At 38.5% G+C, this 210000-nt stretch overlaps 1 protein-coding gene across 2 annotated transcripts; it reads right to left on the bottom strand.

Moving 5' to 3' along the window:
* Positions 1-47579: 47579 nt before the first annotated feature.
* Positions 47580-170064, bottom strand: ttc12 (tetratricopeptide repeat domain 12). Of its 2 annotated transcripts, XM_051931877.1 has the most exons (22): positions 169912-170064; positions 169250-169431; positions 140291-140321; positions 139556-139633; positions 129697-129818; positions 120633-120692; positions 110262-110333; positions 108135-108195; positions 101755-101943; positions 98777-98846; positions 96877-96965; positions 92682-92850; positions 88104-88196; positions 76038-76101; positions 75009-75143; positions 72941-73039; positions 71669-71737; positions 59646-59747; positions 57598-57697; positions 53237-53462; positions 52036-52113; positions 47580-48681 (listed from the first exon to the last, which is right to left on the bottom strand). In XM_051931877.1, exons 1-21 carry the CDS (start codon positions 169964-169966, stop codon positions 52044-52046), a joined length of 2136 nt encoding a protein of 711 aa, XP_051787837.1. In that variant the 5' UTR covers positions 169967-170064; the 3' UTR covers positions 47580-48681; positions 52036-52043. The 2 variants fall into 2 exon arrangements, with proteins under 2 accessions (XP_051787837.1, XP_051787838.1); XM_051931878.1 differs by lacking the exon at positions 120633-120692.
* Between the last annotated feature and the right edge of the window lie 39936 nt (positions 170065-210000).

Here is a 210000-nt window from a genome sequence, read left to right as displayed (position 1 = left end):
TCACAGTGATTCTGTATTGATTTCCATTGACTCCATTAAGTCTCTAGTTTCAAAGCCTACCTAATGTCCAGGGTTGATAATTTTATCAAAAGGCTTGAAAAAGCCAGTTTCCTAAGCACTTTAGATATGACTAAAGGCTACTGGCCTGTTAAGGTTCTCTCAAGCCATGAGCCAAAGGAAAAAGCGTTGTTTACCTCCCATAGTGGACTTCCCTTTGAGCTACACAGGGCTCCAGTCACCCTTCTGTTTAAGGTGGACAGACTGCTCAAGCTCCATAATATCTATAGTGCCACCAACCTAGATAACATTGTCATATACTCCAGCCCCTGGGAAAAACATCTATGTCACCTGCTACCATTACTATGAGCCTTAAGAGAAAAGCGCTCTATAAATGTAATGAATTATTATTATTATTATTAAGAGAGGTAGTCCTGCACAATAATAAAAAAAAAAAAAACACATTTTTTGGTAACCGAGGACTAATACATGAATTTTGGGATGTCCATAGTAGCTGCTATATAAAGTTGGCCACAATCCAAAACTAAACATGGAGTGAATGTATTTTTAGGACTAGCAGTGTAGTATCACAGATTTGTACCTACCTTTATGGAAAGGGCTAACAGACCTCACAAGAAAGAGGGAACCTATTTTAATGGTATGAACTCTGAACATGCTGTTCATGACCTCAAGAAAGCCCTGACTAGGGTGCATATATTATTGTTTCCTAATATCTCGATGCATGCTCAATAATCCAGGTAAGGAAATTCTAGAAAGCTGATTCAGTTCATCTGGACATAGTTCTTTTCCAGGGAGATACGTTACATCACTCATCCAAGTGACTTCTTCAGTCTCAGTTGACTGCAGGTTTCTCCAACCTTATAAACAGTACCTTTGCATAATGACCGAAACTAGCACCATTGACTAACAATGGGCTGTGTGATCAATGATATGAAAATTGTCCATTGACCAATGGCCATGAGTACCATTCACAGAGAGTTGGGGAATGGCTGCAATCACAGCATTGTAAGATGGTGAAAGATGTACCCTTAGGCCCCCTCATCAGTTCAGAGATGGTTATTTCTTTTTCACGTAAATGGCCTCCTTGACTCCTCACTCAAACCAGCATTCCTCCCTGTCCAGGATGTGCACATCTTCATCACTGAAAGAGTGACCACTGTCCTGTAGGTGTAAATAGACTGCAGAGTCCTGGCTTGACGAGGTAGCTCTTCTGTGTTGTGCCATCTGCTTCGCCAGTGGTTGTTTGGTTTCCCCGATGTATAATTCATGAAAATCCTCATGGCACTTAACTACATAAACTGTATTACTCTGTCTGTGCCGGGGCACCCGGTCCTTGGGGTGGACCAATTTTTGAATATTGTTTCCTAACTTTCCTTTATCTTTTGCTCTCCAGATCAATGCACCTGAAAATGCTCATGGTGTTACTTTGACTCAGATCATCAGTGGCGCTGAACATTCTTGATTTGGAAATCAGTTGGAAATTGCTAGATTGGGAAAAGAGGTATGCTGCGGTGGAGGGAGAAGGACTAGGTATGCTGTTACTCAGTTTAAGTACAGTTTGCTGGGGCAGAATCTTCTCTTGCCACAGACCATGTGCCCTTTCAGGGCTTGGCTGCAAACAGAGGATCCAATTCTTGGGTGACAAGATGGTTTTTGGACCTATGTTATTGTAATCCACCATAAAGGGGCTCTCCATTTCTTGTATTCTTAACCTTGCAGATGAAGACACTTATTCCCCTTAGGCTTAACTGGGGCAGAGTCATGTCATATATGCGGGTTTCACGGGTGACTTATGGGAATTGATTTAAAGCAGGGATAAGCAAAGTCAGTCCTGGAGGGCTGCAGTGGCTGCAGGTTTTTGTTCCAACCCTGTTTCTTAATGAGAGGTCAATTATTGCTGATGAGACACTTATTGCTTAAGTGACATTTTTATGTTTCATTTTAGTGGTATCATTTTTAAGGATCCTCACCCTTACTTGCTTATTTCAGTCTTAAACAGCTGCATTCACTGTTATTAATGGCTTTTTATTAGCAATAAGATGCAAATCACAAAGGAGCCAACAGTTCTCCATCTAACTTGTTTCAATTTACACATGAGTGGATTCATCATGTATCTATTTGGTTTATTAAAACACTTAAGAGAAAAATGTAACAGATTGAACATTATCAAATTTTAGGCTTCAAATCGTTTAAATGATATCCTTGGAAAGGAAAATATATATGATATAAGAGCCTAATATTGCAGATTAACAAGACCTGAAATTAAACAAGGTCTGAGATTGGCAAGGATTGGTTTCTAATTAAGGAATTGAGTTGGAATGAAAACCTGTAGCCACTGAGGCCCTCCAGGACCGACGTTGCCTACCCCTGATTTAAAGGAACACAAAGGGGACTGAAGAGTGGGTTTCACCTTATATAACTCTGGTTTCCATTCCTATACCCACCAAAGAGGAAGTCCCACCCAAGGAATGACAGTCACGAACAGGTTCACATTTCCCCTCCTCATCTGGTGAAGACAGGATAAAAAAGAAGCCAGAAACTAGAAGTCGCTGTCAGATGACCACCAACACTCCTAAAGGTTGTTCTTCTCATTGGTGTATTAGATGTGTAGAGTGGTTTTGTTTACTTAAAACCCTACTTATTTATTTGGGTTTTTCCTTGTTGGGACCCCAAATCTGTTTCTTTTGTCTTTATTACAATATATGTAATATATTGTAAAGTGACTAGCATAGCCTGTTTTTTTTCTAATAATATGGAGTCAAGATATTTAGGTGGGGCTGGGAGTTGTGCTGATTTGTGTGCTCGAAAGACAAGTAGCACTACCTTGTGTGTAGCATGCAAAGGAATTAGTGCCACTGCACGTGTAATTGTTTGGTTGAAGTTTGATTGAGGAATTAAACGCTGCTCAGATGGGTTATAAAAAAGGGTTCCTGAGTACAGAGAGGAGGAACTGGGATAGAGCAGAGGGACAATTGATTTAGGAATCGAAAAATAAGGAAGATGAGTGAGCAAGGTGAAAGTGAGCCAACTGAAAAATGTACATTGTAAATGTCAATGAATTGCCTTTGGTTAGAGCAGGGTCTTAGCTGATCTGCGACAGTTAGCAACACGGATGAACATTGGGATGGTGCACATTTTATGGATACTAACCTTTGAGGTGGTGAAGTGCAACAGCTAAGGAGTTGGAGTACAATAACGATACCTAGTCTGCCAATGAGGTGCAGAAAAAACCAGAGGACACCAGAGGGAGACTACGGACAAGGTTGCTGTGATGAAGGAGTGGATGAGGTGAGCCTTGTGTTGCTAGTAGAATTGTCAGGTGAGTGGCAACGATGCAATGAGACCTCATTCATGGGCTGAGTGCTGTAGGGAGTTGCTAGATGGGTTACTGGATTGTTGCAACATTTCTCCTGTGGATTAAAATATGATTTTATTTATTTCTTTTATGGCTGGACACCCTGCTGACATTTTCTTTTTATGAATGTATTTATTAGGAATTTACTAATTGCACCTTTACACAATGACATGATTGTTAATAAACATACCACTTTTTTGCACACTTCAATCCTGTTGTCTGCATCCTCACTTGTTCTAGTCCATCCTCAGGAACAAAGTACAACCTGCCCATTCAGGAGCAGGAGTGGCTGCCAAGGCTCCAGTTGCCATAATGTGTTTATACCTATACACAATTATTCCATTTCAGGGATTGGTCTTCTTTCTTTCTTTTATGAGGAGGAATGGTATGATTTTCAATCACAAACATTAAAGTACCAACTACTTTGACTTTTATATTCAAAATGACCACTGTTTACTTTAAACATGATTATTTTCAATTTTGGTTAACATTACACTTAATTGAAAACAGGGTTCATTTAAAACTGGATATGTACAATATGTGCAGTATTTGTGGGTTGTGCAGAATTTTGCTTATCTAGTGAATAACTAAGGAGATATGATTTTTAAAACTATAAAGCAGCATTACTCGTCACTGTGCAACCATTACTTCAGTATCAGTATACTGCTTAGGATGTTCTTGTTTTATTCTGCAGTGCAAGCTGGTAAATCCTGGTTACAAAATGGTACCTCATCCTTAAGACAAGCAGCACTACCTTATGTGTATCGTGCAAAGCAATTAGTGCCACCGCACGAGTAACAGTTTGATTAAAGAATGAAACACTGCTCAGCTGGGTTATAATAAGGTGTTCCTGAGTAGAGAGAGGAAAAACTGGGATGGAGCTGAAGAACTGAGTCAATCGATCAAGGATACGAATAAAAACGAAGATGAGTGAGCAAGGTGAAAGTGAGCTGATTCAAAAATGTTCATTATAATGTACATTGATAGTATACAACTACTTTAAGTAGAATGTCAAAAATTGCCTGATTTTTATTACTAGAAGCACTTTCACAATTACTCACACAAAAAGTGATTTAACTAATTTAATTGCCAATGGAAACAAACATTTTGTTGCCATCATTATCTTTACATATTTAATAGACAGTTTTATAAAAGAACTCTTTTATTGGAAATGTTACTAGAACCCAAAACATGTGAGTCCTGCAATAATGGTAGATATTTATTTATGATACAGTTCTGCTTGAGCGGTCCACTGCCAGAAGCGAAAAAAAGCGTCTTTTAAAACATCCATCCATCCATCCATCCATCCATCCATCCATTCTCTTCCACTTATCCGAGGTCGGGTCGCGGAGGCAGCAGCTTGAGCAGAGATACCCAGACTTCCCTCTCCCCGGCCACTTCTTCTAGCTCTTCCAGGGGAATTCCAAGGCGTTCCCAGGCCACACAACATTTAATCATTAACTGTAGTACTGTAACAAATTGTTCATTTTATCTGTTTTTTTCATCAATCTTTCTGTTAATTTACTAGGCCAGTTTTTCTAACACTGTAGGGTAGAGTGCAGACTGAGAATGACAAAAGTTTAGTTTACAATTATAAATATGTGGGGAGAAGACATGCTGCTATGTTATATATGCCTTGGTGTTTTTTGTTCTATTCATTCTAATAAAAACTGATCTCAAAAACTTTCTAAAACTTCAGACTGTCTCAAAGAGAATTAATCACAAAATAGTACTTTCAAAAAAAGAACTGAAATAGTGACAAAGGAAGCATGCTTGATAATTTCAATTCACACCAGTTTCCTTTTAGCAGTATTTCTTACAGAATATATCATTGCAATGTTACTGTTTTACTGTGTTGGACTGTGTTAATTTCCCAATGTTTTCATCTGAAGAAGCATCGTTCTCATAACTTTTTTGCCATGTGCATTACATCAAACATTTTCTTCCAAAGTTGTTATTTGTGGTTTGAATTAAAATGATTAGCATAATTTTGATACTTCAGTCATTGTTCAACCTGCTATATCCTAACACAGGGTCATTGGGGTCTGCTGGAGCCAATCCCAGCCAACACAGGGTGCAAGCCAGGTACAAATCCCAGGCAGGGCGCCAGCCCACTACAGTGCATGCACACACACACACACACACACCCACACACCAGGGACAATTTAGGATCGCCAATGCACCTAACCTGCATGTGTTTAGACTGTGGGAGGAAACCAGAGCACCCGGAGGAAACCCACGCAGACACAGGGAGAACGTGCAAAGTCCATGTAGGGTGGACCCAGGAAGCAAACCCAGGTCTCCTAATAGCGAGGCAGCAGCGCTACCACTGCACCACCATGCCACCCTTTTAGATACTTATGAAATGTTTATATATCTGTATAAGCAGTAATGTGTTTTAACCCAGGTTTGTCAAACTTTTCATGTTTCTTTTTTTTATTACAATAAGTAGAAGGAAATATTGAAGGCAGTGGAAGGTCGTAGAGATAAATGGTTTACAGACCTGTGCAACATGATTGTGTGGGAACGAGAATTCCTGTAAAAGAAAAATGGGAAAGAAGTGTGCTCAATTCAGTTTACAAGGGAAAGAGTGACCCGCTGGAGTGTGGGTCAAATCAAGCAAACCAGATTTTGGAGCAGGTAATGGAGGTGGTTAAGCAGGTGCCAGAGAAAAGATTCAGTGATCAAGTGAAAAGTTGATTTCATTGTCTTGTGCAGAACCAGAAAATAGGAAGCAGAGAGGAAGTTGGAAGAATGGAGAAGGGATATGAAGACAGAGGATTGAAGGTGAATAAGAAGAAGACAAAATATCTCAGGTTTAATGATGGTCAGGTTTCAGAAGTATGTCTGCATGGTGAGCTGCTGGAAAGAGTGGATACATTTAAATATCTAGGATCACCAGTAGCCCAAGATGGAAAATCAGATGCAGAGATAAACCATAGAGTGCAGTGGGGATGGAATAATTGTAAGAAGGTATCAGAAGTATTGTGTAATTAAAGGCAAATGTTAAAGGCGAAGTTTTTAAGACAGTTGTAAGACCAGCAATGAGGTATGGAGCTGAGTCGTGGGCAGTAAAGGGAGCGCAGGAGAAGAAGTTAGATGTGGCAGAAACAAGAACGTTGAGATAGATGTGTGGAGTTTCAAAAAAGGACAGAATAAGAAATGAAACAATCAGAGGCACTACAAAAGTGGGAGAGATAATTTAAAAAGTGCAGGAAAGTAGATTGAAGTGGCATGGACATGTAATTAGGAGAGACAATGAATATGTGGGCAAAAGAGTGATGGGAATGGGAGTAGAGGGGAAGAGAAAGTGAGGGAGGCCAAAGCAGAGGTGAATGGATAAAGTAGAAGAAGATCTGAAGGAAAAGGGATTGACTGGCGAGGAGATGCAGGGCTGAGCTGTATAGAGAAGATTTATTAGGCTCATCAACTCCATAGAGATGTGGGAAAAGATGAAGTAGAATGAAGAAGTTTCATTTAACGTCTGGGAAAAGAAAAATAGATGAAGTCTCTGTTATCAGGCAAATGCAGCAAAAGCATCTGGCAAAGAGAAGGAATTGCTGCATTATGTATTTGTAGATCTGGAGAAGGCATTTAACAGGGTGCCATGAGAGAAGGTCAGGTTGGCTTAGAGAAAGTTTGTTGTGGATGAATGGTTAGGGTCTACAATGACACCAATGAATGAGCAAGAATAATTGGTGGTCAGAAAACCAGATGAATAGTGAAAGATTTGTAGTAAAGCACGAGTTGCGCCAGCGATTCATTGATTTTCATAATAGTGATGGAGGTGGTGACTACAAAATTGCAAGAAGACTTGACTAGGGAGCAATTGTACATCATTGATCATGGTTTCATGGCAAAAAATGAAGAAAAAATGAAGGAAAAGATAATTAAATGGAAGACTAGCTTTGTAGCGAAAGGCCGCAAGGCAAAAGCAGGAAAGACCAAGGTGATGGTTGGAGGCAATAGTACAAAAGGTGTAGAAGAGGTGGGTATATGGCTGTACTTTGTGAATGATTAACAGTGTTGGGAAAAACTTTATTCAATGCACAGTCTGTTGGAAGTGAATGCATAAAAGATATGGTGATGTAAAGAAAAATCTACAGGTTGCAGGTGCACTGTTTATTTGTAGAAAGTGTGTGAGAGGGGGAGCAGAATGCTCATGTAAATTTAGATGTTGGCAATGAAGTTGGAGAATGTAGGAGTATTCTGCTGCCTGTTGAGAGGTATGGTCAGAGCAGCCATATCCAGATGTATCAGATGCATGAAAAAACTTACTGGAGCTGCCCATTATTCTAATACAGTATATAAGGATAAACTTTATGAAAGCTTTGTGAGGAGTAGTGTACTGTATGAGAGTCAGAGATGGCCAATGAAGATGGAACAGCAAAGCTGGAAAGAACAGAGGTAAGAATGGTCAGATGGGTGTGTGGTGTGTCATGAAGAATGGGGAAGACAAATGCTGAGCAAAGTTCATTTGGCCATGTAGAGTGAAAGGCAAAAAGTGATTGGGTGAAGAGGGGCATCAAAATGGAGGTGGTCAAGAGTGATGCTAAAGAAAATATGGCTTTAGAGGACATGAAAAGTATGGGCCTCACCCCAGATATAGTCAGGATTATGGATAGTTGAAGAAAAAAGATTTTGGCAGCAACTGCCTGGATGAGCCTGGAAAGTAACTACTGAAGAAGTACTTCACCAAAATATGTTTTTATATGTTACTTACTCCAAGCAGTTAGTAGTAATTGCTGAGAACAATATTTAATGTGATGTATTCATGCATAAGATGTTTCTGAAAGCATAAGTGTGTATGGTGACCAATGCTGAACAACACTAACATTATCACAAATGTGCTTGAAATAACTTCATGTCATACTGTATAATCTACATATGAAGTTATTCAGTCATATGCTTACAATGCCCTAAACACATTTATCTACTAAAATATTTTTAAATAAACTACTTCTGGAAAACACTCATGCTCAGATGCAAACGAACATTTAAATAATAGACCAGACACCCATTGTTACATTTAAATTCATATCTACAACTGAATACTGCAGAATCATTTTGCTGCAGGTTTATGAGGCTATACAGGTCAATTCACCATCTGGTTGTTAAAGCATGTTAAAATATGAACAACTAGGGGGCTCCACCCCCTGCTCGCTTCGCTCGCCAACCCCTGGTCTTGGGTAACCCAAAATAGATTTGAAAGAGATTATTTATCTCCATCAGTTGTGGTCTTTCGTTTTGAACCCGTGCCAGCTTTGCTTCCGCAGTTTCAGACGCGCATTGTAGGCGCCTGCGGTCATTGATCTTATCCAGGTGGGCTCGTGTTTGTATCGTTGAGCAGTATTGTGTTTGAATTTGGTGTAAAGCGTTCAGCGGTTTGTACAATCCCAAGCAGCACATTATTCCTAACTTCACTCCACAGTAGTGCCACTCACAATATGGCGGTGACGCCTGCGCCTTCACTCCGCAGTAGTGCCACTCACAATATGGCGGTGATGCCTGCGCCTTTCGTACTATCTTTGTGGACCTGTGGGGCCTCCGTAGCCTCTCATGTTTGACTCTGGGGTGCAGTGCAGAATCCTCTTTTTTGTGTGGTTGTGTCATTAGTGGTAGCTATGGGCGCGTTGTTGCTTCATTTCTCATTCACGTTAGTTGAGCTCTTTCGTTCTTGGGCCGTGACTCCTTCGTTCGCGGTGGATACGACTTCGCTTGCCGTTTATGAGACACGCGCCTGCGCAGTACGTCTCATGGTCCCATCGCAGTGTCCCTGCGTCCATATCCGGTTTATTCTCGGTTAGTAATATGGATTATGGGGCTTATTCTCTTCCAGGTAATGTTTTCACTAGTTTTTTTAATCTTCAGTTGTATGTTTCTCATTGAGCTTTGCACTGTTGATATCATGTAAAGTGCAGATTTAGCTAATTAATAAGCTATTACAGGGCTGAACATCTGACCCATGAATGACAGCAGAGGACTTGTCTTCAGTTCAAATGCTCAGTTGTGTTTGAGCACATTCTATTTTAGTTTATGGAAGTGTTTTCCAGAAGTGGTTTATATAATAATATTTTAGAAAATAAAATCCTTCAAAAAGTATTCAGACCCCTTAGCTTTTTTTGGGGGGATTTGGTTATGTTGCAGCCATATGCAAAGAAAATGTTTTTCCCCTCATCAAACAACACTCAATAGCCCAGAATGACAATGTGAAAACAGGATTTTAGGAATATTAAAAAAAAAATGTAAATAAAAAACTGGTTTAGGTACATCCCATTCTATTGATTATCATTGAGATGTTTCTACACCTTGTTTGGAGTCCACCTGTAGTCAATTGAATTGTTTGGACATGATTAGGAAAGGCACACATTTGTCTATAGAAGATCTCATAACTGACAACATGTATCCGAGCAAAAACCAAGCCATGAAGTCAAAGAAATTGCCTGCAAAACTTAGTGGCACTGATCTGGGGAAGGCAACAAAAAATCGATGAAGGTTCCCAAGGACACAGTTTCCTTCATAATTCTTAAATGGAAGAAGTTTGAAATTGGAACAACCAAGACTCTTCTTAGAGCTGACCATCCAACCAAACTGAGTAATTGTAAGGGAAGGCTGTGGTAAAAGTGGTGACCAAGTACCCAATGGTCACTCTGGCTGAGCTCCAGAAGAACCTGTGTGGAGAAATGTCCAGACGGACAACCACCACTGCAACACTCCACTAATCTGGGCTTTATGGCAGAGTGGCCAGACAATACATTAAAGCCTGCTCTGAGTTTGCAAAAGGGACCTAAAGGACTCTCAGGCTATGAGAAACAAGATCCTGTGATCTGGTAAAACAAAGATTGAACTGTTTGGCCTCAATTCTAAGCATCATATCTGGAAGAAACAAGGCACTGCTCATCACCTGCGCAGGACCACTCCAACTCTAAAGCATGGTGGTGGCAACAGCATTATGGTTTGGGGTTGTTATTTGGTGGGAGGGACTGGGAGACTCATCAGGGTTGAGGGAAAGCTGAACAGGACAAAATACAGAAATATTCCTAAACAAAACCTGCTCTAGAGCACTCTGGACTTCAGACTTGGGCCAAAGGTTTACTTTTCAATAGGACAATGACCCTGACAGAGCTTGAAAGGATATGAAGAGAAGAATGGCAAAAAATTCACAAATCCATATGTTCTAATCTTGTCACAGCATACCCAAGTTGACTTCAGGCTGTAATAACTAATAAGGTGCTTCAACAAAATACTGAATAAAAGGTCTTCATACTTGGGTCGATGGAATATTTCAGTTTTTTTTTATTTTTAATAAATTACCAAAAATTTCTAAAATCCTGTTTTCGCTTTGACACTCTGAGGCATTAAGTGATGTTTTTTGTTGGATAAGGGAAATAAATTAATTTCAAAGATTTTAGCATATGGCTGCAACAAAAAGTGAAGAGTCTGAATACTTTCTGAAGGCATTGTAAATGTGTTTGGGATATTGAGTGCATATGACTGGATGACTTGTCTTATGGACAATACAACACGAATAATGTGAGATTTTTTCATGGACATTTATGATATTGTGTGCTTTTGAGGGTCACTATAGATGGCTGTTCTATCTGAAACGTCATCCTCACTGTTCAGCATGAAAACATGACATTAAAAATTGTTCCCAGCTTCACTACAAACTACATACGGTAAGTAATGGAATATTCTTGTACACTGGTGGTCAGTGCTGGGAGTAACCCCTTAAAATTAACCTGCATTATGTAGTCAGATTACCTTTTAATGTAACAAGTAATGTAATGCAATACCTATTTAATTAAGGTAAACATACCTGTGTTACTTAAAAATAAAGATTTGTGTCACTACAATACTTAAAAAAAAAAAAAAACATTGAAAAGATCTCTCTGCCCTCTGTTGCATTTGCTTGAAATAAGGTGTGTGCAAAAGGTGCTATGCAAACAGGCACTGAAGATGGCAATTGAAAAAGGCACAATCATTTTTTAAATGTCATATATTTTAAATAATACTGTAATCATCCAGGGGTGTGAGAGACTGAGTAATGGACTTAGCCTCTTCATGAGGATTGCTGGTGAATGGCCCTAAAAAGGGCCGTTGGCATCTTCTTGGTTTCTGCCCGCCACTCAGATATTCAGTGACGATACATGTTCCGAGCTGCTTTGTCCCTTCTGATGCTCATGCATGCAACCCGGCCCGTCTCACCTGGCCAGGGTCCAATTTGAGACTTGTCAGTGGTTGAGCATTTGCATCGATAGACTTCAGCAGCTGGGAAATGCATCTGGTCGAAGCACACTTTAACTGCTGTGTCCGTGTACCATATTGCTGCTCACAGGCCGCTTTAAAGCCAGCTTCTCCAGAATTTCCTCCCCCTCAGATAGTCTGCCGCCACCTGACGAGCATGTCCCACCTGAGGTCCTCTGAGCTTGCTACATACTACATTTTCAACATGTATGCTTTTGGCTGAGTATTAAATCAAAGTGGCAATTTGGCAATTGTAAAACATCATGTACAGACACAGGCAGAGTTTAAAGGGGAGTTGTGGCACTTGAGTCTCTCCAATGTATGCTTTAGCAAGGGATAGTGGCATTGTTGGGGGTTATGGGGGCTTTAGTCCTTAATCTATAGTGTTTAACCCCTGATCAACAAAAACCCATTCCCCCTACCCATCTACTCAACATATACAGGGTGAGGCATAAAGATCTCCAACATTTCAAGGGAGAACTATGGAAAATAAAAATGTATGTATTAGCATAAATAGACAGAAAAGTAATTGACAGCTTCTGATGCATTAGATTTAGCATAAATTAGATATGCCAAGCAAATAAGATGTGTCAAGCAAATAGTTAAATAAAAAACATTAGTCATATTACATTTCTAGTTAGGCTTGAAGCAAAATTACCAATATTGGGAAAGGAAGGACAGAATAGAAAGAGAATGATGCACAGAAACTATCAAGGACAAAAGAAGGGGGAATATGAACACCTGTTGTTGGAAGGCCAGAAGGCAAGGAATGATGAAATACAGAAAAATGGTCATGGTAGGCACGTGAGAAACCAGCTGGAATAGTCAGTCAGCAGAAACAGCAAAGGCATTGTTACAATGAGGTCAAGATGATGTAATGAATTGAAAATAAAATTAGTGTATTCATGCATTATCATAAATAAATATAGAAAAATATATAAGCATTAACCTTAGTGCAGATATTAATGCAAGTCAGGCCTGCCAAGCAAAGGGTTAAATAAAGGCACATGCCATATTTCTTTTTAATTAAAGCTTAGCTTTAGCCACCAAATATAAAATAACTTCAAGGCCAAGGAAGGGGAAATGATAAGAGAAAGCACAAAAATGGAAGAAGGAACATCTGCCCGGCCAAGGCCAATCAAAATAAGCAAAAAACAGAAAATAAAAATGAACAATAGACAGTAAAAATACCGGTGGCCAGCTGCAGAAGGAAATCAGGAGATAATAATGGTTCCCATGAGAACTCGGAGTGCCAGCTGGACAGGTGCAGAGGGGAGTCAGAGGGAACAGCAAATTAGCTAATTTGAGCGAGGTCAGGAAGATAAGAAATTATTATATAAACTGTTATTTTTGGCCTGTTCAGTGCTCAGTCCAATTTGGCCATATTGGGTTGAGTCCGTGTTATTATTTTTGTTTTATTGCAATAAAACCATAGACTCTGTTTGCCTAGCCTATGTCTCCTAATAGCCTTCATTTCAGGTGAAACCCTCTTGGTGCATCTTTTGCTCCGAAATTTTTGCCACGACAGAACTGTGCGGGTTGTAGTCGGGATAGAGAGGTGGGGTATCATTCGGTAGGTTAGGCTCTACCATTTTCAGTACCCATCATGAGTTGGACCAGTGAACATCGGGGCTTTGTCGTTCAAGTGTATTATGAGAATAACCATTCTGTGATAGCAACGCAGAAAGCGTTCCGTACACACTTCACGCTCAGTTGAAATGGATTTCTAACTTTCAGGCAACTGGGTCCACATTGAAAAGAAAATCACCTGTCAGGCCTAGGACAGAACATGTGTGGTTTAAACAGGATGGGGCCACAGCTCACACAGCATGACATTCGCTCTGAGTGTTGAGGGAAATGTTCCCTGAGCTTTTGATCTCTTTAAAGGGAGACGTGGGGTGGGGTGGTCAGCAGATTTAAGCCCATGTGACGTATTCCTTTGGGGATACCTAAAGGAAAATGTTTTCAAACATCGTCCTCGACCTCTTGAGGATTTGAAGGAAAAGATCAGACAGGAAATCGATGCCATTCCGCCTGAGATCACCCAGAGAGTGATGGAGAACTTCTGGGAAAGTCTTCAGCAATGTATTGCCAACGACAGTCGCCATTTGTCTGATATGATTTTTAAAACCCATTAAAACAAAATATTTTTATGTACTTTTAAGAAATATATACAATTTTCTTTAGATAGCTTTATTCATTTTTCATACCTCTTCAAAATGTGGGAGATCTTTATGCCCCACTCTGTACTTCCAACCCCTGATCTTCAAGAGTCCATCCCTTGCTCTTTCCACTTATTGTTCTGTCCACAGCAAACAACAGCACAAAAATTCCATGGGGGGACCCTCACACTTTTCTTTTGACTGTTATGGTGAGGTAATGGCTTTATCAGTTTATTACAAAGGTGGGGCAAAGCCCCTAAAAAGCTAGGACTTATTAGGGGGTTTGCATACACCAATTAATGACTGGTGAAACTACCGGTCAACAAAATATGGAAGGACCTACTATTTTATTATGTTTGTTATGTTGTCAAACTACAAATTTAAATTATATGCTGCTTGCATATTGTAAAACAGTGTGCTGCTTTAAAGCATCATAACAAAGGTACAGTAGCTTTGCTTACACACAGCAAAGTATTGGCATGAGCCGGCTCTAAGCTTAGGATTAATAACAAACATTCGCTAGTGAAATGTACAGTTTTTCATACATAAAAGTAATGTACTGTTTAGAACATGTTACATTTTATAAGTAACTATATAACATGTTTAGTTAATTTTTTTTGAGGGTAACAAGTAATGTAACTAAGTTACTTTTAAAAATAATATTCCCCAACATTGCTGCTGGTGGTGATAATAGTGATTTTGCATTAATCAGTGACTTGAACTGGGTATCAAATCCAAGCTTCTGGTGATGTAAAACGGTAGACCAAATCACTTTACCAGTATGCCACTAATTTTTACAAATCCCTCAGAAATATTTCTGCCATTTAGTTGTTAGCCATACTTCTATTAGAAAAATTACACTGATGAGAGAAAGGATGAGCAATAATTACCACACACCTCACAGTTGAGATACAGCTGAAACCATCTGAATAACAACAAGTCAGACTTGTTCAGCAGCTTTGTCACCCTTGGTTTGTAATCTTTGCTTGGTGTACGTGACTTAAAGGATTTGTGAAGAACATGAAAATTCAGGTCTTCTGTTGTAGTACATAAAATAATTTAAGATAAACTCATGTTTAATTTAAACGTGACCACTGAGGGGCAAAAAAACAAACTTATTGGAGAAAGGAGGACATTTCTTTATCTGTTATACATGTATTATGCTAATAATCAACACATTCACAACCAAAGCTCTGCAGCTAGCATTGAATGTATATATAATACGCTTCTTAAGATTCGGATACTTAGAAAGTGTAACACAGTTACAGTCAGCGCTGTGCTCCATTTTATTGCACACTCATTGAAAGAATCCTTAGTTTATCCCTATCTGTCTGATATGGCAGTGCATCTGCTTAATCAAAACATAATATGTACAGGGCTGTTTGGGCAGCAGAAGTGGTTGTAATCCTGAAACTGCAGTCTGTTGGGGGACTGCAAACATCCATCCATCCATCCATCCTCTTCCTCTTATCCGAGGTCGGGTCGCGGGGGCAGCAGCTTGAGCAGAGATGCCCAGACTTCCCTCTCCCCGGCCACTTCTTCTAGCTCTTCCGGGAGAATCCCAAGGCGTTCCTAGGCCAGCTGAGAGACATAGTCCCTCCAGCGTGTCCTGGGTCTTCCCCGGGGCCTCCTCCCGGTTAGACGTGCCCGGAACACCTCACCAGGGAGGCGTCCAGGAGGCATCCTGATCAGATGCCCGAGCCACCTCATCTGACTCCTCTCGATGCTGAGGAGCAGCGGCTCTACTCTGAGCCCCTCCCGGATGACTGAGCTTCTCACCCTATCTTTAAGGGAAAGCCCATACACCCTGCGGAGGAAACTCATTTCAGCCGCTTGTATTCGCGATCTCGTTCTTTCGGTAACTACCCATAACCCATGACCATAGGTGAGGGTAGGAACATAGATCTACTGGTAAACTGAGAGCTTCGCCTTGCGGCTCAGCTCCTTTTTCACCATGACAGACCGATGCAGAGCCCGCATCACTGCGGATGCCGCACCGATCCGCCTGTCGATCTCACGCTCTATTCTTCCCTCACTCGTGAACAAGACCCCGAGATACTTGAACTCCTCCACTTGGGGGAGGATCTCGCTACCAACCCTGAGAGGGTACTCCACCCTTTTCCGGCTGAGGACCATGGTCTCGGATTAGGAGGTGCTGATTCCCATCCCAGACGCTTCACACTCGGCTGCGAACCGATCCAGAGAGAGCTGAAGATCACGGCCTGATGAAGTAAACAGGACAACATCATCTGCAAAAAGCAGTCACCCAATCCTCAGTCCACCAAACCGGACCCCCTCAATGCCCTGGCTGTGCCTAGAAATTCTGTCCATAAAAGTTATGAACAGAATCTGTGACAAAGGGCAGCCCTGGCGGAGTCCAACTCTCACTGGAAACGGGTTCGACTGCAGTCTGTTGGGGGACTCCAAACATGACAAGTCAGAAAGTTCTTCTAACAATAACTTTTTACTAGCCAATAATTATTCTTCATTTTATGTATCATCTTTCTCAGAAACATCAACCATGACAAAATCCATGACAGAACAACCTGAGTTATATTGTTATTTTGCTCCCAGCGACACCCAATAATGGTGTCACTCAACACTCACATTCACCACTTGATAACTTTAATAAATGTGTTTTGGGATATGATAAATGACAGTGATTGACAGATGATTTTTGCATAGAGAGCTCCCCCAAAATATTTTGTGTGAATGGCTCATACACTTTTATTTACAATACGGACACAATGTGCATAGCATAACAGACATGATCAAAATGTCTCTGTGCCCATTCATTGTCACTATAGAATCCTGCTATCTAGCCCTGCACGTAATCACTGTCTGTGTAGTTGGTACATTCCTAAAGGCATGCGTGCTAAGTTAGTTAATGACTCTAAATGTGCAAGTGAAATACAAGGGACGTTCAAAAAGTTTCCACACTTTTATATTTTCGTTGGAAACGTTGAAGGCGAGAGGAGTAGTAACTGGGCATTAAAAAGTTGGTACGATGCTGGGAAAATTGCATCTCTAACAAAGGTGACTGTGTAGAAAACTGATGTAATTTGTTTTTGAAATTCCTAATAAATAAAGTTTAAAAAAGTGCGAAAACGTTTTGAATGTCCCCCATATAACCAGAGACCACACACACCCGGATCATTTCTTTCTGTTATTAGTGTCAGGGAAATATTACTGGTCGCTGAAAGCAAGGATTGCTCATCACATGAATAGCTTGACAAAGACCACTCTCACCCAGGCCATTTCTTTCAGTTATCACCATCACTAAGATATTACTGGTCGCTAATAGGAAGGATCGTTCATCTCACGAATAGCTTGTCAAAGACCACTCTCACCTCTCACCCAGGCTGTTTCTTTCAGTTATAACCATCACTAAGATATTACTGGTCGCTAAAAGCAAGGATCGCTCAGCACATTTAGAACTTATTTCCTGCTGCAGTGACACTGATTAAAGACAGTCTCAGAATTGTCTCTGTCTCCTCTTGATCTCCAAACACGTCCACCCAACCTAAATAATGTTTACTTTATTAAGACCTACTATATATTCTTTTGGCATGATTGTATTTATGCATTCTCAAATGTTTTCATACATTTGTGTTTTTGTTCAATATATTATCATTCACTACTTCTGTACATAATGGTGTCAAAAACTGTATGTTGAGCTGTTTTGATATATCTATTGATATAATACCAAAACATTCTCAGCCAGTATATTCCTGACAATAAATTAAAGTCGAACTGAAGTTTGTGTACAGAAAGGTAAGATTATTTTCAAGTAAAACATGTGTAGATATTTTGAATCATTTTAGGTTAACTTTAACATGTAAAAATTCAAAGATTTATAGTACTTTGTGAAAGTACTAGTCAAATAATGAGATCTTATGGTCAATAGATAGATCAATTGAATGCTAAATGCCTGTTACAAAGCAAAGAAAGATCAAGACATTAAAGTTTAACCCAAGTCAGAGTCATTAACAAGTCCTGACTCAGACATCAGGATATAAAAAAACAGAGATTCCACTTGAGTAGGAATTGTGACGGTTCTGGACTCTTCTTCTGTGGATGATCCAAATTAAGAGGAGTAGGAACATCAAGAGAGAAGTTCCAGCAGCTGATCCCAGGAACAAAAGAATTCTTTTCATGAGATCAAAATCTAGAACAGAAAAATATAGCAGTTAAAAATTGCAAAAGAAGGAATTTCAGTTACTACATTCAAGAGTAAAAATTCATATATAAAATTTAAAATGATTAAACTGTTTTATTCAATAGATATCAGACATTAACATACCTTTGTTTCTTTTGTAGGCCTCTTCTTTTTTCTTCAGCACTGGGCCAAAGGAAATCACATTTCCTGCACTATTGAAGATTCTCTGATCTGTATCTTCAGTATCCTTATTTCTGTGGTCAAAGCACTTCTGAAATATAATTTTAAAAGGTTGACACTTTAATATGTATTACATTCATTTTCATCTTTCCAAGCAATAATGATGTAGCCAAGCAGTGGTGAATTCAATGTTGTGACTGAAATTGAAAATGTTTTGTTACATATCCAATGCTTTAGATCTCTACATGGAAAAAGCCTAGCAGCACATCAATGAACAACATTGGCTTTTTAGGGAATCTTCTTGATACAGAACAGAAATCATGCATAAGAAGGATATACGGAGAAGGGAGCAATCAATCTATTTATAGAGGCATTCAGTTCACATATTTATTCCTTATAATGGGTGACCTGGTGACAAAGGTGATGGCAGACATTAATAAGTGGTACAGGAGAGGGATAAGTATCACAAAGACCCTAGAACATATTGGAAACCAGGTGATGGCACGGAAGCCAATTGTTTTCAGGCAAGTGCAGGAAGATGGACACCCATATGATGCAGTATGCCTTGTGTCTATATGCTAGCTGTCCCAAAAGAGGAAATAGGCAGGGGTAAATATACAAAAGTAAGAAAGTGTCAGTCTGGGTAGAGGCTAGTAATAATTCTTCTGGATGTGTTCTCTCAGCTGAAAAGCATATCTAGCCCTTATCTAATAAATAGAGACTATGGGTTGGTGGTTAGTAGAGACAAACTGGCAGGAGAAAGAGTAGCCCGAGTTTGTAGAGAGGGTAAAGTGGCCAAAAGTACAAAAGGGGGTGATCTATTGTGGTTCTTTGTGTTGAGAAAATGGGCAAGTTTTCCAATCTTTCACAAAGTGGTACAATCCTGGGAAAAATTACCAAAATTAGCCATATTACTAGAAGTTCTACGGTGAAGAGCAATCAAATGCAATTTTGGTCTAGGGGGCCTTTTCCACTCTGATAGGCTAACAGAAGTAAAATTTTTAAATATTGGACAAAGATCATCATAGAGAGACTAAAATTAAACCAAGTCTTTTTGCTAAATAGTGACACCTATACCGGAACCCAGTTGTGTGACCAGGAAATATTTCAAAGACTTTGCAAAGGTATGTAATATGAGGAAGGAATGGGGTCTGACACGCTCATTATCTGCCTTTCCGTGTTTGAGATTAGAATGGAGGAGGAAACCTTACAGGACCTCTGATTGTCACTTCCTCTCTTTCCATGGAAGTTTCACCTTTTCAGAATTCTCTGCTATAAAAGAAAATTGCCAAAAAGGAAGTGAGAGTTAAGTCCACAGCCATTCTTTTTTCATTTCATTACACAGTACAAATTAAGGGTAGTGCATTCAAGGCAATGGCCGTGAAACATCTACAGTGCATCCGGAAAGTATTCACAGCGCATCACTTTTTCCACATTTTGTTATGTTACAACCTTATTCCAAAATGTATTAAATTCATTTTTTCCTCAGAATTCTACACACAACACCCCATAATGACAATGTGAAAAAAGTTTACTTGAGGTTTTTGCAAATTTATTAAAAATAAAAAAACTGAGAACATGTACATAAGTATTCATAGCCTTTGCTCAATACTTTGTTGATGCACCTTTGGCAGAAATGACAGCCTCAAGTCTTTTTGAATATGATGCCACAAGCTTGGCACACCTATCCTTGGCCAGTTTCGCCCATTCCTCTTTGCAGCACCTCTCAAGCTCCATCAGGTTGGATGGGAAGCGTCAGTGCACAGCTATTTTAAGATCTCTCCAGAGATGTTCAATCGGATTCAAGTCTGGGCTCTCGCTGGGCCACTCAAGGACATTCACAGAGTTGTCCTGAAGCCACTCCTTTGATATCTTGGCTGTGTGCTTAGGGTCATCATCCTGCTGAAAGATGATCCGTCGCCCCAGTCTAAGGTCAAGAGTGCTCTGGAGCAGGTTTTCATCCAGGATGTCTCTGTACATTGCTGCAGTCATCTTTCCCTTTATCCTGACTAGTCTCCCAATCCCTGCCCCTGAAAAACATCCCCACAGCATGATACTGCCACCACCATGCTTCACTGTAGGGATGGTATTGGCCTGGTGATGAGCGGTGCCTGGTTTCCTCCAAATGTGATGCCTGGCATTCACACCAAAGAGTTCAATCTTTGTCTCATCAGACCAGAGAATTTTCTTTCTCATGGTCTGAGAGTCCTTCAGGTACCTTTTGGCAAACTCCAGGCAGGCTGCCATGTGCCTTTTACTAAGGAGTGGCTTCCGTTTGACTACTCTACCATACAGGCCTGATTGGTGGATTGCTGCAGAGATGGTTGTCCTTCTGGAAGGTTCTCCTCTCTCCACAGAGGACCTCTGGAGCTCTGACAGAGTGACCATCGGGTTCTTGGTCACCTCCTTGACTAAGGCCCTTTTCCCCCGATCGCTCAGTTTAGATGGCCGGCCAGCTCTAGGAAGAGTCCTGGTGGTTTCAAACTTCTTCCACTTACAGATAATGGAGGCCACTGTGCTCATTGGGACCTTCAAAGCAGCAGAATTTTTTCTGTAACCTTCCCCCAGATTTGTGCCTCGAGACAATCCTGTCTCGGAGGTCTACAGACAATTCCTTTGACTTCATGCTTGGTTTGTGCTCTGACATGAACTGTCAACTGTGGGACCTTATATAGTCAGGTGTGTGCCTTTCCAAATCATGTCCAATCAACTGAATTTACCACAGGTGGACTCCAATTAAGCTGCAGAAACATCTCAAGGATGATCAGGGGAAACAGGATGCACCTGAGCTCACTTTTGAGCTTCATGGTAAAGGCTGTGAATACTTATGTACATGTGCTTTCTCAATTTTTTTATTTTTAATAAATTTGCAAAAATCTCAAGTAAACTTTTTTCACATTGTCATTATGGGGTGTTGTGTGTAGAATTCTGAGGAAAAAAATGAATTTAATCCATTTTGGAATAAGGCTGTAACATAACAAAATGTGGAAAAAGTGATGCACTGTGAATACTTTCCGGATGCACTCTATCTATCTATCTATCTATCTATCTATCTATCTATCTATCTATCTATCTATCTATCTATCTATCTATCTATCTATCTATCTATCTATCTATCTCCTAATTACTTTCAATCAAACTGCTACTTGAGCTATTTACACAATCTGTGATTAGCTAACAAAATAAAGATAGATAAAGTGATCATCCATTATTTGTAAAATATCTTAGTCTTATGTTCAAATGACTAATGAAATGTCTCTTTTAATTAAATGTTATGTAAGAGTACACCAGTATACACTCACATAATAATAAGGCATTTATAATGCCCAGAAGCATAATAATGTTAATAATGAAAATTATAATTAGAACAAATAAAAGTGTTTTGTAATGATGCTTGTGATGAGTAGACTCAATAACTTATTTGAAATTACTGTATATTTGCAGAAATACTCATCCAAAGTAGAAACCAACTGGTTATGTTCATATATACGTGTGCATAATTTATATACATTAGATGTTTAGTTTGGCATTATTTACTCCTAAATTCTTGTGAAAGACCAAATAAATGCCTGTATGCTGTGGTATTTTTGCAGTAATATCTCATAACTTTTTTATTTAGGACCATGTTAGCGGTTTTGGTTTTGTTTTCATTGTTACAGTTTCAGCATATAAACTCTGAATATAGACAATTAGATGATATACAGTCTTGCTTTATCTCTAAAATCACAGATTTCCTTCATGTTACTGGATTCACAGAATATTTCAGGGGATAAAAAAATGCTTTTAATAACATGAGAAAGACAAGTTCTACAAGGAAATGCTATAGAGACCATGCTGCCTTAGAATCTGTATGTCAATTAGCTAAAACTCACCATTTCACATTCCGAGCGATTGCTCAGGCAGAGGCTGATCTCACAGTGCAGATACACAGTAGAATAATTTATCATCTGGAAGACCTGGATTGTGAAGCTTGCACTTTTAGATTTTCCACTGTGGAGTAATCTGATACCTTTGGAGATGAACGGTTGCCTTAAATCAAAAGAAATCAGAGCAAGTGTACCTTTTTAGTCAGCTTTTTTTTTGCTATTGATCTTTATATGCATACTCCCTTCTTTCAAACATTACTTTGTGACAATTATAATGATTTTTAACATTTCAGGATCTGACTGAAGAGAGATGTATCAAAACTCTTTTCATAAAATAAAAATGGGCTAGCTCCATGTAAGTGAGTGTGGTGCATGTGTGATTGCACTTTGGGATAGACTGGTTTCCCTCCCAAGGTTAGTTTCTGTTTATGCCTGCCTGTCTGCTTGTTGGTATAGGTGTTTGCTGCCATGGCTGTGAATTCAACAAAGAAGATTCAGAAATCTCAAGGATAAATAATTTTTAAAGTTGCCCCAGCTTTCATTCTTGTTTCCTAAAACCTTATTTTTATTTCAGGTTATTATATGGTAGTCTTTGCTGTATCCCTAATTGTTATATTATAGCTTCAAATATATATATACATACATACATTCATACATATACTGTATATTATATATATACCAGAATTGTGGAAATGCAACTGTTTATGCCACTGGCCACACATTTCTAATTGTAGAAGATGGGAATTTCACCTATCGAACTACTCACAGATCTGTTATTTTTGTTTCTGGGACTTATATATATATATATATATATATATGGTATATATATATATATATGGAAGAGAATATATATATATAGTGGAGTTTCAGCCCTTGACCACAGGCAGACACAACATCAGATGTCCACAAACACACACGTTTAATCCTCCTTTTACTTTACAGCACTACACAATGTATAAATCAGCCAAATACCCAGTCCCTTCTTTCTCTCTCTCTTCTTCTCTTTCTGCCACCCTCACTCCTCCACACACAAGCTCCGTCCTCTCCCACCCGACTCCGGCTCCTCTAATGGAGTAAGGCGACCCCTTTTATAATGCCCTGGATGTGCTCCAGGTGCTCCGTGATGATCTTCTGGAAGCACTTCCTGGTGTGGTGGAAGTGCCGCATGAGCAATCCAAGGCTCTATAATCCTCTGGGTGCCACCTGGTGGTGGCCACAGGCCCCAACAGGGTTGAGATTCTAAGCTCTGATCCCATGGCGCCGATGCAGACGAAGGAGGCTGTCCTCTTGTGGTGCTTCCTGGCGTCCACAGACTCCGCCACAATATATATATATATATAAAGTCCCAGAAACAAAAATAACAGATCTGTGAGTAGTTCGATAGGTGAAATTCCCATCTTCTACAATTAGAAATGTGTGGCCAGTGGCATAAACAGTTGCATTTCCACAATTCTGGTTGAGGCTCATTCACATAAAGATGTCCCCTTGCTTCAGCTATAACAACTTGGCTCTTATTTATGTTCATGCAGGCCTCTCTTACTGTTCTATTTTGACATTGCCAGTATTCTTTCTAAAACACAGTAGTGCTTCTAACAATAACTTTTTACTAGCCAATAATTAATCTTCATTTTGTGTAGCATCTTTCTCAGAAACATCTAGAATGACAAAATCTATGACAGAACCACCAGAGATATTTTGTTATTTTGTTCTCATGACACCCCGGAGTGGGGTCACCTGACACTCACATACACCACCTGATAACTTTAATAAATGTGTTTTGGATATTATAAATGGCAGTGATTAACACTTCATTTTTGCACAGAAAGAAAGAGAGAGGTTGTTGGAAAGAGAGCTCCCCAAAAGTATTTGAGTGTGAATGGCTCATACACTTTAATTCACAATAGTGACACAATATCCACATAGCATAACAGTCATGATCAAAATGTCTTGGTGCCCATTCATTGTCGCCTGTTGAATCCTTCTATCAAGCCCCGCACACAGTCACTGTGCAGTTGGTACATTCCTAAAAGCATGCATACTAAGTTAGTTAATGACTCTAAATGGCATTGGTTTTAGTACACTCTTGTTTATTATGGCGCCAAAGAGTAGCAATATGTTGCATGTAGTTTGCACATGCAAGGATGAGTTTACCTGTACACAACACACATGACACTGCCACTACTACTAGTACTACGACTAATAAATTGACTACACGTAGTTGTGAATGTTTTTGTGAATTGACCATGCATTGGAATGAAATCCTGTTGAGGTTTCATTGTTGTCTTGCATTTGATGCTGCTGGGTTGCTTTGCTGCTGCAGTGGGTGCAGACAGAAAAGATCTCTACATTAGGTGCCAGACTAACACAGGGCACATTTATGCTTACACCCACACTGAGTCCATTTGTAGCCACCAGTCAGCCTAACTCGCATGTCTATACTGATATAGAAAGAAAGCTAGATTTGCCAGATGCAGAACCATGCAAACTTCATGCACAAAACAACCATGTTCTACATTCGACACCAGGATTCTGGATCTGTAGGGCAACATAACTATCCACTGCTGCCTCCTTTCTCTTTCTCTTCTTCTCCTTATTAATTACAAGGCTATTTTGCAAAGCTGTATATACATGCATTACTTCGCTAACAAATGTGATTATACCAAACAATTATTTCTGACATTTTACCGGTGCTCACAGTTTCATTATGGCCATTTCATACCCCAGTTAATATAAACCTTATCTATTTTAGCAATAGGAACTAAAAGCACCATCTACTGCACAGTATATAGTTTCTGGCTCAAAACCAGTGATGTTCAAGGACAGTGAGATTTAGTCTCTGCTTTATGCTTGTGCTTGTTATGATTAATTTGAAAAAAACAGCACATGGTTGCAGGCCTCTTCCATCAGCCATATTCTCACATACTTTTGCTGTCTCCCCATGCATCTGTAAGTATTCATCCTTGGCAATGGGTGTGAACAAAAAACAAACTTTTTGTCAGTCTGCAGTGAAGAAATGATATGCATCCAGCAACGGTCAAAAATCAAACACACAGATTAGACTTTCTGAATCTTGGCATGCAGAAGGTTTTTTACTGTTCCATCCATCCCTGTCATTCTGTTTAAGTGCGATAAGGATATGAGCTAGAAGGTGAAAACAGAAAGATGAGCTAGGTTATCACCATTTTGGTTGTTTTGTCACAATGGATGTTTTCTCTGTTTTGTGGAATTTTTTTTTTTAAGTTTTGTGTCTTTAAAAGTGCTTGTTTATTGGTCTTTACAATTTTTATTCCTTTTTGTAGAGAAGCATTATGTTTTGCTGGTACATAATAAAAATCTACTATATTAATAATACACAAACACACTGGCTGTAGTGAAAGCAATGCCTGTTTCTCATTTTCTCAGAAACTATTAACCCAAAAGTGAGTACCTAATCGAGAACTCTTGAGTGCAAGAATGACATAATTTCTGTATTTTTAGGTGTTGCAGAATCATGGATAAGAAGCAGAAACAAAGAACAGTCATCGAATTCTTTACCAAAGAAGAAAGTCCTGCTGCTAACATCCACAAAATGTTCAGATACGTGTACATTGAGGTGACAATTGATGAGAGTAACGTGCAAAGGCAGGTGAAAAAGCTTAGAGAAGGCAAAACCAGTGCTGAAGACAAACCACATAAAGGAATCAATCAATAGCAGTCACCGAGGAAAACCAAAATAGAATGACAACATGAGTCACGCAGGCTGGTGTATCACTGTCCGTGAGTCTGTTAAGGAACTTGGCTGTGGTCACAGTGCTGTTGAGAAGATTATCCACAAACTTAAATGCAGGAAAGTTTGTGCCAAGTGGGTTCCTCATCAATTAACTGTTGATTTGAAAGAAGAGAGACTGCACACGTGATTGTAACTGGCAGCATTTGAAGTCCACTAGTACAGGCATGTCAAACATGGCCCGCAACAGAAATCTGTGCGGCCTGCATGACAGATCCTAGTTAGCACTAAACTTGTACAAAATGATTACTATCATTTGTGATTGAATCATTCTGCATTTTCGGCATTACTTACAGTAATCCCTCGCTATATCGCGCTTCGCCTTTCGAGGCTTCACTCCATCGCGGATTTTATATGTAAGCATATTTAAATATATATCGCAGATTTTTTGCTGGTTCGCGGATTTCTGCGGACAATGGGTCTTTTAATTTCTGGTACATGCTTCCTCAGTTGGTTTGCCCAATTGATTTCATACAAGGGACGCTATTGGCAGATGGCTGAGAAGCTACCCAACTTACTTTTCTCTCTCTCTTGCGCTGACTTTCTCTGATCCTGACGTAGGGGGATTGAGCAGGGGGGCTGTTTATACACCTAGACGATACGGACGCTCGTCTAAAAATGCTGAAAGATTATCTTCACGCTGCTACCTTCTGTGCCGCTGCTTCCTGAAGCAACATGCTGCACGGTCCTTCGCATACTTAAAAGCTCGAAGGGTACGTATTGATTTTTGATTGAAAAACAAACTCTGTCTCTCTCTATCTCTCTCTCTCTTTCTCTGCTCCTGACGGAGGGGGTGTGAGCTGCCGCCTTCAACAGCTTTGTGCCGCGGTGCTTCGCATACTTAAAAGCCAAACAGCCCTATTGATTTGTTTGCTTTTCTCTATCTCTCTGACAGTCACTGCTCCTGACGCGCACTCCTTTGAAGAGGAAGATATGTTTGCATTCTTTTAATTGTGAGACGGAACAGTCATCTCTGTCTTGTCATGGAGCACAGTTTAAACTTTTGAAAAAGAGACAAATGTTTGTTTGCAGTGTTTGAATAACGTTCCTGTCTCTCTACAACCTCCTGTGTTTCTGCGCAAATCTGTGACCCAAGCATGACAATATAAAAATAACCATATAAACATATGGTTTCTACTTCGCGGATTTTCTTATTTCGCGGGTGGCTCTGGAACGCAAACCCCGCAATGGAGGAGGGATTACTGTATTGACTTTTCTTACTTCTGCCTTCTGACAAAAGCGCGTTTTCCCATGGCATTACGGTACCGGAAACGTCATCTGCTATTATAGCCACAAGCCTTTTCCAAAGTTAATGACCCACGACGTCGCAACTGAAGTGCTAGGCTGCAGCAGCCTGGCAGCAGGGGCGGCCTTAGGCATGTGCAAACTGTGCACCTGCACAGAGCTGCCACGCCAATATACATTGAATATAAAACAGAAAGAGAAAATAACAACACAGCTGATGGCAATGTGGCCGAAAAACATTGTGTTTCTTGTTAATTAGTACGCTGTATTTACTAATGTCGCTCGAATCGGAGCAATAAGCTATATGTAGTATTATAATGTTCTGCCGTAATGAGAATATCATGGGCCACCACTTAGTTTTCAATTTAGTTGGGCAAAGTCAAACATTGGGATGTGGCAAAATTTCTTTTTAAACCTCCATGCTGCCAGCCACTGTAATTAAAGTACAAAATAATTTTAACCCCATACTATGTAAATATTATCTGTTATCTTACTTACCTTGTAAATTTGCAGCAAGTGGAGTTGAAGTCATCTGGTTGCAATGTTGGTGATAAACAACATGACCTTATCTCTAATTTAATCTCGCTATTATTAGTTTCCAGCTTAATATGAACATCAAGCTTCCCTTGGGCAGGAATGAGGTCACCTGGTGCCAGCTCTTTTCCCAAGTTCAGGGTCATCTGTGCTGTATAATTTCCAGTTTTACACATTTCATCAGAAACTACAGCAACTCTATTAATTTTAAGCAAGTAGAAAAAAAAAACAAAATTACTTGACATTTTTTAACATCCACGTTTAAAATTTTAAAGTAACTCAAACATATAGTCCATTTACAGATGCTGCCAGGGACGGGTCTAGACTCTCCCTCTGAAATCTGAATTAGGCCTAAGTGGTTTTGAGAATTTTATGTTATGTTACACTTTAGATATCACTAATAGTTGTGAACAAAAGGGACATACTTGCAGAGACCCTCCTACACAGAATTTCCTCAAGGAAGTGTAGGAGACATTTTCTATTCTTTATCTATTCTAACGTAACAAAGTCTTTCTAAGCCCACTGCACTAAAGATGGTGATGGAGAGATCACGCGATTAATTGTTTTTCTAGTAGTACATAACTCTTTCATTAATTACATTGTCTATACAAAGTAGTTAGTTTAACAGTCTTGTCACTAGAAATTATCATATTTGTTTCCAGTAATTTTCTTAACCAAAAGAGGTACATGGTGTGAGGTAATGTAATCCATGCTATACAAATGTATTATGCAAATGACCTCTTTTAAGCTCAGCTCTCCCAATTAATAGTCGGTCTTTGTCATTTTGAATTACAGTGTTCCTTTCTCAGTGCTCCCTCAGATCTGTTGAATAAAGGATGTCCATTGGAACCACTGCAGGAGTGATATCATCTGTTACTTAAAAAGAAAATCCCATAACAACAGCTAAAATATACAAAACTGTGCAGCTATAATAATATATATATACAGTACTGTGCAAAAGTTTTAGGCAGGTGTGAAAAAATGCTGTAAACAAAGAATGCTTTCAAAAATGGAAGTGTTAATCATTTATTTTCATCAATCGACAAAATGCAGTAAATGAACAAAAGAGAAATCAAATCAATATTTGGTGTGACCACCCTTTGCCTTCAAAACAGCATCAGTTCTTCTAGGTACACTTGCACACAGTTTTTGAAGGAACTCGGCTGGTAGGTTGTTCCAAACATCTTGGAGAACTAACCACAGATCTTCTGTGGATGTAGGCTTCCTCACATCCTTCTGTCTCTTCATGTAATCCCAGACACACTCGATGATGTTGAGATCAGGGCTCTGTGGGGGCCATACCATCACTTCCAGGACTTCTTGTTCTTCTTTACGCTGAAGATAGTTCTTAATGACTTTGGCTGTATGTTTGGGGTCGTCGTCTTGCTGCAGAATAAATTTGGGGCCAATCATATGCCTCCCTGATGGTACTGCATGATGGATAAATCTGCCTGTATTTCTCAGCATTGAGAACACCATTAATCCTGACCAAATCTCCAACTCCATTTGCAGAAATGCAGCCCCAAACGTTCAAGGAACCTCCACCATGCTTCACTGTTGCCTGCAGACACTCATTATTGTACCGCTCTCCAGCCCTTTGACAGACAAACTTCCTTCTGCTACAGCCAAATATTTCAAATTTTGACTCATCAGTCCAGAGCACCTGCTGCCATTTTTCTGCACCCAAGTTCCTATGTTTTCTTGACTTGAGTCGCTTGGCCTTGTTTCCACGTCGGAGGTATGGCTTTTTGGCTGCAACTCTTCCATGAACACCACTTCTGGCCAGATTTCTCCGGACAGTAGATGGGTGTACCTGGGTCCCACTGGTTTCTGCCAGTTCTGAGCTGATGGCACTGCTGGACATCTTCCGATTTTGAAGGGTAATAAGCTTGATGTGTCTTTCATTTGCTGCACTAAGTTTCCTTGGCCGACCACTGCGTCTACGATCCTCAACGTTGCCCGTTTGTTTGTGCTTCTTCAAAAGAGCTTGAACAGCACATCTTGAAAACCCAGTCTGCTTTGAAATCTTTGTCTGGGAGAGACCTTGCTGATGCAGTATAACTACCTTGTGTCTTGCTGCTGTGCTCAATCTTGCCATGACATGAAACTGTCTTCCACAACCTCACCTTGGTAGCAGTTTGGCTGTTCCTCACCCAGTTTTAAGCCTCCTACACAGCTGTTTCTGTTTCAGTTAATGACTGTGTTTCAACCTACGTGTGACATTGATGATCATTAGCACCCGTTTGGTATAATTGGTTGATCATACACCTGACTATAATCCTATAAAATCCCTGACTTTGTGCAAGTGTACCTATAAGAATTGATGCTGGTTTGAGGGCAAAAGGTAAAATATTGATTTGATTTAGATTTTTCTTTTATTTGCTCACTTTGCATTTTGTAAATTGATAACAATAAACAATCATTATTTATATTTCTGAAAGCATTCTTTGTTTACAGCATTTTTTCACACCTGCCTAAAACTTTTGCACAGTACTATATACATGTATATATATATATATATATATATATATATATATATATATATATATATATATATATATATATATATATATATATATATATGGCATTTGTAGTCTGAATCACAATCACAGTATGTGTGGTTACCTACTAGGTAACGCTTGTGGTTGGTCAGTAAGTCGGCTAACATCCGCCACGGTGCCCTCTTTCAATTGCGAGAAGCAGATCATCGAATGGTTGAAATAGTTTACTGTCAAATTATGCAAAGAGTACGGGACACTGTTTCGCCCTAATTCTGGGCTCATCAGGCGTACACACTCACTGCACCCCTCTCTTGGGGAATCGAACCTCGGATGTCAGCGCTAGAGGCAAAGCCTCTAACATTGCGCCATGGCGTGTGGTTCATTCATTTGACAGTATGTAGATCTGGGTAATTACATTCATGGCATTCGTAGTCTGAATCACAATCTGATTGTATGGGTGGTTAAATATATATATACTATATATATATATATATATATATATATATATATATATATATATATATATATATATATAGTGTGGCAGAGTAACCAACATGCAAATTCATGAAAAAAATAAACAAAACAAGCAACTAATGTATTATTCTCCGGGGAAACGTACCCCATTGGTTCTGATCCTTCTCACATCTGTGGAGAGACTTGTCTACCACTCTCTTGCTATTTCTTGACCCTGACTCTGACTGAGCATCTTCCTCAAGCGTGCACCACCTTTGGGCTTGAGGCAGCTTTAGCTGCTTTGCACATCCCTTGTTGTTCTTACTGTAGGCTACTTTGGAATTTTTTTCTTTGCATTAGGAGACATTATCATATTATTAGGAATAACTACAAAATTGATGTAAACTCCTTGATTCTAACCTGTATCAGTAGTGTTTCATTTTTCATAAAACAATAACCACATTAATAATAATTTTCCAACTGGACCCTAACATGGAAAAATAAAACTAAACGATCGACAGAACAGCATGAATGTAACACTAGGCTTTGAATGTATTGCTAAAGACTGATTTAGTTTAAAGTCAAAATATAAAAGCTGCCAAATGGGCTTACAGTAAAGCTTTCATTAAAAGGTGGCAAACGTCATCCTTTGTTGTTCACTGCCATCTTTTGACTGATTGATAACAAACCTCATGCGAGAAATTTGATGTTTCTGCACTATTGGAGTTTATTAACAAGAGGGGGTGAGACAGAGTATATTAGTCAGGTGGAGAAATTAGTTTCACGGTGCAAAGAGAATTGACTGCAATTTAACATTAGTAAAACTAATGAACTGGGGACTTTTGATACACCAAAGTGGAGTGGAGGAGAGAATGAACATAAAACAGCAATATTATGAACAATCTTCTGTCTGACACACTAGCATCGAGTACGTCCAGACAAAAAATGATTCAGCAGAAGTGTGTCAATAAACATCAATGGGGCCTCTTCATACTTAAGGCAATACGCCTGCATAATGCCTCACTGTGACTGCTTACACTAATCCTTAGCCAAGTCAGAATTTTTTTTCTTCTTTGTGTATTTGAGGGCTGTTTTGTTGCTGCTTGTCATAATATTTCTACATTCCATAAACATCAGTAAATGTTCAATTTCTCTTTGGGATAAATAAATATATCCATCTCTTTATTATTGCAGAAAATACTTTATAAATAAAAGAGTTTTGAGCCATTGCTATATATATGAACTCCAAACAAGGACATCCTATATTTACACCAACAGGTGGAGTCCCACATGCTCTTGTTCATGCAGCACAGCAGAGTGAAGAAATCTAACAGAAAACTTCCTTTTAGCAGCTAGGTTCATTTACATAACACACTTGAATATATTTTAATTTTCACCAATCAGCTTTAGATAAATGGTATATTCCAGAAACCCTCCTCTGAATTAAGTATTATGTAAAGTTCCAAACAATTTAACCATATTAAAAGTCCTAAGTATAAGAAAGAAGACTTCTCATATTCAAGCTGTTATCAGAGAATACAAATTTAAATGTCATATATGATCTCATTTTCTAATCTAAGATGTTCCAGTACAGGGGTCCCCAACTCCGGTCCTGGAGGGCCACAGTGGTTAATTTATTCCTTTCTTCATTAAAAGACAGCCAAACAGAAATGAGATGTGAAAGGAGCCAACAGATGACCAGCTAAACTGGGATTTCAAACTCCAACCAATTTCACTCCAACCAATCTCTTAATGAGAAGCTGATTCTTGCTGTTAAATAAACCCAGTTTTTAATTCCATGGCTTGTTGCTGGTGCTCTCATTCTGCCACAGTAGACATTTCGAAAACTGATGATTTTTCTGTTTTTTCTAAGAACACCATCAAAATGCTTTGGTGACCTGAGCAGATCAACCTTACTGAGACCTTCACATTTCTTTATTTTCAGATATTATGTGATGGGCACAGGTGAGCTGCTCATGTGGCGACTTGCTTTGTGTCTCATTATTGTTTGGCTGCTAATTAAGCAAAAAGACACAACTAAGGGGCCTGAGTCAGTCAGTCAGTCATTTTCCAGCCCGCTATATCCTAACACAGGGTCATGGGGGTCTGCTGGAGCCAATCCCAGCCAACACAGGGCGCAAGGCAGGAGCAAACCCCAGGCAGGGCACCAGCCCACCACAGGGCGCACACACACCCCAAGTACAATTTAGAATTGCCAATGGACCTAACCTGCATGTCTTTGGATTGTGGGAGGAAACCAGAGCACCCGGAGGAAACCCACGCAGTCACGGGGAGAACATGCAAACTCCACACAGGGAGGACCCAGGAAGCAAACCCAGGTCTCTTTACTGCGAGGCAGCAGCGCTACCACTGTGCCACCGTGCCGCCCTATGGGCCTGAGTCAAGTTAATTAAAACTAAGGCTAAAGAAGTTAATTAGCAGCAATAACTGGTCACTAATGAAGAAGATGGTTAGAATGAAAACCTGAAGCCACTGCGGCCCTTCAGAACCGGAGTTTGACACCCATGCTCTAGATACTTCTATTTTCCTATAACATCTACCTGTATGACATGTATCTTTGGTTAATTAGTTACTCTAACTTGGCCTAATATGAGTGACTGTGTTTACCCTGCAAAACACTGGATTAGTTTCTAGATAAAGTAAATTGCCTAACTTGGCTTTAACTCAGTATTTTTAAGCACCCTATCTATCTTCTCTCCTATACATGCCCTGTTAGAAATGTTCAACACCAAAGTTAGACTGAAGATAGAAGTGATTTGTAAAGAAAAGTTGTAGCTTAACTTTCAGAACTTACAGACACAGAAAACTAATTGAATACATTTTAAAGTAAGACAAATATTTACCCACTGAGAAACTCCTCAGGTAGTGAGAATACAGTTTTCTGAAATTCATACTTTTGTAAGATGTGAGGCCTTAATTTGGTCTCCGCTCCTTCGGTTTTGGAATGAAATAGCTTTGATCTTTCAAAAGAAGTACTTGACGCAGGTAGATAGTGAACTTGGCTTGGCATGTGAAGAGTAAGGGGCCTTTTTATTTCACTAGAATTCCTTCTCTGGTGTAGTGTCACATCTTCAGCATCCTTTGAGTTGCTTGTATGAGTAGAATTTTCTTGAGGAATCCCAGTTTCGTTCACGTTGGGTGAGCTTGCAAAGTTGGATTGCTTAAAAACTGAGCCATTTGTGTTGTTATTGGATGGATTCCATGGGTTGGAAATTCTTTTACCATTCTCTGACATTGCTGATTGAAACATTTTGCCCAATGAGAACACTGAATGGTCTGTGATCCTTTTACCACGAGTGACAAGATCCTGTCCGGCTGATGATATTTCAATTGTCAAAACTGAAGAGCGCATTTCCTTTTGAGTTGCCAGCCCTTGTGAAATACTTAATGTAGTGGCAAAAGGAGGTGGCAGAACTAAACAAGCTCTTAAGTGGGGAATGACAGGAGGGACTGAAGTTATTAATGTTTGGGCCAGCACAGCACTATATTTGGAAAGTTTGTTACTTGGTTTTTCAGAAAGAGTGTAATCAACTAGGTCTTCTTTGTTTGGCAAAGCAGAATGAAATCTGGCAATGAAAGCCGACGTTGTGAAAGTGGCATTCGTTTCATATGTTGCAGTTCTTAAAAAAGAGACTTGACTTGCAAGTTGATCTTTGTTCAACCTTGTGCCCTGCAGGCTTACAGCAGAAGCAGACTGAAACACTTTGAAAGAATTGTTATAATGTTCAAACCGGGAAGAAGAGTTTGGAAACCGGTTGAACTTGTTGAATAGCTCCTGAAGCGCAGTGCTGAAATTGAGATTTACAGATGTGCCAGGCTGGCTGACATCTTTAAATCGTGTTGCATTATGAAAGCTCAAATTTAAAGGTGTCATAGCTTCTGTACTGTTTGATTTTTTCGTCATTGAAGTAACAGTGAAATAATTCTGGGTCATGTTTATATATCGGTTACTCTCACGATCAAAATATTTTTTGGGATATTTTACTATGCTGAATGTTAAAGGTCCCCAGCTGTTTGAAATATTTAGCATTCTAGTGCTGTTCAAATGCCTCTTTGGAAAGCTAGTTGTAGAAGTGATGTTTGAATTTATATTTTTATTTATTTGATATTCAACAGGTGGAGACTTTTGGGATGGGGTATAGACTGAGGAGCTGATGGAGGTTTGAAATTTGGAAGACATTGTAGACGTTCTTGAAGTTATCTGTATGTTTACACTACTATTATCTTTTAAAAGAAGATGATTGGGAAATTTAGTAACTAAAGAGGAGCCTTCTGCCATGCTCATGCTACTGTCCTTTATTTTTTTGTTGTCTACAGAAGGATGTTGAGCGAGATTCATGGAAAACCAGGACCTCCTTTGCGTAATCTCCTCCACCTGCATATAATGATCTGCATGTTGCGTAGGAATTTTGCTCTTCTCCAACAGCTTTAAAAGAAGTGTGGAGCTCCCTGTTGTACTAGAGGATACATCTGTAGGTTGTGCTATAGATAATGTAGTTTGAGGCCTAATATGTGTATCATTTTTCATAATAAATATTGAAGAGTTTGCTTCAGAGAGCAATGAAGTTATTTGTTTTGCTGTTGTGTTGATAGTGACAGAATCACTCTTTACTTTTTGATGCATATCTATAACAGGGACTAATTGGATGTGTTGACTCTGCGACCTGTTAGATAGACTAACAGCAGCAAAAAAATGACCAACACTGGGCTCAAATGAAACCTTTCCAGAATTATTAGGGACAGAAATTTTTGTAATTGTTGACCTTGCAGTGATGTTTAAAGGCTTTAAAGTAACTTCTTCCTTTACCGTTGCTGTCTCAGAATCTAACAAGTCTATTTCCATATATTCAGCCATAGATTTATTATTTATATTTTCTAGAGATAAGTTTAATTTTGGACTAACTGCTAAAATAAAGGAGGTGCTACTTGGAGAAAATGGGGCTGAACTAGCAAACGTTTCTGAGCTCTCCAGTGAAATTTCAGGAAATGTCTGTGGTGTTTTATGTGTTGGTAGCTTTGATTCTTTAAAGTTCAAGATGAGCTGCGATGTTTTATGCTTTGGAGAAAAAGTATATGACTTTGTAACAGTGAAACAAGTGATACATCCTGAAGTAGACAGACTCTCTTTTCTTTTAAAAATTCCTGTTGGCAGGCTATTCTGGTGGATGTCTTTGTTTGTAACACTTGTATTCTTAAGTTCAGCAATGAATAGTCTATCAGAATTTGAAGTAGAAATGTCATTTGAGGTAACATTGATGCTACCTGTTCCCTCTTTGCTTAAAAAGGTGACCATACTATAGGTAAGTTGTGGCATTATATTTGTAATATGAACAGCCTTAGATGTTGGCTTAATTGCGATGCTACTTGTAAATATCCCATTGTGTACAACTGGTGTTAATTTATTGACAACTTGCCCAATAATAATAGATTTCTGTGGATTTAGTGTCATACTGCCATATGGTTTTGGAAAACTAGTTAACCATGCAGAGCTGACAAATGGGCTTAATGTAATAGATGTACTTTCTCCTGGTAAAAACCCAGAGTTAATGGGAACAGGAATATCTACATTTTTTATTAAAATCTCTTCTACAGGAGGAAATGTAGTGAAGGTTTGGGTAGAATTTTCCTTTACTAAAGAAATATGCTTCTTTGAAGCATCTGCTGTAGCATTCTCTGCAGAAAATGTAGACGATAAGAGTAATGTGCTGGAAAAAATTTGCGGATCCTGCACATTCTTAGCAAATTCAAAATTTACTAAATTTGGGTATGCTGTTGAAATGAAAGCAGCTAAAGACAGGTTGGTATTTGTAGACTGATTTATTTCTTTATCTTTAATGAAACTAACTGAGGGTTTGCTTACTTTAAGCAAAGAAGAGGATGTGACCATAAGCACAGGTAAGGTATAATTGCGTTTGTTGACAGTTCCTGTGGTTTTTGTAAGGGAAACAATTGAGGGCAGTAAAGGTGATGTTGTGAGATTTTGTTTAGTTATTCCTAAGCTCAAAACTTGGGGTTTGCTTATTTTAAACAATGGCAAGGATGTGACAGTAAGCACAGGTAAACTATAAATATGTTCTTTCAGAATTTCTGTGGTACGTGTATTAAGAATCAAATGCAGCAAAGTCGATGTTTTAAATTTTTGTTTAGTTATGCCCATCTCATCTGAGTTTGGGTAAGCTGTTGTTTCAGCTCTGTTCGTGAAACTGTTGTCATTATCCATTTCTTCTGTTTTATTCACATGTTCTTTACCAGTGAAGGAAGAGAACACATCGACACGTTGGTCTTCTAAAGGTCTGACATTCAAAGTACTTGCTGTCTCATATGATTCTGGTTGGCATGCTCGAGTCATTGCTACAGGTTGTGTTGTTGTAACTGGAACAGAGGCAACTGTACTTAGAATGATGTGGTTATTTTCTACAGGCATATTTGAGGACGTTGCAGGTGACAGATTTCTAATTATTGTCTGAGATGAACTTTTGTGTCCATTTTCTTCCTCAATGACATGAAAGTGGGTCTGTGTGGTAGTTTCATTTGTCCCATTAGATTCATGTGGGAGATCAGCATCTTCCTTATCAGGTGACATTAAAGTTACATTCAGAAGCAAATTAAGATTTGAGGAAGTTATTTGAAGGTTTTTTGTCTCATTAAGAAATCTATCATTTATCAAGGTGTTGACGTCTGGTGACAGTGAAGACTGGGAGTCCACCATTTTGTGAAATAGTCCATGATCCTCAGGTAGGAGCAAAGGTGACTGCGACTGTGTAGCTTCCTGGGTGTAAAACACATAATCAGATGTAGATGCCTCTGCTTTCTGAGTTGAAAAGAACAATGTCCCAGTTGGTGTTATTATTTCAGATGGCCAAAAACTTGAATATTCATTGTTTATTTCCCACTCAATGGTCGGAGAATCTGGCAAAAATACATATGATTTCTGAATCAGTTTGTGATGCAAATATCATTACCCAATTGTACACACAAAGATAGTTAGTTCTGCTGTCTCACAACTCTAAAGTGGAGGTGTCAGTGCAGAGTTTGAATGCATTTACTGTTTGTGGGAAGGTTGTTTTCATGTATTCTGGCTTCCTCCCACACTCCAAAGACATAGCTGCTAGGTTGATTGCCGACTCCAAACTGTCTCAGTGTGGGAGTGTGCATGGCTGTGTCCTGAGATTAACTGTTCCTGCCAAACAACCAGGATGGCTGTGATAGAATCCAGCCCCCCAAATAGGTTGCTTTGGAAGAAGCAGGTTCAGAAAATCAATAAACAGCTGGAGCTCACATGGAAATTCTGCCACAAATTTGGAGTTGTTATTTAACCTAAGTCCTAGAAATTTGATTCTGTTCATCTGGACAAAGTTTTTAAGTGGGAGAAATATTTCGAGACTTATCCAAGTCTCTTCCTCAGTCTCAATTGACTGCAGGTTTCCCCAACCTTATAAACAGTACCTTTGCTTAATCACAGAGACTAGCACCATTGACAAAGGGCCAGTTGATCAGTGATATGCAAATTGTCCACTGATTAGTAGACGTGTGAACCATTCATAGAGGGTTGAGGAATGGCTGCAATCACAGCATTGTAAGATGGCGACAGATGTACCCTTAGGCCCCCTCCTCTGTTCAGAGATGGTTGTATCTTTTTCACGTAAATGGCCTCCTTGATTCCTCTCTCAAACCAGCGCTCCTCCCTGTCCAGGATGTGCACCTCTTCATCTTTAAAGGAGTGATCACTATCCTGTAGATGTAAATAGACTGCGGAGTCCTGGCCTGACGAGGAAGCTCTTCTGTGTTGTGACATGTGCTTAGCCAGTGGCTGCTTGGTTTCCCCGATGTACAATTCACGGCACTCCTCCTGGCACTTAACTGCGTAAACTATGTTACTCTGTTTGTGCCGTGGGACCCGATCCTTGGGATGGACCAATCTTTGGCGTAGCGTGTTTTGGGGTTTGAAAGCCACTGAGACCCGGTGTTTCGAGAAAATGCGCCTCAGCTGTTCCGATACTCCTGACACATACGGGATCACTAAGGGTTTTCGCTTAGGCAGTGGATGTCCTTCCTCTCTCATGAATTGCTTGGAGCCGTTCTTTAGGTGTCCTCCCTGCTTTGACAAAGGACCAGCTGGGATATACACATTTACTCAGGGCCTTTTTGATGTGGTGTTCTTCTGCTTCCCTGGCCTCTGAGTCTGTGGGAATGGTGTTAGCTCTGTGTTGTAGAGTCCTAATGACACCTAGTTTGTGCTCTAGTGGATGGTGAGAGTCAAACCTTAGATACTGGTCCGTATGTGTGGGTTTACGGTACACATCCACTTTCAAATGTCCCCCGTTGACGATGGAAATTTCACAGTCTAAGAAGGCTAGCTTGTTATTTTCCATATCTTCTCTGGTGAACTTGATGTGTTTGTCCGCCCCGTTGATGTGGTCTGTGAGCTGTGGTACCTCCTGAGATCTGATTTTCACCCAGGTATCATCCACATATCTGAACCAATGGCTCGGTGGTGTTCCAGGATAGGATGATAGAGCCCTCTTTTCCACTACTTCCATATATAGATTGGCTACTATAGGTGAAACAGGGGAACCCATGGCACACCCGTGCTTCTGCCTGTAGTACTGGCTTTTGTATATGAAATATGTTGATTGAAGACTTTCTCCCACTTAAAAACTTTGTCCAGATGAACAGAATCAAATTTCTAGGATTTCCTTACCTGGATTATTGAGCATGCATCGAGATATTTAACCTAAGAAAATATGTTTGATTTGTTAAAAGTAATATTAAAACATTAGAACAATTGTGACAAGAACAGGCCATTCAGCCCAAAAAGCTTATTTATTCTTCAAGATTTGAAAGTACCTAAAGTCCTGCCCTGCAACACACTAAATAGTAACTTATTTCATGTGTCTATGGTTCATGAAGAAAAACTTTCTAACATTTGTGTGACATTTTTCCATAGATTTGCAACTGTGTCCCCGAGTTCTTACTGCAGAATTGACTGTAAAGTAACAGCTGAGAACCACTGTACTAATTCCTTTCAGAATTTTAAACATTTAAATCATGTCACCTCTTAATTTCCATTTGCTTAAACTGAAAAAGTTAAACTGTTTCAATTTCTCCACATAACTCTCACTCCAGGAATTGGCCTAGTTGCTTTTCTCTGGACTGTCTCTAGCGCCGCTACATCTTCTTTGTAAAATGTCCAACACTGTACGTAGTACTTCAGATGATATATAACTCACTGGTGAGACAAATAACTTAAACAGAACCTCCCTTGACTTGTACTCCACACATTGTAATACACAACCTAACACCCTATTATTAATGATAAGCCAGGTGTAGTTTCAATTTCACACCTCCCGTTGTATATTCAAATCTAACATTTCTACTATCCATCCATCCTCTTCCACTTATCCGAGATCGGGGCACGGGGGCAGCAGCTTGAGCAGAGATACCCAGACTTCCCACTCCTCGACCACTTCTTCTAGCTCTTCCGGGAGAATCCCAAGGCGTTCCCAGGCCAGCCAAGAGACATAGTCCTTCCAGCGTGTCCTGGGTCTTCCCTGGGGCCTCCTCCCGGTTAGACGTGCCCGGAACACCTCACCAGGGAGGCATCCTGATCAGATGCCCGAGCCACCTCATCTGACTCCTCTCGATGCGGAGGAGCAGCGGCTCTACTCTGAGTCCCTCCTGGATGACTGAGCTTCTCACCCTATCTTTAAGGGAAAGCCCAGAGACCCTGTTGAAGAAACTCATTTCAGCCGCTTGTATTCGCAATCTCGTTCTTTCGGTCACTACCCATAGCTCATGACCATAGGTGAGGGTAGGATCATAGATCGACCAGTAAATTGAGAGCTTTGCCTTGCGGCTCAGCTCCTTTTTCACCACGACAGACCAATGCAGAGCCCGCATCACTGCGGATGCAGCACCAATCTGCCTGTCGATCTCATGCTCCATTCTTCCCTCACTCGTGAACAAGATCCCGATATACTGTATTTGAACTCCACTTGAGGCAGGATCTTGCTCCCAACCCTGAGAGGGCATTCCACCCTTTTTCGGCTGAGGACCATGGTCTCGGATTTTTTTTTTTGTTCTTTATTTCGCCTTATACAATTTCTTGTATTAGGAATTTGTTAGTTTTCGCATACCCCTTGGGGTCTGAGCGCAGGGTCAGCCATTGTACAGCACCCCTGGAGCAATTACAGGTTAAGGGTCTTGCTCAAGGGCTCAGCAGAGTAGGATCTCTATTGGCAGTGACGGGGATTCGAGCCGGCCTCAGAGCCACCACTCCGCCCCATTTGGAAGATTTGGAGGTGCTGATTCCCATCCCAGCTGTTTCACACTCAGCTGCGAACCGATCCAGAGAGAGCTGAAGATCACGGCCTGATGAAGCAAACAGGACAACATCATCTGCAAATAGCAGTGACCCAATCCTGAGTCCACCAAACCGAACCCCCTCAACGCCCTGGCTGCGCCTAGAAATTCTGTCCATAAAAGTTATGAACAGAATCGGTGACAAAGGGCAGCCCTGGTGGAGTCCAACTCTCACTGGAAATGGGTTCATTCCACTTACTGCCGGCAATGCGGACCAAGCTCTGACACCAATCGTACAGGGACCGAACAGCCATTATCAGGGGGTCCGGTACCCCATACTCTCAGAGTACCCCCCACAGGATTCCCAGAGGGAGACTGACAGTCGTCTTTAGCCTCTTCCATTTTCTGACAATTGCTCCAACAGTTGATCTATTTTCACCAAGCTGCTTGGCAATTGCCCCGTAGCCCTTTCCAGCCTTGTGGAGGTCCACAATTTTGTCTCTGGTGTCTTTTGACAGCTCTGTGGTCTTGCCCATGGTAGTAGTTGTGGTCTGACTGACTGTGGGGTGGACAGGTGTCTTTAAAGAGCTCAGACAGGTGCTACTAATTAAGATTACTAAGTGGAGTAGAGGTGGACTTCTTAAAGGCAGAGTAACAGGTCTTTGAGAGCCAGAATTCTTGCTGATTGCCAGGTGTTCAAATACGTATGTGCAGCAGTGCAATACAAATAAATTCTGTACAAATCAAACAATGTGATTTCCTGAATTTTTTTTTTTTACATTCTGTCTCTCACAGTGGGAATGCACCTACAATGTGAATTTCAGACCCCTCCATGATTTCTAAGTGGGAGAACTTGCAGAATCGCAGGGTGTTCAAATACTTATGTTCCTCACTATGTATATATATATATATATATATATATATATATATATATATATATATATATACACACATACATACATATATATTGTTACAAGCTAAAGGGCCTGAATAATAGTAATTCCATGCCAGATCAGGGATGCACAGACTTTCTTTCTCAATCCCTTGCTGACTATCCTCGGGAAATTCTGCATGGTTCTGGCCCCTCTGATGACGTCACTTCTGGTTCCGGCACCTCTGACGACATCACCTCTGGTTCCAGCCCTGATGATGTCACTTCCTGACTCGGCAAATAAAGCGCCATCTTTGACAACCTGCCTCAGGTCTGTTTGAACTCAGACCTGTAAACAACTCCTAAGAATTACCCATTTACAGCCAGGGAATATTATATGGGTAGCTGTCCCACACCTTTCTTGATGTCTTTGGCTCGTTCTTGTGACAATATATATACATTTTTTTTTGTTATATTAATGTATACTGTGCATTAATGTTCCCTCTAAGCTGAGTGCATGAGCAACTAGCGACGTCTCATATATTTTAGGAGTGCCGCTCACAGATTTTACATGGTCACTCATAAAAAGACCCCTCTTTCAAACAAAAAAGCATGCAGCCGACTGGTAAGTGGATCAATTTTAACCAGAAATCTTATATCAATTCACAAAACTTAAAAGTCAATTAGCATATGAGCAGAATCTAGGCAAGAATGTGAAGACAGGAAAGAACTGATAAGATTTTTAATAAATAAATATCATTTTGCTGGCTCCAGCAGACCCCCGTGACCCTGTGTTCGGATTCAGCGGGTTGGAAAATGGATGGCTGGATGGATGGCTGTGAAAACAAATTCTTCTATGTTGGCGGTCCAACATCATGACCATGTATCCAAATATGTGAAAATACCAGATAGCGGGTTATGTAAGAATTATGCCTTTGCGTTCATCAAGTGCATAAATTAAACAATCAAAACCGACGTTAAATGAAATTAGAAAATCAGTCTACCACACATTGATAATTGATGAATCAAGTGACATATCAGTTTCAAAAATATTATGTATTAAATTTAGGAACGAAAGAAAATCCATTCATAAAACTGTGTTCAGTGACATAATAACATTAACAGCATGAGACAATGTATCTATTCTTGTGGCCATTCAACAGTTTTATTGTAGAAAACAAGTTCAGTTTAAACCAGATGGTAATGTTTATCTCAGATGGCACATCAGTTATGCAGGGCAAATGAAAAGGTGTAGCTGCTCTTTTGTGGCAGTTCATTCTACACTCATCAGGGCAACATTGATTGGCACATCGTAAAGACCTGGGTATAGATGATGTTTAGAGACATTAACCTATTGATTGAGTGACATTAAGACTTTGCTAAGAAGTATTTACACAATTTTCTGCACGTCAACTCTTACAATTGAACAATTTGAAGGACTTGAAAAAGCTGCAGAGGCAGGTGTGTTTAAACCACTACATTCAAGATATTGATTAAGGAAAAATTAGAAACCGGAACTGTAAAAACATTTTCAGATATGGTTAAATTTACTAAACAGCAAGATCACTTCAAGTAATTAGTTTACTTTTGGGCATTTGTGGCAAGTTTCAGGCCTCAAGTGCTGCCTACGAAAGAGGATTTAGTCTAATGAACAATGTAAAAACAAAATCTAGAAATCATTTAGATGACAAGCATTTGGAAAACTTGATGAGAATTAAACTCTTTAAATTCTGGACAAGCTGTTAAAATTCATAGAGCTTATAACATAAAGACAGGAAAGGTCAGAAGAGAAATGTTTTGAATATTCTGTGAAATTCTGAGTATGAATAAACTTTTAATAAAAAACTTATCGGTTCAGCTAATTTTTTTAATATTTATACATATACACATATAAATATACACATACATACATATGTACAAACTATATGAGACTACATAGATGTCATGTTCAATCTGGGGGAGTTTTTAATATTTGTCAATACCATTGCTTTTTGAGCTCCCCGTGATAAACTGAACACTGCTTATCCAGAAATGTAAACCCTTTCAAATTCACTTTCAGCAATTAAAAATTAGTTATCTGCACAGAGGTTGCTGTATGAAAAATATTACTATTTAGATTCTATGCATTTAATAGTATGTCAAAAATGGATAGGTACTGAGGCTATAAAATGTGTTTTACTCTTGCAAGTTTACATTTTTTTTTATTAAACATTGAACCACTGTGTCTGTCATTTTGCATTCTTGACACTGATCAACAGAAAATGGCTCTTTAATGTCAAAAGTGAAAACAGATCTCTGCAAAGTGATCTAAAGTAATTAGACTGTACATATAAAACATAATTTATCATGCAAGTATTCACCCCCTTCAAGTAAGTATTTGGTAGATGTCAACTGTGCACAGGTTTCTGTCACCATTGCACATTTGGACACCGCAATTTTTCCTCATTGTTCTTTGCTCAAACTCTAACAGGTTGCATGGGGATTGAGATTGAACAGCCTGTTTCAATTTCAGGCACAAATTTAAAAAAATTGACTCTGACTTGGCCATTCCAGGACATTAACATTGCTGTTTTTAATCCACTTGTTTGTAGCATTGTTGTCTTATAAAAACAAACCTTCTCCCATGGCGCAGGTTTCTTGCAGACTGAATCAGGCATGCATTTATTTTGCCCCCTAACCTCTCAAGCCTTCCAGTCTCTGCTGTTGAGAAGCATTTTCACAGTATGCTGCTGCCGCTATTCTTCCAGGTGGGGATGGTATATTTCTGTTAAAGTGCAGTTTTTGGCTTATGGCAAACTTTGCAATTTGTCTGATGAACAAAAAGCTCAATTTTGTTCTCATCAGACCATACAACCTTCTTTCAGCCAAACTCAGTGTCTCCTGTGAGCTTTCTAGAAGACTCAAGCCAAGATTTCACATGCATTTTCTTTTTCAACACTGGCTTTCTCTTTGCCACTGTCCCATAAAGCTATGACTGGTGAAGTACCTGGGCAGTAGCAGTCTCTTTAATCTGATCCACTGTCGCTTGCAACTCCTTTATAGGTCCCTTGGTGGCCTTCCTCATTTCTTCTTTCATATTCACCACTTTTTGTGGGCAGCCTGCTTTAGGCAGATTTAAAGCTGTCACATTTCTAAATGCTTACATTTGTAAATGATTGTTTAACTGGACTCCAAGGGATATTCAGTGACTTGGATCTTTTCTTGTTTCCATCCATTGACTTTTGCTTTTCACCAAGTCCTTCGAGTACTCTTTTGTTTTCATTGTGTAGGTTAGACCACCATGCTGGTGCACTACAAGCTGGACCTTCTAGATAAGATGCATTTATACTACAATCAACTGAAACCCCTTTGACCCCCACTGAACTAATTATGACATTTCTAAGACCAATTGGCTGCCCCAGTGACGATTTAGGTGTGTCATATTAAATTGGGTGAAAACTTACTGTATGTGATTAATAATTTTGTGTTGTAATTCATTTAGAGTAATTTGCAGATATCTGTACTCACTTTAAAATTAATTTTATTTCTGTAGATCAATGTAGAAAAAAATTTAGATCACTTTGATTCAATGTTGTATAACAAAAAATACTTTTCCGAGGCACTGTAAATAAGCGTTTCATTTTAGACATTCAAAACATTAACAACACAGCAAATGCTTTGCCACTGGGCTGCATTATACTGATTTATATGTAAACACAATATATACAGCAAATTAAATGGTACAAAAATGTGAAGCATTATTCCATATACAAATTTATAAAACATTAATATAATATGCACAACTAAACTTAAGTAAAGAGAAACACTCTGATTATTGTAGCAATATATGTAAAATGAACTATTACTGACATATAAACTTATTTCTAAAACAATTGATAGATTGCATCAATAATATATATATCTATATATGTATATATGCACACACAAATCTTTTGTTACATTAAATAAAAGAAAGTAGAAAATGTAACAGTTATTTAAAATTAAATGAAGCTGACTTACCAGTTTGTGGAAGTGACGGTCCAAAAAGTAATAATATAATGTATATGGCCAATTCAATTTTCATTTTCAAAATAAAAAAGGTACACAATTGAACAATTTTCAAATAACAACATTGCCCAAAACTCACTTTCACTGAGAATATTTGGTCTACATTGAAAGTTTCCTTCTGGAGGCTGTGATTTTATACTAGGATACGATTACCTTAACAATAAAGCTTGTTATATTCTGAAACACTGGGCTCCTGAAGGTGAAGAGATCTGAGTGTGGAAAAGTGTAGATAACAATAAGTTACACTTTTTAACTTTTATCATAAAAAAATCAAGTATAAAAAAAATTGCATATATTTCTTAAAGATATAATTAAGATTTTTAACCACATCTACAGCATAATGATCCAGATTTAGAAAATATGTAAGAAGGGGTTGCACTTAAGCAAAAAAAAAAAATGCAGGAAGCAGAAAAAGTTTTTAAAACATGCTAATTATTGAATACATAAGGATTATAAATCCTAAATCTCTAGTTGCGGTAGCACTTGTCAGCAAACATTGCTATTGCCATCTTTAATGTGGTCCATACGATTTAGGCAGCATCACGTATGCTTTTGTTTGAATTAAATCTATTTATAATAATAATAATGTTTTATTTATGTAGCGCCTTTCATACACGCAAGGATGCTTTACAATTCAATACACACATTAACAAGACAGTAGAAATTACATACAAGAAAAAGAATAATACTAATTGAAAAGATGTGTTTTTAACAGAAGTTTGACATTAATAATAGATTTTTCCTTGTGAAGGCTGAGAAGAAGAAAATTCCAAATTTTAGGGGCTATCACACTGAAAGCTCTGCCTCTCATAGTTACTAACATGTGTTTATGTACAGTGAGTAAGTTAGCGTCCGATGATCTTAATGCACGGGCAGGAGTGTAAGGAAGCAGCAGCTCAGACAGATAATGAGGGGCTAACCCATGAAGGGCTTTAAAGTTGAGAAGAATAATTTTATATATGATTCTTGAAGAAACTTGTAACCAATGTAAATCAGAGGGGACAGAAGTGATATGAGCAGATTTTTTAGTGTGTGTAAGTAAATGAGCAGCAGAATTCTGAACATACTGTAATCTAGATTCAAATGCAATAATTCATTGTCACAGCAACTGGCATTGCCGGCTTACAGAGTCTGGACTCCAGTTTCAGTACTGGTTGGGATGTTTTCTGTGTGCAGTTTGCTTGCTGTTCCTGTTTAGTGGTTTCTTATGGGGATTCTAGTTTCCTTCCTTTCTAAAGATGTAGCTAGGGTGATTGGCAAAGTATGATTGAGTGTTAATGTGTTCCATAAAGAATTGGAATATCATCCAGAGCTAATGATAAGGAAAACCTGACTACCAGGTGGAACATTCACACAGACATGGGGAGAATGTGCACACATCATATGGATGACCACTAGGGGCGAGATTCAAACCCAATGTTATGGTTAACATCAATCAGTTTGTAGACAAGCATAGAATATATTATCCATATTGTTAAATGTGTTTTTTTTATTGTTTTGATCTTGTGTAAAGGGAGTTTGAATGTGTTTTAGGTATCAAGCATTTAAATAGTCTGAAAATCAGATTGGATTTTGATCCACAAAGGGCTAATTTGGATTTTCCACTTAACCTAAACAGTTTATGGAAGTGTTTGAGGAAAAACTAGATGATCCATAGTAAAACCTGAGGAGGCATAAGGAGAACATGAAAAAAACTCCACAGAGGCAACAATATGGCGTAGGATTTGAGCAGTAAACACTGAACTTCAGTTATGAAAATTACATCTAAACACTACACAAGAACAGTTACTAAATCAAAATGAAGAATACAAACATATTATAACAAATATTTATAAAATTTTCAATTGTGAGCAACAATACAAAGAACATCACAAATCATAAGCATATTACAAGGGAAAGAAAAAAGGACGGCATGTCTAGTACAAAAATCAACTCACAATATAAGTAAAAACAAAAAGTGATTGTGTGTACCACACATGTTTAAACAACATGACATTTCTGACACAATATTGCACTTCAAAAATAACAAAATTCAATAAAACATGCAAATCAAGATCAACGTTACATGCTAATTACTTTCACTAAATTCCCTGCAAATGGAGTTGAGGTGTATTTAAAAAACGTAAATTCCAGTGACTTTCGAAGAGCTGGATTTTGGCTTGGTGCTTCCCCTTTAGTGAAACGAGCGCAATAGAAATTAAATCAAAGCTGAAGTTTTGTGGTTTTCTAGAGTGAACTAGAGATGTGACCCAAAGATAGAGACTTGTGACCAAAAATGGCTAATCAAACCCAGTGCTTGAGAAACACTGCATTATTGGACAAACTCTATTTACAATAAAAATATACCTATTAAATTATCATGTTTGGTGTGTATGGAAAAACTCAGAGTGTCCTAAAAAAATCATATAGATACTAGGAATATGACCCAGTTCCTCATGGCTATAAAAACTGATAGCTCAGCAAACATGACAATAAAGTTGAACTTGGTAAACATGAATGGTTTTTTGTCCTTTAATACTTTTGATTTAAATTATTAAAACATTTTTTAAATTTATTTCAATACAGGGTCCAGAGAAACTAAAACAAGGCATGAATCAGCACTGATTAGGGGAGTCAGTATTCATGTACAAGTCCATATTTGCTTATGCATGATAAACAAGAGCTGCAATATCCCTCTTAAATAAGTCTCCTATAATATGCCTATTTCTAGATCTTCAGGACCTTTAAGTCTCTGGTCTCCTATCTCTCTGAAACCTAATTATATTTGTCATAGAATATATCCTGCATTCTACATATGTGAAACAGAAAGGCAGCTAACAGATGGTTTCAAGGAACATGTCAGAGCTGTCAAGATCAAACACCCTCTCCAAGCTCAGCGTGGCATATTGTACTTCTCTTAATCTCCACAACACTGGTTTTTCTGTTTGTGTCCTTTCAACGTTTTTTAAAGATACCTGTGAAAACAAAAAGAGAAGCAGCTAAATTTATTGTCGATCTCTGATCAAACATTTCTCCATCAGTGAACAACAATCTAACCAAATAATCTTTCAATTGACTTTCTCCAATGTCTGTCTTTCACACCCACACTTGCCTATCATTCTCAGTGGTCAAAAATATTATGTTTCTTTTATTTATTTCACACTGTGTTGGGGTGAAAATGATGTTTTTAAGGTGATGTGTGTTTTTAATCCTAAACATAGGATTATTTAGATAATATAAAGCTTTTACAACTCAGCTTGTATTAATTGTGCTTTTGACAGAAGTATGACATGACTGAATGGGGTAATGGCTTTCAGGCAGGATATTAGTCCGAATGCATATTGCATATTAAGAAACAGTCTAAGGGGCTGAAGGGAGTTATGCAAATGCAAAATGCTTTATATGCTCAGATACAATAACCAGGGCAAGCTTGTAAAGTGACAAGATAATAAATGATTGGAACCTTTTAGTTTAACATGTCCATCTTAACTACATGGTAGTGATAAAGAGTGGCCTCACTGACAAGTAACATGACTAATGAAATGTTATCCCACACAAACACACACGGAAGGGCACATTTTCACTATTTAAGGTATGGACTGTGAGCATCTTTATAATTCTAAACTAGAGAGACTGACTGCTGTAATGAGGTTTTGGAACCTCCAGTTTTCAATTTTCAGATTGGAATAAACATGTATTTATTTTTTAGACAACATGTTATTCTAATGTTATCCTTTTATGTTCTATTTTTGGAGGCTCGCTAGCATCTCTGTATGGCTGCAGCCATGTTGTGTATTATCTCGATGCACTTTACAGTTCGTGTGCCATGGTGGTCATATGAGATACTGAGTTATCATTCTCCACCCATAAAAGGTGGAAACATAACACCTTTGTATTAGATTCTCTCCATTAACAGAACAAACTTATTTGTTATTTCAGTTAGGAGCAATTTAAAACATTCTTACCTTTACTTTTACATAGAGTTCGTTTTTTTTGTTCATTTTCTTTCTCACTTCTGGTATTTCTGACCTCCTTTATCAGACCTATATGCTGGTCTGCACTGCCTCTAGACATTTTCATTTTTCTTAGAATATTGGAAGATGAAAGTCATCTTCCTGTCTCTCTCTCTCTAATAAGTATATGGATTTTGTCTATTTTTTGTCCATTTTATCTTAATGCCACCCCAATTATGTGTTCACCTGGACAATCTCATCTTAATATTCTGTATTAGAGATTAATATTGTTTTGAAGAAATTACAGCATTTATTATAGCATTCAAAAAATGCAAACCATCCTTCAATTTTTAAATTGTAATGGTCTTTTCTAGTCTGGTCCTCATCTCAAGGCACTCAACAAATATTAAGCTGTAGGATATTTGTTTACCCATACAGTGCATCTGGAAAGTATTCACAGCGTATCACTTTTTCCATATTTTGTTACGTTACAGCCTTATTATTTCAAAACGGACTAAATTCATTTTTTCCCTCAGAATTCTACACACAACACCCCATAATGACAAAGTGAAAAAAGTTTACTTGAGGTTTTTGCAAATTTATTAAAAATAAAAAAATTGAGAAAGCACATGTACATAAGTATTCACAGCCTTTGCCATGAAGCTCAAAATTGAGCTCAGGTGCATCCTGTTTCCCCTGATCATCCTTGAGATGTTTCTGCAGCTTAATTGGAGTCCACCTGTAGTAAATTCAGTTGACTGGACATGATTTGGAAAGGCACACACCTGTCTATATAAGGTCCCACAGTTGACAGTTCATGTCAGAGCACAAACCAAGCATGAAGTCAAAAGAATTGTCTGTAGACCTCTGAGACAGGATTGTCTCGAGGCACAAATCTTGGGAAGGTTACAGAAAAATTTCTGCTGCTTTGAAGGTCCCAATGAGCATAGTGGCCTCCATCATCCGTAAGTGGAAGAAGTTCGAAACCACCAGGACTCTTCCTAGAGCTGGCCGGCCATCTAAACTGAGCGATCGGGGGAGAAGGGTCTTAGTCAGGGAGGTGACCAAGAACCTGATGGTCCTCTGTGGAGAGAGGAGAACCTTCCAGAAGGACAACCATCTCTGCAGCAATCCACCAATCAGGCCTGTATGGTAGAGTGGCCAGATGGAAGCCACTCCTTAGTAAAAGGCACATGGCAGTCCGCCTGGAGTTTGCCAAAAGGCACCTGAAGGACTCTCAGACCATGAGAAAGAAAATTCTCTGGTCTGATGAGACAAAGATTGAACTCTTTGGTGTGAATGCCAGGCGTCACGTTTGGAGGAAACCAGGCACCGCTCATCACCAGGCCAATACCATCCCTACAGTGAAGCATGGTGGTGGCAGTGTCATGCTGTGGGGATGTTTTTCAGCGGCAGGAACTGGACGACTAGTCAGGATAAAGGGAAAGATGACTGCAGCAATGTACAGAGACGTCCTGGATGAAAACCTGCTCCAGAGCGCTCTTGACCTCAGACTGGGGCGACGGTTCATCTTTCAGAAGGACAACGACCCTAAGCACACAGCCAACATATCAAAGGAGTGACCTCAGGACAACTCTGTGAATGTTCTTGAGTGGCCCAGCCAGAGCCCAGACTTGAATCCGATTGAACATCTCTGGAGAGATCTTAAAATGGCTGTGCACCGACGCTTCCCATCCAACCTGATGGAGCTTGAGAGGTGCTGCAAAGAGGAATGAGCGAAACTGGCCAAGGATAGGTGTGCCAAGCTTGTGGCATCATATTCAAAAAGACTTGAGGCTGTAATTGCTGCCAAAGGTGCATCGACAAATTATTGAGCAAAGGCTGTGAATACTTATGTACATGTGATTTCTCAGTTTTTTTATTTTTAATAAATTTGCAAAAACCTCAAGTAAACTTTTTTAATGTTGTCATTATGGAGTGTTGTGTGTAGAATTCTGAGGAAAAAAATGAATTTAATCCATTTTGGAATAAGGCTGTAACATAACAAAACGTGGAAAAAATGATGCGCTGTGAATACTTTCCGGATGCACTGTACAGTACATATTTTATTCTTGGAGCACTGAAAGGCTAAGGGAGCTTCTCAGGGTCAAACAGTGAGTCAGCCTTGGAGGCTGAATTATCAGACTTTTGTTTTAAATTGCAACATCTTAGCCACTGGACAACATTTTACTGCTAAGACAGGCAATATGTGGAAACAAATGGAAAACAACAGTATAGCACTCTGAACATGGGAACTGTGTGTAATAAGGAGCTATATAAATAAAATGCACTATTCTTATTATGTTGATGTATAGGCATGCTCATAATCAGAGGATATACCCTGTATGTTAACATACAGCATGTGCAAATACTTACCTACATTCTTATATAATATGTTTCATGCAAGAATTTAATATTTCTAATCCATTGAGTTTCCGAAGTTGGATCCTGTGTCTGTAGGAAAAAAAACCCCAATAAGAATGAAATTGTGAAACACATAGAACTGCTCTATTTTTGTTAAATAATATGTCCTCTATACTGAACATATAATATGGAGGGGCAATAATACAACTATTACATTCATTACATATAATAAAGCTGAACTTACTAAAGCTTTAATGTTTTCACTGATACCATTAGAAGGTTAAGGATTTAATAGTCGCTCATCATAACACAGAAAAGTAGTAACTTCAGTTCTCTTCATTTCATTATGTCTTTATGGTAAAGCTACTCAAACACAGAAGCTGCAATCATTTATTTTTGTCATACAGTACATACTTCCTAAGCAATCAAACACTCCAAGTTCCTATGCTTGAGGAGTTTTGGGAAAAAAAAAAAAAATCATATATATTGTCATAGATGACTGGGGTTCTAACCCGGCAGGGACGCCTAAAAGGACCGGAAGGTGGCAAGAATAGCTTCCGGGCCACGAGGGGGCAACCGCTCTGGAGCAGGAGAGGACCACGGGAAAAGAGAGAAAAGATTATAACTCATTGGGACCCGTGGCCACCGCCAGAGGGCGCTTTAAACCTTGTGGGACCTGGAAATAGTTACTTAAGCCACACTCGGCAAGATGGCGTAGGAACCTGCCAGGGACGCCCGGAGTGCTTCCGGGGCAAAGGGCAGCACTTCCGCCACACCAGGAAGTGCTGCTGGAAGGATGTCATTAGACACCTGGAGCACATCCAGAGATAAAAGGCGCCGCCTTCCAGCAATCTGGGAGCCAGAGTCGGGAGTGGTAGTAGGACGAAGCTCCCAGGAGGAGAGCAGAGGTGGCTAAGGACTGAGAAAGGACTGAATTGGGGTGATTATTGTGGTGTACATTGTGTGTAGTGCTTGGGACTGTGTTTATTTATGAAAAATAAACCTGTGCTTTTTATAAAGATGTGGTGGTATCCGGGCAAGTCTGACAATATATATATATATATATATATATATATATATATATATATATATATATATATATATATATATATATATATATATATACACACACACACACACACACACACACACAGTATATATATATATTTATACACACACACACATACACACACACGCACACGCACACACATACCTGGGCTCTGATGTACAAAGCTTTCCTAATGCTATGGCAGCATTTTGCTGGACTGCAGTTTTTTTAGAATCACCACCGGCATGTTTCAGTAAAACCTTTACAATGTCTGAAGATAGCAGAGATGTGGCAGCACCTGGTATCTCAACACAGTGACCTAAGCAAAGGGCTGCCAGGCTTACAATCATTTCATCTTCCAAGTCAAGGAGTTTCAAGAATATTTTAAATTCTGTTGGGAGATTAAAACATTTAAATACTAATATAAATAATAATAATAATAATGCATTTTATTTATACGGCACTTTACATTAGCAGTAAATCTCAAAGTGCTACATAAAAAGTTTAAATAAAGGCAAAGCAAGATAAAAACAGAGATAAAACAACAATAATTATAGCATTCTTGTTAATAAGCTTTCCTAAATAGAAAAGTCTTTAGCTGTTTTTTAAAACAGCCCACAATCTGCTGTATTCTTAGGCTCTCTGGTAGGGCATTCCAGAGCCGTGGAGCAGCGGCTGCAAAGGCCCTGTCACCCATTGTATGAAGTTTAGTCACGGGGGCGCGAAGGCGGTAGGTATTTGCAAAACGGAGGTTTCTTGCAGTGGACTGTAGTATAAGGAGTTCCTTGAAATATTGTGGAGCATTTCCATGGATACAACACTGGTGAGTAAACAAACAAGAGTTTGTATTCGATATGGAGATGGATAGGGAGCCAATGAAGTGACCGAAGGATTGGTGAAATGTGTTCATATTTCCACACCCTCATCAGGATTCTTGCAGCACTATTTTGAATTTCTCGTAGCTTTCGAAGGCTCTTCTTGGGTATGCCGATGAGGAATGCATTACAATAGTCCAGTCTGGATGAGCCAAAGGCATGAACCAGCTTTTCAGTATCACAGAGGGAGAGGTAGGGATGGAGTTTGGGTATGTTATGGAGATGAAGGAATGCAATTTTACAAAGGTGATGGACATGTGTATCAAATGACAGATGGGAGTCTAATATGACACTCAGATTTGTAACAGAAGGGGAGAGGGTAATGGTACGGTCAGAAAAGGAAATACAATTTACAGAGGAACGAAGTTGATGGGGGGTGCCAATTAAAAGAGCTTCAGTTTTGGTGCTGTTCAGCTTGAGGAAGTTCTTGGACATCCAGGCCTCATTCTCATCCAAGCAAGAGGAAAGAGTTGATGGATGTGTAAGAGAAGTCGAATCCAGTCTCACACAGAGCTGCGTATCATCGGCATAGCAATGGAATATAACTCCATGCTTGCGGATGATGTGACCCAGGGGTAGCATATAGATATTAAAGAGGGTCGGCCCAAGGACTGATCCTTGTGGGACCCCACAGGTGACAGTATGGGCATAAGATTGAGCATCCCCCAAGGCCACATACTCAGCCCTATCTGTAAGATAGGACTCGAACCACTCCAAAGCAATGCCAGAAAGTTCAATTATATAGTGAAGATGATGAAGGAGAATATTATGATCTACCGTATCAAATGTAGCTATGAGGTCCAGGAGGATAAGGAGTGATGGAGAGCCCTGGTCAGCAGCCATCAGGAGGTCATTGGTGACTGAGCAGGGCTGTCTCTGTACTGTGAGAAGTTTGGAAACCAGATTGAAATTTTTCAAACAGATTGAATTTTTTGAGGTAATTCTGAAGCTGAACCAAAACAACCTTTTCCAAAACCTTAGACAAAAATGGAAGGTTGGAGATCGGACGACAGTTTGCTATCCTTCGGGATCCAAAGAGGATTTTTTTAAATGAGGTCTAATTTTTGCTGTTTTCAAGGCCAGTGGGATTAAGCCGCTCTGGAGAGAGTGGTTAATGATATCAGCAATAAGAGGGCTTATATCTGATACGTTAGCTTGTACCAGAGGAGTAGGAAAAGGGTCCAATGAACACATTGAAGGCCTCATCCTCTGTATGATGCCCTCAACTTCTTTAACTGTGGTACAGAGGAACTGGGAAAGGCAGCCCATTGGCTTTGATGTAGAAAAATCCAGCAATGGAGTGCTGGAGGCAGACAATGAGGAGCGGATAATATCCATCTTAGAGGTGAAATATTCAATAAAATTATTGCACTGCTCCTGTGTGAAATTATTACAGATGTAGGTGTGAGGATTGAGTAAATGATTTATCACGGAAAAAAGTTCTTTGGAATTTCCAGGACTGTTGTTGATTAAATTTGAATAGTATTGAAATCTGGCAGTGGTCAGTGCCCTGGAGTAGTTTTTTTGGTGTTCCCGATAAGCTAATTTGTGGGCCGTTAAACTGGTTGCAACAAAACGCCGCTCAAGGGCTCACCCAGCTGCTTTCATCTGTCGAAGCTCACTTGTAAACCATGAGGCAGATTTTACAAAAGAGACCACACGTGATTTAACTGGGGCATGGGTCTCAAGGATGTTGTGGAGCCCATTGTTGTAATAATTGACTAATTCACTGACAGAAGAAAGGTGAGGAGCAATGGAGAAGTTCTTAATGTCAGCATTTAAAATCAGTCAAATTTATATTTTTCAGGTTCCTAAAGCGGATACAGAACTGTGGTTTAGAGTATAGTGAATTTATAGGTAAATCCATTGAGACAATTTTGTGATCGGAAACACCCAGATCAAGTACTTGGAGGTCAGAGATGACGACTGAGTCAGTAATGACTAAATCGAGGGTATGGCCCTTGTTGTGAGTGGGGACCTCGACAAGTTGCCTCAGATTTAGGCATAATATTAGTAACACTTAAAAAAAATGATAAAAATAACCATATTCTGTGAGTTATTAACAGTGACATATACATGCATGAAAAATGTCAACAGAAAGCACATAAAAAGTGTATGACTATTTTGTGCCCTGTACAGGTATTCCTTGAGATTCAGGGGGGTTAGGGGCACAAAACCCCCATCAATACGGAAATCTGTGAATTTGGGCTCTGTTGTCAGACAAAAGGTGTGTAAATTAGCTTTAATTATTTAACTCTTTTTAGTGGTGGCACATCTCGTGTTCTGCAACACATGCTGGCAGGACACATAATTAGCTATTGCTGACCAAAGGCAGTGCAGCAATTAGACTATAGCTGAGCATGATGGGGAGAATAAAAGGGAATAGAGTCAGTGTTGGGAAGAAGATAGATAACAGAATGAAGAAAGGAAACAGAGAAGAGGCGATCACCAAATAATAGGAGGATGAGTTAATCAGCACCGGATTGCTGAACAGTTTGCAAAGAAAGTGGGGAGAGAGTTTGCGAGAAGTTGCGTAGTTCCACAGCTAAGTGAACTGTAACCTTTTACAAAATTATAATAAATATGTGTATATATTTATGGTAGTAAATAATCAAAGTAATTAATATAACATATTTTATGCATTTACGGCTTACTAGATCTTTTTACTTTTCTTTACATTTTCTAGCCTACATGCGTCATCTGAGGTCTTCCACAGTAGGTCACAAAACTTGCAAAATAATTTCCATTTAATTATTGATGACAAACTCATTGCTAGATAAAATCTTAGGCGCAGACCAGCTTAAATTGAATATTTTGGCTGTAGGATGGCTGGTAATTGACAAATCTGCAAAACAAAAGTGGTTATCAGTAGGCAATCGGTGAGGTAATAAGGACATATGAGTTTCCTCGCATATGTCAGGAAAAATAGGATGTTCAGGGAGAACAGCATTTTTTGCAGACTTTTAGGGAAACTAGTTTATCTCCGTTTTCTTTTCAGGTTTTAAATGCCATAAACAATTGATCAAAGTACTGTGCAGCTGGCTTGTGATTCTATAAGAAATGTGGATAATCCAAATGATAATGATAATTCAACACAGATGGAAACCTGTTCAGGGTAGATTTCACACAAACATTTGGAAGGTTATTTCTGTGCACAGAAAGCCACAGATACAAATAAAGTATCAAGTAGTGCAGCTGGGATTGGTATTAAAGGGTCTATAAAAACTCAGTTTGATGTTATTTTGGACTTTAGCAAGCTTATTGGGCAGAATGGCCTGCTCTTGTCAAAACAGTTTTAACGCTCTAAAATATTTAATCTAAAAGTTATCCTGAGTTAGTCTAAAATATTTATATTGTAAACAACAAAAGGCAGGAAAAAGAAGTGAATTGCCAAAAGGTCACAACACAGAATATAGCATTTTTATGGACATCCCAAACTATATTCTTACAGATGAATGTTGGCCTATTGAAATATCCATTTTTATAAATTCTTCATTTCTATTTAGTTATAAGGATAGGATGATATCCTAACTAGCATGGCTAAAAAATAGTAAGGGAGAATACTTTAGCAGCCAAGTGTTGAAGAATATGTTTAAGAACAACATATGTTAAAGCAGCAAATTAATGATTATATTTCACTATTCTACTTACTTTTATCTAATTGTACCACTTGCTCCTGAGCCCGCTGACTGTTCTTTGCACAGGTTGCAAGTGCTTTGAGGGCATATCTCAGTGTCTTCTGCCCTCCAACCTAAAATAAAAGTTAACTTAAAAATTTACTCTAAGTACTGTATTTAAGTATTCTGATTACATATTCTGTAAATTAAACATTTTAACAAAAAACAAACTTACTTGAAAAACTTAATTATTACATTACAAAGCATGCCTTCCTGACAACCATAACAAAGCCAAGGAAACAGATCTATCAAAGCATGACACACTATCACTTTTGAGATGTTTTTGAGACATATAAATATATGTGGTTCCAGATTCCCTAGCCTGTGAACATTTGCTTCCATGGTGAGGAAAGGAAGTATTTCCTCACTCTCTTGGTCAGTTAATATGGAAACCACAATATGAGTTTGAATGGCTTGCATTTTTGCACCATTTGAGACTTTAAGCTTTGCAGGGAACTCTAACACTGGCACCCCATTTGCTTCCAGATCTGGGTACCACCTCCTCTGTCTTAACACACTATACATATTACTATTTGGCAGTCAGCTTTATTCAAGGTAATTTATGTAAAGGGTATACACTACAATTGTTTACACATATATTTTTATAATTGAAGAACAGACAGGTTAACAGACTTGCTTAAGGTCACAGGGTAAGTTGGTGATGACTCAACCCACAGCCAAAGTATTTTCTAAGACGTTAAGTCTAAGCTTTTAGCTAATACATCACACAGTTTGTCTGGCTTGCAGAGAAGCTTTCCTCCATGCTCATGTTTTTGTCATTAAGCTCTTTCCCACAATAGGAATTTTTTTTTTCAGATACCAGGAACTTTTTAGAAACTCAGAAAATTCTGTAGCCTTCCCACTGCAGGAACACAGGCCATTTGTAGTTACTGGTAAGTAGATTCTGGTAATGACAGTATTTTTATCTCCAACTAAGGGATAAATACTTTTCATTCAACCAGGAACTATCATGGGTGGGGCTCAGGCAATAAATTGTGCCGATTGATTGGCCACAAGCACTCATGACCTCTTATAAATGTATGTTTAGAGCATTATCACTGAAGATTGAGCTGAAGACAGCAAAATGGATGGACTGCTGTCACTGTCCTGCTCCACTGCCAGACTGAGGAGATCATTCCTCCCCCAAACTATGCGACTCTTCAATTCCACCAGAGGGGGTAAACGTTGAACATTATTCAAGTTATTGTCTGTTTTTTTATCTGCATTTTTTATTACTCTTTAATTTAATATTTTTGCTGCTGGAATATGTGAATTTCCCCTTGGGATTAATAAAGTATCTATCTATCTATCTATCTATCTATCTATCTATCTATCTATCTATCTATCTATCTATCTATCTATCTATCTATCTATCTATCTATCTATCTATCTATCTATCTATCTATCTATCTATCTATCTATCTATCTATCTAACGAGGTTCAGGCTTTATTAAGTGTGTTTGGTGATGATGGCATATGGAGTTATTCATCCCAAATGATAAAGTTTATTTAAAAATTTTGACACGTTTGGCCGAACTGGAAATTGACCACAGTGCAAAGCAGTGTTGTGAAAAAATAAAAAAACTAAAACAAGACTATAAAAAAATTAAAGACCATATAAAAATCTATCACTGTGGTAATGATACAGCACTGCATCAATGCACGTCGAAAAGAAAAACAGGAGAGGCATGTTTAGAAATGCTTTGTCTTCAAGTCAGGAGAATGTCAGAGCGTGACTGTGGGAATCATGCTTATTATTCATTATTTTTTAGAAAAGCCAACAAACACACACACAGGCTTTTGTTTGTTTCTAAAAACAAAGCTTTTTTGGTGGGAAAGTGCCTATTTTAGAAGGAAATTTCCCTTTGGGGTACTTTATGCAATGTACTTCCAAGTGCTATCTATAGGCAGGTAAGTAACCACAATATTATTATGACAATGATGTTTAAGTACACATAGTATATATTTATTTTTTCATATGCAGTATTGTAAAAGCTCTAGTATATAAATACCCAGAATTACCTTTAGCATCTTCAGGAGTATTTTTACTATCCCTCCATTAACTGCTATATTGACTGCATCAGTGCTCTGAGGAAGAATATGACTTAAAAGACCTGCTGATCTCTGTTAAATAGAAAACATATAAAATGTATATTCATTAGTTATGTACAAATAAGTGAACAATGACAATTTTGTTTCATCAATTATAAACCAACCTGCGGCAACTACTCAGGACTCAGAAGCACATTGTCATTTTAATCCTTTTTTATGTTCTTTAATGCCTAGCTCCAGCCACTATAAAAATAAATTTTCCAATACTTTATCTGTTAAAATTGCCCAAAAAAGAGCAATGTCAAATACTTTAAGTTTCCAAATATTGCATTTATTCTGTGTTTTAAATGTGGAATACAAATAATTCATTCTCAAAAACAGCATACTTTAAGGTATACTGTGCTAATCCAACTATCTTCATAAAAGGTTGAAAACAAGTCAGTTATAAAAATATTCAGTGAATATTAAACAGGGAGAAAACAGAGAGTGAATTTTATATAGAAAATTACAATTACTTAATTAGATCTCACAGAAGGAAACAAAAAAAATCATTATTGAATTGTCCATACAGTATATGGGAGTGTATTTTCTACAAAAGTGAAAATGAAAATTATAAAATGACAATTCATATCTCTCTTTTGCAATTTCATTTTCAAAGTCTGCACGCAAAAATGAAAATGAAAAAGAAATAACCCCATTCGTGATTTAATTTTCAAAGTCTGCACACAAGAATGCTGCAAACAATAAATTAAAATGAAACAAACCTATTTGCAATTTCATTTAAAGCCTGAATCGCAATGAAGCTACAAAAATGAAAAGTGAAACGCAAATAAACACTGGTGCCACCTGCTGCTCATTGGATTATAATTTTCCACTTTGGATTTTCATTTTCCACTTCTCACTTCGACTGTGTTTAATTGATGTGATTTTCATCTTTTCATAACCAAACTGCGAGCTTCACAGCAAAATTGTCTCACAAAATCCGAAGACTACGCATAATTGTAGTTCTGAAGAAATTAATGTGCAATGAAATTACAATATTTAACATGATAGAAATTAGCCATTATTAAGTCATAGTTTATATTTATTTACACTGAAGTGGAAATGGAACGCTTTGTATTTTTGTAGCATTATATTGTACTGTGGGCACCGAGCACCATAATGGCTTTTCGGTGGTGGTGTTGGAGAGCCTCGAGTCTCAGATCTATAAACTGGAGTGCTGTTTGCAGCAGCAGCACAGGTTTGGAGACAGCTGAGAGACTGACACCTGGGCAGATCTACAACCACTTCTCCATTGACTAAGGTCCATTTTTCCCAGTGCATGAACACTGGCAGAGTTTCAGGCTAATGAAGCTGGAGAAAAGTGTGGCAGATAAAGTTGCCACTGACCCCAAGTGAGCCATGGGAAATAGGGTCAGTGGTAAAAATGCGGAAGCAAAGGACAAGTTAGATCATAGAGGCGTTGTGAAGCAGTGGTGAGATCCAGACGTGAAACGCGGTTTGCAGCGCCAGTTCAGTAAACAAAAACAGCAAAGAAACCAGTACATCTGCATCTCCACACCAGGAGATTCACCTGCTTGCCTACAGCTGACCAGTGTTGCAAAGAGTTGGAAATGGCCATTGAAGACAGTGACTTTGAAGGGAGGGCTATGCAACGGAACAGGACAAGTTACCTCCACGAGAGACCAGTCACCAAAAGATTGATCTGGCATTGTATCATCAATAGCAACAGCGCCAATAAAACAGCAACTGCACAGTTGCACGGGCTTTTCATACTAATGCAGCAAAAGAAAAAGTCCTTTTAAGGACAACAAGCCCCCTCAAAGATGTAAACGCCATTGTGGTACTCTGTCCTGATGCTACACTATAATACTACAAAATATAAAGTGTCCCTTTTCTACTTCAGTGTAAATGAATGTAAATTATGACATAATAAAGGCTAATTTCAGTCATGTTAAATATTGTAAATAAATTGCACATTGATTACTTCAGAACTACAATTACGCATGCTCTTAGGATTTTGTGAGACGGTTTCGCTGTGAAGCTCGAAGTACGAGGGTGAAAAGATCAAAATCACATGAATTAAACACAGCTGAAGTGAGAAGCATTATATTGTTAGAAGTGGCTCTACAGCTACGAAGGACAAAGAATTGTGGGGAAAATGAGGTATAAAGCCCCGCCCATTAACCCACACTATTTGCATATTGAGAAGCTGAAAATGCAAAGTGGAAATGTGTTTTACTTTTCATTTTTGCATCTTTATTTTTGGTTCAGGCAGAAAATGAAACTGCAAATGGGATTTAATTTTAGCAGCATTCTTGCAGGCAGACTTTGAAAATGAAATCGCATTTTAATTTTTGCAGCATTTTTGCATGCAGACTTTGAAAATGAAATTGCAAAAGAGATTGCATTTTCATTTTATAATTTTAATTTTAATTTTTGCAGAGAATACCTCCCATATACAGTACTTCTGAAACTAGATGCTGCAAGCATGAGAGGTGACATACAAAACTGGGTCTGAAATTGATAATTGGCAAAAAAAAAAAAAAAAAGAGTACAGATAAGAGGAGACTGCTTCACATAAAGACAGGTTATCTCAGGTGTTTTTTCATAACCTAAGCAATGTGCAGGAGCATTTAATAGGGCAAATGAAATGTTATTATATGGTAAAAACTGTTAAATACAAATTGAGGGATGTTATGTTTAAACTATATAATGCACTAGTGAGACCTATCTGGAGTATTGTGTGTAGGTCTGTTCAACACCCTAAAAGAAGGTGTACAGAGGAGAGCAACCAGAACTTAAAGACATGTTGTACTCTGAAAGACTAGGATAATTAGATCCGTTTACTCTCAAGCAGATGAGAATGCATGGGGACCTAATTTACGTCTTCAAAATTCTCAAAGGCACTGATAAATTAGATCCAACAGAAGTATTTCAACTTAAGCGTGAACCACATTCTCAAGGACACCAGTAGAGATTAAAGGAAAGTGCTTTTAGGACATAAGCCAGGAAGCACATCTTTACACAAAGAGTTGTGAAAATCTGGAAAAAAACTATTGAGACATGTCGTTGAAGCAGAAATCTTGACAATATTTAAGAGGTATTGTGATGAGATATAGACAGTTAAGCTATTAGCTAAAGAAATAAGATTGATGGACTAAATGGTCCCTCCTCGTTTATAAAATTTCTTACATTTGTTGATTGTATAGTATTGTACAGTAGAAAGTACAGTAACATTTATGTACACAAATAAATGCAGTCGATATCCAAGTCTACCATAAAGAGAAGACTGCATGAAAGTAAATACTGCAAGGTGCAAGCCACTCATAAGCCTCAAGAATAGAAAGGCTAGATTGGACTTTGCTAAAGAACATCTAAAAAAGCCAGCACAGTTCTGGAAAAACATTCTTTGGACAGATGAAACCAAGATCAACCTCTACCAGAATGATGGCAAGAAAAAAGTATGGAGAAGACGTGGAACAGCTCATTATCCAAAGCATACCACATTATCTGTAAAACACGGTGGAGGCAGTGTGATGGCTTGGGCGTGCATGGCTGCCAGTGGCACTGAGACACTAGTGTTTATTGATGATGTGACACAGGACAGAAGCAGCCGAATGAATTCTGAGGTGTTCAGAGACATACTGTCTGCTCAAATCCAGCTAAATGCAGTCAAATTGATAGGGCGGCATTTCATGATACAGATGGACAATGACAGAAAGGCCCACAAATAAACAGCAACTGAAAGCCGCTGCAGTAAAGGCCTGGCAGAGCATTAAAAAGGAGGAAACCCAGCATCTGGTGATGTCCATGAGTTCAAGACTTCAGGCTTTCATTGCCAGCAAAGGGTTTTCAACCAAGTATTACAAATTAACATTTTATTTCCAGTTATTTAATTTGTCCAATTACTTTTGAGCCCCTGAAATGAAGGGATTGTGTTAAAAAAATGCTTTAGTTGCCTCACATTTTTATGCAATCCTTTTGTTCACCCCACTGAATTAAAGCTGAAAGTCTGCATTTCAATTGCATCTGAGTTGTTTCATTTAAAATTCATTGTGGTAATGTACAGAACCAAAATTAGAAAAAAGTTGTCTCTGTCCAAATATTTATGGACCTAACTATATGTAAACAATATTGTTAAAATAGAAACATTTTTCATGTTTTAGTAATAACTAGGCTCACCCGCCTTCCAAGGCGACCAACTTTTATCCTCAATTTGTGTGCGCTCCATGTGTACATCAGGCATGTAAATGTAGGGAATGAGAACAAGTGCCCATTCATAACATCTCCCGAAAACTTAAGTTTTTTTATCCCCTCGAGTGCCTGTCCAAACTTGGAGTGTAGGACTCCATAATAATATACTTGAAACTCATAGGGGAACAACTCTCCCGCTGCCATTAGCTCAGAAATGGTACCATAAGTTTGAGACTTTGACATTTCAGTGAGATACTGAAGCTCGTTTGTATAAGAGATTCCCGACGGCATCATTGTAAATGGCTGAAACCTTGACCAATTACTTAAAAACATGTTGTACAATGTCAGCCCGAATCTGTACCACTAAAGACGGAGTTTCATGCACTAAATAAGCTATAGATGAGAATAAGCAAGCACCATCTCCCCTGATATTTACTACGCGGTGAGGCATTTGTACTCCATCAACATAATTTTGTCTACTTTTCCAGCGCATCGCACACAAAAGTGAGGGAACGATGGGAGCACCAGAACTCTGCTCACATCGCGTCGCTTCGTACCGCAAGCAGTAACTCTGTGATAAGCGGAATACCACTACGCTTTTCACTCATGGAACGGAAGGACAATCCCGACCGCTTTTATATAGTAATAATTGACAAAATGTAGATATGAAGTGTATAATATGTGAAGCCTGAAGTCCAAATATCAAATAAACACTTTCACAAAAGGTACAAGTATAACAAAACAAGTGCGCTTCTATTCAAGAATATAACTGCAGAAGAAGAACCCGCGTTAGGGTACAACATTGGATAGATAGATAGATAGATAGATAGATAGATAGATAGATAGATAGATAGATAGATAGATAGATAGATAGATAGATAGATAGATAGATAGATAGATAGATAGATAGATAGATAGATAGATAGATAGATAGATAGATAGATAGATAGATAGATAGATAGATAGATAGATAGATAGATAGATAACTTTATTAATCCCAAGGGAAAATTCACATACTCCAGCAGCAGCATACTGATAAAAAACAATATTAAATTAAAGAGTGATAAAAATGCAGGTATAACAGACAATAACTTTGTGTAATGTTAACGTTTACACCCCCAGGTGGAATTGAAGAGTCGCATAGTGTGGGGGCGGAACGATCTCCTCAGTCTGTCAGTGGAGCAGGACATTAACAGCAGTCTGTCGCTGAAGCTGCTCCTCTGTCTGGAGATGACACTGTTTAGTGGATTCTCCATGATTGACAGGAGCCTGCTCAATGCCTGTCGCCCTGCCATAGATGTCAAACTGTCCAGCTCCATGCCTACAATAGAGCCTGCCTTCCTCACCAGTTTGTCCAGGCGTGAGGCGTCCTTCTTTATGCTGCCTCCCCAGCACACCACTGCGTAGAAGAGGGCACTCGCCACAACCGTCTGATAGAACATCTGCAGCATCTTATTGCAGATGTTGAAGGACGCCAGCCTTCTAAGGAAGTATATTCGGCTCTGTCGTCTCTTGCACAAAGCATCAGTATTTGCAGTCCAGTCCAATTTATCATCCAGCTGTACTCCCAGGTATTTACAGGTCTGCACCCTCTGCACACAGTCACCTCTGATGATCACGGGGTCCAGGAGGGACCTGAGTCTCCTAAAATCCACCACCAGCTCCTTGGTTTTGCTGGTGTTCAGGTGTAGATGGTTTGAGTTGCACCATTTAACAAAGTTCTTGATTAGGTTCCTATACTCCTTCTCCTGTCCACTCCTGATGCAGCCCACGATTGCAGTGTCGTCAGCGAACTTTTACACGTGGCAGGACTCCGAGTTGTATTGGAAGTTCGATGTATATAGGCTGAACAGGACCGGAGAAAAGTACAGTCCCCTGCGGCGCTCCTGTGTTGCTGGCCATAATTTCAGACCTGCAGTTCCCGAGACGCACATACTGAGGTCTGTCTGTAAGATAGTCCACGATCCATGCCACCAGGTATGAATCTACTCCCATCTCTGCCAGCTTGTCCCTAAGGAGCAGAGGTTGGATGGTGTTGAAGGCACTACAGAAGTCCAGAAACATAATTCTTACACCACAACTGCCTCTGTCCAAGTGGGAGAGGGATCAGTGTAGCATATAGATGACGGCATCCTCCGCTCCTACCTTCTCCTGGTATGCGAATTGCAGATGGTCGAGGGCATGGCGGACCTGTGGCCTCAGGTGGTGAAGCAGCAGCCGCTCCATCTTCTTTGTCACATGTGATGTCAGAGCGACAGGCCGGAAGTCATTCAGTGATACGTGATATCTTTGGGACTGGGGTGATGCAAGATGTTTTCCAAAGCCTTGGGACACTCCCCTGTTCCAGGCTCAGGTTGAAGATGCGCTGTACAGGACTCCCCAGCTCCAGCGCACAGGCCTTCAGCAGTCGTGGCGATACTCCATCTGGGCCCACTGCTTTCCTGGGCTGCTGTAATTGTGGGTGGGGGGAAACTCTCTCCTATGCTGGTATCAGCAGAAGGATGGGTGGAGGGTGCAGTACTCTGAGGTGAGAGTCGGTTAGGGTGATCAAACCTGTTAAAGAAGTTGTTCATTTGGTTTGCTCTCTCCACGTCTCTCTCTATGGTGGCACCCCGCTTCGAACTACAGCTAGTGATGATCTTTATCCCATCCCACACTTCCTTCATGCTGTTATTCTGCAACTTCTGCTCCAGCTTTCTCCTGTACTGCTCCTTCGCTGCCCTGAACTGGACTTGGAGTTCCTTCTGCATGCGCTTGAGCTCATGCTGATTACCGCCTTTAAAAGCCCTTTTCTTCTGGTTCAAAAGGTCCTTGATGTCACTTGTAATCCACGGCTTGTTGTTAGCATAGCAGTGTACTGTTCTTACTGGAACTACAATGTCCATACAGAAGTTGATGTAGTTAGTAGTGCAGTCAACAACCTCCTCAATGTTCTCACTATATGATCCCTGCTGGATATCCTAGTCCGTAGTTCCAATGCAGTCTCTCAGAGCCTGCTCTGCCGCAGAGGACCACTTCCTGAATGAGCGCGTGGTTGTAGGTAGCTCCCTCACTCTTGGTTTGTAGTGAGGCTGAAGCAGAACCAGATTATGATCTGCTTTCCCAAGCGCAGATGCGGGTTGGCAATGTATGCGTCTTTAACGTTTGCATACAGTAGGTCAATAGTCCTATTTCTCCGGGTGTTACAATCCACATACTGGGAGAAGGCAGGTAATGTTTTGTCCAGCGTCACATGGTTAAAGTCTCCAGCAATTAGCACAAGCGCCTCGGGGTGCTGCGTTTGCAGTTTAGCAACAGCAGAATGGATGATGTCACTCGCTATCTCCACGTCCTCCCGAGGAAGGATGTAAACAATAACAACAATGACATGTCCAAACTCTCTGGGCAAGTAATAGGGACGCAAACTTATAGCCAACAGTTCGATGTCCCTGCAGCAAGTGGAGATTTTTACGTTTACATTTCCAGAGTTGCACCATCTTGTATTTACATAGAGAGCGAGTCCTCCTCCTTTCTGCTTCCCACAGGTATTTGCGTCTCTGTCCGCTCTAACTGTGCTAAACCCAGGTAGCTCCACGTTAGCATCTGGAATGCTAGTTGTTTGCCACGTTTCACAAAAACACAACAAACTACATTCTCTGTAGGTCCTGACATTTTTCATACCGCCTTCTTATAGGGAACCACACCAGCACAGGCATTTGTTCTCTGCACTTGAAGTTGACTACCTGAATAGACGAGTCTCGCCATGTAAAAATCCATGTCCAAGTAGTAAAAAGTAGTAAAAAGTGTCCAGGGAACGAGTCCATGTAAAAGAAAGTGGTAGGAGTGATCAGTGAAATAGATAAAATAGATAAAAAGGTAGAAAGATAAAGTCATACACGGAGCTGCTGGAAAGGTTGCCACTTGCAGCGGCGCCTGAGTCAGATTGATACGACCGCTTTGGTGGCGCAACGGTAAGAATTGTTGACTGGTAATCAAAAGTTCACGGGTTCAACCCCCGGACGACTCCGTCTTGAGAAGCGAGCTGCTCTTATTCTTACTATTTGATAATAACAGAGGTGAAATCAGTTGATGACGAGGGTTCTACATCAGAGAAAGAATGCACATTGCACTTTTTACGGAGTTTGGATAATGACAGAAGAGACATTACACTGAGATATGTAAGACTTTGCTAGTCTGTCACATTGATTGGCTCAGTACATATCGCTTCAATTAATTTCTCGTCATCTTTGCATGTAATTTGATCGACCTGATGACATGTACATTTCTTTTTGTTTTTTAAATATGGTCAATTCCTACCTGATCATGGTGGAAGGAAAGAGTGTCTCTGAGCCTGAGCCAGGTGTTGGGGTTGATGTGGCTGATCAGGAGTGATGCGAGCTGTGTTACATGAAATGAGTTACATTTGTGTATATGTATGAATTAATTTAGTCATTTTAAAGTGTAAATGTCTGCTTTGTGTGTTACAAGACTTTTTCAACTGGAAAGTAACAGTATTTTTTTAAAGTTACATAACATTAGAACATGATGAATAAATGCAGGCTGTATGGCATTTTTATGTTTTTAAATTCTGAGGGTGCTCAAACTCCATGGAACCCACAGAGCTGGCTAATATGCATTTGTGCGTTTGTGTTTGTTCGTTTTTTTTTTGCATCGACAACAAGCACAAGCTCTGGTAGGGCAAACAAGCTGTAAGCTATCCTTGCTTATACATTTTATGTGTGTGTGTTTTTGTGTGTGTATGTGAGTACACGCACATTAATGAAAACACTTGCGTATATATTTTGAGTGTGCATATGTGTACATTATGCATTTCAAAAACTATTTGTGGAAAAACTTTGCAAATCAATAGGACTGGTCCCATGACTGAACAGAGCACACTGCAAAAATCACAAGTTTCTATGGCAGTTATCATTAGACATTGTTTAAACAGTTTTTGAAGGATATAGGGTTATGTACTAGACCAATCTGGATCAAAAACAATAGGCCTGGGGCCTATGACAAGGCAAACACAATACAGATTGTTTGAATAAGATATATTAATATTTTTGGAAGTTATTGTTGTACATAGGTCTTGAAGTTTAGGGCAGATACATTAAAAAATGTTTTTACTAAACCTTTCTATCATGGCTAGGATGCAGTCATACAGGACCTCTACACAATGCAAAAAATGGATACTTTTCTGATGACACACATAAAGACACCATCCTAAAATCAACTTTTCACAGTTAGCATGTTAACACTGCACTTCAATAACACGATTATTCACAGACACCTGATTTCTAAAATGCCATGTAAACTCTTATTCTGATTAGAGAAATCAGATTATTGGCCTCTAAGAAACCTGATTAACAGAGGTAGATTTATCCCATAAATAATTTCATCATGTGGCCATTTAAAACCATAAACCAGAATATTGTTAAGGATTTTGCAGTCTGCGCATATCCATTGTAGTATGTCAGCTTACACATATATTTACTTTGCACATTCTTTAGGCAGTCACACGTAGAAGCGTCCTCAAAATACAACTTTAGATGCGAATGTTCGGGCAATCGCATAATTCCTTTTCCTGGTTGAAATAATCTGCCTAAATATTTCAGAAATAGTTACATTTATGTTGATGACCTATATGTGCTAAGCTAAGCTCAGCAACACAATTTCGGAAGCAGTAAGGTAACACTTTGAAAGTAACGAGGGCTATGTACTCCCAATTCTTTTTAAAGTAATAAGTAACCTAATGCAATGCTCCTTAGGGACAAGCTGACAGAGATGGGATTAGATTCATACCTAGTGGCATGGATCGTGGACTATCTTAAAGACAGACCTCAGTATGTGCGTCTTGGGAACTGCACGTCTGACATTGTGGTCAGCAACACAGGAGCGCCACAGGGGACTGTACTTTCTCCTGTCCTGTTCAGCCTATATACATCGGACTTCCAATACAACTCGGATTCCTGCCATGTGCAAAAGTTCGCTGATGACACTGCTATCGTGGGCTGCATCAGGAATGGGCTGGAGGATGAGTATAGGGACCTAATCAATGACTTTGTTAAATGGTGCGACTCAAACCACCTACACCTGAACACCAGCAAAACGAAGGAGCTGGTGGTGGATTTTAGGAGGCCTAAACCCCTCATAGACCCAGTGATCATCAAAGGTGACTGTGTGCAGATGGTGCAGACCTATAAATATCTGGGAGTGCAGCTGGATGATAAATTAGACTGGACTGCCAATACTGATGCTCTGTGCAAGAAAGGACAGAGCTGAGTATACTTCCTTAGAAGGCTGGCGTCCTTCAACATCTGTAATAAGATGCTGCAGATGTTCTATCAGACAGTTGTGGCAAGCGCCCTCTTCTACGCAGTGGTGTGCTGGAGAGGCAGCATTAAGAGGAAAGACGCCTCACGCCTGGACAAACTGGTGAGGAAGGCAGGCTCTATTGTTGGCATGGAGCTGGGCAGTTTAACATCTGTGGCAGAGCGAAAGGGCGCTCAGCAGGCTCCTATCAAATATGGAGAATCCATTGCATCCACTAAATAGTATCATCTCTAGACAGAAGAGCAGCTTCAGCGACAGACTGCTGTCACTGTCCTGCTCCACAGACAGATTGAGGAGATCGTTCCTCCCCCACACTATGCGACTCTTCAATTCCACCCGGGGGGGTAAACGTTAACATTATACAAAGTTACTGTCCGTTTTTCACCTGCATTATTATCTTTCTTTAATTTAATATTATTTATTGTATCAGTATGCTGCTGCTGGAGAATGTGAATTTCCCATTGGGATTAATAAAGTATCTATCTATCTATCTATCTATCTATCTATCTATCTATCTATCTATCTATCTATCTATCTATCTATCTATCTATCTATCTATCTATCTATCTATCTATCTATCTATCTATCTATCTATCTATCTATCTATCTATCTTATTGAAGTAAAAATACCTGGATTATTATTATTTGAGCAGCACTGGGTGTAAAGCAAGAAGCACCCATATTGGTCCTTTGCAGGAATCAATCGCACCCCTAGAGGATACAGATGCTCATCTAAAAATGCTGAAAGACTACCTTCACATTGCTCCCTTTCTTGCTGGGCTTACTTGCGGCTGCTTTGTCAAGCGATATGCTTCCCGCATGGTGCTTCGTATACTTAAAAGCTCGAACAGCACCTATTGGTTTTTAATTGTTTTTGCTTTTCTCTCTCTCTCTCTCTGACATTCTCTGCTCCTGACGCGTACTCCTTTGAAGAGGATGATATGCTTGCATTCTTTTAATTGTGAGACGGAACTGTCATCTCTGTCTTGTTATGGAGCACAGTTTAAACTTTTGAAAAAGAGACAAATGTTTGTTTGCAGTGTTTGAATAAAGTTCATGTCTCTCTACAACCTGCTGTGTTTCTGTGCAAATCTGTGACCCAAGCGTGACAATATAAAAATAACCATATAAACATATGGTTTTTACTTTGTGGATTTTCACCTATCGCGGGGGGCTCTGGAACGTAACCCCTGCGATAGGTGAGGGATGACTGTATACGATTCAGCTGAAATGCTATTAATGTGAATATGCACAGGTTACGTATGCAAGGACATGAAAATGGCCAAATCCTGCAGTAACAGATACAGTTTTTAAAAAATCCTTAGCTTGTAAATGTTTTGGTAATTCTCTGTTAAGACATTCATACCAATTCCTTGTAATTTCAATAACAGCTGGTGTCTAGGATTGTTTCCCATAAATATGGAAAGAATGTATGTTGAATTAGTAGTTAACAGGTATATTAAAATCTCTGTCATACTTACAGTAATAATGCTACCATCTGCACTGCACAGCAGGACCAGACATTTATCAGTGATATCAGCAGCTGTTTCCTGCAAATATATATATAAATAAAATGACAAAAAATTGTTTTGCACACAGCATATGGAGTAACTATATGAAAAGGACACCAACGTAACCAAACAACAAGAATCTTCTATTGAAATAATAAAAAAAAATTATAAATTGTCAGATGTTTACATTTCAGCAGCTTATTACCAAGACACAGTAATTTGAAAAGTCTGACATAGTTTTTCAAATAAAATGCTTTTTTTATTTCTTTGCAAACAACTAGGTTTCTGTAATTGTTATTTTTCTTATTTCTGGGTTCATCTAATCCAAATGGACACTTTCATTTACATGCTGGTGACAAGAAACTTTGCAATACGTGTAATACAATTTTAATACTTATGAGATTGTTCTTTAAGAAATGACACTAAAGGACACCAATATCAGTCTCAACCATATAATATAATTTAAAATAATCCTTTTTATATATATTTGACTTTTCTGTGTGTAAGGGAGTACCTCCAAGTACATCTTACCGGATATTAAGATTCAGGTCACCTAAGCCAGAAAATAAATAATAAGGCTCAGAGGTAGTAAAAATTTTTCTTTAGAATCCTGTGCATATAATAACTGTTCTCACTCTTAAATAAGTTTGTGACTAATGGCTTTATGTTATTTTTTAAAAATCACGAAAAATGCAATTTACTTCTGAAATATGGTGTATTGTTGAATACTAACATTAACATTTTATAGAGTTATACAATCCAATAAAGGAAATTAAAAAACTCCTGTAGGCAAACTGGCAGATGGCTGATACTTTACGCATCATAAACTTCCTTGAAGCAGTAAGTCTTACAACTTTTATAGTTAATGGGGTTCAATATTGGAAAAAAACAAATCTAGGGTTATGATCAGGGTCAGTTTTAAAAGAATACCTGAGGCCAGAATACTCACTATTTTGCTCTCCAACTCCTCACAGTAAATGTACTTCCTTCTAAACTGTGATGCTGGATGTGTGGAGTATTTGAACATTTCTTATAATATATATAACCTTTTACCTAAAATTGCTATTTTTTTCTTTCATCATAATTTAAAATAAAATAAATAATAGTAGTGCTCATGCTTACCTATTTACATTTTAGTTTATTTGTACTCCACAAATAATTTTAAATACTACAGAAACAATAAAAATAAAAATGCTTTGTAAAAAAATGTACACAGTTATTTAAGAACAAATATCTTCTTACTTCAATTACTGAACTTTGTTCAAAAGAAATATTGACCATTAAACCAAGCAGTGCCAAGAGAACATCTGTATATTCTGATGATTTGGTTTTGTATTCCTCCTAAAAAACAAAACACAAGAATGACTCTTCTAATGCGTTTTTTTTTTAATATAGAGTATTTAGACAGTACACACACACACAAAAAAATCCCAGTCCAGCAGTACTTTCTATATATTTAGCATCAGGAACAATTTGGATCCAGAACACAATTTACCCATCTTGCTGAATGTCACTAAAATATAAAATCAGCTTTAATGATTTCTTAAAGGATACAGTGTAGCTTTTTCCTCCTACAACCCGGGATAATCAAAAATGTCAATGCAGCCATCACCAGCACTTCATCTGGTTAGTTTGACGGTACTGGGACTGTGCCCCAATGTTTCTGATCCCTGAATTTGTGCAGCAAAATCACTGCTTGAATACTTGGCCTAAAACTGAATCAATTTCAAGTGGTCACTTTTGCCTTGCATCTCATGCTGTTAAAATAGGTACTGACTGATTATTAAAAGCATTGGATTAAAGGGATAGAAATCCAAATGAAGTTCCTTAGATACACACTGTTAACTGCTTTTTTTGCTGTTCTATCCTTTGTTGCTAACCAGACAAATGTTTTGATGGATTGATTTCTGATGAAGTGGACATTAGCTACTTATCTGCAGCTGCTCATGCCAACAGGTCTATGGTAACTTGAAGATACAGTATTTTAAAAAGGTACACCCACTCTGCTTCATTACATTTCATCAGTAACTCAAAAGATAGAATTCCACATTTTAATTAAATTTTCCTTTTGCCTGACCCAATGTGTGAACACATGTCAAACTCCACTGGTAAATCTGACACGATCTTATATCTGTTGTACTGAACTGGATGAATTACAGTGTTTAATGGACATTCAACTATATCGTGGCTTTTTGTTGAACTGTGCTTTTACAGAAAAAGCATGTACAGTGAACTCTTGTCGGGTAAGATACAGTGATATATCTTTGACATTTTTACAAAATCCTTAGAGGAATCATCTCTGACATTTCTGTTTCCAACTTGTTTTATTCACCAGGGACTTTTTTATTTGCACTTGTCATTGTATGTACTTTAACCTGTGGTTGTTTATCAGTCAAAAGCAAGTTCTGTTATTAGACTAATGCTTCAAACTAAAGAAGCAAGGTATGCTAACAGAAAAACATTTAATCTTTGTCAGAGGAATTAATGAACATTTTATTTGCCTAATTAAAAGAAGCTAATATACCAAAACAGTAGCCTAAATATGCTCATGCTCTCACAAAAACAAATCATAATTCTATTCTTATTGTCACAATATAATTAATCTAGAGAGCCTACTCTTCTTGTTGCTTTTTTAGCATACTAAATTAAAAACAATCATTGATGACACCAGTGAATTCCTGTTTTTGTGTTCTACTCTTTGTAGGACTTTCCAAGTTACTATGTGGGTGACTAATGTCTTCTTCTGGTATAACACAATTGTGCATACTTTTCTATTATTATTATTAAAAAGCATACATATTTTTTATCTAATTACTGTATTTTGTTTGTGGATACCAATATATAGAAATGCAAAAAAACTGTAAAGTTAAAAAAGGTTTGCCTTCATTCACCTGATGATAGATCATGAACAGTATAAAGCAGTTCTGAGCACATTATGCACTCTGATTATCTAAGATGTGCATGCCTACACTTAGTGAATGGAGAAGTCATATTTTCAAATATATATTATAAAGAATTTTAATTAACTGTCAATCAATATACATTGTTCAGTAAAATAAAAATATACAAAGTTCTGTTTCATTATTAGCTGTAGATGTCACCATTACTGTACTTTTTATTCTATATGATATGATACTTCCACTGCTGCATTAGATCAAGCACATGTGAACGTATTTAAATGTTTCAATAATTTCAAATATATGCATTCTGGATATAATTAAATTCTGAGAAAAACTGAAAAGTCACAGCATCCTGTACAATGAAACAAAATGTTTATATTGTACATCAGAAAAAAATAAATGAAATTTACCATTATGAATAGACAGACATTCCACAGTTCTTTACAGTCTGACATCTCCTTACATACTGAGCTGTCTTCAGCCATGCTTCCTAATAATGAAACAGCCTGAGGCAGCAAATGCAGATTCCTTGTTGGAACATTTTTCTAAGAGAAATGAGCAAATAAAAATTAAACTTCAATAAGGGTACAAGATTTAACATGACTCTTTTAAATAGCAAAACCTTCTTAGCTTTCCAATTACTATGAATATTAAGCATAATGCTTGTTTAAAATTACATCCACCTATCAATTTTGTCAACCTTTATTTCAATTCAGGGTTGGGAAGTGCCTGGAGTTTTCTTGGCAGCATTGAATGCAAGGCAGAGACCAAACCAGGGGAGAATACAGGTACCCCACAATGCACCATCATATACACACTCACTCATACCAAGGCAATCTGGAGTCACCAGTTAAACTAATGTACATGTCTTTGGGATGAGGGTTAAAGGCAGAGTACCCAGGAAAAATCAATTGAGATTGGGAGAACATGTACACACCACACACAGTGACTGGGCAGCACTAATGAGTAAACTACTTGAAAGTTTGTTGACGTTACAGTATGTTAAATTTGACTTTTTATTATTATTTATGTCACTAAAAACTATTAATACAGAAAAATTACTTTATCTGAATATCTTATTTATTTCTAATTTAATATTTCTAATTGTTCTGCACCACAGAACAGTATCAACGAAAACATTAAGACACAAAACAGAAAAATATTATTTGAAAAACAATGAATGCATGGATGAATTCAATTATTTGTTGCACTAAATTGTTAGGTTTACTTGTATAAAAAGCAAGTTGGGAGTCTACTGAGTTATATTTATTAAAAATAGAAGTCATTTGAATTAAACATTACTGAGCATTTCAGATGCTACTATGCTTAACTAAAAATTATACATGTAAAACATTTACTTTATTCAAAACCTGGCCAAAATATTACACTATTATATAGTTCATTATTATATAGACATCAAATTTGAAAGAACGTCTTACCAGTAGATTTAGAAAAGGATGCAAGATCACTCTCTTAAAGTAGGGCCTAATCGCCACTTTAAATCTGAAAAAAAAAAAAAAAAAAAACTATTTAAGATAAAAAGCAAGACGTTCCAAGGTTGACTCCTGCCTTGCATGTGTTGCTGCTGGAATAGGTACCAGCCCCTTATGACCCAGAATTGGACATACATGTTGGAAAAAGCTGTGATTTAGTATAGTACAGATGAACCATGAGATGCAACCTAAACGTGAATTTTCTGATTTTGCTGCTGGAAAAACTTTTACATGTTAATTTTTCATGTTTTTTCTTGGATTGGCATGGGATTCCTCTGGAGATTCCCAACAATCATGGCAAATCTAAACTGCTCCACTGTGTGTGTGTGTGCGTGTGTGTGTGTGTGTGCGTATGTATTTGACGGCCCAAGGTTAGTATTTGCTATGCATAATATTCTGTGCTGCCTAGTTGGGTTTGGGAAGAACTCAGATCATGATGACGGTTCTACATCGGAGCAAGAATGCACATCGCACTTTTGCCATTGCTGTACTTTTTATATGTACATGGGAAACTCTGCAGTCTATTTGTGACTTTACGCTGTAGGAAGTAAGTAAATAAATAAAGGTAAATAACATTCGATCTGGCTCTTATATACCAAGTACAGCGACGGCAGCTTCCACCTTCAGCAATAGACTCTCTACTCTAGTGTTTAGATCTGGACGGTACATGTGCCCAAAACATTAACATTTATATGTTACTTACATCTTGCCTGAAGAAGGGGCCTGAGTTGCCTCGAAAGCTTGCATATTGTAATCTTTTTAGTTAGCCAATAAAAGGTGTCCTTTTTCCTTGACTTTTCACTATGTTACTTACATAAAAGCCAGATCGAATGTTATTTACCTTAATTTATTTATTTACTTCCTACAGCGTAAAGTCACAAGTAGACTGCAGAGCTTCCCGTGTACATATACAAAGTACAGCGATGGCACAAGTGCAATGTGCATTCTTGCTCCGATGTAGAACCGTCGTCGTGATCTGAGTTCCCCTCTATTACAGTGTGTCTTTATGTGAAAACAGCAGTGTCAGGTGGGTGGGGGTTGGGGAGGGGTTTGGTTGGTGGTGGGATCATGTACGTGATTGAGAGAATAAAACTGAATTAAAAAAAAAAAAAACAAAGCTAACCTTTACAAGTATCATATATTTACACAGGCTGTTACAGACTGAAATCAAATGTATGTTTTTATTCTAAAATAGTAAGAATAAGAGCAGCTCACTTCTCAAAACTGACTTGTCCAGGATCGAACCTGTGAAGTTTTCATTACCAGTTAACAGTTGATACCGTTGCGCCACTGAAATGGTCGTAGCAAATGTGTGTTAATGTCGCACCCTAATGCGGGTTCTTTTTCTGCAGTTATATTCCTGAATAGAAGCGCACTTGTTCTGTTATATTTGTACCTTTTGTGAAAGTGTTTATTTGATATTTGGAATTCAGGCTTAACACATTATACACCTCATGTCTACATTTTGTCAATTATTACTAAAACATGAAAAACATTTCTGTTTTAACGATGTGTTTACTGTACATAGATTGTTGCAGACACAGAACACACATGAAATGTATGTGTTCCATATAACGATATAGTATTTATAAAAGGTGTCATTTTGCTTGACTTCTCACTCTATACAATTCTAAGCAATTGACATGCAAGTAAACAGATTTGAGCTGAGAAAACTGTGCAGCGGTGTGGGATGTGATAGCAGGCTGCTTGCTGCTTATCAACACATTTACAGGACAAAAGATGCTGATGGAGAGGTGTGAAGCAATTTAAGGTTTGGATGGATCCACAAGTTTTTTTCATAGGCTATGGTAATTCTAGTGTTAATGGTGCTTGGGTACTCTACCATAAAAGAAATTAGCCTTTGTGGTTAGTTTGTAACACAGCATTATTTAGATATAACATTAGATACTATTTGCTAGTAACTAATACATCCATCCATCCATTTTCCAATCCACTGAATCCGAACACAGGGTCACGGGGGTCTGCTGGAGCCAATCCCAGCCAACACAGGGAACAAGGCATGTACCAATCCCGGGCAGGGTGCCAACCCACCGCAGGACACACACAAACACACCCACACACCAAACACACACTAGGGCCAATTTAGAATCGCCAATCCACCTAACCTGCATGTCTTTGGACTGTGGGAGGAAACCGGAGCGCCCAGAGGAAACCCATGCAGACACGGGGAGAACATGCAAACTCCATGCAGGGAGGACCCAGGAAGCAAACCCAGGTCTCCTCACTGCGAGGCAGCAGCGCTACCACTGCGCCACCGTGCCGCCCTGTAACTAATACATTTCTGTAAAAATGAACTCATTCTGATTTTGAGAATAATGATTTCTGTTCTACTTTAAACTAAAGAAAAAGTAAAGCTTGATCCTACTACTATGCGTTTTAATTTATTATCCAGACTGGAATATTCAGAAAAACAGGTCTCTTGTCTCCAAAGAATCATTAGTACCTTTACAATTCTTGACATGGTAATCTAACATATTCACCCTTATTGATGAAACTGACAGCTCATGCTACATGTTGAGCAGGAGAGCCTTTTCATCCTGTCAAGCAATTCTGGAGGACAGGAAGTTCAGTAGGCATAATGACCAGGGGCCTCATGTGTAATGGCGTGCGTAGAACTCACACTATAACATGGCGTAAGCACAAAAGCGGTAATGTGCGTACGCACAGAAAAATCCAGATGCAGGAATCTGTACGTACGCAAACGTTCACGTTCTTCCACTACATAAATCCCGATCAGCGTGAAAAGTAACATACGTGCACGCGCCTTCTGTCCCGCCCCAACTCCTCCCAGAATTACGCCTCTTTGAATATGCAAATCAATATAAATAGCCTTCTGTGAAAAGACAATGGGAAAAGCACGGGGGGAAATAAGAATTTCAGCGAATACCAAGTGGAGGCAAAGGAAAAATGTACTATTTGTTGGTTTAAACCAGGGGTGGGCAGATTCAGTCCTGGAGGGCCACAGTGGCTGCAGGTTTTTGCTCCAACCCAATTGCTTAATAAGAAGCACTTATTGCTCAAGTAACACTTCAGCTTCACTTTAGTTGTCTTGCTCGTTAAGATTTTGAACCCTTATTGCTTATTTTATTTTTTTTATAAACAGCTGTATTCTTGGTTTTTAATTGCTCCTAATTAGCAATAACATGCAAATGACGAAAGAGACCAGCATTTCTCCATTTAGCTTGTTTTCATTTACACCTGTGTGTATTTATCATGCACTAGTTGGTTTAATTAAATACTTGGAAGGAAAGTGAAGAGAAAAAAGTGAAGCACTGAGAATTACTCATCTGTTTTAGACTTCAAATCATTTGGATGATATCCTTAGAAAGGAAAATAAATCTAGGATATGAGAATGACCTGACATGGCAGAGTTAAAGTGCTAGCAAGCCATGCAATTAAATAATTGACAAGGATTGGTTTTTAATTAAGCAACTGGGTTGGAACAAAAACCTGCAACCACTGCGGCCCTCCAGGACTGAATCTGCCCACCCCTGGTTTAAACAGTGGTATAATCAACAAAAGGAAGTTGATCGAGTGACAGAGTGTCGGAGAAACTCGAAGGCTCAAATTGACAAAGTCGCACAGTGCCCGAAATAAAAAAGAAATCACATATCAAAGTCGCCGTGAAAAGGCGAGTCGTAGCCCACCGTCTGAGTGTCATATGAAAGCTTATTAGGGTACAGACAAAAAAAAATAGGCACACAGTGGGGAAAAAAGCACGAAATGTCAACTTTAATCTCGAAATTTCCACTTTAATCTCATAGTTTATTTTTCCATTAAAGTAGAACATCATAAACTTCATCTTAAAATCGTTTAATTTACTAGTTTCTCAAATCCCATTGTAACTAAAGTGGCACAATAAATGCTTTGTTCTGTATTTGATCTTCTATGTGCTCTGTGTGTGTGAATCACTACCTGCTTCTTAAACGGGCTTTCTCTTTCTCCGACAGGACACATAATCCATTACATTCATGATATTACAGCTCTCTGAATAATTAAAATACTGAGATGTATACGTGATATCTTTTTCATGATGATAGGAATGAAAGCATGTTATTAAACATGGGGATACGGTGGCGCAGTGCTTGTTCATGTCTCACGCAAGAGGCTTGCTGTGCCATGTGCGACCTTCAATGAAATGATTTACTACAGAAGTACTGTCTCTTTCAAACGTACTAATCTCCAATTCCTGTCCTTACTTTTCTTTCTCCAAAAACCCAATCGCCACACAATCAGCTATATAGACGTGAAGCCATCTGTAAGCTTAAAACACTGATTCTTCAAAACTTTTAAGGAACATTGAAATATCTTCATAGTACATGTTTAATTATTATCAATCTATCCTTCCAGTGTCGTGTCAGCACCAGCAAGAATACAACGCAATGCAGGAACAATCCCTGAACTAGCTAGCGCTGTGGCACCATGTCCTCACATGTTTAATTATTAACAATACAGATTATTTAAATTAAGTTAAAGTTTTATCTGTATAATATAATCAACATATTTTGCAGCATTTCATCTTAAAAATGAATACTGTCATCATATGTAAATACGCGCTTTATAAAGTGGCGCATGTTGTGCAATATTATAACTGTAGTGCAAGTTTACAGTGAGGTAATTGTACTTATAAGTACAAACAGTTCTACAAGGAGCACTTGATGGACTGATTGAGTGCGTTTAGAGTTCTTGGGATGAAACCTTTTCTAAACCGCGAAGTCCGTACTGGGAAGTCTCTAAAGCGTTTTGCTGTGGCTCAGGCAGCGTCTGCTTCATGCTGTATACCGATATTTCTCTTTCCGATCAGCTGCTGCTGTGATTCCTCACTCAGATACAGTGATATAAATACTCCGAGTGGTGCAGTGAGAGTAATATGGAAAAAGATGATCTGCTGTGGCAACCCTTAACAGGAGCAGCTGAAAGAAGAAGAAGATGCAGTGAGTGTTACAACGCTAAAGCAGTTATGGTATTTGGAATACTATGGCTATTCCTTGGACCATTATATTGCTGCAGGTTAATTACAATCAGATGTTACACTAATAAACAATATGCAGTTAGTTTCAGTGTATTTATAAAGCCGCATCAGGAATGTGGAGCTAAGAAAGAAAGGGTGTCCACGCAGGAACAGTAGCACTGCTTTGACGCTGGGTGCCGCCAGTCTGTAAAACCGAGCGGAGAAATTGCACACGCCAAGGTATGAGTTACCATGGAAATGTGCGTGGCTTTACGCCAAGTTTAGGTTTTATACATCGCGATTTGAGCGTGGAAATGGGAGTACGCAACATTTCTGTGCGTACGCACCGTTTATACATGAGGCCCCAGGTACTGAGCCAGCAAACAGTGGTACTACAGGAAACAAGGTACACAGATGTGAAACACAAATCTAGTGGTTCGTACTTCATCCATTTTCTCAGGTCAGATGAGAGTGAGGTTAAGGATTTAGGAGGTAAAGTGGCCCTGGCTGCAGCAGACAAAGATGAAAAAAGCCAAACTGACAGCAAGCAGGTAGTGTAGTGACTACACCTAACTGATGGAGAGGACACGTCCAAAAATGCTGGTTCTTCTGTTCAGCCTCTCCAAAGTATTATTGGCTAAAACACTAGTGTCTATTGTAGAATTTTAGGGAAGGAGAGTGTTGAAAAAATGAAGGAGCGAATGTTGTGCCAGAATGTACAGGAAGCAGAAGTGCTGTTAAGTGAGCAGATTGTGATTGATTGTGTTGTTCATAAAATCCAATTCTTCTCAGAATGTTCGATTATATTTCACATATTCAGAATAAAATTGGAAACCAAGTATTCCAGGGCAGTTCCACATATGGAATTTAGGGAAAGGGACTATTTGGAACAAAATCACATAGAGCAGTTATCTTTCCGAGTACCCAACACTACCCAGTCACTACAATTTGAGCAACACAGAGTACAAGTAAACTTCAACTGTGACTTTCTCTTGTGAGAGTAAAATGGAATCACCAAAGGAAACATACAGACGGAAATATGCGTAAGGCATGCAAAAACTTTAAATATAAGGCAATTTACATGCATGTTTAATACATATATTTAAAAGACAGAGAACACTGCTAAAATGGTAAAGGTTTGCATCAGAGTTAGGCCTGAAACTGAAAAAACAAAACATAGATGAATCTATGTTGTCAAAGATTAAGGAATTTTCAACTATGATTCTCTTCACAATTACTACTGTAAGTTACTGATTATTTTCAAAAAACCTCTTTTAGTGAGGGTGTCATTTATTGCCATATTTTTTTCCATATTGCACACATGTTAAATGTTTATTGCTTATTCTGAAAACATGTTGGTTCCTCTGTCTGCTGTGCATATGTTAGAGAACTCTTGGCAGTTGGTGTATTATTGAGTATTTCTAAGACTTTTAACAATAATAATAATGATACATTTTTATATAGCACCTTTCCCATGCTGAAAGCTCTTAAAAGCAATTAGAAGTTCTTATGATTTCCTTTGTGACACAATTGATAAATGAATACTTAGGTTTATATAATCACATAATAAAGAAGGAATAATTAGACTAATAAACTTAACACAGACTAAAAAATGGATTTAAAGGAATACTTCACCCAAAAATACATATTTTTTATCTGTTTTACTTACGCTGTATTCCTTATAGAAATGGCAGAGAAAGATATTTAATCTCACAAGTTTATAAAGAACAGAGGTAACAAAGTTCCTGATATGATATTCTTCTATAGGGGCCAGTGCTGAATAAATAGCAAACACTATCAAAATGCGGATGAAAAAAAAATCAATTTACTAGTGTTGCATATGTGAGATATGGCCAGCCATTCATCCCAGCCAATACCCCCAGGCCGCCAGATTGAGCCCTCCCTGCGGTGTGGAGGTGCCCCGAATTACAACAGGGCATCATGAACATTGGAGTTTTCCTGTACAGCCCTGCTGGATAACGTCTGGGCCACCAGGGGACGGCTGCAGGGAGGCCCGGAGACGTCTATTTTACCTATAACCCGGAAGTATGTCTTAGTCACAGCGACAGAGGAAATGATGTGCTTCCGGGATGAGAAAGAAGCGTTTTGATCTGACCCAGAAGTGCTAGGAAGCCACATGGACTGAGGGTTCAGAAGCACTTCCGGGTCGAGAGCTATAAAAGATTGTGAGAAATCCCAGACGGATGAGATGAGTCAGGAGGAAGGGTGACAATGTGTCTGGGAGTGGAGGATTGTTTATTGATTTGTGTTTATTTATGAGTATTGTGGAGTGGAGGGTGCTTTGTGCACATTACAGTCTGAATAAAATAATAATTTGGACTTTTACCTGGTTTCTGGTGTCTGATCAGAGGGTTCAAGGGACAAAAGCGCCCCCTATCTGTCACATGTAATACATGTATTTTGACCAAAATATTGCTAAATAAACCACTACCAGAAAATCCTACTGTTGAAAAGGTATGAAACAAGCTCAAATTAAAACAATTCTTTAGAAATGAAAACAGCCAACACCTCATTTATTTTAAATGAAGTATTTATTTAAAAAAAAATCTAAAATCCAACCAACCAGCCAGCCACCATTTTTATTGTTTTGTTTTGTCCTGAGGAGTTGTTGCCTTTTCTTGACAAGAATGGTTACTTTTGCCAAATACAAAGTCAGTAGAAAGGGCTTTTATTACTTAAAACATAAATAATACAGTGATTTATAAAACAATTTTTCTAGCTGGTAAAGGCATGTGTGCGCCTTTCCCTTTACATCTTTATTTACCTACCCTGCTTTTACAGAGTTGAGTCTGACTCACCACATGTGTAAAAATAAAATCCATATTCAGAGTCTTTGCTGTTGAAGGAGCAAGCCTGAAAATGAAAGGATAATTGGATGTGCTTCTGTATTTATGATGAATTTTTGTCTTCAAAGAATTGGCTACAAAAAGCATAACTGAAGATAACTGCTGCATCTTACAAACAGGCAACTTCTATTTTTAGACAGGTTCCTTGTTTAATTGGTTGACTTGCACTTACTCTGAAGAATCAGTAATCGCTGACAATTAACGTGAATATGTGTGTGTATGTATAGCTACATGGTGTTCCTGCCATCTTAGGTCTGTGGAGATTAGAAAAATGAACACTCTCACGCCACAGAAGACCACATGCTATTTTTTCTCCAAAACAATAAAAACAACAGTAAATCACTACACCAAGGTGTCTTGATATTAGGCAGTCTATATCCTTACAATGGCAGGAGACCTTATTGTTGGTATGAGCACTTTTCAGGGTGAATAACAGGAGTTACAGTGATGTCTAAAACATGAGACCCACCTGGCCTCACAGGCACCCAATTAGTATTCTTTCTTTTACCAATAAAAAGGTACTCAACCTACGTATGGTAAATACTGTAGTTAGGATATGGTGGGTTGGATAATGGATGGATGGGCTTTGGCAGGCTCTATGATGCATGTATCACTCTATAAACAAAGATAACATTGAGGTATCCACTCATTATAAAAAGACTGATTTAAAACAAAGGATAAGATAATAAATGAAAATATCTAATTTGTACAGGGAGTTGTGTCTATACAGTAAATAAATTCAATTAGAAAATGATATAATCACCATTTCCAAAATGGAAATCTCATTGTAGAAAAGCCATTGACTCCATTTCACATAATAATGTTTAAATGGATTAAGGACAAAAAACAGAATTTGGTTAAAAACCCCCAGTAATTTAAACACCCCTAGTCATTCAGCAGTTGACCCTGCTTTATGAATTATCCTTTCTTTAAAATTATGAAAATGTGAACTATAAAACCTTAAACCACAAATGGGAAAGATTCTGTATGCTGAAAAAATCAACATACTGTATGTAGATAGCTAACACAAAGGATTTCTGTAAAATTATATTTTTTATTAGAAACTTCAACCAAGATATTGCGTTTTAGTTGTGGGCTGTTCTGAAAGAGTAAATTAACCTGTGAAATGTTTTCAACCACAAATAATGTTATTATGCGTAACAGAAACAAATCTCAGTATAATCACAGAGGTTAAAGTACATCTGGTGTCCTCTTGTACTGATGCCGAGTAAGTATACTTGCTTTGTGTGGTTTGTTTAGTAACAATCATCAATGCACACATGCACTGTTCAAGTAGATGTTGAAAAATCCATCCATTTTCCAACTCGCTGAATCCAAACACAGGGTCACGGGGGTCTGATGTTGAAAAATGTTTTTGTAATATTCTTCCCGTTGCTTGCAAATGATGGGGTAGAATGTCAGTGCCTGACCTGCACAATTGATACGCCCCATTTTAACCTAACACAGCACAATGCTTAGTAACTTCCATATTTCCTCCGACACAGACATTGACAGTTGCTGCATTGTAAACAGTGCTTGAAAGACAGGTATCTTTCTTGTCCTCCACTTGATTGAAATCATTTTTTGCCACACAGCTACAGCACCAGGCTACTTGACGCATTCATGCGACTGAAATCACCAGGTATATTACAGTGATTCGGTCATACAGTGCCAAATGCATCAGTTTTCCTTTGAAGTAAAATCTCAATCAATTCAGGTGAAATACAGAAGCTGTTTATCGATATATAGTAACCTTGGTTAGCAAAGGGTCCACCAGTATCAGCACATATGATGTAGCAATACTGTATTAACTGTACTTGCCATTCCACTTGGTGCCTAAACTGGAGTACAGTATCAAGTTCCATATGTACTCAGAGCTTGCTTCGCACAACATATAGAACTTGATACCAAATCGTGTCCATTTAGATGTGATATACTATATCCATGACAGCGTTCTCTTGTAACTCATGAGACTTTCGTCATAACGTATGATATGAATATACAGAAAGTGTATGTTCCCATTTTTGATAGTCATTGGTACACGTGTCGTAAACATAGAAAGGACGGTACTTGGGTGTGTGGGAACTGTTAACATTTGAATCTGATGATTGCATATAGCGCGGAACTGGCCTCTCTGTACAATTCTTTCCTCTGCATGTCCTGGAGTACAAAAGAAACACCCCCATGCACCAAAATGTGAAAGACTGCATGGGCAAGATGGAAAAAAAAAAAATGCGGTCACTGATTACAAGCACAAGAAGGCATGCGAATGAATATGAATAATATGAATAATGTTGTATCAGTGCCACATTGTTTTCCGAAATGTACTATACAGGTCATAAAATGAGTTATTCCAAATATCATATATACATATGTCTCTGTTTTTTTATCAGTGCAGCTTTGACATCATGGACCATAAGGTGCACACTAATTCAGCGTGAGCAGGAACACAATAAAACTGAATAAAAAAAATTCAAGTGACGGTGAGATACGAAGAAGGCAGATTCACCAGTGTTTGTGTGTCAGCTTTTATCCCTCCAGATTAAAGAATTTCCAGTACTATTGTCTCAAAACACCACTCACATCTACAGTTATTCCAAGTTTCAAATAAAAACTAACAGCATCAGAACCCTGGGTTGGGTCGTGGGGCGGTAGTATGCATCATGATTGTGACTGAGAGAAAAAAAGTGGAAAAAAAAAAATGCTAACTTTTACAAGTACTATAAAGTTACAACAGCTGTTACAGACACAAATCAAATGTATGTTTTTATTGTATAATATTAACAATAAGAGCAGCTCCCTACTCAAAATGGTAAATTTTCTGGGGAGCTGGTTTCGAACTCATGACCTCCGGATTATAAGTCGGCAGCTCTAACCACAGCACCATGGAAGCTGTCGTATTGTACATGCACCTTTTGTGAAAGTGTTTATTTGATATTTGGCCATCAGCTTTCATACATTATACAATTCATGTCTACATTTTGTTATTTATTACTAAAACATTAAAAACGTTTCTGTTTTAACAATGTGTTTACATAGATTGTTGTAGACACAAAACACACATCAAATTATTTCCCCTTACAATTCTGGGTAGCTCACTCCCAGATAATCAATCAAGGCAGGAACTTGGAGAACTTCTTGCCCGTTCTGAGGCGGTGGGGGATGGTATAGCAGGCTGCTTGACACATTTAGAAGACAAAAGACGCTGACAGAGAGGTGCGAAGGGATTTAAGGTGGGCCGGATTTACGAGTTTTATTGTTGGCTCTGGTAATTCTAGTGTTAACATTGTAAAGCAGATCGTCATATATCAGCCCCTGTCTGACTCAGCTTTAACCATATTTACACAGAAAGCCAAGCACGAATAATACTCATTGTTAACGCCAAGGAGGTTAAATATCTCAGTGATTTCCTAAATCACTTCACAGACAATTTTTCCATCAACAAATGCCAATGTTTTCTGTAAAACTTAAAAAAAAATTCAATACATATGCTGCTGTACCAACTATTAACATAGGACACTGCAAATTAATATGACAAATAGGACACCTCAAATGTCAATTGCCAGGTGATTTCCTCACAATTTATTAACTTATTAAACAGAAAGCTTCTCATATACAACATTTAAAATGCTCAGTGTAGTCCAGCTATGAAAAGCAAAATAACAAACACAGCATTTGAGCTATACTGTTTTAAACCCACCAGGAGACCAAAAAATATACTACAGGGGGTCCTCGGGTTAGGACGTCTTGACAGACAACGTTTCGAGTTTACAACGCTCACTCCATTAAAAACTTAAATAAATTAAGACGTGAGAAGGAATAAAGGTAAAGATTTTTTTTACACTCATTTTTTGTTAATTTTTCTGTTACTACAGTACAGTGTACAGTACAGTATATTTATGTCCTTTTCTTTTTTTCTGTGGCTTAGTTGTGTTTTTATGTTTTAGATTATGATTTTGCAAATGTGTTAGGATAGGTAAGTGACTTAGGCTAGGGTGTGTTTCGACTTACACCAAAATTCGGGTTACATCACTGTTGTAGGAACAGAACTGTGTCGTAACCCGAGGACCCCCTGTATTACATTAAGCCTACAATGATATAATGGTAAAATCATTTAAATATAAGTTAAAAAATCTGGCATATCAAACATTAGATTAAAAAAAAGTGGCTTACCGTTTTGCAGATGTGAAATTAGCTATAATTTCTAGAACATTCACTCCAAACATATCCAGCTGATTCAACAGACCAGTGAGTTTCTCAAGTGAACTGTAGAAGTATAAGAAAACATATTAAAATAGTGAATTTCGTGATACATTGTATAACATGAAAATCTGTTTTACTTGAAAGCAAGAAACAAAAATATATTAGTAAATATTTACTATTCTTTCCTTTTTATCACTTAATTATGAACACAATAAGACAAATAAATAGTAATTTATCCATCATGGAAGGAATTGAAAGCTGTAATGCATTGCACTGCTAAGTAATTAATGCACAAGAATTAATTTCAGATCTTAAGAATTTTCTCATTACATTCCATAACATATCAAAAATTCTTAAGTTTACATATGGTACGAAGGAAAGCATATTCATTATAAATAATTTTTTAATCTTGCCTACACATTGATTAATAATATACTTCATTTCGTAGAAACATGCTGTAAATTTGCTTAAGTTCAATGTCAGAAGCTAAAACCAAAGAATTTTTATATCACACATACACAGACATATAGACACACACATGCGCACACACACACACACACAAACCCTACCTAATAAAGGCTATACAGCTAAAACATTACATCTACTATCTTCTTTCCTTTTCTGAAGAGAAACAATCTTTCACTATCCATCCACACCTTTTCAAAACCTGATTATCCAGAACAGCTGACACCTATATGAGGAAGCATCAGGTGCAAGGCAGGAACAATCCCTTGAAAGGCACCAGAAAATCTTAGTGGGAACACAAATACACAAGCATCAGGAATCAAGTCAACTTCACCAATCTACCTAATCCGGATTCCTTGGACTGTGAGAGGAAACCGGAGCACCTGGAGTAAACCCATGCAGACACATGGAGAACATGCAAACTCCACATAGGGAGCACCTGGAGCTTCAACAAAAGTTTCCTTGTTGTGAGGCAACAGTGCCACAACTGTGCCATCATGTTACCCATAAACTTTAACATTTTTCCCAATTACAGTATATTTGATAACAATAAACTACAGTAATCCCTCCTCCATCGCGGGGGTTGCGTTCCAGAGCCACCCGCGAAATAAGAAAATCCGCGAAGTAGAAACCATATGTTTATATGGTTATTTTTATATTGTCATGCTTGGGTCACAGATTTGCGCAGAAACACAGGAGGTTGTAGAGAGACAGGAACGTTATTCAAACACTGCAAACAAACATTTGTCTCTTTTTCAAAAGTTTAAACTGTGCTCCATGACAAGACAAGAATGCAAACATATCTTCCTCTTCAAAGGAGTGCGCGTCAGGAGCAGATCATGTCAAAGAGATAGAGAAAAGCAAACAAATCAATAGGTCTGTTTGGCTTTTAAGTATGCGAAGCACCGCGGCACAAAGCTGTTGAAGGCGGCAGCTCACACCCCCTCCTTCAGGAGCAGAGAGAGAGAGAGATAAAAACAAACAACCAAAAATCAATACGTGCCCTTCGTGCTTTTAAGTATGCAAAGCACCGTGCAGCATGTCGCTTAAAGGAAGCAGCAGCACAGAAGGGAGCAAAGTGAAGATAATCTTTCAGCATTTTTTGACGAGCGTCCCTATCATTTAGGTGTGCTAACAGCCCCCCTGCTCAATCCCCCTACGTCAGGATCAGAGAAAGTCAGCGCAAGAGAGAGAGAGAGAAAAGTAAGTTGGGTAGCTTCTCAGCCATCTGCCAATAGCGTTCCTTGTATGAAATCAACTGGGCAAACCAACTGAGGAAGCATGTACCAGAAATTAAAAGACCCATTGTCCGCAGAAATCCGCGAACCAGCAAAAAATCCGCGATATATATTTAAATATGCTTACATATAAAATCCGCGATGGAGTGAAGCCGCGAAAGGCGAAGTGCGATATAGCGAGGGATTACTGTACTGGCTATTGTCTACTAAGCCCAAGCTCTGTAATACCAGCTGAGCATACGTTAAAAATAAACATGAAATATTAAATATTAAAAATATAATCATATAATATAATTATAAAATACCAGTAACGGCGGACTGCACGATAACGTGCAGTGAATACACTTGACTTGAGCATTCCTAGTTTTCATACTCTTTCTCTGTACGTTTAGCATTCGTTTGCTCAGAGGTTGATGCGCTTGCTGCTTCCTAAGCAGCTCTTCTTATCTCCACCCTAGCGGCCCGCTTCTTCTCTTCTTTCATCGGCATCTTTTTGCGTTAAAACTGATTAAGTCAGTGTTTGTGTTGCAATTACTTAGTATGTTTTTTTTTAATTTTTCACTTAAGCTGGCACTTAAGTCTTCAATTTGCCTCAAGAATGATTTAAGATATGAAGAGGTAGGGGAAGAGACGGCGAAGGTGGTAGGGATGAGAACGGCACCCGTATGCATGCACCACACTGTTGACCTGCTGGCCACTGCCAAGAGATGATTCTACAATAAAATAAAATAAAAAGAGGAATAACTATGGAGGTCAAACATCAACACGAAAGCGGATAGTAGACGTCACGTAGTATATGTGTACCAAATTTCAAGTCAATGGGTCAAATGGTTTGCAAGCTACAGGTGATTTAAAATCCTAGACAGACAAACGGACAGCCACGGTAGCATATTATATAAGAAGATATTATAAATATTAAAAGGTGCAGATTAAAAATATTCAAGTAATTGTAACTGTGCAACACATACATATTAGAGTTACAACAATTTTAATATAATTCTTAAATACTGTAATAAAAAGGGTTACAAATTATAGATTGATTATTTTTACCATTTTATGGAATAAGTTGACCATTTGCTATTTTTATTACCTAGAAAGCTCTTTCAGTCTTTCTGTTCTTGATTTGAGGCAATGCAGGTGCCTGCCAGATCTTAACAAATTAAACTGGCTGCAGAAATGGTGGTGGTGGTGGTGGGGGTTTGTAATGATTATGACTGCCTTGGTAATGCACCTTTCTGTATAGAGGTCCAGTAGGGATGGTACTGATATCCCCATGATGCACTTAGTTGAGTGCAAAAATTCTCTGCAGAGCTGTATGCTCCTTTTCTGAGCCATTTCCATACCATTAAGTGATGCATTCTGACAGTATGCTTTCAATGGCTGCATGTTTAAAGGACTTCAAGGCCTCTTTTTGACAGAGAATGTCTTCAGTTGTCATAGATGATAAAGGCACTACCTTGTCTTTCTCACCAGAAAGTCTGTGTTTGGACCATTTTAAGTCAGTACCGGATGTTGATTCACAAGTATTTGAAACAGTCAACCCTCTCCACGGCAGCACTGTTATTAAACAGAGGTGCACACTCAGTTCTTTGCTTCTCCTTCTCTCTGCTTAAATCCACTGTAAACTCTTTTGCTTTGCTGATGTTGATGGACAGACTGTGTTTCTGACATCATAGTGACGAGATAGTTACTTCATCTAGGTAGGGTTGTTGTTGCTGATGAGGGCTACAACAGCTGTGTTATCAGCAAATTATACAATGATATTTGAGCTGTACCTTGCTATAGTATCATGTGTGTACAGTGAATACAGCGGCTGGCTAAAAACACACCCCCAGGATATGCAAGTGTTCAGCCTAATGGACCTGTAGGTGTATTTTTCCCACTCTACCTACTTGGGGTCTTGCAGACGAAAAGTCCAGGTTCCATGTATATAAGGTGGACCTCAGTCCCAGATTCTGTAATTTTATTGCTATTCTAGTAGGGATAATTGTTTTGAAGGCTGAGCTAACAACAATAAGCAACAGCCTTACATAACCTTTTTAATAAGTGTCTAAGTAGGAAACAGTAGAGTGTAATACCTGAAAAATGTCATAATTTGTGGATCTGTTTGCTTTGTATGCAAACTGAAATGGATCCATGTCTTTGGGAAGGCAGGAGCAGAAATGGTCCTTAATAAGATGTTCAAATCATTTCATAACTACTGAAGTAAGAGCTGCAGGCAAGTAGTCATTTACACTGGATGGGGCTGTTGTTGTGGACAGTGGCAATGGTGGAACATTAGAAGCAAATTGGGACTATTGATAGCATCAGAGATGTGTTAAATATAGTGATAAACACTTGAGTTAGCTGGTTAGCATAGATATTGAGCACATGACTTGTTAAACTATTGGGGAATACAGTTTGCAAAGTACATCATAGAAGGTAGTGTACACATACTGAATGTCAAGAAAACTATAATACTCTTGACAAGGAGAAACAAACCACAGAGACCTTGCACAGGGGGTGCAATAATGACTGCTTGCTTTTTTGTACTTGTATGAATAGATGCACTCACATGAAGACAAAAGGAAGTGGCAGCCAAGTAGCCATCTTGTGAAACCTTATAGAAAGGATTGTAGTCAAACCAGTTACTGCTGCAGCCAAACATCAAATTTTTAACGTTAAAAAAAAAGTGTGCTTTAAAAAATATTAAAACAATGCTTCTTTACAAATGATTGAATAGTATTTAAATTTCTATTAATGAAAAATACCAGGCATACAAGCAATGTATAAGTTTAAAATTAATTTTTCACAATAATGTGCTCCACACTTTGAAATCCTGTCAGAAATTAATAATGATGCTTACTTTGGCAGATCCAGATTTTTCAAAAGCAGAGTCCTTCCATATTCTGTCTGTGAGTAGAGGCACAGGAGAGACAAGCATTCCTTTTGAATCTCTGGCATGCTGGATGTAAGTGGGTCAATTAGGTATTTGCTTCCATTCTCTGACTGGATTAAAAGCTGTTGATTTTCCTCTGGAAAACATCAGTCTAATTAAAAACTTAGAATTAAACTGGAAAATATCACCAACATTATTTAATGCAAAATAAGGATATTCTGTCTCCTAAATGTTCATCCATCCATCCATTGTCTCCCGCTTATCCGAGGTCGGGTCGCGGGGGAAGCAGCTTGAGCAGAGATGCCCAGACTTCCCTCTCCCCGGCCACTTCTTCTAGCTCTTCCGGGAGAATCCGAAGGCGTTCCCAGGCCAGTCGAGAGACATAGTCCCTCCAGCGTGTCCTGGGTCTTCCCCGGGGCCTCCTCCCGGTTGGACGTGCCCGGAACACCTCACCAGGGAGGCGTCCAGGAGGCATCCTGATCAGATGCCCGAGCCACCTCATCTGACTCCTCTCGATGCGGAGGAGCAGCGGCTCTACTCTGAGCCCCTCCCGGATGACTGAGCTTCTCACCCTATCTTTAAGGGAAAGCCCAGACACCCTGCGGAGGAAACTCATTTCAGCCGCTTGTATTCGCGATCTCGTTCTTTCGGTCACTACCCATAGCTCATGACCATAGGTGAGGGTAGGAACATAGATTGACTGGTAAATTGAGAGCTTCGCCTTGCGGCTCAGCTCCTTTTTCACCACGACAGACCGATGCAATGCCCGCATTACTGCGGATGCCGCACCGATCCGCCTGTCGATCTCACGCTCCATTCTTCCCTCACTCGTGAACAAGACCCCGAGATACTTGAACTCCTCCACTTGGGGCAGGATCTCGCCACCAACCCTGAGAGGGCACTCCACCCTAAATGTTAATAAATTAAATTAGAAATATAGTCAGTATCTTAAATAAATCACAATGTATTGAATTTACATTTTCAAGTAACATTTTTTTATCAATCTTTGATTTGAACCAGCAACACACAAGAACATATTCAAAAGTAATAAAATATGTATATTTATTAAAATAAATGTAAATGACCAGAATGACAAGCTGTTTTAGTATTGGTCTGTTAAAACCATGTTAGGCAATCATTGGTTGCAGGTTTTCAGCAGTTTCTTAATTAGGCACCAGTTCTTGCAGGAGACTGGGATTTAATTCCAGGAAAAAAGGCAGTTTTTGAGAAGCCTGCATATTGTCCTAATTTTTGGTGAGGGTTCTTTTTACTCCCTCACTGCAAGACTTCAAAGACAGGAAACCTTGTGACAGACCTCAGTAGCCGAATACATCCGGTACAGTCATGGGCAAAAGTTTTGAGAATGACACAAATATTGGTTTTCACAATGTTTGCTGCTTCAGTGTTTTTAGATCTTTATGTCAGATGTTTCTATGGTATACTAAAGTATAATTACAAGCATTTCATATGTTTCAATGGCTTTTATTGACAATGAAATTAAGTTTATGCAAAGAGTCAATACTTGCAGTGTTAGCCCTTCTTTTTCAAGACCTCTGCAATTCGCCCTGGCATGCTGTCAATCAACTTCTGGGCTAAATCCTGACTGATGGCAGTCTATTCCTGCATAATCAATGCTTGGAGTTTGTCAGAATTTGTGGGATTTTGTTTGTCCACCTGCCTCTTGAGAATTGACCACAAGTTCTCAATGGGATTAAGGTCTGGGGAGTTTCCTCACCATGGACCCAAAATTTCAATGTTTTGTTTCCTGAGCCACTTAGTTATCACTTTTGCCTTATGGCACAGTTCTCCATTATGCTGGAAAAGTCATTGATCATCACCAAACTGTTCTTGGATGGTTGGAAGAAGTTGTTCTCAGAGGATGTTTTGGTACCATTCTTTACTCATGGCTGTGTTCTTAGACAAAATTGTGAGTGAGCACACTCCCTTGGCTGAGAAGCAACCCCACACATGAATGGTCTCAGTATGCTTTACTGTTGGCATGACACAGGACTGATGGTAGTGCTTACCTTTTCTTCTCCAGACAATCTTTTTTCTGGATGGCCCAAACAATTGGAAAGGGGATTCATTAGAGAAAATAACTAGCCCAGTCCTCAGAAGTCTGATCCCTGTACCCTTTGCAGAATATCAGTCTGTCCCTGATGTTTTTCTTGGAGAGAAGTGGCTTCTTTGCTGTCCTTCTTCACACCAGGCCATCCTCCAAAAGTCTTCACCTCATTGTGCATGCAGATGCACTCATACCTGCCAGCTGCCATTGCTGAGCAAGCTCTGCACTGGTGGTGAGCCCGATCCCGCAGCTGAATCAACTTTAGGAGATGGCTCTGGCGCTTACTGGACTTTCTTGGGCGCCCTGAAGCCTTCATCACAACAGCGGTGCAAATGTTTTTTTTTTTAATTAAGTTCATTTTCATGGCAAAGAGGGACTTTGCAATTAATTGCAATTCCTCTGACCACTCTTCATAACATTCTGAAGTAAATGCAAATTGCCATCATAAAAGCTGAGGCAGTAGACTGTGAAAATTAATATTTGTGTCATTCTCAAAACTTTTGGTCAAGACTGTAATGGATTTGGGAGTGGTTGCTGCATTGAGTTCAGATTTGTTAAAGAACAGTGAAGAAGAACTAATTACTAACTATCCAAACTAGGAAGAGAGGAACACCTTGTGAAACCTCAAAGACAATCACAGGAGGAGCAGCGGCACAAGATGCAACCTAACAGAAAGACTTGGAATGAAACAAAAACTACACTCTTCTTGCCTAATTGAAAGAGAAAATCTATCCATTGGCAATAAAGACTTCAAGGCAAAGCACTTCCTCTCTATCATGATAGGAACCATACAAATGACTATAAATATCATTACTGGTTTGTATTTTTGGCTCTGAAGATAATAAAGTGTGTATACTTTTATCTAGAACAAAGCCAGGAAATGTATTAGGATTTACAGTTCATGTTGATGATGCTACTTAAAGCAGTAACTTGTGTATTGGGTAAATCTTTAACTTTTACAACTTTCTTTCTGAAAATGTAACAGGAAAGTACACACATGCACCCCTCAAAGGTCAAACATCAGGTACATCCCATTATGTAACAGAAGAAGCCTATAAACTAGACAAACATACCAAATCATTTAATAATCATTTTCCAAAGCCAAATGAATACTGTTTTTTGGACAACATTCTTAATGCACTGCCTGTTTAATTGGAAAATGAGAGCAACATTTAATCTGACTTGGTTTTCTATATACTGTATTAAGTTGCTTATATATAGCCCTATGTCTGCTTTCATGTATATATCCATGTTCTACAGCCCCTATGGCATGAACAAAATAAGCATGTTTGGTTTATTTGTTGAAGGACAGTCTATTGCCACAATCAAACCATAAAAAAGAGAGAGTGAAGCCATTTACACGCACCATTGGCCATGAATTTAAATTAATTCCATTTCACCACATAGATGAAGAAGGGTATCTGAAAGAGACACTGGAACAACTTAACTATTATGTGAATAAATAAATTTTATAACCTGAATGGTATTCTGTTACTTTTTTAATACTTATCTTCTTATTTATTGGTAGTTTTGACATTGTTTACAGTATTGTGATTTCTATATTTATTGAACCATACCCGTTGCATTATATTATCCTACCATGTCCAATATTGTAATTACATGTGTTCAATACTCCTGCACCAACAATACGACCCGTACAAAGGCATTTATGTAAGGTGTAATAACAATCCATGATACTGACAGTAATAATTTATAGTATACCATCAGCAAATAAGCATTTTGGTTTGTGCCTCCCTTCTGAAATCACGGAATTTCACATTATTATACAGACCGTGAATAACTTGATAGCAAAATGACAAAATTTCTTAAGAAACATTTAAACAGAAAATAATGTTGGAGCAACTCTATAGTTTTAAAGATTAAGTACAATTGATAAGGTAATAAATATATATAAATAAGGTAGTATTTTAAAGAGCAATAATGGGAGGCAAAGAAAATAAACTTTGTTTGCAGTTGTTTTAATCACACTGATGTACCACTAGCATATTACTACCTGAATGAGAGAATGGAAAGGAGCTATTGTACATGGCTCAAATATTTAAAATGGAAAACCACATAAACTAGAATGGCACTTACCATTTTTCTTGCAAACTGCATACCACAGTCCCAAAACAGACAAACATAACTCTTCATCAAAAAATGTGTTATTTTCTCCAGAAATACACCTGAAAAAGTATGTTTTCAATAAACAAACATTTATCTTTATTTTTCTTTAAACAGTGATTTAAGTAGCAATAGATTATTCATGCAGCTTTAGAAAAACAAATACACAAAAAAGAAAAGACATTATTATTGACATGAATTCCATGGTGTTCTGTAATAGCAATTTGGTCTCTCTATTAATCGTCTTTAAGAAATGACCTATAAAAAGGATCACTATGACCTGGCAGTGTATGTCAAAGAGATGCACTCTTCTTTTTCTGAAAAGATACAGTACTTCTCTAACATAATGCACATAACATAAGCAGTACATTGCCAAATCTGTTTTTAAGCAAATATCGATTAAATTAAAGCTAGACTGGCTGACTGTATATATATACTAAAATGAATGATTTGCCTAATGGAATAATTCAAATAACCTGGCAAATGAACTGGATCTACATTCTGAAATATCTGATTTTGATACATTTTGTACCTGACCCACATTTTAAAATCCTCTGATTAACAACAACTTGGCATTGCTGCCTTATTATTTACATCACTTTTTAAATCTAAATGTAGACTTTGTAACATCATTTCTTCCTGAATGCAGAATACAAAAACACAGTTTATCTAAAATTCACAATAATTCCCTGTTCATACATTTGTAACATTTAAGTCAATTACTTGTTTTATGATATACAATGCATTTATATAACTTTCTTCCCAGAATAAAGGGCAGGGCTACTTCCTCAAAGCTGCAACAGAATGAGTTGGATTGCTGCCTCATGTACTGTTGGTATGAAGTTTGCACATTTTTCTTGAGATTACCCGTTTTTTTTCTGACAATTCAATTTCTTTATCACATTCCAAACATGTTCATATTATGGTTAACTGGTGACTGATCAATTATGAGAAAGTATAAATGTTTTTATGTACATTGTGAAGGCCTGGCACCTCACCCACAGTTGGTTTCTCTGATGTGCCCAGTATAAAGACATGTTTTGGTTCTCTGCAACACTGACTCAGACAAAATTAATTAATCAAATGAATAAAATGGATGCATAAATGGATAGTGAAATAAATGTACAGTTGCAAGTAAATTATACAGTTGCATGTAAATTATTCTCAATTACTTTTAACTGTCGTGGTGGTATATTTGTTATTGATGCCACCTCACATCTGTAATCTAATCCGAATGAGATATCTTCATCATGTATTCAAAAACTGTGATGCTGCATGCCTACAGAAAGAGTGAAGAATTGTCCAGAACAAACACCCTGTAACATTTATTTTATATATTCAATAAGCAGTCCATCTATTAAAAATTTCCTTTTTCCAGCAGCAAATGAATATACCTATTGCATATGAATACAAAAAACTTATATGTTATTTTATAATAATTTTTATACAGTTAATTTCAAACTGTTATTTTAGAGATTAATAGAATAAGTTGAGATGTGGGAGTTGCTTGTTTCAAATAAAATAAAAAATAAAGCAATGTTTATTCATAGAAACTCATACTGGCAAGAATGAATAATACATTGTATATTAATCATAAAAACATATTTTATTGGCCAAAATAAGAAAGACACACAGAGATTTAAATCATAAATCAAAAGATGTCTATTCCTGCTAGTTTACCTGTAACGTTCTATTAGCTCAAAATATTATTAAGTGATTAAAGATTGTAAATATGACAGATCATCATCCCATTTATCTATAAACATAGGCCACTGTGTCTTTGACTGAAAGGATTCATTTGTCTTTTTTCCAGGATAACATTCAGTATCAGGCTTCTGCAAATTTGCAGTGATCTCCTTACAAGTGCCCTTACCTTTTTACAATGTTATTGCTGTTGATTATACTGAAGCCATTGTTGATCCTGAATAATGCTTGTTCAGTGTCTGCAAAAAAAAATGGAGAGATAATGTCAGGCTACTGTAGCATCTTGTACACTCTTTCAAGAGTCTATAATTTCAGAAGATACTCAAGCAGCTGTAAGCACAGAAATTAAATGTCAAGGTCATACATACATTTTTATAAACAAAATTTTTTATGTGTAAGTCAAGTTATTTGCATCGGTTTAATCTTTTAATATCCCCAAAACAGGATTCTAACAGTTTATTAAAAATAAATGTGCTATCATTTTATATTCTGTATACTTTTTATTAAAATGAGGAAACTGTTGCTGAAATAGTTTTAAAATATCACAAAGCTTTTCAACGTTTTGTTTACATACATTTTTTTCATAGTTACTGTATTGGACTAAAGGAATAGGCAAGTATTTTTATTATAAATAAATTGTTTTGAACTTTTTCAAGGTTGCAGGGTGAGTCAAAGGCACAAATTAAACTAGCCACTTAGTGGTTTAAATTAGGCCATTGAAGCTTATTTATCATAAATACAAAAAAGGGTATGAGCAGCCTATAGTATTAGCTTAGACATTAGGTTGTAATACATTATCACTTATTATTCAAAACCTGCTTTTTCAGAATCTTTCCAAGGAGGAATAAGGATTAGGTTAATAGTGAAAGAGACCTCATGATGTCTTGCATCATACATTGCCTGAATTCAATAAAGTATTTAAAATTATTCTGTTTGGTAAAAGTTACATACATCTACAAGATAAAGTTACATATTCATGGGTAAAGTTACATTCATCCACAAAGCAATGACACATTTGGCATAGCAAACAAACAATTTTACTGAAGATGCTCACTTCACCCAAGATAGACCAACTGCGTGTAAAACAAACCAGAGTGAGATATTTAAAAATACATAAAAATAAAAGCAAATAAATAAATGACAATATAATCCAAAACACTGCTAGATGTTGATACTGATTACAGAAAGAGCCACTTGATGATTGCCCAGTACTTCAAGAATGGCAAAAAGGAAACAAAGAAAGCATGACAACTATGGATAATAAAGTTCTAAAAAAATAAATGAACTAAGCTGTGGAGTACACATGGCTGCATACACATACTGCGAATTATCTTTCTCTGAATCTTATATCCTAAAAGGACCAAGGAAATCAGTGAAGAAGGAACTTTTCTTTTGTCATTCAATATCCTAATAAAAGTTAAAGTTATGCAATACATATGGAAGATAGTAGTTTAAACTCTTTCAGAATCTATCAAGAAGCAAGAGTTTCTAAACAACAACATCAAAATATAATATTCTCTAATGTCAACTCTTCATATTGTATAGAATAGTTAAAATAAAGCCAATTCTGTTATTCATCTCAACAAAATTGTAATGTTGGCCCCTAATTACAATATCAATGATGGAATCATTCGAAGACGATACAAGGACTTTTCCATTAACGAGAATATACTGCATAACCTCTAAAATCTTGACACTTGCTTTCGCAAACCGTTTAACCTATTGACCTGAAATTTGGTACACATACTGTATACTATGTGACGTTTACTGTCGGCTTTCAGGGTGTTGATTGACCTCCAAGGTTATTCCTCTTTTTATTTTTATTTTATTGTATAATCAACTCTTAGCAGTGGCCAGCAGGGCGGCTGTGCGGCGCATGTGTATGGGCGCCATTCTCATCCCTACCACCTTCGACATCACTTTCCCTACCTCTTCATATCTTAAATCATTCTTGAGGCAGATTGAAGACTTAAGTGCCAGCTTAAGTGAAAAATTGAGGAAAATGATGAAAAGTAATTGCAACACAAACACTGACTTAATCAGTTTTAACGAGAAAAGATGCCAACGAAAGAAGAGAAGAAGCGGGCCGCTAGGGTGGAGAAAAGAAGAGCTTGTCAGGAAGCAGCAAGCGCATCAACCTCTGAGCAAATGAATGCGAAAAGTACAGAGAAACAGTATGAAAACTATGAATGCTCAAGTCAAGTGTATTCACTGTACGTTATCGTGCAGTGCGGCGTTACTGGTGCAGTGATAATACGACTTGCATTTCAAAATATTTTTTAAATAAAACAGTTTAACAAATTAACATGACAAAAATACAGCAGGAAATAATGTTTATGAAATATTTAAGATTCACAATGAAGAAGTACATTAGTAAATTTATTAATGTGTATCAGAAAACATTTATATTGATCTTTGAGTAAGCCTTGCAAGAAATGCACTAGTCAACTGTACACATATCTGCTTACAAATACAACCTCATTAAGTTTATTTTTCCTTTCAGAATCAATCTACATTAATTTTATCCATGAAGGTTGAAACATGAGGAGAAAACAATCTGACATTTGCAGATCTGCACATAAAAATGCAAAATAAAAATCACATCAATACTACTTAACAGAAAATATATGTCCTCAAATTATTTACACAATATGCATTATAATGTTATTGATGTTAAATTGTGTTCAGACAACCAGAATAATACAAACAGAAATTATGCCTTAATCGTTGAAATATTACTTTTACTATCATATTCTTGGAAGCGAAAATAACAATTCCATGTCAACTGCATTTTCAATTACTCTATTTTGTAGTGAAAGTAGTGGCAAGTATTTGACAAATATCAGACAGCTATAGCATCTCATAGATCTGTCAGAGAGGTTAAGTTAAAAAAGTGAAAGAAACGGATCAATAGGATGATTGAAAAATTCTGCTGTACTGGACATTCACAACAATCTTTTCATCCATTTTACTGAACTTGCTTAAGTTAACTCACATGCAGACTCTTCAGGGATTAATGCCTACCCAAGCAGCATAGAAGGGCCAGTACACTAAAGGATACATCTACTGTCATTTGCCATGGAGCAGTTTAAAGTCACAATTAAATATAACACAAATCTTTGGGCTGGTGCAGGAAAACTGACTTACTTTGTTTAATCATTGCAGTTAAAAGCTGTATGCCACCAGAATAATACAGGTTTATTTGATTTGGCTTAGATAATTTCTGAAGCAGTTCATAAACTGAGGTGGCATTTTCTTTTCCTTCTTCAAATTCTTCACGTGCTTTTCTTTCTTGCTCAGTTTTCTTTTCTTCCAAATTTACTTCATTGATGTAGTCTGTAATTATAATAGTCAAGTATCAATAGATAAAACCAGAAATGTGCAATAAGTATTCAATAGAAAGTGTATGTAATAACCATAAAAATGCTCATGAATTATTTCACAGTAAGAAACCACATAAAACATTTTGAAATTCTGGATACTTATTTTTGCATTGCCTAAATAGCTCAGTTTTTAATGACAAAATTTCCTTTACCAGAGTTATAAATGGATGTCCTGGTTAGCCTATTCTAATGTTGGTAAACTACTGAACCTCTGTTTAACCAGACACTGCAAATTAAATTTTCAAGGCCTTTTCTTAATTGTATAGAGAAGAAATAACTTCAAACAATTTATTATTGTTTACTAATGTCATTAGGGGTGCATTAACATCAAGGAAATTTGTCCCTGGCAATCTGGGTGTTTATGTATGCTGTCCCTTTATTAGATCTGGTGGTGGTGTACCAGTTGTGAATTTTGTCTGAATTGCTCAGTTGTCTACAAGATCTCTATGTGCAAATTCTGTGGTCATTAGCTCCAAAAAGGAAGTGGTACACATGACTGAAGATAATCAGGCACCAGTTTATGCAAGCTCAGACTGATCAAGTCGTACATAAGTCCACAAACTTTTGATAATGGTAAATGATTAATGTAAGAAAGAAGCTGGAATGGAAATCGCAGATAGAGATTAGCAGTTATGTTTAGTGGCTATGCAATTAATAAAGTATCTATCTATCTATCTATCTATTATCATTTACTATTTTTTTCAAATTCAAATCTTCATCCTTTTGAGTTACAATGCTATGATTTACATGGGACGGGGGAATTGTGAGTTGTAGTATAATTAGTTAAAACTGTCTGATTAGCTTTGAAATAATTGTTACTCTAAGTTAGAAGTTAGCTTCTAATAAGAGAGCGAAGAGGATATGAAGGCTACCTTAAACTTCAAACACCTGAAAACGTAAGACACAGTGGAAAACTAAAAGTCGATTGTATAAAATTGCATCTGATAATTGAATGGAAAGACAGAAATCGAGAGAAAGACAGAGAATAGTAGGTGAAAGAATTGCTGTTTCATAATGTTTTAAATAAGAGTACAAGGTGAGCCAGCCCACCAAATTAACAGGGCATTTACTGTACCTTTATATGCAATCACAATGGAACAAAAGGACAGACTTTGCCTTTTATATGTTTGTACTGTATATCAAGCTATTTCCTTTGTATATGTATCTCTGTCTTATGATATAACAAATGCATTACTTTAGTTATTATTCTCTGTTGAAGTAATCAGTATGCTCTAAAAGGATTTTACTACTGAAGGTCAAATAATTTTTGTTTACAAGCTTCCAGCCAACTACTACATATCTCTTGTATCAAACAGTCAAGGAACTGATGGTGGGTAAGTGCATGAAGTGAATGTATCTGTCAAAAGAATGTTTTATTCTATATAAACATTTGTCTTCCACACATACAAGAATATACATTTGAGCTATTACTGACCACAAAGGCAGCCGTGTCTCTCCCCACAGTGATGTTACATTGGCCAATGATCCCAACACATTTTTTGCCCACTTTGAATCTAGCAACTCTACTTCACCTACAAATATTACAGCCGCAGAGGATGCCAAGTCTCCCACCTTCAAACTGTACATGTATGATGTATGGTGCACGCTGCACAGGGTCCACATAAAGCTGCTGGACTGGATGGAATTTCAGGACGATTCTTAGAAAGTGTGCTGGGCAGCTTGCTGAGGTATTTACAAATATCTTTAATCTCTCCAAGACATTGGAAATGGTCCCTGCATGCCTTATGTCAGCCATTATAGTGCCTACATCAGTAATATGAGGGACTATCGTCCAGTCGCTCTGACATCAATAATAATGAAGTGCTTTGAAAGACTGGTTCTATCTTACGTTAAAGCCAACATCCCTAACCTCCCTGGACTCATATCACTTTGCTTACAGAGCAAATAGAGCTACAGAGGATGCTATCTCTCTAGCTCTGCACACAGCCCTGACTCATCTCATTTGTAGACTATAGCTCTGCTTCACTACTGTTGTTCCCTCCCAACTCATCCTAAACTGTACCAGTTGGGCCTCAGTATTCCATTATGTAATTGGATCCTCCGCTTCCTGCTGGAGAACCATAAGGTGGTACAGCAGGGCCCCCATTTCTCTGCCACCATAACCCTGAACACAGACACACCACAAGGCTATGTACTGAGCCCTATCCTCTACTCCCTGTTCACTCATGATTGTGTAGATGCCTATAACACCAATACCATCAAAAAATTTACAGATGACACAACAGTGATTGCCCTAATTTCCAATAATGACTAATCAGCCTACAGAGCAGAGGTGAAAAATGTGGTTAGATGGTGCTCAGTGAACATCCTATCCCTCAACACAGGGAAGACCAAGGAGCTCATTATCAATTTCAGAAGATTATGTGATGAGAATTATTCTCCAATTTTCACCAAAGGGGACAGGGTGGAGTGTGTATTAAGCTTTAGGTTCCTCGGGATATACTGTATATCACCAGGTACCTTTCATGGACAGCTGTCACCATGGCACTGCTGAAGAAGGCACAGAAACAGCTGTTTTTCTTAAGAATGTTGAAAAAAGCTGGCCTCCCTTGACAGGTGCTGCTGACCTACTACCGCTGCATCACAGAGAGTATTTTAACCTACTACACTTGCATGTGGTATCTCAGCTGCATAGCTGCTGATCAGAAAGATCTACAACAGGCTGTGTTGAGAGTACAGAGGATTGTCAGTGTGCAGCTACCAGCCCTGGAGGACACCTATAGCACACGCTGCCTCAGGAAAGACACTAGCATCTAGTCTATTTGAACTTCTCTCATCTGACAAATCCTAAAGCGTCTTTCATGCACAGACGTCGACGCTCAGAAACATTTTCATCCCAAAAACTATAAATGCACTCAATCAGTTCATTAAGTGTTCCTGGTACACCACACTACACTATATGTATATGTACATTGTACCTATGTTTTTATATTGTATATTTGTATTGTTTTATCGTACTATTTTTGTCATTTTATGGGAAGATTATTGTTTTTTTGTGGAGGAGTTCTACTTTGAATCTTTGACAACAATTAATTCAATTCACTCAATCCATTCATTGAAAACAGATCACCAAAAAAAAAATCTTAAATGAAGAATTCTGTAATGGAACCTCAAAAAGGTAACAAATGAGAACAGATTTAAGTACACTTCAGGTACACATTATCACAGACTGTATCTATGGTTCTGCTTACTCAGAACGCACCAAACAATGCATAAATCACTAGTAAAGCTCACAGTCCTTTCTCTTCTTCTCTCTTTATTGCCGCCTCTACTCCACTCCTCGCAAGCTCTGTCCTCTTCCACCGACTCCAGCTATTCCATGTGCTACAAGTGCCCCCCGATGAACTTCCCGCAGCACTTCCTGGTGTGGCGGAAGTGCTGAATGGGCACCCAGAAGCACTCCAGGTGCAGTCAGTTCCTCTTCCGGGAGCACTTCTTGGTGTGGCGGAAGTGCTACCATCCAGGGCTCCGGGATCGTCCAGGTGCCCCCTGGCAGTAGCCACGGACCCCAACTAGGTTGTGCTTCCAAGCTCTCCATCCGTGACCCTGATGTAATCCAGGGGGCCTGCCCTCTTGTGCCCCAGGGAAGATATTGCCCCACTCCCGGTCCTTCCCTTCTCCAGGTGTCCCGGTGGGGCAAGGTCCCTTGTCTTCTGCCACTATATATATTATATATTCTGGCACTTCAATCAATCAATCGCATTAGTTGTGCATTAGCGGGTGAGCGAGGTTCACTTTCCTCAGTGGTTTCGTTTTGCCGACATGCTCACCTCAGTTGTCTATCAATGGCTAAGCCAGTTCATCTCTCCTCTGAAGTTTTGTTTTGCCAATGTGCTCGCCTTGCTTGTGTATTAGCAGCTAAGTGAGTTCCTCTTTTGTTGGTGGTTTCACTTTGGCGACAGAGTTGACTTCTTTGAGTGTCATGCTATAACCTCGCTCTTCCGGGCAGGACAGACAGACACACACACTTCCACGCGTAAATGTTTATATGTAAGATTATATATATATCATATATATTGTGAGATATGGCCGGCCTTTCATCCCGTCCAATACCCCAAGGCCGCCAGGTGGAGCCCTCCCTGCAGCATGGAGGTGCCCCGAATGCCAGCAGGGAATTATGGACATTGGAGTTTTCCTTTACAACCCTGCTGGATGCCACAGGGGCCGCTAGAAGGTGCTGCAGGGAGGAGCAGCGACTATTTGCCCTACGCCCCGGAAGTACGTCCGAGTCACAAGGACAAGAGGAATGACGTGCTTCCGGGATGAAGAAGAAGAGTTTTTATATGACCCGGAAGTGTTCCTAATCACATGGACAGAGAGACCAAAACACTTCCGGGTCAAGGACTATAAAAGGACTGTGGGAAATCCCAGACATCGAGCTGAGCTGGGTGGAAGGGTGGCAACGCATCTGGGAGAGTGGAGGATGATTGATTATTGTGTTTAGTATTGGTGTTATTGCTTTATTGAAGTATAGTGGAGGTGGAGGTGCTTTGTGCACTGAATTATTGTAATAAAATCAATATTTTGGATTTTATCTGGTGTCTGGCGTGGTGTCCGAGGGTTCAAGGGAGCGATAGCGCCCCCCCATATGTCACAATATATATTATATATATATATATATGTGTGTGTGTGGGTGCGTGTGTGTGTGTGTGTGCGTATGTGTGTGTCTGTAGCTCTCACAATGCTACAATAATAAACAGAAAGAATGGCAATTAAATACACCTAAAATATAGTACAATAAAAAAGTATTTCTTTTATATTCTTTTGCTCTAGACAAATATGAAATGTGCTAGCATTACATTATCTGGTGGGTAAAATACTTTTGTGTGTTATACTACTAACAGTTAATTTACTCCATTAGACATTTTCATTTATAAATAAATGTATTCATTCTTTAATCCGCGCTGCTCATCTTCTAGTACTTAAACTACAGCAGACAGACATTCTTTGCTCATAAAATAAAATGATTTGTCTACAAAAGTTTGAAAGTTGTGTCATCTAACATATTTAAATTTTTTGCTGAATATTATTTCTGTCTTGCAGCATGATGTCTTTTCTTTTTAATATACCCTTTACAAATTGTCATTATGTTTGTCTTCTTTCCCATTTTTCTGGGCCATTTTGTCTTAAATACAATCACGTTTTAATTTTTCAGAAAATGTGTCCCTTAAATGTTGACATACACACAAACACACATAATGTGAACACTTTATTATATATATATATATATATATATATATATATATATATATATATATATATATATATATATATATGTAGATGTAGATGTAGATGTAGATGTAGATATAGATATATATATATATATATATATATATATATATAGATATAGATATATATAGATATATATACAGTATATATATATATATATATATATATATATAGATATACATATATATAGATATATATATATATATATAGATATATGTATATTGTAACAGATCAAGGGCCCTATCACTCCCTTGAACCCTTGTTCGAGACGCCAGACACCAGATAAAAGTCCAATATGACTTTATTTTATCAATAAACAGTGCACAAAGCACCCTACACTCCACAATACTTATATAAATAAACAATAATCAATCACTAATCAATCCTCCACTCCCAGACGCATTGCTACCCTTCCACCCAACTCAGCTCGACGTCTGGGATTTCCCATAGTCCTTTTATAGTCCTTGACCCGGAAGTGTTTCTCTCTGTCCATGTGATTGTTAACACTTCTGGGTCAGTTAAAAAACTCCTTTTCTTCAACCCGGAAGTGAGTCATTCGCTCTGTCGCCGTGACTAATACACACTTCTGGGTTATAGGTGAAGCAAAAGTCTCTGGGCCTTCCTGCAGCATCCCCTGGAGGTTCCCATGGTATCCAGCAGGGCTGTGATGAAAAAATCCATTGTCCATGATGCCCTGCTGGAACTCGGGGCACCTCTATGTTGCAGGCAGGGCTCCACCTGGAGGCTTGGGGGTATTGGCCGGGATGAACGGCCGGCCATATTCCACAATATATATATATATACATACACATACCCACACACAGACAACAAGAAAATAAAAGAGGAACAAAGAAGAAAAGAGCATGCACATCACATAAGTTAAATAAATCTTACCTTTAACAAGAAGTTCTTGCTTGGAGTCAATTTGTGCCACTTTTGCATAGCAACTGCGAGCCTATTTATATAGTAGAAAAAAACAAATATTAATGCAAAAACATTTTTCTTTTTAGTTGTATAATTAATCTTTTGAGGAATTAGTTTTGGCTCTGGAAATAAAGTATAGAATTTAACCGAAAATACATTGTAAATTGTTTGCTTCAACATACAAGGCTTAATTTATTTTAATTGCTGCAGAGCATCTGCAAGCTGTAACCGATTAGTTGTCCCCTGAAGAAGGACCATTTCTAATATTCTGATATTTATTTATTTTTTAATTTTCTACTAACCTAAACGTTAAATTACAACTTGTGGTTGTTTACTGTTTACCTATTCACCACGTCATTCATTGCATTTCAACTGATTACATTTGAAGAAAAACTGAGGTGTTCTAAAACTGGTAGTGTATGAGTTTGAAATGTATTTCTTGGTTTGAGTAAGAATTTTTTTCTCATTTTAATTTTAAATGTATTACAGTGCGATTTTAGGAGCCGCTCCAGATACGAGGGCAATCCCAAAAGTAAGGTCTCCTGTTTTTTTAGAAATACAAACAACCGTTTATTTTCTATAATGTTTACATCATTTTAAAGGTTAAAGACTTATTTGTTTTAATTTGTTATAATCGCCATTTCAGTTGATGCATTTTTGTAGACGCTGTGGTAGCTTTAGAATGCCCATGTCATGCCAGCTCGCCGCCATGTCCTTCAGGAAGCGTTGAACCTCATCTTTCACCTCTTCGTTGGAGCAGAATCGCCTTCCGGACAAATGCTCTTTCAACTTAGGGAACAGGTGGTAGTCACTGGGTGTCAAGTCCGGACTATAGGGTTGGTGGGTGATGAAATTCCAACCGCAGATCTTTACGCATGTTTTCCTCAACCTTCGCGACTGTCTCGTCGGAAATTGACGGTCTCCTGCGCGAACTTCGCACTTGCTTTTTATGGAACCAAGTGTCTCCAGTTGCTGTCATATTCCCTCTCGAGTTATTTACTGAAATTTGGGGTTGCATGCTGAATCACTGAACAGTACAACTCCTTCACAACGGGGCAACGTTTCTCTGTACTCTGCTAACCTATAATTATAACCCCACAGCTGAATTAAAATTCATAATGAATTGAGATTACAGACTGTATTTAGTCTAAACACAGTAATTCTTCTAACATTAAATTTACAGCAGACTTTGTAAATAATATCTGACTTGGTGTCTGTTTGCATTTATGCATGTTTGTTCCTGCATCACTCAAAAATAGCTGTTCATATTTTCATGAAAAATGTATGATGACTCAGGGATAGTCCAGCATAGAATACAGATGTTATGGCATCTTGATAAGAGTGGTGGGGAAACTTCTGTAATTCCAATATTGTTAGATTTCTGTTGTCAACTAGTATGTCCCTCCTTCACAATATTAAAGGCTAACTTTAAAGCAGTTTTGAGCAAAATTCTAAATGAAACAAGGTTACAAGTAACACAGTTTGGAAATATATAATTTGTAATTACATCATTGTACAAACAGCTTCTAAAAGGACTCTTAATTAAAAAGACTAGTTTAAAATAAACAGGTAAGTTGAAATGTGAAATGTATAATTTGCATGGGCATGCTTTAGTATTAAACTTGCATAATACAGCTTGATAAAATTAAGATATTTATTAATACTAATTAATTGTTATGTATACGTGTATATTATTTAAAACAAAGAGTTTACACCTTTATCAGCTATGACATTTTTAAAAACAGGTGACCTCATTAATAGGTATTCTGCATGTTGTCAAGATGGCAGATGCTACATAAAAATGGTAAACTAGCTGGATTTGACCTGAAAACATTGATGGTTAAACTTATTATTAGTGAATTTTTTGACCCAGCTACATGCCTAAATTTGCCATAAAAGAATCTGCTTTCCATCATTCTACCCTAATAATATTCGTATTAAGGTTATGTTATTTTGATTGGTAATTTTAAAGCTTAAAACATACACACAATACAGTATGCAGTAGTAAAATATTGACTATACAGTGAAATACATGAAAATAAGAATTTAAAAATTTTACATAGTTTGGGGAAAAAATAAAAGCAACAACAGACATACCTCTTCAAAATTTTTCAGAGCAAGATTAGCTCTTCCCATATGTACAAATGCCTTTATGCACTTCTCATTGCACTGCATGAGAAAAGTGAGACATATTTAGTTAACAGTATTAACTTGGGAATAAATCATATTCTTTATAAATAATATTCTAATATCCTCAATTTAGAAACTACTATAAGCATTATGCTTTTAGAAGTAAACACATATTTCACATTACTTACATTACTTCCTACTGCTTTCAATTGCTCAGGTTAGCTTAACTGTCAGAGGGATAGTTTTATGATGGTTTATTTCATACTTATCAAATAGCTGTAAATATGTGCAAAAGTGCGATGCCAGCATTTCATTACTGCTCTCTGCAATCAGATTCTGTTCTCCTTTGTCTCAGTGTGGGAAGAAAGGGTGTAAGGTTATGGCAGGCCATTTTAACATTTAATCCATTTTCTTTGATATCAGCAGTTACAACGCTGATATCGTCGGTTTTAAATTTGATATCAAGCTTTTAAAATTTGAAAAAGTTTATAAAACTGGATATCACGGTTTTGAAATTTGATACTGTGCTTTTTAAACAATTTCAAAAATGAGAGCTTAAATGCTAATATATTATGGCAGGCCGTTTTAACTTTTAATCCATTTTCCTTTTTATAAAATTTGATATCACATATTTGAAATTTGACATGGAGGTTTTGAACATCATCAAACTTGATATCAGATTTCAAAAGCACAATATCAAATTTTAAAAGCATGATATCAAATTTTAAAAGTCTGATATATTTCATAAAAGTAATATTAAAATGACAAAAGATGATGTGAGAGTTTAAAATGTGTATACAGTGCATCCGGAAGTATTCACAGCACATCACTTTTTCCACATTTTGTTATGTTACAGTCTTATTCCAAAATGGATTAAATTCATTTTTTGCCTCAGAATTCTACACACAACACTCCATAATGACAATGTGAAAAAAGTTTACTTGAGGTTTTTGCAAATTTATTAAAAATAAAAAAATTGAGAAAGCACATGTACATAAGTATTCACAGCCTTTGCCATGAAGCTCAAAATTGAGCTCAGGTGCATCCTGTTTCCCCTGATCATCCTTGAGATGTTTCTGCAGCTTAATTGGAGTCCACCTGTGGTAAATTCAGTTGATTGGACATGATTTGCAAAGGCACACACCTGTCTATATAAGGTCCCACAGTTGACAGTTCATGTCAGAGCACAAACCAAGCATGAAGTCAAAGGAATTGTCTGTAGACCTTCGAGACAGGATTGTCTCGAGGCACAAATCTGGGGAAGGTTACAGAAAAATTTCTGCTGCTTTGAAGGTCCCAATGAGCACAGTGGCCTCCATCATCTGTAAGTGGAAGAAGTTCGAAACCACCAGGACTCTTCCTAGAGCTGGCCGGCCATCTAAACTGAGCGATCGGGGGAGAAGGGCCTTAGTCAGGGAGGTGACCAAGAACCCGATGATCACTCTGTCAGAGCTCCAGAGGTCCTCTGTGGAGAGAGGAGAACCTTCCAGAAGGACAACCATCTCTGCAGGAAGCCACCAATCAGGCCTGTATGGTAGAGTGGCCAGACGGAAGCCACTCCTTAATAAAAGGCACATAGCAGCCCACCTGGAGTTTGCCAAAAGGCACCTGAAGAACTCTCAGACCATGAGAAAGAAAATTCTCTGGTCTGATGAGACAAAGATTGAACTCTTTGGTGTGAATGCCAGGCATCACGTTTGGAGGAAACTAGGCACCGCTCATCACCAGGCCAATACCATCCCTACAGTGAAGCATGGTGGTGGCAGCATCATGCTGTGGGGATGTTTTTCAGCGGCAGGGACTGGGAAACTAGTCAGGATAAAGGGAAAGACGACTGCAGCAATGTACAGAGACATCCTGGATGAAAACCTGCTCCAGAGCGCTCTTGACCTCAGACTGGGGCGACGGTTCATCTTTCAGCAGGACAACGACCCTAAGCACACAGCCAAGATATCAAAGAAGTGGCTTCAGGACAACTCTGTGAATGTCCTTGAGTGGTCCAGCCAGAGCCCAGACTTGAATCCGATTGAACATCTCTGGAAAGATCTTAAAATGGCTGTGCACTGATGCTTCCCATCCAACCTGATGGAGCTTGAGAGGTGCTGCAAAGAGGAATGGGAGGAACTGGCCAAGGATAGGTGTGCCACGCTTATGGAATTATATTCAAAAAGACTTGAGGCTGTAATTGCAGCCAAAGATGCATTGACAAAGTATTGAGCAAAGGCTGTGAATACTTATGTACATGGGATTTCTCAGTTTTTTTATTTTTTAAAAATTTGCAAAAACCTCAAGTAAACTTTTTTCACATTGTCATTATGGGGTGTTGTGCGTAGAATTCTGAGGAAAAAAATGAATTTAATCCATTTTGGAATAAGGCTGTAACATAAAAAAATGTGGAAAAAGTGATGCGCTGTGAATACTTTCCAGGTGCACTGTATATTAGCATTTAAGCAATCATATCAAATTTAAAAAGTGCAACATCAAATTTCCAAGTGCTGATATCTGTAGTACTAGGGTGTTGTACCGTGTTAGCCATTATGAATGTAGAGAAAAGCCAAGCAAAATGACACCTTTTATTGGCTAACTAAAAAGATTACAATATGCAAGCTTTCGAGGCAACTCAGGCCCCTTCTTCAGGCAAGATGTAATCTAGTAGAGGGGAAGGAGAGACAAAAAGCAGCGTTCTTCGGGGCCGTAACACTGAAGCAGAGACAAGCAGTGTAAAAGAGATGAACAAATTTGAGTGCGAGAAGAAAAGTTAAGGCGTCTCACACAGCTAGATTAATTGGATTTTAGCTGGGATGCGATCGATAAATGCTCATCACTTTCAAACTTGTACTGGTGTTATATATACTGTATATATATATATATATATATATATATATATATATATACACAGTAATCCCTCCTCGATCGCGGGGGTTGTGTTCCAGAACCCCCCGTAAAAGGTGAAAATCCGCGAAGTAGAAACCATATGTTTATATGGTTATTTTTATATTGTCATGCTTGGGTCACAGATTTGCACAGAAACACAGGAGGTTGTAGAGAGACAGGAACTTTATTCAAACACTGCAAACAAACATTTGTCTCTTTTTCAAAAGTTTAAACTGTACTCCATGACAAGACAGAGATGACAGTTCCGTCTCACAATTAAAAGAATGCAAACATATCTTCCTCTTCAAAGGAGTGCGCGTCAGGAGCAGAGAATGTCAAAGAGAGACAGAGAGAAAAAAACAAACAATCAAAAATCAATAGGGCTCTTTGGCTTTTAAGTATGCGAAGCACCGCCGGACAAAGCAGCTGCAAGGAAGGGAGCAATGTGAAGGTAGTCTTTCAGCATTTTTTAGAGGAGCGTAGTATCATCTAGGCCAGTGTGTGAACAGCCCCTCTGCTCACACCCCCTCCGCCAGGAGCAGAGAATGTCAGAGAGAGTGAGAGAGACAGAGAAAAACAAACAATCAAAAATCAATACGTGGCGTTCTAGCTTTTTAAGTGTGCGAAGCACCGTGCGGGAAGCATGTCGCTTGACAAAGCAGCTGCACGGAAGGGAGCAATGTGAAGGTAATCTTTCAGCGTTTTTTGAGGAGCGGCCGTATCCTCTAGGGGTGCGAACAGCCCCCGTGCTCACAATATATTTGAGGAGTTTTATTTAATACGTAATACGCGCTCTGGTTGGGTAGCTTCTCAGCCATCTGCCAATAGCGTCCCTTGTATGAAATCAACTGGGCAAACCAACTGAGGAAGCATGTACCAGAAATTAAAAGACCCATTGTCCGCAGAAATCTGCGAACCAGCAAAAAATCTGCGATATATATTTAAATATGCTTATATATAAAATCTGCGATAAGAGTGAAGCCGCAAAAGCTGAAGCGCGATATAGCGAGGGATTACTGTATATACATATATATATATATATATATATATATATATATACTGTATATTATATATATATATTGTCAAGCTTGGGTAACAAAATTGCACAGGAGAGTTCAAGGAGTAGAAACTCTAAGAGACTAACTGGCAGAACAGTAATAGAGTGGCGACCCGGCCTCACAAGAAACAGCAGTCAAACGTGACACATCGGCCCCGACTTCTGCTCAGAAGAACACAAAGTCTTCTTCATCAAAGGTATCCAGCGATATGGTGGCAACGGCTGGAGCGAAGGAAGTCTGGGGGAAAAGAGACAGGACAGTGAGAGAGCTCAGGATGGCCACGGCTCTATCTTTTGAATGTTTGTAGCCCCGCGCGAGGAGCAAGTACAAGCCAGCGAGCCGGGAGCTAATCCCACAAAGAGGTACTAAACTAGTGTTTCTTTTCCTTTAAAAAACTGTTTAAGGGAGGTTTCCGATGGGCCGCCATGTCCCCCAGTGGCAGCGGTAACTATATATATATATATATATATATATATATATATATATATATATATATATATATATATATATATATAAATAAATATATTGCATAGTTTTACTGTCAAATAATGCAAAGAGTATGCGACACGTGTTTCGCCCTAAATCTGGGCTCATCAGGCGTACACACTCACTGCACCCCCTCTCGGGGATCGAACCTCGGATGTCAGCATCGGAGGCGAAGCCTCTTTATGTTGCGCCATGGCGTGTGGTTCATTTATTTGACAGCATGTAGATCGGGGTAATTACATTCATGACATTCGTAGTCTGAATCACAATCTGACTGTATGGGTGGTTACCTACCACGTGTTACCTACTCTTTGCATTATTTGACAGTAAAACTATGCAGCATTCTATGATCTGCTTCTCGCAACTGAAGAGGGAACCATGGCGGATGTTTGCCAACTTGCAGACCAAACACAAGCGTTACCTGGTAGGTAACCACCCATACAATCAGATTGTGATTCAGACTACAAATGTCATGAATGCAATTACCCCGATCTACATGCTGTCAAATAAACGAACCACACACCGTGGCGCAATGTAAAGAGACTTCGCCTCTGACGCCGACGTCTGAGGTTCGATCCCCGAGTGGGGGTGCAGTGAGTGTGTACGCCTGATGAGCCCCGAATTAGGGCAAAACACGTGTCGAGTACTCTTTGCATTATTTGACAGTAAAACTATACAGCATTCTATTCTCGACAACTGAGGAGGGCACTGTGGAGGATGTTTGCCAACTTGCAGACCAACCACAAGCGTTATCTGGTAGGTAACCACCCACACAATCGGATTAGCACTGTTTTCTAATCCTTTCTTTCTTTCTCCTCTGCAGACTGGGTGATTGACTGCCCTTTAATCACTGACATCATCTCCGCTTTTTCATCATAAACTGCCCAACCAGTTTTCTACTTCAGTTCTGTTTGGACTTGTGTCTGTAAAGACATCGCCACAACTAATTTCATGTTGATTCCCACAGGAAACTGTCAGATTATACTGGGTTACCAAGTCATCAACCTGTGTTCTTTGTGTCATTTTACTATATACGGCTTGCATATTTATAGCTAGTAATCCACAAAGGGAGAAAATGAATCACATACTTTAAAATAGTTTTTTATTCCTGAGCTTTCTACACCCTATCCAATTTAAGATACGTAATTCACTTTCTCCCTAGCTACAAATATATATATATATATATATATATATATATACTAGCAAAATACCCGCGCTTCGCAGCGGAGAAGTAGTGTGTTAAAGAGGTTATGAAAAAGTAAAGGAAACATTTTAAAAATAACGTAACATGATTGTCAATGTAATTGTGTTGTCATTGTTATGAGTGTTGCTGTCATATATATATACATATACACATATACACACACATATACAGATATATATACATATACACATATATTTTTTATATATATATATATATATATACACATACATACATACATATACACACATAGATGCACTTACAATAACATAGAAATCAATATAAACAACATTAACATCATTATCATATGAGAATATGAAGTAATATATAAGAAGCACATTTCATATAAATATAAATTATTAAACAGTAAAATCTTCTTGTATAATTTGCTACCGTGGCTTTTCGTTGGTCTGTCCAGGATTTTAAATCACATGTAGCTTGCAAACCGTTTCACGTATTGACTTCAAATGTGGTACACATATAATACGTCACGTCTGCTATCCGCTTTATGGGTGATGAATGTATTACTCTTTTTATGTTTATTTTATTTTAGAATCAACTCCTATCTGCGCACACCAGGGCGGCCGTGGGCAAATGCGTATGGTGTATTCACTCCATGTTATCGTGCATTGCGCTGTCACTGGTATTTTGATAAAAGAATTTGAACAATATATAAGAAGCGTATAAATTATTAAACAGTAAAACATTAACATTTAAGAAGTTATATTGAGTACTACTGCAGTGCCTTCGGGTATACGTCATTTTTTCTTTGCCCATTACATGCTTAAATGTATACATTTTTTGGTGTACCTACCCGAGAACACGCGACATATAACCGACCGTGGGAGAAGCATGGATTTGAAACACGCGTTGAGTTCATCTGCTGGTCTCCCTCGTGGAATAACTGGTAATGTTTGACTAAAATCTACAGCGAGTAAAACGACATTACCTCCTTTTTTTTTTTACGATCTCTAAGATCTTGCTTTTTTCGGTTCAAGGCTTCATAAGCTCTTTTATGTTCAATGTTGTACTTAATAAGTAGTAATTATCCCAAACCATCATCTTTGAATGTTGCAAGACTTTCGCCTTGTATGTAGATCGGGGTAATGACATTCATTGCATTCCTAGTCTGAATCACAATCTGATTGTATGGGTGGTTACCTGGCACTGTAGGGTTGCCACCCGTCCTTTAAAATACGGAATCGTGCCGCGTTTGAGAATGAAATTGCGCGTCCCGTTTTGAATCAATACTGGACGGGATTTATCCCATATTTTTTTTATAATTTTTTTTTTAAAGCAGCGTCTCATGCAAATCATCCCACACGCATTTTATGAAGATGCCTCCTTTCCTACTTTTGATTGGGTAATACTTGATGTCATCGTTAGTTTGATTGGTGTTTTTAACTGTCCAGTGAGGAGGGCGTGTCTTTTAAGTACAGTCTGCAAAGTGTTGGCACTGAGATGTTGCGTCAGCGCCATAGTTGAAGCCCCTAACGTTGCGGTGAGCAAGTCGGCTAACATCCGCCATGTGCCGTCTTTCAGTTGCAAGAAGCAGATCATAGAATGGTTGAAACTGTTGCCCCTAACGTTGCGCCACGGCGTGTGCTTCGTTTATACCTCGTGTGTTCTCATTAAACTTTTATCTCGCGAATATGTTATTGCAATCCGCAGCGGGAGCGTTTCTATAAACTTAATTTAAACTTACGTTTTACACCGTGCTTTGTTTCCCTTATGAACATGCTTGTATGCTTAACTCGCTCCGTTCTCAATTGTTTAATTAATTTTTTGCTCTTCGCTGTTTGCGGCTGTTCCTCCATTTCCCCCTACTTCGTTCTTTTATCTCGCGAATATGTTATTGCAATCCTTAACGGGAGCGTTTCAATAAACTGATTGAAAATAGTTTTGCATTTACCTTTTTAGTAAAAGGCGAGCTTTTAAGCCTGAGAAATCACCCCGTAAATGCACACGTTTAATTGCACATGTGTTAATATGTATGCTCACACAGTATTAAAAGACAGTCAAAAATTAACATCATTTACCTTCGTTCCCGCGTGTGACTCGTGCTGTAAATGTCTTCCTTGTTTTTAGTTCACGTGATTACGTAGGAGGCGTGATGACGCGATACGTGACTCCGCCTCCTCCATTACAGTGTATGGACAAAAAATATGTTCCAGTTATGACCATTACGCTTTGAATTTCGAAATGAAACCTGCCTAACTTTTGTAAGTAAGCTGTAAGGAATGAGCCTGCCAAATTTCAGCATTCCACCTACACGGGAAGTTGGAGAATTAGTGATGAGTCAGTCAGTCAGTGAGTGAGTGAGTGAGTGAGTCAGTCAGGGCTTTGCCTTTTATTATTATTATATATATATATATATATATATATATATATATATATATATATATATATATATATATATATATATATACACAACCTATCCAAAAGACGGCTCTCCACCACAGAACACAATATTCTAAAATGCAATTATAAGGACGCATCTAACATGAACTTCCTCGGTTCGTTAGAACATATCTTAGCAACTGAAAAAATACCAACAGAACAGGCACAAGAAATAAGATGCAACGTCGCTAGCCAGCTACACACAAGACAACCAACCACACGTATTCTGGCAAGTGAACAGAAAGCTTTAAGATCTTTACGGAATGACAACAGCATTATTATTACACCAGCTGACAAAGGAGGTGCAACTGTTATCCTAGACAGAGAACAATACACCACAGCCATAGAAGAAATGCTTTCGGACACTAATACTTATCAACAGCTAAATAACGACCCAACAAAAACCACACAGAATAAAATAAACTATACTCTGACAAAACTTCGAAATGGTAACCGCCTAGATGTACAGAACTTTCACAAAATGAAATCCAATGATGCTAACTGCCCGGAATTTTATGGACTCCCAAAAATACACAAAACACCACTAAAATACAGACCAGTGGTTAGCCTAATAGGCGGACCATCATACAACTTGTCAAAAAGACTTTTCCAACTACTTAAACATTTAACGGACGACTCGGATTATTCTGTCAACAGCGCGGAGTCGGCATTACAGCGCTTGAATGACGTATCCATCGCCGAGGACGAGATCATGGTCTCGTTTGATGTTATATCGCTATACACCATGATCCCGACCCAACTGGCCACAGAAACATTATTAATGAAACTGGATAGTGACCCCACCATAGAGACAAGAACCAAACTGTCCATCAAAGACTTAATACACCTAATATCACTTTGCCAAAAAACGCACTTTCATTTCAACGGCAAGTATTACACAGAGAAAGAAGGCATGCCAATGGGATCACCGTTATCGGGACTCCTAGCTGAACTGGTAATGCAACGATTTGAAAACATAGCTTTATCCCAGATTACACCCAAAATTTGGATACGCTATGTAGACGACACATTCGTCATATTAAGAAAGAACCAGCTGAATGAATTCTTCAATCATATTAACACAATATTCCCTGCAATCCAGTTCACAATGGAAAAAGAAAATAATCGACACATCAATTTCCTGGACATTTACATCAAAAGAAATAGTGACGCCATCCTGACCACAAGTGTTTACCGCAAACAATGCCACGCAGACAAGATTCTACACTTCACCAGCAATCACCCGGTATCTCATAAACGGAGCTGCGTGAAAACCCTATTTAAACGAGTCCACACGCATTGTAATACCAAGGAAACAAAAATTAATGAGAGACGCTATCTGTTTCAACTTTTCACCTCGAACGGATAGTCAAAAACATTCATTAATTGGAGTCTACACAGCAGGCGCCAAAGGAATCAGCATACAAGCGACGTAAATCAGAACCCCCACCCCACCTGGCATTCACTCCCGTACCACCATAATGTGTCAGAAGGCACGGCATGCACCCTGACCAAGTGGGGCATCAAAATAGCACATAAACCCACCAACAATCTGCGCATGGTCCTGTTTAATGCTAAAAACAAGAAATCGACAGCCGAAACACGAAACGCAGTTTATAGTATTCCATGCAATTCTTGCTCAGCTGTATACATAGGACAAACGTCAAAAAGAATTTCAACACGTGTACAGGAACATCGCAACGCTGTCAGAAGAAAGGACGCACTATCTTTGATATATGCACATACTAAATCGACAGGACACACATTCAACTGGGACAACGTGAAAGTAAAATTTAAGGCCAGTACAAAAAGCGCCAGAGAGTTGGCCGAGTCTTGGCTATCAGATGAAAATGCCATCAACAGACACTTGGACATAAACCCAGCATATGCCAACTTAAGAAGGACATATGCACTTTAATTTAACGATAAACCCCCCCCCCCCCTTTTGATCATACGGACTTAGTCACCTCCACCCACCCCCCCCCCCTGAATGTGTTGCTATATATTGCCTTTGATTCTTGTAAGTCTAAGCATTATCCTCTGATGAAGACCCCTGATAGGGGTTGAAAGCTCAGGAATAAAACTATTTTATGATACGTGATTCGTTTTTTCTCCCTTTGTGGATCTCCAACTGCAAATATATATATATATATATATATATATATACATACAGAAGGGTGGCACGGTGGCGCAGTGGGTAGTGCTGTTGCCTCGCAGTTGGGAGTCCTGGGGACCTGGGTTCGCTTCCCGGGTCCTCCCTGCGTGGAGTTTGCATGTTCTCCCCGTGTCTGCGTGGGTTTCCTCCTTTAGGAAACTTACCTTTAGGGCCCATTCACAATCATCAATTGCTTCTTTATACTTGTCCAGTTTTATATAAGCCTAGCAAAAAAAAATACAAGAGTTCCATTAATTCTGATATATTTTAACTCCATAACAAAATGTAATATTAAGGTATGCCAAGCAAATTGTTTTAGTATTTTTTGCATGAAGGAATAAAAGGGAAAAGCTAAATCTATAATATACAAGGCTCATTCATAGGTTGATAGTCCTATAATTTGGACAGGCCTGGGACTATGCAAAAATACACATAGCATGTACACAGATACATTATCGTATAAGTGGAAGCAGGCAAAATTTTTGCAAAATAATAATATAAACTTTCATATAGTGAAAGAATGTGAGTGATCGAATTTGTGACTTTTCAGTTATTATTCTCTAGTTGCTACTGGACAGAGACAGCAATTCACATCTGAGCATCAACATTCAATGTCATGTACAGGGATTTGAGGAAGACTTTCAGGTGAATACACACCCCTGACCCTAAAAGGTTGCTGCAAAGGAAGATGAGCAGAGAAGTGAAGTGTGATACTGTTTTTATTTTAAAACGGTTCAATCTCACAAAAATGGTCGCTTTTTGTGTTTATTCCTTCTTAAAAACATGAATACGTCATTTTGCAATATGTGGGCAATCTCAAGATGCAGATCACAACATCATCATCACAAATGATGTACTCAAAATCTTCCATTACATATTTTTTCTATTAAAGGCACAATAATAATAATGTCACCATCATGAACGTTGTCCACAGTATCTACCATCCATTAACCTATTCAAATATTTTTTTCACTATGCAGTAATAATAATCCATCCATTAGTCCATCACATACACACACACACACACACACACACACACTACATGCATGCATACATACATACATACACACACACTTGGGTTACTTAAGCAGTGCCAGTTCACCTGGTTTAATCAGCTGAAAATTTAGTAAAATTTAGCACAAATGCTTTAGAATAGGCAGAGTGGTAGCATAAAGCTTTCTTTCCTGACTTGACAGTGCTAGGTTCTACATGGAGTTTGCATGTTCTTTTACAGACTGATTGGTATTAGTGAGTGTCAGTGAGTCTGAATAACTTGCATTAAACATTTCAATAATTAGTTTGTAGTGCTTTAGTTTGCTCTGTCACATACTCTACCTTTTACATTTTCGGTGTATTTTTTTTTCCAAATTAAGTGTGTGCATGGCATGCCACAGGTTGTCGTAACTCCACCCAGGATGGTTGCTACAAGCACAGAAACAAGCAAGTCATGTATCCTTACTTAAGAAAATATTACCAAGAATCTGTGATAAATTGAATTATTTCCATTTTACTTTTGTTGTCACAAGCATGACTCAGAAACAAAGAAGATGTGTTTTCTTAAATCAAAACCTTTGCTACTTCAAAGTGGATATATTGAGTAAATTTTAAGGATTTCCTTAACAGTGAGGCTAGTTAGTTTTTAAAATTTATAAAATATGGTTCACTTTAGAAAGCAGGTTTATATGACAAACTAAAACACATCATGATTGTGAGGCAATAACTTTGAGATAAAAAAATCCAAACTTATCCTTTAAATTGCTTTAAAAAGTACAGGAAGTTGGTTGGCTGCTTTAGACTGCTTGCTGGAAAAATAACAAGGAGTGTGGTTTGTTGGTGAATGAAGACGCACTGGTCTTTTGAAGATTTCCTTAGGTAAACCACTGCAAAATTAACTGCAATGTAGGAACATGCGGTTGAAATGATCACACAGTTTCATTTACAGAAAGTGCTTGTTTGGCTTGACATAATAAGTTTTACTTTTGCTTAATTAGGGTTGATATAGAAATTGTCCCATGCAGTAAGACAGGGCTCGTGATGAACTTACACGGACCAAAGACATTTCATATTGTCAATTTTACATTAACATTTACATTTTACAGCTGTAGGGAATTAGAAACTGTTCACGATTACACTTTATTATGCATTGCATTTAAAAAGCATTATTCACATTTTGATTTCATACCTAATACATCTCACATTTGTGTCAGCAAAGTTTTGAGCAGGTTTCACAAACCCTATACTAGCTACAAATAGACAGATAAATGAATGTCTTCACACACAAGTTCAGCATAATTTACTATTGTATTTACATCTCTCTGAAACACAATTTGGGTTTGCCAGGAAGTATTAAACATAGCTCCGACAATTCTCTTTTCCATTTGAATCTAAAAGCTGCTCCAAATTTCTGACTTCCCTTCCTCCCCCAATGCTGTACTGAACATGTTTGATTGCCTTTTGCATATCTCTCTGCTTCTTTTTCTCAATATACTTTGAATATAATGCATTCCAAAATAATACAAAACCTTAATAATAATGTAATTAATTAATTAATACAATAAAAAATAATGTATTTTTTGGGATTCAGATTGGAAACAATTAAATTGTTACTGGAGTTTTATTGCATATTACAGATAATTTCTCAACCTACATGCGAGTGAAAAGGTCACATACCCACAGCTTTTATGCAGTCTTAATACACACAGCTAATGCCCTTCTTCATTTACTAGCACCCTCATTCACCATATAATATAGGAGAAGAGGGTGTTCATTTTGATTAACCATGAATAAATGAAAAAACTAATCAAAAAAATAATGTCTCCTATAAAAGCAAAGATTCCAAACTTGACAGATACTAAAGCTGGAGTAGGAATTCAAAGTTTTTTTCAATGACTCCAGAACCCCGGGTGTAAGAAAATCTTGTTCATGAGTAACCTGCTTAAACCAAAAGTTTCTGTACTTTTTCCACTTCTGCCTGAATGTGCATGTAATTTAATATTATTGCTAGCTACTTATTTTGCCAAATCAGGACTGGTTGGACTACCTCATAACCACAAATGAAATTTCAGATACAGATGAAAAATTACAGGTGGCACAGCAGACATCGCTGCCACCTGACAACCCTTGTGTCGAGTTCCAGTCCACAACTAGAATGTTTTTTTTTTTTAAAGAACATGGGGTTGGGTTGAGAGAAAGAGAGCAAGCTATATGTAATCTATCCTTTTAATCCTTATAATTATAACTACCAACGTAACAATAGGCTGCATGGCAATAACTCGTGGGAAAATTAGAAATTAAGGTTAAAGTTGTCTCACTTCCAGTTAAGACTATAAAATGATATCAAAAATTCAGAATCAATGTCTTCATGATGGGACAGTTAACTTTGTGAGCTGGAATGTTAAAGGCCTGAATCACGAATTAAAGAGAAAGAAAGTATTCTGTCACTTAACAGGTCTAAACGCTAAAATAGCATTTTTACAGGAGACCCGCTTACTAAGCAAGGATCAATTCCGGCTTCAAAAAGACTGGACTGGCCAAATGTTCCATTCCAGCTTTACAAAGAAAACTAGAGGTGTGGGAATTCTCATACATAGAACAGTCTCATTTGTAGCATCAGATGTAGTATCTGATCCTGAAGGGAGATATGCGATTGGCAATTTATTTAACTGTAAAGTGATTTTGATAAATGTTTATGCACCCAATATCGATGATAGGGAATTCATGCAAAACGTATCTGCATCCATTCCCAATGTGAACACTCATAAAATTATAATGGCTGGGGACTTTAATTGTGTTTTAAATCCACTCTTAGATAGGTCTCCTGTCACAGGGGGGATAACATTTAACACTGCAAAGACAATTACACAGTTTTTAACTGACCACAACTTATCAGACCCCTGGAGGTTTCTAAACCCAAACTCAAGAACATATTCCTTCTACACAACGGTGCATCACTGCTACTCAAGAATTGATTATTTCTTTATAGATAATAATTTCTTGCCTGCGATTAAATCTTGCAAGTATGACGCTATTGTTATTTCTGACCATGCCCCTCTGATCTTGGAGCTAAAATCATTATGCCTCACACACTCATCTCGCAGATGGCGTCTTAACCCACTTCTATTAGCAGACGAGAACTGTACAGAATTTATATCAAAACAAATCAGTTTCTTCCTAGAGACAAATACATCCTCAGAGGTCTCTGCAGGAATACTCTGGGAAACTCTAAAGGCCTTCTTAAGAGTAGAGATTATTTCATATCTTTCACAAAGAAATAAATTAGAAACCAAGAAGGTATCAGAGCTAACCAGCGAAAGTACTAGAATAGATCAAGAACATGCCAGGTGTCCAAGTGAGGCTCTTCATAGGAAAAGGCAGGCTCTGCATTCAGAGCTCAACCTCTTAACAACCAAAGAAACTGAACAACTCATTTTTAAATCAGGGCATCATTACTATGAACACAGAGAGAAAGCTAACAAGCTCTTAGCTCAACAAATCCACAAGCAAGAAATTCGCAATGCAATCCCAGCAATCACCAACATGAACGGATATAAAATCATTGACCATAAAAATATAATGCACACATTTAGAGACTACTATAAATTCTTATATTGTACTGAGTTTAAAGAAGACAACACACAATCTAATACATTTCTGGATACATTACAGATACAGTGGAACCTTGGTTCACGAACATCTTGGTACACGTACAACTCGGTTTATGACCAAAAAGTCTGTCAAACTTTTGCCTCGGTTCACGACCACACACTCGGTATACGAACAAGCCAGGTTCCCTTTCGGTTTGTACATGTTCAGTCTCTCCCTGAGAATTTCCTATGCAGCGAGCAAGAGTGAGAGCGAGAGAGCGCGACACACACACACACAGAGGCAGCACGAGAGACAGAGGCACACACACAGGCAGCGCGAGACAGAGAGAGCCGCGCACACACACAGGAGCATGCGTGAGAGAGGCGCGCACACACACAGGAGCGTGCTAGAGAGACACACACACAGGCGCTCCAGGCTCGCAAAAGAGAGACGCACGCACACACACACAGGCGCAGGAGAGAGAGGCGCGCACACACACAGGAGCGCGCTAGAGAGACACACACACAGGCGCTCCAGGCTCGCAAAAGAGAGACGCACGTGCATACACACACAGGCACGAGAGAGAGAGCGAGTGACGGACGCATAAGGTAGAGAAGGCTTGTTTTTGTTTTCAGTTCTATTTACAGTGATTGGTTCGTAGCCTGCACTGTTGCAATGTTACTTTTCTTGGTGGTTTACTAAATTACGGATTTTTCAAATGTTCAATTTTTCCCCTGTGCTTAAAACTCATTAAAAAAAAAAGTGTTTTTAGCGAGCGGTTCCTAGCACTATAGCGCGAACTATTGCAGTGTTAGTTTTCTCTGTTGTTCAAGGTTTTCTCTGTGTTATTCAATGTGCATTCTATGGTATAATTAACTATATTTGTGCTTAAAAACTACAAAATTTATATATATACATACAGTTCGTACAGTCTGGAACAGATTAATTGTATTTACATACAATCCTATGGGAGAAATTGCTTCAGTTCATGACCAACTCGGTTTACAAGAGTTTTGGAACGAATTATGGTCATGAACCGAGGTTGCACTGTACCACAAATAGATACTTTTAGTGCAGAGGAACTGGATAAACCTCTGGCGCTATCAGAATTACTAGATGCTATAAAGTCACTTCAAAGCGGGAAAGCAGAAGGCCCTGATGGCTACCCTGTAGAAGTTTTTAAGAAATTCTCCACTCTGCTAGCTCCCCTCTTATTAGCAACATTTACAGAAGCTAGAGACAATCAACTTCTACCTCAAACTTTTCGCCAAGCATTAATAACCATCTTTCCTAAACAAAATAAGGACTTATTACAATGTGCATCAGACCAATTTCACTTCTGAATAATGATGTTAAGATACTCTCCAAAGTCCTAGCTAGAAGGATGGAGAAAGTGCTGCCTTCAGTAATATCACAAGATTAAACTGGATTTATTAAAGGCAGACACTTAGCTTCCAATCTTTGACGCCTGTTTAATGTAATATATTCATCTGCAAAGTCAAACACCCCAGAGATGATATTATCGTTGGATGCAGAAAAACCATTTGATATGATTGAATGGAACTACCTTTCACTACATTAGAGAAATTTGGGTTTGGCCCGAACATTTGTGCATGGATCAAACTACTGTATACCAATCCAGAAGCTTCAGTTTGTATTAACAACATTTGTTCAGACTACTTTAAACTAGAACGTGGTACCAGACAAGGATGCCCCTTGTCACCACTGCTATTCGCAATCGCCCCTGAACCACTGGCAGTCCACTGTCGAAATGCTTATCAGATAAAGGGGATTATCAGAGAAGGACTTGAACAGAAATTTTCTCTATATGCAAATGATATGGTACTGTATATATCAGACCCACAAAATACTGTGCCTGCAGTCTTAACAGCACTTACAGAATTTCAAAAGAGCTCTGGTCACAGAATTCATTTGAATAAAAGTGTGCTCTTTCCAGTGAATTCTCAAGCATACAATATTAGATTGGACAGCTTCCCTTTTATTATTGTAAACAGTTTAAATACCTAGGGGTAAATATCACAAGTAAACATAAAGCTCTTTATCAACAAAATTTCACTGTCTGTATGGAAAATATTAAGCAAGACCTGCATAGATGGTCAACCCTTCATCTCACTCTAGCTGGAAGAATTAACGTTGTTAAGATGAATAAGCTTCTCTTTTTTATTTTAAAACATTCCAATATACATCAATAAATCATTTTTTAAGCAATTAGATTCAACCATAACCTCATTTATTTGGAACTTAAAACATCCACGTAACCAAAGAGCGACCCTACAAAGACCTAAGGCAGAAGGTGGCATGGTTCTATTTAACTTTCAGTTTTATTACTGGGCAGCAAACATAAAAGCTATATAAATCTGGACACAAATAGATGAACGTACACAGGCTTGGTCCACAATAGAAATAAAATCCTGCAATACTTCTTGATATTCCCTGCTTTGTGCCCCAATAAATGCAAGTTATTGCCAATATACTAATAACCCAATTGTGCTTCACTCACTCAGAATATGGAACCAATGTAGAAAGCATTTTAAGATGGAGAATCTTTTATCTGTGGCACCTCTGCATGAGAACCACCTTTTTCAACCCTCGCAAACATACAGTGTGCAGTTTTTAATATCTGGAAAACATTTGGGATTAAATTGCTTAGAGATCTTTATATAGACAACATCTTTGCATCCTATGAACAATTACATTCCAAATTTAACTTTCCAGCAACAAATTTCTTTCACTATCTTCAAATTAGAAACTTTGTTAAACAGAACCTGCCCGATTTTCCTCATCTCGCACCTTCCTCTATGCTGGAAAAAATATTGCTCAGTTTCGAGGACTGAGACAGTATTTCTGCAATATATAAAATTATTTTACAGTCTCTCCCTTTCAAAGATCCAAGAGGACAATAGGAAAAGGATCTTTCCTTTTCTGATAAGTTGAGTGAGTGGAAGGTAGCAATGCAGAGAATTCACTCGAGCTCCATATGTGCAAAGCATACAATTATTCAACTCAAAATTATATACAGTAATCCCTCCTCCATCGCGGGGGTTGCATTCCAGAGCCACCCGCGAAATAGGAAAATCCGCGAAGTAGAAACCACATGTTTATATGGTTATTTTTAGAATGTCATGCTTGGGTCACAGATTTGCGCAGAAACACAGGAGGTTGTAGAGAGACAGGAACGTTATTCAAACACTGCAAAGAAACATTTGTCTCTTTTTCAAAAGTTTAAACTGTGCTCCATGACAAGACAGAGATGACAGTTCTGTCTCACAATTAAAAGAATGCAAACATATCTTCCTTTTCAAAGGAGTGCAAAGCAAGCAGTCAAAAAAAAAATCAATAGGGCTTTTTGGCTTTTAAGTATGCGAAGCACCGCCGGTACAAAGCTGTTGAAGGCGGCAGCTCACACCCCCTCTGTCAGGAGCAGAGAGAGAGTTAGAGAGAGATAGAGAGAGAGATAAAAAATCAATACGTGCCCTTTGAGCTTTTAAGTATGCGAAGCTCCGTGCAGCACAGCATGTCGTTTCAGGAAGCAGCTGCACACAGCCCCCCTGCTCACACCCCCCTACGTCAGCGCAAGAGAGAGAGAGAGAAAGTAAGTTGGGTAGCTTCTCAGCCATCTGCCAATAGCGTCCCTTGTATGAAATCAACTGGGCAAGCCAACTGAGGAAGCATGTACCAGAAATTAAAAGACCCATTGTCCGCAGAAACCCGCGAAGCAGCGAAAAATCCGCGATATATATTTAAATATGCTTACATATAAAATCCGCGATGGAGTGAAGCCGCGAAAGGCGAAGCGCGATATAGCGAGGGATCACTGTATCGAGCACATCTGTCTCACTTAAAACTGTCCAAAATGTTTCCAGGGCAAGATCCAACTTGCAAACGCTGCAATCAAGTTCCAGCCTCACTGGTTCACATGATTTGGGCCTGCACCAAATTATCATCATTCTGGACAAAACTTTTTAAGTGCCTTTCAGACAGCCTTGGTGTCACAATCCCTCCTAACCCATTAACAGCTGTGTTTGGTGTTCTTCCAGATGGACTTAAAGTGGTGAAGGACAAACAAACTGTGATTGCCTTCACTACACTATTGGCACGCGGACTTATTTTACTAAACTGGAAGAATCCTCTCCTCTTTTAAGTCAGTGGGTAACTGATGTTTTATATTATTTGAAATTGGAAAAAATCAGACTCTCACTTAGAGGATCTGTGCAGAACTTTTTCAGAACCTGGCAGGATCTAATCAATAATATTTTAGAATAAGCTCTTAAAGCATTGAGGAAGTAGATTCTCTTCCCATTTCTTTTTCTTCTCCATTTATCTTTATCAGCCTATTAAACTCATCAATTTATTTATTTTTACAAGTTTTAAGTTTTATTCTGTTGGCCATGCTATTTTTCTCAGGGGTGGGGGTTGATTTGTTTTCAATCCTATTTTTTGTAAAAATTGATCTATTTGTATGGAATGATTACAATAAAACCAATAAAAAAAAAAAAAAAGCTAGGCGATTTGTGAAGTAAATCACAGTAACTGGGTTATTACTATGTAAGAAAATTGCTTATTCTTCTTCTTATAAATGCTCTATTTGACAGCTATTACAGTTTGTTTGTTTCAATAACCAACCTGTGCTCGATTTGTATAAAGGACCTGCATGTCTTTAAGTTTCTCTAGCCCCTCACTGTAGAGTTGGACAGCCGTTTCATAATCACCCTTGTGGAAAGCTTCATTTCCCATTTCCTTTAAAGCTGCAATGAGACAAAGTATTGTTAACAGAAAATGAAGGAAGAAGGTATTTAAATGTGTGAAAGCAAAAATTACATTCTGTACCAGTTCCAGAGAAAATAAATCTATTAGTAACAGATATTTGTAAATTTACATACACAGTAATCCCTCGCTATATCGCGCTTCGCCTTTCGTGGCTTCACTCCATCGCGGATTTTATATGTAAGCATATTTAAATATATATCGTGGATTTTTCGCTGCTTCGCGGGTTTCTGCGGACAATGGGTCTTTTAATTTCTGGTACATGCTTCCTCAGTTGGTTTGCCCAGTTGATTTCATACAAGGGACGCTATTGGCAGATGGCTGAGAAGCTACCCAGCTTACATTTCTCTTTCTCTTGCGCTGACTTTCTCTGATCCTGACGTAGGGGGATTGAGCAGGGGGGCTGTTCGCACACCTAGACGATACGGACGCTAGTCTAAAAATGCTGAATGATTATCTTCACGTTGCTATCTTTTGTGCAGCTGCTTCCTGAAACGACATGCTGCACCGTGCTTCACATACTTAAAAGCTCGAAGGGCACGTATTGATTTTTGCTTGCTTGTTTTTCTCTGTCTCTCTCTCTCTTTCTGTGCTCTTGATGGAGGGGGTGTGAGCTGCCGCCTTCAACAGCTTTGTGCCGCGGTGCTTCGCATACTTAAAAGCCAAACAGCCCTATTGATTTTCCTCTGCCTTTATGACAGTCTCTGCTCCTGACTCCTTTGAAGAGGAAGATATGTTTGCATTCTTTTAATTGTGAGACGGAACTGTCATCTCTGTCTTGTCATGGAGCACAGTTTAAACTTTTGAAAAAGAGACAAATGTTTGTTTGCAGTGTTTGAATAACGTTCCTGTCTCTCTACAACCTCCTGTGTTTCTGCACAAATCTGTGACCCAAGCATGACAATATAAAAATAATTCGAACTGAAATTGATGACACATTCACTGTGTTCCGGATGTGCCAGACGTTTAGGCGACGCTGGGCTACTGTGCGAAAATGTCTGTGGTGTGAAAGTTTTTCAAAGTGAGTGAGGGTGACATAAAATATGCCATTTGCAACACTTGTTCAACTAATGTTTTGCGCGGAGGGACCAAAGTGCGAAATTTCAGTACCACCAATTTAATTACACACTTCAAGACATGCCATCCTGACAAATATACAGAATTCCTCAGAGCAAAAGAGGAGAATCCTGCGCCACCGCGCACAAAATCAAAAACTGCAGTTGCTCAACGTGTTGATCAGTTACTTGAAAAATCAAAGAAATTTGATAAAGATAACCCTAAAGCTCAAACAATTACTGCAAAAGTGATGGAATTTATTGCTCTGGACGATCAGCCATTTTCTGTTGTAGAAGATACGGGATTTCGATGGCTGCTTGAGCATCTTAAGCCCCGTTACCAGATACCCAGTCGCCGTTATTTTTCTGACATAGCGCTTCTAGAGGTACATAAGATTGTGGAAAGTCATGTGCACGAACTCCTTTCTGAAGATGTCACAGCCATAAGTTTTACCACTGATATATGGACATCTGATATGAGTGCTATTAGTATGCTTAGTTTAACTGCTCAGTGGATCGACCGCAAGTTTGAATTGCAGAAAGCAATCTTGCACGTCCAAGAATGCTCCGGATCACACACGAGTGCTGCACTCTCTGTGGCGTTTAAAAGAATGTTTGAAACATGAAAAATACCCAAAGAGAATGTTCATGTAGTATTACGAGACAATGCACGCAACGTTGCAAAGGCTATGGAGGAATGCGGGATCCCAAGTTTGCCATGTATGGCTCATACTTTACAGCTTGCCGTGAACTATCCCAGCGCAGCGTCTCAGATACAATAGCGATCGGCAGAAAAATAGTCGGTCACTTTAAGCATTCACAATTAGGCAACTCACATCTCAAAACTATACAAACTGAACTTGGTATGTAGCCGAAAATGCTTCAGCAAGATGTTTCGACTAGATGGAACAGCACATTCTATATGCTGCAAAGCTTGCTAGAGCAGAAAAGAGCCCTTGGGGCTTATGCCGTCGATTTTGAGTTACCTGCAACTCTAGCGCCTAATCAGTGGGGTTTGATCGAGAACATAATCACACTTCTTGCTCCATTTAAACAACTGACAAAAGAAAATTGCCAGTCTGAAGCCTTGGCTTCTAACGTTATTCCCTCAGTTAATGCTTTAAAACGACTGTTGACTAAAAGCGCTCATACTGACTTCGGAATCAAAACCAGTGAAGGCACTCTCTTGGAGGCTGTAAACAATCGTTTCATTGAGATTTACACAGAATCCATGTACTGTGTTGCCACTATTGTAGACCCGAGATACAAAGACCGCTACTTCGATGCAGATGTAAAATCACAGGCACTCAAAATGTTGCAAGCTCAGATTGAACTTGCATCGAACGAAATGCAAACGACTGAATCACAGATAGATGGTCCACAACAGAAAAGGGCCAATAGAAAGGACGAGGTGGCATGCACGCTTTTCGAAATGTACAACATAATTCATAACCCCTCCTTTAACCGCCACCTTATCGTGGTGGAGGGGTTTGCGTGTCCCAATGATCCTAGGAGCTCTGTTGTCCGGGGCTTTATGCCCCTGGTAGGGCCACCCAAGGCAAACTGGTCCTAGGTGAGGGATGAGACAAAGAGCGGTTAAACAAACCTCCTATGATGGAAAACAATTTTGGACGGCGTTTTCCCTTGCCCGGACGCGGGTCACCGGGGCCCCACTCTGGAGCCAGGCCTGGAGGTGGGGCTTGATGGCGAGTGCCTGGTGGCCAGGCCTGCACCCATGGGGCTCGGCCGGGCACAGCCCGAAGAGGCAACGTGGGTCCCCCTTCCCATGGGCTCACCACCTATGGGAGGGGCCAAGGAGGTCGGATGCAGTGCGAGTTGGGTGGTGGCCGAAGGCGGGGACCTTGGCGGTCCGATCCTCGGCTACAGAAGCTGGCTCTTGGGACGTGGAATGTCACCTCTCTGAAGGGGAAGGAGCCTGAGCTAGTGCGCGAAGTTGAGAGGTTCCGGCTAGATATAGTCGGACTCACCTCAACGCACAGCTTGGACTCTGGAACCAATCTCCTTGAGAGGGGCTGGACTCTGTACCACTCTGGAGTTGCCCCCGGTGAGAGGCGCCGAGCGGGTGTGGGTATACTTATTGCCCCCCGACTTGGAGCCTGTACATTGGGGTTTACCCGGGTGGACGAGAGGGTAACCTCCCTTCGCCTTCGGGTGGGGGGGACGGGTCCTAACTGTTGTTTGTGCGTATGCACCGAACAGCAGTTCGGAGTACCCACCCTTTTTGGAGTCCCTGGAGGGGGTGCTAGAGGGCATACCTTCTGGGGACTCCCTCATTCTGCTGGGAGACTTCAATGCTCACGTGGGCAATGACAGTGAGACCTGGAAGGGCGTGATTGGGAAGAATGGCCCCCCCGATCTGAACCCGAGCGGTGTTTTGTTATTGGACTTCTGTGCTCGTCACGGATTGTCCATAACGAACACCATGTTAAAGCATAGGGGTGTTCATATGTGCACTTGGCACCAGGACACCCTAGGCCTCAGTTCGATGATAGACTTTGTGGTTGTGTCGTCAGACTTGCGGCCACATGTCTTGGACACTCGGGTGAAGAGAGGGGCGGAGCTGTCAACTGATCACCACCTGGTGGTGAGTTGGCTTCGATGGTGGGGGAGGATGCCGGTCAGGCGTGGTAGACCCAAACGTGTTGTGAGGGTCTGCTGGGAACATCTGGCAGAGCCCCCTGTCAGAAGTAGCTTCAACTCCCACCTCCGGCAGAACTTCGACCACATCCCGAGGGAGGTGGGGGACATTGAGTCCGAATGGGCCATGTTCCGTGCCTCTATTGTTGAGGCAGCTGACCGGAGCTGTGGCCGTAAGGTGGTCGGTGCCTGTCGTGGCGGCAATCCCCGAACCCGTTGGTGGACACCGGCGGTGAAGGATGCCATCAAGCTGAAGAAGGAGTCCTACAGGACCCTTTTTTCCTGTGGGACCCTGGAGGCAGCTGATAGGTACCGGCAGGCCAAGCGGAATGCGGCTTTGGTGGTTGCTGAGGCAAAAACTCGGGCGTGGGAGGATTTTGGGGAGGCCATGGAGAATGACTTTCGGACGGCTTCGAGGAGATTCTGGACCACCATCCGGCGTCTCAGGAAGGGGAAGCAGTGCAGTGTCAACACTGTATATGGTGGGGATGGTGTGCTGCTGACCTCGACTCGGGACGTTGTGGGTCGGTGGGGGGGAGTACTTCGAAGACCTCCTCAATCCCATTAACATGCCTTCCAATGAGGAAGCAGAGCCTGGGGACTCAGAGGTGGGCTGCCCCATCTCTGGGACTGAGGTCACCGAGGTGGTCAAAAAACTCCTTGGTGGCAGCGCCCCGTGGGTGGAAGAGATACGCCCGGAGTTCCTCAAGGCTCTGGATGTTGTAGGACTGTCTTGGTTGACATGCCTCTGCAACATCGCATGGACATCAGGGACAGTGCCTCTGGATTGGCAGACCGGGGTGGTGGTCCCCCTCTTTAAGAAGGGGGATCGGAGGGTGTGTTCCAACTACAGAGGGATCACACTCCTCAGCCTCCCTGGAAAAGTCTATTCAGGGGTCCTGGAGAGGAGGGTCCATCGGATAGTCGAGCCTCGGATTCAGGAGGAACAGTGTGGTTTTCGTCCTGGTCGCGGAACAGTGGACCAGCTCTATACCCTTAGCAGGGTCCTGGAGGGTGCATGGGAGTTTGCCCAACCAGTCTACATGTGTTTTGTGGACTTGGAAAAGGCATTCGACCGTATCCCTCGGGGAATCCTGTGGGGGGTACTCCGAGAGTATGTGGTACCGGCCCCCCTGATAAGGGCTGTTCGGTCCCTGTACGATCGGTGCCAGAGCTTGGTCCGCATTGCTGGCAGTAAGTCGAACCCATTTCCAGTGAGAGTTGGACTCCGCCAGGGCTGCCCTTTGTCACCGATTCTGTTCATAACTTTTATGGACAGAATTTGTAGGCGCAGCCAGGGTGTTGAGGGGGTCCGGTTTGGTGGGCTCAGGATTGGGTCACTGCTTTTTGCAGATGATGTTGTCCTGTTTGCTTCATCAGGCCGTGATCTTCAGCTCTCTCTGGATCGGTTCGCAGCCGAGTGTGAAGCGGCTGGGATGAGAATCAGCACCTCCAAATCCGAGACCATGGTCCTCAGCCGGAAAAGGGTGGAGTGCCCTCTCAGGGTTGGTAGCGAGATCCTGCCCCAAGTGGAGGAGTTCAAGTATCTCGGGGTCTTGTTCACGAGTGAGGAAAGAATGGAGCGTGAGATCGACAGGCGGATCGGTGCGGCATCCGCAGTAATGCGGGCGCTGCATCGGTCTGTCGTGGTGAAAAAGGAGCTGAACCGCAAGGCGAAGCTCTCAATTTACCAGTCGATCTATGTTCCTACCCTCACCTATGGTCATGAGCTATGGGTAGTGACCGAAAGAATAAGATCGCAAATACAAGCGGCTGAAATGAGTTTCCTCTGCAGGGTGTCTGGGCTTTCCCTTAAAGATAGGGTGAGAAGCTCAGTCATCCGGGAGGGGCTCAGAGTAGAGCCGCTGCTCCTCCGCATTGAGAGGAGTCAGATGAGGTGGCTCGGGCATCTGATCAGGATGCCTCCTGGACGCCTCCCTGGTGAGGTGTTCCGGGCACGTCTAACCGGGAGGAGGCCCCGGGGAAGACCCAGGACACGCTGGAGGGACTATGTCTCTTGGCTGGCCTGGGAACGCCTTGGGATTCCCCCGGAAGAGCTAGAAGAAGTGGCCGGGGAGAGGGAAGTCTGGGCATCTCTGCTCAAGCTGCTGCCCCCACGACCTGACCTCGGATAAGCGGGAGACAATGGATGGATGGATGGACAACATAATTCTTGAAGAAAACACATTGATACCTCAGGAAAACAGCCAGATGACAACAGAAGTAAGTTTAAAAAAAAAAAAAAGCTCTGTGGAGTTCTTTACAACATTGTTTTAAGTAAATAACTAGGGCTGTCGGATCGAATATAACTATTCTAACATAATTCGAATGTATAAAAAATCTTGGAAGACAAGAAAGAAAAACAGCAATCGAATGTAAAAGAGCAGTTGTTGGTTTTACCTGGCACTAACTTTGGCTTCATGTTACTTAACACGTGCTGGACACTATTGTGGGATTTTACAGATCTGTTTTTAGGATCAGCCTATGTTTCTAAATTGTTAACCCATATTGTTATTAGTCATTAGTTAAACGGTCGGCATCTTCTGTGTTAAACACACCCATTTAAAAAAAATATATATATATATATTTTATATATAGCATTTTTATTGTAGGTAGATCATTTCGACCTGGTCATTTTAAAAGTAGCTCACAAGCCGATAAAGTGTGGGCACCCCTGATCTACAGTGAAAAGCAAAAATATTAATAATAAAATGTTTCAAAAAACAGCAAATACAATATAGTCATGCATTCAATTCAAATGCCATTTACTTATTTTTATTATAAGGATTCTAATCTTAATCTGACAGCCCTGGTAAAAGCCAAAATGCAGATATATCTTTTAGATATGAAAGATGACACAGAATATAATACTGTATACTGTATGTATGCAGGCTACTCGGCAGTGCAGGGATTTCTTTCTGAAGCACCAATCCCAAGGAATGAAAATCCACTGAAATACTGGAACAACAACTGGAGTCGGTTTCCTACCATTGCCTAAGTAGCACGCAAGTTCCTGTCAGCCCCATGTACTAGCGTGGACAGTGAGAGATTATTCAGTTTGGCTTCTAATGTGATCAACGAAAAGAGAAACAGAATTGCCTGCGACAAGGCAGAGATGCTCTTGTTCGTTAAGAAAAACCTCCCCATCATGCTTAAAAGATAGAAAAGAATGATAAGCCTCCAGAAAAAAATGTTATTTATTTCTTTACTGTTGTACGCTTTTCTGTTTTTTAAAATTATAGATTGGTTAGATTTACTCCATCAAAAAGAAAGAAAAAAAGTTATGTGGTATTTAATACTGCAGACTGTAAAACAAAGGATCAGATAGCCAGCCAAATGTGGTTGAGCAGAAGCCATTTTAATGATTGTAAATAATCTGCAAAAGTTGTTATTCTTAAGTGGTACTGCTTATTTCATTGTCATTGTACATTTTACCATTTTTTTCAGTTTTAATTTCTTCAATTATTGTTGAATTTGTTGTATTTGTTCCATCAAAAAGAAAGAGAAAAGAGTTACTTAAAGCAACAATCTGCAAAACTGTTTCCCATATAACCAACAGGTAGCCAGCCAAATGTGGCAGATATCATTTGTTTTTAATGATTGAATGTGGTGTGCAAAATTGTTATACAAATAAATGTTCACTTTGTCTGTAATTCTTGTTCAGACAGATCAAGTCTCATTTTTCTCTGTATCTTATAAATATGTATATCGGCATCGGTATCGGCAGATAAGTATATAGACATTATTGGATATCGGCATCGGCCCAAAATTCCCATATCGGTGCATCCCTACCAATTTTACTGGGTGTTTTTATTATAATAAACTTGGCTGCCAAACCCTATGCTTGTAACTGTGAGACTCTCTTGGACTCCTGCCATCCCCAAGTTAAGAATCCCTAACTTAATGATGTCTCCTATTTACCCCATCAAAATTCACTAGGTATGTAAAACCAAAGTATGTCCACAAATTTGTTCTATTACATTAAAGCATGGGTGATTCTCTCCATATAAAGTCATTGAAGCTGTGTATCTTCATGCAGATAAACAAGCTGCAGTTTCACTGATGGCAAGGATTCAGCATGTAGCATGCCCCAGTTTAACATCACATCTGGTTACTGAGTATATCTGCGACTCCATTTTTCATAAAACAGCTAATATTGCTCAAACTAAAGCCAAATGAAACAACTAAATTGAATGTTCAAAAACAGAACTCTGAGCAACAAAGCTTTAATCACAGCCTTGTAGCCAGAATGACAATATCCTCAAAACCAATGAGAGACCCCAACATAAAAAAAGAATCAGATTCAATGTACTAACATTTAACAGAAGTCAGTCAGTTTCCAACCCGCTATATCCTAACACAGGGTCACAGGGGTCTGCTGGAGTCAATCTCAGCCAGTACAGGGCACAAGGCAGGAACAAAAACCAGGCAGGGCGCCAGCCCACTGCAGGGCACACACACACCAAGTACACACTAGGGACAATTTAGGATCGCCAATGCACCTATCCTGCATGTCTTTGGACTGTGGGAGGAAAACCCACGCAGACACAGGGAGAACATGCAAACTCCACGCAGGGAGGACCCGGGAAGCAAACCCATGTCTCCTTACTGCGAGGCAGCAGTGCTACCATGTCCAGATCTACACACTAGAGTGGAAAGTCTATAGCTGCAGGTGGAAGCTGCCATTGCTGTACTTTGTATATAAGAGCCAGATCGAATGTTATTTACCTTTATTTATTTACTTACTTCCTATAGCGTAAAGTCACAAGTAGACTGCAGACCTTCCCGTGTACATATACAAAGTACAGCAATGGCAAAAGTGCGATGTGCATTCTTGCTCCAATGTAGAACCGGCATCATGATCTGAGTTCATCTCTGTTATAGTGCGTTTTTATGTGAAAACAGCAGTGTCAGATTGGGAGGGGGGTATTGGGATATACGCATCTGAGAAAATAAGAAAAAAAACAAACCTAACCTTTACAGGTATCATACATTTACACTGGATGTTACAGACTGAAATCAAATGTGCTGTATGATTTAATTCTAAAATAGTAAGAATAAGAGCAGCTCACTTCTCAAAATGGACTCACCCGGGATCGAACCCATGACGTTTTGATTACCAGTCAAGAGCTGATACCGATGCGCCACTGAAGCGGTGGTAGCAAATGCGTGTCAATGTCGCACCCTAACGTGGGTTCTTTTTCTGCAGTTATATTCTTGAATAGAAGCACACTTGTTCTGTTATAGTTGTACCTTTAGGAGTAATTAATAATATTTGATATTTGGACTTAGGCTTCACACATTGAACACTTCATGTCTACATTTTGTCAATTATTACTAAAACATGAAAACCGTTTCTGTTTTAACAATGTGTTAACATAGATCGTTGTAGACACGGAACACACATGAAATGCATGTGTTCCAAATAACGATATAGTATTTACAAAAGGTGTCATTTTGCTTGACTTCTCACTCTATACAACTCTAAGCAACTGACATGCAGGTAAACAGACTTGAGCTGAGAAAACTGTGCGGCGGTGGGGGATGTGATAGCAGGCTGCTTATCGACACATTTATAGGACAAAAGACGATGATGGAGAGGTGCGAAGCGATTTAAGGTGGGACGAATCTACGAGCTGTTTCGTAGGCTCTGGTAATTCTAGTGTTAAGACACATGACCTCAGACACAATCGTTCATTAAATCCTACATTTCATTCTGAAGTTCTTAACACATAATCTAAAAAATACTTGGTTACAGTCTCTCTCATAAATGATTGTCTTCTTCAAAACCCTGATAAAGGATTAATATCACATCAATTACATGAAAAAAAAAAGTCATCAAGTCATTCCTTATCTTAATTTATCACTAATCAAATGTGTCAAGAGGAGATCTTTTAAATTTTACTTGGTAAAAAAAAAGGTTGTGATTAATTCAAGGAACTCCAAAACTTAGAAATGTCTGATCTACAGTAATAGTATCAATATGTATCCTTTTTAAAACAAACCTTTAGCCAATTTTTCATTTTCTCTTCTTCGTTGTGATCTCTCTTGTGCATCTTTCTCTAACATCTTCAAAAAATCACCTGAAATTTAATAAAAAAATAAACTGTTAACCTATTTGCTAATTCACACTGACACCAAACACACAAAATATAGTTTTACATAAACATTGCATTCACCAAGTTCAGGCACTTTTGTCTGTGATGGACCATTTCCTTATCCAATTTTGGTCCTCGTGTTGATGGAATAGATAGCTAAAGTAGATAGTTTCAAGCATTGTTAAATTTACAAATTTAAATAGATGTTTTAATTTAGTTTAACTTCATGTACCTATTATAAACAAAATAATTTTGTTAAGAACTGAAAAGCACAAGTTCAAAGTGCTTTAGTGTCACTAGCTGGGGAACTGGGTGAATTGCAACAATAAAAAAGTAGAATAAATTTTACTGTAAAGAATAATTTCTTTGTTTTTACAAATTTAATACAACTGAAATAAAGATAGAAAATATAAATGAACACAATTTTTCTACTATGAGATCATTCATCACTTAAGATTGCATCATTCATTTAAATATATTTTTGTTTATATTAGTTCACTTTAATTTTTTGTTCACTTCAATAAATATCTAAAAAAAAGCACATATAGATACTTTTATGCATTCATCCCACTGATAAGTAAAAAAACAGACAGAGCATTTCTTAACAAGACCATAATAGGGATGCATTAAATATTATGTTACCTTGACTAGTCTCAGTGTTGCACTGAAAGCTCTGCAAAGAAACAAAAAGATAATATTACTAATTTATCTAGGAGGGAAAAAATACATTTTTGGAATGTGTGATTTCATTCAGCTGATAAATTCAAAGTTCATTAATAAATAAATTAATGTTTACAACAGGGATTATAATTTAATAAAGGAATGAACTACTTTGGAGAACTGAAAAAAAAATGCTTTTCTGCCTAGCTTTTACTTGTGTAACACAGTAGTTAAAAATGGTATCAGCTTGGCCTCTTACACCAGGAATCAACATGTGCGAAGAAAGTCTTTGGAACCTTTTGGATGTCAGTCTTCTTAATTTTAAAATGCTCTTGAATGACTATGGTACTCTCTACACCCACACTGCCGGGTTCAAACATGCAGAGGCTACAGGTAAGTAACTATTCTGTATTCAAATAAAGTTCAGAATATGAAAGCACAATTCCAGACCTAAGGTACATAGTAATACTTGAGCAGGCTTTGGGGAACTTCTTTTTCAGTGAAACCATATGAGAGATTTGACATTTCCATTGTTTAATTCAATAGTTTTGCAAGTCATTTTAGATATCCTTATGCCTGAAAATTCAATCACCAGGCCCTAATCACTCACTGTAATGAACCAAATGAAACCATCTTCTAATCTAACATATACAGCAGTGTATCTAAAATTTAAAACAATTCTTAAATTAAATACAAATTTATGCTGTTATGGATGCTGTCATTTTATTAGGCCTCTTATTCCTGTACTCATACTGTCTAGCTAAAAAATGCAGCAGTACCTAGTGGTTAATGGGTGGTGGTGGGGTATTTTTTATTAATATCTTAATGGCTGGTTTTGCATAATATAAAACTTAATGTTGGTCATTAAGCAGGACGGCTAACCATCCAGTGGAGAAATTTTTTCTACCAATAATCAATCATAATTTCACTAGTTCCTGTGAGCTCTTATTTCTTAAATATCACAAGCTTTAAACACATTGACAACTGTGAATAAAATATTCCCTTACTCATATGTCAAGCAATATACGATCATTATGTTTTCTTTAATAAAGCACAATATTTACTTAGATAAAATATGCTATTTTCTCTGTTACTTTAAACAAACATTGGTATGTTTATATAATTTACTTAATCTAAAAAAAAAAAAGGAATCTCATTTTCAATTAAAATCTAGAACAGTAGAACTTGCCCACTAACCTGGCCATGACCCTGCCTGACTGCTGTGTCTGAGTATAGGAGAGTGGCAGATCCCTCTACAATAAATAACCGTGCTGTTCCTGTTTCAAGCTGAATAAAGCTTGTTTTGCTAAAGTATTGAGACTAAGCCTCGTGTTTTGGGGTGCAAGACAGGGACTTATAGCACGTCCATGATCTTTTAGGATTCGCTTCTGTGGCACCTCACTGCAGCGTTGTGAGCCTGCAGTTGCCCTGCCCTGGCAACGGGCCAACAATCTTCCACAGACGCAGCAATCGCGCTTCAGGATGCACTTCAGCGTGACTTTCCCGTTGGGGGCTTGGGGGGGAGGGAAGGGTTGATGGTGGGTGGGAATCCCAAAGTTCAGAAACCTCACAATATGAAGAAAAAGAAAAAGATGATTTGGCTTCTGATTGATAACTGTGCTGCCCACAACAGGCTTCCGCATTCAGATAATGTTCGGGTTGAATTCCTCCCACCCAATTGCACAGCAGTGCTTCAGCCATTGGGTTTGGGCATCATTAGCACCCCTGAAAGTGTATTATTGCAAGGAAATGCTAAGAAAAATTCTCATCATAACTTGTAGACAGGAGAAGATTAAAATTAACGTGAAAGAAGCTATTGAAATGATTGCAGACGCCTAGATGCAAGTTAAAGAAAGCACTATAGCAACAAATACAGAATCTCATTACAATGAAATTTTTATTACAACAAAATATTTTTTAGATCCCTGGCAGTTCCTTGTAACAGAATTTTACCTGTATAATCTTAAATACCCAGATAAGTATGATTGTAAATATATACATATAACTTGTCAGATAACATTTTAAATATGCTAAAATTAAAATTCAGTCATACTTTAATTAAGACTCATGTTTATACTTAACAAAACTAAACTTAAGGTGGGAGGCAGCGGGCATCACTCTTTGAGGAAGAAAGGAGGAAAAAATGACAGCATTTTGTATTTTGATTGCTGTTCTTTTACATGGGTGATTATTGAAGAGTTGTGGTGAAGAAATAAAAAACATTTACTTGAATCCAGAATTCTGTTGGGCATTATTGTGTCTGAGGGTTGGGACACAATGGCCCACCCTGGTGGTTACAACTCACAAATGCGCAAATTAGAGAAATGATTTCTCACTCAGCATGACACTGTTTAGTAAAACTCTTCTATTATATACTAGTTACTTTCAATTGGTCCTCTGTGAAAGGTATGCATTGAGCATTGCCACAGTGTTGTACCCATAGTATTGCTGGGTGGTGTACCGGTTCATACCAAAAAACGTTTTTTTTTTATTTTTGTAATGGTATGGATTTTTCTTATACCGCAACGCCGGTTTAAATATCCTAAACAACGTTCGGAACATGGCACAGCTGGAAACGGTTTATGGGAGGACCTTTTTCACTGCTGGACCGCTAAACACAGAGTACATGCGTTAGTGGAGGTATTGCACGGTGAAAATGGACATAGAACATTCTGAAACTGAAGCTGTAGCAGACAATAAAGTTGAACGTGATGATACAAAAGAACTTTTGCCGAAAAAAAGGAGCAGTGTCTGTTGTCTGGAGATACTTTGGTTTTAAAAGGTCGGATGTGTGATTATGTTCAAATGTGTGAATACTGTTTCTATACTACTGGATAATACTGCAAGCCAAGTTGTACTTGTTTTATTTTTTTTAATACTGTGTAATGTACCTGGGTACTGTGCAATAGTGTGACAACATGTTGAATTTATTCTCGACATTTCCACTTTAATCTCGACGCATATGACGAGAATAAAGTTGACATGTGGACTTTATTCTAGTAATTTGTCTTTAAAGTAGAACATCATAAACTAAATTTCATCTTAAAATGAACATTTCATTTACTAGATTTTCTCAAACCCCATCATAAGTTATGTAGCACATTAAATGCTTTGTGTTGTGTTCCCCGAGCCATGTTAATCGCTACGTGCTACTTAAATTGACTTCCTCTTGCACTAAGAGGAGGTGCAGGCAGCGATCACCATACAGAATGTAAATTAAACATTGATTTAGTTTATGACATTCTACTTTAATGACAAAATAAACTATGAGAATAAAGTGGAAATGTCAAATTTAATCTCGACATAAATGGCAAGAATAAAGTAGAAATGTTGACTTTAATCTCGACATAAGTGTCGAGATTAAAGTGGAAATGTTGAGAATAAAGTCAACATGTTGACTTTATTCTCAACATATAGTTGTTTTTTTTTCTTCACCGTGGCCTTAATACACTTCCGTAGGGCTATACCACAAATAGCATTATAAATGCAAGTTTCAGTTTTATTATTTATGTATATAGCTTAGCTTGAAGCAAGGTCCATATTAATGCAGTTTGCCTTAATGATGGTTCAGTTGGTAAAGATGTCATCACAAAGTTGCACTTGTTTCATTTTATTTTAATTTGGTGAATACTGTGTAATGCACCTGGGCTTGAAGTCTTGGAAGTAATAGTATTATTACTGTAAGTTGCACCATTATTTATTTTATTGTTATTATTTATTAGTTTAAATATCATGCAGTTTAATGATGGTAAAGTTGTTTAAAAAGTCACTTCAACGTGTCAGTGGACAGAGATTGTTAACATTAACAAAGTGTAGTTGGTTTTCAAAACATATTTACTATTTATTCCTTTTCTAAGACATGTTCAGTGCAATACAACTTTTGACAAGCACCTCTGGATATTTTACTAAGTCTAAATGCCTCTTTGGATGGTTGAAAATATGTTGTCAAAATTTTAGTTTAAGTTGTTTGCAAACTTTGTTCAGTACAAAGGCTCTATATTTTGACTGCATCTGTCATGCAATGTTAATCCTTCTCTTCATTAGTGCCACACCCTTGAAAACTCGATCACTTTATGGGGCTGTGCAAACCTGTATTAATACTTGTGTGCAAATTAAAATGTTTTTTTGTACAATGTACAATTCTCATGACAGTGGAATAGGTTATTCTTTGCCAGTCTACTGCAGTAATTGCAGTGGAAAATGTGGTTAACATCCGCTCATGCATGGGGAAAAAAATACCGTCTAATACCGTGAAACCGGTATAATTTTGAAAAATACCGTGATCTAGATAGAATTTTGGTCATACCGCCCAGCACTAACCCATAGACACATAAACATTGATTAATTTTATTAAGAGCAGAGAAAAATACAGCAAACACAATTTTACTAGATTTCTAGAAGTACAGCATTTATTAGCTATACCCCTTCTTTAATAAGACATAAGAACATAAGAAATTTGACAAATGAGAGGAGACTATTCAGTTCATCAGGCTCATTTCATGCGCTTCACAGGTCAGGTCATCCACCTAAAGCTAAGCATTTTTGGGCCTGGCCAGTACAGTGGAACCTTGGATCACGAACGTCTCGGACCATGTATAAATCGGGTTACGACCAAAAAGTTCGACAAACTTTTGCATCTGTTCACGACCACACACTCGGGTGATGAACATGCCAGTTTCCCTTTCGGTTTGTATGTGCCGATGATTTCCGCACGTGTTAAGTCTCTCCCTGTGCAGCGAGAGAGAGAGAGAGAGAGCACGACAGACCGCGCACGAGAGAGAGAGCGCGCAAGAGAGCGAGCGAGAAAGAGAGAGAGAGAGAGAGAGAGGGCTGGTTGCATAAGGCTGAGAAGGCAGTTAAAGAATTCACCGGGCTTGTTTTTAAAGAGACTGATTCGAGCATTGTTTTAACCTCGTTATATTTAATGATGACTTTTTTCTATTGGATTTTAACCTCCACTTCACTTCTGTTTACAGCGATCAGTTCGTAGCGTGCATTGTTGCAATGTTACTTTTCTTGGTTGTTTATTAAATTATGGATTTTTCAAATGTTCATGTTTTTCCCTGTGCTTAAAACTCATTACAAAAAAAGTGTTTACAGCGAGCGGTTTGTAAGGCTATAGCGTGAATTCTTGCAATGTTACTTTTCTCTGTTCAAAGTTTTCTCAGTGTTATTCAATGTTTTTACATTTAGTTTACTATTACACTGTGCATTCTGTGGTATAATTAACTATTTTTGTGCTTAAAAATCTTTAAAAAAATATATTTACATACAGTTCGTACGGTCTGGAATGGATTAATTGTATTTACATACAATCCTATGGGGGAAATTACTTCGGGTCACGACCAAATCAGGTTACCAGAGTTTTTAAACGAATTACGGTCGTGACCTGAGGTTCCACTGTACTTGGATGGGAGACCATCTAGGAAATTTTGGATTGCTGCTGGAAGAGATGTTGGTGAGAACTGCAGGGGCACTTATCCTGTGGTCTATGTGTGGATCCCAGTGAAGTAACAAGAACATTGTGCTGTAAATACAGCTCTGCCCTTCAGATGAGATGTAAAACCAAGGTCCTGACTCTCTTTGGGCATTAAAGATCCCTGGGCATCTTTCAAATGGAGTAGGGTTAATCCCAATGTCCTGGCTAAATTGCCCACTATGGTCCCATCCATTCTGGCCCCCTAATCATACCCTGTCTCTATCTCTCTCACCCCTTCACTACCTAACGGCTAATGTGTGGTACTGACACAATAATGGTTGCCATCGCATCACTCTGGTCAATGTTACACATTGTTGGTGGCTGAAGTGGTTCCCCTCTGTCTAAGCGCTTAGAGTATCAAGAAAAGTGCTATACAAATATAATTAATTAGTTATTATTGTTATTTCTTAAAAGTTTGTCAAGGTTTCTGCTTCAATTGTACTTCTCAGTAGTTTCTTTGCATTAAGATTTGTTCCCTAACTTCAGTCCTAAATTCACTTCCCCTTAATTTCAACTTGTGATTCACTAGACAGATGATTTGAAGACCTGCAATTTCAAAAAAATCTGGGAGACTCCAAGTAAGCAGCTATTTTTCTGAGCTTTTATATTTGTAGAAGGAAAAAATATTTAAAAAACAGTTTTCCTTCATTAATCAAATCTTGCTTTTCATGTGATCTCAAAACTCATTTTGTCATTTTGACCTATGCAGAATATGATGACTAAACAAAAGCAGGACTAGTTTCTCTTGTTCAGATTATTCAGACTGTAATTATTCAGTATCCAATGACACTGAAAGTAAAATGTGCATCAAGGGCAAATGTATCAATATCAAAATTGTCTAACTCTCAAGATTCATGCAATAAACAATAATTTTTTGCAAAGTTATAGGGTCATATAGGTGCTAGACAAAATTGTACTGGAACCCTAAACAAAGGTTTTTAGCCAGAAAGTCTCATATACAAGATTATTATTTACATACAATCCTTGTACAAGATTATTATTTATATACAAACAGAAAAACAAAACTTATTGTTATGGAAAATAAGGGTTAGAACCAAAAAAAGACAAGCAACATATTAGAGTTGGTGGGGACAACAAAAATGTAATCAATAGACTTGCTAAGCTCAGACAAACAAGACAGGTGCCACTTGACTTATTTGTGTATATACAGTACAAATGACTTTACTTTCATCAATTAAAGCAGAAGACAGACAAAGAAGACCCAAGTGGCTGTAGTTCAGCTCTGAAGACAAACAGAACAACGTAGTTGCCAGTTAACTGTAGTTAGGCAAACTATGCAGACAAGACTGATAAATGGATTAAGCTGCATACCACTGAGAGATTCTCCAGTTGTACATACAGACCTGGAAGTGGTATCTACTAGTTTTTGTGTCTAATAATGCAGACAACTAGAGAAGAGGAAAAAGTAACTAACAGGAAAATAAAATCTGCCATTAGAAAGCTGCTCATCCTGCTCAACACAGCTGAATTTATGCCATTTCAGGCAAAAATTGAATTTGAATAGCTCCACAGGACACCGATGCACTCCATGAACCAAAATAACTAGTGCTTGGGCACATATGGCCACCGAGACCAAAAATAAAAAAGACACCACAATACAAGCAGCAGTTTTAGAGTTCTGTTCAACTGTTCTTTTAAAAAAGTAAAACTATAAAAAGTTTGACCCAGATTAAATAAAATATGTCCTTTGCTTTCTTGGTTGTCAAATAAAGCATGAAAAAGAGAGCTAATTGTGCAGTTCAATTTTATCATAGATGTTGTGTAGGTGTAAGCAAATTGCTTATTAGAATTTAAATAAAAATTTTTATATTATAAAACACAGCACTGCATGAGTCACTTCAACATGAGAATAAGAAAAGGAAGCCAGTGGATGAGAGCAAAAGTGTGTGTTTGGAGCACTGATGCTGGAAAATTAATTGCCATACTGTGTATTGTTACAATTAATAGCTTTGTAAATCTAGCAGTACAAGTAAAATGCCTCCTTAGAGCCTACATAACTTCATTCAGGCTTCAGTAGACTCACTAGTAATTCAGTCTCTACCTTTCCTCCAACATGATGTTGGCACTAATGATATTAATTTTTAACACCTGGGATACTTCTCTTCCAATGTACAAAAAAGAGATGACCTTAATAAAGGAATGATTGTTGAAATTAGAGACACTGTCTCAACCTTGATTGGAAAGAATATTTTGTTAAAGAAAACATACAAATATAATACAACTGTTGCAATCAACCATCCACCCATTCAGTACATGGTTTGAACGTAAATACTCAGCACCGAACACAATGTATGGACAAGCCCTGCTAAGCAAACTATCACAGACATTCCTAAAAACGCAACACATAACCTGCACATACACAAGAAGAACAGGTTGATGATCTTAAACTGCAGGCATGTCTCACTAATAGTTTTTTTTTTCTACTAAATGCTACAAGTAACACCTGTATTCTAAAGAAGAGGCATCATGTACAAATACAAATTTTGGTCCGTCTACTGAAATCATAATAAATTCTAGAATTGTAGTCTAATATTTCATTAGTTGTACCTATATTTGACATTTGCTACATTAAAAATCCTGTTTATCATTATTTATTTATTTTTTTGATTGATTTTATTGAAATCACACAACATTCCATACAAATACATCAATTTTATAAGAATAGGATTGAAACCAAATCAACCCCCCACCCCTGAGAAAGAGAGCATGGCCAGCAGAATAAAACTTAAACCTAGTAAAAATAAGCAAATAGATAAATTAAAAAGTGAATATAGAATAAATGGAGAAGACAAAAAAAAGAGAATAGGGAGAGAATCTGCTTCCTCAGTGCTTTAAAAGCTTATTCTAAAATGTTATTGATTAGATCCTGCCAGGTTTGGAAATATTTCTGCAAAGATCCTCTAAGTGAGATTTTTATTTTTTCCAATTTCAAATACTATATAACATCAGTTACCCATTGACTTAAAAGGGGAGAGTTAGGATTCTTCCAGTTGAGCAAGACTCAGTAAGTCAACGTGCCAATAGTGTAGTAAAGGCAATTACAGTTTGTTTGTCGTTCTCCACTTTAAGCCCATATGGAAGAACACCAAACACAGCTGCTAGTGGATTAGGAGGGATTGTGACACCAAGGCTGTCTGAAAGGTATTTAAAAATCTTGGTCCAAAATTATGTTAATTTGGTGCAGGCCCAAAACATGTGACCAGTGAGGCTGGAACTTGATTGCAGCGTTCGCAGGTTGGATCTTGCCCTGGAAACATTTTGGACAATTTTAAGCAAGACAGATGTGCTCGATATATAATTTTTAGTTGAATAATTGGATGCTTTGCACATATGAAGCTCGAGTGAATGCTCTGCATTACTACCTTCCACTCCTTTTATGATATGTTGAGGGAGAGATCTTTTTCCCATTGTTCTCTTGGATCTTTGAAAGGGAGGGACTGTAAAATGGTTTTATATATTGCAGAGATGCTGTCTAAGTCCTTGAAACTGATTAATATATTTTCCAGCATAGAGGGAGATGGGAGATGAGGGAAATTGGGCAGGTTCTGTTTAACAAAGTTTCTAATTTGAAGATAGTGAAAGAAATGTGTTGCTGGAAAGTTAAATTTAGAATGTAATTGTTCATAGGATGTAAAGACGTTGTCTATGTACAGATCTCTAAGTGATTTAATCCCAAATGTTTTCCAGACATTAAAAACTGCATATGTTTGCGATGGTTGAAAAAGGTGGTTCTCGTGCAGTGGTGCCACTGATAAAAGATTCTCTATCTTAAAATGTTTCGTACATTGGTTTCATATTCTGAGTGTGTGAAGCACTATTGGGTTATTAGTATATTGGCGATAATTTGGATTTATTGGGGCGCAAAGCAAGGAATATAAAGATGAACTGCAGGATTCTATTTCTATTGCAGACCAAGCCTGCATATGTTCATCTATTTGTGTCAATGTACAGGTTTTAATATGTTGTATGTTTCCTGTCCAGTAGTAAAATTGAAAGTAAGGTAGAGCCATGCCACCTTCTGCCTTTGTAGGGTCGCTCTTTGGATACGTGGATGTTTTGAATTCCAAATACATGTGATTATGGTTGAATCTAATTTCTTAAAGAATGATTTATTGATGTATATTGGAATATCCATCCATCCATCCATTTTCCAACCCGCTGAATCCAAACACAGGGTCACAGGGGTCTGCTGGAGCCAATCCCAGCCAACACAGGGCACAAGGCAGGAACCAATCCTGGGCAGGGTGCCAACCCACCGCAGGACACACACAAACACACCCACACACCAAGCACACACTAGGGCCAATTTAGAATCACCAATCCACCTAACCTGCATGTCTTTGGACTGTGGGAGGAAACCGGAGCGCCCGGAGGAAACCCACGCAGACATGGGGAGAACATGCAAACTCCACGCAGGGAGGACCCGGGAAGCGAACCCAGGTCCCCAGGTCATATTGGAATATTTTGAAATAAAAAGAGAAGCTTAGGGAGGATTTTCATCTTAACAATGTTAATTCTTCCAGTTAAAGTGAGATGAAGGGTTGACCATCTATGCAAGTCTTGCTTGATTTTTTCCATACAGACAGCAAAATTTTGTTGATAAAGAGTTTTATGTTTACTTGTGAGGTCTTGTGATGTTTACCCCTAGATATTTGAACTGATCTGCGATGATAAAAGGGAAGGTGTCCAATCTAATATTGCGTGCTTGAGAATTCACTGAAAAGAGCACACTTTTAGTCAAATTAATTCTGAGACCAGAAATCTTTTGGAATTCTGTAAGTGCTGTTAGGACTGCAGGCACAGTATTTTGTGAGTCTAATATATACAGTACCATATCATCTGCATATAAATAAATTTTTCCTTCTCTGGCAATCCCCTTTATCTCATAAGCATTTCGAAAGTTAACTGCCAGTGGCTCGATGGTGATTGCAAAAAATAGTGGTGACAAGGGGCATCCTTGTCTGGTACCACGTTCTAGTTTAAAGTAGTCTGAATTAATGTTGTTAATACAAACTGAAGCTTCTGGATTGGTATACAGTAGCTTAATCCATGCACAAATGTTTGGGCCAAACCCAAATTTCTCCAATGTTGTGAAAAGGTAGTTCCATTCAATCATATCAAATGCTTTTTCTGCATCCAAGGATAATAAAATCTCTGAGATGTTTGACTTTGCGGGTGAGTATATTACATTAAACAGGCATCGAAGATTGGACGCTAAATGTCGGCCTTTAATAAATCCAGTTTGATCTTGTGATATTACCGAAGGCAGCACTTTCTCCATCCTTCTAGCTAGGACTTGAGAGTATTTTAACATCATTATTCAGAAGTGAAATAGGTCATCATTGGTCATTTTTTTTTTAAGTTGCTAAGTTTTAAGTTTTTCTTGGTTATGATATAAAAATCATTTTTTTCACTTGGTATTTACTCAGAGAAACTTGATTTAGTATCACATCAGTCCATTAGAACATACATAAGAATCTAAAAAAAATTTGACAAATGAGAGGAGATCATTCTATCCATCAAGCTCATTTGTTTAGCTCATAGCTCAGCTGTTTCAGTACCTCATCCAGATACATCTTAAATGTTGTCAAGGTGTCTGCTTCAACTACATGACTCGGCAGTTCATTCCAGATTCCATTTTAAGTAAATATTTTATACACTAACTTTTTTTTCGGAATTAGATAGATAGATAGAAGCCGTTATTGTCATTATACGAAATTACAGAGCAGCTACTCCTTCAGAGACAACAAAAAAATAAATAAAATCAATCATTTATACAATAACTGTAAAGTACTACACATAAAACTGCTAAATAAAAAAGAAAATAAATACTAATTAATAGGTAACAATGTGGTATTGCTAAGCAACAAATGCAGTATTACTAGCAAGAGACATTACTGACCATGCAGGTATTGCAAAATGAATTACCAATGATATGAATATTACACTAAGAATACTAATAAAGTGAAATATTACACATAGAACAAATAGAGCAATATTGCAATAAACTGAGATTATTACATAGAGGATTATTGCACATCCAAATAAAAGGTGAGCGGGAGAGGGGGAAAAGAGAGAGACAGAAGGAGAGAGAAAAGAGAGAAGAGCAGAGAGAGAGATAAAGAGAGGGATAGTCAGTGAATGTTGAGAATCAATGCAGTTATGGCTGCAGCTCCAGCTTATTCAAAACTCGGCTGCAAGAGTCCTTACATGAACCAGCAGCAGCGAGCACATACAGTAACACCCATCATGCTTCACCTTCACTGGCTCCCTGTGTCTTACAGAACAGAATATAAAATCCTACTAATAACCTACAAAGCCTTAAACAACCTTGCGCCAAACTACATCAGTGACCTTCTCCATCACTATGTGCCTGTCAGCCCACTAAGGTCTTGTGATTCTGGCAATCTTGTTGTGCCCAACACTAATCTACACTCCATGGGTGACAGGGTCTTCAACTGTATAGCACCCAGACTCTGGAATGACTTACCGAAATTAATTAGATCAGCTGACTCCATGAATTCTTTTAAAAAACAACTCAAAACTCATCTGTTCAGGAAGGCTTTTTAGCTCTACCTGACTTTATTACCCTTCTTTGAGTTTACCTCTATGTCAAGATGCTCATGTAACCTGTGTGTGTGTGCTAGACCATCAATTATGTTGTCCGTTAGGCTTTTCTCTGAATTTACTATATTACTGTTCTTTATTTTGGGTTTGCTTCCCGGTTTCTCCCTGTGTGGAGTCTGCATGTTCTCCCCGTGTCTGACTGGGTTTCCTCTGGGTGCTCCGGTTTCCTCCCACAGTCCAAAGACATGCAGGTTAGGTGCATTGGCGATTCTAAATTGTCCCTAGTGTGTGCTTGGTGTGTGGGTGTGTCTGTGTCTGTGTGTGCGTGCCCTGCGGTGGACTGGCGCCCTTCCCAGGGTTTGTTTCCTGCCTTGCGCACTGTGTTGGCTGGGATTGGCTCCAGCAGACCCCCGTGACCCTGTAGTTAGGATATAGCGGGTTGGATAATGGATGGATGGGTGGATGTTCTTTATTTATTTATCTGGTTTAGTACAATGCTATATACTGTATACCCTGCCATTCATTCTTAAACTCTGTGAAGTGCCTTGAGCATGGGAAAGGTGCTATATAAATAAAAATGTATTATTAAAGAAACTATCCCAGAGTCTGTTTGTACTTGATTTGATTGACCTGTAGAGCCGACTGTCAACAGGTCATACAGGTGACAACCTGGAGGCAAGAAGAATACAAGTTTTGTAGGGAGGGCAGAGAGCAGCCAGCAATCTTCTGAGTTGCATTGATGACCTGCTGAAGCCCCCTCTTCTCTACTGCAGTGCAGCTTTTGTACCACAATGCGAATATGTCGGCACACTCCCTATGGAGGAACAGTAAAAGTTCACCAACAGATTTTGATCCAGATTATTCTTCCTAAGTAGTCTACGGAAGTGAAGTCACTGCTTTGCCTTTTTAATGACCGATTTGGTGTTTGCAGTCCCAAGACAGGTCTGCAGAGATGAAGGTACCCAAGAATGTGAAGGCTGGGACCCTCTCCACACAATCCCTATTGATATAGAGGGGTGCCAAGTCCACACTGCTTTTCCTGAAGTCAAACATTTCCTTTGTTTTCATGGTGTTCAATGTCAGGTTATTTGCTGAGATTCAAGCTGACAATTTCAGGATCTCCTCTCTGTAGGCAGCCTTGTTCTCCTCTGAGATTAGTCCAAGTATTGTAATGCCATTGTCAAACTGATGATGGTGTTATTACGGTGGGCTGGATTGCATTCATGGGTGTAGAGGGAAAACATCACGCAGCCTTGTGGAGAACCAGTGCTGAGTGAGTGAGCTGATGAAAAGTGGGGGGACAAGTTTTACTGTCTGAGGGCAACTAATAAGAAATCCAGGCACAGACCAGTGAAGGGAAACCCAGGTTAGACAGTTTACTGACTAGAATTTCCAGAATAATAGTTTTAAAAACTGAGCTACAGTCAATAAAAAGCATCCTCACATAGCTCCCTGGGTGTTCCAAATGGCTCAGTGCAGTGTGGAGAGCTACGGCTATGACGTCCTGAGTGGACCGGTTTGCTCTGTAAGAAAACTGGTGTGTGTCAAACGTGGGAGGGAGACAGGCTTTGATGTAGTGTGAAGCCAACCTCTTGAAGCACTTCATGACAAGAGATGTAAGTGCTATTCGACGATATTCATCGAGACTGTCAGTGGCTGATTTTTTGGGTACAGGAATGATGGTAGCTGACATCAGGCAGGGTGGAATGAAGGGTTGTCTCAGGGAGTGATTGAACATACTGGTTATAATGTGTGAGAGCTGATCAGCACCTACATTAAGTACCTTCCCAGGTATTCCATCGGGACCAGCAGCCTTCCTCTGGTTCACCGACATGAGTACCCGCCTCACTCAATGCTCTTGTAAAGTAAATTTCTGGGCGACAGTGTCTAAGGGGGTTTGAGAGAATGTGACTAGGTGTTGATGTACCATCTCAAAATATGCAAACAAACAGTTCAGCTCCTCTGCCAGAGAGGCCCCTAAGTCTGCAGATGTTGTATTGCAGCCCCTGCCACACACGCAGAGAGTCTTTGTCTGATAGGTGGACTTCTATTCTCCTATTATAGATCACTTTAGCACTTTTATCCCTTTCTTCATTGCTACAGCAGCACTATACAGAGCACTGCCACCTGATCTGAAGGCAGTGTCACAGTGTTTGAGCTTGCTGGTCATCCAGGGTTTCTGGTTGGAGAAGACACAGATACACTTCTCTAAAGTGACATTATCAGTACAGTACTTGATATTGAACAGAACCAGTTGTGTGTATTCAGCTAAGCTCTGATGTTCAAATATGTCCCAAACAATGTGTGTAAAACAGTCCTGTATTTGAGAGAGTGTATCCTCAGGCTATGTTTTAACAGACTTTATGTAAGGCTTTATTTTTTCTATTAAGAGCTCTTTATAAAGTTATTTGTATAATGTAATAATTTTGACCTACTGATTCTTCTATTCCAAAGAAGTGAACTGAAAATGTTCCTCACATTATTCATTCATTCGTTCATTTTCCACTGCTTATCCCAAAATGGGCTGCAGGAGTCAATTGTGTTAGTGGTGAGGCCCATGTACCTTTTTCCCCAGCTACATTTGCATACTCATACTGTTGGATACAAAGGCCTTTCCAGACCATCTGAAAGTTCTAATCTTCCCAACAAGCTCAGGATCTTCCCCCGGAGTCTCCTCCTAGATGGTTGTGTCCATAAAACCTATGGAGGACAGATGCCTAAACAACCTCAGTTGGTTCTTCTCGATGCAGAGGGTCAGCAGCTGTTCTCTTAGAATGAAAAGCATAGATGTCCAGGAGATACTATCTCTAAGGGACAGCCTTGCCACCCTGCTGAGAAAGCTAATCTTGGCTGCTTGTACCCACAATCTTGTCCTTTTGGTCGTTAACCAAAGCTTATGATCATGGGAGAGGGTAGGGACATACTGTATATCAACTGGTAAATGAAGAGCTTTGCCTTCTAGCTGAGCTCCTTCTTCACCCCTACAGATTAATATAGCTACTATATAACTGTTGTCTGTTGATCTCACCATCCCTGTTCCCATCCCACGTGAGCAAGAACCAGATCTACTTAAACTCCACCACCTGGGGCAGTAATTGACCTCTCACTCAGAGAGGTTAGCCTACCTTTGTGCTACTGAGGACCATGGCTGTAGATTTGGAGGTGCTGATCCTCACCCGCGCCACTTCATGTTTGGTTGTAAACCATCCCAATGCGTGCTGGAGTTTACAGCCTGATGAAGCAAACAGAACCATGTTGTCTGCTAAAAGCAGCAACGCAATTCCAAGGCCACCAAACTGGACACCCTCCCTACCCCAGCTGTGCCTAGTTATCCTGTCCATGAAAATCACAAACAGGATAGGAGACAAAGCATAGTCCTGGCGGAGCCCCACACCCACTAAGAATGGTGCAGATGTTTTTCCAAGTGTGTGGACACAGTTTTCATTGTAATTATACAGGGACCAAATAGCCATTATTACTATTAATGGCCCCATACTCTCCCAGCTCCCTTCACAGATTCCCTCGAAGAACAAAGTCATATGGCTTTGTCAAGTTCACAAAACACACTTAGACCAATTGGGTATATTCTCATGCCCACTCCAGGATCCTCATGAAGGTAAAGAGCCGGTCCACTGTTGGGAGTTTCCTTTCTAATACCCTGACATAAGCTTTCCCAGAGGGGCTGAGGAGTATGATTCCCAGAAAGTTGGAGTACAACCTCAGGTCCTCCTGTTTAAAAATGGGGGACAACACCTCGGTCTTTCACTCCAGGGGCACTGCCCTCAAGAACCATACAACTTTGAAAAGGCATTTCAGCCATGACAGCCTAACAAACTCCAGAGCCTTCAGCATTTCTGAATAGATCTCATCCACCCCTGGTGCCTTGCTACTGTGGAGTTGCTTAATACCTCAGTGACCTTCCTCAGAGAAACGGGTACTGAACTTCACTTTAGACATTCTAAAAAAGTAGTACAGAATATAATCAGTTTCTGCAACATACCCACAGGATGCAATAGCACAGCTGACATCAAGCATTCCCTGAAGAAATGTTTTTAGTCTTTGGGCTTATCTAATTTTATTTTATAAATAGTTATCAGGTTCCCATCCTACATCCTGACAAACATGACCAAAAAGTCTCAGAGAAACACCTGTAACAGGTGTGTAAATGGCAATAATAAACAAGCAAATGTGAGAACTAAGCAAAAGGAATTTCATATGATCCATAACATTGCACTAGTAAACATTACTGTAATTAGCAATGATGAATATGATAAAGCAGTTTTATAAAGTTACATTACATAAACATTTAAAACATTTAAATAACATTTAAAAGGTGGCAGAAGAAAAAACAACAACAATACTAAAACCAGTAGTAAGTTTTACTGAGTCTACAAGGCCCTTATAGTCTAACACACTGGTACAATAACCCTTTGGCAATAAGCATTGATTTAATGTACATAGCTATACATTTTAGAAGCCAATAGGATTGTTGGTGAACTACACCTAGGCGCTTTTTTATAGGCTTGACATAAATTATTTTGAGACATGTTGCATCAACATGCCAAAAAAGAAGATGCTGAAGACTTATTAAAGAAACAAAAAAACAAGTCCGATCATCAGTTTTTACAGGAAACTCATTTTAAATATTCATATTATTTATGACTATATGCTGCATTGTTAAATCAGCCTCAAAAGTAAGTCACTGTCTTCATGTAGGGTTCAAATATCTCCTTGACCTTTCAATGACAAATGGATCAGTTTTATAGTTATATACTCTACTGCCCTTTAACACTTCACTCTGCCTTTTCTGCCCGATTTTGTTCCGGCCATTTTCACATTATCTTGCCTTTCTTTCACAGTTCATGTCCTCACATGCATTTTTTATTCTCTGCCTCACCTCAGCTCATTGTATGTACAATATGCTCCCTCCCTCAAAAATCTTCAGTTAGGAGTTAAATATTTCCTCTTTCCTATCTTTCATTATCTTTACACAGTTCAATAATTAAAAAATCTTCTAGTGTCAGAGTATGCTTTAATGTAGATGTGCATAGTATTAATATGACAAGGAAACTTGGTAATCAAAGCTGCTTTGTCAAAGTCTGTATTTGGCAATGTGTGCCTTTTTTTCTATTTAGATAAACCCACTACTCTAAATTGCCTTCTAAATGCATTTGTGCTTTGCAACAGAGGAGCCTTTTCAAGATATTGTCCTGCCATCAAAGACAATGCTTAGCAACAACATTTTTTTTCCAAAAATAGATGTATATTGTTCCTATAGTTCAGAGTAGGAGGACTAATAAAGCAAAATCAATACAAGAAAGGAATAGAATATAAAAATACCTGAAAATAAAAATGGGGAAAGCAAAAAAGACTATTACATTCAGAATCCATTCATGTACAGTATATTATAAACAGAATGCATTTTTTGCACTACTGTCTGACTCTTACATGATAGCGCCTGGTGCTCTAAGGTGGGTTCATGAAACATGGTACCGTATTCTGTTGTTCTTAAGGAAACAGGAAGGCAGATCCTTCAATGACAATGACCTGTGCCCAGTACAGTGGAACCTCGGTTCACGACCACAATTCGTTCCAAAACTCTGGTCGTAAACCGAGTTGGTCATGAACCGAAGCAATTTCTCCCATAGGGTTGTATGTAAATAGAATTAATCCGTTCCAGACCGTACGAACTATATGTAAATATATATATTTTTTAGTTTTTAAGCACAAATATAGTTAATTACACCATAGAATGCACAGCATAATGTAAAAACATTGAATAACACTGAGAAAACCTTGAACAACAGAGAAAACGCTGCAATAGTTTGCGCTATAGTGCTAGGAACCGCTCACTAAAAACACTTTTTTTTTAATGAGTTTTAAACACTGGGGAAAAAATGAGAACATTTGAAAAATCCGTAATTTAATAAACCACCAAGAAAAGTAACATTGCAACAATGCAGGCTATGAACCTATCACTGTAAATAGAACTGAAAACAAAAACAAGCTTTCTCTACCTTATGCGTCCCTCGCTCGCGCTCTCTCTCTCGCCTGTGTGTGTGTGCGTGTGTCTTGTCTCTCTAGCGCTCCTGTGTGTGTGCGTGTGTCGTGGAGCGCCTGTGTGTCTCTCTAGCTCGCTCCTGTGTGTGTGTGTGTGCGCCTCTCTCTCCCGCGCCTGTGTGTGTGTGCGTCTCTCTTTTGCGAGCCTGGAGCGCCTGTGTGTGTGTCTCTCTAGCGCGCTCCTGTGTGTGTGTGTGCGTGTGTCTCTCTTTTGCGAGCCTGGAACGCCTGTGTGTGTCTCTCTAGAGCGCTCCTGTGTGTGTGTGTGTGTGTGTGTGTGTGTGTGTGTGTGTGCACGCGCCTCTTTCGCGCGTGTCCCTGTGTGTGTGCACGGCTCTCTCTGTCTCACGCTGCCTGTGTGTGTGCCTCTGTCTCTCGCGCTGTCTCTGTGTGCATGTGTGTGTGTGTGTGTCGCTCTCTCTCTTGCTTGCTGCACAGGAAATGCACAGGGAGAGACTGAACATGTACAAACCGAAAGGGAACCTGGCTTGTTTGTATACCGAGTGTGTGGTCGTGACCGAGGCAAAAGTTTGCCGAACTTTTTGGTCGTAAACCGAGTTGTACGTGTACCAAGACATTCGTGAACCGAGGTTCCACTGTATAAGTCAAAGTCAAGTCAAGTCAAGTCAAGTTGGGGAGCATGCACTGGTACAATGCGTTGGCGCACCCACTACAAGACGAAAACAACTCGGGATCCCGGTTTGCAACCCCCCCGGCAGACACACGGTCCAGTCCTACCCTCCAGAAATGACCCTCTATCTGCCGCAGCCATGTGTTACGTGGGCAACCCCTTGGCCTGGTCCAGCCGCTCGGGTCCCCAACAATGAGGATCAAATGAGCCGGATCACCCTCGGGGAAATGCGCCACATGGCCGTAGTGCCGTAACTGATGCTCCCTCACAATGCAGGTAATGTGCCTCATTCAGGACCCCATGAGCAACCGCTCATTCGACACAAAGTCAAACCAACGGTACCCAAGGATTTTCCGGAGAGATACAGTACCAAAGGAGTCCAGTCTTCATCTCAGGTCACTGGATAGCATCCATGTCTCACAACCATATAGCAGTATAAGGCTCTGGCAAAAAGCTAATGTCACTTCACATTTATTTGTTGCAGTCAACAAATGAAGAAATCAATACAGGTGACTGAATGTAGATTTAGCCCAGCTGGCTGGATTTTCACATTTTATGCTAAACAGTGTGATCTAAAGTGTGGGAGCCTCAATGATTCTTCTATCTCACTATGATGGCATTTAGATTCCGTACCCTTTTTCTTTTGGTCACCTAAAAGTTGTAAATGAACTTGTGAACCGTATGATACTCAGATAAATAAAAAATGACTAACAAAACAATACAAATTTAAGGCATAAAGTATTAAAAGCTGGAGCAAGGTTTTTTAAACTCAAGACATGTTTAACACCATGGGGGTTAGGCAAATAGGGGGTGTTGCTTCCTCAACTGAGTGATACTGCCACCTTAGTTTTGGATGAAAGACTTTTTGAAATCTTTCACTTTTGTAACCTGCGGCTTGTGAATTCAGAGCAGCCTAAGCGCTAATCTGTCAAATTTACACCAGCTCTGTTAGGTATTTCAATGCTGCAGAAAGGCATAAAAGCAACAGGTTTCATAGTTGTTGAAAAACTTTCACAACGTTCATGTATCAGTATTTACTGGTACTTTTATCTTTATTTTGAGTCTATTCCTTGTTTAGTACAGGGTTCATACACTTCAGTACATTTCAAATTACAGGACTTTTTGTGACCTTTCCGGTACCAACCAGCATAAGAGTCCACTGCGATTGTGTTGCGGAGTTTAACACTGTATGTACAGCTTATCAATATAAATGTATCAATTTCTAAAATATTGAGACAAGATTATTTCAGCTAGGAGAAGGAATAATGTTATCACCTGAACATTTTCCTCTGGAAATGTATTTTGTGGACGCTTCAACCCCTGGCTGCTGAAAGCGTATGACAGGCCGACAGAGGGCAAAAGCTATGCACAGATTATAAAATTCTTAAGAGTAACCTGGTTAAGGGTTTAAATGGCCACATAATTGGATTATTCAAGTAGAAATTCTCCTCTGTTAACCAGGTTACTCAGAGTCCACTAACCTGGTTTCTCTAACTAGAATAAGGTTTTACAATACATGGCATTTTAGAAACCAGGTTTATTAAGGGACATGTAAACGTGTCTATTGAAGCTCACGCTATTTCCCCATAGTAACAGCATAGTTAGGTGTTATTTGTGCAATTCTAGGCAAGGCCACTACATTTTAAAAACAGATACAATGGCATGCAAAAGTATTCCATCTCCTTGAAAGTCATCATAATTTTCTGCATGACAAAAGATTTGTACACATATTTATCCATTCAGTATTTTTAATGTGAACTCTTATGCTATAACAATACATTTCCAAAGTCAAAATAAACAATTTTCTGTAGATATTTAACAGAAGAAGAAAACCTCATATGTTAGTTTTTGCATAAGTATTTAAACCTCTGTTCTCTGGAAGCTCTAGGTTTACACAAAGGACAAATTAATCACAAACGACACAAAGTGTGAATGTCCTATTAAGCACTGTTGGATCCATCATCAGAAAATGCAAGGTTCATCACAGCAATCAGACTCTTACTAGATAATGCTGTCCCTCAAAACTAAACATTACAGAATGACGTTGACTGGTAAAAAAGGCTACTAAAAATCCAACCGTCACTCTCAGAAGTCTGCAATGCTCTTTGGCTGAAACTGGACTGAAGGTGCAGCTCTCCTTAAAGCAGGCCTCTACGAGTGGGTAGCAAGAAAGAAGCCATTCCTTAAGAAGGTGTACATAAAAGCATGTATACATTTGCTACGAACCATGTGAAGGATCCAGTTAAGATGCGGAAGAAGGTTTTATGGTCAGATGAGACCAAAATAGAACTTTTTAGCCAGGCTTCAAAGAGGTATGTGTGGCAAAAAACTAATGCTGCCCATGTCTCAAGAAACACCATACCTACAGTTAAATATGGTGGTGGCAGCATCATACTATGGGGATGCTTTTAATGTGCTAGAGTTTAAGAGATAATGGATGGACACAAATACCACACAATATTGCAGGAGAACGTGTTAGTGTCTGCTATGAACCTACGGCTCAGGAGAAGATTAATCTTTCAATATGACAATGACCCTAAGCATAAGGTTAAAGTGACACTGTTATGGTTCAAAAACAGAAGGGTGAATGTTTTGGAATGGTCAAGTCAAAGCCCTAATCCTAACCCTATGGAGAATCTGTGGCACTATTTGAAAACTGCTATCCAGAGGCATCATTCCACCAACCTAGAGGGTCTCTATAAATTCTGCCAAGAAGAATGGGGAAGAATCACTACTGAACAATCTGCAAAACTGGTACATGCTTACCCCACCTTCAGTCTCAGCATTTAAAGCAAAGCTGAATATTATTTATTTCAGAACAGCAAAATTGTGTTGGAGCTGCTTTTTAGACTGTTCATTTTACCCAATCATGAATTTAATTAATTGATTTTACTTATTACACTGCAGTTTAGTAACTACAGCAGTTATTTTCTTAGGCAGTTGTAAAATCTTTCCAATGTTTTTTTCTCTTTTACACACCCTGCAATAGTACCTTGCCTGTTGTAATCTTTGTTGTTTGCTTGCATTTTGATGAACTGCAAAGTGTGGCTGACCTAGGGCACTGCAAATCTGGAACTATATTTTTTTTAACTTGAAGGTGTATTAGCATTAAAAAAGTATATTAATATAAAAACATAATATTTTCATACCTTGTAAAACCAAAATAAGCAAAACTGCATATCTTTGTGATGTTTCAGGGAAGTGGTGCACCCATAGATAAAAACAGCCAGACATGGAAAGTACATGCACCAGAGACAGTGACTGGACTTGGCATTTCAGAACACTGGATCTATGAGACACCAATTTTAAACAACACACCACCATATATATATATATATATATATATATATATATATATATATATATATATATATATATATACTGTACACACACGTGTAAAAAAACATTTTTCTGTATACATGACAAGCCTGATCGAATGTTACTTATATTGATTTATTTACTTATCTTCCTACAGCTGGTGTTTAGATCTGGATGGTGTATGTGCCCCCCAAAAAAAAAAATCTAACTGCATTCTCGTACCATTGCTCGCGTACTAAAGTGTCAGCATGCATTTTTCATGGCATTACACATGTAATTTGTGAGCATGCCCTTGTCGATCAAATAGAGGAAGCTCTGCAGTCTACTTGTGACTTTATTCTGTAGGAAGACAAGTAAATAAATCAAGATAAGTAACACTTGATCTGGCTTTTATATAAGTAACATATAAATGCTTCTTATGTAAAGACCATTACAAAACATAATCACAAACAGGAGTTTGCACGATACGTCGGCGAGCTCTGTAAGCCATGCTGTTTCTTTGAAGGACAGGTGATTGGCAGGATGATGCCGGACCTCATCCTGTATCCAAACGGTGCCTTCTTTCACCTTTACGCCTGGTGCAGCTGCGTTGTTCTTATATGTGAGTGGACATTTCTTGTGGTGTGGGCTTCTGTTCTCTTTCTCCAATCTGAGTTCACCTCTGTTATAGCTCGTCTTTATTTGAAAACAGCAGTGTCAGATCGGGGTGAGCATGAACGCGACGGAGAATAGAACTGAATTAAAAAAAAAATGCTAACCTTTACAAGTACCATACATTTATGTGAATTTCCCATTGGGATTAATAAAGTATCTATCTATCTATCTATCTCTTTACACCGGCAGTTACAGACTCAAATCAAATGGATGCTTTTATTGTATAATAGTAACAATATGAACAGCTCACTACTGAAAATGTTTATTTTGGGACTGTGGTATAGCAGGTCCACAGCTCCTGTTCAAAAGGCCGTTTTTAAATAATCACCGTGCTCGCGGCTTAGCAAATGGGCGTGGTGGCGGTAGCGGGTCTCGGGGCGATCTGTGGTGTGGGCGTTTCTCAGCTAAGTGAACAGGTGAGGGACTGCCCACATCCGTGACTGTTCCTGGGGCTAATGTGCTACAGCAGCTATGTCCTCTCCACATAAATAGAAGCGTGAGCCGACTAGGAGAAAGGAAAGAAAGAGAAGGAAAAAGAGATTGCAGAAGGAAGCAGGAAGGGAGCGAGTGAGTGAGAGAAAGCCGGTGAAGGAAAGCGAGAGAGAGCAGGCTCGCGGTAGCTGAGCAGACAGCCTGGGTGTTTGGCCGACACCCGGGTAAGTAGTAGAGGTGGTCACTTCGTAGAGTTTAGTATGAAGGACGGGAGTGACCGGGAGACGAGTGACTCTCCGCTTAAGGCTGCGGAAGGCAGCGGGAGTCAGGACTTGGTGTCCCCAACGTGAGAGCCTTGGTCGTTGTGGAATCCCAAGTCACTGTCAGGGGGAGCCGACCGGAGCCAAGGATCGGTAAGGTGACTGACAGTAGCAGTGACAGTAGCAGAAGCAGTAGTAAAAGAAGGTCAGCTGCAGAGAGAGCGTCTCGCCTGCTGCAGGGTCCTAACGGGAGAAGCAGGTGAGACGCTAGTTTAAAAGAAGCACCTGGCTTGGCATTTGTTGTTTTTAAAAAGACTGCTTCCTGAAGAACGTTTTAACCTTGTTTTAAAGGATTGTTTTCGCGTTGTTTTTAAACCACTACATTTCTTTTAAGGATTATTTATTTGATGACTTTTGAATGCACTGCTGCACTTGATTTGAACACTTGTTTTGATTTATTGTGAATAAAAGCACTTTTGCACTTTGTTACACCATCCCCTTGCTCCATTGTTATTGCCTCACTGTCTAGCTTATCGGTGACATTACTGATGGTGTTGGGTTCATGGGCTCCCTAATAGAAGATGGGAGCACAGAGCAGAACCCACATCGTCACAGGGACACGTTAAGACTTGAACCCAGGAATTTCTGAATAGGAGTCAGCAGCTCTAACCGCTGTACTACCCAAGAAATCAACATAACAAGCCACACTAACCTGATTTCTTTTTCTTCAGTTATAGTCTTGGGGATGAAAAAGCGCATTTGTTCTGTTAGACTTGTATCTTTTGTGAAAGTGCTTATTTGATATTTGGACTTCAGTCTTCACACATTATATACTTCATGTCTACATTTTGTTATTAGTACTAAAACATGGAAAAAGTTTGTCTTTTAGGTATGTGTTCGACATTTCCTGTCATCCTACACTTACACAGATCTTTGTAGACACAGAACACACGTGAAATGTATGTGTTCCAAATAACAATATATTTTTTTTTAGCCTAGGTACCTGACTCCCTGATAAACAAGGCTTCAGTTGGGAGAGGGTTTCGCAGTTTCTCCGGTGGTGGGGGGGATGGTATACCAGGCTGCTTGCTGCTTGGGCTTATCGACACATTTACAAGACAAAAGACGCTGAATGGAGACGTGCGAGTGAATTTAAGGTGGGCAGGATTTACGAGGTTTCTCGTAAGCTTTGGTAATTCTAGTGTTAAACGCCTATACAGCAGCTGTTCTTCTGTCTCACTGCCTTGTCTTGTGTGACGTTAAAATGTTTTATAATAGAGAGATGTTACTCATATTCTTAGCCCAACATCCACATATCATAGTGTTTACAAAGTGTGTTTTAATAAGTTTACATGTGTTTAAAGCGTGTGGGAGGGGTATTTTAAGGCTTAAACTATATAAAAAAATGTTTATTTATATTGTCTTTCTATATCGTGGATTTTCACCTATCGCTGATGGGTCTGGAACGTAACTTCCGCGATAGGCAGGGGATCACTGTAATATATTTTATCACTGCTATAGCTGAAGATCTATCCAGATCTGAATAAATTAAAACATAATTAAAGTCTCCGACCATTATAATTTTATGAGTGTTCATAATAGGAATAGATGAAAATACATTTTGAATGAAGTCTTAGTTTTAACAAATGTCCAGGTGCCTCGTGCATAACGCCATGCGTAGAATTCGCACTATAACATGACGTAAGCACAAAAGCCGAAATGTGCTTATGCACAGAAAAATCCAGATGCAGGAATCTGTGTGTTCCCCAACTTCTGCATTCTTCCGCTACATAAATTCCACTCAGCGTGGAAATAAACGTACATGCACGCGCCTACTGTCCCACCCCAACTCCTCCCAGAATTACACCTCTTTGAATATGCAAATCAATATAAATAGCCCTTAAGCCCAGCGTTGCGTGAAAAGGCAATGGCAAAAGTACGAGGAAAAATAGAAGAATTTCAGCGAATATCAAAAGGAGGCAAAGAAAAACGTACTATTTGTTAGTTTAAACAGTTATATAAGCAACAAAAGGAAGTTGATCGAGTGACATAGCGTGTCGGAGAAACTCGAAAGCTCAAGTTCACAAAGTCGCACAGTACGCAAAATAAAAAAAGAAGTTGTCACATATCAAAGTCGGCGTGAAAAGGTGACTCGTAGCCCACCATCTGAGTGTCATATGAAAGCTTATTATGGTACAGTGAAAAAAAAGGCACACAGTGTGAAAAAAGCACGAAATGTCAACTTTAATTTCGAAATTTCCACTTTAATCACGTAGTTTATTTTGTCATTAAAGTGGAACATCATAAACTTCATCTTAAAATCGTTTAATTTACTAGTTTCTCAAATCCCATCATAACTAAGGTAGCACGTTAAAATGTTGTGTATTTGATCTTATATGTGCTCTATGTGCCTGAATCACTACGAGCTCTTCCTCCGACAGGACACAGAATCCATTACGTTCGTAATATTACACCTCTCTGAATAATTAAAATACTGAGATGTATACGTGATATCTTTTTCATGATGATAGGAATGTCAGCATGTTATTAAACATGGGGACACGGTGGCGCAGTGATTGTTCATGTCTTACACAAGATGCTTCCTGCGCCATGCGCGACCTTCAATGAAATGCTTTATTACAGAAGTACTGTCTTTTTCAAACGTACTAACCCCCAATTCCTATCCTTACTTTTCTTTCTCCAAATACCCAATTGCCACACAATCAGCTCTGTAATATACGTTAAGCCATCTGTAAGCTTAGAACGCCGATTCTTCAAAACTTTTAAGGAACATCGAAATATCTTTGTAATGTTTAATCATTCTATCCATCTATCCTTCCAGTGTCGCACCAGCCACAGTATGAATACAGCGCAAGGCAGGAACAATCCATGAACGAAGCTCAAGCTCGCTAGCGCTGCGGAACCATGTAGTTAAAGTTAAAGTTTTATCTGTATAATATAATCAACATATTTTGCTGCATTTCATCTTAAAAATGATATCGTCATCATATGTAAATACGCGCTTTATAAAGTGTCTCAGGTTGTGCAATATTATAACTGTATCATAAGTACAATTACCTCACAGTAACTTGCAAGTACAAATAGTTCTACAAGGAGCACTTGATGGACTGATTAAGTGCGTTTAGAGTTCTTGGGATGAAACTGTTTGTGAACCGCGAGGTCCGAACAGGAAAGGCTGTGAAGCATTGGTCGGATGAGAGCAGTTCAAATAGCGAATGGCTGAGGCAGGGAGTGCCGTATACCGATAATTCTCTTTCTGATTGCTGTAGATCTGTGATTCACACTCAGATACAGTGATATAAATACTACGAGTGGTGCAGTGAGAGTAATATGGAAAAAGTTGATCTGCTGTGGCAACCCCTAACAGGAGCAGCTGACAGAAGAAGAAAAAGGTGCAGTAAGAGTACCAACGCTAAAGCAGTTATGGTATTTGGAATAGTTTGACCATTCTGTGGACCATTATATTGTTACAGGTTAATTACAATCAGATGCATTAAATTTATGAACAATATGCAGTTAATTTCAGTGTATTTGATAAAGCCGCCGTCATGGATGTGGATCTAAGAAAGGGTAACCACACAGGAACAGTAGCACTGCTTTGACACTGGGTGCCGCAGGTCTGCAAAACCGAGTGGAGAACTTGCGTACGACAGGGTATGAGGTACCGTGGAAAAGTGCGTGGCTTTACGCCAAGTATAGGATTTATACATCGCAATTTGAACGTGGAAACATTATTATGCAACATTTCTGTGCGTACGCACCATTTATACATGAGACCCCAGGTCTTACAAAACTCTTTTAGTGCATAATCTGTGCTCACTATGTCTCCAGTTTCTAAGTAATTGACATTACTCACTATACCCAAGTAAAGCATCAATAAAAATAACAAAAAGTAATAGTCCCAGCACAAAGCTTTGAAGCACTCTGCTGATGACCTTAGCCAGTGTGGAGGGTTTTCCTCACACACTAAAAGTAACTGTCTTTAAGTCTGTATATAAAGCAATGATTGGATAAGCCAGAATGCTTTTGCAAAAACGTGTTAAGGGCTAATGAAACAAATATTTCATGTTTTGGCTACAACATCAAAAAATACATTTGGAGAAAAACATCTGAAGGATCTGAAGTAAAGGACACCTTGTCAACCTTCAAACATGGGATGGATCTGTTATACTTGTGTTGTACATTAACATGCAATTGCTGAGCACTTTGAGTAGTGAGAAAAGTGCTATATAAATGCAAAGAATTATTAATTATTATTATTATTACATTAACCAATACAATCAGAAATACCTGTATAGTGTGGGTGAAAGGGCTAGATCACACTAAAATCAACAATTTCTAGAAATTGCAGAAGTTCTACAATGACGCATAGTGAATAAAGAAAGTGAACCTTAAAAAGGGTACAATACAGAATAAATAAAGTCCAAACAAGACAACAATCCAAATGTGCCTATAATTCAAAAATAGGTTATTTTATGAAACAGTCCCCACACTTGAATATTATTGAATATTTGTGGGCGATCTCAAGCTTATAGCACATGCAAGTAAGATCATTTGCTATCTAGGAAAAAACCTGCAAGAACACAAAATTCTTTCCTGGTGTCAAAAAAAAAATGTCCAACTTATAATTTCATTGTGCATTTAAATTCATAATAAAATATTAAATTTGGTTTTTGCACTGAAAGAAAGTAAGCAAAACTCTTTCACAAATACTTCTGATATTTTGCAAGTTTATCTGCATATAACTACAGACATTAATATTAGATTTGGCAAAATACATAATTGTATCATTTGAAAATAGGAAGAACAAAAACAACCAGGAATTTTGTATTTTTGAATTCATTGTCTGGCTTATGCCTAACATATATATATATAAATAAATAAACGCACACAAAATATATATTTTTTTTATATGAGCCATTTAAAATTTACAATATATAATATTAGGTTTCTACTAAGAATTCACAAATTTGGATGGTATTGATAATACCGTGGATTACAAATATATCCATCCATCCATCCATTTTCCAACCCGCTGAATCCGAACACAGGGTCACGGGGGTCTGCTGGAGCCAGTCCCAGCCAACACAGGGCACAAGGCTGGTGCCAACCCATTGCAAGACACACACAAACTCCAAGCACACACTAGGGCCAATTTAGAATCGCCAATCCACCTAACCTGCATGTCTTTGGAGGGTGGGAGGAAACCCACGCAGACAACATGCAAACTCCACGCAGGGAGGACCCGGGAAGCGAACCCAGGTCCCCAGATCTCCCAACTGCAAGGCAGCAGCGCTACCCACTGCGCCACCGTGCCGCCCTACAAATATATACAGTATTCTAAAGTTCTCATAGTTTTATAAGCTACAGTTCATTGTTGTCTCATTTTCCCCCATATACTTTAACAAGCCGTAAGAGACGATCAATTAGCTCTGTTGTATCACAATGCAGTTTTATGCTACGTAATTCAGTTGCAAATGGTGTCTACACGGTCATACCTGAGGTACATATCCACTGTGCTCTGACGGTTTCGTGTTAATCAAAGTCCTGTTCAGCTTTATTCTGCTCAGCTCCTCTCCGTCATCTTCGTTTTTGAAGGCTTTTATTAGAGCATCTGCCTTTTCTGATGCTGCCTTTTGCTTTTCAAGGTCAGCAGAGTTTAAATGTTTTACCAAATCACCTGTAAATAAAATATAAAAATATTTAAAATAGAGATCGGCTTTGTAACAACTTTACTTTATGAAGTCAATAAAATAAATGTAAAAAAATGTTTATAACGTTAGTTTATAAGAAATGAAACTAAAAGCCTTTTAGGCCAAACAGGCTGGACCCCATAAAAAATATTGTAACAACAAATATTCTTTCACTTAATTACTGAAATTCTGCTTGAATATCTGGTTTTAGACAGAAATCTGTGTATATACAGTGCGCATAGTTGTCTAAGGTGTTGCTATGTTTTCTTCTTTAACGAGTAGAATATTTAAAAAACATAAAGAATTAACGGCTACTGGATTGGGGTTACAGGGAGAAAACCGTCACAGCCGAATATTAAGTACATATATGAACCAGTTGCTTCAGAAACAATCTGAAGAATATTTATAACTCGTATGACACACATGCCATCTTTTACCTTCGTTCTCATTCCCAAACGGAAACTTACTTATTTCATCCACTTGTTTCAAGAAATTTTCCAAATCTTTGTCCTCCGCCGTCATGATTACAGAAAAAGGTAAAGCAAAGAAAATTTCACGAATGAACTACAGATTGATTATGCAAACCCATGTGAAGGAATATGTACAAGGCATTTTTATAGGAAGCAGCTACAAGCCAATGGCTTGCGACGTTGTTGACTTGTGACTGGAAGAAGACGCTTCACTATGGCAACGGCGTTGCTAAGGGGATTAACTAAAACAGAGCATACTATTGGCATTCTGTGGTGAAATAAAAATCAGTTATAATCACATAACCATAATTATAAGTTTTTGTTTTCATTGTAAGTATAACAAACAAGTATTTTATCAGACCTTTATTGATATACGTGGACTGAGGCGCGTTTAACTGTTTACAACGATCTTTTACAGTTGGAGTAAAGAGTACTGACAATGCTAAGAGCTAGGGACTGAATCTGTAAATTCGTGGGTAAGAACTTAGTTCCTTTGCTCATGTTACCTGAGTATCTATCTATCTATCTATCTTGACTATTTTATTTGTGTGCAGATATGTTTTAGTTTCTTTAATACACTGTAAATGAGATAAAGAAAGGACGGGTTTTAAATAGAACAATTTAACAATAACAATATCTTTTTTGTAACAATGGCAGTGATTTTCTACTGTTTTTTCAAAATGTAATGTATTAGTTCTTTGCCTTATGGTATCAGTTAAGGAATAGGCAAGGTAAACGTCCATCAAGGATTTTTTTTTTAATTCATAACACCTGGCCAGTCTATATTCCCTAAAACCTTTAAAAAGACAGTTTTCCTAAGCATATAATTGTTTTCTGGCAACTTACTTTGAATGAGAAAATTACTTCAATAGCATTTTTCTGTCCAAATTGAGAAACACATATTTAAAAGAACGAGTGAAAATTGCAGTAAGTGTATTCAAGAAAAGAGAAACAAAAGGCTATTCAACACTAAAGCAAACACTATCATTAGAAAATGTCCAAATATGTATCAATAAATAAATAAATAAGTGTGTAGCATCTAGTAAACATTGTAGGGTATGTTCTTAAGCTTTAATTAAGTATTAAATTTGACCTATTCACAAATAACTTAAACATGTCTTTGGTTGGCACAATACATCTATTTAAGTCCTGATTCATTTTAATTACAGCACAGCTAACTAAATGGTACTTATTACTATATATTGAGTTTGTAGTATTGCTAAGTCCCTTGTTCCTGTTTTTTTTTCTTATTTTTTCTATTCTTTATCCTGAGTTTTTGGTAACACTTGGATTTAGTGTACCCCAAGACTTTAGAGGTGGTACTTAGCCAAAAATAAGAACATAATACTGTAAATTACCTAACAATGAAGTCACCATTTTAAAGTGTTACTGACTCTTCCAACTCTTTCAGCATATCATTTCACCATACAGGACCTAACAGCACAGATATACTGAACAGATCACCAAAATTGTTGCTTGTCTATGGAAAAATGTCTCACTCTTTCTAATTTAGATCCACAGTTTAAAATGTTATCTCCAATTGCTTTGTATGCAATTTCGGTACAACCACAGCAATATATCAGTCACAGAAGTTAATATTTTTTGTTTAGGAAAGTGTATACAGTATATATTTTGTACAGTATTACCTAATAAAGCACAGAAACCCACCCACAATCTGTGCATTATCCTTTTTTTTTTTCTTTTTGAGAGAGGACAACATATGAATGACTTAAAAGAACATTAAAGAAAACCAGTGAATATGGTGTGGTAAATTGGTACGTTGGCATTTTGAACAGCAGTCGTTAGTTTTCCATCCATCCATCCATTATCTGAAAAACATCCCCACAGCATGATGCTGCCACCACCATGCTTCACTGTAGGGATGGTATTGGTCTGGTGATGAGCAGTGCCTGGTTTCCTCCAAACGTGACGCCTGGCATTCACACCAAAGAGTTCAATCTTTGTCTCATCAGACCAGAGAATTTTCTTTCTCATGGTCTGAGAGTCCTTCAGGTGCCTTTTGGCAAACTCCAGGCGGGCTGCCATGTGCCTTTAACTAAGGAGTGGCTTCCGTCTGGCCACTCTACCATACAGGCCTAATTGGTGGATTGCTGCAGAGATGGTTGTCCTCCTGGAAGCTTCTCCTCTCTCCACAGAGGACCTCTGGAGCTCTGACAGAGTGACCATCGGGTTTTCGGTCTCCTCCCTGACTAAGGCCCTTCTCCCCCGATCGCTCAGTTTAGATGGCTGGCCAGCTCTAGGAAGAGTCCTGGTGGTTTTGAACTTCTTCCACTTACGGATGATGGAGGCCACTGTGCTCATTGGGACCTTCAAAGCAGCAGAAATTTTTCTGTAACCTTCCCCAGATATGTGCCTTGAGACAATCCTGTCTCGAAGGTCTACAGACAATTCCTTTCACTTCATGGTTGGTTTGTGCTCTGACATGAACTGTCAACTGTGGGACCTTATATAGACAGGTGTGTGCCTTTCCAAATCATGTCCAATCAACTGAATTTACCACAGGTGGACTCCAATTAAGTTACAGAAACATCTCAAGGATGATCAGGGGAAACAGGATGCACCTGAGTTCAATTTTGAGCTTCATGGCAAAGGCTGTGAATACTTATGAACATGTGCCTTCTCAATTTTTTTATTTTTATTAAATTTGCAAAAATCTCTAATAAACTTTTTTCACATTGTCATTATGGGGTGTTGTGTGTAGAATTCTGAGAAAAAAATGAATTTAATCTATTTTGGAATAAGGCTGTAACATAACAAAATGTGAAAAAAGTGATGCGCTGTGAATACTTTCCAGATGCACTGTAAATGACATTTTTAATTAATTTCCTTAGATTCTTAGTGCCCTATTTATATTTGTTATTAATAGTAAAGAAAGAAAAAAATCTAAAAATCAAAACAAACATACAAATAAATAAATAAATAAATAGCTGTTCATTATTCTCATTATTGTCGACCTGTGAGAGACCAGGCAATTGAGATTCTGAACGGGCAGGTGAGACTCCAGGGGGTGCAGGAGTAGACCCATACAGGCTAAAGAAACTTAAAACAATGTGCTATGAACAGCGTAGCAGGTCAGACTCGGCGAAGGAAGGAACACTACTGGTGTGGAGTGAAGGCTTGTGAGGACAGCACTCCCCTTTGAAGAGGAAGAGTTTCTGAGGCTAACAGAGGGAGCTGAGCAGAGTCCTTTCTTAAAGAGCCAATAAACAGTCCTTGCATTGACCATTAAACATCTGATTGCATCTGTGTGTTGGTTCTCCCTCTACTTTACCTCAGGGTGTTATAATATTACTCGATTGCCACCTAACAGTTAATTCCAAACACAACTGAAAAGCTAATTGCTAGAATTATGCAATCAAATCTCTACATTACATTTCTCAAATCACTACATTGGTTCGCAGTTAACTTTAGCACTGATTTCAAAATCATCTGAATGGTTTAGCTCCCCTTTACCTTACTGAGTTTTTAATTTAACATTCCCTGCATAAATGTAAAATTTATGAAGCAAACATATAGCACAAATGTAGCATTTAGCTACTGTGTGGGGCCCAAACTCTGTAATGTCTTACTGTGCCTACCATTCTTAGAAATGCATTATCAATCATAATATTTTAGTCAAGAATGAACCATATTGTTTTAGAGTAGCATACTCTTGTTAGGACTGCTAGAGATGCTGCTCATCTTACGTTTTGGATAGCTATGGAAATTACTGTGCTTGGATGTTATTTAATTGCTTCAATTCCTCTGTCCATTTTGGTGTCCTTCTCTTTACTGACCTTGGAATGGAACAAAAAAAACCAAATGTGTTATTATCAGTAATAGACCCACCATCAGACCCTCACTTTATTTCACTAAAATCATTGACACTTCCCTGTTACATTATACACTGGATGATTTACAGTGAGGTGTTGGGCGGTCATTTGGTTTAAGATTTTGACCTGCCTTTCATTTGATTGGCTCCAAAAAACTTCTTTTATGTGAAAATATATGTACATTGAAATTTTATAGTTTTAGCTACCTAATTATTTTTAAAAGTCTATTGATAAAGTATGTATACATGTATATTTTTACATAATGCATATGCTGTATAGTATTGAGCTTTTATTTATTTATTTATTCTGAGTTTTATTTTAACTATAATTTTTGTATTCATGATCTGAATGAGAGTCCTTCCTGCTTTGTGCCCTTTGCTGCAGGGTTAGGCTCCAGCTTGTTGCCATGAACTGGATTTACTAGGTTAGGTAATTGCTGAATAGACGAACATTTCATTTATGTATGTGTACAGCTTATTGGTCACATGAGTGGAAAAGTACAAATTTTAATTGCACTCAAGAACCTTGGTCTGTGTTTAAAAAAACAAAAAAAAAAAACAATGCTTCCTGGCATTTTAGCCTATCGTATAACACAACCCTTGGAGGGTCATGGATCTCCTTTTATGCCCACTGTACATTTGAGGACATCATTCTTTGTGCTTCTAAAGGATTAAAGAGCCTTTTATCTTTTCCAAATATGTGAAGCGAGTGTTTTCCACACAGTCTTTTATGAGTCTTGCCTGTTCCCTGTGGTCCTGTTTAAGTAGGCCTATCTCCTGCTTTAAACTTCATGAGTTGGAAACTTGTCCATGAGCCCTCTGAAGGATGAGATATTTAATTTTTTTAATATGTCATATGTATTTCATGTTTTTTTTGTTTGTTTGTTTTTGTTTGTTTTTTTGTTTTTTTGCATATATCCACATTCAATGTGTGAAAGGTTTTGACAGAATCCAAAAAAACTGAGATAACTGGACATCCACTTATTCAGGGTACAAGCCCACATATTCAGTTTGGTGACCACTTCATTAGATGCCTTTCCCATGAAATTGATTATCAGTCAATGAGAGGCTCATATACACAGGCAAGCCTATTTAAAGAAGTATATACGAATCACAAGTGGTCTGTTCTGTATGTGCTATTGTGAACCAGGCTGGACATGAAAATAATGTTTAAGTGCTTTTGAATGTGCCATGTTAGTGGGTATCAAATATATAGACATTAATGCATGATATACTGTAAACATATTGGGGTTTTCACACATGACAGAGTCATAGGTATGTTGGGTAATCAGACTGAAGGTGGTCATCAACAGGTCACTGATGAAGGCAGCCATCAGAGGCTGACGAGACTTTTTCCAGAGTAAGTAATGGGCTTCAATCGAAAACATACAGTACAGTACAGTACAGTAAGTATAGCAGCAGTGCCAAAAAGACAAATCAGAATGCCTAACAGGGGTGCATACTGTCAAGGATAGGATATGGCAGTCAACAAATTATGGAACAAGAGTTGAAGTAGTTTCTGCTGGTTCAGTTTGAAAGGAATACCAGAATCTGATGAATACCCTAAGAGTCCATTGATCCATCTTGCTGGAAGTCAGCAGTACAAGCTGATGGTTTTAGTGCAATGGTGTGGAATTTATTTCTGTGGCACTCATTGTATCCTTTGACATGTGTAGAGCAACATTTGAATACAAGAAGTCTGAATTTTGTTGATAAATCACTTTATATCAGCATTGTACACATCCACTGGCACAAGGCTAAGACATACTATAGAATAGAAGAATTTAAGATTAAATGGAGCATTTTCAGACAAACTCTGTGCATCTGTTGCATGAGTTAGAACAAATTGACTGGAACACAAACCCACCACCTAGAAAAAATGGAACCAATCAAAGATGATATGGTCTAACAGTCTTGTGGCTTACTTTTGAAAGCTCCAAACAGAAGGCACTGCAGTATGGAACTGAACATGTGGTCTGTATGTTGTGAGGTAGCAATGTTACCAGACCTTTATAAAATGAATTGCATAAAATCAAATTAACAATATACTGCAGAAAAGAGCTTTGCATGTTAAAAAGCATGGCAAAAGCAAACTAATATAATTTTCAAAATGTAGTGACTTGTCTATCTCTTTATTCTGTTACCCTACTTTATGGTTTAATACCAGTGCTGTGACACATTAAGGCAGCTAGAGTGTTTGAAACATTTGCAAATTTTTGCAGTGTATCCTCATTTAAGTAAATGCTGTTTGCTACATTCATCAAGAAAAAATTGATGACTTAAAGAGGAAACACTGCCAGCAAATCCATGTTGCAAAAAATGACAAAATTAGTCATTTGTTGAAAAGTAATGAGAGTAATTTTATCAATTTCTGCTTTCCTATTAATTTTTCATTTTAATGTATTTGTCCCTTAACAGTAATGCTGATATTAACTTTTGAATATGATGGGCTCTCTTTCCAGTTTCTGCTAGTGCTGATGTCCTTATGCCACTCACTATACTTTGATGTTATGTATCATCCAAGCTACAACATATTTATTTTCGAATAGCCATTCCTATTGGTTTATTACCATAACTTTAATTAACCATAAAATCGACCATCTTTCTATTTATTGACTCTATTTCAAGGAAGTTTGTGGCCTGAGCCTAGCTCAGCCACACTTTATACAAGGCAGTAAGCACAGTTGAACAAACTTGCAAATGCACCCACATCAGGTAATCTGGTAATCCAACATGAAAGGTAGAGGAAAACTGAGTTAGTGGAAAAAACTCACAAACTCACCATAGGCATGTTGGAGTTTGATTGCTAATGAAAAACTCACAACAAACTATAGGATAGAACTTGAGCAGAGTCTCACAGAGCTGTGAGGCATTAGCCACTGAGCCAACATGCTGCCCAACCAGTACAATGGGCACCTTAACAAGAATGTTCTTGTTATATGGTGTAATGGAATTCAAATGAACATTCAACAAGACAAAGTTGATATGTGGATTGTAATTTGTACTGTTGACATAAAACTTACTTTTACATAAAAAAATTTCATCATAAAAGAAAATACTGAAAACAAATGCAACATACAGTGATGTATATGATATACCATGAAAGGAAAAATATATTTGATAGTTACAGTAAAACAATCAGAGCATCTCATCTAATAATAAAACTGGCATATGGGAGTAAAAACTCTTTTTTTATAACGTGTTCTGGGCTTTAATGTTATACTAGTGTTGGTTTGACTATTGAGAGAAATATATTCCTTGATGATTAAAGTGCTTTAAGAAATTTTCATTATCCCCCAGACCTTATTTGGACTGCTTAGGAATATACAGTATACCTTCAATTGATATCCTATGATATTTGGTCACAATGTTTGAGTTGACTATCTGAGCCATGTGGTTGTGTTACACTGAAGTGATGCCAATAATAAGGGACAATTTCTTAATGTTGTAACAAAATTTCTATATTTCCTCAACAGCTTCAAGGGATATGACCTCAGTATTACGGGCCCAGCCAACATCATTAAATATCTGTAGTCTACAGAAAATGGAGCACCTAATAGCTGTGAGGAACACAGCTGTAATTATGGTTTTACAATTTTTATTTTGTTTTGACATGCTATTAATTTTGATTGGTTATTATTTAGATTTTTGTGTGGTCTTCATAACAACATCATTGTGTTACCTTTTTTTCAGCATTGTCCTTTAAGCTCCAATGGTATGCTGCCAATTCATAGACATGGAACATTGCTATAGAATGCAATACACACTGGCATCAGTACTCTGTAAAAAATGCTGACTTTACCAGAACAGGGCCCTCATTTATAAAACTGTGTGGATTTGAGTGTAAAACTATTTGCAGGCCAGAAAAACAGTAACATTTATACAACAGAAAAAAAAATCAGATTTATAAAAGCTGCCATTTGAACATTTCTACGCAATTTACCCTCAATAAATCATAATCGCCTTGTAAATGTGCATGCATGAACCCCCACGAATATCTCCCTAAAACATCCATATATGTTAATGCCCCTAATACATATGCAGTCACTGTGCTGTAGAACTTCATTGCCAACCAATCATCTGACACACTGAGACACTGCCACATGTATTCAAGAGTATCTGGCTGCGCTTCACAAATGAGAGTGGAAGGTCATTCAATTCTCCTCTGCATTCTAGTGGTCAGGAAAAGGTATAAGGCACCAGCATCTGGGCAGGTAGCTCCTATTACCTATTGCATGCAGTGGCATGATTACTGTTACAATGAATAGTACAGGCTTTATGAAAAAGGGAGGGTTCAACCAATAACCAGCCACATGTACAGTACAGTCACGTAAGCCAAAACTACTTTGGCTAAAAATAAATGAATCACAGGTTGACCTAGGTCACTGAGTCATGATGTTTGTCACTCTCATGCTAGTATCACAGAAGACTTGTAAGATAATGGACCGTCAATGGTCATGATTACCAACAGCAGCTTCATTCTTGCTAGGTGTCTTAATTGCGATGGGAGTGCAGTAAATTGTTCAGATTATGGTTACCTTTTTATGTTGGCAAAACATGTTATGTTTTATGTATGTGCACCCATACCATATGAAAACTAAATGAAGCACCTGGCCAGTCAGTTAATGGCTCCCAGCACAGTGGGCACAATGGATTGAAACTTGGTTCAGATATTATATTTCTGACATGTTGACCAGTTCCCTGAGAGGTGACAACAGGTAACCAATATAAACTGCCAAATAACCATTCAAGTTCTTCAAAGCAAACATGCAGCATTAGCCATCTTAAAAGTAAACTAAAATATAGTCTGTACATCATATCATGTTTGAGGTATAATATGTTTGTCATGTCGATGCACATTTTAATAACAGCTTGGCGATATGAATTGTTATGTATGCGAGTCCTCCTTTAATGGCTGCACTTGGGTCTTAATCTGGATCCTGAGTTGGACTGTCGTGTGGTGGGTGCGGCAATGTGCTGTATCAGCACATGCTCCTAACCTCCCCCTCCCTCCTTTAGCTGGCATTGCTGCATTTCTCTAATGTGATCAAGGGTGTTGTCATTTCTCAGTTTCTCTGCAATGTTGCATACGCATGGATCAGACTTGCCATAAATATACGCTGTGATAAGAAAGAGTCAAAGACATCATAAAGATTTGGGGCAGCCACCTGTATATTGTTTTCCCAGCTGCAAAAGTTGACTTAAAGTAGCACAATGTGCATAGAACAGAGTCCAGAACAGAACTTACTGCATGGAGACAAGATGGCAGTTTTAACTGATAAAATGGGAAATTACGTCATCGGCACCAGAACCGGAAGTGACGTCTTCATGACCGGAAGTGATGTTGTTGTTGGCACCGGAACCAAGCAGGATTTCCCGAGAATGGTCTGCAAGAGACTGAGAGATACAGTTAACACACTCCGCCACCCCCTGCATGTTCCCCTGTGAAGTTTTCTTTAATGGGAAGTTGCAAACACAGATTTTAAGCCTCTCTTTCTGCATACGCAAGCTTTATTAATGAGGCACCACACCTCCATAATAAAACTAAAAACAAACAACAAAAAAACAAAAAATAAGCCACTGTCGCCTTTTTTGTGAGTAAATAGTTAAATATCACTAATGTGGTGTAAGATTAGTGAGTTTGATTGTCAGTCACTAAGAGCTCTTCTGTTCATTTTTACCACATCTGCATGGAGTTTGTTTCAGTCAGTCATTTTCCAACCCGCTATATCCTAGCACAGGGTCACGGGAGTCTCTATCACAACTGTATTTATCTTTATTTTTTAATGTGGTCAACTGATATCTGACCATGTGAGATACAGTGATGCTCTGAAATAGGTGTTAGGCTTGCTCTGTATGAAAACTGTTTTATCTCATTATGCTGTGATTACTAATTACTGGCAGTAATAGTGTAGCATGACTACCACACCAAATTTTACCCATAATGCAAAATGTTTTCCTTAGATAGATTGGTCATGTATTGAATTACATTCACACAGTACCTCATATAAACTGCTCCAAGGTTCAATTTGTACTGTGATGAGGCCAGCAGTTTTAAATTTCTTGGTTCTGGCTGTTAGTTATAATTCTTTACACTTTAGAAACTTTACCTGTGCTCCAGATTGTTGACTCAATATGATCTCTTAAATGAAGCAGTTTACCCTCGAGTGCAACTTCCAACCAAGCCCTGTAATCAACTGCAAGATTGGGGTAGCCTATCCTTGGCTATATGGACAACAGGCTAGAGTTTATTGAGGTCTGCTTCCTCTAAAAGCCTCAGTCTTCACAGATTCCACCCTGGAGCTAAGCAAGGTAGGAATTAATCCTGAAAGGGACACTAGTACATCATATTTGTGTAAGCTTTAGATCAATAATGTGCAGCATGGACAGCACTGTTGTCACTTTCCAGCTGCTGAGCCCTTGCTGGATTAGATTTACATGTGAAAATTCCACAAAGGCAGCTTCCCATTCCTGATTGAAACTGAGTGCTGTGAAGCAATGACACTATCCATCATGCCAGTATGCTTCCTTAAGTAAGCAAATAAAAAAACCTGTTTCAGCTATTTTGCTTCAATCTATTTATGGGATGTTTTCTGAATTTCATGTACTGTGATGAGTACTCAGTCATTTTAAATATATACTGTATTTCATGATCTACGTTTATTTTTATCTACTAAGACAATTACTTTGTTACTGCCACTAAAGTAAACTAATACTATAACTTAGTTGCTGTCAGGGTCATTTAATGGTTCAAAGGCCATCATGAAACAGGGTCTCCTCTTTGCTGAAGTTGTGCAAAAACTGAGGGAAAGGGGGAAATATTAAATGTTCCCCCACTCAAATGTTAGCTCTGCAATCACCGTTGACTGTTGCACCTTATCACAGAAAGAAGCTCATCCAAAGATGGAAAGAGTATGGAGCAAGGATAAAAGTAAATTAGAAAGGACTCAGAACTGGCCTGTATCCATAAATTTGGAATGTTCACTTTTAAATAAGTTAGATAAACTTTTATGAGTTACGGCTAGTCACAGACTGTTCCTGATACTGTGGCATTTTTTTTTTTATTGTGGAGAACCAGCTTAAACATATTTCAGATGCTATTTCAAGCAGGACAGTTATTGTCTGACATGATCACACAGAGTGGTACAAGCAGAAGAGGGTCGTGAGACTTACGAAGGAGATGCAAACACATTACAATTAAAGCCAGGAAGTGTGATCCAGACTTTGAAAAAACTGACTGAATTTGGCCACATTACTGCCTGGGAGCGGTTGCATCATCCTGTTCATTTTTATTTTTAAACTCAGCAAAACAAAGATGAGTAATTATGAACCAATGTCTATCGGCATGTTCCTTTTTTCGGACACGGAAAGCTGGACCTGCTTTATTCAAATGTTAACATCATCAAAATGAATGGCTGGACAGGTCTGACCACTTTATTGCCGCTTATAGCCCTGTTATTGATTGTCATTGGTTTGTTTTATTATTTATATATTTCTCTTTCTCTCTTTCAAGCTTCTGTAAAGTTCTAATTTCCCCCTGGGCACAAATAAAGTACATCTATCTATCTATCTATCTATCTATCTATCTATCTATCTATCTATCTATCTATCTATCTATCTATCTATCTATCTATCTATCTATCTATCTATCTATCTGTCTGTCGTATAGAAAATCTGTATTTGCTAAAGCTGCCTTGCCTAAATTTGACAGCAGAATGAAATTCTTTTCCTAAAGGACGATTACATTTCTGCTGTCAGTTTCCTCAATGGCACAATTCTGTTAACGTTTCTCATTTTAGTACCAATAGTACAGTATATATTGAGAGATTTGTGAGACTGACAACCCCCCAACTGCGCTATGTTAATGCAGGCAGAGACTAGTTGTCCGTTGCAGGTGTAACTGTAAGCATGAGGTCACCTCGTGCAACGTGTTTGACGCCCACTGGTTGATGAAGGGAACATTTAAAACCAACAATTGACTTTGTTTACTTGTTGTTTTCTCACTTGTGCATGAAGCCTGTCTACTGTTTTAATCTGAGAATGGTGAGACCACAAGATGATGACAGTGTCATACTGGGGTTTCTGTGAGTGCTGAAGAGAAGGCTCCCATTTGGATAACTTTGAGATAACAATGAAACTGATTTTTTTAGAAATCTGGACTCACCTTCTTCTGTTATGTGCAAGTCTGTGATCCACACATTACAAGATATGTTCAATTATATATTTGAACACACAATGTATGTGCATTTATAGAACAAGAAAGGGTAACACTGACCATGCTATTTAGTCTGTTCTTTGTCTGTCTTGTTTAGATTAGTTTAGGGTTGTGGGAACTGCAGTCTATAAAGCAGTATCAGGCACAAGGAAGGTGACTGATGTTCATGGGGTATACATACTCTTATTAGGGCAAATTGGCATTGCCTGTGTTTTTGGAATGTGGGAAGACAACCAGAATATCTCAAGACAAAAACTCATACAGATACATGGAGAATGTGCAAACTCTATAAATAGATTCAATCCCAGGACTCTGGAGCTATAAAGCAGTTGGTCTAATTGTTCTGTCACTGTGCTGCCCAAATACATACTCTTCATTTTCACTCCACATTTCTCAGTGAGGGTCATATTTTTATTTATTGATCATCAGTATGCTGCTGCTGAAGAATGTGAATTTCCCATTGGGATTAATAAAAGTATCTATCTATCTATCTATCTAATGGCAATATGCTGAACAAGACAAACCAGGCCACCACATCCTTAGCAACCTCTTCTAAAAGGCTTACAAATAGTTATTTTCTTAAATCAGATTTAATTTTAAAGGTCTTAATTATTTTTACTTTCAAAATGCATTATTTCAGTGTTTGCCACTTTCCTACCTATTCAAATTTTAATGTATACATTGTCATAACATTTTTGGGCACAATAGCTATCCACTGTACTATGTGCAATAACTAACACCATGTCACAGCAGTTTATACAACAGAAGATTAGTCATCAAATGCAATGAATATACAAAAAGTTATAGTCGTTAGTGCAAAACCAGTAAGGTAACACATTAAATTCCAAATTTATTTATACATCACATTTAAAATAACCAACAGCTGTGTTGTAAAAAGTAAAAACAAGATCAAAACTTTATATAAGCAATAAACGACAATAAAAACATCACAATACATAAACACTAGAGTAATACTCCAAACCCAAACCAAAGGACATTTCCATTGCCAAGACAGCCATCACAAACAAATACATTAAACAAGTACAATTTCCCCAAAAGCCGGAGTAGGAAGGTGAAACTAGATTTAAATGTCAGAACAGTGGAACCAGTTCTAACATCTGGACGCAGTGCATTTGAAGATTTTGGGGCAGCCACCGAAAAAGCTTGATTACCACTCCAAATGTGGAGAGAGTGTGGGAAGAAGATATGAGGAGCCTGAAGGTAGAATACTTAAAAAGAAGGTATGAGATATTGGGAGGAGACACGTTATTTAGGGCTTTAAACACAAACACAAGTATCTAGTGTATACCAAACAGGCAGGTAACAAAGAGAGGCCCGGGCAGTAGTGATGGGTGTCTGTCAATAGCCTGGCCACTTCATTTTGAATCAACTACAGCTAAGTCAAAGAGGACTGACTGAAACCAAAGTACAATGAGATACAGTAGTCCAGCCCAGTTACAAATAAATATTTGATAACTGCTTCCTGGTAAAAATAAAAATCTTGGCTTCCTTAAATGCAATGCATCCTTCCATTATCAAGCTCACTTAATCTATTTCAAGGTCACAACCTATCCCAGCAGCATCCAGTGGAAGGCAAGACCATACGCTGTATAATAAGACAAAGCATAGAAAGGCAAAGTCATACTCACACACACAACCATAATTTTGTATTCCCAATTAATGCACAGTTAAAGGAAGAAACATACATCTTCATCATTTGAATGTTGCGACTAGGACCTGATTAAGTTAACACATTGAAAATGTAAGTGGTGACAGAAATCAAAATAATAATTTATAGAATCTTACAGCCATACACAGAATAGGCAGCTGATGGTTTGAGAAGGATACTCTGATCAATGCAGTCCTATTATCGGTTCATTTAGCCTTTATATTGTAGTGACCATGAATGTTTGAGGACTTCAATCAGTTATTTCCAATTTCAAAGGTTATTTTTAACTGTAGCTCAATTATTGTAGTTGCCATTCTTAGCAGAAGTGAGACAACTGATTACTCTCAGAGTTGGTGCATGGATGCATGTCAAAAGTGCTCCATATCCTGAGCTACAGTAACAAGTTGTAAAATAGCATCCAACAAGCTACAATGTTTATGTTTTGCTGAAAGCTTCTAGTGTCAAGTATGAGTGCTAATTTTATAGACTGGGTAGCTGTTTTCATGTCCTGTTGGTAGCAGCCTGTAACAGTGGTACATTAACTACAGTTCATGGTCCTTTTGAATCATTAAAATTCAGGTTGCATGAAGCATGGTTAAAATTTCAGCACCTTAACTGAACACAGTAGCCTCTAACCTTGAAGAGGACTCTGGGGTAAATGATACAAACACATATTACACAAATAGTCCTTCACAGTAGTAACTCAGGCCCAGTTACAAGAGTGCAAAAACAAGTTTCATTAATTCAGATCTGCAGAAAACAGACTCTTAGCACTGTACTGGGACATTCCAGAAACAATTCTAATAGAGTAACTCTTAAACCCGCTTAATGCAAACCAGGATGGGGAGGGCTGAAGTTGTTGTGGCAGTACTGGGTGCAAGGCAGAAATCAGCCCCGTACAGTCCATTACACAAACCCACTTTTTTATTGGGGCCAAGTTAGAATTGCCACCATACATGGAATAAAACCCATAAAGTTTGTGAATTTCCCCTTGGGATTAAAAAAGTATCTATCTATCTATCTATCTATCTATCTATCTATCTATCTATCTATCTATCTATCTATCTATCTATCTATCTATCTATCTATCTATCTATCTATCTATCTATCTATCTATCTATCTATCTATCTATCTATCTATTGTGAGACTTGCCCGGACACCACCAGTCAGAGACCACATCTTTATAAAAAATGCTGTTTATTTTTCCATCCTCCTTAAGACACAACACTTTCTCGCACAACACACTGTGCCAGACCACATCTTTATACAAAATGCTGTTTATTTTTCCATCCTCCTTAAGACACAACACTTTCCCGCACAACACACTGTGCCTCTAGCCCCAGTCACCTTTCTCCTGGGCCTTTCTATCACTGTCCCTGGGCCTCCTTCTCTCTCTCTCCAGGAGCTTCGTCCTGCTCCTGCTCCCGACTCCAGCTCACTGAGTGGATGGAGGTGGCCCCTTTTACCTTTACCCGGATGAGCTCTGGGTGCTCTGCCTGACGTCACCTCCTGGTGTGGTGGAAGTGTCAGGAGAGCACCCGGAAGCACTCCGGGTATCTCTGGAAGGATCAACGTCCATGGGTGTGGCAGAAGTAAATATGTCCCGGGCTCCATGAGGTTCGGGGCGCCCCCTGGCGGTGGATACTGGCCCCAACGGGCTTGAGCCTCCCTGCTCCCCCTTCGTGGGCCTCTTCTAATCCAGGGTGGTTGCCCCCTCGTGGCCCGGATGACGAATACGCCACAACCCGGTCCTTCCAGGCGTCCCGGCCGGGTCTGACCCCCAGCCTCGTACGACACTATCTAAAGGTACAGGTTAAATGTGCAAACCCCACACAGACAGCATCTGATATGTGGTTCAGATCAGAAAACTAGATCAGTGAGGTACCACCAGAAAACTCTGAGCTACCATGCTGTCCTAAATTTTATTAAACTTGTCAATTACTTAAATATACAAAACATTAATATGTATTCATAATTTCATAGTTTTGTTATGTGATGCCTAGAGAAAATGAGAAAATGGGCACACCTCACAGGATTCTGAACCTATGTGCAGAAAAAAGTAATGTCACAATCAATGTGGACTTTGAACTTTCGCCCAGTGTCTTTCTTGGGCTCTTTTGGGTTCTTTGGTTTGTCCTAAATTTTATTAAACTTGTCAGTTGCTGAAATATACAAAACATTAATATGTATTCATAATTTCATAGTTTTGTTATGTGATGCCTAGAGAAAATGAGAAAATGGGCACACCACACAGGATTCTGAACCTATGTGCAGAAAAAAACAATGTCACAATCAATGTGGACTTTGAACTTTTTTTTGGTTTCACTCTTCATCCCAAAACATATGCAGACTGTGTTGATTGGTGATTCTTAATAGACCTAATTTGAGTGAGTCTGTGTGTGTGAATGAATGTGTCTCGCTATAGATTTGTGCTATGTTGTAGGTTGGCTTCTGCATTATACCTCAGGTTTCTAGGATAGAATGAGCTGCTTAAAGTGAGTTCTATAATGGGTTGTAAAAATAACTATAGGTAGTAACTAAATAACTGTACAAAAATAGGAACAAAATACTAAAAAACATTTATTTTTGTTTTTGAAGTGTGAAAAGGTACATTTGTGACTTGGCAAAAAAAAAATCTTACAAAATAAAAAAAAAAGGCATTAGTGACATCTAGTGGTCACAGGACATAAACGGATATTAGTGCTTTTTCTGCACTCATTAGCTGCCCTGCCTAAACGGCAAGCTTCGTAAAAAGGTACAATGCAGTTCTTGTTAATATGAAGATGATGTAAGTTGCTGGACTTTGAGAATATCTAAACATTGTTTTAAAATACATTTAATTGAATTTTGCATATTTATGTTGCAGCTGCACTTACCCAAAATTATCAAAGTTCAGCAGCTCTAGTTTGCAAATGGGATTCAGCAAAAGCTTGACGTGTTGAAATGATTCCACAGACAAATTGTGTTCATTTTTAAAAGCTTTAGTAAGAATTCAAAGTAAAACAGTTCACACAAAAAGGAGAAAATTGATATAGCAAAAAAGGAAAAGTTCTTGTTTAGGAGAAGTTCTGTTTAACGCTTATAAATCTTGTTCCATTTGTTTAAGTTTGCTTACAGTTAAACCATTTCTAAACGTTCAGAAAATTGTATGTCTATCTCATTTTCATGCTGTAAATGGGTCTTTCAGTCCCTGCTAGCACTGATACCTATTCTAAGAAAACTACATTATCACACTGTATCTTATAGCAAGGACGTTCTATCTCATATTAACTTACAGGGGGTAAAAGGCTATATATACCATTGTCTATGACAATGACTAAGCAAACACTAGTACAGTATGAATTTAACTTAAAGCACTAACTTTCTAAGATTGGCTCTTACATATGTGTAAGTTCCCCTTTACCCATTTCTGATTTTTCATTAACCCACAGCATATCTGTAATCTAATACTAGTTGTAAGGAAGCCCTGGAGAGGACATACATACTTAGAGCAAGATCAAACAACTTTTGAAAGAGTCAAATACAAACCAAATCAGTGTCAGAACAGAAATAAAATCAGAAACTGTGGACTTCAGCCTAAATCTGAATTGCATAGTAGGATTCTTAGGAGTTTTGATAAAATGCAGGGTACAGAGAGTTAAGGAGCAAGGGGGAGCTGTGAATAGAATGTTTAAATTTGCTGAGGTTTGCCCCAGGGACAGGAGCAGGTTCCACATTCTTTGAAGTGCCTTAATGAGTCCTTTACTCCCAAATTATGGGTGATTCGCCAGTAAATATGCAATACACAGTAAAATAAAAAATGATTGACTGAAACCTCAAAGGAGGTCAAAAATAAAAAATCAGAAAAGGCTGAAGGGTACTTAAAATTTGCTGTGTAAGGTTCTCTATTAGCATTGTAATTGGTGAGAGTATGTATGTCTTTGACAGCCTTATAACTTTAAATTTCCAGGCAAAAATGTTCATGCTTCCCAAGCTGCTGCATATGTTACCCTCTCCTGTCACCGCAGCAGAATATAAATGTGAACATTTGCATGGTTCATATCAGATTTAATACAGCCATGTCAAAGTGTCCTTATTAATACAATGTCATACAGTCTTGTCACTTGTTCAAAGCTGCCAGACTCCTGGGTCACTTCTCTCTTACTGTTTCTCCCTCATAGTTTAAACTCAGTGTGTATATACTTAAGTTTCAGTTTTGCTTCGGCAACCAGCAATAACTGTGACATTCATGCTTTGGCAAAGATCATCCCTCAAGGCTAATAAGAAAACGTTCACATTATGGTTTACAGTGCTTTTAAGTTAACTCATCTATTCCACAAAATATTACTGAGCATTCACACAACAGACAATTATAAGAATGACAAGAATAGAAAATGAGAAAGAGGGCACCTTTATGTGTTTTTCTTCCCCAGCTTTGTTTCTTCTTAAAAATATTGTTCAATTCACTCTGCAAATTCATCATGCCTTATAAGTTATACCTGCTGTTGTGCATGAAGTCCAGGATAACAGAAGACAGTACAATTTAGTGTTATCAATTATATTTTAAACATTATTTAATATAGTAAGAGCAATCCAAAAGCAGTCTGAACAGACTTCAAGAACTGTGTGACAATATGACTGTTCCTTGTGTTTGTTAGTCCATTATTTAAAAGAAGCTGAGCAATAATCATAAGACCACCGGAAACCTGGGGCACCACTTCATCATCAGGCATATGCCCACAGTTATTCATGTCTGCTCAATTATATTTACTATTCAACTTTGCAGTTTGCTGCTGAACTATAGGATAAATCTAGAACATTTTAAAGGAAAAGAACATGTGCCTGGAATCAGACTGGTGTCCATGTACTAACTGGCAGAATAACCAGCTGCTGTCTGTGCCAACATCTGTATGTAAAACATTTTCATAAACAGGATGTCAAGGTGCAGCTAAGAATGTGAGGGTTTCCAGTTGGAGAGGCTAGTTGTAGCATCATTGCATTATGCAAATAATGTTGTCCTCTTTGTTTCATCTGACTGTGACCTTTGGCATGCATTCTAGCGATTCAAAGCCGAGTGTGAAACAGCAGGGATGAGGATGAACAGCTCCAAGTCCATGGTCATGGTTCTCTCTCAGAAAAGAGTGGATTGCTCTCTCAAGGTGAGTGGGTGGGCGTTACAATTGCCTTTAGTAGAAGAGTTCAGATATCCTGAGATCGAAAAGCAAATTTTAGCAGCGGAAGCTGTTCTCCATGCACTGTACTGCTCCATAGCTCTTAATTTATTAGTCACTCTACATCTCTGTTCTCAGTTATTGTCATGAGTTGTGGGTAATGAGTGAAAGAATGAGATCATGATTATGACTGGCAGAAATTAAGTTTCTTTAGAGGGCTGCATGGCTGGCATTCCATAATCGGGTGAGAAGCTCAGCAGTTCAGGAGAACCTCAGAGTAGAGCCGCTACTCCATTGGATCGAGAGGAGCTAGTTTAGGTGGATGCCCCCAGATGGCTCCCCATGAACCTGCTCCAATCACTTGGTGGAGACCTTGTGTCAAACCCAGGATATGCTGAAAGAATTAAGTTTCTTAGCTGACTTGGAATGATCGAGAATTTCCTACAAAATACTGGAATGCTGGACTCACACCAGATGATGAGAATGAGGTAATGTGAAACACTCTGAGGGTTTAACATTAATTATAGAGACTTTAAATACTTCTAGTACCTTCCATGTTCAGACCAATATCCTACTTGGACTCTAGCCACGTCAAATGTAATAAGTATTTACTATGTATGCTTTTTTTTAACATTTGTGATACATTTATGGAACAATCTTTGGTTCCATTCAGCGTGAATCAATTCTTGACCCTTCAAGCCAACATTTTAATAGAATTCATGCAATGTCAAATGGAAAAATTACACTAAGAACAGTTTTACCCTGTATGACTGTTATTGTTCACATATCTAAAAAATAATCCACCCATTATTCATATGTACCTGAACTTCTAATTATTATATAACCAGTAACGGCCCACTGCATGATAACTTGCAGTGACTTGAGCATTCATAGTTTTCATACTTTTTGTCTGTACATTTAACATTCATTTGCTCAAAGGTTGATGCACTTGCCGGTTCCTGAGCAGCTCTTCTTTTCTTCATCCTAGTGGCCCGCTTCTTCTCTTCTTTCGTCTGCATCTTTTCGCCTTAATACTGATTAAATCAGTGTTTGTGTTGCAATTACTTAGTACGTTTTCCTTAATTTTTCACTTAAACTGGCACTTAACACTAGAATTACCAGAGCCTACGAAAAAACTCGTAGATCCGTCCCACCTTAAATCGCTTCTTAAATCCGTTCGCACTTCTCCGCCATTGTCTTTTGTCTTCTAAATGTGTAGATAAAGACAATCTGCAAGCAGCCGGCTATTCCATTCCCCCATCGACTTAGAACGTGCACGACCTTCTCCAAGCTCATGTCTTGTTTGATTATCTGGGTGTGAAGTGGAGTTTTATAGTGGAAATAATAGATCTTTATTTGGAACACACGCATTTCATGTGTGTTCCGTTTCTACAGTAATCTGTGTACACAATTTTTAAAACAGAAATGTTTTTCATATTCTAGTAGTAAATGACAAAATGTAGGCATAAACTATATAATGTATGAAGCCTGAAGTCCAAATATCAAAGAAACACTTTCACGAAAGGTACAAATATAACAGAACAAATGCGCTTTTATTCAAAAATATAACTGCCGAAAAAAAAAGCCGCCTTAGTGTGCAACATTGACACTCTTTTACTATAACTGCTGCCGTGGCGCAACAGTATCAGTTGCTGACTGGGAATCACGAGTTCAATCCTGCTCAACTTCCTTTTGAGAAGTGAACTGCTCTTATTTTTACTATTTTAGAATAAAAAGATACATTTGATTTCAGTCTGTAACAGCCGGTGTAATTTATGATATTTGTAAAGGTTAGCTTTGTTTTTGTTTTTTTTATTCACTTTTCATTCTCTCAGTCGAGTTCAGGATCCTTCCCTACCCCATCTGACACTGCTGTTTTCACATAAAGACACGCTATAGCTCTGCAGTGTATTACGATACATACGACCGCGTAGTTTTTTTTTTCCCAATCTTGCCAATCCCCACATGTTGCTGTATGCTGTTTCTTTTGTACTCCAGGACATGCAGAGGAAAGCATAGTAAAGAGCAGTAACTTCAGCGCTATATGCAATCATCAGACACTCCCCATCTGACACTGCTGTTTTCACATAAAGACGCGCTATAGCTCACTCAAGGAGCGCCCTTCCTACATTTAGGACATGTGTACTTGTTGCACTGTACACACCTCTCTGTGCTATGGTTCCTATTACACTGAACAAACACCTGTCATTTGCAGCTCTATTCATTATCTCAAAACACCACGCACATTCACAGTAATTCCCAGTTATGTCCACCACTCACACCCACGCCCACAACCATACAGAACTGATTCCACATCAGAGAATTTCCAGTTCCAGCATAAATCCACACACGATCTGACGCTGTTCGTTTTCAAATAATATTGCATCAGTGCGATGATGTTTTCACATATATTGTCTTTCTTTCAGGTGTGTACTAGAAACCACAGCATAGAGAGAAGTGAGTACATTGTAACAGGTACACACGTTGTAAATGTAAGAAAGACGATCCTTGTGTGTGTGTGAACTGTTAACGGTTGAATCTGATGATTGCATATAGTGCTGTCTTATTCAGTGCGTGCAAGAACATGCAGGTGGCCAGTTGCTGTGTGCTACAACATGCTGGCGGTGATCAACGCACATTTTAAAAAAAGAAAGAGACAAATATATGTGACGTTTTGATGAAATCATTTTATGACACGAATAGTACCAATCAGAAAACATCATCGAAGTAATGCAATATTATATGAAATCGAACAGCGTCAGATCGGATGTGAATTGTATGTCCGTTTGCGGTTACAAAGAAAAAAAAAAAACTTCCTCCCCAGCAAGGAATCGAACTCGGGTCTCTAAGGCACGGCAAGGCTGCTCTGCTTTGATTTTATAAATCTTAGCATTACACCACGGAAGGTGTTATATCTTCCTTGAACCGTTTGTGAAAGTGTTTATTTGATGTTTGGACGTCAGGCTTCACACATTATATAGTTTATGCCTACATTTTGTAACATTTATTACTACAATATGAAAAAGTTTCTGTTTTAACAATGTGTTTACACAGATTACTGTAGAAATGGAACACACATGAAATGCGTGTGTTCCAAATAATGATCTGTTATTTCCACTCTAAAACTCCAGCACTTCAGTCACTCCCAGATAATCAAATAAGGCATGAGCTGGGAAAACTTAGTGAACGTTCTGTGACGGTGGGGGATGGAATAGCCGGCTGCTTGCTGCTCGTCTTAATCGGCACATTTAGAAGACAATTGAGAGGTGAAATGGTTTTAAGGTGGGCCGGATCTACAAGTTTTTTCGTAGACTCTGGTAATTCTAGTGTTAAGTCTTCAATCTGCCACACTGCTGCCAAGAGTTGATTCTACAATAAAATAAAATGAAAATTAAAAGAGGAATAACCTTGGAGGTCAATCATCACCCTGAAAGTGGATAGTAGAAGTCACGTAGTATATGTGTACCAAATTTCAGGTCAATAGTTCAAATGGTTTGCTAGCTACAGGTGATTTAAAATCCTGGACAGACAAACAAACAGCCACGGTAGCGTATTATATAAGAAGATAGACCACTAACCTGTATTGTGGCAGAAACCTTTGACCACAGAATCATTCCACCACAGTGCGCTAAGAAGCACTTCATAGGCTCTATTTTACGCACAGTATAATGCCTTCTCCCATCATGCCTGTCATCTTCCTATCTATCTGCCTATCTATCTGGCAGGAAGCAGATATAAAAGGGGTATCATCTGATTTCTGATTTCAAGCCATACTAGTGAGCTGAAACAGAGTAGTCAGTTAGCCTAAGACATGGAAAAATATGCAGACTACATAGTGAACACAGGATTTTTAAGCTGTGAAGTAGCGGCAAGAGCATCCAAGATTTATGTCACAAAGTTGGTGGCAGCATGGAACGTATTGGGGAAGCAAGGAAATAAGCATTTCATTTGTCTAGGTAACAATAAATCTGGACTGATTACACTATATCACATTTTTTATTAAAGCTTTAATTTTCGAAAGAGTGCAAACTACCTGCATTATTACTCAGTTCACAATGCCAATCAACATTCAACATTATGGACTTTCTGTGAGGTATAGTGTGCATGTACAGTAAAAATAGACTGAGGAAATTAAAAAGATGGATGCTGTGACTGAGCTAAGTGATGGTGAAACAAAACAAATAGACACAGTTATCAAATCTTATAGCACCTGCCAAGTGGCTCTTGCTGAGAATGGGGCAGAAAGAGAATCACTTAGGGTAATATTCTGAGTGCGTAATAAATAATTAGTAACTTTCAGTGTTTCTTGTCAGTAGAAGTGTAGCCCACGTTTTGCTGAGTTAGTTTTGAGTTTTAAATCATTTTTTGAATGATATTTAATCTTTATAGCATTAACGAACACCGCCATAGGGGTAGTCTACATAATACAGAGACACAGAAATCTCTGTTCATCTACAGTAGTATTTCTGATGCAGATGCTTTTCACAGTCCATGACTGAAATAACTAGAATGACAGCAGTTTTTCAGATCTGTCTATGATCTTCTTCATCACACATATTGAAAGACTGTGAAGTGTGACCTATTTCTGTGATTATTGTGTACTTGTCTGCAGAAGAGGATTTTTTTGAAGTGAAAAATATGTTTTGAAGGAACCTGTGTTACCTGGGTGTGAAATGTAGCTACAGAAGGAGACAAATAGTGAGGTGAAGTATGAAGCCGGCTTTATTTAAAATTGTTTTAATCTCACAGATTTTTTCATTTTTTTTTCTGAAAATGCCATCAATAATGTGTTTACAATTACTTGATAACATTCTTGGCTTGAAAAATACGTGTATCTGGTACATTTTTAAGCCTTTTATTTTCTCATTTGGACTGGTGGTGTTTGGGCACTATTTAAAACTGCAAGAACAGGCAAGATATTTAAAAAATGCTTCATATTAAGTGCAATTACATGTGGCAAATTGATATATTTTTCATTTACTATGATTGTGAAAAATAAGTTATCCTTTAACACCACTTGCATTGGATTATAATGCACTGAAAGAATGTAATCCTTTAAAAGGTTAGATCAAAAGACTTGCACTAATGCAACTTGTGAGAACAAACCATACCAGTATTTCAATGAAACTTGACTGAGATCCTCCTTTTTAAGTTGTTCCATATATTGGTATCATCTGATTAGTAATGCAGCTTTTAAATACACTACAAGTAATGCTGTTGAACCTCCTTGAAATCTTCAGTGTTACTTCTGCAGCTATGTTTATCCACAGTATGTTTAAAGGTCCCTACAACCACTTAAAATTTGGAATATAACTACAAGGAATACACAGTAACTGAGCAAAGTATTATGAAGACCTATACACCTGCTTATCCATGTAATTATCTAATCATTCAGTCATGTGGCAGCAGTGTAATGCATAAAATCATGCAGATACAGGTCAGGTGCTGAAGTTAATGCTCATGTCAAACACCAGTATTTCTGTTACTACTTTTCTCCTGGGATTTTTATGCACAATGGTCTCTAGCGTTTGCTCAGAATGGTGCAAAAATATCCAGTGAGTGGCAGTCCTGTGGATGGAAACACCTTGTTAATGACAAAGGGAAGAGGAGAATGACCAGAATGGTTTCAGCTAAAGGAAAGGCTACAGTAATTCAGATAACCACTTTGTACAACTGCAGTGAACACAAAAGCATCTCAGAATGCACAACACGTTGAACCTTGAGGCAGAGGGGCTACAATAGCACATTACCACATCTGGTTCCACTCCTGTCAGCCAAAAACAGGAAACTGAGGATGCAGTGGGCACAGACTTAACAAAACTGGACTGTTGAATACTGGAAAAAGGTAGTCTGGTCTGATGAATTTTCGATTTCTGCTGAGGAACACAGATGGTAGAGTCACACAACCTTCCGTGTTTCAGCATTTCACGCTGGTGTTGGTGTCATGTGGAGGCGATTGTTTTTTGACAGACTTTGGGCTCATTAGTACCAATCAATCATCACTTGAATGCCGCAGCCTTTTTGAGTATTGTTGCTGGCTATGTATATATCACTTTATGGCCGTAATTTACCCATGCTTCTATTGACTACTCCCAGCATGATAATGCTGCATGTCACAAAGCAAAAGATGCTTCAAGCTGGTTTCATGATAATTAGTTTGGTGTTCCTCAGTGGCCTTCTCATTCACCAGATCTGAATTTGATAGAACACCTTTGGGATGTGATTTGCAGCATGAGTGTGCAGCTGACAGATCTGCAGAAACTACCCAATGCAATTATGCAATTATGGACCAGAACCTCAAAGAAATATTTCCAACAGCTTGGAAATCCATGCCACTAAGGATTGAGGCTGTTTTGAGAGCAAAAGGAGATACAGTGTTTATAATAACATGTATTTACACACAGATTTACCATACATTTGCACACATACTATATATTAAAGTAATTCAGCTATAGCACCAATTTAAATGTAAGCATTTTATACTCCAGCAGAGTAGGTTCAAGTCATGTGCCAATGGTTTGAGAGGGATGCAGATTAAAACAGCTGTAAGCTACAGGAGATGGGGCCTTTGGGACTCAAGCCATCTAGTCAGGTAAAGGCAAGAAACAGTAGGCTGGTCTTGGCAAATTCTGCTGCTGAGAGGTTAGGTTTGGAGACTGCATGAGTGTTGGGTGGTGTCTGAGATTTGTGAATGTGGCTGTGCATGGTGTTGCATTGCACATGTGGATGGTTATTTAGGTGCAGGGGCATCTCTAACAGGGGACCCTAATAAAGAGTTAATGGAGCCCACTATTAGTATACCATTAGCTGACAGCTGAAGAGGGAAGATGCAGAATCATAGCTAGTAGCAACCTGGAAGGAGTTAAGGGGTTGGTAGAGAGAGTTAAAATAATAGTCATGCAATGCATACAGACTGATATTAAAAAGCTACAAAGTGCAGTGGAACTGGCAGTAAGAGAAGAAAGTTGCAGTAACAGTTATAGAATGAGGACACTGGTTAGCATATCACGAGAGTAAATTTAAGTATGGTGCGGCATAATTCAGAGCCGGAACACCAGAAGGGTTGAAATAGTGACGGTGAGCTTTAGGACCACAACACTAGAGTTTAAGTTAGATGGTGCATTCTTGGGCTTGAAAAGCAGAGAAATTAAAGAAAGTGGCAGCTTGTTCACGGGTCACAACACCTGGGCTTAGAGAACAACATTTCCCATGGACTTCACAGTGGTAGAGCGCATTGAGCTCATTCGTATGTAGCTCAGCTCAAGAAGTCCTCATTATTATTGTGCATGTTTATTTCTCATAATATTTAGATGCCATATGAAATTTATATTTTATTCTGTAAGACAAAGTCCCTTTCAAACATAAAATCAGCAAAGATCCAAAGGTCAAGCAAAACATTTTATAAAGCCAAGAACTTTTCTGGTTACAGGGAGAAGAAGGAGAAAAAATCAGCATTTATAGCATCGGTTCTCAACTTTTTTCTACAAAGTGCAATATGTGTAGTTCACCTTGAGCCATGTGGGCCACACATAATGAAATCAATGCTTGAACGGTAAACCTACACAACAACAACAACAAAATTTATTTCTTTTGGACATTTTCATACATGATATGTAGCTCAAGGTGCTTTACAAGGAGTTAAGGAAAATATATATAATTATAATGAATAATAATGAATTAAATAAAATGTAATGAAATGAAAAAATACACAAAATAACAAGATAAATGCAAATTTACATTATATGGATAAACTAGTCCTTACATATGGATTAAATTGGAAAGTTCATTTTTTAAGCCTCTAATGATTATAATGATAACTCTGATGCTATGGTGTGATGACCAAGGATGGCAGAAAAATAAAAACTCCAGCTGATGAGATGCTGAAGAAAATAGGTCATCAGGGGTTCCAGGGCCAAAAGACCATCCAGCCCCCACTAGGCATTTAATATAATATTGTATAAATGTCCTTGTTTTGATACATTCTTTTCAAGACTGGAGTGTTCACATTCCTCCCAACATCACAGGTGGCTGTAGAGCACTTTGACCAGTTGGTACACAGCAAAACTCCACATAAAATGAGAATCTATATTTTGAACGAGTAATTGAACCATTGTTTGTTTAATAATTAGAAATACCCACATCAGTTTACTTGAACAGCTTACTAAATAAGATTGGTAATGCTTCATAAACTGAAAGTCAGTCAGTCATTTTCCAACCCCCTATACCCTAACACAGGGTCACAGGGGTCTGCTGGAGCCAATCCCAGTCAGCACAGGGCACAAGGCAGGAACAAATCCCGGGCAGGGCGCCAGCCCACCACAGGGTACACACACACCCACACACCAGTCACACACTAGGGACAATTTTAGGATCGCCAATGCACCTAACCTGCATGTCTTTGGACTGCGGGAGGAAACCGGAGCACCCGAAGGAAACCCACACAGACACGGGGAGAACATGCAAACTCATGAACAGAGGAAATATGAGGGGAGTTCAATAAGTTATCTACCTCGGTAGGAAAGACAAGGATTTTCAAAACACGTTTGTTTTATTTTTCAGTATGGTCCCCTAATAGCTCCATACACTTCATCCACTTTTCCTGCAAATACTTTAAGCACTTTGAAAAGAAATCTTCTGTTTGACCTTCAAACCAGGACATCACACCTGCCTTGACGTCTTCATCACTTGAAAACCACTGTCCACAGAGAGATTTCTTCAAAACTCGGAACAGGAAAAAAATCTGAGGGAGTCAGGTCAGGACTGTAGGGTGGATGGTTCAGCTGCTGGACATGTGAACTGGCGCATTGTCGTGAAGAAGCTTACTTGATTCTCACAAGGACTCTCCTGACATCCTGTCTCTTGGAATGTTTGACTCGTACTGAGCCACAACTGTGCATGAGTAATCTTGAGACGTGTCACAAAATGCCCAGACTGGTTTCAACATGCTTGCTACTTTCTTTCATACTCAAGTAGATGAATTATTGAACACCCCCTTGTATGTTATATATATGTCAAATGTACACAGTATATACCATATATTATTAAGTTAAACGTGAAGCCAAGTTATTTTCTTTTATTGTTCACTATTTGTTTAGAGGTGTGTGTTTCTTTGGACTGGTAGCTGATGATATGAGTAAAACAACCCATTTTTTTGTTGATCTTTTCGTTTTCCTATCGTTTTTAAATTACCTGTTTTAGTTTGTCTTTATTATTTACTAAATTGTCATAAATTGTCAAATATTTATTCAATGCTCCTTCTGATAGTTTCATTTACTCCATTTCTGTATCCTGTTGAGCGTAGTTTAGTATTTGATTGTAGAGAATAACTCTGAATTAAGAAATGCTCTTCAGGTACTTTAGTTAATGTAACTCCTACAATCACTGCCTCAGTGCAGTGGCATTAGGTTTTAGTGGTTTTCTTCTGCTCAGTGTTGCTTTTTAAGTTTTTGTTAGCCTCATGGTCTTCTGTTTTTTAAATGTTGAATCCGTGGCGTAGCTAGGGGTGGACGGAGGGGGTGGTCCGCCCCAGGTGGCACATTTTTGGGGCAGCATTATTAGCCAAAAGGCTCAATATAATTCGTGTGTAAGCAGTAGGGTTCTGGCAAAATATCACTCATGAATGAAAAAAGTAAAATTCTCTGATTTTTATCCACAAATGCTTCAAAAATAATTTTCAGACTGTCCTTCTGTGATGGCATCAGACACAGCAGTTTATTATTTATGAGGCAATAACAAAAATAAACATAAACATTACACCGATAATAATTTCTAGGAAGATAAACAACTAATTTACAATTTATAATTTTGTTTCGTTATCAATCCGAATGCGTTATTTGCTCTGCAACGAAAACATCCCCACCTGTTAGTTGTACACTACACTGGTTCTTGTTTTCTCAGTTTAATTATATTAAACTAATAATTACAACACGGCATATCAGTGTGTCTATACTATATTCTTGTCTAGTTGATGCTTATAAATAATTATATGTGAAAAACGATTTCTGTTTATCTGTATATAAATAAGTCTATGCAAAATTTATCTTAATTTTTTTCTATATGTCATTTTAATTTTCTGTTTAAATAGGTTAACATATTCAGATATGTTAGAGGGCGGGAAATTGAAGCATCGCCCCGCCCCGAGCAGCAAGAACTCGAGCTACGCCACTGTGTTGAATTTGCCATTTGTATTTAGAACTTTTGGCTTTGTTATTTAAAGGTATTTTTGGTTTATTTTTGGGTATTTTGATATGTTTCCTTTGTTTCTTTTGAATTACTATTTTTTGTATTTTTGAAACCTTCGATATTCATATGTTTTTTAATAATCTTCTTTCTGTTTCATTTTCCACCATTTGCTTTTAGAGCTTATCATTTTCTTGTGTTATGTACTCTTTACCTAATTTAGTTAATCAACAAAGAACTTATAAGTTTTGTAATAAACTCTAGTAAAAGAAACCAACCAACTATCCATATTTATTACATAAATTTATTATGTAAAGCACTTCACCAGTAATAGCATTCTCATGAGTAAATCTGACTGATATTTGCAGATTCAATGAAGTAAGCTGGATATAATTATGACAGTTAAAACTGTATAATTTTTCTTTAGGTCTTATTTTTTTCTGTGAGTCCCAACCAGTTTTAATGATGGTTCTGAAACATGTGAAGTTTGGCTTGACTTTCATTTATTACTTTTATTGTTTTGAGACTTTTTGAAATTACCACAACACCATTCTGATTTTCTGTGAGTGCAGCTGTTTTGGCCATTATTTATCAGGGAGCGTGGTCCAGGAAGTCATGCTTCATCATATCATCATTGCAGCTATCTTTTAGCTGCCACAGCTCATTACCCCTTGTCCAAGTTTGTGGATACATTCTAAAACTGTTTTATAAGTTCTTTTCTTTAAGATCGTCTGACATTTTGCTAGGAAATTCTGACTTATGATATTGAATGCACGTTATTGGCTTGTTTTGGTTTTGACCCTTTTTTCCTGGCTTACATTTCATCTCCTGATCATTTTTTCTCTCCTGTAGTCTGCTCTAAACTTCATTCAATGGTAGTGCAGCCCTGTGGATCCACATGTTCAGTCTCTCAAGTGTCAGCTTCATTGTTACTCTCACTGATCATTGACACTGTGAGAATAGGAAGGTCCAAGTGGTCTTTTCTTAGGTGATGAAAAGGCACAGCAGTAACACTCTCTGTCAGTGACCTCACTGTTCTAGAGGACTCTTCCATAACAAAGCCCTCATGAGTATCCATATGACAATATATAAATAAATTGTCTTTGCCTTAAGTATAATCTTAATTAGTGACATGGTGTGATAAAGTGAGGTCTGCAGCTGATTGGCATCTTTTAAATAAATAATCATCACACTTTGTGTCTTTGTGTGGCAGCATGGCAAGAGCAGTTCCCGTGCAGAACGCAGGACCGGACGGCCCTGCACTTAGTGCACAGGTGCAGGATTGCCCATGACCCTAATTCACGCCAGGAGCTTTTGATTACCACAGCTGTGCCACATCCCCATTTTAAGAAGGGAAGCGCAAGTGCAAGAGGATAAAGGAAAGATGAAAAGGAGAAAGGAGTTTAAAAGATGGAGTGAGCAGAAACACAGGAGCAAGAGAGAGACAGTGTGTACAGACAAGAGAGAAGGCAGACAGTCAGAAGCAAGTCGTGCTGAGCTGAGTGACCTGGGTGGCTTGAGTGGCCGAAATGCTGCTCGGTTGTAGCGACTCATCGGAGGAAGACAATGTGGCTGCAGGAGAAGGAGAAGCTGAGAGAGGCATTCTATGGGTGGTGCCATGGACGACAAGGACGTAAGCCTGCCAGGGGGAATCAGAGGCTCAGTGGGGTGCCTTGTTGGAGCCTGAAAGGACTACAGGGGCCTGAACCTAGGAGCAGCGATGAAGGCGCGCTGAACTGCCGTTTAGGCACCTCCTTGGTTGCAAGGACCTACTCTGGGTTAAGCCAAGAAGACATCTGTTTTAATAGAATATACCAGGGCTCATGCTTTTAACGACAGTTTCCTAGCTGTGTTTTACCCTTGTTTTTAATGGATTTTATATTTATTGGATTTTAACCTCCACAGACACTGTCTTTTAATTGGATTACTTATTTATTGACAATTTTTACACTGCACTTTTGGACACTGTTTTGTTTATAAGCACTGAACATTTTTCACCATCCCCTTGCTTGGTGTCTTTGTCTTCATCTGGTCAGCTCATTCCGGTCATGACTATCGACAGTGTTGGGTTCAAGAGGCTCCCAAAATGGAAGAGGTAGCATGGAGCTGACACACACCATCAGACATTGTAGCTTTTCATCTATGTAAGTCAATAATTAAGCTTTTTTGCACTCGTTGCACAGTTGGTTTAAATAGGAGCACATGTAATTCTTATTGCTTATTAGTTGTATTTGTGGTTATGTAAATCATATACAAACAACATACACACAAAATCATTTTTCTAATCATAGAGTATACCTGTGTTTTCCTAATAAGGGAAAAAATCTGGCAGCATAAAGGGGAAATATTTCAAACTCCAAAAATGAACAATTACAGTATAAGCAAATTAACTATGATTTTTTTTATTTTATTTTTAATAAATTTGCAAAAATCTCAAGTAAACTTTTTTCACGTTGTCATTATGGGGTGTTGTGTGTAGAATTCTGAGGAAAAAAATGAATTTAATCCATTTTGGAATAAGGCTGTAACATAACAAAATGTGGAAAAAGTGATGCGCTGTGAATACTTTCTGGATGCACTGTATATGCTTTTCCAAAAGCTGTTCCCCTTCATTTATATATTAAAAGTTTTCCATGCAAATACTTTAGAAGTTTATATTTGTTACCTTATTCATGTTGTCTAAGTGTGATTATTACTGGAAAAATATGATGTTCTGATTGAAAAATTGCTATATTTTTAACAGTACTGACAGCTTAAAATAATGAAGGCTGCTTTCTTGCATCAGCATTTATTCAAATCAAATCCATTTTTGTTAAGGCATAAAAAACAGGTGCTTCTGACAAGACAGAAATAGGACTTAATAATACAAAGTTATGATTTTTTTTTTCACATCAGCCAAACAAATGATTGACTGCATGGATTTTTTCTGGGATTAGTTTGTCACCATTACAGACTTGTGTCCTTCATGCTGGGTATGTAGATGAAGATTTTGGAACTCCATCCATTATCCAACATGCTATTTCCTAACTACAGGGTCACGGAGGTCTGCTGGAGCCAATCCCAGCCAACACAGGGTGCAAGGCAGGAAACAAACCCCTGGCAGGGTGCCATCCCACCGCAGGGCACGCACACATACACACACCAAGCATGCACTAGAGACTGTGGGAGGAAACCGGAGCACCTGGAGGAAACCCACGCAAACACAGGGAGAACATGTAAACTCCATGCAGGGAGGACCCGGGAAGCAAACCCGGGTCCCCTAACTGCGAGGCAGCAGCGCTACCCACTGCGCCCCCATGCCACCCATTTTGGAACTCACAAAATTTTAATAATTTGGAACTAAATTATGTTTAAATTTCTTTTGTGCCTTTCTGATGATGGAAGTGTCCTTACAGGTGGGACTACATGGACTTTGTTACAATGTTGAATTGACATTTCTAGAATTAAAAGCCTCAATCCTTCAAATAGTTTATATATTGATTATTTACTAAGTAACATTTAGAATAAAGATAACATGGAGGCATGATTCAGTACTCACACAATGGGCATCACTAATTGAGAGGAAACATAAGCCAAACAACTACCTGGAAAAAGGGTCTTCTTTTCCTTCAGGGAATATCAAAAGCTGCTGTGAGTCACCTGGTTAAAGAATGAAGATCATCTTAAAACTGCTGCAGTTACAAGCAGTACTTCTGCCTATGCCTCTGCTTATTAAATTACACAGATTATACAGTACTGTGTAGAAGAACAGTTTGGCTACATTGCTATTCTGAGTGTGGTTTCTCACCTCAGCATTAAGAGCTCATTATTAACGCTCATTACCTAGGGGTAATAGGAGACATCCCTAGTACGGTCAGTGCACAGTTTAGTCTTAGATGAAACAGCACTGTATGAGTAATGGTGTACCTCAGTGACTGAAGCCCCAACTGCTTGGTGGTCACTCTACTACTGCTGGCCATTGAGTATGGTAAGCAGAAATGCAAAAAACACAAGTTTAATAGATAGTCTACAGTATGAACAGTGTAGTCTAGGATGAAACAGCACTAGCACTAGTGGATAAGTCCCAAAGGCCTAGTTGGCCACCCTTTGCCTGACATGACAGTACTGTCCAGGTGAAAGTGCCTATATTATACTACGGTTTGGAGTATTTGCTCCCATATAGCAAAGACCCTAAGGTCTAGGTTCATTGTGAAGAAAAAAAAACATTTCCTCAACATTACAAACCATAATGGACCCTTCAAATTATTAGTCTCATTTCTGGGCCTAGCTGCACAGAGCAAATCCATTTACCTCTAACAGCACCCTGTACTCTTAAAAATAAAGGTGTCACAGTGGTGGGAGCGATGGGATAGGGGAACCATTTTTGGATCCCAAAAGACCCTTCCACATAAAAAGTTCTAGAAAGAACTGTTTACTTATTTAGATCCATAGCAAACTCAATACAGAAAATAAACAGGGCTAGATGGCAACAGATTTGTGAAGTGCCAGTGGGTTGCTGACTGTAAAAGGACTCTCGCTGCATCCAATAACACAGGCTAAGTTCAGGTTTCTTAATCTATTAGGGTCCTACTAGGTAGCCTATCATACATTAAAGATTTCATTTTGTTTTCTGCATATTAGGAAGTTTTTCAAAGCTCAGAGAACCCTCCCCAGAATGAAGTGGTGCTTTGTCAATCAATGGCTTTTTGAGGAACCACACAACCTGTTAAAGAATCCTTAAGTGCAATGAAAGAACCAGTATGTTAGTATTCTAGCTATTGACACCTTTTTCTGACCTTCTCTATATTTGTACGATTGGATGCTTGCATGTTAAACCTACAGTTCCACTTTCTTTCTGTTCTAGGATGCCCCATAACACCTTGTCACTCTGACATATCTTTCTATAACACAATGTTGTCTGAATCTTTGTCCTTTTCTGGATATGATATAGCATTGGTGTAATGAGGTTAAACTCACATAGCATGGCATAGTGATCTGCAAATTTTTTTTTTTTTGCAGTTAAGTCAATGAAGTGATTCTTCAAACATCTAATGATAATGGCATTCTGCGGCCTATTCCTTTCCTGTAATTAAAGAAGAAAGCTAAGAACTATACTCTCGTATAGCAGAATGATACTCATAGGTTCAGGCTGATAATCCATCCGGGGATAAATAATTTGAAAATATTTGCAATACGATGGTAAGGAGACATAAACACAATCTGGGGCTTCAAAGTTCTTGCAGTTAATTAAACAAAAATTCCTGTTTCTATTCCAGGTACGCCTGGACATCTGCAGCCTGTCTGACAGGACTGTGAGTCATCTTACAAGATATTAAAAAAGTTAAATTTCAAACAAAAAGTAGGGCATGGTATTATACTGTAGAGTAAATGCAATTTTATAAGTTGCAAGACATGAATTATCTTCTCCTCTACGTCAGTGTTGTATATCTCCTCAATCATTTTTTCTGGCAGCCTATTCATTTTAAACATAAGTCTGAGGAAGTGATTTGAGGGTATGGGAGATTGATTTCCTTTTTAATTATTTACTAAAATGTATAGCATATCAAAATGCATCATAGGCATGCAATCCACATTCAATAGGTTACACTCTTGTCTTTCTATTATAAAAAAACATCCTGGTAGGGAGGGAAACTAGGGAGACAAGACGTGATCTTCTCGGAAGACAATTTGATATCCCGTGAGAAACACTTTAATGTCACACGAGACAAGGCAGTGAGACAGCATTTAAAACAAGTTCACGGACATCAAATCAAGCAGTTGTTGGAATGCTTTTGGCAGACAGACATCATATGCTCCCAGCTCTTAAAACAATGACAAGCGACAAGCAGAACACGCAGCTTGCCAGCAGCAGCAGCAGTAAGCCAGCAGATGATCCGATCACTTCTCCTTAGTGTGTGTTCAGCGCCCCCCCCCCCAAAATGAGAGTGGCAGAGACATCAAGTGGCAAAAAGACAGCTGCTGTACAGGCTTTTAAATGATCGAAATGCAGTGTGACAAAAAGAACACACAGCTCACCAGCAGCAGCAGCAGATCTGACGGCATCTACTTAGCATGCATTCAGCCACACCCCCCCTTCACAACGCGAGCAGCGTTATATGTCCTGCGAGAAAGATTTGCATTGGGAGCCGGAAAGAGGAGACGGCGGAGAACCGGAAGTCCCTCCCTGAGGCCGGCGAGGGATTGGATGGTGTGTGTTGCATTCCCACCGATGATTGGTCAGAGGAGGGACCAACAAATGTCCGTCCTGAGCCAGGGGAGAACCTGGGGAGAAGGCTCCGCGGCACGCAGCTGGCGCATAGTACCAAACAAAATGATGCTTTGTTATTGTTCGCGGCTGTGCATGAGCTGGAGGGGGCCCTTCAGCCAGCACAGTCGATCCTCCAGGTGATACACATCCTCCATGAGACAGTGGAGAAGCTGGAGGAGAAGGCGATCGCACCTCTGAAGACCCTTCAGGGGTGGATCGAGCAGTGCAGTGCTGGACTCTCCAGCAGGATGGGACACGGCGGTGCAGGTAAGTCATACCTGTACCGTAAATGAAACAGGAGTGTCATGCAAAGGGATTCCGGTATCACTCGGTTTCCTGAAATTGAGTAGCCGCATTTCCTACAGTGGACATGGCAGTGAGGGCCGATCGTGTGGTGGGGCGAAAAGAGCAAGAGGGCAGACAAGGCACCAGCTCATGTGTACCACGTGTCTAAGTGCCCCGCTCCCAGATCCAGCTATTTTCTCACGCTGCTCTACAGGGATGCAGACAGCATAGGGTCTGCTTCTTTCCCATAAGGAGACCCAGACCCAGAGAAAGAGGAGGACCCGGAGGAGGAAAGCCGGCTCATTCGATAAAGAGAGATGTGGGGCTGTGAGCTTACGTCCAGTGATGGGCCAAGCCCCGAAATCAGCTGAGAAGACGTGGGTGCGAGCGTTACCGTCAGATGTCCCGGTATCGGGGGCATGGAGGTCTCGGAGGGGGTGCTGTAAGTTGTGGGTGCCATGGTGCCGATCGAAGGGGGGAGCATTACCCGTGTGGAATGAGGAGAGACGTCGAGCGATGGCGTCGAGGCAGTGTCTCCACCCCTTTTTCCAGCTTTTGTCTTACAGAACCGGACCCTGGACAGGAGTGTGTCGGCTCCCCGCCGTGGGGAACTCGCAAGCTCAAGTTCACAAAGTCGCACAGTGCCCGAAATAAAAAAGAAGTTGTCAGATATCAAAGTTGCCATGAAAAAGCGAGTCATAGCCCACCGTCTGAGTGTCATATGAAAGCTTATTAGGGTACAGAAAAAAGAAAAAAAAAATAAGGACACAGTGGGAAAAAAGCTCAAAATGTCAACTTTAATCTCAAAATTTCCACTTTAACCACGTAGTTTATTTTGTCATTAAAGTAGAACATCATCAACTTAATCTTAAAATTGCTTAATTTACTAGTTTCTCAAATCCCATCGTAACTAAACTAGCACATTAAATGCTTTGTTTTGTATATGTTCTTCTATGTGCTCTATGTGTTTGAATCACTACGTGTTTCTTAAACGGGCTTTCTCTACCTCCAACTTATAAGTACAAACAGTTCTACACGGAGCACTTGATGAACTGATTGATTGTGTTTATAGTTCTTGGGATGAAACAGTTTCTGAACCGCGAGGTCAGTACAGGAAAGGCTCTGAAGTGTTTGCTGCATGAGAGCAGTTCAATAGACAGCATAGCTGAGGCAGCATGTGCTAGATGCTGTATACCGATAATTCTCTTTCCGATCAGCTGCTGTAGATCTGTGAATCCACACTCAGATACAGTGATATAAATATTCCAAGTGGTGCAGTGAGAGTAATATGGAAAAAAATGATCTGCTGTGGCAACCCCTAATGGGAGCAGCTGAAAGAAGAAGAAGGTGCAGTGAGAGTAACAATGCTAAAGCAGCTATGGTATTTGGAATACTTTGGCCATTCTGTGGACCATTATATTGTTACAGGTTAATTACAACCAGATGCCTTAAATTAATAAACAATATGCAGTTAATTTCAGTGTATATGATAAAGCCGGGTCAGGGATGTGGATCTAAAAAAGAAAGGGAAACCATACTTGAACAAAAGCACCGCTTTGACACTGGGTGCTACCAGTTTGCAAAACCGAGCAGAGAACTTGCGTACACCAGGGTTTTAGCTAGCATGAAAATGTGTGTGGCTTTACACCAAGCTTAGGTATTATACAACACGATTTGAGCATGGAAACGGGAGTACGCAACATTTTTGTACGTACGCACCGTTTGTACATGAGGCCCCTTGTCCTGTAACACTTGTTACCAAACAGTCCCTTAGATTGATGTTTACTTGATTATGTTGACCTCTTTCGTAAGTCTTTTTGAATTAAATATGTCTGCTAAGAAAATAAATTGAATGTAAACATTTATATTCTTTTTTAATATAAAAAAATAAACTGATTTTACCCCTTTGGACAGTTTTGACCAGGTTATTTACTTTTTTGTTAAAATGAATTACTGATGATGGGAAAGGCTTGTGGGGGCTTAAGCCACCTCTAAAAATGGCAAAGCTACTGTTTTGTTCCTTGTCACCACAAAAACAAAAAAAAAAAAAAAAAAAATTGTTTTATTCCATTTAAATATTGCTAATGTTTAACTTCAGAATAAAGAGTGAGTACTTTGACTATAGCCATTTTTCTCAGCACCCCTCAGAATTATTTCTTTTGTCCCACAGCCACCTGTATCAAAATTTACTGGTACCATTCCTGACTACTGATTATTATATTTCTACTGATTTTAAATTTAAGTAAAATTATCTGGTGAATGAATTACTGGTCTTGAATCCTAAATGCTTCAAATTCAGTTTCTGTTTCTTTTCTTGTGACACTTCAATGTACCATCACATGCTTAGCCTCAAGGGTGACCCTAAATTGGTATCCCATCTAGGTCTGGTTCCTGCATTATGGTCTATTTTTGACTTTCCAAGGTTCTTTAATACAATAATCATAAGCTGTATAGAATTTAATCAAATATTTTTATTCAATATATGATCATTTTAACAATTTAATACAAGTATATACTTAAATGAAGCTGTAACAATGAACTGTTAAAAGCATAACTAAAAGGATGGAAAGTAACTAAAGGGTTAACTAAACATGGCTTAAAGCTTGAGCACATGAGGGTTTCTTCATCTTAGAAGAACCACCAAAGTAATTAATAAGTTTAAAATGAAGTAAATGAGTAATAAACACCCATAAAAAAAGCAAGAACAAACTAGTGAGAAAGCCCAAACACCCCTACTAATGAAGCGATGTTTAGAATAATGGAAGAATCAACATACATGCAAGTTACCGGTTGCTGTAGTTGATTGTCTAAGATGATAAAATTCTGCATATTAAGAGTCAGATGTTGTGATGTATTAGATAAGGTAATGGTAACAGAAAAGTATAAAAGAGAATGAATTGTATTATTGATTTCTCACTCCATGGGCTGAGACATTAGTATATATCTATGTGCAAATAACGAACTATTCTGCATTATCATCAGGTCTCTGAGAATGACTTATTTAAAAACTAGCAAAATACCCGCGCTTCGCAGCGGCGAAGTACTGCTTTAAAATTATACCAATAATTATTTGTTAAGAATGTCTTTGTATACCATGTTGTCAGTTCGCCCCTCCGGTTGTAATATGACCAAGTTGTGCGCTGAGCTTACTCTTGAGCATGCAACGTATAGTTGGCCATGTGAAAAGCAAATCAAGAACAGCAAGACCGCGCCAGCTGCGGAGCTCAGCTCGGAGCAAAATGAAGTGAATGAAATGAGGTGAATGGGAGGGGAGATGATCACGTGACTCCAACACCCGCCTTAACTCTCCATCCCTCCACAAACACACAAACACAGTCTCTCGGATCCCAACTCTCCTTTATATATATATATATAGATAAATGTGTGTATGTATGTATGTATGTATGTATGTATGTATGTGTGTATATATATATGTATGTGTATGTATGTATGTGTATATGTATATATGTATGTGTGTGTGTATGTATGTGTGTACATGTATGTGTATATATATGTTGATATGTGTATATATATATGTATATATATGTGGATGTGTATATGTATATATATATATGTATATGTAGATATGTGTATATGTAGATATATATGTATATGTAGATATGTGTATATGTAGGTATGTATATATATTTATATATGTTTATGTATATATATATGTTTACATAACCTCTTTAACACACTACTTCTCCGCTGCGAAGCGCGGGTATTGTGCTAGTATATATATATATATATATATATATACATATACACATATATTATATATATATATATATATATATATATAAAATATATATATATATATATATATATATATATACATATACACATATATTATATATATATATACATGCACATATATTATATATATATATATATATATATATACATATACAATATATTATATTATAATATATACATATATTATATATATTTATATATATATATATATATACATATATATATATATATATAGATATACAATATATTATAATATATATATATATATATATATATATATATATATATTATATATACACACATATATATATATATATATATATTATATATATATATATATATACAATATATTATATATATATATATATATATATATACACATATTTTATATATATATATATATAATTATATAATATATATATATAATATATTATATATATATATATATACATATACACATATTATATATATATATATATATATATATATATACACATAAATTATATATACATATATATATATAATATAGATATACACATATATTATATATATATATATATATATATATTACACATATATTATATATATATATATATATATATATATATATATACATATATATATTTATATATATATATATATATATATTATATTATACATATACACATATATATATATATATATATATATATATATATATATATATATATATACACATAAATTATATATATACATATATATATATATATAGA

The sequence above is a fragment of the Erpetoichthys calabaricus genome, chromosome 9, assembly GCF_900747795.2.
Source record: "Erpetoichthys calabaricus chromosome 9, fErpCal1.3, whole genome shotgun sequence".
NCBI lineage: Eukaryota > Metazoa > Chordata > Cladistia > Polypteriformes > Polypteridae > Erpetoichthys > Erpetoichthys calabaricus.
The sequence above is the reverse complement of the archived record's forward strand: the minus strand, read 5'-3'. Positions and strand labels throughout refer to the sequence as shown.

Bases quoted from the DNA above. Each gene is read 5' to 3' on its own strand.
- ttc12 (XM_051931877.1), bottom strand. From the start codon at position 169,966: ATGACGGCGGAGGACAAAGATTTGGAAAATTTCTTGAAACAAGTGGAT. The intron at 140,322-169,249 runs GTATGACCGTGT...GTTTCTTTGCAG, and splicing joins ACAGTGGATATGTACCTCAG to AGCTTTCAGTGCAACACTGA. The intron at 139,634-140,290 runs GTAACATAATAT...ATTAAATTTCAG, and splicing joins CAACACTGAGACTAGTCAAG to GTGATTTTTTGAAGATGTTA.